Raw genomic sequence first — 279,584 nt, 5'->3', positions numbered from 1 at the left:
GTGCCATCTCGGCAATAGTGCTGCCGCCACTCTCCTAAGCCCGTGCGTCATCCTCAGCACGTGCGCAGACTGATGTAACGTGCGGCCTGATGGGAGAGTTAAGTGCAGAGGAGTGGCCGCAGCGCCGGCGCTAGTGATGAGTGACAAGGGAGATTACGAGCGGGCTGGGGACTGGTGGCGGCACTAGTTTTGAGGAGATGGCGTGTGCCCATCGGGGGGGCTCTGCGTGCCCCCTCTGGCACGCGTGCCATAGGTTCGGCACCACTGGTCTATAAGGATGTACTCTGTACAGCAATGCCATTTTAGCTGTGCCACTACAAAGATGATTAGATTGGCGTTAATGCACTGAGGTTCATTATATTTGGGCAAACAGCACTGTCTATAAGGACATCCTCTGTACAGCAACTCCGTTTCAGCTGCCTCACTACAGAGTTGACTAGATCGAAGTTACTGCACTGATGTTTCTGTGCGGATTGGAGAAGATTTTTTGGTGTGCACTCAGCCTAATTTAAGGTGAGGTGCTGGTGCAATGGACCAATGGTCCCGATAACAGAATTATAAAAATTCACCGCACTCTCAAGTAAATAAATTATGTAAAGGATAACATTCGTTTAATAGGAGCGTAACAGAATATTGCAGTATATGCGATAAACAACGTTTCGGCTCAACCAGAGCCTTTGTCACGTGTTCGCTGTAGAAAAAAAGGAAAATACGCAAAAAAACAAACAGAGTAAATAACATAAAATTGTACAACAAAATAATAATAATAAGTCATCCTGGGGGTGAGGGAAAGAAAAAGAGGATATGTCCACTGATAAATAAACGAAGACGTCTGTGGAAGTGATGATCAGGGATAAAGCATCGGTGTGAATATATGACAAAACTTTTTTTCTCTGTGCATCCTGTGGATAGGAATAGTGGCATAATGAACGCCAATAATGTAATATATACAACGCAATAGAAAGGAAAAAATTGCAGGTGCCACATATCAATCATTATACCCAGATACATTTGATAGTAGGTGCCAACAGGGCCGATGTGCAGGTAATTACCTTATCAGATTATAGATCAGTGCTCAGAGAGGGAAGAGTCCCAGCGGTGCAATGTTCTGTAGAGAATAGTGAGAGTTAGCTGAAGTAATATAATGGAGGAGATGCCCACAGAAGCTTGACACATACCTTCAGCAATGTGTTGAATATGTCTATGCCTATAGAGGCTCTCATTAGATGGTGTGAACCTGTTTCAAGGGAGTAATAAGTATATGGTACTGCTATAATTTATATGAATGCAGGGGGAGATGTTAAAGGCTGCTGGGTTATTACCTGTGTTTATTCCAATTAAAAAGCGGCGCTATAGAGGCTCCTTTTAGTGGATGCAGACCTGTTCAAAGCAAACAATGTGCATAAGGTATTCCTATATCTACTCTGTATGTAGGGAGAAAGGTATAGGGCTGCTGGGTAGTTACCTGTATATTCAGAGCGGCGCTCCCGCGCTGTGCTCAGGTGCAGCGTGTGCCTGGTCTGTATTGGGGACGGCGTGCATGTCCTTAATGTCCGCCGCACCGGAAGTGGATGGTGCGAACCGGAAGTGACATGCCGCCGCTCTGTGGGACCTCATTGCGCAAGCGCTACTATAGTTTATAGCAACCTAGTAACTATGTGTCTGCCTGCAGCTCAGAATAGGGCATACCGAGGCCTGTAGAAAATAGCGCTAATAAAAGGCTAAGTCTGGTCTGTGGGCTAAATGTAGCTATGCATAGATGTGGCAATCTATGACTAAATATGGGGCACCATAAGATATAAAATAATAAAAGGCCAGTTGGAGAATATTGTACGGTCTGGGAACTATATAATGGATGCAATAGATAATAGTGTATGATACCTAGCCTGAATGTCTGAATAAACCGATAACATGAAGGCTACATAAACCCATGACCTAAAACAAACAGTTAAAAACTATTATCTATTATTTATTAATATTTATTAAATATTAAGGGCTATGGGGCTCAGGGCAACTCACCCAATCTAGTAGAAAGTAAGTAGTCAGATGCTAACGAGTCTGAAAGAAAAATATGATTGTAAGATGAATTCAATTACATAGGAATAATGTTTATACCATATGGGTATATATGGGTATAATGATTGATATGTGGCACCTGCAATTTTTTCCTTTCTATTGCGTTGTATATATTACATTATTGGCGTTCATTATGCCACTATTCCTATCCACAGGATGCACAGAGAAAAAAAGTTTTGTCATATATTCACACCGATGCTTTATCCCTGATCATCACTTCCACAGACGTCTTCGTTTATTTATCAGTGGACATATCCTCTTTTTCTTTCCCTCACCCCCAGGATGACTTATTATTATTTTGTTGTACGATTTTATGTTATTTACTCTGTTTGTTTTTTTGCGTATTTTCCTTTTTTTCTACAGCGAACACGTGACAAAGGCTCTGGTTGAGCCGAAACGTTGTTTATCGCATATACTGCAATATTCTGTTACGCTCCTATTAAACGAATGTTATCCTTTACATAATTTATTTACTTGAGAGTGCGGTGAATTTTTATAATTCTGTGCGGATTGGTACTGTCGAAAATTCTAGTGGTTACACTAAGGTTTCCATGCACGTAAGACTAATGTCGGCAGGTTCAGCTACAATCAGATGTGTATGGGGCATCTCAACTTTCCTTCCATACTTTGTGAGTTAAAGGAAGGATCCAGCCTGTTAGAATTTTAATGGTTGATCCTCTTGTTTTCTCTGAAGATAAGCCACCGCCACTGTAGCCTGATGTCTGCTCTCTAAGGCTACTTTCACACTAGCGTCGTGCACTGCCTGTCGCTATGCGTCGTTTTGTAGAAAAAATGCATCCTGCAAAAGTGCTTGCAGGATGCGTTTTTTCTCCATTGACTTGCATGTGCGACGCATATCCACACGTCGCAACCGTGTTGCGTCGGACCGTCGCCGCCAAAAAGCGTTGCTTGTAACGTTTTTTGGTGCGTCGTTCCCGTCTTTTCAGACCGTGCATGCGCGGCCGGAACTCCGCCCCCGCCTCCCCACACCTCACAATGGGGCAGCGGATGTGTTGAAAAACAGCATCCGATGCCCTCGTTGTGCGGCGCATTCACTGCTAGCGTCGGTACGTCACAATGACGCAATTCGTCGTGCGTCGTCCGACGCTAGTGTGAAAGTAGCCTAATAGACACTGCAGCGCTAAAACATGCAAACATGAAAATTGAACTGCGTTACTGCACTAGAAATATGAAACAATGAGAGCGTTTAGCGCGTAAATTGGCCAATTCATGTGTACCTGGTAGCCACATTAGGGCATCTCTCCTATACCAGGTCCTAAACTTTCCTTGCTGAGAATAAACGTCTTCATCTGAATGGGTACCTGTGAAACCTCTTCTTAGACTAAATTTTTCTCTTTGGAGGGGTAATGGACCTGCTGCGATTAAAACACCTGTGGCTATAAGGCAGAGCGCTCATTCAGAAGGCTAATGAATACAGATTTAAAAAAACTGACCTTAACATCCAAACATAGACTAAGTGTGAACAGGTGCTGAACCTAGAGTCACCAACTCGTATACAGTCAAATAAATAAGGCAGCACACTGCAGCACTAAGACATGCAAAAATGAAAATTGAACTGCATTACTGCACTAGAAATATGAAAATGAGAGCGTTTAGCGCATAAATTGGCCAATTCATGTGTACCTGGTAGCCACATTAGGGCATCTCTTAGCCACAGGTGTTTTCATCGCAGCAAGTCCATTACCCCTCCACAGAGAGAAATTTAGTGGCTACCAGGTACACATGAATTGGCCAATTTATGTGTTAAACGCTCTCATTTTCATATTTCTAGTGCAGTAATGCAGTTCAGTTTTCATGTTTTAGCGCTGCAGTGTGCTGCCTTATTTATTTGACTGTATATGAGTTGGTGACTCTAGGTTCAGCACCTGTTCACACTTAGTCTATGTTTGGATGTGACGGTCAGTTTTTTGAAATCTGAATTCATTAGCCTTCTGAATGAGCACTCCGCCTCTTAGCCACAGGTGTTTTAATTGCAGCAGATCCATTACACCTCCACAGAGAGAAATTTAGTCTAAGGCCGGTTTCACACGTCAGTGGCTCCGGTACGTGTAGTGACAGTTTTCTCACGCACCGGAGACACTGACACACGTAGACCCATTCAAATGAATGGGTCTATGCACATGTCTCCGTGTTTTCACGGACCGTGTGTCCGTGTGCAAAACACAGACATGTCCGTTTTTCTCCGGCAGCACGGTCCGCAAAGCGTCCCGCACACGGAGAACAGTGTGCACTCTACTCCGTGTGCACGTACCGCCCACAGGAGAAACAGCGCTACAGTAAGCGCTGTCCCCCCTGCTTGTGGTGCTGAAGGCGGCATTCAATCCCTTCTGTCCTGCTCGGCTAAAAGCAGCGCTTGCAGAACAGAAGACATGAAAAATGACGTTTTGCTTTTTTTTTTCTTTAAAAATAAAGTTTGGAGCCGCATATTCATCACTGTAATGAGCGGTACCACGTGACCGCTCACACAGGACAAGCAGCCGGCGCTGAAAGGAGGCATCGCGGGAGCTGGGTGAGTATTTCTCTGCAAGCGGGCGGGCGCACAGGGGGTGGGGAGGGGTGGTCGGCAGGAGGTGACCGCCAAACTTTATTTTTAAAGAAAAAAAAAGCAAAACGTCATTTTTCATCTCTTCTGTTCTGCAAGCACTGCTTTCAGCTGAGCAGGACAGAAGAGATGAATACCGCCTTCAGCACCACAAGCAGGGGGGACAGCGCTTACTGTAGCGCTCTCTCACCTGCATGGTCCGTGTGGTCCTCGGGCAGCACACGGCTGCCGCACGTGTGCCACACTGATGTGCCACGTGAGCACACGGACACAAACTCCGGTAGCGATTTCTCCGGTACCGGAATTATCTGGACGTGTGACACTTGCCTAAGAAGAGGTTTCACAGGTACCCATTCAGATGACGTTTATTCTCAGCGAGGAAAGGAAAGTTTAGGACCTGGTATACGAGAGATTCCCTAATGTGGCTACCAGGTACACGAGTTGGCCAATTTATGCGCTAAACGCTCTCATTTTTTCATATTTCTAGTGCAGTAATGCAGTTCAATTTTCATGTTTGCATGCTTTAGCGCTGCAGTGTGCTGCCTTATTTATTTGACTGTATATAAGTTGGTGACTCTAGGTTCAGCACCTGTTCACACTTAGTATATGTTTGGATGTGATGGTCAGTTTTTTTTAATCTGCTCTCTAATAGACGGCACGAGAGCGTTTGTAAAGTGCTCCTGTGTATGAGATTGGAGAGATAGCTGTCAGCCAAACGACTGGAGAGCTGAGTTATCTAATATGCTTTAAGGTACCGTCACACTAAGCGACGCTGCAGCGATAGCGACAACGATGCCGATCGCTGCAGCGTCGCTGTTTGGTCGCTGGAGAGCTGTCACACAGACCGCTCTCCAGCGACCAACGATGCCGAGGTCCCCGGGTAACCAGGGTAAACATCGGGTTGCTAAGCGCAGGGCCGCGCTTAGTAACCCGATGTTTACCCTGGTTACCAGCGTAAAATGTAAAAAAAACAAACACTACATACTTACATGCGTCCCCCGGCGTCCGCTTCCTGCAATGACTGAGCGCCGGCAGTAGCAGGGCACAGCGGTGACGTCACCGCTGTGCTGTGCTTTCACTTTCACTTTGCGGCGCTCAGTCAGTGTGGGAAGCGGACGCCGGGGGACGCATGTAAGTATGTACTGTTTGTTTTTTTTACATTTTACGCTGGTAACCAGGGTAAACATCGGGTTACTAAGCGCGGCCCTGCGCTTAGTAACCCGATGTTTACCCTGGTTACCAGTGTAAAATATCGCTGGTATCGTTGCTTTTGCTGTCAAACACAACGATACACGGCGATCGGACAACCAAATAAAGTTCTGAACTTTATTCAGCGACCAGCGACATCACAGCAGGATCCTGATCGCTGCTGCGTGTCAAACTAAACGATATCGCTAGCCAGGACGCTGCAACGTCACGGATCGCTAGCGATATCGTTTAGTGTGACGGTACCTTTAGGGTCTTAGGCCATGGTCACACTATCAGTATTTATAAGCCAAAATCAGGAGTGAAACAATCAGAGGAAAAGTATACAAGAAACACGCCACCATTTCTGTATTTATCACCCACTCCTGGCTTTGGCTTATAAATACTGACCAAATATTGATCGTGTTAAGCTGGTTTCACATTTGCGGAGGGCTGCGTAGATCCTCCCTTAAGCCCCGCCCACTGCTGCGCCTCTTCCTTCAGCTCTGCCTACGTCGTCATGCGTCCCCTATCTTAAACATTGGGTACGCAGATCATGCGGATTCCTCCGCATACGTTGTTTTCACGCTGCGCCGACCTGCTTCAAACGCAACATGTTGCATTTTGTTGAGGTCGGCGCAGCGTAAAAACGATGCATGCAGAGGCATCCGCATGACCTGCGTACCCAGTGTTAAAGATGAAGTACAAAGGACCCATTCTGATGTAGGCGGAGCTGAAGGAAGAGGCATGGCAGTGGGCGGGGCAGTCCTCCGCAAAGCCCTTGTCCACAAATGTGAAACTAGCCTTCATGTGGCCTTAAAGGTATGTAGAAAGAAAGAAAGCGCACCTTGGGCATGTCAGCTGGGACTGATTGAGGCAATGTGGTGAGTGTACTCTCCTATGGAGGGTGTGCGAGGCTGGCACAACTCTGGAAGGAAGTGAATAGCAGTCTCCGGTCGGCTTCTGCTCCCCATGCTGGATCTATCGAGAGCCCCAGAAGGAATCGCATGAGACTGCAACGAGCGCTGCTGAGTGAAGCAAAATTCCACCAGCTCTATTAAAAAGTTTATCACACACCATCGCTAGTGGAATTCTGCTTCAATCGACAGTGCTCATTCCAACCACTGGTTCTTCTTCCCCTCTCATGTGCGTAGCCCTAAAGGGACTTTGTCTGCACAGAATGGCTGTTGAAACCAAGTACAGGTGCTTAATACAGCACCCTTGGTGCAGACAAACATTTAAGTGCTCCTTACCAACCTACCGTACTTGTTTTCCATCTATGTTTGCCCTTATGGTTCTATAAAGCCAGAGCTGTCAATCAAAATGGAGGGAGAGCAGAGAGGGAGGAAAATAGTAGATGGGAAGGAGGACTTAAAGGGATTGTCCTAAATGATTGGCTCCGATGCCGCAGTGTCGGCACTTGCACGGGGCTGTGATACGGTGTTCTGACACGCGACACTGGCACCCAATCAGCGCTGGTGTCGCTGCCTCTGCCTTTGGACAAACTGAACATGAAGAGAAATCCAGGGATCAGCTGCAGCCGGGACTTCCTCTTCATGCTGTTTGTCTGAAGGCGGGTACAGTGATGCCAGCGCTGATTGGGCGCTGGGCATTACATGTCATTCTACCGTGTCACAGCCCTGGGACCACAAGTGCCAACACTGTGGGAATGGTATCGGGAGGTGAGTATAAGCTTTATTTTTGGGGGGCCTAACATTTAGTCTTAGAAGGGGTTGTCCTTGTGTAAAAGGTTACAAAGACTGAAAAGACCCCCACCCTTCTCTCGGTTAAATGTTCTTACTGTATGTTTTACTACTGAATGCTGCTATGTATATTGCTGAAAAAAATAAAGGCAACACTAAAATCCCACACTAAATGTAATATTCCAGTTGTAAATCTTTATTCATTATATAGTGGAATGTGTTGAGAACAATAAAACCTAAAAATGATCAATGTAAATCACAACTAATATCCCACGGAGGTTTGGAGTTGGAATGATTCTCAAAATCAAAGTGGAAAATGAAGTTGCAGGCTGATCCAACTTCACCGGAAATGCCTTGAGACAAGGAAATTATGGTCAGTAGTGTGTAGCCTCCACGTGCCTGTATGATCTCCCTTCAACGCCTGCGCATGCTCCTGAGGGTTTTCCCAGATCTGGACTAAAGCATCCGCTATCTCCTGGACAGTCTGTGGTGCAACGTGACGGTGGATGGTGTGAGACATAATGTCCCAGATAGTGTTCAATCAGATTCAGGTCTGCAGAATGGGAGGGCCAGGCCATAGCTTCAATACCTTCACTTGCAGGAACTGCTGACACACTCCAGCCACATGAGGTCTGGCATTGTCCTGCATTATAAGGAACTCAGGGCCAACCGCACCAGCATATGGGCTCACAAGGGGTCTGAGGATCTAATCTTGGCACCTAATGACAGTCAGGCTACCTCTGGCGGGCACATGGAGGGCTGTGTGGCCCTCCAAAGAAATGCCACCCACACCATTACTGACACACTGCCAAACCGGTCATGCTGAGGGATGTTGCAGGCAGCAGATCGCTATCCTCAGCGTCTCCAGACTCTATCAGTGTGAACCTGCTTTCCTCTGTGAAGAGCACATAATCTGTGCATAAGATAGGAGTATTTCCTTGTTAGAGAGCTTTAGTGCCAGGGACTCGTAGTGATGGGCAGTCCAGCTCTTTTTGGTGATCCGGTTCTTATAGCTCTGCAGTGCTCACCAAAAAGAGCCGGCTCTTTTTGGATCCTAAATGGATCCCTATTGAATGCGTGTTCAGGCGTCCGAAACTCTGCCCACTTGCTAGGAACAAATTAAATTAATTAGTGGGCGAGGTTACATCTGCCAAACACCAGGATTTTACACCCAGTGAGAGCCATTCAGAGAATTTGGTGGCTCTCACTGGGGTGCCGGCTCTTAATGTCGGATCGTTCGCGAATGACACATCACTAGCAGGGAGCTCAGACCGCTGAGGAGAGCCAGAGAGCCCAGGCAGGCCCGGATGGCCCCAGAGCCCGGGACAACACAGATGGCTCCATAACATTGGGAGCTAGAAGTCCAGACATCCAAGGCCGGGAGATCAGGAATTGCAGCAGCACAGAAATGCAGGTGTCTCTATCATGTGGCAGCTTACTATGTGGGCAGATGCCCTATTGTCTGGTGCGAAGCGGACAGGGGAACACCTAAGACTAGTGAAACTGGACAAGACGGTACGATCCAGGAACGTGCTGAAAGACATGAGGGAGAGCACAAGGAAAGCGAAGGATGTAAACTGTGGAACACAATGTTGATGCTGCAATAGACATGGATGTGCTGAAAAAAGGCACCAGTAGCCTGTTTAAGTTGAACTTGGACTCAGTCTCTTTACGCGTAACAGTGCCAGCAGAAGAACTTCAGAAGGTGAAGCAGAAGGTATGCTGAAAAAGGGACACTGGTTTCATGTGACGGGGGACCAGGGCACGATTGAGCAATATATGTCATATGACTACTGCCCTGACTTCCCTTACACTTGTAGTGGACAACCCCTTTAAATATCTGTCCATACCAAGGGTGCACCAAGCACCTGTACTTGTTTTGAATAATCATTCTGTGCTGACAAAGTCCTTTTAAAGGGAATCTGTCACCTACTTTTTCATATATAAGCTTTGGCCACCGCCATCAGGGGCTTATCTACAGCATTCTGTAATGATGTAACCTGAAAGATAAGAAAAACAAGTTAGATCAGAGGTGTCAAACTGCATTCCTCGAGGGCCGCAAACAGGTCATGTTTTCAGGATTTCCTTGTATTGCACAGGTGATAATTTAATCACCTGCACAGAATGATTCCAGCACCTTGTGGAATGCTAAGGAAATCTTGAAAACACTCATGGTTTGAGGCCCTCGAGGAATGCAGTTTGACACCCCTGAGTTAGATTATACTCATCTGGGGGGGCGGTCCGGTGCCTCCCATCTTCATGCATTGATGTCCTCTCCCTTGCTTCCTGTTGCGGCTCCTGCGCAGGCGTACTTTATCTGCCCTGTTAAGGGCAGAGCAAAGTACTGCAGTGCGCAGGCACTGGGCTTCTTTAACCTTTCCCGATGCCTGCGCACTGCAGTACTTTACTCTGCCCTCAACAGGGCAGATAAAGTACGCCTGCGCAGGAGCCGCGACAGGAAGCAATGAAGAGGACGTCATCGCATGAAGATGGGAGGCCCCGGACCGAGACCACCTAACTATAGGATAGGTGATAACTTGCTGATTAGTGAATGTGGGACCTGAATAGATTGGCAAAATAGGGACTTTATATCCCGGTTACAAAATAGAGTGGCTGGCTGGATGCCCAACCACTATTCTGTTTATTCTCAATGGAGTTGCTGGAAAAAGCAGAGTGCTCTGCGGCTCCAATAATGGAGCTAAGACTGACCATGTGCACTGCTGCTCAATTCTAAGGACTCATTCACACTAGTGTATAATCGGTCCCATTCTCATCCAGGACGATTTTTATCTCACTTGTCATCTGTCTACAATGTTTTTGGTTTTTTTTGTTTACTCAGCAGCTATAATCTTTGAAAGGATCATTTACAGTTTCCCCAACTTATGGAATTGTAATGTATCTGTTAAAATCTGTTGCCAAATTGGTGGTCCATATACTGGTGGTCCGCTTACTGATGGTCCATATGGCATCTGATTTTTTTTCCACACCCGATTTCAAAGTGAAATCGTAGCATGCCGCATACGGCTGAGAATAAAACGCTGATCTGTGCGCCCTCATTGAATAAGCAATCTGATTTTTTTTATCGAACTGCATTCATCTGAGTTATATGCCAGTGTGAGGGAGACCTTGCAGCGATAAAAGTGCCCCATTCTGCCGATCAGTGCCGGTCCCTGCTGTTGGGACACCACCGATCACCTTGGATAGATGATAAAGAAGTCGTCCAATGAAAGTTCTCTCTATTCAAGTGTGGAAGCTTCGTTATAAGATAGCTTTCCCTCATAGTGAGATTTTAGTATTCTGTATTCCAGGGGCCAAATGAGAGACTGTGACTGTTGTGGAGGCCAAACCAATAGTCAAATTAATTCTGCTCAATATTAATGTCATTATTACTATTTTATATTTGTATCACTTAATACTGAGCAGAATTAATTCCGCTGACTCGCTGCTACATGTTACGATAGGGCTTATTGTCACTTGTGTCCTTACTTCTAACAGCAAATCAGCGCCATATAATTCAACGATTTTTATAAAATCTACTAGCTGAAGAGCCCGGCGTTGCCTGGGTATAGTAAATATCTGTGGTTCGTTATAGCACCTCACTTCTCTTATTTTCCCATCACGCCTCTCATTTTCCCCCTCACATCTCTCATTTTCCCCCTCACTTCTCTTATTTTCCCCCTCACTCCTCTTTCCCCCCTGCACAGCTGCGGAGGAGGCGGAGAAATGAATTTCTCCATCTCCATTGCTGGGGTCCGCTTATAACGCACGTCACTCAGATGATATCCAAGTGGTGTGCGCTGTCTCACTCGCACCCATAGGCTTATATGGGTGCGAGTGAGCCCGGAGTTTTCCTCGGTCCGAGACAATCGCAGCATGCTGCGATTGTCTTGGACCGAAGAAAACGGCCAACAAAAAGTCGGCTGCTGGGAGCTGCCCCATATCTTAACATTGGTCCGAGTGCAATGCGATTTTTTTATCGCATTGCACTCGGCCGTTTAAAACGCCAGTGTGACGCCGGCCTCACACTTGTCATTTCGACCTCACATCTGTCATTTTCCGATCACTCCACTATTTTCCCTCACTCCTCATTTTGCACTCACACCTTTTCATTTTCATCTCACACCTCTCATTTTCCCCTCAGTATATACATGTTTGTCATCTCCCTTATATATAGTATACACCTGTATGTCATCTCCTGTATATACCTGTATGTCATCTCCCCTGTAAATAGTATATACCTGCTGTATATCATCTCCTCCTGTATATTGTTTATACCTGTGTCATCTCCTCCTGTATATCATCTCTTCTGTATATACTATATACCTGTATGTCATCTCCTGCATATAGTATATACCTGTCATCTCCCCTGTATATAGTATATACCTGCTGTATGTCATCTCCTCTATATACCTATGTGTCATCTCTTTTATATAGTATATACCTGTATGTCATCTCCTCCTGTATATAGTATATACCTGTAAGTCATCTCCTCCTGTATATAGTATATACCTGTCATCTGTTCCTGTATATAGTATATACCTGTGTGTCATGTCCCCCTGTATATAGTATGTATCTGTGTGTCATCTCCTCCTGTATATAGTATATACGTGTCATCTGCTCCTTTATATACTATATATCTGTGTCATCTCCTGTATATAGTATATACGTGTCATCTCCCCTGTATATAGTATATACCTGTGTATCATCTCCTGTATATAGTATATTTCCTGTGTGTCATCTCCTCCTGTACATAGTATATATCTGTGTCATTTCCCCTGTATATAGTATGTACCTGTATGTCATCTCCTCCTGTATATAGTATATACGTGTGTCATCTCCCCTGTATATAGTATATACGTGTGTCATCTACTCCTGTATATAGTATATACGTGTGTCATCTACTCCTGTATATAGTATATACCTGTGTGTCGTCTCCTCCTGTATATAGTATATACCTGTGTCATCTCCTGTATGTAGTATATACCTGTGTCATCTCCTCCTGTATATAGTATATACCTGTATGTCATCTCCTCCTGTATATAGTATATACCTGTGTCATCTCCCCTGTATATAGTATATACCTGTGTCATCTCCTCCAGTATATAGTATGTACCTGTGTGTCATCTGCTCCTGTATATAGTATATACCTGTAAGTCATCTCCTCCTGTATACAGTATATACCTGTGTCATCTCCCCTGTATATAGTATGTACCTGTATGTCATCTCCTCCTGTGTTAGACCTCGTTGACACGTTATTTGGTCAGTATTTTTACCTCAGTATTTGTAAGCTAAATTGGCAGCCTGATAAATCCCCAGCCAACAGGAAGCCCTCCCCCCTGGCAGTATATATTAGCTCACACATACACATAATAGACAGGTCATGTGACTGACAGCTGCCGTATTTCCTATATGGTACAGTTGTTGCTCTTGTAGTTTGTCTGCTTACTAAGCAGATTTTTATTTTTGAAGGATAATACCAGACTTGTGTGTGTTCTAGGGCGAGTTTCATGTGTCAAGTTGTGTGTTGAGTTGCTTGTGGCGACATGCATGTAGCGACTTTTGTGAGATGAGTTTTGTGTAGCGACGTGTGTAGCAACTTTTTGTGTCGAGTTGCATGTGACAGGTTAGGCTACTTTCACACTAGCGTCGGACGACGCACGACGAATTGCGTCGTTGCGACGTACCGACACTAGCAGTGAATGCGCCGCACAACGGGGGCAGCAGATGCTGTTTTTCAACGCATCAGCTGCCCCATTGTGAGGTGCGGGGAGGGAGTTCCGGCCGCGCATGCGCGGTCGGAAAAGATGGAACGACGCACCAAAAAACGTTACAAGCAACGTTTTTTGGTGGCGACGGTCCGACGCAACCGTCGCACGACGGTTGCGACGTGTGGCAATGCATCGCTAATGCAAGTCAATGGAGAAAAAACGCATCCTGCAAGCACTTTTGCAGGATGCGTTTTTTCTACAAAACGACGCATAGCGACGTGCAGTGCACGACGCTAGTGTGATAGTTGCCTTAGTGTAGCAAGTTGTGTGCAGCAAGTTTTGCGCATGGCGAGTTTTATGTGGTGCGTTTTGAGTATGTGCAAGTTTTGTGTGAGGCAACTGTTGCATGTGTTGCAACTTTTGTGCATGTGGCAATTTTTCCGCGTGTGCAAGTTTTGCGTGTGGCGAGTTTTCCATGAGGTGAGTTTTGCACGTGTGGCGAGTTTTCCATGAGGTGAGTTTTGCACGTGTGGCGAGTTGTGCGTGAGCCTAGTTTTGCATGTGGCGAGTTTTGCGCGTGGCGAGTTTTGAGCGGCGACTTTTGTGTTTCGACTTTTATGTGGCGAGGTTGATGTATGTGAGGGTGATATGTGTTCAAGCACGTGGTAGTGTGTGGCGCATTTTGTGTGTGTGTTCATATCCCCATGTGTGGTGAGTATCCCATGTCGGGGCCCCACCTTAGCAACTGTATGGTATATACTCTTTGGCGCCATCGCTCTCACTCTTTAAGTCCCCCTTGTTCACATTTGGCAGCTGTCAATTTGCCTCCAACACTTTTCCTTTCACTTTTTCCCCATTATGTAGATAGGTGCAAATTGTTTGGTGAATTGAAACGCGCGAGGTTAAAATTTTGCCTCACAACATAGCCTATGACGCTCTCAGGGTCCAGACGTGTGGCTGTAGCGGCGACGGTGCAGATGCCAATCCCGGACATACACACACATTCAGCTTTATATATTAGATATACCTGTAAGTCATCTCCCCTGTATATAGTATATACCTGTATGTCATCTCCCCTGTATGTAGTATATACCTGTATGTCATCTCCCCTGTACATAGTATATACCTGTAGGTCATCTCCTCCTGTATATAATATATAGCTGTATATCATCTCCCCTGTATATAGTGTATACCTTTATGCCATCTCCTCCTGGCTGTCAATTTGCCTCCAACACTTTTCCTTTCACTTTTTCCCCATTATGTAGATAGGGGCAAAATTGTTTGGTGAATTGGAACGCGCGGGGGTTAAAATTTTGCCTCACAACATAGCCTATGACACTCTCGGGGTCCAGACGTGTGACTGTGCAAAATTTTGTGGCTGTAGCTGCGACGGGGCAGATGCCAATCCCGGACATACACACACACACACACACACATACAGCTTTATATATTGGATAAATCAGTTGCTCACATTATTCAGCCATTGTACCTTGATAAACAGCCCTCCCACAGAGTACAATGCCCCCCAATGTACGATGACCCCACAGCCCCAACCACACAGTGAGACGCCACCACAGCTCCAGCCACACACAGCGCGATGCCCCAGCCACACACAGCGCGATGCCTCCACAGCCACACACAGCGAGATGCCTCCACAGCCTCAGCCACACAGCGCGATGCCCCAGCCACACAGCACGATGCCCCCACAGCCCCAGCCACACACAGCGCGATGCCTCCACAGCCCCAGCCACACACAGCCCCAGCCACACACAGCGCAATGCCCCAGCCACACACAGCCCGAAGCCTCCACAGCCCCAGCCACACACAGCGTGATGCCTCCACTGCCCCAGCCACACAGCGCGATGCCCCCACAGCCCCTGCCACACACAGCGCGATGCCTCCACAGCCCCAGCCACACACAGCCCCAGCCACACACAGCGCGAAGCCCCAGCCACACACAGCGTGATGCCTCAACAGCCCCAGCCACACACAGCGTGATGCCTCCACTGCCCCAGCCACACAGCGCGATGCCCCCACAGCCCCTGCCACACACAGCGCGATGCCTCCACTGCCCCAGCCACACACAGTGATGCCCCCACAGCCCCAGAATTTATGGTAGGTTCCCAGAGGGCAGAAGATAGGAGGCAAGGTCCCTGCTGCAGGAAGCCGGCGGCGGTGGGGTGATGCTGCGGCCCTGGGTGGGAGCCCAAGGCTGCGGGTACTGGGCTGGAAGGAAGGGTAAGCGGTGGGCTGCAGGAAGATGGCCGCCTCCGGCGGCGCATGTGCAGATTGGGATCTCGCCTGAGGGCCTGCAACCTGGCCACAATTCTGCTGATGGCTTCCTGCAGCAGGGACCCTTCTCCACAACCGCTGCCCACCGTAAGCTATATTCTTATTTTATAGTCAACAAAATATGCTACAAGCTGCTGAAGACAAGGAAGAAATTGAGAGCGAGATCTGAACAATTTAGTGCGGGTCTACTGGTGAAAACTACTACAGTTTCCCCAACAAATTGAAATATGTGAAGTACCCCGAGCTTTAGAAATGAAAATTCAACCCATAGTTCTAAAAGTTTTATTAAAAACACAAAAATAAGTCTAAAAAAATGAAAGATATATATCTTTATACACCCCTCTAAAGTAAGCCAAATGAGAGACAAGTAAGGGCCCCTTCACACTGTGCAATCAAAGTCTGAACGAGCGTTCGATTTGTGACGTTTATCCGTCCTCGTTCCGAGGTTGCAAAGTGTGACATGGCGTTACGATTTGCGACGCAGCCCAGCATCGTACGATGTGAAAGAAAGAGCAGAACTTTCTTTCGTCGTAAATGTCCCGCTGTGGCGGTCGAAATCGTAGTATGTGACGGCGGTCATACGAGCTCGTAATGCGACTACGTGGGTTGGGCTTCCGCATACCTGTCTCCTGATTGGGCGTGACGTTTTAGCACGCCCATGCTGGTAATACGTCACGCTCGGAGTCGTAGGACTATGGCGGTGTGAAGGGTTGCGTACGATTGCGACGCATGACGTTCACATCGCAACTACGTCAGAAAAAGCGTTAACATCGTAGAGTGTGACCGCTGGCTGCGAGCTCGTACTGCGATGTCGAATATGACGCAAATGCGTCGTAATCGTAGCAGAATCGACCAGTGTGAAGGTACCCTAACAAAACAAAAAGGATGAGTGACATCACCCTCTCTTCCTCACAACCCCACTACCATGCAGCCTCACGAGTGACATCACCCACTTCCCGACAGCAGCAAGGGAGTTACAATTGTCAAGAAAATCCAGCATCTTGGATATAGCAAAAATGTCTTGTAAAGTAGATTTTAAAAAATCAAAACGCGCAAAATTGCAGTGACAGAACAGCAATTAGTTTCAGATGCACATAGCGTCATATGCTGTCTCTGCATTTTAGTGTATTTTGAATTTTTATCTACAGTACTTTTCAATAAATTCAGCAATTTCCAACAAGCTGGATTTTCTCCACATTTTGTTAAAGGGATTCCGTGGTTTTTTATTCGACCAAAGAACTTGGGTAAGCCATTTCTTTTCTATTTTAGCTACAAATGAGTTACAGCACCCCTTTCTCCGCACAGCCCCTCCCCCTTCTCCGCACAGCCCCTCCCCTTCTCCGCACAGCCCCTCCTTATCACCCCCCCCCACCAGCAGCCCCACTCAAGTAACAAACTCTTTCCAAAATACATTCTCAGACCACTCGCACTGATTCCTGAGTCTTAATTCCCATTGGTACAAGAGTCCATGGTGCAGCCCCTCTGTCCTCTCTGCACACGGCTCCATGGTGCAGGTCCTCTCCTCACACATCTCCATGGTGCAGCCCCTCGGTCCTCTCCTCACACGGCTCCATGGTGCAGCCCCTCGGTCCTCTCCGCACACAGCTCCATTGACCAGCTTCTCAGGGGGCTCCAATCCAGCAGGCAGCAGGGTAAATGCTAGACTGGGCTCCTTCCAGGTGTGACGTCATTTCCGGGGGCGTGTCCTATTGGGAGGGGGCGTGTTCTGAGTTCACATAATGGGCGTATTCTCTATTGGCGGCAAACTAAAGCAGCATGATAGCTTGTGGACGCCATGGCACATGGGTTAGTGGTTTCAGGGGGAAAAAATGCTACTTGCTGATCGCTATTGGGGGGAGGCCCTGTGGTGGTCGACCTGCTTGTCTGTGAGGGGGGCGACCTGCTGCAGGTTATTGTGGAGGACCCATGGTGAGATTTTGGGGGGCACCTGCTGCTGCTGGCTATTAAGGAGAACCGTGTTGTGTGATTTTGGGGGACCCCCTGTGGTGGGATTTGGGGGGGGGGCTGCTGCTGGCTATTGTGGGGGACCCCTGTGGTGGGATTTGGGGGGCACTTGATGCTGGCTATTGTGGGGGATCCCTGTGGTGGGGTTTTGGGGGCACCTGCTGCTAGCTATTTTCTGGGATTTGGGGGGGACCCCTGTGGTGGGATGTTGTGGGGGACCCCTGTGGTGGGATTTGGAGGGGCACCTGATGCTGGCTATTGTGGGGGGGATCCCTGTGGTGGGTTTTTGGGGGGCACCTGCTGCTATTGTCTGGGATGTTGTGAGGGACCCCTGTGGTGGGATGTTGTGGGGGGACTGCTGCTTCTGGCTATTGTGGGGGACCCCTGTGGTGGGATTTTGGGGGGACTGCTGCTGCTGGCTAATGTGGGGGACCCCTGTGGTGGGTTTTTTTTTGGGGGGGACCTGTTGCTTCTGGCTATTGTGGGGGATCCCTGTGGTGGGATTTGAGGGGGGCACCCGATGCTGGCTATTGTGGGGGATCCCTGTGGTGGGTTTTTGGGGGGCACCTGCTGCTGGCTATTGTCTGGGATGTTTTGGGGGACCGCTGTGGTGGGATGTTGTGGGGGACCCCTGTGGTGGGATTTTGGTGGGGGGCTGCTGCTGGCTGTTGTGGGGGACCTCTTTGGTGTGATTTTGGGGGGCACCTGCTGTTGGCTATTGGGGGGGACCCCCTGTGGTGGGATTTTGGGGGAACCCCTGTGGGATTTTGCGGGGGCTGCTGCTGCTGGCTATTGTGGGGGACCCCTGTGGTGGGATTTTTTTTTGGGGGGACTGCTGCTGCTGGCTATTGTGGGGGACCCCTGTGGTGGGATTTTGGGGGGGACCTGTTTCTGGCTATTGTGGGGGACCCCTGTGGTGGGATTTGGGGGGGACCTGTTGTTTCTGGCTATTGTGGGGGACCCCTGTGGTGGGATTTGGGGAGGCACCTGATGCTGGCTATTGTGGGGGACCCCTGTGGTGGGATTTTGGTGGGGGGCTGCTGCTGGCTGTTGTGGGGGACCTCTTTGTTGTGATTTTGGGGGGGCACCTGCTGCTGGCTATTGGGGGAGACCCCCTGTGGTGGGCTGTTGGGGGAACCCCTGTGGGATTTTGGGGGGGTTGCTGCTGCTGGCTATTGTGGGGGACCCCTGTGGTGGGATTTTGGGGGGGACTGCTGCTGCTGGCTAATGTGGGGGACCCCTGTGGTGGGATTTTGGGGGGGACCTGTTGCTTCTGGCTATTGTGGGGGATCCCTGTGGTGGGATTTGGGTGGGGGACCTGTTGCTTCTGGCTATTGTGGGGGAACCCTGTGGTGGGATTTGAGGGGGGCACCCGATGCTGGCTATTGTGGGGGATCCCTGCTGCTGGCTATTGTCTGGGATGTTTTGGGGGACCCCTGTGGTGGGATTTTGGTGGAGGGCTGCTGCTGGCTGTTGTGGGGGACCTCTTTGGTGTGATTTTGGGGGCACCTGCTGCTGGCTATTGGGGGGGACCCCCTGTGGTGGGATTTTGGGGGAACCCCTGTGGGATTTTGGGGGGCTGCTGCTGCTGGCTATTGTGGGGGACCCCTTGGTGGGATTTTTTTTGGGGGACTGCTGCTGCTGGCTATTGTGGGGGACCCCTGTGGTGGGATTTTGGGGGGGACCTGTTTCTGGCTATTGTGGGGGACCCCTGTGGTGGGATTTGGGGGGGCACCTGATGTTGGCTATTGTGGGGGATCCCTGTGGTGGGTTTTTGGGGGGCACCTGCTGCTGGCTATTGTCTGGGATGTTGTGGGGGACCCCTGTGGTGGGATTTTGGGGGGGGACTGCTGCTGCTGGCTATTGTGGGGGACCCCTGTGGTGGGATTTTGGAGGGGACCTGTTTCTGGCTATTGTGGGGGGAGCCCTGTGATGGGATTTGGGGGGGACCTGTTGCTTCTGGCTATTGTGGGGGACCCCTGTGGTGGGATGTTGCGGGGGACCCCTGTGGTGGGATTTTGGGGGGGGGGACTGCTGCTGCTGGCTATTGTGGGGGACCCCTGTGGTGGGATTTTGGGGGGGACCTGTTGTTTCTGGCTATTGTGGGGGACCCCTGTGATGGGATTTTGGGGGGGGACCTGTTGCTTCTGGCTATTGTGGGGACCCCTGTGGTGGGATTTGGGGGGGCACCTGATGCTGGCTGTTGTGGTGGACCCCTGTGGTAGGCGACCTGCTTGTGTGTGGGGGGCGACCTGCTGCAGACTATTCGGGGACCCCTGACCTACTTGTGGGAGGGTGACCTGCTGCAGGCTATTGGGGGACCCCTGACCTGCTTGTGGGGGGTGACCTGCTGCAGGCTATTGGGGGTGACCCATTTTAGTGGGGGGCAACCTGCTTGTGGGGGGGGGTGACCAGCTGCTGGCTATTGGGGGGACTCCTGTGGTGGGATTTGGGGGTGACCTGCTGCTTATGGGGTGACCTCTTTGGGGTGGGAGACCTGCTGATGGCTATTGGGGTGATTCCTATGGTGGGACCCCTGTGGTGTGATTTGGGGGCGACCTGCTTGCGGGGGACCCCTTTTAGTGGGGGTGACCTGCTTATAATTGGCTTTGGGGAGGCGACCTGCTTGTGGCGGGACCTCTTTTAGTGGGGGCGACCTGCTGATGGCTATTGATGGGCCCCTGTGGTGGGGTTTGGGGGTGACCTACTGGCTATTGGGGGGACCCCTGTGTTGGGGTTTGGAGGTGACGAAGTGCTGCTTACGGGGTGGACCCCTTTTAGTGGGGGCGACCTGCTGCTGGCTATTGGGGGACCCCTGTGGTGGGGTTTGAGGGCGATGTGGGGAGGCGACCTGCTTGTCGTGGGATGTGGGGAGGCGACCTGCTTGTCGTGGGATGTGGGGAGGCGACCTGCTTGTCGTGGGATGTGGGGAAGCGACCTGCTTGTCGTGGGATGTGGGGAGGCGACCTGCTAGTCGTGGGATGTGGGGAGGCGACCTGCTTGTCGTGGGATGTGGGGAGGCGACCTGCTTGTCGTGGGATATGGGGAGGCGACCTGCTGCTGGCTATAGGGGGGGACCCCGTGGTGGGATTTGGGGTCGACCTGCTGCTTATTGATGGATCCCTTTTATTGGGGGGTGACCTGCTTATGGGTTGGGTTTGGTGGGGCTGATGAGGGTTTAGGCTGGGTGGGGGGTGGACGTCCGAAGGGGGTGTGTGCTGGGTGGGGGGGTCCGCTTCCAATGGGATCTTGTGCTGGGTGCGGGGGGGTCCGCTTCCAATGGGGGTTTGTGCTGCGTGCGGGGGGGTCCGCTTCCAATGGGGGTTTGTGCTGGGTGCGGGGGGGGGTCCGCTTCCGATGGGGGTTTGTGCTGGGTGCGGGGGGGTCCGCTTCCGATGGGGGTTTGTGCTGGGTGCGGGGGGTCCGCTTCCGATGCGGGTTTGTGCTGGGTGCGGGGGGGTCCGCTTCCGATGGGGGGGTGTTGGGTGCGGGGGGGGGTCCGCTTCCGATGGGGGTTTGTGCTGGGTGCGGGGGGGTCCGCTTCCGATGGGGGTGGGTGCGGGGGGGTCTGCTTCCGATGGGGGTTTGTGCTGGGTGCGGGGGGGTCCGCTTCCGATGGGAGTTTGTGCTGGGTGCGGGGGGGTCCGCTTCTGATGGGGGTTTGTGCTGGGTGTGGGGGGGTCCGCTTCCGATGGGGGTTTGTGCTGGGTGCGGGGGGGTCCACTTCCGATGGGGGTTTGTGCTGGGTGCCGGGGGGGTCCGCTTCCGATGGGGGTTTGTGCTGAATGCGGGGGGTCTGCTTCCGATGGGGGTTTGTGCTGGGTGCGGGGGGGTCCGCTTCCGATGGGGGTGGGTGCGGGGGGGTCCGCTTCCGATGGGGGTTTGTGCTGGGTGCGGGGGGGTCCACTTCCGATGGGGGTTTGTGCTGGGTGCGGGGGGGTCCGCTTCCGATGAGGGTTTGTGCTGAATGCGGGGGGTCTGCTTCCGATGGGGGTTTGTGCTGGGTGCGGGGGGGTCCGCTTCCGATGGGGGTGGGTGCGGGGGGGTCCGCTTCCGATGGGGGTGGGTGCGGGGGGGTCCGCTTCCGATGGGAGTTTGTGCTGGGTGCGGGGGGGGGGTCCGCTTCTGATGGGGGTTTGTGCTGGGTGTGGGGGGGTCCGCTTCCGATGGGGGTTTGTGCTGGGTGCGGGGGGGTCCGCTTCCGATGGGGGTTTGTGCTGGGTGCCGGGGGGGTCCGCTTCCGATGGGGGTTTGTGCTGGGTGCGGGGGGGTCCGCTTCCGATGGGGGTTTGTGCTGAATGCGGGGGGTCTGCTTCCGATGGGGGTTTGTGCTGGGTGCCTGAGGGTCCGCTTCCGATGGGGGTTTGTGCTGGGTGCGGGGGGGGGGGTCCGCTTCCGATGGGGGTTTGTGCTGGGTGCCTGGGGGTCCGCTTCCGATGGGGTTTGTGCTGGGTGCGGGGGGTCCGCTTCCGATGGGGGTTGGACGTCAGATAGGGGTTGGACGTCGGATGGGGGTTAGACGTCCGATGTGGTGCCCTGAAAAAAAATAAATAGTGGGAGATAAAGATTGGCAAGTCTGCCTCTGTGCCAGTGCTGTGTGTGGCATCTGTCTCTCATTGTGTGCCACAGAAAACCTAGTGTGTAATACTGGGCCATTTTTTTTTCTTTTTAATTCTCCCTGAAAAAAAAAAAAATAAATAGTGGGAGATAAAGATTGGCAAGTCTGCCTCTGTGCCAGTGCTGTGTGTGGCATCTGTCTCTCATTGTGTGCCACAGAAAACCTAGTGTGTAATACTGGGCCATTTTTTTTTTTTTTTAATTCTCCCTGAAAAAAAAAAATAGTGGGAGATTAAGATTGGCATTTCTGCTTGAGTGCCGGTCCTGTGTGTGCCATCTATCTCAAATTATTGGGACACAGAAAACCTAGTGTGATAGAAATATATATATCAGGTAGATCTCACTTGCATGTATACTCCTCTATAATCAAATATATACTTATATGCTCACAACTAATATATACATTATAATCAATGGTTTAAAAATGGCTGACACAAACTGAACTGATATAAGCCTGATATAACCCAGACAGATCATATGGGGTTTTCCACCCCTAAAAGCAGAAGAGAGTCAGATGTTTGGTGACTGCTGGTCAGGTGTCTCCACTTTGTCCTAGACAGAGAACTCGAGTTTAGTTGCTTGATCAGCAGTCATATGAGCATTAATCACAATATTCCATATATGTTTAGATAACCAATGACAGAGGAGCTAGACAATATGATAATTAACTAACCACCCCTGACAACCCCTAACCACTCCTTTCTATGTGAAAATATAAAACTATGTATGTACAATAAAGTATCAGTATTGATGGAATGTTGTTCTGTCACAGTTGTGTACAGTCCATTCTTGATGAGCGCTCAAAATACTCAGTCTAATTGGGAGCGGCCACAGCACACACAGGGATATATTTATCCAACCCTAATATTTCCATAACATTAATGGCGCCCAACAGCGAGGCACGGATGAAAGCACGGGATCCTTCTAACCGGAGATACGGAAGCTGTAGCGTGGCCTGGCACAGGGACAGGAGACTGCGCAGCTCCATAAGTAAGGTAAGAAAATGTTATCATCTTACCTGAAAGTCCCCTGTGCCCAGTCCTTGTCTATGCCTCTTGCCGGTAAGATGTGGTCACAAATTCCCAGGTAGTGTAAAAAATCCGTAGCCACGAATCCACCCTGGGAGGTGTCTGCTGTGGACCGTGTATATGTTTTGTGTAAAATCCGAGAGAGGAAGAAAAAGTGACTTTTGTTTGTGGTTACTGAGAAACAGACCGCAGGAGGCCAAATCGCTCGATAAGTTATTGCAGGATTCCCGTGCATAGGAGAGACAGGAGGTCTCGGGACAGGTAGTCCCATGTTCCAGGCACGGGTAGTGATAACTTAGAGGGGCTACTGCAGATTCCCGTAGCCGGCGGCCAGTCAGGACGACCGGAGCGGAGGGTGGTAGAACCCGGCATATGCGTGCCAGTGCGATTGGCAGTAGTCTGTTCCCAGCGCAACCTGCATGTGTCACAGAATTTAAAAGGGCATCTCTCGGCTTGTCTATCTGTCTGTTTGTGTCATGTACTATTGCCGCTTTAAGAAGCAGAAATAGTTCTCTTAAACTTCCTCTTTTTCAGCTGAGAGGAGAGATATGCATTGTAAATCACACTGTCATATCTGTTTTTTTTTCTTTTTCTTTTGCAATGCTGGCTATGTGTAGCTTTTTGTGAAGAAGTTAAATTGTATCTATCATTTTTTGATGTGACCTAAAGAGATTCTAAAGGAAAAAAAAAAAAAAAAAGAGAAAAGCCGTTTTCATTTTTAATTTTTTTTACTCTCTTAAAGGGTCTTTCTTTTTGCGGCATTTTAAAGTTTTTAATTAAGTTTTCCTCAATCTTCAATCTCTTTACCTTTTTATTTTTTATTTATTTATTTTTGAAAAAAGTTTTTTTTTACTCTTGTATCAAAGTTTTGAGTTTTTGGTTGTGAACTAAGTTTTTGACGGTTTTTCTTATCGTTTTGAGTTTTTCTTAGTGTTTTATATACTCATTTTTAGAAGTTTTTTTTAGTACTGTTTTCTTTTCTCATTTTTGTGTGTTTTTCATTTTCATTTTTTTTGCTTTTGCTATGGGGAATAAAGTGGCCGAGCAACAGGAAAGTCTTTTTACTTCCTGATGAGAAAACAGCCCCTAGATAGTGACAGAATACGAAGGTATTAAGTATGTGAAGATTTTTGGAAGGTATAAAGTACGTGAAATTCATTAGAATGGCAGACTTCAAGCTGCAGAATGGCATGACGTAGAAAGGAAAATAAGGGAAGTTAGCTGATGTTAGATTGCTGAATACTAATACATGGTATGAAGTGGCAGCAGAGCTTACATCGTTTAGATGGTACAGAAAGTTATGTGAGCAAACCAGGAAGTGATTTTTGTGGGTATGAGACGGGAGAATCTGCGCAGTCTGCTTTTAGCAGAATCCATGGTATAGGTAGTTATTTTTGCACAGTATGTGGTGCGCCCCGTCTCTCCCTACAGGGAGAGGGCATAATTGCTCCTCTCTATTATTCTTGTTGTTCTAATCTATCCTCTTTTTCCTCTGTCAGTCTTTTCTCTCCGCACTCTCTCTCTCTCTCTCCTTTCCTCTTCCTCCACATTTTTTCTCTTCTCTCTCTTCCCCTCTTTCTCCACTCCTCTCTTCTCCTCCCTCCACCCTCCATCTTCTCCTCCCTCCTTATCCACTCCCCCACCACACCTTTCTTCTCTCTCTCTCCACATTCTCTCTTCCCTCCTACTATTCCTTTGTCTCACTCCTCAACCCCTCCTCCTTCTTCTTCCTCTTTTTTTCCTCCGTGTTGCCGGCTGGGCCAACGCCCAATTCAAACAATATGGTGCTTACAGCACAAGGTGTCCCTGGCACAGTCCAGCCATTGCCAGTTGTGATATCGGGGAAAGAAGGTGAAAGCCCCCCCTACAGTGGGCAGCCCCAGACATATCAGGCAGCAGTCAGCTCAGCCCTGGGTGCAGAGGGGGGAGGAGTGATATCAGAACGAGCTCACTGACAGATCCTCCGTTACCTCATTTCACAGTCAACAATATTGTAACCCTTAAGGTTTTACATGAACATTGATATCACTATGTATTGATAATGTACAGCTTCAGCACCGGTCAGAGCTGCCTACATCCACATTCACACCAACATGAAACTATAATCCTAATCCATCATAGCTTCAGCAAGGGGGGAGACATCCTCACATAAAAAAGCAACTTCTAAGTCCAAAATCAGTCAGTGTATGACCCCAGTACAAGCTATCACAACTATTCTTCTGATGAAGATGAAGAGGGAACATCATACATGCTGTCTAGTACTAGAAAAGAAACCCACAGGCACCAAGAATGCAGGGGCAGATAGAGGCACCACCATTACACTATGTGCACTGCACTTCAAGTCAGATGACAATCTTCCAGACCCAGGGATGCATCCCATGCCATTTTACCGAAGAATGTAGCAGAAGCAGTAAACATATGCAGCCAGCTGGAATGATCTCTGGGCCATGAATGAAAATAGAAGCAGGTGATGCACTCTGGCCAATCATGAAGGAACAATTCAAACTTCCAGCAGAATTAGATGTACACGCTTGGGAGTCAGGGCCACAGCTAATTGAACAGCTCAGAGAGTGGGCCAAAGGCAGATTGGCAAGACAAGCCATGACATGAGCCAAGATAAGACAGAGTCTGTAAAGAAGTTTCATTGCAGAGTAATGCAAGTATTCCAAGACTTGGGCTTCACCATTCATGACCAGATACACAGGCCTTTGGGCATGGACTGAGACAGCCAATCAGGAAACCACTGATAGTGGCTAGGCCTAGGAACAGGTCAATAGCAGTGGACTGACCCAGAAAAAATGTTTTATGTGCGCCTAGGAGACTGTTTATTGCCGATTGTCACCAAAATTGCACCATTTTAGCACCACAAAAGAGCACAAAGAAGGAAAAGGGTGCCGTGCTGCTGAGAACACCAGAAGGGGAGCCAGAGGTGAAGACGCTGCAAAGTGCCGACCAACACACCACCAGAAGAACCGCTGCAGACTCCAGAGAGGAGACACCGACCTCAATAAGGTTAGCAAAGGGGAGAAGCTATGTCGGAGCAGGAGGAAGAAGTGATGGCAGATGCAGCCACAGCCCCTGTAACGCCCCAAGACCTTGGGTTGGATGCAGCCGCTGGTCTCATGGCACCCCGGGCCTCGCCACGAATGCACCTGCAGGCCCCGTCTTACCACCGCAGCTTCAATCAGCAGGCCGGACCCCGCTGCCGCTACAGTACCCATCATGCCGTTGTCCACAGTAGCCAAAGGGATTGAGTCCCAACCAGGGGTGCAGAAGACAGCCCCTCTCATGGTGACCACTGACCTGAAAGCGCAACCACCCTACAAAGACAGAAAAAGTGTCAAGTGTTACATCTGTGGCAAGTTTGGCCATTTCCAGAACCAGTGCAAAGCACTCACGCCCCCGAAGAGACTGGACCCATGCAATCCAAGAGTTGGTCCAGAGAAACAGGTCAAGGAGGAAGTGCAGAAAGCAGTGAAGTACCCCGTCCATAGGACAGAGGCAAGCAAGCCAGGTCTGCAAGACACTACGCTCCTGACATGTAAAACTTCATCTGCAAGACCAGTACCTCAAATTACCCTTAAAATGGATGGCGTTGTCAGATCCAAAGTGGTGCAGCCAGAAGTGTGATGACACCTGTGGAACTCGCTGATCCCACCTGCCTATCAGAATCCTCTGTGTCTCGCATGGGCATTGGTGGTCAAGTCAGACATTCTCAGCTTACAAAGCCACTGAGCGTGTGCACTCAGCCAGGACACTCTATCCTGTCCCAGTTTGTGGTGTAAAGGACCTGCCACTCAACCTGCTGGGAGCGAACCTACTGCAGAAGCTGAAGGCAACCACAGTGTTCCAGGAAGATGGGACAGTGACATTTTCTTCATCCCTGACCCGAGAAGAGTCATGCTGGCAGCGCTACAAGAACATTAAACAATCGATGAGGCCTACCCAAGGAGGTACTGGATGTAGTACCAGAAAGTCTATGGTCTAAGGGACCCCAGCACGTGAGAAAAACCTCAAGTTGCCCCAGTACGGGTGTCACTCAAGCCATGTACCCCGTACCCTCGTAAGGCCCAGGCCAGGCCTAGAGTCAAGCTGCCTCTGACCAACTGAAGGTCTACCTGGAAATAGGAATCATTGTTCCTCGCAAATCGCCTTGCAATACCCCGCTTTTCCCCGTCAAGAAAAAGACTGTAAAAGGAGCGCCAGCCAAGTTCAGAATGGTATATAACCTGAGAGCTGTGAATGACGCCACAGTGTTTGAAACTGCAATTATGCCGAATCCGCACACTCTGCTCTCAAATGTGCCTGCCACAGCAAAAGTGTTCACAGTGAACAACCTGGCTAATGTTTTCTTCAGTGTTCCCCCTCATCCGGAAGACCAGTTCCTGTTTGCCTTAATGCACCAGGGGGGACACCACACATGGACAGTGATGCCACAGTGGGCCCAGAACAGCCCTTCACAGTTCACCAAAGCAATGTCCACAGTTCTCACCAACTGAGTCACAGAACAAGCAGAAGTAACCCTGCTACAATACATGGACAATCTACTCCTTTGTGCAATTGACTTTGACATGTGTAAAGCCCATTCCTTGTATCTCCTACTCTACCTGGCGGAGCAGCACTGCAAGATCTCAAAGAACGAAGTCCAGTGGTGTCTGAAGCAAGTTACATTCCAGAGACACTGTATTGCTCGCCAGGCGAAACACCTGACAGATGACCGGAAGACCACAGTGGAGAAGATGGTCCTACAGGTCTTCCTTGGCCCCGTTCCTCCTGACTGATGCAGTCTTCAGCTCGTTCAATAAGTTAAAAGGCACAGTAGTCTCAGCACCAGCACTAGGCCCATCTGACTACGAGAAGCCATTCCGTCTCTACTTGATGAGAAAAGAAGGCCTTGCTACTGGAGTCCTGACACAGCTTCAGGGGGGAAAGCAGAGACTTTCGGACTACTTTTCAGCTTGCCTGGATCCAGTTGCAAGGGAAGCCTCTTCCTCCCGCATGAAGGCAGCAGTTGCAGCACACGCCCTCCTGGACAGGACTACTGACATCAGTGGAAAAACCATTGGAAATCCTGGCTCTGCATGACATCTCAGCAATCCTCAACCAAACCCAGCTAAAACATCTCTCCACCGCCAGGCATCTTCGCCTTCAGTGCTCTCTACTCCTGCCCAACAATGTCACCATCTCCAGATGCACAGTCCTCAATCCGCCCACTCTACTCCCACTCCCAAGGGGGGATACAGATACGGATCCTCAGATAAAAAGTCTGATCAAAATCTGCATGATACCTTCTGCAGGGATCTGAATTTGCTCCGGACGGATGACCATGATTGCTTCAGCATCATGCAACAGGAAACAGCAGGACTACCCAAGGTGGCAGAAGAGCCACTGACCAACCCAGAGTTGATCCTCTATGTGGATGGCTCCAGATTTGCAGATGATGAAAAAAGATTCCACACGGGAGGTGCAGCGACCAGCAATCAAGAGATCCTGTGGTCCAGAAGTCTGCCGCCCAGTCTGTCAGCCCAGGAAGTAGAACTGATAGCGCTGATGAAGGCCTACCAGATGGCAGAAGACAAGACTGAGAAAATGTTTACCGATTCAAGGTACTTGCATGGCATAGCACACGACTTCGGACCCATCTGGGCTGCAAGGGACTTCCTCACAGCAAGCGGAACAACCGTGAAGCATCAATGGAGCCATTAAGGACCTGCTGAACACACTTCAACTTCCAAAAGTGGTGACAATGCTAAAAGTCAAAGCGCATGGAAAACTGAACACAGTAGGGGCACGAGGCAACAACATGGCGGATATGGCAGCCAAAGAAACAGTCAAGGGAAGACAATATGGACAAGTGGAAGAGGTCGTAGAGCCGGACGGCTACTACAGGACGGCTGAAGACAGGAAACCTGACAAGATGACATCCTGGGATCTGCTCAAAAAAGTTGCAAGAGCAAGCCCCAAAGGACAAGAAGGAATGCTGGGTGCAGAAGTGAGCAACACATGAAGAAGGAAGGGTATACTAAATAGACTACAAACCCTGTTTACCCCGAAGCATGTACCCTATGGTGGTCCAGTGGGCACATGGGCCCACACACAGATTAAAGACACAGATGAATGATCCGATTGGTGCTTACTGGTTCGCTCCAGAAATCTCCACCCTAACAGCCAAGTTCATAAACAGCTGTCTGACCTGTGGCAAATGCAACCCTGGAAGAATGAAGAAAGTTCCCACACATCGTCTTGCCAGACCACTGTACCCCCTTCCAGAGGATCCAGATAGACCACATCAAGATGCCGCCAAGTGGAGGATTCGAATATGCCCTTGTGGCCATGGACATGTTCTCAGGATGACAGCCAGAAGCTTTCCCAGTGAAGAACCGGTCAGCAAAGACTACTGCAAAGAAGCTACTCTCAGATACGAGATATGCAGCTATGGGGTCCCAGAAGTGATAGAGAGTGACCAGGGACCCACATTCACAGCAAACCTCACATGAGAGATCTAGTCAGCAGTAGGGTCAGACTTAGGCCTACACACTCCCAATCACACTACTCAGTGTTAGGCATACTCCCAGAGGCCCAGCAAAGCTGTCACCATATGAAATTTTGTTTGTGTCTAGTCCCAGGTTAGGGGTATCCTTTCCCTTAGCAGCTGATTATGCAATATGATACTTTGTCTGCTTATGTAATTGAAATCACCAAGAAACTTGCTAACATCCATTCTCGAGTTTTTTTCTTCATTGCCAGATCCAGATTCAGTGTCCGGTATGCACTCCTAGAAGCCAGGAGACTGGGTGTTGGTGAAAAAGCTTGTAAGGAGAACACCACTCGATCCCAGATTTGATGGTCCTGCTCAAGTGCTGCTGATGACACCAAACTCTGTGAAACTGGAGGGAAGACTCGCTTGGATCCACTCATCGCATGGCAAGAAAGCTCCCCTACCAGAAGATGACACCCAAGCCAGAATGATGTCGTGGATGCCCTGCCTGACCGAACAGATGACCTACCTGATAAAGACTGCACATCGCTCACTACACATGCAATTGACTAAGAGACTGATTGCAACGAACCCCCGTTAGGGACAGATCTCCTGACCGCCCATTTGCGAAAAGTCTGTATGGAGTGGGGCACAGGCGTTAGGCTTGTGTCAGTTCGCCAACAGCACAAAAGAGTTGCAGCGCTTTGGGACAGGAGGCTAGGATTAGGGCAAGTGATATCTAAGGGGGGCTTGTGATAGAAATATATATATCAGGTAGATCTCACTTGCATGTATACTCCTCTATAATCAAATATATACTTATATGCTCACAACTAATATATACATTATAATCAATGGTTTAAAAATGGCTGACACAAACTGAACTGATATAAGCCTGATATAACCCAGACAGATCATATGGGGTTTTCCACCCCTAAAAGCAGAAGAGAGTCAGATGTTTGGTGACTGCTGGTCAGGTGTCTCCACTTTGTCCTAGACAGAGAACTCGAGTTTAGTTGCTTGATCAGCAGTCATATGAGCATTAATCACAATATTCCATATATGTTTAGATAACCAATGACAGAGGAGCTAGACAATATGATAATTAACTAACCACCCCTGACAACCCCTAACCACTCCTTTCTATGTGAAAATATAAAACTATGTATGTACAATAAAGTATCAGTATTGATGGAATGTTGTTCTGTCACAGTTGTGTACAGTCCATTCTTGATGAGCGCTCAAAATACTCAGTCTAATTGGGAGCGGCCACAGCACACACAGGGATATATTTATCCAACCCTAATATTTCCATAACACTAGTGTGTAACATTGGGCCTGATTTTCCTTTCAGTGTCAGGCACCTATAAAGGTATATATACTGTAAATCCTACAGAAGTTTGAGTTCACCTTATAAGTTGTTTTACAGTAACAAATACCGTTACTTTGGTTACGTTTTGCAAACAATGAGGAAGTCTGATGGAAGACGTCGTGGCCGTGGGCGGTCATTGTCAGCTGGTAATGATGGTAGTGGTGGTGGAGCATCAGGTGGTCTTGGTAAAAGCAGTACAGCACCTAAGTCTCGAGTTGTTGAGCCAGGTTCGTCGTCTGGCTACACAAGGCCTTGAACGCTCCCTTTTCTGGGACTAGGAAAACCGCTTTTAAAAAGCCGGAGCAGCAAGAACAAGTTTTGGCTTTCCTTGCTGACTCAGCCTCTAGCTCTTTTGCCTCCTCTTCTGAAAGTGCTAAATGTAAAAGCAGCGCGTCGTTAGTGGATGTTCACGGTCAGGGACAAGTCGCTTCCTTGTCTTCTTCACCCAGAACGAGAGAAGGATGCGTCAGGCGACACAATGGGTTACTCCATGGAGCTCTTTACACATACCATTCTTGGGTTAGACAGTGAAACAGTTAACAGGCCATGCCCATTAGAAATTGAATTGGACATGGAGTGCACAGATGCACAGCCACAGCCAGATTACTATGCTGTTCCTTTGACTCAGACCAGAACATTGCCCTCGCAGTGTACTGAGCCAGAATCAAACCCAGCGGAGCCCCGTCACGAACGCTATACCACCGGCTTACACGGTGACACAGACGAAGTTGCACACGACATAGAAGAGGAGGTCATAGATGACCCAGTTGTTGACCCCGATTGGCAGCCATTGGGGGAACAGGGTGCAGGCGGCAGTAGTTCTGAAGAGGAGGAGCCGCAGCAGGCATCAACATCACAACAGGTTCCATCTGCCGGGCCCGTATCTGGCCAAAAACGCTTGGCAAAACCAAAACCAGTTGGAGGACAGCGTGGCCATCCGGTTAAAGAAGCTCAGTCTGCAATGCCTGAAAAGGTATCTGATAGTAGAAAGAGTGCAGTCTGGCATTTTTTTAAACAACATCCAAATGATCAGCGCAAAGTCATCTGTCAAAAATGTTCAACTACCTTAAGCAGAGGTCAGAATCTTAAAAGTCTAAATACAAGTTGCATGCATAGACATTTAACCACCATGCATTTGCAAGCCTGGACTAACTACCAAACGTCCCTAAAGGTTGCAGCACCCTCGGCCAATGAAGCTAGTCAGCAACGCTACATCCCTTCCCTCCCTGTAAGCCCACCATTTCCCGCGCCACCTGCAGTATCTGTGCAGCTTTCGTCGCCAGGCCAAAGCAGTCAGGGAATCACCAGGTTAGTAGTAGGAAACACTGCATGTAGGGCACCGGCAAGAATACCATCTCCAACCCTCTCTCAGTCACCCATGTCCACCGGCACCCCCGCTAGTTCCACCGTATGCAGCTCTCCAGTCCAGCTCACCCTTCATGAGACTCTCATTAGGAAAAAGAAGTACTCATCCTCGCATCCGCGTACACAGGGTTTGAACACCCTAATTGCTAGACTAATCTCATTAGAGATGATGCCCTACCGGTTAGTTGAAAGTGAAGCTTTCAAAGCGCTGATGGACTACGCTGTACCACGCTACGAGCTACCCGGTCGACACTTCTTTTCGAGAAAAGCCATTCCAGCCCTCTACCACCATGTTAAAGAGCGCATCGTCCATGCACTCAGGCAATCTGTGACTACAAAGGTGCACCTCACAACAGATGCATGGACCAGTAGGCATGGCCAGGGACGTTACGGGTCCATCACGGCACACTGGGTGAATGTGGTGGATGCAGGGTCCACAGGGGACAGCAATATTGGGACAGTTCTGCCTAGCCCACGGTCTAGGAAACAGTTGGCTGTAGGTGTTTGCCCCCCTCCTCCTCCTCCTGCAGAAGCGAGAGCTCGTCCACAGACCGCAGTCGCACATCCACTCCATCCGCAGCTGCCACTGTTGCACACCAGGTGTGCCATTATGGGACAGCTAGTGGCAAGCGTCAGCAGGCTGTATTGGCAATGAAGTGTTTGGGCGACAACAGACACATCGCGGAAGTTCTGTCCGAGTTCTTGCAGAAAGAAACCCAGTCATGGCTGGGCACTGTACATCTTGAGGCAGGCAAGGTAGTGAGTGATAACGGAAGGAATGTCATGGCTGCCATAGCCCTTTCCCAACTGAAACACATTCCTTGCCTGGCTCACACCTTAAACCTGGTGGTGCAGTGCTTCCTGAAAAGTTATCCAGGGTTACCCGACCTGCTCCTCTAAGTGCGCAGACTTTGCTCTCATATCCGCCATTCGCCCGTACACTCCAGCCGTATGCAGAACTATCAGCGGTCTTTGAACCTTCCCCAGCATCGCTTAATCATCGATGTTGCAACAAGGTGGAACTCAACACTGCACATGCTTCAGAGACTGTGCGAACAGAGGCGTGCTGTTATGTATTTGTGGGAGGATACACATACACGGGCAGGCAGTTGGATGGCAGACATGGAGTTGTCTGCTGTGCAGTGGTCGAAGCTCCAAGACCTCTGTCAAGTCCATCAGTGTTTTGAGGAATGCACACGGCTGGTTAGTGCAGACAACACCATAATAAGCATGAGCATCCCCCTAATGCGTCTGCTGATGCAAAGTTTGAATCACATAAAGGAGCAGGCGTCTGCAGCCGAGGAAGAGGAAAGCCTTGATGACAGTCAGCCATTGTCTGGTCAGGGCAGTCTACAGGATGAGGTAGCGGGTGAAGAGGAGGAGGACGAAGAGGATGATGGGGATGAGTATTTTTTAAATGAGGAAGCTTCTCCGGGTCCAATGGAAATTGCTGGTGTGGCAAGGCCGGGTTCAGGTTTTTTGAGGGAGAGAAGTGACGTAGATTTGCCTGTAACTGCCCCTCAAACCAGCACAACCGCAGATTTGACTACTGGAACTTTGGCCCACATGGCGGATTATGCCTTACGTATCTCCTCAAAAGGGACCCACGCATTCTTAAAATGATGACCGATGATGATTACTGGTTGGCCTGCCTCCTTGATCCTCGCTATAAAGGCAAATTGCAAAATATTATGCCACATGAGAACCTCGAACAAATATTAGCAACCAAACAAGCAACTCTTGTAGACCGTTTGATTCAGGCATTCCCAGCACACAGCGCCGGTGATGGTTCTCACACGAGCTGCAGGGGGCTACAGGGCAGAGTTGTTAGAGGTGCACAAATCAGAAGTGGCGTTGGACAGAGGGGTTTTCTGACCAGGTTGTGGAGTGATTTCGCAATGAACGCAGACAGGACAGGTACTGCAGCATCTATTCAAAGTGACAGGAGACATTTGTCCAGTATGGTTACTATTTTTCAGCCCTTATCGATGTTCTCCCTCAAGCGTCATTCCCATTTGATTACTGGGCATCCAAATTAGACACCTGGCCTGAATTGGCAGAATATGCATTGCAGGAGCTTGCTTGCCCAGCAGCTAGTGTGCTATCAGAAAGAGTATTCAGTGCTGCTGGTTCAATATTAACCGAAAAAAGGACTTGTCTGGCTACCCAAAATGTTGATGATCTAACCTTCATTAAAATGAACCACTCCTGGATTTCAAATTATTTTGCCCCACCTTTCCCGGCTGACACCTAGCTTTCCTATAAAAAGGTCTTGCTTGTGGACTGGTCTTACTGAGTGTTCCAATCTCTTAATTTGCAGCAGCTGTTTGTCCAGCATACGACATGTTTACACCTCCCTAAATGGGAAAACTACCCCCACGGGGCCGTGGTCTCGCCACTTGGCGCAAGCACCCGTTAGAGTGCCGTTTGTCTGAAGAGGTGGGTGTGCCCGCTTTTGGTCGACGGCACTGCCACTGGGTCCCTCATAGTACAATAAAGTGTCTCTGGCGGTGGTGGCGCGCAACCAACGTCAGACACACCGTTGTAACATGAGGGGCCCTGGGCCTGTACCGCCGGCCACAAGAGAGTTCCCCCCCCCCCAACTCAAACTGTGCTCTACCACGTGCAAAATTATCTCTCACAGCTCCAACAATGTTTAGTCTATGCGCTGACATCCTTCAATGCCTGGCACTGACAATACCAATTTGTTGACATGTATGATGCTAGTTAAAATAGTCAGGGTCAGTGTCCTATATTGACACCAGTAAATACGTATTGCCAAATTACTATGTCTGAAACTCAGTAGAGGCGCCCACCCCTGTACCTAAGTATGCCACACTTTTTTTGTTTTGTTGTTTTGCGAGCCATTAACATCTATTTATTTTTTGGGAGTACTAACTGTGTCAGACACTCCTTGCAATCGTCCTCCGCTGACCACACCAATTAACTCTAAGTGCCTTGAGCCTATTTTTATTTATTTTAGGCCTAGTAAGCCTGTCTGCGGTCCCTCCTTGCAATCCTCCTCCACTGACCACACCAATGCTGCCTGTGTACCCATGTAACCTATTTAAAACTGCCTTGAGCCTATTTTTATTTATTTTAGGCCTAGTAAGCCTGTCTGCGGTCCCTCCTTGCAATCGTCCTCCGCTGACCACACCAATGCTGCCTGTGTACCCCTGCGAGATAACTCTAAGTGCCTTGAGCCTATTTTTATTTATTTTAGGCCTAGTAAGCCTGTCTGCGGTCCCTCCTTGCAATCGTCCTCCCCTGACCACACCAATGCTGCCTGTGTACCCCTGCGAGATAACTCTAAGTGCCTTGAGCCTATTTTTATTTATTTTAGGCCTAGTAAGCCTGTCTGCGGTCCCTCCTTGCAATCCTCCTCCACTGACCACACCAATGCTGCCTGTGTACCCATGTAACCTATTTAAAACTGCCTTGAGCCTATTTTTATTTATTTTAGGCCTAGTAAGCCTGTCTGCGGTCCCTCCTTGCAATCGTCCTCCGCTGACCACACCAATGCTGCCTGTGTACCCCTGCGAAATAACTCTAAGTGCCTTGAGCCTATTTTTATTTATTGTAGGCCTACTAAGTCTGTCTGCGGTCCATCCTTGCAATCGTCCTCCGCTGACCACAACAATGCTGCCTGTGTACCCCTGCGAGATAACTCTAAGTGCCTTGAGCCTATTTTTATTTATTTTAGGCCTACTAAGTCTGTCTGCGGTCCTTCCTTGCAATCGTCCTCCGCTGACCACACCAATGCTGCCCGTGTACCCCTGGAACCTATTTTAAAGTGCATAGAGCCTATTTTTTTTATTTAATATTAATAAAGCCATGATGGACTACGCTGTACCACGCTACGAGCTACCCAGTTGACACTTCTTTTGCGAGAAAAGCCATCCCAACCCTCCACCAGCATGTAAAAGACCGCATTGTCCATGCACTCTGGCAATCTGTGAGTACAAAGGTGCACCTGACAACAGACGCATGGACCTGTAGGCATGGCCACGGAAGGTTACGTGTCCATTATGGTGCAATGGGTTAATGTGGTGGATGCATGGTCCACAGGGGACAGCCTACTAAGTCTGTCTGCAGTCCCTAATTCAAATTGTCCTCAATTCAGGTTTTCGGGCTTTTTAAAAAAATAGGAAACTGCATTTGGTCTACTAGTTTGGTTGGGGCCTACTGTTGATGTCTGCCGCTCCTGGGTGTTCTCCTCCTCCTTGGTGTGCTCCTCCAGGTTTCCTTGTCTGAGCTTCAACCTTCAGGCTCTCATAAAGTATTTTTAAATGTAACACTGCAGTTGCCCTGCTACCTGGGTTGGGGCCTAGTAACGGTGTCTGCCGCTCCCTGGTGTTCTCCTCCTCCTTGGTGTTCTCCTCCAGGTTTCCTTGTCTGAGCTTGAACCTTCAGGCTCTCAGAAAGTATTTTTAAATGTAACACTGCAGTTGCCCTGCTACCTGGGTTGGGGCCTAGTAACGGTGTCTGCCGCTCCTTGGTGTTCTCCTCCTCCTTGGTGTTCTCCTCCTGGTTTCCTTGTCTGAGCTTCAACCTTCAGGCTCTCATTAAGTATTTGTTTTTAAAAATTGGTGGTTGGGGCCTACTAACGGTGTGTGCCGCTCCCTGGTGTTGTCCTCCACTGTATAAAGCTGAGCTTCAACCTTCAGGCTCTCATTAAGTATTTGTTTTTAAAAATTGGTGGTTGGGGCCTACTAACGGTGTGTGCCGCTCCCTGTTGTCCTCCACTGTATAAAGCTGAGCTTCAACCTTCAGGCTCTCATTAAGTATGTTTTTAAAAATTGGTGGTTGGGGCCTACTAACGGTGTGTGCCGCTCCCTGGTGTTGTCCTCCACTGTATAAAGCTGAGCTTCAACCTTCAGGCTCTCATTAAGTATTTGTTTTTAAAAATTGGTGGTTGGGGCCTACTAACGGTGTGTGCCGCTCCCTGGTGTTGTCCTCCACTGTATAAAGCTGAGCTTCAACCTTCAGGCTCTCATTAAGTATTTGTTTTTAAAAATTGGTGGTTGGGGCCTAGTAACGGTGTGTGCCGCTCCCTGGTGTTGTCCTCCACTGTATAAAGCTGAGCTTCAACCTTCAGGCTCTCATTAAGTAGTTGTTTTTAAAAATTGGTGGTTGGGGCTTACTAACGGTGTCTGACGCTCGCTGGTGTTGTCCTCCACTGTATGAAGCTGAGCTTCAGTCTTTAGGCTTTCGGCCTATAGTAGCAGATATTAAACTGCATTTGGCCTTCAACTTTGGTTGGGCCCTACTAACGGTGTGTGCCGCTCCCTGGTGTTGTCCTCCACTGTATAAAGCTGAGCTTCAAGCTTCAGTCTCTCATTAAGTAGTTGTTTTTAAAAATTGGTGGTTGGGGCCTACTAACGGTGTCTGACGCTCCTGGGTGTTCTCCTCCTCCTGGGTGTTCTCCTACAGGTTTCCTTGTCTGAGCTTCAACCTTCAGGCTCTCATTAAGTATTTGTTTTTAAAAATTGGTGGTTGGGGCCTACTAACGGTGTGTGCCGCTCCCTGGTGTTGTCCTCCACTGTATAAAGCTGAGCTTCAATCTTAAGGCTCTCGTTAAGTAGTTGTTTTTAAAATGTGTGGTTGGGCCCTAAAAACGGTGTCTGACGCTACTGGGTGTTCTCCTCCTCCTGGGTGTTCTCCTCCAGGTTTTCTTGTCTGAGCTTCAACCTTCAGGCTCTCATTAAGTATTTGTTTTTAAAAATTGGTGGTTGGGGCCTACTAACGGTGTGTGCCGCTCCCTGGTGTTGTCCTCCACTGTATAAAGCTGAGCTTCAATCTTAAGGCTCTCGTTAAATAGTTGTTTTTAAAATGTGTGGTTGGGCCCTTAAAACGGTGTCTGACGCTACTGGGTTTTCTCCTGTTTTGTTGTCCCGACCTTCAATGTTCAGGCTTTCGGCTTACATTTTAAATAATTAAACTGCAGTTGGCCTACTACTTTGGTTGGGCCTAGTAACGGTGTGTGCCGCACCTTGGTGTTGTCCTGTGTTATTTTCCTGACCTTTAATCTTCAGGCTTTCGGCCTTCATTTGTAATATTAAACTGCATAGGGCCTACTAGTGTGGTTCGGCCCTACTAACGGTGTCTGCCGCTCCTGGGTTTTCTACTCCACTGAACTAAGCAATGCCACCTGGTTAGTCCTGTTACCAATTTTGAACTGCATTTTACCCACTTTATTATTTGGGCCTATATCAGTGTTTCGTCCTCATCCTGCCCATTGCCCAGCCGGTGCTAGATGAGTCTTGTGGTACTTTGACCCAGTCCCAGACCACTACATTCCCCTTGCACGCTACACAGCCACAATCTGACCCTGCTGAAAGTCAGGTTCCCTTTCCCGCATACTATACCACCTTACACAGGGACAAAGAGGAAGATGCAGATGAAAGTGCAGGTTTCTTCAACAGGTAGGGGGGCATACTCGCTGGCGACGTCACAGGCACAGGGCCCCTCAGAGTACGCAAAAGTGTCGCTGCCGGTGGGAGGCGCCCCCGCCGTGCAAACACACCGCCGTACTTTGAGGGGCCCTGTGCCAGTGCCAATACGAACGATTGGGCCTCCCTGCTTGCTCAGGATCACAGCACTTGCAAAGTTGAAATACTTACCTCTCACTGCTCCACTGCCGTGACGTAGTCCACGTTTCCTGGGCCCACTAAAACCTTGAACCAGCCCTACCCCCCACAACTTTTGCCAAATGACCCCCAATTTCCAATGCCCAACTATTATTAGAAAGTTAATTAAGATTGACAAGCTTCAGAAACAAGAATGGATGTTTTTGGCATTAAAATGGGCACTGTAGGTGTTTTCCTGGCCTCCACTCACTGCCGACTATGCTTCCCCATTGACTTGCATTGGGTTTCATGTTTCGGTCGATCCCCGACTTTTCGCGATAATCGGCCGACTTCACTCGACTCGACTTTGGACAAAGTCGGGTTTCGCAAAACCCGACTCGATCTTAAAAAAATGAAAGTCGCTCAACCCTATTAGTTAGGACTGTCCCAATTAGGTTCACCATAAAGTGGTGGGATTGCTTTTGCAATTTTTTTTTTATAAAAAAAACGTGTTAACTAAGTACCCTATATTTTCTTGCACTATAGCCGTTTACTTACTACAGGGTATTCAATCATTGTTTCTGTCCCCCCCTCATATAAAGTACGACCACTATCTACAGTCATGGCCAAAAGTATTGACACCCCTGCAATTCTGAATAGTCCTTGGAAAATTTCATATAGTAGGGGAATAAGTATAAATCATAATGAATTACCCTAACGTTAAAAAATACTTTATTGTTAAAACCAGGGCAGACTGCCACAACCCAACCTAAACACACCCAAACAAACAGTGCTCAAACAAATATAAACCCAAATAAAGGGGATGTAAATCTAGATGACCCTATCACCGGCTTCTATGATGCCCCTGCCTAGCTGCAGAGGTTGGCACCCTAGGGGGGAGCGTAGTGGCGCCCCCGCTCCTCGATGGCTATCCCTGGTGGCCCTGATGCACCCTACCGCCGCTAGTGAGAGCCTCTACCCGTGCTCTAAAGGATCCTCTACCACTAGACAGAGGTCTACCTATGCTAGGGACACACTAGATCCCCAAGATTAAAAACATTGTATAAACACTTGGCATATATCAATAGGAACACCGATAGTAGTCCTCTGGGAGGTATTTGGATGTATCAGTCTCAGGAGTCTACAAATCAATCTAACGAACAGCCCCTCCAATAAAACTGGGGTTATAAGGTCACCTCTGTATAGTGCATGCATATGATCACAATTAGACACAATGCTCAATACCTGTCTAGATATTCAATTAGATGTCCTTATCTTCTACTAATTCACTTGATGTATAATAGATTAGAGTGATTGTATATTATTGTATATATTATTTAGTTACATCTCTTATACCAATAGACTCAATATTCATATCCATCCAATGAAATATAGGAAAAACGGATACTCATCTCCTGATCCCGCGGTAGTTCCCCACATGCCCTTATTCATTTAACACCTCTACGCGTTTCGCCCATTTGGGCTCGTCAGGAGGTCCGATAGAGAGATAATTCGTGTCTTAACTGATATTTACCTTGCTACTACATCTACAACGTCTGTCACTATTTAAACTCCTTATGTGACCTCATTTTCTGTCTTTAGTTAGATGTACAGGCGTGATGTGCCCTATACATGGTGGAATATCAAGGGAAGGTGATTAGTTGACTCTTAGCCATCATAACACTATGTGTATATATATAAAAAAGGGAAAAAAAATATCAAGATAATCATGGGCCAATATTGGCTCCAAAGCAGAAGATGAGATAGGGTCATCCCCAAAATGATACAAGATAGGTGCGATATGTGCATCAGGCTGCAAGGTGCCATTGGGAGTAGAACCTAAGGGATAGGAGATACCACATTATACATTTATGTAAAATGCAGCCAATATAGCAATCAGACAGATTATCTGGTGAATATTGAGCGAAGGCTAGATCTGTCTATAAACCCGCGCTTTAATATTGGGCCGCATAGCATTTTATATGAGGCGTATGTTTGAATCGCCGTATCTGGGCGAATGCTGTTTTCGGTGGCAAGATAATGCAGTGTAGACATGCGCAGTATGCTCCATTCAGTTAATCTGCCTGCCCGTATTTCTTTAGCGGTGCCATAGCAACCTAATGCATGTGTGACGTATCCGAACTCTGGTGGCGGAAGTGATGAGCGATCAGCGTCACCAATGAGGATGTGGCTGCCTGTGTGCGGTCCAAAGCGGGCATGCGTAGAGACAGCAGGGGATGTGTTTGAGGACGGAGAGCTAGGACCAATGGTGCCGCTTACGCCCTGGAGGAGACATGCGCAGTTGATGGCTTTAGACGCCACAGGAAATGGGAAGGAGGGACTCTTTACATGACGAAGGTGGCGGGCTATTACAAAAGCAGGTATGCTTGTAGCGGCAGGTTGCTTACCATCAGTTAAGACACGAATTATCTCTCTATCGGACCTCCTGACGAGCCCAAATGGGCGAAACGCGTAGAGGTGTTAAATGAATAAGGGCATGTGGGGAACTACCGCGGGATCAGGAGATGAGTATCCGTTTTTCCTATATTTCATTGGATGGATATGAATATTGAGTCTATTGGTATAAGAGATGTAACTAAATAATATATACAATAATATACAATCACTCTAATCTATTATACATCAAGTGAATTAGTAGAAGATAAGGACATCTAATTGAATATCTAGACAGGTATTGAGCATTGTGTCTAATTGTGATCATATGCATGCACTATACAGAGGTGACCTTATAACCCCAGTTTTATTGGAGGGGCTGTTCGTTAGATTGATTTGTAGACTCCTGAGACTGATACATCCAAATACCTCCCAGAGGACTACTATCGGTGTTCCTATTGATATATGCCAAGTGTTTATACAATGTTTTTAATCTTGGGGATCTAGTGTGTCCCTAGCATAGGTAGACCTCTGTCTAGTGGTAGAGGATCCTTTAGAGCACGGGTAGAGGCTCTCACTAGCGGCGGTAGGGTGCATCAGGGCCACCAGGGATAGCCATCGAGGAGCGGGGGCGCCACTACGCTCCCCCCTAGGGTGCCAACCTCCGCAGCTAGGCAGGGGCATCATAGAAGCCGGTGATAGGGTCATCTAGATTTACATCCCCTTTATTTGGGTTTATATTTGTTTGAGCACTGTTTGTTTGGGTGTGTTTAGGTTGGGTTGTGGCAGTCTGCCCTGGTTTTAACAATAAAGTATTTTTTAACGTTAGGGTAATTCATTATGATTTATACACCCCTGCAATTCTGTCAGATAATACTCAGTTTCTTCCTGAAAATGATTGCAAACACAAATTCTTTGGTATTATTATCTTCATTTAATTTGTCTTAAATTAAAAAACACAAAAGAGAATGAAGCAAAAAGCAAAACATTGATCATTTCACACAAAACTCCAAAAATGGGCAAGACAAAAGTATTGGCACCCTCAGCCTAATACTTGGTTGCACAACCTTTAGCCAAAATAACTGCGACCAACCGCTTCCGATAACCATCAATGAGTTTCTTACAATGCTCTGATGGAATTTTAGACCATTTTTCTTTGGAAAACTGCTCCAGGTCCCTGATATTTGAAGGGTGCCTTCTCCAAACTGCCATTTTTAGATCTCTCCACAGGTGTTCTATGAGATTCAGGTCTGGACTCATTGCTGGCCACCTTAGAAGTCTCCAGTGCTTTCTCTCAAACCATTTTCTAGTGCTTTTTGAAGTGTGTTTTGGGTCATTGTCCAGCTGGAAGACCCATGACCTCTGAGGGAGACCCAGCTTTCTCACACTGGGCCCTACATTATGATGCAAAATTTGTTGGCAGTCTTCAGACTTCATAATGCCATGCACACGGTCACGCAGTCCAGTGCCAAAGGTAGCAAAGCAACCCCAAAACATCAGGGAACCTCCGCCATGTTTGACTATAGGGACCGTGTTTTTTTCTTTGAATGCCTCTTTTTTTCTCCTGTAAACTCTATGTTGATGCCTTTGCCCAAAAAACTCTACTTTTGTCTCTTCTAACCAGAGAACATTCTTCCAAAACGGTTTAGGCTTTTTCAGGTATGTTTTGGCAAACTCCAGCCTGGCTTTTTTATGTCTCGGGGTAAGAAGTGGCGTCTTCCTGGGTCTCCTACCATAGTCCCTTTTCATTCAGACACTGACGGATAGTAAGGTTTGACACTGTTGTACCCTCGGACTGCAGGGCAGCTTGAACTTGTTTGGATGTTAGTCGAGGTTCTTTATACAACATCCGCACAATCTTGCATTGAAATCTCTAGTCAATTTTTCTTTTCCGTCCACATCTAGGGAGGTTAGCCACAGTGCCATGGGCTTTAAACTTCTTGATGACACTGCGCACGGTAGACACAGGAACATTCAGGTCTTTGGAGATGGACTTGTAGCCTTGAGATTGCTCATGCTTCCTCACAATTTGGTTTCTCAAGTCCTCAGACAGTTCTTTGGTCTTCTTTCTTTTCTCCATGCTCAATGTGGTACACACAAGGACACAGGACAGAGGTTGAGTCAACTTTAATCCATGTCAACTGGCTGCAAGTATGATTTAGTTATTGCCAACACCTGTTAGGTGTCACAGGTAAGTTACAGGTGCTGTTAATTACACAAATTAGAGAAGCATCACATTATTTTTCAAACAGTGCCAATACTTTTGTCCACCCCCTTTTTTATGTTTGGTGTGGAATTATATCCAATTTGGCTTTAGGACAATTCTTTTTGTGTTTTTTCATTTAAGACAAATTAAATGAATATAATAATACCAAAGAATTTGTTTGCAATCATTTTCAGGAAGAAACTGAGTATTATCTGACAGAATTGCAGGGGTGTGAATACTTTTGGCCATGACTGTATATGCACTTATACAGTCATGGCCAAAAGTATTCACACCCCTGCAATTCTGTCAGATAACACTCAGTTTCTTCCTGAAAATGATTGCAAACACAAATTCTTTGGTATTATTATCTTCATTTAATTTGTATTAAATGAAAAAACACAAAAGAGAATGAAGCAAAAAGCAAAACATTGATCATTTCACACAAAACTCCAAAAATGGGCCAGACACAAGTATTGGCACCCTCAGCCTAATACTTGTTTGCACAACCTTTAGCCAAAATAACTGCGACCAACCGCTTCCGGTAACCATCAATGAGTTTCTTACAATGCTCTGCTGGAATTTTAGACCATTCTTCTTTGGCAAACTGCTCCAGGTCCCTGATATTTGAAGGGTGCCTTCTTCAAACTGCCATTTTTAGATCTCTCCACAGGTGTTCTATGGGATTCAGGTCTGGACTCATTGCTGGCCACCTTAGAAGTCTCCAGTGCTTTCTCTCAAACCATTTTCTAGTGCTTTTTGAAGTGTGTTTTGGGTCATTATCCAGCTGGAAGACCCATGACCTCTGAGGGAGACCCAGCTTTCTCACACTAGGCCCTACATTATGCTGCAAAATTTGTTGGTAGTTTTCAGACTTCATAATGCCATGCACACGGTCAAGCAGTCCAGGGCCAGAGGCAGCAAAGCAACCCCAAAACATCAGGGAACCTCCGCCATGTTTGACTGTAGGGACCGTGTTCTTTTCTTTGAATGCCTCTTTTTCCTCCTGTAAACTCTATGTTGATGCCTTTGCCCAAAAAGCTCTACTTTTGTCTCATCTGACCAGAGAACATTCTTCCAAAATGTTTTAGGCTTTTTCAGGTAAGTTTTGGCAAACTCCAGCCTGGCTTTTTTATGTCTCTGGGTAAGAAGTGGGGGGTCTTCCTGGGTCTCCTACCATACAGTCCCTTTTCAATCAGACGCCGATGGATAGTAAGGGTTGTCACTGTTGTACCCTCGGACTGCAGGGCAGCTTGAACTTGTTTGGATGTTAGTCGAGGTTCTTTATCCAACATCCGCACAATCTTGCGTTGTAATCTCGTCAATTTTTCTTTTCCGTCCACATCTAGGGAGGTTAGCCACAGTGCCATGAGCTTTAAACTTCTTGATGACACTGCGCACAGTAGACACAGAACATTCAGGTCTTTGGAGATGGACTTGTAGCCTTGAGATTGCTCATGCTTCCTCACAATTTGGTTTCTCAAGTCCTCAGACAGTTCTTTGGTCTTCTTTCTTTTCTCCATGCTCAATGTGGTACACACAAGGACACAGGATAGAGGTTGTCAACTTTAATCCATGTCAACTGGCTGCAAGTGTGATTTAGTTATTGCCAACACCTGTTAGGTGTCACAGGTAAGTTACAGGTGCTGTTAATTACACAAATTAGAGAAGCATCACATTATTTTTCAAACAGTGCCAATACTTTTGTCCACCCCCTTTTTTATGTTTGGTGTGGAATTATATCCAATTTGGCTTTAGAACAATTCTTTTGTGTTTTTTTAATTTAAGACAAATTAAATGAAGATAATAATACCAAAGAATTTGTGTTTGCAATCATTTTCAGGAAGAAACAGAGTATTATCTGACAGAATTGCAGGGGTGTGAATACTTTTGGCCATGACTGTATACAGCATTCTAGAATGCTGTGTATATGTAGTAGGCCCACTGCCTGCATACCCTTATATACAGCATTTTATAAAGCACAACCACTATCTATATGCCCTTAAGATAGTGGCATATTAGACTTGCCTAGCCCCATCCAATGGGCTTCGCTAGTCTTAATCCGGTGCCTTCTCTTCTATCACCATCCTTCATTCTTTGAGTCGATGAGGCGTCCTATGTCATCCACACGGTGTCTTCCATCGCGCTCCTGTGCAAGCGCACTTCTTTCTGCCCTTTGCAGTACTTTGCTTTGTGCTCGGAAGAGAAGTGTTCCAGCACAGAAGCATGATGAGGGAGGTTGTGTGGATGATGTAGAACACATCATCCACGGGAAGGACTGCGCCGGATGAAGACCAGCGCCAAACATAACACTGAACCGCCCCGTAGGTGAGCATAAGAATTTATTTACATTATGCACATTGGCTTAGGGACATACTGTATATACTCGAGTAGAAGCTGACCCGAGTAGAAGCCGACCACCCTAATTTTGCCACAAAAAAATGGGAAAACTTATGGACTCGAGTATAAGCCTAGGGCGGAAAATGCAGCAGCTACCGGTAAATTTCAAAAATAAAAATAGATACCAATAAAAGTAAAATTAATTGAGCAATGCTCATATCCCCCGTCATACTCGCCTGCTCCCGGCGGGGTCCCTGGCAGCTTCTCACTGTCAGATGGTCTCCGGGAGCCGGCAGCGTCTTCCTATGTTTAGCGGTCACGTACCGCTCATTAAAGTAATGAATATGCGTCCATATTCATTACTTTAATGAGCGGTACTACGTGACCGCTCAACACAGGAAGAGCTGCCCAGAGACCATCGGACATGCAGGGACCGCACCAGGAGCAGGTGAGTATGTGACAGCCGCCGCTCCCCCGCCGACAATGACTCGAGTATAAGCCGAGATGGTCACTTTCAGCCCAAAAAAGTGGGCTGTAAATCTCGGCTTATACTCCAGTATATACGGTATGTACAGCACTCTAGAAGGTTGTGTATAAGGGCATAGAGGTGCTGGTGGTACTATATATGAGGAAAACCTGGTGACAGGTTCCCTGTAAGAAACCTATGGAACTAGGTTAAAATTTGCATTTTTTTGGATGGTGAAAAACTTGTAATTTAAATATTGATGATGGCTGAACTGCAGGTGGTCTGTGTCGCTTCATAAGTTTAAGGCCGGGGTCACACTAGCGTAGAATACGGATGAGCGCTATGTGAGAAAACATCGCATGGCACTCGGACCAGTGTTAATCTATGGGGCAGATCACATCTGTGATTATTTTTTCATGCCGAATCAGCATACGAGAACAATCGCAGCATATATACTTGACAGGGGCCCATACAGTTTATATCTACAATAATATATACCTGACAGGAGCTCGTACAGTCTGTATCTACAATAATATATACCTGACAGGAGCCCGTACAGTCTGTATCTACAATAATATATACCTGACTGGAGCCCGTACAGTCTGTATCTACAATTATATATACATGACAGGAGTCCGTACAGTCTGTAGCTACAATTATATATACCTGACAGGAGTCCGTACAGTCTGTATCTACAATAATATATACCTGACAGGAGTCCGTACAGTCTGGATCTACAATAATATATACCTGTCAGGAGTCCGTACAGTCTGGATCTGTTGAGGGAGGATCTAAAGTGATCCTTCACGGTTAACTCAGTGATTTCCAAATTAATCTACAAGGCGTTGCCGGCAACTGGAAATGACCAGACGGAGACGTGTGTCTCTGTTTGGGGGGGGATCAAGCTGATCTCTCACCCCCCGTTTATTGTGTATGACTTTTCATAGCCATAGAAATTATACTTCAACCAATCAGCATAAGAACACGTTCACAGTTCTTAACCTATAAGAATACAGGAACGGTCTGGACGTCAAAAGTCTCGTAGAACAATGCACCCTCAGTCTCATGTTCTGCCCAGGTTGCAACAATCAAGGTCTCATCAAGGTCTCATAACAGCTGTAAACTTTAGCCTACTAAAAAAATTTATATCAAAACAACAAAATGGAGTCGAAAAGCACAAAATGGAGAATCTTTCTTAATTTGTCCCCTCACATTCCCCCCTAGATAAATTTTGTTAATTAATGTCCAGCATCAGAGGTACTATCCCAAGCTATAAGCTCGAGGGGTACTGGTCTTCACATGGCTGGTGCCATATTACCAGCCATGGCTGTTGCGGCGTACCCATCCCCCCTGTATACTAGAATTTACGAATAACAATTATTGATAACAGTGGTGGGGATCTTTTGAAGATAGCCATGAGCTTGGCTTCAACATCTTCATCAGGTAACTTTGTGAAATTGGTGTAGAGAAGAGCAGGGGTGGCAACCCTTTTGGTTTCATCATTAGTTGTCTTAGTGCAGAATTTCCTAATACATACAGAAATACACCAAAGAACAAGTTTTAGTGTTACGTACATAACAAGGATAAAGGCAGCAATGTGTAACAAACTTTGCAAGATTCCAGCTATCCAGCCCCCCAAACCAATTGGCTGGATTAAAAAAAGGAGAAGGTGTCTGCCCACCAACTGTCCTTATTACGGTCATTGTCTTTATTATATTGATCTCTGAGTCTTTGAATATCTACTAACGTATATTACTTATATATAATAACAGTGTGCGGATCCAGTAACCTGACACATACCACCCTGTGCTGCTGTTAAATAATTCAGTACTACAGTGTATTGATTAGTAACTATGATAAGTTGGTTTGGACAGCAACAGTAGTATTAAGTATATCCAATATATCCCAAATTTGATCATCTAAATAATCTGTGGCCCTAAGCAATTTATCCCACATTTGTGTAATCATAGGGTAAATGGAGATAGAACTGACAATTTTATTGGCTATACCCATCTGTACTACTAATCTTTCATGATATTGTACAAACTTATTATTCAAGAAAGTTGGGGAATTTAGGCTGTCCCATGCGGTTACCAATATTATTATATGGAAATACGAAAAACCAAAACATTATGTCCCCTTATTTGCTACTAGTCTGTTTGACCAGCTTGCAGTGCGATGCGTGGATCCATGTCGGTCTTCCTTCCAGCTTTACTGACATAAGAGTGATACTGAGGACTTGGTAGGGACCGTCATACAAGGGTTCTAGTCCGTGTTTTCTGACATGGCTTTTCACGACAAAAAAACACCAGGCTTTAAGTTGTGACAAGTGTCGGTTTCTGCTGAATCTGGAAGGGAAGAAGAAACTAAAACATGGGTGTTAGCAAGATTTTTACTAAGCTGAATAACATATTGAACAGTACAGTCAGTTTCTTCTGATAACTACTGAGGCTGGAAATTTTCAACTGGGGGCCTAGCACCAAACAATATCTCATATGGGGACAGGCCATGTTTTGCCTTAGGGGTAGTGCAAATATGGTATAGTACAATGGGTAGGAGCTCTGGCCATGGAGCCGTAGTCTCCTGCATCATTTTGGTCAATTGTCCCTTCAGTGTGCCGTGCAGCCTCTCAACTTTTCCACTGGATTGTGGAGAGTATAGAGTATGGAGGGCTACAGTTGATCCAAACCTGGTCAAAACCTCCTGATACACATGAGAAGAAAAGGCCAGGCCTTGGTCACTTTCGACAACTTCTGGAACACCATATCTGCATATGACTTCCATCACCAGTTTCTTCGCTGTAGTCTTTGCAGTCATGTTGGTAACGGGGAATGCCTCTGGCCAACTGGAGAACATGTCGACAACCACCAGACAATATTCATACCTTCCAGACTTAGGCAACGTGATGTGGTCCACCTGGAGCCTTTGGAAAGGATAGTCGGGCTTAGCAAGGTGCTTCAGGGGTACACATTGAAGTTGACCGGGATTGCAGGTCTGACACATATTACATGCACGGTTGAGTGCTGTCAGGACTGTAGAAATACCTGGAGCCCAGTAGAATTTTTGTACCAGGGCTAGGGCCTGTTTTTTTCCTCGATGTGTGGGCCCATGTGCCCACATGGCAATAGCAGGGTACATCCGCTTAGGGAGACACACAAGTTGGTCCTTTTTCCAGAGACCATTGTCCATACATGCTCCATCAGCCTTCCACTGCTTCACTTCTTCCTTTGGGGACATTCTCTGCATCGTCATTAAGCGGTCTCGCGGGGTCCGACAGAAAACCTCAGTCTGTCGTGGATCATCAGGTTCCTGTAGAGTCAGCGTTTCTTGTAACTGTTTACGCTGAGAGCGTGTGGTCACCATAGTTGGTATGATCATTTCAACGGGTAGGAGATTAGCAGCTTTTGCTTGCATATCCGCAAAGACGTTACCAACAGTCTGTGGACTGTTCCTAGGACTGTGCGCCTTAACTTTGATAATGGCCACCTGGATAGGGTTTTAACCAGAGTCTGAAGTTCTGCTTCTTGTGCTGACAGTGAGGGAGGGAGTGCAGTTCCGTGCACTACAGTGTCTTCCGTAGTAACAGCGTTTCCGGTATGGAATCTGCCAAAATCATCAGCATATCTTGAACCGTCTTTCAGGGCATTATAGAGAGATTGCATTATGCGGGATGCGTCCGGTATCCACTGACGACAATAAGTACATAGTCCAAGAAAACGCTGGAGTTCAGTCTCATTTTTCAGAAAAGGAAGGGAGCTGACGGCTATTTTTCTTTCTTTTGTGAGGTGTCTGACACCCTGAAGGAGACAGTGACCCAAAAATATCACTAGACCAAGGCAGAACCGAAGTCTCGAGGCCGAAACCCGACAGTTCAGATCTGCCAGACACTTGAGGAGGCTAACAGTGGCAGCAATGGCTTCCTGCTCTGTTCGTGCACACAACAAAAGATCAGCCACATTTTTTGCTAACTGATTGGGACTATTTTGGGCCCCTTGTGGCATAACTGTCCACGTCAATTGTCGTCCCTGATAAGTGAATGCAAACAGAAACTGGCAAGGCATTGGCGAGGTCGATGACTGTGAACCAAGCAGCATCCTGAGGTATCTGGGACAAAAGAGTATGTGGATTAGACACCGGAGTTTCCAGAACAGTAGCTGCATTAACTGCCCGTAGATCTTGTACCAGCCGGTACACAGGGGGTTGGCCGGGTGGGGTCTTTTTCTTAACAGGAAACAAGGGCGTGTTACATGGGGAAACACAGGGTACAAGGGCACCATTATCGAGTAACGTGTATTTGTCCCTTGAGGCCCCGCTCCTGATCATGTTTCAAAGGGTACTGATAGACTTTGGGAAAAGGGGCACCAGGTTTGAAAAACACTTTTACTGGTTCTACAGGCATTATTGGGGGTGGATCTGGGCCTATCAGGGCCATCATAACCGTAGGAAAGGCATGTAGGATACAGATGTCATTGTGTTCATCTGCATAGGGGTTATATAACGTAAGTACCAGCTGACCATCATCTTGGAATTGTATTCTGGAGCGAAACTGTGATAATAAATCTGCCCCCAGTAAATTTACCGGACATACGGGAGAGATTAGGAACTGAACAGTGACTTCAGGGAAGGGTCCCAATGGGATGGGTTTTGTAAGAGTATATTTATTGGGTCTGCCATCTACTCTAATTAAAACAAGCTCTTGGTCTGAGAATTGACATGGCGGGGCTGGGGAGTGAGATTCCCATACATAGGGTTAAAAGGGATATTGGAGTATGAGACTGGATTTGTGTATGGTGGGAGGAGGGCAGGAGCTGGAGTCTGTTACATGGGCCACTGATAAGGAACAGAGCTGCGTCCTTGTAGCTGCGGTGGGGGCTGGAATTAGAGCAGGATTCGCTGCGGCTACTGGTTTAACCTTTGAAATTCCCTGCTGATGCAGAATGGGCTAAGTTCTGAAAACCTTTTTTATTTTTTTCCTTACTACTTTTAATGCATCATCCGGAGTGGAAGTCTCAATATCGGGTCTAACTGACATTATTGCCTCTTTCAATTCAGATTTAAGGCCGGACATTAAAGCTACTACAAAAAAGTGTGTATGGGCTTTTTGTTACAATGAGAATCCCAGATCTTTAAATACTACCATAAGACGCCCATAGAACTTCTCGGCAGTCCAGGATATATTGGTGCCTTGGGGTTAAAGGGCATAGGGCTTACAGTCGGGAGTAGAGGCTTAATTTCCTGGGGAGGGACCATATTATCTAGCAGGGAGACCCCCTCTCCCAAATTTTTGATTGTTTGCTTTCCCGACACATTAATCTCAGTCACTTTCTCAGTTCCTTCTAGTACCACAAAACATCCAGTTTTTTGTCATAGTAATAGACAACTTTCCCTTTTCAACGTGACAAAACAATCAGAATTCACGTCCTCTGTTGATCCTCAATTTGCTATATATCAACTACTCAACTTGAAGCAGGTGAATCTTTTACCAATCTTTCAATCACACTGATAACCAAACAATCACTTACAAGTTTCCTTCTAAAACTAGGCACTATATTTCACTTTCAATTTCCAATTTCAACTTACAATATTTCTTTGTACTTCAAAACAATATTGTCGCTTTAAACAAAACACAGATCTACCAGCGCGTACTACACCAAGAAAATACAGAGAGACTTAGAACGCAGCTACGTGCCCCCTCCATACCAGAGACACAGCATAGATAAGAAAATTGCAACATTCCTCAGCACAGAAAGGAGAAAGCAATAGCGCAGCTGTTTGACCCCTCCCATCTGGTATCTTAGAAATTTCACACAGAAACGAAATACAGCAGTTCTCAGACTTAACACAATTCATGTGCCAGAACACCTTAGAAAAACCAATGATTGAGAATATTTTCTTCATCTTTGGGCTAACAATATCAGATTCATCACACAAATTCAAAGTCTTCTTCTTCTTCCACAGAAACTGATTCTCCTTTAGAGCTAAATATCCTTACTTAGTCGTGCATAGTACTAGAGCGGCCGTATAGTCTATTCCACTAGGTTTACCTGTCCCCCGCTGGGACAACCCAAAATCGCGGTAACCTATAAGAATACAGGAACGAACACCTAAACAATGATGCCCTCTCGGCCAGCCGAGGGCGTACCTCTAGGCCTAATCATATGAACCTAAAAAGACGCACCAGACTAACAAATAAACCCTAGATCTGAACGATCATATAAGGAAAGGTCATAGACCAAGAGTCTGTGCATAAGAATAGAGGTACAAAAAACAGTTATTATAAACCGGTATTTATTAAAGTATCAAATATACACACAATATTAAATATAATAATACATGGACAAGAGGGTGGTAGAGAGGAGCAGCTAAAAGATAGCATGTAGTAGATGACAAAGAAACAGCAATGCTAAAGATAACATGAAAAAAAACAAAAAAGATTTGAGCACCCTACTCTGACCGCAGCCCAGTGAATACTGGGTAGTGTGCAAAAATGGTATGCACAGAATGTCAAAGGGATAAGTCCCTATGGTGATCCCCTAACTAAGGTGAATTGTGGGGGATATATGTCTAAAGCAAGGCAACATAATCATAGGTGCAATAAGTAAGCTAAAGATGGCATACTGTTACCTTGGGACATTGTTGCGGTGGATGACAAGGTGCTGCAGGCAGAGAGGGAAGCCTCGACGCGCGTTTCACCTGAGTGGCTTTGTTTTTTTCATGTTATCTTTAGCATTGCTGTTTCTTTGTCATCTACTACATGCTATCTTTTAGCTGCTCCTCTCTACCACCCTCTTGTCCATGTATTATTATATTTAATATTGTGTGTATATTTGATACTTTAATAAATACCGGTTTATAATAACTGTTTTTTGTACCTCTATTCTTATGCACAGACTCTTGGTCTATGACCTTTCCTTATATGATCGTTCAGATCTAGGGTTTATTTGTTAGTCTGGTGCGTCTTTTTAGGTTCATAAGAATACAGGAATGGTCTGGACGTCAAAGTCTCGTAGAACAATGCACCCTCAGTCTCATGTTCTGCCCAGGTTGCAACAATCAAGGTCTCATCAAGGTCTCATAACAGCTGTAAACTTTAGCCTACTAACAAAATTTATATCAAAACAACAAAATGGAGTCGAAAAGCACAAAATGGAGAATCTTTCTTAATTTGTCACTTCACAGATCTACAATAATATATACCTGACAGGAGTCCGTACAGTCTATATCTACAATAATATATACCTGACAGGAGTCCGTACAGTCTATATCTACAATAATATATACCTGACAGGAGTCCGTACAGTCTATATCTACAATAATATATACCTGACAGGAGTCCGTACAGTCTATATCTACAATAATATATACCTGACAGGAGCTCATACAGTCTATATCTACAATAATATATACATGACAGGAGTCCGTACAGTTTATATCTACAATAATATATACCTGACAGGAGTCCGTACAGTCTGTATCTACAATTATATATACCTGGAAGGAGCCTGTACAGTCTGTATCTACAATAATATATACCTGACAGGAGCCCATACAGTCTGTATCTACAATTATATATACCTGGAAGGAGCCTGTACAGTCTGTATCTACAATAATATATACCTGACAGGAGCCTGTACAGTCTGTATCTACAGTTATATATACCTGACAGGAGCCCGTACAGTCTGTATCTACAATAATATATACCTGACAGGAGTCCGTACAGTCTGTATCTACAGTTATATATACCTGACAGGAGCCCATACAGTCTGTATCTACAATAATATATACCTGACAGGAGTCCGTACAGTCTGTATCTACAATAATATATACCTGACAGGAGTCCGTACAGTCTGTATCTACAATAATATATACCTGACAGGAGCCCATACAGTCTGTATCTACAATAATATATACCTGACAGGAGTCCGTCTAGTCTGTATCTACAATAATATATACATGACAGGAGTCCGTACAGTCTACATCTACAATAATATATACCTGACAGGAGCCTATACAGTCTATATCTACAATAATATATACCTGGAAGGAGCCCATACAGTCTGTATCTACAATAATATATACCTGACAGGAGCCCGTACAGTTTATATATAAATTTATATCAAAACAACAAAATGGAGTCGAAAAGCACAAAATGGAGAATCTTTCTTAATTTGTCCCTTCACAGATCTACAATAATATATACCTGACAGGAGCCCGTACAGTCTATATCTACAATAATATATACCTGACAGGAGTCCGTACAGTCTATATCTACAATAATATATACCTGACAGGAGCTCATACAGTCTATATCTACAATAATATATACCTGACAGGGGCCCGTACAGTCTATATCTACAATAATATATACCTGACAGGAGCCCGTACAGTCTGTATCTACAATAATATATACATGACAGGAGTCCGTAGTATCTACAATTATATATACCTGACAGGAGTCCATACACTCTGTATCTACAATAATATATACCTGACAGGAGTCCGTACAGTCTGTATCTACAATTATATATACCTGACAGGAGTCCGTACACTCTGTATCTACAATAATATATACCTGACAGGAGTCCGTACAGTCTACATCTACAATAATATACACCTGACAGGAGCCCATACAGTCTGTATCCACAATAATATATACCTGACAGGAGCCCATACAGTCTGTATCTACAATAATATATACATGACAGGAGTCCGTAGTATCTACAATTATATATACCTGACAGGAGTCCGTACAGTCTGTATCTACAATTATATATACCTGGAAGGAGCCTGTACAGTCTGTATCTACAATAATATATACCTGACAGGAGCCTGTACAGTCGGTATCTACAGTTATATATACCTGACAGGAGCCCATACAGTCTGTATCTACAATAATATATACCTGACAGGAGTCTGTACAGTCTGTATCTACAATAATATATACCTGACAGGAGTCTGTACAGTCTATATCTACAATAATATATACCTGACAGGAGCCCATACAGTCTATATTTACAATAATATATACCTGACAGGAGCCCGTACAGTCTGTATCTACAATAATATATACCTGACAGGGGCCCATACAGTCTGTATCTACAATAATATGTACCTGACAGGAGCCCATACAGTCTGTATCTACAATAATATATACCTGACAGGAGCCCGTACAGTCTGTATCTACAATAATATATACCTGACAGGAGTCCGTACAGTCTGTATCTACAGTAATATACACCTGACAGGAGCCCATACAGTCTGTATCCACAATAATATATACCTGACAGGAGCCCGTACAGTCTGTATCTACAATAATATATACATGACAGGAGTCCATAGTATCTACAATTATATATACCTGACAGGAGTCCGTACAGTCTGTATCTACAATTATATATACCTGGAAGGAGCCTGTACAGTCTGTATCTACAATAATATATACCTGACAGGAGCCTGTACAGTCGGTATCTACAGTTATATATACCTGACAGGAGCCCATACAGTCTGTATCTACAATAATATATACCTGACAGGAGTCTGTACAGTCTGTATCTACAATAATATATACCTGACAGGAGTCTGTACAGTCTATATCTACAATAATATATACCTGACAGGAGCCCATACAGTCTATATTTACAATAATATATACCTGACAGGAGCCTGTACCATCTGTATCTACAATAATATATACCTGACAGGAGCCCGTACAGTCTGTATCTACAATAATATATACCTGACAGGAGCCCGTACAGTCTATATTTACAATAATATATACCTGACAGGAGCCCATACAGTCTGTATCTACAATAATATATACCTGACAGGAGCCCGTACAGTCTATATCTACAATAATATATACCTGACAGGAGCCCGTACAGTCTGTATCTACAATAATATATACCTGACAGGAGCCCGTACAGTCTATATCTACATTAATATATACCTGACAGGAGCCCGTACAGTCTGTATCTACAATAATATATACCTGACAGGGGCCCATATAGTCTGTATCTACAATAATATGTACCTGACAGGAGCCCGTACAGTCTGTATCTACAATAATATATACCTGACAGGAGCCCGTACAGTCTGTATCTACAATAATATATACCTGACAGGAGCCTGTACAGTCTGTATCTACAGTAATATATACCTGACAGGAGCCCGTACAGTCTGTATCTACAATACTATATACCTGACAGGAGTCTGTACAGTCTGTATCTACAATAATATATACCTGACAGGAGCCCGTACAGTCTGTATCTACAGTAATATATACCTGACAGGAGCCCGTACAGTCTGTATCTACAATAATATATACCTGACAGGAACCTGTACAGTCTGTATCTACAATAATATATACCTGACAGGAGCCCATACAGTCTATATTTACAATAATATATACCTGACAGGAGCCCATACAGTCTATATCTACAATAATATATACCTGACAGGAGCCTGTACAATCTATATCTACAATAATATATACCTGACAGGAGCCCGTACAGTCTGTATCTACAATAATATATACCTGACAGGAGCCCGTACAGTCTGTATCTACAATAATATATACCAGGAAGGAGCCCGTACAGTCTATATCTACAATAATATATACCTGACAGGAGCCTGTACAGTCTATATCTACAATAATATATACCTGACAGGAGCCCATACAGTCTAGTATCTTCACCACCAGTGAGCCGGCTAGACTGTATGGGCTGCAGGAGCCCATATATTCTACTGGCTTTAATAATTTATACCTTGAAGGAGTCCATACATTCTAGTGTCATGTATAGGCTGCAGTCAGGGCCAGGCAGCAGCCCATAAAGTCTGCTATCTTCAAGAATATATACCTGGAAGGAGCCCATACAGTCTAGCGTCTTCAGTAGCGGGCTGGCTACACTGTATGGGCTGCAGTCAGGAAACCAGGAAGGAGCCCATACACTCTAGCATCTTCAGTAGTGAGGCAGCTAGACTGTATGGGCTGCAGTCAGGACCTGGAAGGAGCCCAAACAGTCTAGGCTCAACCCAGGCAGCAGCCCAGTAGAACGCGGCTTCCTGCTATCTGGTCTTCATTGGACTGAATGAGGCCCCGCCCCTTCCGGTGACATAATTCCTCAAAAAAATCAACTCCGTTCTAGACGCTACCCTGGTATGAGCGCTGTTCTGTGGCGGAAGCTCCGCCCTTTCCGGTGTCGTCACTCTCAGGAGCCCAGCTGGTCACGACCTAGAAACGACCGAGCCGAATATGGCTGCATCAAAAAGCGCCAGTCGTGTAGTTGGTATTGTTAAACCGATTCTTAGCCAAGATTTGTGCACCGCAAAACGAAGAGTGCGGGAGTTGTATAAGGCCTGGTACCGGGAAGTGCCTAACACAGGTGAGGGCTGTGGAATCATCCCGTGACCTGTGTTGCTGGGCGAAGGCAGAGTGGAAACAGCGGAAGGCTCAGCTGTTGTTATTATAGTTCTAGTTCTGATTCCCCAATTGTTTAGGCAGTCTGATGAGATCTGTCTCACTGCCCTGGCCGGGTGCGTCCCGCTGTTGCGTTCCCTCGTGGGCGGCGCGTCCCGCTGTTGCGTTCCCTCGTGGGCGGTGCGTCCCGCTGTTGCGTTCCCTCGTGGGCGGCGCGTCCCGCTGTTGCGTTCCCTCGTGGGCGGTGCGTCCCGCTGTTGCATTCCCTCGTGGGTGGCGCGTCCCGCTGTTGCGTTCCCTCGTGGGCGGTGCGTCCCGCTGTTGCATTCCCTCGTGGGCGGTGCGTCCCGCTGTTGCATTCCCTCGTGGGCGGTGCGTCCCGCTGTTGCATTCCCTCGTGGGCGGCGTGTCCCGCTGTTGCGTTCCCTCGTGGGCGGCGCGTCCCGCTGTTACGTTCACTCGCGGGCGGCGCGTCCCGCTGTTGCGTTCCCTCGCGGGCGGCGCGTCCCGCTGTTGCGTTCACTCGCGGGCGGCGCGTCCCGCTGTTGCGTTCCCTCGTGGGCGGTGCGTCCCGCTGTTGCGTTCCATCGTGGGCGGTGCGTCCCGCTGTTGCGTTCCCTCGTGGGCGGCGCGTCCCGCTGTTGCGTTCCCTCGTGGGCGGTGCGTCCCGCTGTTGCGTTCCATCGTGGGCGGTGCGTCCCGCTGTTGCGTTCCCTCGTGGGCGGCGCGTCCCGCTGTTGCGTTCACTCGCGGGCGGCACGTCCCGCTGTTGCGTTCCCTCATGGACAACTTGTTGTACAGTTATCTGGGAATATGCTTTAGTTCCCAAAGGGATTACAACTAGCAATGGGAATGTGACACCACATGAGCCTGCAGGACGGCACCATGAGAATTACAATGGTGTTTGTAGCCAAACTATATGATCTGTGCATTTCCTATAGTTATAAATTGAAGGGGTTGTCCACTGCTAGGACAACCACTTGTTGATCTAAATGTTTGGCCCCGATAGAATTTAAAAAAAAAGTACTCCCCTGCCATTTCGGCAGCATTCCAGTGGTGTCGCACTCTTGGTCTGTGGTTCTACAGTTGTGACGCGTAATCCCGGCGCCCAATCAGCGCTGGTATCACCTTCTATGACTTGAACATGAAGAGGAGGTCGGAGATCAGCTGCAGTCCAGCTTCCTCTCCATGTTCAATTTGTGCAAAGGCAGGGACAGTGATGCCAGCTCTACCTGCAGCATTGAAAAGCTGTTCAACTGCATATTAACCATAGCATTTTCCAAGGTGTCAGGTTACCTGTAAAAACATCTATTAACCCCTTCACCCCTGGAGCTTTTTTCGTTGTTTTGTTTTCGTTTTTCGCTCCCCTTCTTTCCCAGAGCCATAACATTTTATTTTTCCTTCAATATTGCCATGTGAGGGCTTATTTTTTGTGGGACGAGTTGTACTTTTGAACGACACCATTGCTTTTACCATGTCGTGTACTAGAAAACGGGGAAAAAATTCCAAATGCTGTGAAATTGCAAAAAAAAGTGCAATCCCATACTGGTTTTTTGCTTGGTTCACTAAATGCTAAAACTGACCTGCCATTATGATTCTCCAGGTCATTCCGAGTTCATACACACCAAACATGTCTAGGTTATTATTTTATCTAAGTGGTGAAAAAAAATTCCAAACTTTGTTAAAAAAAAAAATCCACAATTTTCCGATACCCGTAGCGTCTCAATTTTTCATGATGTCGGGTGAGGGCTTATTTTTTGCGTGCCGAGATGACATTTTTATTAATACCATTTCGGTGCAGATACTTTTGATCACCCGTTATTGCATTTTAATGCAATATTGCGGCAACCAAAAGAACATAATTGTGGCATTTTGAATTTCTTTTCTCGCTACGCTGTTTAGCGATCAGGTTAATCCTTTTTTTTATTGATAGATTGGGTGATTCTGAACTCGGCGATACCAAATATGTGTATGTTTGATTTATTTTATTTTGAATGGGGCAAAAGGGGGATGATTTGAACTTTTATATTTTTTTTTTTTTTTTTTTTTTTTTTTTTTACTTTTGCCATGCTTCAATATCCTCCATGGGAGGCTAGAAGCTGGCATAGCCTGATCGGCTCAGCTACATAGGGTGGATGCTCAGATTGCTGCAGAATTAAGGCCCCGTCACACATAGCGACGCTGCAGCGATACAGACAACGATGCCGATCGCTGCAGCGTCGCTGTTTAGTCGCTCTGTGGTCGCTGGAGAGCTGTCACACAGACCGCTCTCCAGCGACCAACGATGCCGAGGTCCCCGGGTAACCAGGGTAAACATCGGGTTGCTAAGCGCAGGGCCGCGCTTGGTAACCCGATGTTTACCCTGGTTACCAGTGTAAAATGTAAAATAACAAACAGTACATACTCACCTTCGCGTCCCCCGGCGTCCGCTTCCTGCACTGACTGAGCGCCGGCCCTAACAGCAGAGCGGTGACGTCACCGCTCTGCTGTACTGTCACTTTACGGCCGGCAGTCAGTCAGTGCGGGAAGCGGACGGCAAGGGACCTGACGGACAGCGGAATGTGAGTATGTACTGTTTTTTTTTTTTTTTACATTTACGATGGTAACCAGGGTAAACATCGGGTTACTAAGCGCGGCCCTGCGCTTAGTAACCCGATGTTTACCCTGGTTACCAGTGAAGATATCGCTGAATCCGTGTCACACACACCGATTCAGCGATGTCAGCGGGACCTCAACGACCAAAAAAAGGTCCAGGCCATTCCGACACGACCAGCGATCTCACAGCAGGGGCCGGGTCGCTGGTACGTGTCAAACATAGCGAGATCGCTACTGAGGTCGCTGTTGCGTCACAAAACTTGTGACTCAGCAGCGATCTCGCTATGTGAGACGGGGCCTTTAGGCTATGTGCACACGTTGCAGATTTGACTGTGGAATTTTCTGTGCAGATTCTGCATTTCTTGGCAGAAAACGCAGGTCAGAATCTGCACTCTTTGGTATGTGCACACGTTGCAGATTTTTGTGCAGATTTCTTCTTTTTTTTTTTTTGGCCCTGCAGATTTCTATTATGGAATAGGTACAGAAACGCAGCAGATCTGCACAAAGAATTGACATGGTCCTTTTTTGAATCTGCTGCGTTTTCTCTGCAGGTTTTTCTGCACCATCAGCACAGAATTTTTTTTTTCCATTGATTTACATTGTACTGTAAATCACTTGCAGATCTGCAGTGTTTCTGCGCTGGAAAAATAGCTACAGTTCTGCAGGAAATCTGCAACGTGTGCACATACCGCATCAAAGCGGGGGTTCTGCCATACGACGTACTATTCCATCCGATGGCAGAAATGGGTTAACAGACCTCTGATTCTGACCCATGAACATGTGCATATATATATATATATATATATGTTTCTATGCAGTTTCACGACTTTTCGCCAATAAGCATAATGGGGATCTAAAATCTTTTTCCTTCAAAGGAATAGAGAAAGTGTCTAAGCCCGTTAGTGGGGGCAGTTTACATGAAATAATCCTGGCAAGGGAAAGTAAGTGGATTTTTTTTTACTGGAAACTAGAGTGCCGTGTGGGTTAAATAGCCGCATGGACTTGATAATGCAATATTTAATATAAATTGAGATGTTATAATAGAAGCTCTATAGTCACAGTAATTTATTTAATATGAAATAATTCCGCTATTAACGTTTTTTTTTCTTGTTTTGTGCTGTGAAGATCTGAATATTTAATATGAATTTTTTTGTATCCTATAGATATGGTTGATTTTAATTTGTATTTAATGTGGATTTTATTCATTCGTTTTTTTCATGTTGAAATTCTTGGGGAAGGATCAATACCGCAAGTGGTTACTGTTGACTATGGGGTTAACCGGGTGAAATCAAATCTATTGGAATTCTCTATACTCACCTGTGACACCCAGTAACTCATATGGGCCTTTTTTTTCTTTTTTTTTTTGCTTCCCTATACTATATATGCGGTCTTGATTCAGTACTCATTTGGACCTGGAGGAAGACACGTGGTGTCGAAACATGTCGTCCATAAGGGATTGAATGTTTGAATGTATGCAATATTGTTACTGAAGAAATCTGGAACCTTTTTATGGATAAATAAAAGGTATATTTTACTCTACCATTGGACTGCGCTGGAGAAACAAAAAGTTTTTTTTCCATCATACATGACGGCACCACGAGAGAGGGGAACCGCCCTTCAAGGACAGGAAACCTTCAAGATAAAAGGGGCGGCTCCTCTCTCCACATCAGTTGGTTTCCTGTCCTTGATTGGGAACCCTCAAGATTATTATTATTATTATTATTATTATTATTATTTATTGTTATAGCGCCATTTATTCCATGGCGCTTTACAAGTGAGGAGGGGTATACATAATAAAAACAAGTACAATAATCTTGAACAATACAAGTCATAACTGGTACAGGAGGAGTGAGGACCCTGCCCGCGAGGGCTCACAATCTACAAGATGGAAGATCTTGAAGATAGAAGAGGATGCCTGGGCCTGTGTTGGATGGGTTTGGGCAGGCACTGGTCTGCTGCATCCGTCAACAGGTACCGGTAGTCACCTCGGGGGCCATGTATTCCATGCCCTTCCTGAGCGAAGCATGGCCACAGCCCGTGAGGCGAACGCCCAGGTGAAGATAGGGCCTCGGAGGCCACGGCGGTGTAACCTCCCTGTGACCATAAAACCTGCTGCTCCCTTGGGATCCACGGAGGTCACAGTTATGGTGCCCTCTCTGTTGATCTATGGTGGCCATGCAGCCTGTGAGACACATCGGTTTCCAGGCTAGGTAAGGGTCCTCGGAAGGTATTGAACCCTCCCTGTTGAGCGCTGAAAGGGAGTTTTCATTTTCCCCCTCCCTCTCCCTCCCCCTCCTTCCCTCTCCCTCCCCCTCCTTCCCTCTCCCTCCCCCTCCTTCCCTGTATGGAGTACCTGTAAGCAGATGAGTGCAGGGAGGAGAGCGGTGTATGGGACAAGCGAAAGCGGGGTGACTGCAACTTCAGTCTGGTGACCAGGAGCCCAGGACACGGTGAAGTTTCTTCTCAGCACGTGTGTCGCGCGGCCGGAAGCGCGCACGGGCTTCATCCGGGATTCGACGGCACTCGGAACCTTAGTTGCGGGCGAAGGGGCAGGGGGACCAGGAATTCCAGCGCACACCGGAAGTAATGGCCAAGTGCGCGCGTAGGAGGAAGAGTACGTGCAGATGCTGGCGCTCGGAGCAAAGGCAGGATCAACCAGGTGAATAGTTGAGCGCGCACCGGACGTGACTACCGGCGGAACAATGCTGGAACAATTAAATTACCAGCTGAGGCTGGATGGCGGCAGAGGCAGGATCAGCCAGGTGATTGATTGCATATATGTGCATTGGAAGTGGATCAGCCACGATCAACCAGGTAATCAATAAGATTAAACATACACCTGATTGTAGCACAAAGTGCTGAGTGGCCAGTAAAGGCGGGATCAACCAGGTGATCCATTAAAAAAAAAAAAAAAAAAGGAAAGTGAGTCTGTTTAAACGAACCAGAAGTGCTGCCCTGTGTCGCTAAACCAGGCCAGGTTGATTGTGACTGCTCTTGTTAAGTGGTTGTGTGTAGGATGGAGAGTTTTTTTTGCTGGAGCATTTAATGCCACAAGAGGTGCAGGAGAGGCGGTCTCGCTCAAGTGAGAAGAGCCAGATACGCCATGGCAGCAGCAAAAGCCGCTCGGACAGCGTACGGACGGATCGCCATACCAAGAAGGGGTCCCTGGTCTCATTGGGAGACATGGAGAAAACCAGTCAACCTCCGGATCCGGTACCCGTACTTTGAAAGCATCCGAGTGGTGAGTGAACTTCGAGAAAGTCCAGCACGCTAATGTCTGTTCTTTTCTCTTTCTCTTCTCCGTCTCTCCCCTCTTTTCTCACATACATTTGGGGGGTGGAGTATAGGAGGTACCCAAAAAATATAAAGCAAAAGCTAAAAATAAGGAATGTCCCGTGGGTAAAAAGCCTTTAAAAACATCCTGGAGTAAAAGACTGTGTCAGGAGTGTATCAACAAGACAGTGGCAGAGGAAACACCCTCCTTTATGGAGAGCCTAAGATCTCTAATTCAGTCAGAGGTCTCTAGGTCTGTAAAAGCGTTACAGACAGCCTACACAAATACCAGATCTAGGGACAGATCCAGCCCCTCAGTAGCATCCTAAAAGGATTCCTCGGAGTCAGAGGAGGACTCAGATACAGCTCGCTGCTCAGATAGTAGCTCAGAGGAGGAAGATACATTTCCAGTGGAGGCTACGGATAAGCTTATAAAAGCTGTTCGCTCTACCATGGGGCTGGTAGACAAGACGGCAAAAAAGACAACCCAAGAACTTATGTTCAGTGGTCTGCAAAAGAAAAAACTGAGGTCATTCCCTATTAATGAACAGCTACAAGAACTGATTAAAAGGGAATGGCAAAAACCGGAGAAAAGGTCCCAAATAACCAACTCCCTAAAGAGAAGATATCCTTTTGAGGAGGAGGCGTCCTCATCTTGGGATAGATCCCCAAAAATTTATGTGGCAATTTCAAAAGTTGCCAGAAAATCCTCCCTGCCATTCGAGGATTTAGGTTCTCTAAAAGAACCTCTGTATAGAAAAGTGGACGGTTCCCTGAAAACAGCATGGGAAGCCTCGGCAGGAGCACTAAGGCCAGCTATCGCGTCCACTTGTGTAGCCAGATCCCTAAAAATATGGATAGACAACCTGGAGGAACAGGTAGAACAAAAAGTTCCCAGAGAAACTATCCTAGAGGCAATACCAACCATGAGGGCAGCGGCAGTATTTCTAACTGAGGCATCAGCAGACTCGACTAGACTGGCAGCAAAGTCAGCAGCTTTAGCCAACACTGGACGCCGTGCGGTATAGCTTAAATGCTGGCCAGGAGATACACAGGCAAAGATGAAACTTTTCTCTTTGCCATGTGAAGGGAACTTCCTGTTTGGACCGGCATTAGATGAGATGTTGGAAAAAGCCGATGACCAGAAGAAAAAATTTCCGAAACAGCCCTTTCAGCGCTCCTTTCAGAGAGGCTGAAAATTCTGAAGGCAGCAGTATAGAGACCGAGACAGAAGCAACTTTGACAAACGATCCAGGGGAGGAAAAGGCTTCTATTTTGGCAAGTTCCCCAGGGTCACCAAGAAACCCTCCCAGTGACGGTCCTTCTCAGGTGGGAGGGAGGCTCTCACTTCCTTCCAGCCTGGGAGAGGATCTCCTCCAGTGTATGGATCCGACAGATTATAGGATCAGGCCTAAAACTAAAATTCCACCACTGGCCTCCAAGAAGATACATGCAGACCCCGGTACAGTCCTCCCAAGAGAAACAAGACAGTCTGGAAGGAGAAATAATATCACTCCTAGACAAACACGACTTGGAAGAAGTTCCAATAGAGGAAAGGATTAAAGGGTTTTACTACCCCCTTTTTCTGTATAAAAAAACGGACAATTCTTGGAGGACAATAATAAATTTAAAAGGCCTCAACAAATATCTAATAATTCCATCGTTCAAGATGGAAACAATAAAATCAGCAGTGAAACTTCTATATCCTCAGTGTTACATGTCAGTCCTAGACCTAAAGGACGCTTATTACCACGTCCCAATCAGACAACAAGATCGTCAGTTTCTCAGAGTGGCTGTTCAGATGGGGTCCCAGTTGCGTCACTTTCAGTACAGGGCTCTGCCCTTTGGGATAGCAGCAGCCCCACAAGTATTTACAAAACTGATTGCAGAGGTCACAGCACATCTCAGAGAAAAAGATACTCTGATAATACCCTACTTAGACGACTTCCCAATAGTGGGGAAAAACTTTTCTCACTGTAAGGAGCAGGTCAGAATAGTGATGGACACTCAACAGACACTAGGATGGCAACTGAACCTCAAGAAATACAAACTGGAGCCAGTGATGGTCCAGAATTTCCTAGGGATAACGGTAGGCTCCGTGGCGCAGGAGTGTCACCTCCCAGAGGAAAAAAATCAAACAAATGATTATGACAACATTAAAAAATACAGAGATGACTTTAAGAAGAGCCACGTCGGTGTTAGGGTCCCTAACCTCCTGCATACCGGCAGTATAATGGGCCCAGTTCCATGCAACAGAACTGCAATGGTGTGTGCTGCAGAACACCTGGAACTTCAGGGGCAGCTAGAGCAGAAGCTCATTCTCCCACACTCTGTACTCCAATCACTCAGATGGTGGTTAGATAGTCATCTCCGAGAGGAGTTCCCTGGACATACACAGCCTCCAAAGTAATCACAACGGACGCCAGTCCATGGGGGTGGGGAGCTCACTCAGACACACTATGGGTCCAAGACCCCTGGGCTTAAGAGGAAAAAATCTATCCTCAAACGAGTGGGAACTCCTAGCAATCGAGAAAGCGCTGAGGAAGTTACTTCCACACTTAACAGGACATCATGTGAGAGTCCTATCGGACAACCGATCAGCGGTCGCATATGTAAACCACCAGGGGGGCACCCGTTCTCGGTCATTGATACACATAACCAAAAGACTCATGACTCTAGCCGAAAGGCATTTCCTCTCTTTATCGGCCCTGCATATTTGAGGTGTGGACAATGTAAAGGCAGACTTTTTAAGCAGGAACCACTTAAGGCAAGGGGAATGGTCCCTAAAAAAAAAAGTCCACTTTTCAACGGATAGTGCACATGTGAGGAAGACCCAGTGTAGACCTCTTTGCCTCAAAAGCCAACAAAAAGTTCAAAAATTCTGCTCCTTGAACCCAGCAGACAGGCCGTTGGCAGTAGACGCCTTCAGCATAGAATGGACGTCAGGACTCTTGTGTGCCTTCCCACCGATATGTCTAATCCCTGCAGTTCTGAAGATCAGGGAGGACAAGGCCAGGGTAATTGTAATACCTCCCTTCTGGCCGAAAAGGCCATGGTTTTACTGGCTGAGAGTGATGTCAGTGACGGACCCGTGGGTACTCCCGGAAGACCAGGACCTTCTAACACAGGGTCACTTCAACCACCCGCAGAATTCTGGGCTACATTTGACAGCCTGGCATTTGAACGGTCGTTGTTAGAGAAAGAAGGGTTCTCAGCTGGCTTAATATCCACCTTGCTTAGTAGCAGAAAACCAGGAACGACCAAGATCTATGGGAGAATATGGAAGAAATTCCTGTCCAGCTCAGGGCCAATACGGGAAGGGGAGGTCCCGATAGTGGCAATACAGGAGTTCCTGCAAAAGGGCTTGGATCTGGGATTAGCTGTTAGTACCCTCAAAGTACACATTTCAGCTTTAGCAGCCTTATTCAACTGTGACCTGGCAAGCAATAGGTGGGTGGTGAGGTTTATCCAAGCCTGTAGTAGAGCTGACTCTGTTCCATCCCCTACTCCTCCACCATGGGATCTAAATTTAGTATTGACAGCTTTGACAGAAAGCCCCTTTGAGCCATTAAATACAACATCAGATAAAGTGCTAACGTTAAAAACAGCTTTGTTAGTGGCACTTACATCGGCCCGTAGGGTTGGGGATTTACATGCATTGTCAGCTGACCCCCCTTACACGCAAATTATGGACTATAGAGTTGTATTAAAATTAGATCTGGCATATCTCCCCAAAGTGGTATTGAGATTCCATAGGGCTCAGGATATAACCCTACCCTCTTTCTGTCCCAATCCTAGCAACAAGAAAGAGGAGAGACTCCATTGCCTAGATGTCAGGATCTGTATCCTACAGTATTTAGAGATGACAAAATCCTAGAGGAAACAGAGGGCTTTTTGTTTCATTCCAGGGGTCAAGGAAAGGCCTTAAAGCCTCAAAACAAACTATCGCTAGATGGGTGAGAGAGGCCATTATTCTAGCATATAGTAGTGCAGGCAGGGTTGTTCCACAGGGTCTGAAAGCCCACTCCACGAGGGCCATGGCGACGTCGTGGGCGGAGAGAGCAGATGCTACCATCGACCAAATCTGTAAGGCGGCCACTTGGTCCTCTCCGTCTACATTTTTTAAACATTATAGGCTAGACCTATCTGCTACCTCTGATCGCACATTTGGGAGAAGAGTGTTACAAGCAGTGATCCCTCCCTAAAAGAGAATACAACAAATCTCTGTAACTCTCTCGTGGTGCTGTCATGTATGATGGAAAAACACGGGTATTACATACCTGGTAATGTTTTTTCATGAGACATGACGCCACCCTTATATTCCCACCATGTTGATCACGTCATTAGTTGGGTGCATTATTAGCATTATTTGTATTATACACTCCCTCGGGTGTCGGTGAATAGAACCGTGTAGGATGTATTATTTATGTGTACACTAACCGGCGGAGTTCCTCTCATACTCTGTAAAACAACTGATGTGGAGAGAGGAGCCGCCCCTTTTATCTTGAAGATTTCCTGTCCTTGAAGGGCAGATCCCCTCTCTCGTGGTGCTGTCATGTCTCATGAAAAAACACATTGCCAGGTATGTAATACCCGTGTTTTCTTTACATGTGTGGATTTATCCCAATCCGTTTTCGGTTTGAACTGTAACCACAGGTTGGATGTATTCCTGTTGGTTCAAAGCGGTGAGCTGGCTTAGCCAAAAACATATATACTCGAGTATAAACAGAGACCCCTAATTTTGCCACAAAAAACTGGGAAAACTTAATGACTCGAGTATAAGCCAAGGGTGGAAAATGCAGCAGCTACCGCTAAATGTCAAAAATAAAAATAGATAACAATAAAAGTAAAATTAATTGAGACATCAGTAGGTTGTGTTTTTGAATATCCATTTTGAATCAGGAGCCCCATATAATGCTCCATAAAGTTCATGATGGGCCCCATAATATGCTCCATATTAAAATATGCCCCATATAATGCTGCACAAATTTTGATTATGACCCCATAAGATGCTCCATACGGACATTTGCCCCGTATAATGCTCCACAAATGCTGATTATGACCCCATAAGATGCTCCATACGGACATTTGCCCCGTATAATGCTCCACAAATGCTGATTATGGCCCCATAAGATGCTCCATAGACTATTATGCCCCATATGCTGTTGCTGCGATTAAAAAAAAAACGAAAAAAAAAAAAAAACATACCTCTCGCCGCTCAGGCCCCCGGCACTTGCTATAGTCACCTTTCCCCGTTCCACCGCCGGGCGCAGCTGTGTCTTCCCTGTCCTCCGCACTGACGCTCAGGCAGAGGGCGAGCCCTAACCACGTCATCGCGCCCTCTCACCTGAGCGTCACAGGCAGATGACACGGAAGACGGCTCCCGGCGGTGGAACGAGGAGAAGTTAATATCTTTGTGCTCCGCCTCCTCATTATACTCACCTGCTCCCGGCGCAGTCCCTGGCAGCTTCTCTGATGGACTCTCCAGGCGCGGTAGCTTTTCCAGCTTTGAGCGGTCACTGGTACCGCTCATTACAGTAATGAATATGCGGCTCCACCCCTATAGGAGTGGAGTCGCGTCCATATTCATTACTGTAATGAGCGGTACCATGTGACCGCTCAAAGCTGGAAGAGCTGCCGCGCCCGGAGACCATCGGAGATGCAAGGAGCCAGGAGCAGGTGAGTATGTCACAGCCGCCGACCCCCCCCAGGGACAATGATTCCAATATAAGCCGAGAGGGACACTTTCAGCCTAAAAAAATGGGCTGAAAATCTCGAGACATATATATATATATATGTATGTATGGTGGTTCCAAACTTCTTCCATTTAACCCCTTCATGACCTAGCCTATTTTGACCTTAATGACCTGGCCGTTTTTTGCAATTCTGACCAGTGTCCCTTTATGAGGTAATAACTCAGGAACGCTTCAACGGATCCTAGCTGTTCTGAGATTTTTTTTTTCTTGACATATTGGGCTTCATGTTAGTGGTAAATTTAGGTCAATAATTTCTGAGTTTATTTGTGAAAAAAACGGAAGTTTGGCGAAAATGTTGAAAATTTCGCAATTTTCACATTTTGAATTTTTATTCTGTTAAACCAGAGAGTTATGTCACACAAAATGGTAAATAAATAACATTTCCCACATGTCTACTTTACATCAGCACAATTTTGGGAACAATTTTTTTTTTTTGCTAGGCAGTTATAAGGGTTAAAATTTGACCAGTGATCTCATTTTTACAACAAAATTTACAAAACCATTTTTTTTAGGGACCACCTCACATTTGAAGTCAGTTTGAGGGTTCTATATGGCTGAACATACCCCAAAGTGACACCATTCTAAAAACTGCACCCCTCAAGGTGCTCAAAACCACATTCAAGAAGTTTATTAACCCTTCAGATGTTTCACAGCAGCAGAAGCAACATGGAAGGAAAAAATGAACATTTAACTTTTTAGTAACAAAAATGATCTTTTAGCAACAATTTTTTTATTTTCCCAAGAGTAAAAGGAGAAACTGGACCACGAACGTTGTTGTACAATTTGTCCTGAGTACGCTGATACCTCATAGGTGGGGGTAAACCACTGTTTGGGCGCACAGCAGGGCTCGGAAGGGAAGGCGCGCCATTTGACTTTTTGAATGGAAAATTAGCTCCAATCGTTAGCGGACACCATGTCGCGTTTGGAGAGCCCCTGTGTGCCTAAACATTGGAGCTCCCCCACAAGTGACCCCATTTTGGAAACTAGACCTCCCAAGTAACTAATCTAGATGTGTGGTGAGCACTTTTAACCCCCAAGTGCTTCACAGAAGTTTATAACGCAGAGCCATGAAAATAAACAATTTTTCTTTTCTCAAAAATGATTTTTTAGCCCACAATTTATTTTCCCACGGGTAACAGGAGAAATTGGACCCCAAAAGTTGTTGTCCAGTTTCTCCTGAGTACGCTGATACCCCATATGTGGGGGTAAACCACTGTTTGGGCGCACGTCGGGGATCGGAAGGGAGGGAGCACCATTTGACTTTTTGAACGCAAGATTGGCTGGAATCAATGGTGGCGCCATGTTGCTTTTGGAGACCCCTGATGTGCCTAAACAGTGGAAACCCCTCAATTCTAACTTCAACACTAACCCCAACACACCCCTAACCCAACACACCCCTAATCCCAACCCTAACCCTAATCCCAACCATAACCACAACCCTAACCACAAGCCTAATCTTAACCCTATTTCCAACCCTAGCCCTAATTCCAACCTTAAGGCTTTGTGCCCACCTTGCGGATTCGTGTGAGATTTTTCCGCACCATTTTTGAAAAATCCGCAGGCAAAGGCACTGCGTTTTACCTGCGCATTTACTGCGGATTTCCAGTGTTTTTTGTGCGGATTTCACCTGCGGATTCCTATTGAGGAGCAGGTGTAAAACGGAATCCGCACAAAGAATTGACATGCTACGGAAAATACAACACAGCGTTTCCGTTCTGTATTTTCCGCACCATGGGTACAGCGGATTTGGTTTTCAGTAGGTTTACATTTGACTGTAAACCTGATGGAAAACTGCTACGAATCGGCAGCGGCCAATACGCTGCGGATCCACAGCCAAATCCGCACCATGTGTGCACATAGTTTAATCTAACCCTAACTCTAGTTCTAACCCTAATTCTAACCCTAGCCCTAACCCTAGCCCTAACCCTAACCCTAGTGGGGGAAGAAAAAAATATATATATATTTTCTTTTTTTATTATTGTCCCTACCTATGGGGGTGATAAAGGGGGGGGTTCATTTACTATTTTTTTATTTTGATCACTGTGATAGCTTTTATCACAGTGATCAAAATGTTCCTGGAACGGCAGATTCGGCGGGCGCACTGCGCATGCGCCCGCTATTTTGGAAGATGGCGGCGCCCATGAAGAAGACGGACGGACACCGCGAGGCTCGGTAAGTATGAGGGGGGGGGATCAGAGCACGGGGGGGGGGATCGGAGCACGGGGGGGGGGGGGATCGGAGCACGGGGGGGTGGATCGAAGCACGGGGGGAGCGGACAGGAGGACGGGGGAGCGGACAGGAGGACGGAGGGGAGCGGAGCACAGGACGGGGCAGAAAGGACAACTGGGGAGGCTATCGGTGGGGGGGGGCAGATCGGGGTCTCCAGCCATGGCAGATGCTATTGCAGCATCGGCCATGGCTGGATTGTAATATTTCACCATTTTTATAGGTGAAATATTACAAATCGCTCTTATTGGCTGTTTCACTTTCAACGGCCAATCAGAGCGATCGTAGCCACGGGGGGGGGGGGGGGGTGTGTGAAGCCACCCCCTCTGGGCTGAAGTACCACTCCCCCTGTCCCTGCAGATCTGGTGAAATTGGAGTTAACCCTTTCACCCGGCCTGCAGGGACGCGATCATTCCATGACACCACATAGACGTCACAGGTCGGATTGGCACCGACTTTCATGATGCCTACGTGGCGTCATGGGTCGGGAAGGGGTTAAAGATTATGGAGGCCACTGTGCTCTTAGGAACCTTGAGTACTGCAGAAATTCTATTGTTACCTTGGCCAGATCTGTGCCTTGCAGCTACTTTGCCAGCTCCTTTGACCTCATGATTCTCATTTGGTCTGACATGCAGGTGAGACCTGTGAGGTCTTATATAAACAGGTGTGTTCCTTTCCAAATCAAGTCCTATCAGATTAATTAAACACAGCTGGACTCCAATGAAGGAGTAGAACCATCTCAAGGAGGATCACAAAGAAATGGACAGCATGTGACTTAAATATGAGTGAGCAAAGGGTCTGAATACTTATGACCATGTGTTATTTCAGATTTTCTTTTTTAATGAATTTGCAAAAATTACTACATTTCTTTTTTTTCAGTCAAGATGGGGTGCAAAATGTACATTATTATTTATTTATATAGCACCATTAGTTTCATGGTGCTGTACATGAAAAAGGGGTTACATACAGGGTTATAGATATCGTTTACAGTAAACAGGTTTACAGTGACGGACTGGTACAGAGGGGAGAGGACCCTGTCCTTGCGGACTTACATTCTATGTGATATTGGGGAAGAGACAGAAGGTAGGGATGAGGCGGCGGCTCTGGCGGTGGTGAGGCGGCGGCTCTGGCGGTGGTGACATTAAACCCCGTGCTAGTACTGCTCTGCTGGAACTGTATTTATGCCACGAGCAGTAGTATTACGGCTCCGCGAACACCGAGGCCTCACGCTGAGCGCCGCGGCAATCTCATGCGAGTGTGTCAGCTGTATGTGACAGCTGACACCGCAGCAATGCCCACAATCTGTGCTAGCACAGATCGTGGGCATTTAACCCCTCTGATGCCGCTGTCAGTATTGACAGGAGTATAGAGAAGCATCCCGCAGGGAGGGGGCTCCCTGTGCGCTTCCATCAGAATAATGCGATGTGATCGCGTTATTCTGATGGTCTCCATGGAGACCCCCAGCACCAAGATGGCCGTGGGGTCCTGCAGGGAGGTGGCTTATCGGCGGCTGCTGAGAACAGGTACTGGCATGTCTCCTTCCCTGCCTGTCAGATTGCTGATTAGTGATGAGCGAATATACTCGTTACTCCCCGAGCATGCTCGGGGGTCCTCCGAGTATTTTTTAGTGCTCGGAGATTTAGTTTTTATTGCCGCAGCTGAATGATTTACATCTGTTAGCCAGCATAAATACATGTGGGGATTCCCTGGCAACTAGGCAACTCCCACATGTACTTATGCTGGCTAACAGATGTAAATCATTAAGCTGCGGCGCTAAAAACTAAAACTCCGAGCACTAAAAAATACTCGGAGGACACCCGAGCATGCTCGAGAAATCTCAAATAACGAGTATATTCGCTCATCACTATTGCTGATCTGACGCTGTGCAAAGTGGCAGATCAGCGAACTGACATTATATAGTGATGTCCCATACTGGGACAATGTAATAAAGTTAAAAAAGTATAATGTGTAAAAATATATTTTAAAAAAATCCCCAAATAAAGGTAAAAATAAATATTTTTCAAATAACGACCCGCTCTATAACACTGTCCCACTGGTTACTCCCTTCAGTGAACACCATAAAAAAAATGAGGCAAAACAACAATGCTTTATTATCATACCGCCGAACAAAATGTGCAATAAAACGCGATCAAAAAAACAGATGTAAATAAAACTGGTACTGCTGAAAACGTCATCTTGTCCTGCAAAAAGCAAGCTGCCATACAGCTCCATCAGCAGAAAAATAAAGTTATAGCTCTCAGAATAAAGAATTAATAAAATATTATTATAAATAATTGTTTTCTATAAAATACTTTTTATTGTGTAAAAGCGCCGAAACATAAAAAAAATATAAATGAGGTATCGCTGTAATCGTACTGACCCGAAGAATAAAGCTGCCTTATCAATTTTACCATATGCGGAAAGGTATAAAAGAAAAAAAAAACAAAAAAAACACAATTCCTGAATTGAAATAGAAAGCGATCAAAAAATGGCATGTGACAGAAAATGGTACCAATAAAAACGTTGGCTCGCCCCGCAACGAACAAGCCCTCACATGACTGTCAGCCGAAATATGAAAAAATTATAGCTCTGAAAATATGGTGATGCGAAAACTAGTTTTCGCAATGAAAAGCGTTTTTTAGTGTGTGACTGCAGCCAAACATAAAACCCGATATAAACCTGGTATCACTGTAATCGCACCGACCCGAAGAATAAAGTAATCTAATCACTTATACCTCACGAGGAAGGGCATAAAAAATAAAACCAACTCTTCACATACTCTACCCTCACCTACTGTATTCTCACCCATCCCTTGTAGATTGTGAGCCTTCGCGGGCAGGGTCCTCTCTCCTACTGTACCAGTTATGACTTGTATTGTTCAAGATTATTGTACTTGTTTTTATTATGTATACCCCTCCTCACTTGTAAAGCGCCATGGAATAAATGGCGCTATAACAATAAATAATAACAATACATTTTATTTTATTGTTTAATAAATTTCCACGGCTCTACACTATAAACTTCTGTGAAGTACCTGTGGGTTCAAGGTGCTCAGTACACATCTAGATAAGTTCTCTAAGGGGTCTAGTTTCCAAATGGTGTCACTTGTTGGGGCTTTCCACTTTTTAGGCACATCAAGGGCTCTCCAAACGCGACATGGCAACCGCTAATTATTCCAGCATATGTTGCATTAAAAAAATCAAATGGCGCTTCTTCCCTTCCGAACACTTCCGTGTGCCCAAATAGTAGATTTCCTCCACATATGGGGTATCGGCATGCTCAGGAGAAATTGCACAACAATGTATGGTCCATTTTCTCCTGTTACCCTTGCGAAAGTAAAACAAAATTAGGTCTAAAGGTGAATTTTCGCAAAAGAAAAGTAAATGTTAATTTTTTTCCTTCCACATTCCAAAAATTCCTGTGAAGCACCTGAAGGGTTAATAAACTTCTTGAATGTGGTTTTGAGTACCTTGAGGGGTGCTGTTTTTAGAATGTGTCATTTTTGGGTATTTTCTGTCATATAGGCCCTTCAAAGTCACTTCAAGTGTGAGGTGGTCCCTAAAAAAAACAAAAAAATGGTTTTGCAAATTTTGTTGTAAAAATTTGAAATTGCTGGTCAACGTTTAACCCTTATAACTTCCTAACAAAAAAAATTGTTTCCAAAATTGTGGATATAAAGCAGACATACGGAAAATATTTATTAACTATTTTATGCGATATGATTTAAGGGCATAAAAATTAAAAGTTTGAAAATTGCTACATTTTTGCCAAATTTCTGTTTTTTTCCACAAATAAACACAAGTCATATCGAAGAAACTTTACTGCTATCATAAAGTACAATATGTCATGAGAAAACGTTCTCAGAATCACCGGGATTCGTTGAAGCTTTCCAGAGTTATGACCTCATAAAGTGACAGTGGTCAGAATTGTAAAAATTGGCCTGGTCATTAAGGTGAAAATAGGCTTTATTTCTGTTCTTCATCACAAAAAGTGAAACTCGTATTATTTAGAGTCGTTACAAACAGAGTGATCCATTTCAAGTGTTTATTTCTGTTAATGTTGATGATTATGGCTTAAAGCCAATGAAAACCCAAAAGCGCTGTAAATTAAAATACTTTATAACACCAGCTTGACAAATGATTTTAAAATCCGAAATGTTGGCCTATTGAAATGTAAGTTCAGTAAATGCACGCAATGCTTGGTCAGGGATCCTTTTTGCATCAATTACTGCACCAATGCGGCGTGGCATGGAGGCGATCAGCCTGTGGCAATGCTGAGGTGTTATGGAAGCCCAGGTTGCTTTGATAGCAGCCTTCAGCTCATCTGCATTGTTGGGTCTGGTGTCTCTCATCTTCCTCTTGACAATACTCCATAGATTCTCTATGGGGCTAAGATCAGGCGAGTTTGCTGGCCAATCAAGCACAGTGATACTGTTGTTTATAAACCAGGTATTGGTACTTTTGGCAGTGAGGACAGGTGCCAAGTCCAAATAGAAGAAAAAATGAATGGCACTGAGATAAATGTAATGAGTTACTTACTGGTATAGAGGGATACACTCTGAATCATTGGCACATTATGGGAGTAAAGTCACTTGGTTGAGGGTGCTTGCCAGGAAGAAACATGTAGATAAATCCAAACGAAAAGGAAAGCAGCAACACTTCCGTTTTGTGACGAAGAAACCTTAGTCCTTTATTTATGTGGGCTGTGTTTTGTACTGCGTGGGCTGTGCTATATATTACGTGGCCAGTGTTATATACTACGTCGCCTGTGTTATATACTGTGTGGGCTGTGTTATATAGTACGTGGGCCGTGTTATATAGTACATGGGCTGTGTTATATACTGTTTGGGACTAAATAAACGTCTGGACTATTCGTGCTTTTTGTAGAAGGGGGTTTTTGTCAGGAGGACATTTTTTATAAAATATATTTTTGTCCTTTCTTGTAGCTAATATGTATTACTAAGTAAATCAACAAAATGAGATATATGTTTGAATTGTTGTCATTTGCTAATGATTAGTTCTATTTTGAACTTTTTATGGTATGTTTTAATGATATGCAAATACTGTCACATGACTGCTTCTATAAAAGGAAATGACATGCTATCTGACATATCTGGACCCGTGGAAGCGTGGTTAACGCGAAACGGCCGTCGTCCTTTTTACTTGCACTGTCCCTGGCCCAGGTAAGAGGCTTCTGGAGTTGTCTATTGGTCATGAGTGGCTTCACACAAGGAATGCGACACTTGTAGCCCTTGTCCTGGATACCTCTCTGTGTGGTGGCTCTTGAAGCAATGACTCCATCAGCAGTCCACTCCTTCTGAGTCTTCCCCAAAATTTTGAATGGCCTTTTCTTAACAATCTTTTCAAGGCTGCAGTTATCCCGGTTGCTTGTGCACCTTTTCCTTCCACTCAACTTTCCATTAATATGCTTGGATTGCAGCTTCTTTAAGCAAAGACCTTTTGTGGCTTACACTCCTGGTGGATTGTGTCAATGACTGCCTTCTGGACTTATGTCAAGTCAGCAGTCTTCCCCATGATTGTGGAGCCTGCTGAAACAACAGACTAGGGACATTTTTAAACGCTTAGGAAGCTTTTGCAGGTATTTTTGTTAATTATTCTACTTTACTGAGATAATGTTGATGATTTGAAAACCCAAAACTCATTAACAGAAATGAAAACTTGAAATGGATCACTCTGTTTGGAATGACTCTATATAATGAGTTTCACTTTTTGTATTGAAGAACTGAAATAAATGTAACTTTTTGATATTCTAACTTTGGGAGAATCGCCTGTATCTGTCTATCTAATCTATCTTTCCTTCTCACCCCCCTTTCTCTTTTTTGAGTCCTCTACCAGAGATCTGGGAGTTTGAGGGTTCTGCGCAGGATCTTAGTTGTTCCCAGCATTGCGCTTTTCTGGACAGAGTTCATATATTTATCCTGGGATCTGTTGTAGCCATTTTCCCAACTTAGGAGCACTTGGAGTACTGACCCCTATCACCACTGGAATCACTGTTGCCTTCACCTTCCACATCTTCTCCAGTTCTCCTTTGAGGCCCAGGTATTTCTCCAGCTTCTCATTATTCCTTCTTTCTGATGTGGCAGTGCCAAGTGACAGCAACATCTATTAAACTGGTCTACAAAAAAAAAGATTCTGGCATGGACTTGAAGAACAGTTTTAGACTTATTTGAGGGTGCTGAATTCAAATCTGATACATCACGTGTTTGCGCTATAGGTATATAGCCCATTTTCATGAATTCCATGATAAATATTTAAGTAGTGTATGAAAAGTGCCGGTTTACACGGTTCACGAAGGTAAATTTATTTTAATTTGGGTGGTTTAATTTGTGTTGATTTGAAAATGGTTAACTTTCTTTTGGGTCTGCAAGTAGGGTACACAAAACACCCTTTTTTTCTGTGCTACTGGGACAGTAGAGCTACAGCAGAGCATTGGGTGACAAATGAATGGCCTCAGCGACAGTTTGGCATCTGGCGATAAGAATGTCATCCATGATCCTCTGGATAGGAAGAATATTGTCTTTCCTCCCTTACACACAAAACTTGGATTGATGAAGCAGTTCGTCAAATCACAGTGGAGAATGCTTTAACTATATATGTTCAACTTTTTCTGGTCTTAGTGAAGAGAAGAAAAAGGCTGGAATATTTGATGGACCTCAAATAAGAACACTTATGAGAGACCCAAATTTTATCACATCAATGAATGAGACAGAAGAAAGAGCTTGGAATGCATTTTGTAATGTGGTGCAGAATTTTCTAGGGAATAAGAAAGACAACTATGAAGAGATTGTGGAAGAGCTACTAATGAGTCTGTGAAATCTTGGATGTAGAATGAGTATCAAGATTCACTATTTACACAGCCATTTGGACTTTTTTCCAGAGAACCTTGGGGATGTGAGCGAGGAACAAGGGGAGCGTTTTCATCAGGACATTAAAACAATGGAAAAACGGTATCAAGGCCGGTGGGACTCACATATGATGGCTGACTATTGCTGGAGCTTGATGAGAGACAAACCAGAAGCTGTACATCACAGATCAGCCAAGAAAAGAAAGTTCAAATAACTGCCATTTGCCATTCATCTGTGTGCCATATATATGTGTTTTTATATTTTGTAGTTTAATTCTGTAAGTATATTTGATTTGCTGTACATAGACTTTGTAATCTTTGTTATTCCTTGATTAAAATTATACAAAATGTAGTACCGAAAATCATGTGTTTTTATCATAAAACATTAGGAGTAATTTTCATCAAAAATTAAAAATCTTGAAATCCTGATGTGATAGCCAAAAACGGAGTTCATATTCGTAATCAGCAGCCAAAATTGACTTAAAATATGTTTTAAAACATTTTGCCATAAAAATTGCGTTGACCAGTGTTATCATTGCTGTCTTCTGATTCTTGTCCACTATCACAATATCTGGTTGGTTAGTCAACACCTACTTATCTGTCTGGATCTTGAAGTCCCACAGGATTTTACATAGTAACATATAGTAACATAGTTTTTAAGGTTGAAGGAAGACTTTAAGTCCATCTAGTTCAACTCATAACATGTTGATCCAGAGGAAGGCAAAAAAAAAACGTGGCAAACAGTAAGCTCCACATTGGGGAAAATAAATTTCTTCCTGACTCCACATATGGCAATCAGACTAGTTCCCTGGATCAATGCCCTATCAAGGAATCTAGTGTATATAACCTGTTACATTATACTGTTCAAGAAAGGCATCCAGTCCCTTCTTAAATTTTAGTAATGAATCACTCATTACAACATCATATGGCAGAGTTCCATAGTCCCACTGCTCTTACAGTAAAGAATCCGCGTCTGTTATTGTGATTAAACCTTCTTTCCATTACATCCCTCAGGACAGCACCATGGAGGATGTCCTTCCTTGACCTATAGCGGGACAGGATCATAGAGAGGTTAAAAGGACCCTCCCACCTCCACCCTCCAGTGTTTTTCCTGTCCCTACAGGGACGGTTGTATGAGAGGTTGCTACTAGAGCCAAGATAGCCTGTGGATTCTCTTCCCCCGTGTCAAGTGGTCCATGGCCGACACCTCACTGGGTAGAGGTCCCTCAGCTATCAGTGCTGTACCAGATGTTCTCAGAGTTCGGTGGTCTCAGCCTTCCCTTTTCCCGGGCAGACGGACCGTGGCTGACTCCTCTTTGGGAGGTTCCTCAGCCAACAGTCAGCCTGTGCAATGGGCTTAGGGGGATCGTGCGGCAGGTCCAATCCTTCCCCCTGTCAAGTAGCCCAGGGTGGAAACTCCGCGGTGGTGAGTCCCTCAGCCCCAGAGACGAGTCGAGCGGACGGGCTCCTGGGCAGAGCCGCTTCCTCCCGGTAGGGGGCTCTCGACTCGGACGCCGACCGGCAAAACACCGCTACTTCCGAAAGTCGGGTGGTGGAGAAGGCCGTTGCGCTTCCGGTGACGTCAGAGAGGGGCGCCGGCACATAGGATCGGCGTGCGTTCCACGATGGAACACGGGAGGGGGCACAGGCAGTAATGCAGCATTCCTGACGGGACGCCGCTTCCTTCCACGGTAGGCTCTCGGCGTTACCAGCTCCCCCTGTCTTCTAGCAGGTATGGAGCCAGCACAGGTGAGTGCATGGTTTAATGTTGCATTGATGACCTGGGCCTCTGGGCTGACTCTAGTCTCAGGCCTTTGTGCCAAAGCTGTACCTGGAACCCATTTGCAGCTAGGCCTTGGACCTCTAGGCTATGGTGGGGCCATATGTCCAGGCTACATCTCATGACTGGACTTCAGTTAGTTGCAGGTCTTGTCTGCACAGAGCCTTATGATTGGGCTTCAGAGTGGCTTTTTGGAAGCATGCTTTCCATTTTCTGGTCCAATAAGTAAGTGTTTCACTTTTCTTTGCAAATTAACTACTCCATCCATAGGAGGACACAAGGTGTTAATTCAGCACATTGTCTCCATGAAAACTGCAGTCCAGCTGCGGCTCATTAATTAGCTCCTTCGGGTGGAGTCAGTCTGACAAATGACATGTACTGTTCAGAGTGGAGATTTATCTGGAACTCTGATAGATTGCTCTTTTGCTTAAAAGTGTAAGTCTGGTCTCTTGTTTGGCACCTTCGGGCAGGCCCTAATCATACTGCTTCTATGCATCATATTGAGTGCCTCCGTGCATAATACTGCATCATAGCACATCTATGCATCATATTGAATGCCTCTGTGGCATCATACTGTTTCATATTGCCTTTGTGCATCATATTGCATCATATTGCTTCATAGTTCCTATATGCATCATAGCGCTTCATAGTTACTTCATGTATCATATTGCATCATATTGCTTCATGGTTCCTTTATGCATCAGAGTGCTTCATATTGCCTTTCTGCATCATATTGCTTCATGGTTCCTATATGCATCATAGCGCTTCATAGTGACTTTGTGCATCATATTGCATCACTGTTCCTATAATCATCATAGTGCTCATATTGCCTTTGTGCATCATATTGCTTCAGGGTTCCTATATGCATCATAGCGCTTCATATTGCCTTTGTGCATTATATTACAGCATATTGCTTCATGGTTCCTATATGCATCATAGCGCTTCATAGTGACTTTGTGCATTATATTCCAGCATATTGCTTCATGGTTCCTATATGTATCGTAGCGCTTCATAGTGACTTTGTGCATTATATTACAGCATATTGCTTCATAGTTCCTATATGCATCAGAGTGCTTCATTGTTCCTATATGCATCATATTGCATCATACTGCTTCATTATTCCGATATGCATCATATTTCTTCATAGTTGCTATATGCATCATAGAGCTTCATATTGACTTTGTGCATCATATTGCATCGTATTGAATCAGATTACTTAATAGTGCCTTTGGACATCATATTGAATTATATTCCTTCATAGTTCCTTATATTGCTTCATAGTTCCTTATATTGCTTCATAGTTCCTATATGCATCATATTGCATCATAGGGTTTCGGTGCCCTTTGCAGGGCAGGGGGTATCATTAGTGTGTCGCGCTTGGTGCCTTTTTCGCCTCTGGCTGTGAGCCACTGGGTCAGACCTTCTGTCTGGTGCCTTGTTGTGTGGCCGCACATTGTATCATCGGCCTACCACTTCACATTTTTGTCTTGGGCCTCAACTCTGGATATGGAGTCCTTGTGTTTTTGGACCCAGATCCAGCTTCTGTCACTTCATTCTTTACAACAGGGCTTAGTCAAGCAAACAGATATGCTTGAATTGGCTTAGTAAAATTTGCATTTCTTCTGTTTGGAACAGATCTCTCAGGTAGGTTCTACTTTGAGTGCTAAAGGCAAGTCTATTACATAATTAGCTTTAAAATATGACATACGTCATTTTGGTACATCCTATCTACTATATAATTGTCTAAGGGTCACTTCCGTCTTTCTGTCCTTCTGTCTGTCTGTCACGGATATTCATTGGTCGCAGCCTCTGTCTGTCATGGAATCCAAGTCGCTGATTGGTCGTGGCAAAACGCCCACGACCATTGCCACGACCAATCAGCGACGCGCACAGTCCGGAAGAGAATGGCCGCTCCTTACTCCCCGCACTCGGCGCCCGCATACTCCCCTCCGATCACCGCTCACACAGGGTTAATGCCGGTGGTAACGGACTGCGTTATGCGGCGGGTAACGCACTCCGTAACCGCTGCTATTAACCCTGTGTGTCCCCAATTTTTTACTATTGATGCTGCCTATGCGGCATCAATAGTAAAAAAAAAAATGTAATGTTCAAAATAATAAAAAAACAAAAAACCTGCTATACTCACCCTCTGTAGTCCGCCGAGCCGCTCTCGCCGGCCGCCATCTTCCGTTCCCGGCGATGCATTGCGAAATTACCCAGAAGACTTGGCGGTCTTGCGAGACCGCGAAGTCATCTGGGTAATTTCGCAATGCATCCTGGGAACGGAAGATGGCGGCCGGCGTGAGCGGCTCGGCGGAGCTTCGGTGGATCCCAAGCGTCGGTAACCGCTTCCTGGATCCAGGCGCCAACGGAAGGTGAGTATATAACTATTTTTTATTTTAATTCTTTTTTTTTTTTAACAGGGATATCATGCCCACATAGCTATATACGTGGGCTGTGCAATATACTACGTGGGCTGCGCAATGTACAGCGTGGGCTGCGCAATGTACAGCGTGGGCTGCGCAATGTACAGCGTGGGCTGCGCAATGTACAGCGTGGGCTGCGCAATGTACAGCGTGGGCTGCGCTATACACTACGCATACATATTCTAGAATACCCGATGCGTTAGAATCGGGCCACCATCTAGTAATCCTATAAAAGGACATACTACTGTCCCGGGAGCAGAAAATCCCACGAGTTGAAAGGAAGGATTCCTTCCGCCTCGGAATGCTTTGCCCTAAGATATTAGGACCATCCACAACTTGCATAGTTTTAGGCGCTCCCTCAAAACACATTTGTTCAGAGCGGCCTATCACGTTCCCTAATCAGTCGTTTTATGTTTGTGTGTGTGTGTAGCCCATTCACTATCTCAATCTATCCCCCACCCCTGAAGATGGCTGTGCCATCATTGTAAATACAACATTATTGATACACACCTGTACTGTACATTGTATCTTTCCCGCCTCATTGTAGATTGTAAGCGCTCACGAGCAGGGTCGTTTTATTTTGCTTTAATTATTGTATGGTTGTTACTTATGACTGTTGTGTTTGCAACTGTCAAACTGTAAAGCGCTGCGGAATATGTTGACGCTATATAAAGTTTATTATTTATTATTGTTATTATTATTAATCCTTCCCAAACTCCACATTCGGCAATCAGATAGACAGATTCTTGTCACATAAGTCTGTTGCGTTTTATCAGGGACATCAGCACTGCCTTTTGTACCTTGTGGTGAAGCAGCAGCACTGTGTCGTGTGGCAGAGGATCCCATTCTCGCGGCTCTTACAGCAGTCACAGCTCCTAAGGCTGCTTTCACACTAGCGTCGTCTGGCGGCCGTCACAATGCGTTGGCGCGACGCATCGACGGATGCGTCAAAGACTGGAAAACGGATACAACGCTTCCATTATTTCGACGTGGTCCTACATAACTTTGTACTTTCCAAGGAGCCTGTTTCCGTGGAAGATGAGGACTTGGAGACCACCCTGTGGGATTACCACAACAGTTCTGTACGTTCTGCCGGTTCTGTTTCCAGAATGAGGGACAACTTTGCTGAGTATTTTGTTTCACCTGTGGGCAGGGTGACATGGCAAGAGAACATTGTGTGAAATTTTATTTCATTTATTGGTGATTAATGTTTGTGTGTGTGTGTGTGTACAAAGTTTTTTTTTTATTGGCACCAACGTAATAATTAGTTTCAAAAACTTTGGTATATTTTGGGTAATTAACCAAATGTTATATCTTTCTAACGTGTGATATGTTTTTATTTTACATTCATTATCATATTAAATGAAGGCAGTTCACAAACAAATTGTTCTCAAACCAAACACAATTTTATTTAACATATAACAACGTTAAATACCGTATATACTCGAGTATAAGCCGAGATTTTCAGCCCAAATTTTTGGGCTGAAAGTGCCCCTCTCGGCTTATACTCGAGTCATGATCGGTGGTGGGGTCGGCGGGTGAGCACTGTCATATACTCACCTAGTCCCGGCGATCCTGGCGCTCCCCCTGCCTGTCACACTGTCTTCGGTGCCGCAGCCTCTTCCCCTGAGCGGTCACGTGGGACCGCTCATTAGAGAAATGAATAGGCGGCTCCACCTCCCATAGGGGCGGAGCCGCCTATTCATTTCTCTAATGAAGCGGTGCCCGTGACCGCTCAGGGGAAGAGGCTGCGGCACCGAAGACAGGCAGGGGGAAGGAGCGGGACGCCGGGAGCAGGTAAGTATCGCATATTCACCTGTCCTCGTTCCACACGCCGGGCGTCGCGCCATCTTTCCGGCGTCTCTCCGCTCTGACTGTTCAGGCAGAGGGCGCGATGACGCATATAGTGTGCGAGCCGCCCTCTGCCTGATCAGTCAGTGCGGAGAGACGCCGGGAAGATGGCGCCGAGGAGCTGCAAGCAAGACAGGTGAGTATGTGTTTTTTTTTTTTTTTTTTTTTTTTTTTTTTATTGCAGCAGCAGCACAGCTATGGGGAAATAATGGACGGTGCAGAGCACTATATGGCACAGCTATGGGGCAATGGTGCAGAGCACTATATGGCACAGCTATGGGGCAATGGTGCAGAGCACTATATGGCACAGCTATGGGGCAATGGTGCAGAGCACTATATGGCACAGCTATGGGGCAATGGTGCAGAGCACTATATGGCACAGCTACGGGGCAATGGTGCAGAGCACTATATGGCACAGCTATGGGGCAACGGTGCAGAGCATTATATATATGGCACAGCTATGGGGCAACGGTGCAGAGCATTATATATATGGCACAGCTATGGGGCAACGGTGCAGAGCATTGTATATATGGCACAGCTTTATGTGGAGCATCTATGGGGCCATAATGAACGGTGCAGAGCATTATAAGTGGCACAGCTTTATGTGGAGCATCTATGGGGCCATAATGAACGGTATGGAGTATCTATTTTTAATTTTGAAATTCACCGGTACCTGCTGCATTTTCCACCCTAGGCTTATACTCGAGTCAATAAGTTTTCCCAGTTTTTTGTGGCAAAATTAGGGGGGTCGGCTTATACTCGGGTCGGCTTATACTCGAGTATATACGGTAATTGTAAACCTTTTGCAGTAATTTTTTTTTTTTATATATATATACAAATTAATTCAACCTTTTTTTTCTCTAGTCACCTTCCACGACGGCATATGGAGGTTGTCTCTTTGCCCTAATGGGGAACAGGAAACAGAGAGGTTAAAAGGACCTCCCACCTCCCACTTGCCAGTGTCTTTCCTGTTCCCCATGGGACAGGGAGAGGTTTCTATGTGCTGTAGTGGCCGGCGGCTACGGTACCTTCTCAGGCTTTGCCTGTATAGCTGGGCAGCAGGCGGTCGCTCTCAGCCTCCTCCTTACGCTGCTCCCGTCCTGCTTGCAGGTGCCTCGGGACCCCCTCCCGGCCTTCCCGCGCCCCCACGAGGGCAAAGTAGGCCTGGGATCCCCGACCGGGCTCCTCCCGGAGCTGCCCGGCGTTCTCCTCCTCCATGCAGTCGGCTCGGCGTCCCGGAAGTGACATTAGCAGCTCTCGCGCGTCACTTCCGGTTTCCCCATACACTGTGAAGCCGGTACTTCCGGGTTTCGCCGGCCGGCGTGTCGAACCTGGGAGTTCCCTCTTGGATCCTGGAGGGGGAGGGGGATGATTAGTCGCTGGAGGCAGGTGCTAGGACGGCGTCCATAAAAGCCTGCTGAACCACCACTGAGGTAAGGCTATTTCCCCAGTATGGATGGTTCTTTGTGCCCTGTGTCTGCGGAGCCCAGCGCCACCCCTGCTTCTGTGAGTGTTTGCAGGGATGGGATCCGGGAGGAGTGTACTTAGGGGTTAGAAGTCCTCACCCCTCTCTCCATTTATATATTTCAGGGAGAAAAACCTGCCCCTAAAGGCGCCTATAGAAAGAAGTGCCCAATCTGTTCTACTAAATGCCCTCCTAACTGGGATAAGAAACTCTGCCAGCCATGCACTGACAGAGTAATAAAAGCTGAGCAACCATCTCTACTAGATGAAATTCGCTCACTGGTAAAACAGGAGGTACAATCTTCCCTGGCAGCTTTCACACCTCCACCCCCACCTCCACCTCCGCAACCTCATTCCCCGGCTAAGAAGAGAAAAATTCAGGTGGTTGAATCTGATTCTGATTCGGACCTCTCTCATGCCTCATCCGTTGGCTGGGAGGATCCAGTATCACCTAAAGCTGAGGTCAGGAAATACCTTTTTTCCTCAGACTATATTGAGGATCTAGTCTCTGCTGTCCGTAACACCATGGGATTAGAAGAGGAACCTGTACCTCAGTCCATACAGGATCAGATGTTTGGTGGGCTTTCATCGGAGAAGAGAGTAGGCTTCCCAGTTCATGCTAACATTGTTAGTATGATTAATCAGGAATGGGAACTACCTGAGAAACGACTCAGTACCTCTTCAGAAATGAAGCATAGATTTCCTCTTGAGGATGATCTTATTAAATTGGACATTCACAAGGTCGATGTGCAGGTGGCTAGGGTCGCCAAGAGAACTGCCCTCCCCTTTAAGGATTCTTCACAATTGAAGGATCCCATGGATAGGAAAATTGAAAGCCTCCTGAGGAAATCATGGGAAACTTCTACGTCTGTCCTCAAGGCTAACGTCGCCTCTACCTGTGTGGCTAGAGCCCTCTCCTGCTGGCTTGAGAAATTGGAAACCCACATATCTCAAGGTACCTCAAGAGGCGAGATATTGGATTCCCTTCCCATTCTGCATAAAGCTACAGGGTTTTTGGCAGACGCTTCTCTGGAATCTGTAAAGGCCCCGTCACACACAGCGACGCTGCAGCGATACAGACAACGATGCTGATCGCTGCAGCGTCGCTGTTTTGTCGCTGTGTGGTCGCTGGGGAGCTGTCACACAGACCGCTCTCCAGCGACCAACGATGCCGAGGTCCCCGGGTAACCAGGGTAAATATCGGGTTACTAAGTGCAGGGCCGCGCTTAGTAACCCGATGTTTACCCTGGTTACCAGCGTAAAAGTAAAAAAAAAAAAACACTACATACTTACATTCCGCTGTCTGTCCCCCGGCGTTCTGCTTCTCTGCACTGTGTAAGCACAGCGGCCGGAAAGCAGAGCGGTGACGTCACCGCTGTGCTGTGTTTTCCGGCTGGCCGCCGCTCACAGTGCAGAGAAGCACAGCGCCGGGGGACAGACACCGGAATGTAAGTATGTAGTGTTTGTTTTTTTTTTTACTTTTACGCTGGTAACCAGGGTAAACATCGGGTTACTAAGCGCGGCCCTGCGCTTAGTAACCCGATGTTTACCCTGGTTACCAGTGAAGACATCGCTGAATCCGTGTCACACACACCGATTCAGCGATGTCAGCGGGACCTCAACGACCAAAAAAAGGTCCAGGCCATTCCGACACGACCAGCGATCTCGCAGCAGGGGCCTGGTCGCTGGTACGTGTCACACATAGCGAGATCGCTACTGAGGTCGCTGTTGCGTCACAAAACTTGTGACTCAGCAGCGATCTCGCTATGTGAGACGGGGCCTTAAGAGTCGCCGCCAGATCCCTTGTACTTTCCAACTCTGCCAGAAGAGCTCTTTGGCTTAAGCTATGGAGCGGGGATATCACCTCTAAGGCCAAGCTCTGTGCCATACCCTTTAAAGGAGATAATGTTTTTGGTCCAGCCTTAGACGATATTCTCGATAAGGCTACCGATAAGAAAAAAGCGCTCCCGGAACAAAAGCAGCCTAGAAAACGTTTTTTTCGTGGCCCACAACCTCAGCACTCTCAAACAAGAGGTAAAGGTAAAACCGGCAGGTGGAGCTACGCAAAGGGTAGGGGAAAAAATATTTTTGTCCCACAACAGCAGCAGCAGCAGTCCCAACAGGACAAACAATGACTCCGACCCGGGGGGGGGGGAAGACTCTCGAAGTATGTGGGTCAGTGGGAAAATATCACCAGTTCCCACTGGGTTCTCAATGTTATCAAAGAGGGCCTTTTAATAGAGTTAATTTCTCCCCCCCCCCCCCCCCCTCAGGGTCTAAAGATTACTGCCCTTTCAACATCAAGGGATCGCAGTCTGTTATCCTTGGGTCTCAAAGATCTTATGAGATCAAATGTGATCTCCCCAGTCCCACAATCGGAATGGGGAAAGGGACATTATTCCCGACTTTTCCTGGTTCCCAAACCTTCGGGAGATGTACGAATTATTATAAACTTGAAGGGTCTGAATCAGCATGTGAAATATCGCAAGTTCAAGATGGAGTCCGTAAAATCTGCAATCCCTCTGATAGAACATCACTCCTTTATGGCAACCATCGACCTAAAGGATGCGTATTTCCACATTCCTATTCACCCGAGACACAAGAAATATCTCAGGTTTGCGATACAGGGGAGTCATCGGGTGGAGCACTATCAGTTTGGAGTCCTTCCCTTCGGCATTTCCTCGGCACCGAGGGTGTTCTCCAAGGTAATGGCAGAGGTAGTGTCATTTATCCGGAAACAAGGTGTTTGCATAGTGCCCTATCTGGACGATCTTCTGATAGTAGCTTCCACCGAGGTAACCCTGATATCCCATGTCTCAACCACCCTAGAAATATTGAGATCCCTAGGTTGATTCCAAATCTAGGAAAATCTCAACTTCAACCTTCAAAAACCAGGAGATTTCTGGGAGTGATTCTGGACTCGGCAAAACAGATGTCCTTCCTCCCAGACGATCACATACTTCCCTTAGTAACAAAGATCAGGAAGTTCAAAGAGATGAGGTCTCCTACTCTGCGAGAAGGAATGTCGCTGTTGGGTTCCATGACAGCCTGCATACAATCGGTGGCTTGGGCTCAAGCTCACTCAAGAACCCTCCAAGCCCACATTCTAGGCAATTGGGACGGTCGACCTGGCACTCTTACCAAGAGGATCCACACTCCGGGCAGAGTGAAAGCTTCCTTGACATGGTGGATGAATCCCAAGAATCTTCTGAAAGGTGTATGCTGTTATGACCCCAATGGCGAGGGTCTCAGAGGAACGTGGAAGTCTGCAGAATACAAAAATCCAGCTCATAGGGCAGTGGTAACTGGGTTGACCATATATCTACTCCTAACGCCAACACTAGAAGTAGCCGGGGATCATTCCTACGTTGATTCTAGATGACACGCGCCAGCCGGAGAATCTAGCTACCCCTAGTAGAGGAAAACAAAGACCTTTCTTGCCTCCAGAGAAGGGGACCCCAAAGCTGGATAGAAGCCCCCCACAAATAATGACGGTGAGGTAAGAGGAAATGACAAACACAGAAATGAATCAGGTTTAGCACAGAGAGGCCCGCTTACTGATAGCAGAATAAAGAAAGGTAACTTATATGGTCAACAAAAACCCTATCAAAATCCACACTGGAAATTCAAGAACCCCCGAACCGTCTAACGGTCCGGGGGGAGAACACCAGCTCCCTAGAGCTTCCAGCAAAGGTCAGGATATAGATTTGGAACAAGCTGGACAAAAATACAAAACCAAAACAAATAGCAAAAAGCAAAAGGCAGACTTAGCTGATATAACTGGAACCAGGATCAGTAGACAAGAGCACAGCAGACTAGCTCTGATAACTACGTTGCCAGGCATTGAACTGAAGGTCCAGGGAGCTTATATAGCAAGACCCCTAACTAACGACCCAGGTGCGGATAAAAGGAATGACAGAAAAACCAGAGTCAAAAAACTAGTAACCACTAGAGGGAGCAAAAAGCAAATTCACAACATATGCTGGATTCAGTCCCCTCTAACCTCGATCAAAACAGATGCCAGCAAGAGAGGCTGGGGAGCCATAATAAACCACGTCCCCTATCAAGGTCTTTGGAGCCAGTCGATCACCGAGAAATCGTCAAACTTCAGAGAGCTCAAAGCTGTGGAAGAGACTCTATTAGCGGCAAGTCGTCAGATTTCTGGACAACATGTTCAGATATTCTCGGACAACATAACCACGGTGGCTCATATCCGACACCAGGGCAGTACAAGGACCCTCAGTCTAAAAAAGATCTCCGCTCGAATCTTTTCTTGGGCCGAAAAACACTTACTGTCCCTGACGGCAATCCACCTGAGGGGTACTACAAATATTCAGGCGGACTACCTAAGTCGCCAGGATATTCATCCTGGCGAATGGAGCCTGGATCTTCAAACATTCAACATGTTGGTACACAGTGGGGTCATCCAGATGTCGACCTCTTTGCCTCTCACCAGAACGCAAAAGTCGAAACCTTTTTTTCCTTGAACCCAAGAGGCAATCCCAGGGGGTTGGATGCCTTAACCCAAGACTGGCAGTTTCACCTAGCTTTCGCTTTTCCGCCAATCCCAATTCTTGCCAAGGTTCTACGGAAGATACGTCTAGAAAAGACTCCAACTATTCTGATAGCTCCATTGTGGCCCAAAAGAAGTTAGTTCAACTTAATCATCCAACTACATGTGGATGGACCGGTAATGTTACCAATAAAGCACAATCTTCTCTCTCAGGGTCCCATTCTCCACTCAGACCCTCAGAAGTTGAGCTTGGCGGCGTGGTTGCTGAAGCCCAGGTACTAAAAGCTAAAGGATTGTCAATCCCTGTCATAGCTACTCTCCAAAAATCGAGGAAACCGGTAACCAACGCCATCTACAATAAGATCTGGAAAAAGTTTTCATCATTCTGTCTGCCTAACCTTCCAGACCCTCTCAAGCCTAATATACCCATCATTTTGGATTTCTTACAAAAAGGCTTGGAAATAGGTCTAAGACCCAGTACCCTCAAGGTCCAGGTCTCTGCACTTAGCTCGGTTTTTGACCAAGATTTATCGGGTCATCGCTGGATTAAAAGGTTTATGACATCAGCTTCTAGAATGAATCCTAGAAAACAGATCATAGTTCCCCCATGGGATCTCCAAGGTCTGACTGGTCCACCCTTTGAACCACTATCTTCCTGTTCTCCACAAAATCTGGCCTACAAAACTGTGTTTTTGGTAGCCATTACTTCAGCTAGAAGGATTGGTGAATTACAGGCCTTGTCTATACGAGAACCTTATCTCCTGATAAGAGATGATTCAATTGTGCTTCGTCTTGATCCCTCCTTTCTTCCGAAGGTTATCTCTGACTTTCATCGTTCTCAAGAGATTTTCCTACCATCCTTTTGCCACAATCCAGCAAATTTGGAAGAAAGAAGATTTAGCACTCTGGATGTCCGGCGTATTCTTTTACAGTACTTGGACCAAACCCGTGCGCTCAGAATTGATCATAACCTATTTGTCCACCTCTCAGGACAGAACTAGGGGAAAAAAGTAGCCAAAAGTACCATCGCTACATGGATCAAGAAAGCTATAACGGAAGCCTACCTAGCTCAAAACAAATTGCCTCCAGTAGGGATCAAAGCCCACTCAACCAGATCTACATCGGTTTCCTGGGCAGAAAGAGCAGGCGCATCTCTGGAGCAGATTTGCAGGGCAGCAACGTGGTCTTCACTCCATACCTTCTCTAAGCATTACAGATTAGATGTATTGTCCAATAAGGACTTAGCCTTTGGCCGTAAAGTACTCCAGGCCGTTGTCCCTCCCTAGTGCCAAATTAGTTGGTATTCCTCCATATGCCGTCGTGGAAGGTGACTAGAGAAAATAGAATTATTCTTACCGTTAATTCGGTTTCTAGGAACCTTCCACGACGGCACTAATTTCCCACCCGATATATATTCCTGGATTAGTTCTGGGATTCTGAAGGTAAACCAGTGCTATGGTCTCAGTTGTAAGTCACTGGCAAGTGGGAGGTGGGAGGTCCTTTTAACCTCTGTGTTTCCTGTTCCCCATTAGGGCAAAGAGACAACCTCCATATGCCGTCGTGGAAGGTTCCTAGAAACCGAATTAACGGTAAGAATAATTCTATTTTTAGGTTGTAAACCTTTTCTTTGCTAAAGCTTGATTTATAAAGCATTTTTTGGGGGGTAACACTTCATTTTTTTTTTTTTTTTTTTTTTTCGGTTGGTAAACCGTATTTTTGGTACCCATCTTTTTTTTTGGTTCTCATATTTTCTTTGGTCAACTTTTTTTTAAATAAAAATACAACATTACAGTGTCACACATACATTACAAATCGGTATAGTGTTGGGTGGAGGTGGTTTTAGCGGAGGGGCTGGAAGGTTGGACCACGTCGATAGTTGGGGAAAGCCTACTGGGTCGGGGTGTTGTGGAAGGGGGGGGAAAAACAGGAGGCTTAGTAGGGGAGGGTGGTGTTGGGGTAGGTGGTATACTAAATGGGGAAGGAAAGCTTGACAAGGAAGAAAACATTGGGGAAGACATGGGATTTGGGGACGGGATGGGAATTGGGACTGGGTTGGGTATTGGGACTGTGTTGTTTGGTATTGGGGTTGGAATTGGGACTGTGTTGTTTGGTATTGGGCCTGGGGTGGGAATTGGGACTGTGTTGTTTGGTATTGGGCCTGGGGTGGGAAAGTTGTAGTGTCTGTGTGGGAGTTTGGCCTTGGGACATAACCCGCAGTAGAGCAGCATGGCAGTCGTGCATTACCTGCATCTGCTGGTCAAGAAAAAGCTTTTCCATGCTCCTGAGCATTGATTGGAAAAAAAGGTTGCTTGGAGCTTGACTTGCATCTGAATGCATCCTATCCAAGTGACTGCTGTTTTCTCTGATGCGTGCTTGCACCATGTTGAACCCAGCAGTCACTTGCTCTCCCAAAATTTTGAAAGAGCTTTGGAATGATGCATTCAGATGCAAGAACTCAGGAGCATAGCTCCTTTCCTGACCCCTCTGTCGCTGCCGCCACGAACCTATTGGTGGTCTAGAGGTGGCAGGATCAGAAGGGTGGGGTAAAGGGAACGCTACGTCTTGACCAGCAGATTCAAGTAACGAGGGCTGCGATGCTGCTTCACTGCTGGTGGCGGCGGAAGTGGATGGGGCAGAGGTACCGGAAGGGCCAGACAAGGGGTCAGAGGGGTGGGGTCTACCAACGTGGCCCTTGGTGGCGGACTCCTGAGAGATTGCTCCAGAGGGGGCCAAGGTAGATGCAGGCGCCCGATGGCTGGAGAAGGTGCTGTGAAATAGATAAAAAAAATAAAATAAATTAATATATTAATAGGGGAAAAGCCCTGACTGAAACCAAACAAGTTGGGTACAATTGGTCATTCAATGGGCTGTTGAATACTTACACTCTTTGCAGCATACTTTCACGGAGGAAGGACAGGGCCCGGCCATATTTATATGGAGTCCTTCTTCGTGCTGAGCCACTCGGGGCCTGCATCTCCTCGTTAAATTCCCTCTTGAAGCGATCCCTGAGTGACCACCACCGCTTCCTAAGCCTTTCACCTGTAAAGACAAGAATAAAAGCAAGTGTTAATTAAAGTACATTCCATTAAGTTCAAAACATAACTGAAAAGTGAATACTTACATTCTTGAGTCTGCTGCCTTGGATCGAGGTCCTCCCACCTCGGCAAAATGTTCCGGCATACTTCCTCCCAGAGCAGAAGGGTCACAAACGTATCTGCATGCCTGCGGTCACCCATATGCCAGAGCGGCTCCCGCTCGCGGACCTCCTCGATCAGACGGTCAACATCTATCCCGATTATGTCATCCCCGTCCTAGTTGGGAGCACGCTGTTGATATTGTGGAAAAAAAAAACATTAATACACAGAAACATATAATTATCAATAGAGGGAAAAAAAAAGAAAACTCACCGCTCGGCGACCGCGGCCACGGTTACGTCGGCTCCGGGAGCGGCTGGGAGGATCTTGATGTGCAGCAGACTGGAAAACAAACAAAAAAAAATAATGGTAGGTAGCCATATGTTGTATGTGTACTGTGATGTATGATGAAGTGTTTTGTATGTGTTGGGTGTTCGGTGATGTGTGAAGCTGTTTCGGCAAAACTTACACTATGTGCGCCCGCTCCTTGTCTTTCTCCACCCCTCTCGTCCCCTTCTGAGAGTCCCTCGGCTGCTTCAGCTTCCTGTGAAAACATAATTAATGCATTTAGTGATTTAACAACATTTTAAGTATAGCACCAAAAACAGTAAAAATTGAAAATTACTGCAACTCGCTGTCGCGGTGGAGATGGGCTCTCAGAAGAAGACATTGATATTTTTTGACGGTCTGCTGGCTGTGGTCCCTTGCGGCTCTGAAAGTATAAAAACCCTTGTAATCTACTATACACATTGAAATTGAAGCTGTAGGGTCTTTAATACTTAGGGTACCGTCACACAGTGGCATTTTCATCGCTACGACGGCACGATTCGTGACGTTCTAGCGATAATAGTTACGATCTCGCAGTGTCTGACACGCAGCAGCGATCAGGGACCCTGCTGAGAATCGTACGTCGTAGCAGATCGTTTGAAACTTTCTTTCGTCGCTGGATCTCCCGCTGTCATCGCTGGATCGTTGTGTGTGACAGCGATCCAGCGATGCGTTCGCTGGTAACCAGGGTAAACATCGGGTTACTAAGCGCAGGGCCGCGCTTAGTAACCCGATGTTTACCGTGGTTACCAGCGTAAAAGTAAAAAAAAAAAAAAAAACGTACATACTCACCATCTGATGTCCTTCAGGTCCCTTGCCGTCTGCTTCCCGCTCTGACTGTCTGCCGGCCGGAAAGTGAGAGCAGATCACAGCGGTGACGTCACCGCTGCACTCTGCTCTCACTGTACGGCGGCACTCAGTCAGAGCGGGAAGCAGACGGCAAGGGACCTGACGGACATCAGATGGTGAGTATGTACGGTTTGTTTTTTTTTACTTTTACGCTGGTAACCACGGTAAACATCGGGTTACTAAGCGCGGCCCTGCGCTTAGTAACCCGATGTTTACCCTGGTTACCAGCGAACCTCGGCATCGTTGGTCGCTGGAGAGCGGTCTGTGTGACAGCTCCCCAGCGACCACACAACGACTTACCAACGATCACGGCCAGGTCGTATCGCAGGTCGTGATCGTTGGTAAATCGTATAGTGAGACGGTACCCTTACATCAGCAAAGCGGCAGTGGTCCTAGTCCGGGCCGGCGTCTGGAATGCGGCAGTGGTCCCTTGTGGCTCTGCAAGTAAAAACACCCTTGTAATCTACTATACACATTGAAATTGAAGCATTAGGGTCTTTAATACTTACATCAGCAAAGCGGCAGTGGTCCCTGGGTCCTAGTCTGGGCGGCGTCTGGAATGCGGCAGTGGTCCCTTGTGGCTCTGCAAGTATGACAAGTTTATATAGTTAGAAACAACCCCCCACACTCGTAAAAGATTTAATAACCACCCTGATGACATTATCAGAGCAATGTTCATGCAGGCCGGCAGCGAAAGTTTTGAGATAAACCACCAAAAAAAATAACCAAAGTCACACCAGTCTTTCAGCTGGATTCCCTACTGCAATAGTATGTGCAAGCTGTAAAACCATTTACCCCTACCCCCACAAAAAATAACCCTCTTGTATAATTGAAAGGCCTACACACCACTTCAAACTGTATTGATCACATATGTGATTTTAAAAGATCCATTAAAAAATAACTTCACCAAATTTTATTTACCACATTTTATTTCCCTTTAAAAAAAGAAAAGATGACCTTTTAATCTTAACAAAAAAAAACAGAACTAACACAGTTTTTCATGTGTGGCCATTTGTACATACACCACTTTTTACCTTTGTGAAATACTACAGACATTTTTAATAAACTTTTTATTAATTATTATTATTATTTTTTTTTTTGTATTTAACATCACAATAGGAGCTAAAATGCTCTTTATTTTAAATACAAGTACATCAACTGGAAAGGTTTTCGGCAATCAAACCCCAAATAAATTTGTAGCGAAAAAACAAAAAACACACGCAATACACATGCTTACACACGCACACACTGAAACCACATGCTGCACAGACCACTCAACTTGGTAAATACATCAGTTATTAAAAAAACATGCACGTGCACGGACGCATGCACCCACAATCACACTGACACATGCACGCAAGTACACAGGTGCAGGCATAACGAACGCACACACACAAAAGCACACACAAAAACACACAGCAGGACAAAAACACAAGACGCACACAGACACGCACACAGACACGCACACACACACATGCACCCACAGACGACCGCAAAAATGGCTGAAAGGCTGGATCTGGACGCTGACTGGCTTCACAATGGCAGGCCTCATGCTGGAGCTGGACTCTGGCAGGACGATGGCTGGTGCAGGACGCTGGCAGGCCTCTGGCTGTATTCCGGTTTAGCTCTGGCTGTATTCAGGTTTAGCTCTGGCTGTATTCAGTATGTCATATACAGACACAAACACATGCACACGCACACACACATGCTCACAGACGCACGCAAAAATGGCAGTAAATACACTGGCTGGAAACCTTTTGCTTCAGGTTCTGTAGCAGGCAGGCCTCTGGACGCTGGCAGGCTGGGCAGATGCTGGCAGGCCTCTGGACGATGGCAGGCTGGGCAGATGCTGGCAGGCCTCTGGACGCTGGCTGGGCAATCTTGTTGGGGCTAGATGCTGGCAGGCCTCTGGACGCTGGCTGGGCAGATGCTGTCTTCTGTGTTCTTGCTGGCACATTTGGGGTTGAAGCCCCTGGGGTCAGGTTTATATAGATTTGGGGTTGTCTGGTGAATTGGCAACAAAATCCTGCTTCTGAGCATGCTCAGTGTAAAAAAACGTATTGCAGCGCTGCATTCCGTCAAACGACGTGTCCCGACGCATCCTGCGCTCATAGGCTTCCATTCTAGCAAACGACGCTTGCCGCAGGATGCGTCGCGACACGTTTTCCAGACGCAGACAAAAAACGTTACAATCAACGTTTTTTCCAGACGATGGATCGCCAAGTTCTGACGCATCCAGCGCAAAACGTACACAACGCGTGACAATCCGTCGCGATGCGTCGCCAATACAAGTCTATGGGAAAAAAACGCATCCTGCAGGAGATTTTGCAGGATCCGTTTTTTGGCCAAAACAACGCTTTTTGACGTCCGCAGAAAAACGGTAGTGTGAAAGTAGCCTTAGATAAATGAAACTGTATCCAGGGATCTTACTGTTAAGACCCCATAGTCACTCTCACTGCCTCACAGTAGATAATCTCCCTCTGTGACGAGGAAGAAACCTACTTTTTCTCTAGCCATGGAATATGGTTACTCCCACAATGACAGTCTGAGTGTATAAAGATCCCTGAGAAGATTGCCTCTTGGGATATGTATGTGCGTATATGCATATATGGCCAAATAAGTTGACATACTTATAATGTCTGGACTAATGACTTGTATAAATGCAGTTCCGAATAATTTCAAGTGTCAGAAGATTTTTACTATCACCACTACCTTCATCGATTCAGAGTCCAGACTCTCTGTGTCTAACATCAGTAAAACAGGAGTGATGATCCACGTTTCTCTTTCAGCACTTCTAATGAGAAGCCCGACGTTGGTAATGGCAGGAGATATTACCTGCCGGATGGTGTATTCCTTAGTTTCAATAATATATAACCCTTACTTGGGGTTAGACATCTAAGGATTTGGAATAGGCGTGATCTCCTGAATGAGTAATGTGCGTACATCCCAACGCTCTGCCATTATCCATGTACTGTTATTGGTTTGATCTTCCCTCAGTCCAGGGCTTCTGTCCTGCAGGTCTCCTTATAGTATGGTAAGCTGGTCTGTAACCAAGGCTTAATATGAGCCCAGAAGGACCGATGAAGGAACAGTCCTGTGTTGTTAAGCACATGCAGCTTATTATTGGTCGGTACAGTCCTCATTGTGTGGTGGCTGTGACTTTCACCATATTTTGCTGGGCAATAAGGGTTTCTAACCCTATTCTGGGACTGCGATGTCTATAAGTATCTATCACAATAAATAACTTGCTGTGGTTCATTATTGGTATTGGAGTACAATGGGTGTATTTCACTCTGCTTCTGATGCTTATTTCGTTTACCACATTCATACTGAAATTGGCCATTATAGATGTATATCAGACACTCACTACGGTGATTTTCTTTGCGGATCTCTTTAGATATCTATGGTTTTTCTGATCTTTCAGATCATTTATATATTTAGTCTGATTTTTGCCTGGGACTTTGATTCCTGGGCTTCTGTACCCACCCTGGGAGAGTTGCTTTGGTATTCTCCATGGTGCTGTCCTGAGGGACGTAATGTAAAAAGGGAATTAGACCTACCGGTAATTCGGTTTCCAGGTAGTCTCTCAGGACAGCACCCATAGTTCCCTCCCTTATGTTTCTCTTTTTAGGCTTGCAAGGGGTTAATCTACCGGCAGATCGTTCATCCTTTGGGTCACCATGGCTCGAAATTAAGATGGAGCCGTTAAATGGTTTATTACACACGTGTTTGTAAGGGCATGTTTAGACCATTTATTTCCATCCTTCTGTGGTACTTTGAAAAAACACTGGAGGGTGGAGGTGGCAGGGTCCTTATAACCTCTATGATCCTGTTCCGCTATAGGTCAAGGAAGGACGTCCTCTATGGTGCTGTCCTGAGGGACTACCTGGAAACAGAATTACCGGTAGGTCTAATTTCCTTTTTCCTCCAGACGTAGAGGATGCCCCCTTGTCCCCCGTCTGAGGTCTACGAGTAAAAAGATCATTAAGAAAGGTCTTTGTACTGTCCCCTCATATATTTATACATTGTAATAAGATCATCCCTTAGCCTTCATTTTTCCAGACTAAATAACCCCAAGTGTAATAACCTGTCTTGGTATTGCAGACTTCCCAGTACTCTAATAACCTTGGTCGCTCTTTTCTGTACCTGCTCTTAGCCCTTTCATTCTCCACCACTTTTTCTGAGGTCTTCTACTTGGACTTAGCCCATATGCTGTGCAGATGTTCCTGTATACAATTCCCGCTACTTGGTTGTGGCGTTCGGTATACGCTGTTAATGCTTGCATTTTGCATTCTGCCAATATGTGTTGGACTGTTTCTGAGGTTTCTTCGCATTGTCTGCATCTTGGCGCAATAGGTTGGCGCTATAGAAATAAAATTTATTATTATTGTGTCTTGTCTTGTGTGGTTGATTCCTGCTTCTATGGATCTGGTACTTAGTGCTTGCTCTTGTGCAGCTATGATTAGTGCCTTTGTGCTGTCTCGGAGTCGAGATTTCTCCAGCCATTGGTAGGATTTCTCCATGTCAGCCACCTCCATTATCTGTCAATGGTACATCCCATGCAGCGGCTTGTCTTGCCATGGCACTTCATGTTCCTGTTCTTCCTTCCAGATCTGTTGTTGTTGCTGCCTTAGGCTTTATTTTAGCATCTCGTCTTTTGGTGCCATTTTTCTGATGTATTTCTAGATACTCCTTGTTTCATTCGTGATGTTGGCTTGGATGCTTATCAAGCCTCAACCACCCTCCTTTCGGTTGGTATACAATCTTTGGGTGTTAGACTTAGGGTGGAGACCTCCATGCATTGAGATGAGCTTTCATGTCTTGACTAGGGTTGAGCGAAACTGGTCGGCCATTTTCAGAAGTCGCCGACTTTTGGCAAAGTCAGGTTTCATGAAACCCGACCCGACCCCTGTGTGGGGTCGGCCATGAGGTCGGCGATCTTCTGAATCTGGGATCGGAATTCCGATACAGAGTTCCGATATGTTTGCGATATCGGGAATCGGTATCGGAATCCATATTTCAGTGTAAAATAAAGAATTAAAATAAAAAATATTGATATACTCACCTGTCCGGCGGCCCCTGCAACTTACCGAGGGAACCGGCGGCCTGCTTTGGTTAAAATGAGCGCGTCCAGGGCCTTCCGTGACGTCACGGCTTTGTGATTGGTCGCGACGGCCCATGTGACCGCCACGCGACCAATCACAAGCCGCGGACGTCATTCTCAGGTCCTAAATTCCTAGAATTTAGAATTCTAGGAATTTAGGACCTGAGAATGACGTCCGCGGCTTGTGATTGGTCGCGTGGCGGTCACATGGGCCGTCGCGACCAATCACAAAGCCGTGACGTCACGGAAGGCCCTGGACGCGCTCATTTTAACCAAAGCAGGCCGCCGGTTCCCTCGGTAAGTTGCAGGGGCCGCCGGACAGGTGAGTATATCAATATTTTTTATTTTAATTCTTTATTTTACACTTAAATATGGATCCCAGGGCCTGAAGGAGAGTTTCCTCTCCTTCAGACCCTGGGAACCATAGTATCCCATTGCAGTGCATTGGGTTTCGTGTTTCGGCCGACCCCGACTTTTTTATAGGATCGGCCGATTTCACTCGACCCGACTTTTGAGAAAGTCGGGTTTCGTGAAACCCGACCCGATCCTATAAAAGTTAAGGTCGCTCAACCCTAGTCTTGACAACTGAAGCTTCCATCTCTTCTTTTGGCCAGCACATTATGCCAGCTGGGTATCTGATAACTGGTAGGGCATATGTATTAATGGCGTGCATTTTATTCTTCCCATTGAGCTGGCTCTTTAGGATCTGTCTTACCCTTTGATGGTATTTGGATGTTGCTTCTTTCCTTGCCTCCTCATGGTTACCATATCCCTCCCTGTGAGATGCCAAGGTACTTGTAGCATGTCTGTACATCTGCTATGTGTCCTGCTGGTCATTTACAGATCCATGTGTGTGGCACTGAGTCATAGGCTTTCCTGTAGCCAATCCAGGCTGTGCTGAGATTGTTCTTGTGTGATCTTGAGTCTTGTGCGACTGCTCAATCTACTAGGTGCTGGTGGTTGGAGCCTCTGGTGTTGGTCCCAATGCCTTTCTGAGCTGGATTCATGTACTGGTTCATATGGTTCTGTAGTTTGGCTATGATGCCTGACAGGAATTTCCATGATTTTGGGCGGTAGTTGGATGGAACTGTTCCTTTCTGAGGATCTTTCATGATCAGCACTGTTCTTCCTTGTGTTAGCCAAGCTGGGTGGTGGCCTGCTTCTAGCAGTTGGTTCATCTGCTTCGCCATGCGTTCATGTACCGCTGTTAATTCCTGTAGCCATTAGGTGTGGATCATGTCTGGGCCGGGTGCTGTCTGCATGTTCTTGACCCGCTAATGAATGTCTGCTTCTGTAATGGTGACTGGCCCTTGATCCAACTGGTTGCTGTTCGTGTGTGTATGTGTATATATATATATATATATATATATATATATATATATATATATATATATATATATATATATATATATATATATATATATATATATATATACATATATACATATATATATATATATATATATATATATATATATATATATATATATATATATATATATATATTTTACAGTGCCTCAAAGCAGTATTCAACCCCCTGCAGATTTAGCAGGTTTATTAAGATGCAAATAAGTTAGAGCCTTCAAACTAGAGCAGGATTTATTAACAGATGCATAAATCTTACAAACCAAAAAGTTTTGTTGCTCCGTTAAATTTTTATAAATTTTAAACATAAAAGTGTGGGTCAATTATTCTTCAACCCCTAGGTTTAATATTTTGTGGAATAACCTTTGTTTGCAATTACAGCTAATAATCGTCTTTTATAAGACCTGATCAGGCCGGCACAGGTCTCTGGAGTTATCTTGGCCCACTCCTCCATGCAGATCTTCTCCCAAGTTATCTAGGTTCTTTGGGTGTCTCATGTGGACTTTAATCTTGAGCTCCTTCCACAAGTTTTCAATTGGGTTAAGGTCAGGAGACTGACTAGGCCACTGCAACACCTTGATTTTTTGCCTCTTGAACCAGGCCTTGGTTTTCTTGGCTGTGTGCTTTGGGTCGTTGTCTTGTTGGAAGATGAAATGACGACCCATCTTAAGATCCTTGATGGAGGAGCGGAGGTTCTTGGCCAAAATCTCCAGGTAGGCCGTGCTATCCATCTTCCCATGGATGCGGACCAGATGGCCAGGCCCCTTGGCTGAGAAACAGCCCCACAGCATGATGCTGCCACCACCATGCTTGACTGTAGGGATGGTATTCTTGGGGTCGTATGCAGTGCCATCCAGTCTCCAAACGTCACGTGTGTGGTTGGCACCAAAGATCTCGATCTTGGTCTCATCAGACCAGAGAACCTTGAACCAGTCAGTCTCAGAGTCCTCCAAGTGATCATGAGCAAACTGTAGACGAGCCTTGACATGACGCTTTGAAAGTAAAGGTACCTTACGGGCTCGTCTGGAACGGAGACCATTGAGGTGGAGTACGTTACTTATGGTATTGACTGAAACCAATGTCCCCACTGCCATGAGATCTTCCCGGAGCTCCTTCCTTGTTGTCCTTGGGTTAGCCTTGACTCTTCGGACAAGCCTGGCCTCGGCACGGGAGGAAACTTTCAAAGGCTGTCCAGGCCATGGAAGGCTAACAGTAGTTCCATAAGCCTTCCACTTCCGGATGATGCTCCCAACAGTGGAGACAGGTAGGCCCAACTCCTTGGAAAGGGTTTTGTACCCCTTGCCAGCCTTGTGACCCTCCACGATCTTGTCTCTGATGGCCTTGGAATGCTCCTTTGTCTTTCCCATGTTGACCATGTATGAGTGCTGTTCACAAGTTTGGGGAGGGTCTTAAATAGTCAGAAAAGGCTGGAAAAAGAGATAATTAATCCAAACATGTGAAGCTCATTGTTCTTTGTGCCTGAACTACTTCTTAATACTTTAGGGGAACCAAACAGAATTCTGGGGGGTTGAGGGGTTGAATAATAAATGACCCTCTGAAAAAACTTTTCACAATTTAAAAAAAAAAATAAACCAAGAAATAACATTCTTTTTTGCTGCAGTGCATTTCACACTTCCAGGCTGATCTACAGTCCAAATGTCACAATGCCAAGTTAATTCCAAATGTGTAAACCTGCTAAATCTGCAGGGGGTTGGATGCTACTTGTAGGCACTGTGTGTGTGTGTGTGTGTGTGTGTATATGTATATATATAATATATATATATATATATATATATATTTACACACACACACATACTAGATGGTGGCCCGATTCTAACGCATCGGGTATTCTAGAATATGCATGTCCACGTAGTATATTGCCCAGCCACGTGCTCAGGCGCGCAGGACTTGATGATGTCGCGGTCACATGACCGTGACGTCATGGCAGGTCCTTCTCCCAGACCATCCTTGCCACCTGAATGTGCCGCTTGCATGGACCGGCTGGAGCATCGCGAGGAGCAGGGAAGGCGGCGGAAGGTGAGTATCTAATGATTTTTTATTTTTTTAAAATTATTTTTAACATTAGATGTTTTTACTATTGACGCTGCATAGGCTGCGTCAATAGTAAATACTTGGTCACACAGGGTTAATAGCGGTGGTAACGGAATGCGTTACCCGCGGCATAACGCGGTCCGTTACCGTCGGCATTAGCCCTGTGTGAGCGGTGACCGGAGGGGTGTATGCGGGCGTCGGGCACTGAGTGCGGGGAGTAAGGAGCGGCCATTTTCTTCCGGACTGTGCGCGTCGCTGATTGGTCGTGGGCGTTTTGCAACGACCAATCAGCGACTTGGATTTCCATGACAGACTTCCGTTTGTCCTTCTGTCTGTATGTCACGGATATTCATTGGTCGCGGCCTCTGTCTGTCATGGAATCCAAGTCGCTGATTGGTCTCGCCAGCTGCCTGTCATGGCTGCCGCGACCAATCAGCGACGGCCACAGTCCTATTAGTCCCTCCCTACTCCCCTGCAGTCAGTGCCCGGCGCCCGCTCCATACTCCCTGCACTCACGGCTCGCACAGGGTTAATGCCGGCGGTAACGGACCGCGTTATGTAACTCACTCCGTTACCGCCGCTATTAACCCTGTGTGACCAAGTTTTTACTATTGATGCTGCCTATGCAGCGTCAATAGTAAAAACGTCTAATGTTAACAATATTTAAAAAAATAAAAAATCATTATATACTCCCCTTCCGCCGCCTTTCCTGCTCCTCGCGACGCTCCGGTGACCGCTCCATGCAAGCGGCAGGTTCCGGTGCTAAGGATGGTATGCGACAAGGACCTGCCATGACGTCACGGTCATGTAACCGCGACGTCATCACAGGTCCTGTGTGTACTGTGGGTTGGGGCGTAGATATTACCATGATTGGTTTGTGCACTAAAAGGACATACCTGTGGGGGTGGTTATCGCCATGGGGACTATAATGCTGTCTATTGAATGGTGGTATCGCTTTGATTACATTTTAAGGGATAGCAGCTCTAAAATGATATGATTTACTTATAAGAGCGATCAGAGCTATTTAACTAATATGAAGGGCCTTTGTGGTAATGACACTATGGAACTGTTTTTAATATTTTTGTATGTGTGTTAAGGTTATAATGTTTTTTTTTCACTTTTGTATTGACACCCCATTGGTGCTAGGCTAATTAGTGGGTGGGGTTATGTGTATATAATGGTGGTTAGAACGCTGTATACTGTGCTTGAAAAAGGTCTGTGGACTAAAACATCGCTACAGGAGGCAGAATAAATATAAGCTCCTATTTTTTTTCACCATCCATTGTGGCGCTGTCTTTTTGTTTTTTGTGGTCTTTGTACTGTCCGGGACGGGGTTCCTGGTTATGGACGTGTGCCCTTGTGTCCGCTGAGACCTTCAATTTAAAAGGGTGCTGTTTTGACTTTCTTTTGTTTTGTTTCTGGATTGTGAGTCATGGGGAAAGCAAAAGAATTGTCAATGGATCTACGGGAAAAAGTAGTTGAACTGTATAAAATAGGAAAAAGATAATTGATAATGCCAGTCAGCAGCATTCAAACTGTGATTAACAAATGGAAAATCAGGGGCTCTGTCAAAACAAAACCAAGGTCAGGTAGACCAACAAAAATGTCGTCTACAACTGCCAGGAAAATTGTTTGGGATGCAAAGAAAAACCCACAAATAACATCAGCTGAAATACTGGATTCTCTGAAAACTAGCTGTGTGGCTGTTTCAAGATGCACAATAAGGAGAAACTTGAAATGAAATGGGCTCCATGGTCGAGTCGCCAAAAGAAAGCCATTACTGCTCAAATGCCACAAAGTATCTCTCCTACAATATGCAAAACCGCATAGAGACAAGCCTCAAAACTTCTGGAACAAGGTAATTTGGAGTGATGAGACCAAAATTCAACTTTTTGGCAACCATAGATGTTACATTTGGAGAGAAGTCAACAAGGCCTTTGATGAAAGGAGCACCATTCCTACTGTAAAGCACAGAGGGGGATCGCTGATGTTTTGGGGATGTGTAAGCTACAAAGGCAAACGAAAATGGTCAAAGTTGAAGGACGAGCACACAGGCTCTCCTCCATGCATGTACTGTGACTGTGACACAGCCACGACACATGCAGCTGGCGGCGCCGATCAGCTGGCACGATCCAGGAAGCGGAGTTCCCTCTGCAGCTTATTCGGTAAGATCTATATCTTGCCGAATAAGAGAGAAACCGAACAAATTCGCTCATCTCTAGTTTTTGGCAAATACTGGAGGCAAATTTGCACTCATCAGCCTGGAAGCTGCGCATGGGACATACTTGGATGTTCCAACATGACGACAATCCAAAACACAAGGCAAAGCTGACCTGCCATTGGCTACGGCAGAACAAAGTGATGGTTCTGGAGTGGCCATCTCAGTCTCCTGACCTCAATATCATTGAGCCACTGTGGGGAGATCTGAAGCGCGCAGTTCATGCTAGACAGGCCAGATATTTCCAGGAAATCGAGGCTTTTTGCCAAGAAGAGTGGGCAGCCTTACCATCTGAGAAAATAAAGAACCCCATCCACAACTACTACAAAAGACTTCAAGCTGTCATTGATGTTAGAGGAGGCAATACACGGTATTAAGAAAGGGGGTATGTGAACTTTTGATCAGGGTCAGTTGGATATCTTGGGTTGTCATTATGATTTAAAAAGAGAAAACAGAGTAGTTTGACAATAAATGGCTTCACCCAACCACTAAGTATGAGTGGAGAAAAAGTTTAAAATGTGTTAAAATCTATATATCACAGTGCCACGCAGTTCAGTCACATTTACCGAACAAGTTCTGTTCAGTCACAGTGCTATGTAGTTTAGTTACGTTTACTGAACACGTTCTGTAAGTCATAGTGCGACACAGTTCACTTACGTTTACTGAACACGTCAGTCAATGTGTACAAAAATATTTTGGGTTGATATTGATAACAAATATTAGTGTCAATGTACTTCTTTCGTCTGATGATTTATTTAAATACAGTTTGAGATTCATGTAATGGTTTATATATTTTTGTTTTTCTGTTTAATAATTTTGTTCAGTTGCATTAAGTTTTATGAGCAATAAAATGTAATGATAATGCATATATTATACCTGGAAAATCCTGTGTATTCATTGCATTATTCTTAAATCTTCATAAATAAACTACATACATATCCTAAAATACCCTATGCGTTAGAATCGGGCCACCATCTAGTGTGTGTGTGTGTGTGTGTATGTGTGTGTGTGTGTGTGTGTGTGTGTATAATATGTATAATATATATATATATATATATATATATATATATATATACACTCACCGGCCACTTTATTAGGTACACCATGCTAGTAACGGGTTGGACCCCCTTTTGCCTTCAGAACTGCCTCAATTCTTCGTGGCCTAGATTCAACAAGGTGCTGGAAGCATTCCTCAGAGATTTTGGTCCATATTGACATGATGGCATCACACAGTTGCCGCAGATTTGTCGGCTGCACATCCCAAAGATGCTCCATACAAGGCAGGATGGATCCATGCTTTCATGTTGTTTACGCCAAATTCTGACCCTACCATCCGAATGTCGCAGCAGAAATCGAGACTCATCAGACCAAGCAACGTTTTTCCAATCTTCTACTGTCCAATTTCGATGAGCTTGTACAAATTGTTGCCTCAGTTTCCTGTTCTTAGCTGAAAGGAGTGGTACCCGGTGTGGTCTTCTGCTGCTGTAGCCCATCTGCCTCAAAGTTCGATGCACTGTGCGTTCAGAGATGCTCTTAGGCCTACCTTGGTTGTAACGGGTGGCGATTTGAGTCACTGTTGCCTTTCTATCAGCTCGAACCAGTCTGCCCATTCTCCTCTGACCTCTGGCATCAACAAGGCATTTCCGCCCACAGAACTGCCGCTCACTGGATTTTTTTTCTTTTTCGGACCATTCTCTGTAAACCCTAGAGATGGTTGTGCGTGAAAATCCCAGTAGATCAGCAGTTTCTGAAATACTCAGACCAGCCCTTCTGGCACCAACAACCATGCCACGTTCAAAGGCACTCAAATCACCTTTCTTCCCCATACTGATGCTCGGTTTGAACTGCAGGAGATTGTCTTGACCATGTCTACATGCCTAAATGCACTGAGTTGCCGCCATGTGATTGGCTGATTAGAAATTAAGTGTTAACAAGAAGTTGGACAGGTGTACCTAATAAAGTGGCCAGTGAGTGTGTGTATATGTGTGTGTGTGTGTGTATATATATATATATATATATATATATATATATATATATATATATATATATATATATATATATATATTTTATATCCCAAAAAGTCAGCTCAAATATGAAGTGGTCCCTATTGAATTACTCCTCTTTCGCTCTCTGCCTCCTCTCCTTTCTACCATGCTTATAGCAACCTGATACCTCGCTGCCTCTTTCTGGCTCGTATGGGTATGTTACTCCAAGGTGTATTGCAGCCTGTTTTGTAGGGCATGGGCCCTTCATAGATTGTTTATGCTCTGCCCATGTTCATGTCCTATTAGCTTGTCTATAAGAGCCCATCCCGACTCATACCTCTTGAAATCTTGTTTCCCTTGGGGACATCCGGGGTCTACACTGCTATATCTAACGCTGTTTGCTCACATGGGAGCCTTATATACCTGGCTCTACCAGATGTTGTTTTGTTGTGTGTCTCGAGTTTAGCCATATTTATTTATATCTTGTTGTGATGCGTGTCCATTTGGATATTCCAGGCAGCACACCTATTCGGAACATGTAGGAGGATTAATAAACAATTCTCATGAGTACATTATCCACTGTGTTTGTTATTTATATTGTTATTGTATCGCATCATTTATGTGCATCTTTCACATTATGTATAGGGGTGCAGACTGTTTTCATGTGTAATTTTAAATTATTTTACCCATTTGTGTGTGCATGTATGTTAATAAAAACATATTTCCAAGGTTCATCAGTTGTGCATGTCCTGTATTGGGGTGTTCTCCACTTTTTGTCCCTAGCATAAGCACACCCTATGCAGGACATGACACCTACCACTATGCATATTTTGTTTCCATCTATTGCTATATAGTGCACCATATCTCTCTTACATGGCAAACTGTTATTTTCTAGCCTGTATTGCTTCCCTTTTTTAGGATTATACCGACAGTATATAAGTTGATTTACTCCAGTACAAAAGGAATCTTTAAGGCTAGACATGAATTGATTGGTGTACAAATTGGTTTGTACAACCATTACATTTAGTAAATCTTTTGATATTATTAGCCACATATCCACACTATTCTTCCAATATTAATTCCTGACTTAGGAGTAAAATCAGAAATTTAGTTTCAACAATTTTGTTTGGAAAAAAAAAAGTGTCATTTGACATGAAAAACACTGATATAAAAGTGCAAGTATCCCCTCGCAGGGAGAAATATATGACAAGAGTAAGTAAAGAGAAATACAATATCTTTGACTTTATATTCTTATTTATATAGAACAGAAAACACAGTTTTAACTTAATTGTATTGGGCTTAATGGGAAAGGGGAAGGAAAATGGGAGAATATATAACATAAAGTGTTTACAATAAGAGATAAGTTGACGTGGATTAACAGAACATAGGATTCAAAAGTTATGTCCATCGATAAGGAATGCTATATTTATGTATTACATGGATAAAGATATTATTCTAGACAGGTCATCGTCATTTTGTGCCTGGATCCAAGGATCCCATATATTACGAAAAGTTTCATAAGAATCAGATATAGCGGTGTCAGTTTTTTTTTTTTTCTTGTAAAATCAGAAATTTAATATTGTGGTGGGCAGTCAGTCTGGGTCAGTTTGCTTTGGTTGGGGTTCATTGAGATGACTGAAACCAATTGCTGCCAAGGAAAGTTAATTTCCCCACAGCATATTTGGCTACGTGCGGGTGTTGAGCAGGTTAGTAATGCTATTAACCTGCAGGTTAATAGTATTTTTTCCTGTTACCTGTTCCCATTAACAGCTCATCTGCATATAAGAAAAATGTGGAGGGTTCAGCAGCAGTGATCATAAACGGCAGAGATGGCTGGGGAAGGATAAGCTGGATGCTGCCATCAGTGAAACTGATCTTGTGTGACACCCATAGGAAGATAGTATTTATTCATCTAGTTATCTATCGCGCTTAGGCTACTTTCACACATCCGGTTTTCAGTGTCAGGCTAAATCCGGCTAATTTTCAAAAAAACGGATCAGGCGAATGTTGCCGCCGGATCAGGTTTTTTTCCCATAGACTTGTATTAGTGCCGGATTGCATCGGATGACATTGCGTTTCGTCCGGTTTTCGACGGATCCGGCAAATCTGCCGCTTCCAGTTTCTTGAAAAAACGTCCATAGCAACGTTTTTTGTCTTCGGCGAAAAAGCCTGAAGCGCAGGATCCGGCGCTTCCGGCTGTTTGCTAGAATAGAAGCCTATGGGAGCCAGAAGGTGCCGGATCCGGAAAAGGCGGACCCGGCGGCCTGATCCGGTTTTAAAAATGAGCATGCTCCAATTTTTTTTTAATCCAATTTTTTTAATCCAATTTTTTTTTTTTTTTTAATCCAATCTAGATAGGCTAGCCGGATCCGTCAAAAAAACGGATCCGTCACATCAGTTTTTCACAATCTGCGCCAGATCCAGTTTTTCCAACATTCGCCGGATTTAGCCTGACACTGAAAACCTGATGTGTGGAAGTAGCCTAAGAAAAAAAAAGAAACCTCATAGAATTATGTTCCACATGAAATAAAATAGAAATGAAAATGTGTAATAGAATATGTAATAAAATATCGTCATCCAATGGAGGATAGGACTATGATGAAGGGGGACCATGGTTTCTTTTTCCCGAGGGACCACATGACACCGTGACTGTTGTGGAGGGCTGAATCAATAGCCTGAAATTAATTCTGCTCATTATTAACATAATTATTTTATATTCTAGTTATTATCAATTAATATTGATCAGAATAAAGTATGCTGACATCTCACTATCTACTATATAATTGTCTAAGGGTCACTTCCATCTTTCTGTCCTTCTGTCACGGATATTCATTGGTCGCGGCCTCTGTCAGTCATGGAAATCCAAGTCGCTGATTGGTCGTGGCAAAACAGCCTCGACCAATCAGCGACGGGCACAGTCCGGAAGAAAATGGCCGCTCCTTCCTCCCTGCAGTCAGTGCCCGCTCCGTACTCCCCTCCGGTCACAGCGCCCGCTCCGCACTCCCCTCCGGTCACAGCGCCCGCTCCGCACTCCCCTCCGGTCACAGCGCCTGCTCCGCACTCCCCTCCGGTCACAGCGCCTGCTCCGCACTCCCCTCCGGTCACAGCGCCTGCTCCGCACTCCCCTCCGGTCACAGCGCCCGCCCCTTACTCCCCTCCGGTCAGCGCTCACACAGGGTTAATGACAGCTTTGACCGCGGTGTAACGCACTCGGTTAACGCTGCTATTAACCCTGTGTGACCAACTTTTTACTATTGATGCTGCCTATGCAGCATGAATAGTAAAAATATGTAATGTTAAACATAATAAAAAAAAGTTACATACTCACCCTCCGGTGGCCCCCCCGGATCGAAGCGGCCGGTTACCGATGCTCCTCGAGACGCCCCAGTGACCGCTGCATGCAGTGCGGTCTCGCGAGATGATGACGTGCGGTCTCGCGAGACCGCTACGTCATCATCTCGCGAGACCGCAATGCAATCTTCAGACCGGAGCACGCAAGGAGCATCGGTAACTGGATGCTTCGATCCGGAGGCTCCAGAAGGTGAGTATGTAACTATTTTTAATTTTAATTTTTTTTTTTTTTTAACGGATATGGTGCATACTACGTGACTGGCCAATATACTACATGACTGGGCAATATACTATGTGGCTGGCCAATATACTACATGACTGGGCAATATACTATGTGGCTGGGCAATATACTATGTGGCTGGGCAATATACTATGTGGCTGGGCAATATACTGCGTGGCTGGGCAATATACTACGTGGCTGGGCAATATACTACGTGGCTGGGCAATGCACAACGTGGGCTGGGCAATGCACAACGTGGGCTGGGCAATGCACAACGTGGGCTGGGCAATGCACAACGTGGGCTGGGCAATGCACAACGTGGGCTGGGCAATGCACAACGTGGGCTGGGCAATGCACAATGTGTACTGTGTGGGCTGCGCAATGTACTGCGTGGGCTGTGCTATACACTACGCATACATATTCTAGAATACCCGATGCATTAGAATCGGGCCACCATCTAGTATACTGCATAAGTTCACATACAGCCCCCTGTATACAGTAGGCCCCCACAGTCTCACTATATAATATGAGCATCCACATAGCCTACTGTATACAGTATGAACCCACATATAGCCTCCTATGTACATGCAAACACATGACATACGCAAATAAAACCCACCTCCCTCACCCCAGTTTCTCCGGCGCTCTGCTCCGGCCTCCAGTGCACTGACTCTTCGCGCAGCAGACGCGATGTAATAATGTCATTGCGCCTGCAGTCTGTCATACACGCTGATTGGTGGAAGAAGGAGCTGTGGTAGCCGCTCATCATCCGATGTATTCACCGACATCTACATCTCGAGGATGCTTATAGCAGTGATATCAAGAAGTGAGTGGCGGTGGCCAGACAGCGGGCGAGCGCATAGTGTGACCCATGGGCTACTGTTCACAATCCTTCGGCTGTTTCGGTGTATGGGCCAGACTGGAACAGGGTGGATGTGGCCCGCAGGCTGCACTTTGCTCAGCTCTGCAGCTATTTGGTGATAATTGTATCTGTTAAATGCTTACACTTGGCATCATGTTCAGATTACCGATCCTCATGCTTTTCACTTAATTTGCTGCTATAATGTGACATACTGATTGCTGGTCTCACTACTAATATTTTTTATTGTTTTTTTGCTTTGCAGTGCAGGTGTTTCAGTTGGATATTACTGTGAAACAAGGAAGGCAAATGTTGAGAGAGAAGTTTCAAAACCATGCAGATGTAACAGATCCTAGAGTCATAGACATTCTTGTAATCAAGGTAAAACCTTTCCTTGCTTTGTTTCTTCAATTCCATCTGTTCTGTCAAGTAGCCTACCAACCACAGAAAGTTACACAGGACACGCTGAAAGGTTAACGCTACTATACAGAATCTGTTCTTTCTCCCACAATTAGTGCAGAGGGGAGCTGACAGACTGCTGTGACAGGAAAGAGATGGTGTGCTCTTATCCTGTTCCTCTAGCAAAGTAACATTTTTGGTCATATCGCCTTAAAAAAAAATTGAAAAAAAAATTGATGGTCACACCCTGAAACATCAAGCCCTCCTACATTCATGTCGCTGAAAAAAAAATTAATTTAAATGAGATTTTACTGTGATAAAGTAAATAAAAAAAAATAAAAAAATAAAAATATATATATATATATATATATATATATATATACATACATACATACATACATACATACATACATACATACATACATACATACATACATACATACATACTAGCTATTGAACCCATTCTACGCCCGGGTGGCGAGCATTTATATTGGTATATGGTCTCCATCCTGGTATGTGCTGCTCCCATCTTGCTCTCCCATCCTGTCATGTGCTGCTCCACCGTGTCCTGTGCTGCTCCATCCTGCATCCCCATCCTGTCATGTGCTTCCATCCTGCGCCCCCATCAGTGCGGGCGGCTGTGCTGAGTGCGGGCGGCTGTGCTGAGTGCGGGCGGCTGTGCTGAGTGCGGGCGGCTGTGCTGAGTGCGGGCGGCTGTGCTGAGTGCGGGCGGCTGTGCTGAGTGCGGGCGGCTGTGCTGAGTGCGGGCGGCTGTGCTGAGTGCGGGCGGCTGTGCTGAGTGCGGGCGGCTGTGCTGAGTGCGGGCGGCTGTGCTGGGTGCGGGCGGCTGTGCTGGGTGCGGGCGGCTGTGCTGGGTGCGGGCGGCTGTGCTGGGTGCGGGCGGCTGTGCTGGGTGCGGGCGGCTGTGCTGGGTGCGGGCGGCTGTGCTGGGTGCGGGCGGCTGTGCTGGGTGCGGGCGGCTGTGCTGGGTGCGGGCGGCTGTGCTGGGTGCGGGCGGCTGTGCTGGGTGCGGGCGGCTGTGCTGGGTGCGGGCGGCTGTGCTGGGTGCGGGCGGCTGTGCTGGGTGCGGGCGGCTGTGCTGGGTGCGGGCGGCTGTGCTGGGCGCGGGCGGCTGTGCGTGGCTGTTCTGGGTGCGGCGGCTGTGGACGGCTGTGCTGGGTGCGGCGGCTGTCGCCACCTGATTAATTTCCGCTGCCATTTTCTTGGTCCTGCTCCCGGAATCGGCGCCTGCGCAGTCTGCGCTTTCCGGCGCCATTTTCTTGAAGACACACTGCAATGTGTCTTCAAGAAAATGGCGCCGGAAAGCGCGGACTGCGCAGGCGCCGATTCCGGGAGCAGGACCAAGAAAATGGCGGCGGAAATGAATCAGGTGGTGTAAGTAACAAATAGCTGTGGCATGAAGTGCCACAGCCTCATGGCACAGCAATTTGTTACTTGCGCTACCTCATTCATTTCCGGCGCCATTTTCTGTGTCCTCCTGGTGCCGGAATCGGCACCTGCGCAGTCCGCGCTTTCCGACGCCATTTTCTTGAAGACACACTGCAATGTGTCCAATAAAATGGAGCCGGAAAGCGCGGACTGCGCAGGCGCCGATTCCGGGAGCAGGGGGACATTCATGGCCCGGAATCGCGTCGGTGGAACGGGACAGGTAAGTATACTCACCCTCCGCCTCCTGGCTTGTCCCTGCTTCTCCGTTGGAGATCGCGGTGTGCGTTCAGCGCTTACGCATACCGCGATCTCCTGGGAGCGTCGCTCTTTGGGGCCCAGACTGCGCCGGCGCTTGCGCAGTCTATAAAGGCTTCGGACAGAGTGATGCCCCCAGCGTTATATATATATATATATATATATATATATATATATATATATATATATATATATATATATATATATATATATATATATATATATATATATATATATATATATATATATATATATATATATATATATATATATATATATATATATATATATATATATATACACATACACATACACTAGATGTTTCCGGCCAGCTAACGCTCGGCACGCTCATTGCTATCTAATTAACGCTGCTGGTGATTAAACTAAAGTAAATAATGACAACATTCAATAGCGCTTACACAGGTGGTAAATTAACTTAAAATGAAGTTAATAACAATTTTGTGGCGATGTGTTGGGGCGGGATTATGTGTGGTGATGAGGTGGGGGGGCGGGATTGTGTGGTGATGAGGTGGGGGGCGGGATTGTGTGGTGATGGGGTGGGGGGGCGGGATTATGTGTGGTGATGTGGTGGGGGGCGGAATTATCTATGGTAATGTGGTGGGGGGCGGGATTATGTGTGGTAATGTGGTGGGGGGCGGGATTGTGTGGTAATGTGGTGGGGGGCGGGATTATGTGTGGTAATGTGGTGGGGGGCGGGATTATCTGTAAAAATGTGGGGGGCAGGATTATGTGGTAATGTGGTGGGGGGTGGGATAATGTGTGGTAATGTGGGGATTATGTGTGGTAATGTGGTGGGGATTATGTGTGGTATTGTGGTGGGGGCGGGGTTATGTGCGGTAATGTGGTGGGGATTATGTGTGGTGATGTGGTGGGGGCGTGGGATTATGTGTGGTGATGTGGTGGGGGCGTGGGATTATGTGTGGTAATGTGGGTGGGCATGATTATGTGGTAATGTGGGGGGCGGGATTGTGTAATAATGTGGGGGGCGGGATTATCTGTGGTAATGTGGTGGGGGGCGGGATTACGTGTGGTAATGTGGGGGGGCGGGATTATGTGTGGTAATGGGGTTCGGGGGCGGGATTGTGTGGTGATGTGTTGGGGGGCGGGATTATGTGTGGTGATGTGGGGGGGCGGAATTGTGTGGTAATGTGGTGGGGCGGAATTGTTTGTGGTAATGGGGGGGCAGGATTATGTGTGGTGATGTGGTGGGGCGGAGCTACTGTGCAGGGGGCGGGATTAGCGAGTAATCACGATGCCTCTTATATATATAGATATCTACTATATAATTGTCTAAGGGTCACTTCCGTCTGTCTGTCACAGATATTCATTGGTCGCGGCCTCTGTCTGTCATGGAATCCAAGTCGCTGATTGGTCTCGCCAGCTGCCTGTCATGGCTGCCACGACCAATCAGCGACGGCCACAGTCCGATTAGTCCCTCCCTACTCCACTGCAGTCAGTGCCCGGAGCCCGCTCCATAATCCCCTCCAGTCACCACTCACACAGGGTTAATGCCAGCGGTAACAGACCGCGTTATGCCGCGGGTAACTCACTCTGTTACCGCCGCTATTAACCCTGTGTGACCAAGTTTTTACTATTGATCCTGCCTATGCCGCGTCAATAGTAAAAAAATCTAATGTTAAAAATAATTAAAAAAATTAAAAATCATTATATACTCACCTTCCGGTGGCAAGTATGGTATGCGCGAAGGACCTGCCATGACGTCACGGTCATGTGACCGCGATGTCATCACAGGCCCTCTGCGAGAAGGATCTGGCATGACGTCACGGTCATGTGACCTTAACGTCATGGCAGGGCCTTCTCGCGCAGGCGCGAAGAAGCCGCGGTACCATGGGACAGGCAGGGACAGCGTCAGGAGCGCCAGGAGCAGGTGAGTATTTCATATTCACCTGTCCGCGTTCCATCCGCCGGGCGCCGCTCCGTCTCCCCGTCCTCTTGCAGTGACTGTGCAGGTCAGAGGGCGCGATGACGTATTAGTGTGCGCGCCGCCCTCTGCCTGAACAGTCAGTGCGGAGAGACGGGACGCTGAGGAGCAGCGACAAGAGGTGAGTATGTGATTTTTTTTTTTTATTGCAGCAGCAGCAGCATTACATGTGGCACAATGCTGTATGGAGCGTCTATGGGGCCATAAAGAACTGCATGGAGCATTATATGGGGCATCTATGGGGCCATAATGAACTGCATGGAGCATTATATGGGACATCTATGGGGCCATAACTGCATGGAGCATTATATGGGGCATCTATGGGGCCATAATGAACTGCATGGAGCATTATATGGGGCATCTATGGGGCCATAACGGCATGGAGCATTATACTACGTGACTATATACAGTGGGGCAAAAAAGTATTTAGTCAGTCAGCAATAGTGCAAGTTCCACCACTTAAAAAGATGAGGCGTCTGTAATTTACATCATAGGTAGACCTCAACTATGGGAGACAAACTGAGAACAAAAAATCCAGAAAATCACATTGTCTGTTTTTTTATCATTTTATTTGCATATTATGGTGGAAAATAAGTATTTGGTCAGAAACAAAATTTCATCTCAATACTTTGTAATACATCCTTTGTTGGCAATGACAGAGGTCAAACGTTTTCTGTAAGTCTTCACAAGGTTGCCACACACTGTTGTTGGTATGTTGGCCCATTCCTCCATGCAGATCTCCTCTAGAGCAGTGATGTTTTTGGCTTTTCGCTTGACAACACGGACTTTCAACTCCCTCCAAAGGTTTTCTATAGGGTTGAGATCTGGAGACTGGCTAGGCCACTCCAGGACCTTGAAATGCTTCTTACGAAGCCACTCCTTCATTGCCCTGGCGGTGTGCTTTGGATCATTGTCATGTTGAAGGACCCAGCCACGTTTCATCTTCAATGCACTTGCTGATGGAAGGAGGTTTGCACTCAAAATCTCACGATACATGGCCCCATTCATTCTTTCATGTACCCGGATCAGTCGTCCTGGCCCCTTTGCAGAGAAACAGCCCCAAAGCATGATGTTTCCACTACCATGCTTTACAGTAGGTATGGTGTTTGATGGATGCAACTCAGTATTCTTTTTCCTCCAAACACGACAAGTTGTGTTTCTACCAAACAGTTCCAGTTTGGTTTCATCAGACCATAGGACATTCTCCCAAAACTCCTCTGGATCATCCAAATGCTCTCTAGCAAACTTCAGACGGGCCCGGACATGTACTGGCTTAAGCAGTGGGACACGTCTGGCACTGCAGGATCTGAGTCCATGGTGGCGTAGTGTGTTACTTATGGTAGGCCTTGTTACATTCATTCACTAGGTACCCCCGCGTGGTTCTGGGATTTTTGCTCACCGTTCTTGTGATCATTCTGACCCCACGGGGTGGGATTTTGCGTGGAGCCCCAGATCGAGGGAGATTATCAGTGGTCTTGAATGTCTTCCATTTTCTAATTATTGCTCCCACTGTTGATTTCTTCACTCCAAGCTGGTTGGCTATTGCAGATTCAGTCTTCCCAGCCTGGTGCAGGGCTACAATTTTGTTTCTGGTGTCCTTTGACAGCTCTTTGGTCTTCACCATAGTGGACTTTGGAGTCAGACTGTTTGAGGGTGTGCACAGGTGTCTTTTTATACTGATAACAAGTTTAAACAGGTGCCATTACTACAGGTAATGAGTGGAGGAAAGAGGAGACTCTTAAAGAAGAAGTTACAGGTCTGTGAGAGCCAGAAATCTTGATTGTTTGTTTCTGACCAAATACTTATTTTCCACCATAATATGCAAATAAAATGATAAAAAAACAGACAATGTGATTTTCTGGATTTTTTGTTCTCAGTTTGTCTCCCATAGTTGAGGTCTACCTATGATGTAAATTACAGACGCCTCTCATCTTTTTAAGTGGTGGAACTTGCACTATTGCTGTCTGACTAAATACTTTTTTGCCCCACTGTGTGTATGTGTGTGCGTGTATATATATATATATATATGTGTGTGTGTATATATATATATATATATATATATATATATATATATATATATATATATATATATATATATATATATATATATACACACACACACACACACACACACACACACACACACACACACACACACACACACACACACACACACACACACACACACACACACACTGACGTAGTATATTGCCCAGCGACGTAGTATACAGCACAGAGCCACGTAGTATATTGCCCAGTGACGTAGTATATTGCACAGCGAAGTACTATACAGCACAGAGCCACGTAGTATATTGCCCAGCCACGTTTGTCACAGGTTAAAAAATAAAAAATAAACATATACTCACCTTTCCGAGGGCCCCTTGTAGTCCACGGCAGCTTCCGGTCCCAGGGTTGGTCTGAGCGCAGGACCTGTGATGACGTCGCGGTCACATGACCGTGTAGCGGTCACATGACCATGATGTCAGGTCCTTTCCGCGTAGGCGCGCAGGACTTGTGATGACGTCGCAGTCACATGACCGTGACGTCATGGCAGGTCCTTCTGCCATACCATCTTTGCCACCGCAACCTGCAATGGAAGATGGCGGGCGGCGTGAGCGGCTCAGCGGACTACAGAGGGTGAGTGTAGCAGTTTTTTGTTTTTTTTAATTTATTTTTTTTAACATTACATTTTGTACTATTGATGCCGCATAGGCAGCGTCAATAGTACAAAGTTGGGGACACACAGGGTTAATAGCGGAGGTAACGGAGTGCGTTACCCGTGGCATAACGCGATCCGTTACCTCCGGCATTAACCCTGTGTGAGCAGTGACCAGACGGGTGTATGCGGGCGCCGGGCAGTGAGTGCGGGGAGTAAGCGGCCATTTTTTTTCCGGACTGTGCGCGTCGCTGATTGGTCGCGGCAGCCATGACAGGCAGCTGCCGAGACCAATCAGCGAACGAATAACCGCGACAGACAGACAGACAGACGGAAGTGACCCTTAGACAATTTAGTACATAGCAATGTGGGCATCATATCCCTGTTAAAAAAAAAGAAATAAAATAAAAAATAGTTATATACTCCCCTTCCGGAGCCCCCGGATCCAAGCAAAGTGGTTACCGACGCTGCTCGTGCGCTCTGGTCTTAAGAGTGCATTGCGGTCTCGCGAGATGATGACGTAGCGGTCTCGCGAGACCGCTACGTCATCATCTCGCGAGATCGCAGCATGGACCGTTTACCGGAGCGTCGCGAGCGGGAAAGGCCTGTTGTCGATCCGGGGGCCGCGGACGGTGAATATATAACGATTTTTTTATTTTTTTTATTATTTTTAACATTAGATCATTTTACTATTCATGCTGCATAGGCAGCATGAATAGTAAAAAGTTGGTCACACAGGGTTAATAGCAGCGGTAACGGAGTGCATTACACCTCGGCATAACGCGGTCCGTTACCGCTGCCATTAACCCTGTGTGAGGGCAGACCGGAGGGGAGTACGGAGCGGGCGCTGACTGCGGGGAGGAAGGAGCGGCCATTTTCCCGCCGGACTGTGCCCGTCGCTGATTGGTCATGGCTGTTTTGCCACGACCAATCAGCGACTTGGGTTCCATGACAGACAGAGGCCGCGACCAATGAATATCCGTGACAGAAAGAAAAACAGAAGGACAGACAGAAAGACGGAAGTGACCCTTAGACAATTATATAGTAGATCTAATATATAAAGCTGAATGTGTGTGTGTATGTCCGGGATTGGCATCTGCACCGTCGCAGCTACAGCCACAAAATTTTGCACAGTCACACGTCTGGACCCCGAGAGCGTCATAGGCTGTGTTGTGAGGCGAAATTTTAACCCCGCGCATTCCAATTCACCAAACAATTTTTCCCCTGTCTACATAATGGGGGAAAAAGTAAAAGGAAAAGTGCTGGAGGCAAATTGACAGCCAGGAGGAGATGGCATACAGGTATATACTATAAACGGGAGATGATATACAGCTATATATTATATACAGGAGGAGATGACATACAGGTATATACTATATACAGGGGAGATGACATACACGTATATACTATATACAGGAGGAGATGACATACAGGTATATACTATATACAGGGCATATGACCTAAAGGTAGATACTATATACAGGGGAGATGACTTACAGGTATATCTAATATATAAAGTTGAATGTGTGTGTGAGTGTATGTGTGTGTGTATGTCCGGGATTGGCACCTGCACTGTCGCAGCTACAGCCACAAAATTTTGCACAGTCACACGTCTGGACCCCGAGAGCGTCATAGGCTGTGTTGTGAGGCGAAATTTTAACCCCGCGCATTCCAATTCACGAAACAATTTTGCCCCTATATACATAATGGGGAAAATGTGAAAGGAAAAGTGTTGGAGGCAAATTGACAGCTGCCAGATGTGAACAATGGGGACTTAAAGAACAAGAGCAATGGCGCCAAAGAGTATAAACCGTACAGTTGCTAAGGTGGGGCCCCGACATGGGATACTCACCACACATGGGGATATGAACACACACACACAATGCGCCACACACTACCACGTGCTTGAACAGATATACCACCCTCAGCACACATTTCACCACACATGCACCAACCTCGCCACATAAAAGTCGAAACACAAAAGTCGCCACTCAGAACTCGCCACATGCAACACTCGCCACACGTGCAAAACTCACCTCATGGAAAACCCGCCACACGCAAAACTTGCACACGCGGAAAAATTGCCACATGCACAAAAGTTGCAACACATGCAAAAGTTGCCTCACACAAAACTTACACATACTCAAAACGCACCACACATAAAACTCGACACACAGAACACACTAACCTGTCACATGCAACTCGACACACAAAAAGTTGCTACACGCATGTCGCCACGCAAAACTCATCTCACAAAAGTAGCTACACTCATGTCGCCACACGCAACTCAACACAAACAAATTGACACATGAAACTCGCCCTAAAACACACACAAGTCTGGTATTATCCTTCAAAAATAAAAATCTGATTAATAAGCAGACAAACTACAAGAGCAACAAATGTACCATATAGGAAATACGGCAGCTGTCAGTCGCATGACCTGTCTATTATGTGTATGTGTGAGCTAATATATACTGCCAGTGGGGAGGGCTTCCTGTTGGGTGGGATTTATCAGTCTGCCAATAGCAACCAATCACAGCTCAGCTTCTACTTTGCTACAGTTAATTAATCTGAGCTCTGATTGGTTAATATAGGCAGGACATTCTCAGTATAACAAAGCTTGTGTGAGGTATTAGCATGTTGTTAGGGTGTGTTGGTGGAAAGGCTGATGTCAGTCACATTACCTCTATGTGAGAGGATATAGAAACTGCCAGTTAGACTATCTTTACCACAGTAATGCCTCATAAGAAAAGGAATTCCGTGGCACGAATGTCAGCTGAAGCGAAAAGAAAAGCTGCATTACAGGCCAATGAAAAATGTGAAGACCGAGAAACCAGGCTGATACACATGAGAACAGCAGCTGCTTTCTCAAGAGCCAATGAACTTTCTGAGCAGAGGGAAGCGAGGATTGCAGACATGAAAACAACAGCTGCCTCCTCAAGAGCCAGTGAACTTTCTGAGGAGAGGGAAGTGAGGCTTGCAGATAAGAGAAGAGCTGCTTCCTCAAGGGCCAATGAGTCATCTCAGCAGAGAGTAGGCCGACTTGCCGCTAAGAGAATTGCTATTTCCTCCAACCATTTCCTGTGCCCTGGTGGAAATTTGAAACATCCCAGTCAGACATAAACTATCAGGATAATCCTAAAGTTCAGATAGGAAAAATGGATGTGGTCTGCATGTACTGCAGTGCCCTAAAATGGAAAGATGAACCGTCAGGTTTATGCTGTGCAAATGGCAAGATAAAACTTCCACCTCTCCTGTCACCACCAGATCCCCTAAAGTGTCTGATGACAGGCACCAGTACAATATCAAAGCATTTCTTGGACAACATCAGGAAGTACAACTCCTGCTTCCAAATGACATCATTTGGTGCAACAAAAGAAATGTTTACAACAGGATTTATGCCGACATTTAAAGTTCAAGGACAGGTTTACCACTCAATTGGCTCACTACTTCCATTACAAGGAGAAGAACCTCAATTTCTTCAACTCTTCTTCATGGGAAATGCAGAAGCAGAGGCTCAACGGAGATGCTCTTTAATTCCTAACACTTGCCTTGATATTGTCACTTTTTTGCAGCAGTTCCTTCACTCCAACAATCCATTTGTTCAACTTTTCAAGACTGCACTTGAATGCATGCCAAATAGTCCGGTTCACTATGTAATTTCGCCGGAATTTTCTGGAGAGTTTCAAATATGTACATTTTTGGAAAGGCTATGGTATAAGCAATAAGAAAAACAATGTTTCCATTTGCCCCGAGTCCTAAGTGGCCGCCATCTTGGATTTTACAAAATGGCTGATTTACATCGATTTTCGTTAATATCTCAGCTTGTAAGTAACGTAAAACTTAAATTTTGACAGCTAAACATACATTTTGAGTACTAAGAAATGCAGTGGTATCCAAATAAATACTCTATATACGACTACAAATTGTATCGGTTTATATTTGAACAAATTTTCGAACTCGAAAAGCAGAGAGTTAATGTTTTTAAGTTTTGAACAACCAGAGTGTCTTTACATATCGCCACCATCACTGTCATCATCAGTTTCATATTTGGTCTGAGTGTCCTCGTCATTCATACACTCGCTGTCACACTGACAAAGATCGGTACAGGATAAGTTATTTTTTCGGCACGAACACCTTGAAGAAGAACAGTCATGTTTGCATTGACAACTAATCATCTCGATTATTGCTTTTGGAGCTGGAAGAACATCTGTCATGGTTGGTTTCAACTGTCCATCCAACCCTTTGTGATAGCCATTCTTCTCGGGATCCAGCTGAGAATCCTGCAAAGCAATGTTAGCTTGTCCCCACACTCTGGCTTGGATATGGACTCTGAGGACATGTTGTTTTAGAGCTCCGAGTGTAGGAGGTAACCTGTCACTTTCTGCCATATGCTTGCAAAATAGATGCCATCGCAGTTCGGGAATATTCTTAATAAAAATGCCTTTTGGAGAGTAAGCAAAACATACGAAGGTAGCAAGAGTTGACAACATAGTTTCGCTCACTTCTTTTTCAGTCGAAAGCATCTGCAGAGAACTGATTACATCTGGTGTTGCGTTCATGTAAGCTTGCAGCCAGATTGCTTTGCCAATTCGAGAGAACCTTCCAGTTGTGTCAGCACCAGTGAATGCATGGAAGGCTGTCAAAGCCTTTGCTCTGTCTGCCCCTATGACTCTCCTTATTGGCTCTATCTCGATCATCCCAGAGACCATTGAAATCGATGTATTCTTCAGCATGAGGTCATAGTTAGCTATGACCAACACCAGTACATCGGTATCAGGGGAGAAGAAAACCATCCTTGCATCCGGTGGGTTTCGTTGTGTTGCCAAGACAGCTTGGTAGATCAACAGTGTGTCTGCTTCTTCGTGATTGTTGTCGTCGAAAACTAAGTTTTTGTTGCTCCTGGTACACCCTGAAGAACAAGTGATGACCAGTTTTTGTGATGAACTGTTGAACTCTAGAGTCTTTGCAGCAAGATAGTTGGTCAGGTCAGCCTTTGTCTTGTCATGTGAAAGGAACCTGTTCATTGGAATATGATTAATGTTTGTTTCATCTCTGACCTGGTACTGAATTGGTGCCTTTCCTTTTCTTCTTTTATCCCTGGTAGCATCCTTGAGAGAATTTTCCCTATACGTATCAAACACAAGGATTATTTCATCGTAATTTTCTGTGAGAGACATAAGCCTGTCATTGAAGCAGTAACTGAGATCTTTGACTGTCACTAGTGTTGCCGGTTTCTTGGCCATCTTTTGCAGAAGAACCATTCCATCTACCAGGGCTATCTTGCGACTTGGAGCATCTGATCTTGTGTCCATCCTATCTTCTGGCTGCAGATCTTTCTGTGGAGTTTCTACTATAACCAACTTGTTAAGGAGACTGATCAGTTTTGATTTGTCATGGCATGGTAACATTGTACCATCTGGAGCAAAAAAGGCTCTTGGGGTCAGAGTGAATTCGTAGTTCCCAATGGCCACTTTCTGGTTTATGTCTCTGCTGGACCTTGCCAAAACCATCATTCTTCCATACAAGTCCTTGGTCTCCTTAAGATCAACAGTCTTGTCTCGGAGTTTTACTGTGGTTTTCTTGTTTGCCGACATGAACATCCTGTTGTTCTCCTTCTTTACTGGTGCCCATAGGCTAACATCCCCATTGATTCGCGCCAACACATAGTCTTCATACAGCTTTTGACCTGTCTCATCTGCATTCAGGATTATTTTTACGTACTCATCAGGGATGTAGGCATGGGTGATTACATTGTGCAACTTGTCACCTACAACAGCAAATGGGTTGCCATGTTTCAAAATTGCTTCCTTAATCTTGTCAATAACATGATGACACTTCTTGACTGCACTTGGCCCAAGATCGTGATGCTCTCTGGTTTTGTCACGTTCTAAATCAAACTGTCTGGTATATTCTTTGACAATTCGGGAGAGTTCAGGTGTGGCCATGAAGAATCTCTGACGAGCATTGGCATTGTTCGAGATGCCGACTATGCCAGCATGGATTTTCATCAGCTTGTTCAGATGCTCGCATGCATGGTCCGCCCCAATGGATACAAATGGGATAGCACTTTTCGTGACTGAAATGTTACCCGCTTTCATTTCTTCCCATGTTTGAGGGTGATTTATTTTAAGGTCATGCATGTCCGTGATATACCTTGGCCACAATCGCTTGTATTTCATCCGGTCAAATGCAAAGAAGAGCTTGCTGAGCTGCTCTCCGGCTTGAAGATGAAGCTCAAGGTCTGCATTCCTGGTTGCAGCAACAAATAAAAGGATTGTTTCCACTCGCTGTAGGTAGTTCATCATTGACTTGAACATTGCATTTTTGGATCTCTGTTTCACCCATGTTTGAAAGACTGTGATTATGTCAGCAGTGGTCAAGGCCTCTAGTAGGGAAGTGCTTGCTTGTTTCACTGACTTACTTTTTGTGTTCTTGTTTTCCTCAGAACAGGCAGCTTCAATTCCCTCTGTTGCCATCAAACACACCTGTTTTAGTTCTGGATTATCAATGAAGAACTCGTCCAGCAACAGTTCATACAGAGCAACATATGTATATGTGTGAGCACGAAGAGCACGCTTGTAATGGGTACATTTCAGTATTTGCCTTGTTGTTGCAGACCCATACACATCACCTTCTATCCATGCATCATCAATACCCGAGTTCTCCGTAGAGGTACCCAGAGCGCGCAGGGCAGCCATTACAACATGTAGCTCTCCCAGTCGTGGAACAACGGTGCGTTTCAGATCAGGTCTTGCATCTAGAAGTTGGACAACCTTCTCATACAGAGCCATATCAAATGAAATAACAGTGGGATGATCTTCACCAACAGTCAACTTCCTCAGTTCACTTGCTTGCATGATCACAGTCAGCAAGGTTGACCACTCGTGTGCTAGCTCTGGTAGCAGTGGTAAGGCTCCAACGTTGGTAAATCGCTTGCTTTCGGACAACAGTGAGTTGTATCCTGACCATCCAGAAATTTTGCTCGATGCTTTCTCTAGTTGCTGCATTCTGGATACAGCAGTAGCAACAATCCATCCAAATTGTGAAAGTTGGGAAGAACCTGATATTTCCTTGTTTGTGACAAAGTGTTCTGATCTTTGGGTATGTTGTACTTTTGGCTTGTCACAGTGCAACATATGTACATGGTATGGAGTGACAGATAAAGTGTGGGCATCTGTTATCTTCAAGGGTGGTGCAACTGGTTCTCCAACAGCATCTACTTGCTGATATACAGCAGTAATAGTTCCATGTGTGGTTCCTTTCCCATCAGGGGTATCCTCTGCAAAGTCTGTGTTATCAACTGCAAAGAACACAAAGGTACCCTTCTTCAAGAATGGTGGCACGTAAAGACCTTTTAACTCTCGGGTGTTTTCTACAACAGCATTAGCCAAAGCAGTTTCCATTCGTAGGGTACGGCCATAGGGAACACAAAACCCATGTGAACTAAGATGATTCATTAATTTCTTATCGCGAGTGGTGTGATGAACAGTCAGAGCTAGCCCCAGGACCTGTGGGTTTTCTCGTGCGTTGGGTTGTCTGAATACTGATGATTCGGTTTTTGGCTTGTAGTTGACCTGGCGTTTTGATTTGAATTCATACATGATGTTCTGACTCATAGTGAGTGCTGCTCGGTCAACAATTTTGGTCCTTCTTTGAGTTTCAAGGCTGTTAATCGGCCCTGTTATGATCCAACGGATAGCGGAATATAATTCTGCTGGAACGTCGTGTATGTCACTAGTGACCGTTATGGTGTTTTTATCATTGACTTCCGTTGTAAAATTAGCAATGCTTTTCCTAATTAACTGTGCTGCTTTGTAGATTGTCTGCATGTTGTCTGCATCATCACTACGACATTCCATTGCAGAATTAACCATGATTTCCTCACAGGCTTCTGGTGAATAAAGAACTGCTGATTCCCTTCTGTTTTTTGAAAGACAGGATTTCAGATGTGGCAAGGCATTCATTATAATTTCTTTGAGCCACTTTCTAGTGAATGTAGGTTTGTGATTTTCCACGCCTTCTATACCAAGCATATTCAAATAAGTGGTTTCGATATCTTGTATAGATAGATATGATTGGTTCTGTGTTTGAATATCCACTAGGTTTAGCAACTCTAGCAGACTTGCACGTTGTAATAAGGGTTCTTTGTGGTCTGTTCTGTTGGTACTACGTTCTCGTTGTCCATGAATAACATGCTTTGTCCAACAGCTTTTGTGGTACCGGACGTCAATAGAATGTGCATCCCCTGGTGCAATGCATGTGTTCAGTCTTGTTTTCAGTGTTAAATTATCTGATGTTTCAATAGCTTGTTTCAACTATTTCCCTGCGTTGACTGTCCTCACATTATAAAGCTTCTCATTCTCATCGTTCTGACAAAAGAAACATTTTTCCTTATCCAGTGGCCATGTATGTGACCTCGTGAATGGTGATGAAGAGTCAGATGTTAATGAACCTGATTCGTCCATTTCAGCACGTCCTCTTTTTAATCCTCGTTTCTTGGTAATGTGGCTACCAGTAGCTAATGCATGTGCATAACGGTCCCGGGCTCGTTGTATTTGGTCGTTGTTAATTGCATTTGTGTAACAACTTCGATGGTAGACTGCCTGATGTGTAGCGATTGTGTCTTTCCTGTTGCTAATCCGTCGATGGATATCAACATAGTTGCCATCTTGTAAACTTGCCCTCTCTGCTACTATGTCCAAAACGCGCTGGTAAGACTGTATCCGAGGATTTTGCACCAACTTCTCATTGCCATTGGAAGACTGACAGAGCATACATAGCTTCCAGTTGATAGGTGCCTCACCTTCACAAGTGACTTCAGTAGCTTGTGGTTTGTCTGTCATGTTCAACTCCTGTAATAAAAGAAAAAAAAACCATGTGATTCCTGTCATTATGTATTATGTCAATACTAATTAATTATAAAAAACTGCTGTAGTAAATATCTAAAACACATCTGCAACTAGTAATATTGCATTTCTTAGCCCTAAAATGTATGTTTAGCTGTCAAATTTTATTTTTATGTTATTTATAAGCTGAGATATTAACGAAAATTGGTTTTACGTCAGCCATTTTGTAAAATCCAATATGGCGGTCACGTGGGACTCGGGGCAAATGGAAACATTGTTTTTCGTATTGCTTATACTATAACCTTTCCAAAAATGTATAGTTTTCAGACTCTCCAAAAAATTCCGGCGAAGGCCTAAATCAATACATAGTGAACCGGGCTAAAATGACGATTACAAGGTTGTCATTCGAGCTGACAAAACACCACAAGGTGAGCATCAGCGACGTTTCAATGCTCCCACATTTGATGAGGTAGCCATCTTGATTGTAGGTAATGATTTTCAAAGCCGTGACATTGTTCTTCAGAAAAGGAACAATAGTTTGCAACGAGTAGCAGAAACTCACAGGTCCTATGATGCACTGCAATATCCAATCATCTTTTGGCAGGGACAGGATGGCTATCACTTTGGAATACCTCAGACAGATCCTACAACAGGCAACCCTTCAGGAAAAAAGTGTCTGCCATGGACTTCTATGCATATAGAATGATGACAAGATTTGCAGAGGAAAATCACATCTTGAAATGCAAACACCACTTCCACCAGTTTATTGTTAACATGTATGCAAAGATTGAGAGTGAACGTCTTTTATATATCCGACTACATCAAAAGAAGCTCAGGGCAGAGGAATATATTCACCTTAAAGATGCTGTTGCAAATGATGCTGATCCAAAACAGTTGGGGAAAATGGTCCACTGGAAGCCCACGACACATGCATGAATACACACAGGATGCAATCACTTATGTGAGAAAGTATGGCCGTCCAGATCTTTTCATCACCTTTACTTGCAATCCTGTCTGGGAGGAAATTTGAGGGCACCTGTTGCCGGGCCAAAAAACAGTGAATCGCCACGACCTTATTGCTCGGGTTTTCAAACAGAAACTTTCAAAAATGACTAATCTCATCACAAAATCACATTTATGGTGAGGCGCAGTGCTGGATGTATTCAGTTTAATGGCAAAAAAGAGGTCTTCCTCACGCCCACATCTTGATCTGGCTGAAGCAAAAAATACAACCTACCGAAATTGACAATATCATTAGTGCCGAATTGCCAGACCTTCAGATTGACCCATTGCTGTTTGACACCATCACAAAAAACATGATCCATGGTCCGTGTGGGAGTCTCAACAAAAATTCTCCCTGTATGATTGATGGCAGGTGTTCAAAGCATTACCCACAATCCCTGGTCCAAGAAACCCAAACAGGGCAAGATGGATATCCAGTCTACCGAAGAAGAAAGCCAGGGGATGGTGGTTTCACAGCAAAGCTCAAAATACGTGTTGGATCATCACTCCAAGAGATAGAAATTGACAACAGGTGGGTAGTGCCTTACAACCCTTTGCTCTCAAAAATCTTCCAGGCCCACATAAATGTAGAATCTTGCCACTCTGTGAAATCAATCAAGTATATCTGCAAATATGTCCACAAAGGAAGTGATCAAGTAGTTTCTGAACTCCAGAAAAATGGACCTATTATTGATGAAGTGGAGGCATTCCAGATAGGCAGGTATATAAGCAGCAATGAAGCTGTTTGGAGAATACTAGGATTCTCCATTCATGAGCGCTACCCACCAGTTGTGCATCTGAGTGTGCACTTGGAAAATGGACAGAGAATTTATTTTAACCCAGCAAACTTGCAGCAGCAGCTCCTAACATCACCTAAGAACACCCTCTTGGCATTTTTTGAGCTGTCAACAAGACCCTTTTGCAAAAACAATTCTCGACTGTGATTTACCAAAGTACTACACTTGGAATGCCTCCAGAAAAACACTGGAACGGAGGAAACGGGGGCTTGATATTGAAGGCGCTATCCAGGGTTGAAAGCAACTGATACGCTTGGTCGCGTCTACATTGTTCATCCGTCAAATGCAGAGTGCTTCTACCTGCGCATGTTACTTCATGTTGTCAAAGGCCCTACATAATTTTCTGACCTGAAGACCGTCGGAGGCCATGTGTGTGAAACATTCAGAGAAGCTTGCCAAAGAAAAGAACTTCTGGAAAATGATGGACCCTGGGACATGACCCTCAGTGAAGCAGCAGCCACACAAACCCCAAAGCGACTAAGACACCTCTTTGCTATTATTTTAACAACCTATAGCATTTCAAATCCTCTTGAGATTTGGACAAAGTACAAAACTGATCTCAGTGAGGACATCCTCATGCAGATTAGAAGGGAAAATCCTCAGCAAATCATCAACTTCACTGAGGAAATGTTCAATGAAACTTTAATGCTCCTTAAAGATCAGTGCATAGCACTGTCAGGAAAAGCCTTACAGTTGCTTGGTTTGCCTGCTCCAATAAGAAATCCTGAAGGCATCCAAATGTGTAGGGAGATTTTCATAGAAACAAACTACAATATTGATGAACTGACAGCATTTGTGTCTCAGAACGAGCCAATATTGGTACCAGACCAAAGGGACGCCTATAACTACATTTTAAGTTTCAGTGAAACCAACAAAGGTGGGATTGTCTTCCTTGATGCTCCAGGTGGAACAGGAAAGACATTTGTAATCAACTTGCTCCTGGCAAAATTTCGACAACAAAAAAAGATTGCACTTGCAGTGGCATCTTCTGGAATTGCAGCTACGCTTTTAAAAGGTGGCAGGACAGCACATTTGACATTCAAACTATTACTTAACCTGTCTCATAGTGACAGCCCCGTGTATAATATTGCGAAGGGATCAGGACTGGCCAAATTGCTTCAAAAATGCAGTGCCATAATTTGGGATGAATGCACCATGTCACACAAAAGGGCTCTGAAAGCAGTGAACAGACTGCTGCAAGACCTGCGTAGCAACAAATATATCATGGGAGGAGTAGTTGTTGTTTTAGCTGGTGACGTCCGCCAAACACTACCTGTTATTCCAAGATCAACCCCTGCAGACGAACTCAATGCCTGTCTCAAAGCATCGTACCTTTGGAGAAAAGTAAAGAAAATGTCACTGAACACAAACATGAGGGTCTACATGACAGGCGATGTTTCTGCTTGACTGTTTTCAAGCCAGCTGTTGACTATTGGAGATGGCAAGGCACCAGTAAACTCAACCACTGGACAGATCACCTTCCCAAGCAACTTTTGTTGCATTGTGACTTCCATTGAGTTGAAAGCAAAGGTTTTTCCAAACATTCAACTCCACTTCAAAAATTCTGGCTGGCTGTGTGAAAGGGCTATTCTAGCTCCCAAAAATGACAGCGTCAACAAGATCAATCTTCAAATTCTAAATCTCCTTCCAGGTGTGTGCACAACCTACAAGTCAGTAGATACAGTAATAGACCCTGCTCAAGCATTATTTTATCCAACTGAGTTCCTCAATTCCTTGGAGCCACAAGAACTTCCTCCTCACAACCTCTTTCTAAAACCTGGAGCACCTATTCTGCTATTGAGAAATTTGGACCCACCAAAGCTGTGTAATGGAACAAGACTCTTGATTAAGAACCTGTTTCCACATGTAATTGAGGCAGCCATTTTGACAGGATGTGCCACAGGAGAAGATGTTTTCATTCCAACAATTCCTCTCATTCCATCTGATTTGCCTCTTGATTTTAAACGCCTCCAGTTTCCTGTTCGACTGGCATTTGCCATGTCCATTAACAAGGCTCAGGGACAGTCCTTGAAAGTAGTTGGAATCGATTTACAATCTCCATGCTTTTCTCATGGTCAGCTTTATGTGGCCTGTTCAAGAGTTGGAACAGCCAAAAAATCTGTTTGTCTTTGCACCTGAAGGAAAAACTAAGAATGTTGATTATCAAAAGGCTCTCGAATAAGTAGTTGAAGATTACTTTGGCCAATTTAGTTAAATCTGTGTGGAACATCTCTGGTGTTGAAATACACTATGTTCCAAATTATTATGCAAATTATATTTTTCTCGGATTTTCCTAAATGGTCAGTCCAAATGACAGTCAGTGTAATAAGTCATCAAACTTTAGAGTATACAGCGAATTTTATTGAAGAAACCTCCCATTGATAACAGTATAATCTCCAAAATGAATAAAAACTCAAAATGCACTGTTCCAAATTATTAGGCACATTAGAATTTCTAGACATTTGATGTGTTTTAAAGAACTGAAAATGCTCATTTGTGGAATTTGCAGCATTAGGAGGTCACATTCACTGAACAAAAAAGCTATTTAACGCCAAAACATCCTAACAGGCCAAGTTACATGTTAACATAGGAACCTTTCTTTGATATCACCTTTACAATTCTTGCATCCATTGAACTTGTGAGTTTTTGGAGAGTTTCTGCTTGTATTTATTTGCATGAAGTCAGAATAGCCTCCCAGAGCTGCTGTTTTGATGTGAACTGCCTCCCACCCTCATAGATCTTTTGCTTGATGATGCTCCAAAGGTTCTCTATAGGGTTGAGGACAGGGGAAGATGGTGGCCACACCATGAGTTAATCTCCTTTTATGCCCATAGCAGCCAATGACTGAGGTATTCTTTGCAGCATGAGATGGTGCATTGTCATGCATGAAGATGATTTTGCTCCTCAAGGCACGTTTCTGCTCTTTATACCATGGAAGAAAGTTGTCAGTCAGAAACTATATTCTTTGCAGAGATCATTTTCACATCTTCAGGAACCTTAAAGGGCCCTACCAGCTGTTTCCCCATGATTCCGTCCCAAAACATGACTCTTCCACCTCCTTGCTGACGTTGCAGCCTTGTTGGGACATGGTGGCCATCCACCAATCATCCACTACTCCATCCATCTGGACCATCCAGGGTTGCTCGACACTCATCAGTAAACAAGACTGTTTGAAAATTAGTCTTCATGTATGTCTGGGCCCACTACAACCGTTTCTGCTTGTGAACACTGTTTAGGGGTGGCCGAATAGTAGGTTTATGAATTAAAGCAAGCCTTTGAAGGATCCTACACCCTGAGGATCGAGGGACTCCAGAGGCATCAGCGGCTTCAAATATCTGTTTGCTGGTTTGTAATGGCTTTTTAGCAGCTGCTCTCTTTATCCGATGAACTTGCCTGGCAAAAACCTTCCTCATTATGCCTTTATCAGCATGAACACGACTGTGCTCAGATTCAGCCACAAATCTATTAACAGTAAGATGATCACGCTAAAATTTTCAAGAAATATCTAATGTTTTCATCCCTTGACCAAGGCATTGCACTATTTGATGCTTTTCGGCAGCAGAGAGATCCTTTTTCTTTCCCATGTTATTTGAAAACTGTGGCCTGCTTAATAATGTGGAACATCATTTTTAAGTAGTTTTCCTTTAATTAGAATCAACTGAAACTAATTATCACACGTGTTTAAGATTGATTTCAGTGATCCATTGAGCCCTGAGACACAATACCATCCACGAGTTTATTTGAAAAACAAAACAATTAAATCGTTTTGACACTTGAGTCCAATTTGCATAATAACTTGGAACACAGTGTATATGTTGTAAAATGCTTCTATTAGCTTAGTTTTTGCCTTTTAATAATTAAATTTCTATCTACCGTATTTTCCGGCGTATAAGACGACTTTTTAACCCCTAAAAATTGTCCCAAAAGTCGGGGGTCATCTTATACGCCAGGTACGGCATGTGCAGGGAGCGATCCTGGATGTTCCCAGGGTCTGAAGGAGAGGAAACTCTCCTTCAGGCCCTGGGATCCATATTCATGTAAAAAATAAAGAATAAAAATAAAAATGTATATACTCACCCCTCCGAGAAGCCTGGCTGTCACCGCTGCAAGCGTCTGCCTCCGTTCCTAAGAATTGCAGAGCGTGAAGGACCTTCGATGACGTCACAGTCAGGTGACCGGTCACATGAGCGGTCACGGACCAATCACAGGACTGCGACGTCATCGAGGGTCCTTCATGCTCTGCAATTCTTAGGAACGGAGGCAGACGCTTGCAGCAGTGACAGCCAGGCTTCTCGGAGGGGTGAGTATATACATATTTTTTATTTTTATTCTTTATTTTTAACATGAATATGGATCCCAGGGCCTGAAGGAGAGTCTCCTCTCCTTCAGACCCTGGGAACCACACGCCGTATAAGATGACTGGGCGTATAAGATGACCCCCGTCTTATACAGCGGGCATATCCCAAATTCCATATTTTATATGGAAAAGTTGGGGGTCGTCTTATATGCCCAGTCGTCTTCTACACCAGAAAATACGGTATTTGTTTTGTAGTTTTTGTGTGCAGAATAAATTTTTGTTAACACATTCTATTTTGCTAACCGCAGTTATTAACCCGGGCGAAGCCGGGTAGTACAGCAAGTATATGTATATGTGTGTATATATATGTATATGTGTGTGTATGTGTGTATATATCTATCTATCTATCTATCTATCTATCTAGAAAAAATTGGAACAGCACAAATCCTTTACTTATCTTCGGGTGCAAAGCCCAAACAACCCGTCTCCTGGTTGCTCTCAGTCCATATAAATCACAAAAGCAGGCAGCACTCCACGTTCTTAAGAAAATTGCAGGTCTTTATTGAGCCCACATCTCCACGCAACGTTTCGGCTCTAACTGAGCCTTTCTCAAGCAACAAACAGACCTTATTACAACATATATATAGGGACATAACCCTATCATCCCTTTAGTGCAGCCAATCAGTGAACTTTATCAATTTACAAGTAATTGCATTACCTCATAAAGTGTATTAGTGCCAGCGGTGTACCATTAAAATTACAGAGGACAACTCCTTAATACAGTAACCATCCATTACTTAATTCAACATACCCTTGAGGAGACATAGCGTTCATGGAGGAGGCAGCGTGTTGTCAGCGTCTCAGAACAACTACTGCGCATGTCCTAGTGCTTCTCTATGAGTCATAATCACGTGCTAGTTAAGAGGCCAATAGAATCACTCATTTCCAAAAGAGTCTCGCGCCTGCGCAGTAGCGCTATAAGCCTCCATCTTGGTAATGGGCTCAGATGCCTTCATGGCTCACTGCGCACGCGCCGTAGCGCCGATAGTTGCGGTCACTGACTAGCCTTCCCGCGTAACTATGGCCACAATATATATTTCATAGTGCCATCAGACGCCATTTTATTGGTGGTGAAAAGGTATCATTATATATAAAGCTCATCCTATTAATGGCAACCTGTATATAAAAATATAAAAATGTTTGATCTTGATAAAGCTCATGGTATACTCCATTCTATCACTTAAAGGTTAGCTGAAACAGCTTATATGCCATCTAGACTAATAAGCAATGTGCCTAATCCTGCTATGAGCTACCAGAGAGTATCTTAATTCAGATCCTCCCCTGGTACTCATGCAGTGTCTATAGGGTGCCTCCCACCCCTCCGGGTTGGGTGCCTCCATCTTAGACATCTGCTAAGCAGTAGCACAGTAGTCCTGGCTAATGAAAACACTTATGATTTAGGGTTCACCAATGAGCATATTGCACCTTACCCTTTATGGCCACACTATCCCTAAATAAAAAGCCAGAAAGCGGACACGAAAAATATATAAAACAAAAATATATTTATATATAATTTATTAATCGGCCTCTCACCATTCACGTGTATGACACAGAATTTGTATAACCACATCAAAAAATGTTTTGTTTGCAAAAAATTCTAATAATCTCATATAATTACTACTAGGATTACTACTAGGATTAATTTAGTTCCTCCATGTCGAATGTCTCTCCAATTGGGATCTTCCATCATATTTGGCAGCAACAGTACCTGGACAAAAAGTGTACAGAATAAAATTAGGAACATACTATTAAAGTGAAGTATTCCCAAATATAAAAAGTAAACAAACAAAAGATACCAAGTTTTCTATCTACACCGTCTCAATGACGGAACACTAACTTATATAGCTGTATGTAATTTGAAGTCTACATTGAGGCCCTTGGGCCTAAGTGTATTTAATTTATAAATCCACATAAGTTCCCTTTTACGGAGGACCAACTCTCTATCACCTCCCCTTCTGTCTATAGGTACCCTATCAATTATTTTGAATTTTAAATCCTTTTCCAAATGAAAGGTTCTTCAGACAAATAAAACTAAGGGAGTGGTTTAAGGACAAAGACATTAATAAGAAAATTAAAGTAAGTGAATTTGATTTAAATGATGTACAACTAAGAAAAGGGAGTAATTTCATACCACCGACTAGCCCGGCTGTGATTGAGGCCTTTGAAAAAGCGGTGAGATCTGATATTGAACAGCTGAGAAATAAGGCAATAAAAGAGTATGTGCACCCAAATATCCGAAAAGAGGAATATGAGGCATTGCAGGAACTTGTCCATGACGGCGATATAGTGGTGAAACCCGCTGACAAAGGGGGAGCAGTCGTCATCATGGACAAGGAAATGTATATTGCCGAAATATTGAGACAACTAGGGGATGAGGATGTATATTCAAAAATGGATGGGGACCCTAAGTTTGCCATCTTGAAAGACATTAAGGCCTGTCTTAAAGAGGCCCAAGATTCAGGTGTGATTGACCAGGATCTATATGAATACCTGCTAGAAGAAAACCCACGTACCCCGGTGTTATATGTAACACCTAAAATTCACAAGACCCTAATTAATCCCCCGGGACGTCCCATAGTCTCGGGGGTGGGATCAATTTTTAATAAAATGGGTATCTTCTTAGACAGAGTATTGAACCCGATGGTCAAAGAATGCAAGTCATATATTAGAGATACGACTGACTTCTTAAATAAATTGGGGGCACTACAGGTAGAGGGGGAAGTCATTCTGGCATCCTTCGATGTAGTGTCGTTGTACACTTCGATAGACTATGAACAAGGGCTTAATGCAGTCGGTAAAAAGTTAGAGCTGAATAAGTATACACCTGAGGGCAGAGCCTTCCTATTGAAATTGTTGGAGATAATTTTAAAAAGAAATTACTTCTTGTTCGGTGACGTGTTCTACACACAAAAACGAGGAACAGCCATGGGGGCCAATATGGCCCCCGCTTATGCTAATCTCGTCATGGAAGTCCTGGAGGAGGACCTCGTCTATGTGTCCCACCACTTCCGACATGTTTTGGCGTGGTGGAGATACATAGATGATGTCTTCCTCCTTTGGACAGGTACACAGGGTGAATTGGAAGAATTCTTCCAATTCTTAAATACCATTGACAATACAATCAAATTCACACTGGTTATGTCGAAAAAGGAAATTCAATTCCTGGATGTTCTTGTCAGTCTAAAGGAGGGGCATCTCAGTACTACACTGTTTGTGAAAAGCACTGATCAAAATAATTTGCTTCTCTATGATAGTCAACACCCACGGTCTATGATAAAATCTATTCCACTTAGCCAACTTTTAAGAGTTAGGCGGATAGTTCAAGATGAAAGGGATATAGACACAGTGGTTGATCTATTAGTTAAAAAATTTTTGGATAGAGGCTACCCTATGAGTTTGTTGGAAAACACCAAAAATAAAGTGTTGCAGGTAAATAGGGTTTACCTTATCCAAAAAAAGACAAACAATAGACGTGAGAGGAAACAGAGACGAGTCCCATTGGTTACCACTTATGGAGAAGAAAGTAGGGAGGTTGCTAATGTGATCAGTAAACATTGGGGGATGTTGGGTAGATGTCTGCCTGGCATTAAGGAATTACAACTACCGCCGCTATATTCCTATAGACGCAATAAAAATATTAAAGATTACTTGATAAAGTCTGATATTGGCCCAAGAAGAATGAGTAAACAATTATCTCTAACAGGTTCAAACAAAACCGGCTGTTTCCCATTTTTAAACTGTGTGAATTGCACTTATATGGTGAAAGGAGCAACGTTTGAACATCCGCAAACAGGGAAAATGTATGACATTAAACACTACCTGACATGTAGTTCTGATTTTGTTGTGTATCTTTTAATGTGTCCATGTAAGTTGTGGTACGTCGGAGAAACGACATGTGAGTTCAAAGTACGAATGAATCAACATCGATACTCCATTAGGAAAAAGAGGACCGATCTCCCGGTTCCTAAACATTTTGTGGAGTGTAATCATTTGGAAAAGGATTTAAAATTCAAAATAATTGATAGGGTACCTATAGACAGAAGGGGAGGTGATAGAGAGTTGGTCCTCCGTAAAAGGGAACTTATGTGGATTTATAAATTAAATACACTTAGGCCCAAGGGCCTCAATGTAGACTTCAAATTACATACAGCTATATAAGTTAGTGTTCCGTCATTGAGACGGTGTAGATAGAAAACTTGGTATCTTTTGTTTGTTTACTTTTTATATTTGGGAATACTTCACTTTAATAGTATGTTCCTAATTTTATTCTGTACACTTTTTGTCCAGGTACTGTTGCTGTCAAATATGATGGAAGATCCCAATTGGAGAGACATTCGACATGGAGGAACTAAATTAATCCTAGTAGTAATCCTAGTAGTAATTATATGAGATTATTAGAATTTTTTGCAAACACAACATATTTTTTGATGTGGTTATACAAATTCTGTGTCATACACGTGAATGGTGAGAGGCCGATTAATAAATTATATATAAATATATTTTTGTTTTATATATTTTTCGTGTCCGCTTTCTGGCTTTTTATTTAGGGATAGTGTGGCCATAAAGGGTAAGGTGCAATATGCTCATTGGTGAACCCTAAATCATAAGTGTTTTCATTAGCCAGGACTATTGTGCTACTGCTTAGCAGATGTCTAAGATGGAGGCACCCAACCCGGAGGGGTGGGAGGCACCCTATAGACACTGCATGAGTACCAGGGGAGGATCTGAATTAAGATACTCTCTGGTAGCTCATAGCAGGATTAGGCACATTGCTTATTAGTCTAGATGGCATATAAGCTGTTTCAGCTAACCTTTAAGAGATAGAATGGAGTATACCATGAGCTTTATCAAGATCAAACATTTTTATATTTTTATATACAGGTTGCCATTAATAGGATGAGCTTTATATATAATGATACCTTTTCACCACCAATAAAATGGCGTCTGATGGCACTATGAAATATATATTGTGGCCATAGTTACGCGGGGAAGGCTAATCAGTGACCGCAACTATCGGCGCTACGGCGCGTGCGCAGTGAGCCATGAAGGCATCTGAGCCCATTACCAAGATGGAGGCTTATAGCGGCTACTGCGCAGGAGCGAGACTCTTTTGGAAATGAGTGATTCTATTGGCTTCTTAACTAGCACGTGATTATGACTCATAGAGAAGCACTAGGACATGCGCAGTAGTTGTTCTGAGACGCTGACAACACGCTGCCTCCTCCATGAACGCTATGTCTCCTCAAGGGTATGTTGAATTAAGTAATGGATGGTTACTGTATTAAGGAGTTGTCCTCTGTAATTTTAATGGTACACCACTGGCACTAATACACTTTATGAGGTAATGCAATTACTTGTAAATTGATAAAGTTCACTGATTGGCTGCACTAAAGGGATGATAGGGTTATGTCCCTATATATATGTTGTAATAAGGTCTGTTTGTTGCTTGAGAAAGGCTCAGTTAGAGCCGAAACGTTGCGTGGAGATGTGGGCTCAATAAAGACCTGCAATTTTCTTAAGAACGTGGAGTGCTGCCTGCTTTTGTGATTTATATCTATCTATCTATCTATCTATCTATCTATCTATCTATCTCTAAATGTGTGTGTGTGTGTATGTCTGTATATATATATACACACATACATATATACTAGATGGTGGCCCGATTCTAACGCATCGGGTATTCTAGAATATGTATGCCTAGTGTATAGCGCAGCCCACGCAGTACATAGCAATGTGGGCATCATATCCCTGTTAAAAAAAAGAAATAAAATAAAAAATAGTTATATACTCCCCTTCCGGAGCCCCCGGATCCAAGCAAAGTGGTTACCGACGCTGCTCGTGCGCTCTGGTCTTAAGAGTGCATTGCGGTCTCGCGAGATGATGACGTAGCGGTCTCGCGAGACCGCTACGTCATCATCTCGCGAGATCGCAGCATGGACCGTTTACCGGAGCGTCGCGAGCGGGAAAGGCCTGTTGTCGATCCGGGGGCCGCGGACGGTGAATATATAACGATTTTTTTATTTTTTTTATTATTTTTAACATTAGATCATTTTACTATTCATGCTGCATAGGCAGCATGAATAGTAAAAAGTTGGTCACACAGGGTTAATAGCAGCGGTAACGGAGTGCATTACACCTCGGCATAACGCGGTCCGTTACCGCTGCCATTAACCCTGTGTGAGGGCAGACCGGAGGGGAGTACGGAGCGGGCGCTGACTGCGGGGAGGAAGGAGCGGCCATTTTCCCGCCGGACTTTGCCCGTCGCTGATTGGTCATGGCTGTTTTGCCACGACCAATCAGCGACTTGGGTTCCATGACAGACAGAGGCCGCGACCAATGAATATCCGTGACAGAAAGAAAAACAGAAGGACAGACAGAAAGACGGAAGTGACCCTTAGACAATTATATAGTAGATCTAATATATAAAGCTGAATGTGTGTGTGTATGTCCGGGATTGGCATCTGCACCGTCGCAGCTACAGCCACAAAATGTTGCACAGTCAAACATCTGGACCCCGAGAGCGTCATAGGCTATGTTGTGAGGCGAAATTTTAACCCCGCACGTTCCAATTCACCAAACAATTTTGCCCCTATCTACATAATGGGGAAAAAGTGAAAGGAAAAGTGTTGGAGGCAAATTGACAGCAGCCAGATGTGAACAAGGGGGACTTAAAGAGTGAGAGCGATGGCGCCAAAGAGTATATACCATACAGTATGCTAAGGTGGGGCCCGACATGGGATACTCACCACACATGGGGATATGAACACACACACAAAATGTGCCACACACTACCACGTGCTTGAACACATATACCACCCTCAGCACACATTTCACCACACATACACCAACCTCGCCACATAAAAGTCGAAACACAAAAGTCGCCGTTCAAAACTCGCCACGCGCAAAACTCGCCACATGCAAAACTAGGCTCACGCAAAACTCGCAACACGTGCAAAACTCACCTCATGGAAAACTCGCCACACGCAAAACTTGCACATGCAGAAAAATTGCCACATGCACAAAAGTTGCAACACATGCAAAAGTTGCACATACTCAAAACGCACCACACATAAAACTCGCCAGGCGCAAAACTTGCTGCACACAACTTGTTACACTAACCTGTCACATGCAACTCGACACACAAAAATTTGCTACACGCATGTTGCCACACAACTCATCTCGCAAAAGTCGCTACATGCATGTCGACACACGCAACTCAACACACACAACTTGACACATGAAACTCGCCCTAAAACACACACGTCTGGTATTATCCTTCAAAAATAAAAATCTGATTAATAAGCAGACAAACTACAAGAGCAACAAATGTACCATATAGGAAATACGGCAGCTGTCAGTCACATGACCTGTCTATTATGTGTATCTGTGAGCTAATATATACTGCCAGGGGGAGGGCTTCCTGTTGGCTGGGGATTTATCAGGCTGCCAATTTAGCTTACAAATAGGTAAAAATACTGACCAAATAACGTGTGAACGCGGTCTAATACAGGAGGAGATGACATACAGATATATACTATATACAGGGGAGAAGACACACAGATATATACTATATACAGGAGAGATGACACACGGGTATATACTGAAGGAGATGACACACAGGTATATACTATATACAGGGGAGCTAACACACAGGTATATACTATATACAGGAGGAGATGACATACAGGTATATACTATATACAGGAGATGACATACGGGTATATACTATATACAGGGGAGCTAACACACAGGTATATACTATATACAGGGGAGATGACACACAGGTATATACTATATACAGGGGAGATGACACACAGGTATATACTATATACAGGGGAGATGACACACAGGTATATACTATATACAGGGGAGATGACACACAGGTATATACTATATACAAGGGAGATGACACAGGTATATACTATATACAGGGGAGATGACACAGGTATATGCTATATACAGGAGGAGATGGCACACAGGTATATACTATATACCGGGGAGATGACACGTATATACTATATACAGGAGGAGGTGACACGTATATACTATATACAGGAGGGTATGACTCACAGGTATATACTATATACCGGGGAGATGACACATATATTCTATATACAGGGGAGATGACACACAGGTATATACTATATACAGGAGGAGATGACACGTATATACTATATACAGGAGGGGATGACTTACAGGTATATACTTGACTTACAGGTATATGCTATATACAGGAGGAGATGACACGTATATACTATATACAGGAGGAGGTGACACAGGTATATACAGTTATATGAAAAAGTTTGGGCACCCCTATTAATCGTAAGCTTAATGTTTTATAAAAATTGTTTGGTTTTTTTGCAACAGCTATTTCAGGTTCATATATCTAATAACTGTTGGACAGAGTAATGTTTCTGCCTTGAAATGAGGTTTATTGTACTAACAGAAAATGTGCAATCTGCATTCAAACAAAATTTGACAGGTGCATAAGTATGGGCACCCTTATCATTTTCTTGTTTTAAATACTCCTACCTACTTTTTACTGACTTACTAAAGCACTTTTTTTGGTATTGTAACCTCATTGAGCTTTGAACTTCATAGCCAGGTGTATGCAATCATGAGAAAAGCTACTTAAAGTGGCCACTTGCAAGTTGTTCTGTTTGAATCTCCTCTGAAGAGTGGCATCATGGGCTCCTCAAAACAACTGTCAAATGATCTGAAAACAAAGATTATTCAACATAGTTGTTCAGGGGAAGGATACAAAAAGCTGTCTCAGAGATTTAACCTGTCAATTTCCACTGTGAGGAACATAGTAAGGAAATGGAAGAACACAGGTACAGTTCTTGTTAAGGCCAGAAGTGGCAGGCCAAGGAAAACATCAGAAAGGCAGAGAAGAATGGTGAGATCAGTCAAGGACAATCCTCAGACCACCTCCAGAGAGCTGCAGCACCAACTTGCTGCAGGCGGTGTCACTGTGCATCGGTGAACTATACAACGCACTTTGCACAAGGAGAAGCTGTATGGGAGAGTGATGTGAAAGAAGCCATTTCTGCAAGCTCGCCACAAACCGAGTTGGCTGAGGTATGCAAAAGCACATTTGGAGAAGCCAATTTCTTTTTGGAAGAAGGTCCTGTGGACTGATGAAACCAAGATTGAGTTGTTTGGTCATACAAAAAGGCGTTATGCATGGCGGCAAAAAAACACAGCATTCCAAGAAAAACACTTGCTACCCACAGTAAAATTTGGTGGCGGTTCCATCATGCTTTGGGGCTGTGTGGCCAATGCCGGCACCGGGAATCTTGTTAAAGTTGAGGGACGCATGGATTCCTCTCAGTATCGGCAGATTCTTGACAATCATGTTCATGAATCAGTGACAAAGTTGAAGTTACACAGGGGATGGATCTTTCAGCAAGACAATGATCCAAAACACCGCTCCAAATCTACTCAGGCATTCATGCAGAGGAACAATTACACTGTTCTGGAATGGCCATCCCAGTCCTCAGACCTGAATATCATTGAACATCTGTGGGATCATTTGAAGAGGGCTGTCCATGCTCGGCGACCATCAAACTTTACTGAACTGGAATTGTTTTGTAAAGAGGAATGGTCAAAAATACCTTCATCCAGGATCCAGGATCTCATTAAAAGCTACAGGAAGCGACTAGAGGCTGTTATTTTTGCAAAAGGAGGATCTACTAAATATTAATGTCACTTTTCTGGTGAGGTGCCCATACTTATGCACATGTCAAATTTTGTTTGAATGCAGATTGCACATTTTCTGTTAGTACAATAAACCTCATTTCAAGGCAGAAACATTACTGTGTCCAACAGTTATTAGATATATGAAACTGAAATAGCTGTTGCAAAAAAACCAATTTTTATAAAACATTAAGCTTAAGATTAATAGGGGTGCCCAAACTTTTTCATATAACTGTACTATATAAAAGAGGAGATGACACATAGGTATATAGAGGAGATGACATACAGCAGATATATACTAAATACAGAGGAGATGACATACAGGTATATACTATATATAGGAGGAGATGACATACAGGTATATAGTATACACAGAAGAGATGACATACAGGTATATACAGGAGGAGATGACACATAGGTATATACAATATACAGGAGGAGATGACATACAGCAGGTATATACTATTTATAGGGGAGATGACATACAGGTATATACTATATACAGGAGATGACATACAGGTGTATACTAATATATAAGGGAGATGACAAACATGTATATACTGAGGGGAAAATGAGAGGTGTGAGGTGAAAATGAAAAGGTGTGAGTGCAAAATGAGAGGAGTGAGGGAAAATAGTGGAGTGATAGGAAAATGACAGATGTGAGGTCGAAATGACAAGTGTTAGGGGGAAAATAAGAGGAGTGAGGAGGAAAATGAGAGTTGTGATGGGAAAATAAGAGAAGTGAGGTGCTATACTAGATGTTGGCCCGATTCTAACGCATCGGGTATTCTAGAATATGTATGTATGTATATAGCAGCCACATAGTATATAGCACAGGCTGTGCTGGGTGCGGGCGGCTGTGCTGGGTGCGGGCGGCTGTGCTGGGTGCGGGCGGCTGTGCTGGGTGCGGGCGGCTGTGCTGGGTGCGGGCGGCTGTGCTGGCTGTGCTGGGTTCGGTGGCTGTGGGTGGCTGTGCTGGGTTCGGTGGCTGTGGGTGGCTGTGCTGGGTTCGGTGGCTGTGGGTGCGGCGGCTGTGGACGGCTGTGCTGGGTGCGGCGGCTGTGCGTGGCTGTGGGCGGCTGTGCGTGGCTGTGCTGGGTGCGGCGGCTGTGGGTGGCTGTGCTGGGTGCGGCGGCTGTGGGTGGCTGTGCTGGGTGCGGCGGCTGTGGGTGGCTGTGCTGGGTGCGGCGGCTGTGGGTGGCTGTGCTGGGTGCGGCGGCTGTGGACGGCTGTGCTGGGTGCGGTGGCTGTGCTGGGTGCGTCCGCTGTGGACGGCTGTGCTGGGTGCGGAACATGGTCTGATCATACCACAGCTTCGGGGCAGAGGAGGAAGCAAAAGAGAATATACAGACAGGACAGCATGGGGCCACATCTGATTATTTTTTTGAGGTAAAACATTGCTTAAACTGTCGTGAAATTTTTTTGCCTCCAAAAGGAATTCACTGTGATCCCATGCTGTAATGTCTGTACTCTTTTGCTTCCTCCCCTGGTCAGAAGATGTTAAACGATCAAACCATGTTCCTGTATGGTCAGACACAGCAATTACACAGTGCACAGCAGGGGGCACATTTATAAGATTATCTCCACACAGGAACATTTTATTTAAACACATCCAATTGTGGAAATGATTATTATTCCAAGATCTATTAATTAACATGTACTTTGTTCGTGGGAAAACCCCTTTAAATAAGCATTGTTTCAATATCCAGAGAGAATTTTATGAAGCAGGGTGTCAAGACATTTTACTTGTCATCATGCATCTGGTCCCCAAAAGTTCAAATCTATTTTATGTATTTCCTAGGATGTGATTTTATAGGGGATTTCTGGGACTATTAGTTTTTTTTTTCTTAGGGGGTCTTAAAAACTTACAGGCAGGTAGTGTCGTTATGTGAGGCTACGTGAGCGCTGCTGATGGGGACCTACATTTCATTGATGGTATCATGAATTTACTGATGCACTGCTCTATATTGAAAAAGAAAATTCTACCATCACTTTGTGCCCTTGGTAGACATGCAGTTTGCCAACATAACAATGATCTAAAACACACATCTAAGGCAACTGTTGCTTTTCTAAAGAAGAACAGGATGAAAGTGAATCAGGTCAATGTATATCTCGTGATCTGAACCTAGTCGAACACCTCTCGGGAGTCCTGAGGAGACAAGTTGTCATCACTCTCCATCCAGACTCTAAAAGAGGTACCATATTTTTTGGACTATAAGACGCACCGGACCATAAGACGCACCCCAAATTTGGGGTGAAAATTGCAGAAAAAGAGACTTTTTATAAGATGGAGGCCCGTCTCATTGTCCGAATTTAAGGTATCTTACCTGAGGGCTGGATGTGGCTGAGCAGGGTCACAGAACGCATGGTGGCAGCAGAGGTGTGGTGATGCTGAGGCGCGTTGGGTGGTACGGCGTGCACCTGAGCAGGGTCCCTTCCTGCTTAGGTGAGCCTCGCCGCGGCCTTGTGTCCATTGGGGGGGTTAAGGCAGTGGTGTGGTGGCGGCAGAGTGAGGTGACGCCACGGCCCGGTATCCATGGCGAGCAGCAGAGCCGGGTTAATCACCGGTTTCTCGGTGGCAGCGGCCATCTTCCTGAGGCTGCGCGTGTGCAGATTGAGTGCTCTGCTTCCCGGGGCTTCAGGAAAGCAGCGCGGGAAGCACTGCATGTTCAGATGGAGATCGCGGCAGCCATTTTCCATTCTTCATTCTGTAATGCTGTAGATAAGCCGCCGATGTATCCTGAAAGATGTGAAATAAAGGTTAGATTATACTCACCCAGGGGCGGTCCGGGTCCGATGGGCGTCGCGGTCCGGTCTGGAGCCTCCCATCTTCATAGGATGACGTCCTCTTCTTGTCTTCACGCTCCGGCGCAGGCGTACTTTGTCTGCTCTGTTGAGGGCAGAGCAAGTACTGCAGGTGCCGGGAAAGGTCAGAGAGGCCCGGCGCCTGCGCGCTGCAGTAGAATTCTGTAGATAAACCCCTGATGCCGGTGGGCTTAGCTCACCTTTGATTTTTTGGGTGACAGGTTCCCTTTAAGGGACCTTATTTCCTCATTGCCGTTTTATATTCAAAGATACAATCTGGCTTTGGGACTTGTGTTGTGGTACCTCAGACAGTGACATCCCTCTTGTCATTATACTTAACCACCAGCATGTTATTTCTGCATTGGGCTTTCCTTTTGCCATTTCTCAGCATTTGCCCAACTAGCGGCTTAAGGAGTCCTCTCTGATTTCTTTGCACGGTGCAACATGCAACTGTACCTCAGACAGAGAGGGTCTGGAAGAGCAGAAGGCTCCGTTCCCAGCTGGGCTGAGCTGCGGTGAGATCCCCGCTAACACCGTGAGCGCAAAGGTGACATTGTGAGCGCTCAAGGTGCTAGTGGGGATCTCGCCGTAGTTCAGCCTGGCTGGGAACGGAGCCTCAGTGACCGGGGGTAAACTCTATGATGTCACCCCTGGTCACTCACGAGCAGCTTATTCACCAGTGGTTCTCAGCCTGGACGGTTGCATCTTGGCACTGTCCAGGTTGAAAACTAATAATCCCCCAGACATGGATTACGGCATGGGACAGAGGGACTGACAGGTGAGGGATATTGTTGGTTTTTATTTTTGTTTTATCACAGGAGAAAGAGGGCTTCGGTGGAATAGGCATTAGGTGAGTATAACTGTTTGTTATTTTTAAATAAAAATGGAAAAGTGTGTTTTGTTTTATTTCTAATAAAATACTTTATTCTGGCTGTCTTTATTTACCATATAACTATAGGATTAGTAATGGATAGGTGTCTTATAGATGCTTCTCCATTACTAAGCCGTGGGCTGATAATACAAAGGTGACATCAACCCCCACAAATATGAACCCCACTTTTCACAGCTGCAGGGCAAGTTGGGAAGAGTCGGGCAAAGTGCCAGAATTGGCGCATCTAATAGATGTGTCTTTTCTGGGCAGCTGCGGGCTGCTATTTTTAGGCTGGGGGGGTCAATATCCATGGCCCCTTACCAGTCTGAGAATACCAGCCCTCAGCTGTGAGCTTTAGCAAGGCTGGTTGTCAAAAATGGGGGGGACCCCACGCCGTTTTTTGTAATCATTTTATTTATTTAAAAAAAACAAACGCGTGGGGACCCCTCTATTCTTGATCACCATCCTTGTGAAGCTGACAGCTGAGGGTTGCCTTGCTGGTTATAGAAATTACAGAGGAATGCACGCAGTTTTATTCATTTATTTATAGCGCAGGCAGGCGTCTGATGAATACTCCCATCAGCCGCTCCTGCTGTCACTGTTATTAGTGGCAGCAGGGGTAGGCTGATGGGAGTAATGGTCCTATTAGCCACCGCCTGCTGTCTATTTTATCACCTAAATATAACTCCTCATTCTCCCCTGCTCGCGCCGATCGCTGGCAGAGCAAGGGAGAATGATGAGAGCTGTGTTCAGCACCCGGCGCTGGGGAACAGCGCTTACTGTAACACTTCTTCCCCAGCGCCCATCCGTGTGGTACTGATGCGGCATCGGTACCTGAAATATCAGGACGTGTGAAAGAGGCCTTATAGCGGCTTTTTATGTTTGGCTGCTGTCACACACTCAGATGCTTTTTATTGCAAAAAAATATTTTTTGCATCACCACATTTTGAGAGCTATAACTTTTCCATATTTTCCTATCGCCACAGCACCCACTACGAGAGAGGGGATCCGCCCAACATCAGGACAGGAACCTACAGGTTAAAAAGGGGCGGTCCCCCTCGCCTCTCCAGTTTGGGTTCCTGTCTGGCACGGGAACCTGCAGGTTGAAGGCTCACCCAGGTCCATCTAGCCTCTGCGCGGTCTCTGCGGGGACGGCAGAGATGGGGGCACTGGAAGCAGCGTTGGGGGTGTACTGCTCGCAGACCTCCCCTCGTCTGACCATATGGATGACGTGATCCCAGGGGCCGGGGAATGCCGCCTTGAGTAACGTGAGTGCGGCACTACTCAGCGCGTTCGTCCGGAGAAGATAAGGATCGTGACCCAGAAGTAGTTGCAGTACTTCCAGGGGAGGCCGGGAGGAGGCGCCCGACAGTTTTCTTTAAAACAGAGCTGCAGCAGGTGAGCGGTGTGCAGCAAGATGTCCTCTGTGGGGGACGCAGAGCACCTTCAGGCAGAGGTGCCTGAACAGCACAGAAAGAGCGGTAGTAGCCGTTCAAGGAGCAGCAGCGCTGTGGTACGGGGGCGGCAGAGTTCAAACACCCCGACGTCACGTGGCAATTCACCTCCTCCGGCACCGGTACTCCTTTGATCAGCCTTGGGTGAGTGTATGATCTTCACCTGGTAGCTGATGTGTTCCGTTTTTTCTTGTGCTTTGTTTTAGGCTAAAAAAACAGCAAAAACTAAACATAAGCAGTGTGCATTATGCACAGTACCCTTGCCAGACAGCTATGTCAAAAAGCTGTGTCAAGCGTGTATATGTCGTACCTTAGAGGAAGAAGCTCCTCTCTGTACATCGAATTTAAGAGCAGTTATCAGGGAAGAAATCAAATGTTCTCTTAAAAGCAGACGGCATTAGAAACCTAGTATGGACTTATTATCTGAATCCAGCCCATCTCTATAGGAGGGTGAATGTTTAGACACTTCATCGGCATCCTCCTCGGATGAGGAAGGGAGACCATGCTTTTCTGTAGAGAATATGGATACGTTAGTAAAGGCAGTCCACCCAAGATATCATGTTTGCAGGATTGTCAGAAAAGTCGCAAATACTTTCCCGTGGTAGACATAGTTAAAGATCTGGTTAGACGTGAATGGGATAAACAGGATAAGGGGGTTTTTACCATCATCCCTTTGATGAGCTTTTATCTCAGTGGGTTAAAGTCCCTAAAGTAGACGCAGCGGTAGCTTCTACATCAAAATCAGCCACTCTACCACTGGAAGATGTAGGCCCTCTTAAGGACCCTTCTGACAGGAAAGCAGACATGTTCCTTAAGAAGGTATGGGAGTCGTCATCTGGAGCATTTAAGCCTGCGATTGCCAGTACCTGTCTGCCAGATCTATTATGGTCTGGGTAAGTCAGCTGGAGGACCAGCTTAAAGCTAAGGTTCCTAGAGACAAACTGTTAGACTCTCTATCTCAGATTCGTGAGGGGGTAGCCTACCTGGCGGATGCATCGGTAGACTCTTTGAAGTTAGCAGCCAGATCGGCAGGTCTATCGAATGCTGCCCGACGTGCGCTCTGGCTAAAGACCTGGAAAGGTGATGCTCAAGCTAGAGCAAGATTGTGTACTATTCCATTCAGGGGTGAGTGCTTATTTGGCCCGGTGCTGGATGATATCCTTGCGAAGGCAGAGGATAGGAAAAAAAGGATTTCCTAAGGTATTCAATCCTACTTTCAGAAATGCCTTCAGAAGACGAATGCCTTTCCAGAGACCTCCTTCAGATCGGGACTGGGAACCAACGGAGCCAAAGAAAAGAGGTGCATACTTCGGGGGCTCTTCATCATCATCAAGACGCAGGTGCAACTATAGATAGGACTGATCTCCCAGTAGGGGGTAGATTAAGATATTTCTTTAACCAGTGGGCCAAAATAACATCTAGTTGTTGGATCTTGGGTATAGTTGCATCAGGGTTAAAACTAGAGTTTGAGAAGATGCCCCCCCCCCCCCCCCCAATCATTGTTTTGACTACCCTTGACTCTTCGGACCAACAGCAGGCATTAGAAATAGAAATTCAGTAGTTGAGAAAGAAGCAAGTTATTGTAGAAGTTCCAAAAGATCAAGAGAAAGAGGGGTTTTACTCCCCGTTGTTTTTGATTTCTAAGCCTGATGGGTCCTTTAGGACCATCATAAATTTACGGAAATTAAATAAATTCCTACAATATCATGCCTTTAAGATGGAGTCCATTAAGTCAACAGCTAAACTTCTATTTCCCAGGTGTTACATGTCTGTGTTGGATCTAAAAGATGCATACTATCATCTTCCCATTTACAGGGATCACCAGCAGTTCCTCAGGATGGTGGTGCGGCTAAACACTCAGGTTAGGCATTTTCAATTTACAGCAATGCCTTTTGGCCTGTCCATGGCCCCGAGGGTATTTACTAAAATAATTGCAGAAGTAATGGCTCATGTTAGAGAAAAGGATACCCTTGTTGTACTCGGATGATTTCCTGATTATTGGAAATTCGGTGGTCCAATGTAAGGCCCGCTTAAACTGTATGATATAATCTCTGCAGGACCTTGGTTGTTTAATCAACCTAAAGAAGTCAAAACTAGAACCCTCAACGTGTCAAGTTTTTTTCGGTATTCTTCAAAATTCGGAGAATCAGTCATGTTTTCTGCCAGAAGACAAAAAACAAAGGATTATTCATAAAGTCAGGGTAGTGAGGAAAAAATCCAAATCTAACATTAAGAGACGAAATGTACCTGTTGGGGTCATTGACATCATGCATACCGGCCGTTCAATGGGCTCAATCCCACACTCCGATACTGCAATCCGAAATTCTCGAGGCAGAAAGAAAGCTTCAAGGTCGACTAAGTGGAAAACTCAGGCTATCAACTGTTGCTCTCTACGACCTAAAGTGGTGGCTGGACATGAACCATTTGTCAAAGGGGGTTCAATGGGGAATCATTCCAGACAATGTAGTCACGACCGATGCTAGCCCATTTGGTTGGGGAGCTCACATGGGGGATGTTCTTGCCCAAGGGCAGTGGTCAATCCTAGAATCCCAAAATTCCTCAAATCTGAAAGAACTCGCAGCAGTCAGATATGCGCTCCTTCAATTGCTACCGTACCTGCGGGGTTCACATGTACAGGTACAGACCGACAATATGACAGTAGTGGCCTACCTCAACCATCAAGGAGGGACAAGATCACAATATCTAATGTCTACCACTGCAGAGATTCTCATCTTAGCCGAGACTCACTTCCTTTCCCTTTCAGCAGTTCACATAAAAGGGGAACTCAATGTGGAAGCAGACTATCTCAGCCGTCATTGCCTATGCCAGGGGGAATGGTCTCTGGACCATCAAATATTCAGACAAATAGTCAGGCTCTGGGGGTTGCCAGTTATAGATCTGTTTGCTACAAGGAAAAACAGACAGGTCAGGGAGTTTGCATCGATTAAAGTAGCAGACAGGCCATGCATAGTAGACTCCCTTCAGATCCGTTGGGATTTTCTGCTAGCATACGCGTTTTCCCCAATGTGCTTGATTCCTCTAGTTCTCAAGAAGATCAGGGAGGAGAAGGCGAGAGTAATTCCAATTGCCCCCTTCTGGCCCAGGAGGCCATGTTTTCTCTACTCAGAGCGATGTTAGTAATCGATCCTTGGGTGTTACCTGTGAGTTCGGGGCTTCTTTCTCAAGGTCCATTTTGTCATCCCAATATGGAGAGTCTTCATTTCATTTGACGGCGTGGAACTTGAGAGGGAGATATTAAAACGGAGAGGTTTTTCAGAGGCCTTAATATCTACCTTTTTAAAATAGCCGAAAGGAGGTTACGGCAAAAATTTACTCTAAGGTCTGAAAAAAATATCTTGCATTTCATCAGCAGCCTCTGACAGACCATGTTCCAATTCCGGCTATTCTGGAATTCTTGCAGAAAGGCCGAGAATTGGGTTTGGCAGTTAATACTCTTAGGGTTCAAGTGTCAGCTTTAGAAGCCCTATATAATAGCAATGTGGTGGGAAATAGATGGATTTCTAGGTTTATTAAACCTACTGAGCATAGTAACCCAGTTCATATTGCTAGATTACCGCCATGGGATCTAAACTTAAGGTACCTTCACACTAAGCGACTTTGCAGCGAGAACGACGACGATCCGTGACATTGCAGCGTCCTGGATAGCGATCTCGTTGTGTTTGACACGCAGCAGCGATCTGGATCCCGCTGTGATATCGCTGGTCGGAGCTAGAAGTCCAGAACTTTATTTCCTCGTCAGATCACCCGCTGTCATCGCTGGATCGTCGTGTGTGACGCCGATCCAGCGATGTGTTCACTTGTAACCAGGGTAAATATCGGGTTACTAAGCGCAGGGCCGCGCTTAGTAACCCGATATTTACCCTGGTTACCATTGTAAAAGTAAAAAAAAAAAAAAAAAAAAAACACTACATACTCACCTTCTGATGTTTGTCACGTCCCCCGGCATCCACAGGGTTACGCGCTGCTGCTCAGAGCTTCCTGCACTGACTGTGTCAGCGCCGGCCATAAAGCAGAGCACAGCGGTGACGTCACCGCTGTGCTCTGCTTTACTGCCGGCGCTGACACATTCAGTGCAGGAAGTTCTCGGCAGCAGCGCGTAACCCTGTGGATGCCGGGGGACGTGACAAACATCAGAAGGTGAGTATGTAGTGTTTTTTTTTTTTTTTACTTTTACAATGGTAACCAGGGTAAATATCGGGTTACTAAGCGCGGCCCTGCACTTAGTAACCCGATGTTTACCCTGGTTACCTGGGTGCTGCAGGGGGACTTCGACATCGTTGAAGACGGTTTCAACGATGCCGAAGTCGTTCCCCTGATCGTTGGTGGCTGGAGAGAGCTGTCTGTGTGACAGCTCCCCAGCGACCACACAACGACTTACCAACGATCACGGCCAGGTCGTATCGCTGGTCGTGATCGTTGGTAAGTCTTTTAGTGTAACGGTACCTTTAGTGTTAGATCCGTTAACACAATCCCCTTTCGAACCATTAGATTCTGCCTCAATTAAGATTTTAACCCTAAAGACAGCTCTTCTGTAAAGGTATCGTTACACTAAAAGACTTACCAATGATCACGACCAGCGATACGACCTGGCTGTGATCGTTGGTAAGTCGTTGTGTGGTCGCTGGGGAGCTGTCACACAGACAGCTCTCTCCAGCAACCAACGATCAGAGGAACGACTTCGGCATCGTTGAAACTGTCTTCAACGATGCCGAAGTCCCCCTGCAGCACCCGGATAACTAGGGTAAATATCGGGTTACTAAGCGCAGGGCTGCGCTTAGCAACCCGATATTTACCCTGGTTACCATTGTAAAAGTTAAAAAAAAAAAAAAACAGTACATTCTCACCTTCTGATGTCACCACTGTGCTCTGCTTTATGGCCGGCGCTGACAGTCAGTGCAGGAAGTTCTCGGCAGCAGCGCGTAACCCTGTGGACGCCGGGGGACGTGACAGACATCAGAAGGTGAGTATGTAGTGTGTTTGTTTTTTTTTACTTTTACAATGGTAACCAGGGTAAATATCGGGTTACTAAGCGCGGCCCTGCGCTTAGTAACCCGATATTTACCCTGGTTACAAGTGAACACATCGCTGGATCGGCGTCACACACGACGATCCAGCGATGACAGCGGGTGATCTGACGAGGAAATAAAGTTCTGGACTTCTAGCTCCGACCAGCGATATCACAGCGGGATCCAGATCGCTGCTGCGTGTCAAACACAACGAGATCGCTATCCAGGACGCTGCAACGTCACTGATCATCGTCGTTCTCGCTGCAAAGTCGCAGTGTGAAGGTACCTTTAGCCTTAACTTCTGCTAGACGGATTAGTGATATCCAAGCATTATCAATAGATCCTCCCTATCTAATGGTCTTTCAGGATAAGATTGTTTTGAAACCAGATCCAGCTTACTTACCAAAGGTAGCTTCTAGGTTTCATTGGAGTCAGGAGATATATTTGCCATCCTTTTTCGATAATCCAATCACAGCGGAAGAGCAGAAATGGCACACTCTAGATGTTAAAAGGGCAGTATTAGAGTATTTAAATAGAACACAAAGCTGGAGGCAGAGTAGAGCTCTGTTTGTTTCTTTCCAGAGTCAAAAGAAAGGTTCGAGTGTAACAGAGGGTGTATCGCCAGATGGATCAGGGATGCGATATGTCTTGCCTATTCCGCCAAAGGGGAAACACCACCAAAAGGCATCAAGGCCCATTCCACTCAAGCTATGGCCTCATCCTGGGCAGAGAAGGCGGATGTTCCCATTGATGTGATATGTAAGGCAGCAACGTGGTCATCTCCTTCCACCTTTTTTAAACACTATCGCCTTGATCCAAAAGCCAATTCCAGCCTAAACTTTGGGCGTTCAGTACTTAGTGCTGTAATCCCTCCTAGATAAATAGTCTCTGAAAGTCTCTCGTAGTGGGTGCTGTCGTGGCGATAGGAAAACCGGTTTTTACTTACCGATAACAGGATTTTACAGAGTCCACGACCGCACCCCCACATTCCCCTCGTAGTTATTCACAAGTTTTCTGCACTCTTTGGAAGGTGTGCTGTTCAGTTTTCACTCTATAGAGGTGATGGTATTTAGTGTTTTTTAACAAATGATGATCATGTACTAATGCGATGCATTGGCGGTATCCCTTGTACTCTGGAACACAAACTGGAGATGCGAGGGGGACCGCCCCTTTTTAACCTGTAGGTTCCTGTCCTGATGGTGGGCGGATCCCCTTTCTTGTAGTGGGTGCTGTCGTGGACTCTGTAAAATCCTATTACCGGTAAGTAAAAACAGGTTTTTGTCCGACCGTCATGTGACGGCTTGTTTTTTGCGGGACGAGTTTATTGGTACCATTTTCGGGCACATGACATTTTTTGATCGCTTTCTACTCTGATTTTTGGGAGGCAGAATGAACAAAAACAGCAATTCAGGAATCTCCTTTGGGGGATGCTGGTGGTTGGCAGTTTATGCCGTTCCGTGTGTGGTAAAATTGATAAGGCAGTTTTATTCTTTGGGTCAGAACGATTACATCGATACCCCATTTATATTTTTTTATGTTTTTGGCGCTTTTACACAATAAAAACTATTTTATGGAAAAAATTAATAATTTTTGCGTAGCTGTATTCTGACAGCTATACATTTATTTTTGCGCTGATGGAGCTGAAAGGCGTTTTTTTTTTGCGGGACAAGATGACTTTTTCAGCGGTACCATGTTTTATTTATATCCGTCTTTTTGATCACGTGTTATTCCACTTTTTGTTCAGCGATATGATGATAAAGCGTTGTTTTTTGCCTTGTTTTTATTATTTTTTTTATGGTGATCACTAAAGGGGTTAACTAGTGGGACAGTTTTATAGGTCCGGTCGTTGCGGACGTGGAGATACCAAATGTGTACTTTTATTGTTTATATTTTTTTCATAGAATATATTTAGATTTTTTTTTTTGTTTCTTTAATATTTTTGAAATGATTTAAAATTATTTTGTTTTACTTTTTTCTAACTTTTTAACTTTGTCCCACTATGGGACAATCATTTGTTGAAGGCTGGTCGCTTCTATAGCATGGAGATCAGCAAGTTTCCTAGCTCTGGTGACCCGGGTGTCATCATGACGACATCGGGTCACCATGGCAACGATCGGGAACCCGCGTCATGCCGCGAGGTCTCCAATCCAAAGGCAGAGGGAGGGGCTGTCAGCCTTCTGCCAGCTTCTGGAATGCTGCGATCGTGTTCGATTGCAGCATTTCGGAGGTTAAAATGCTGGGATCTGTTTGTGACCGCTCTTGGCACCTAGTGCCGGCTGTCAGAATCAGCTGACACCCGGCGGCGATCGCCCGCATACCCTCGATGATGTAATGATCCGTCTCTGGTCAAATAGGCCCAGGGCACATGGACGGATCATTACATCTAATGTCAGAAAGGGGTTAATGACCTTGTGGATGGGATTGAGAGTAAAGTGTCAGTCTTTGCTGACGACTCCAAACTATGTAGGATATTAAAATCTGACCTTGACATTACAATATTGCAAAATGATCTGAATAAGATGACTGAATGGGCAAACACTTGGCATATGAGGTTTAATGTAAAGTAATGCACCTAGGATGGAGTAATCCTATTGCTGTATATACATTAAATGGGAGTACACTCAGGACTACAGAACAGGAGAAGGACTTGGGTATTCGGGTTACAAATAATCTGAGCAGCAGTACTCCATGTCAAGCAGCAGCTGCAAAAGCAAACAAGATTTTAGGATGTATAAAAACAGAAAATCCTGCGATCCCAACGTATTATTACCCCTTTATAAATCATTGATGAGGCCACATGTACTATACGGGATCCAGTTTTGGGCTCCATATTTTAAAAAGGATATTCAATAGTTAGAATCAATTCAAAGGCGGGCAACTAGATTTTTACAAGAAATGGAGGCCACTCATATGATGAAAAGTTGGGCTTGTTTAGCTTAGAAAAAATATGCCTCAGAGGAGATGTCATTTACATGTATAAATATATGTGTAGCAATCCAAAAATAAGAAAAAAAGCAGCAACACGCCGTTTACCGTGTCATAAAAACCTAAGTCCTTTATTTAAGTAAACTTTTCATGGACAAGGTTAGCGAGGGCATGACGAATGCAGGCAAAAGAACAGGACTATGGCCGTTTCGCATTTAACATGCTTCCACGGGTCCAGATGGACCCGTGGAAACTAGTGATGAGCGAATATACTCGTTACTCGAGATTTCCCGAGCATGCTCTGGTGTCCTACCGAGTATTTGTAAGTGCTCGGAGATTTAGTTTTCATCGCCGCAGCTGAATGATTTACAGCTACTAGCCGGCATAAGTACATATAGGGGTTGCCTGCTTGCTAGGGAATCCCCACATGTAATCAAGCTAATAGATGTAAATCATTCAGCTGCGGCGATGAAAACTAAATCTCCGAGCACTTACAAATACTCGGGAGGACACCCAAGCGTGCTCGGGAAATCTCGAGTAACGAGTATATTCGCTCATCACTAGTTTCCACGGGTCCATCTGGACCCGTGGAAGCATGTTAAATGCGAAACAGCCATAGTCATGTTCTTTTGCCTGCATTCGTCCTGCCCTCATTAACCTTGTCCATGAAAAGTTTTCTTAAATAAAGGACTTAGGTTTTTATGATACGGTAAACGGGTGTTGCTGCTTTTTTTTCTTATTTTTGGATTGCTTCACCTGTGCTTTTTCAAGCAAGCACCTTAATCACCGTGATTTCACCCAGTAATGTATCGCTGACTGAGTCTACCCGCTCCACCAGTAAGTAGACTGTTTCTTAGTGCCATCCTATTTTTTTCTTTTTTTGGTTTATAAATATATGCGTGGCCAGTACAAAACACTGGCACATGACTTATACCTTCCAAAGGCCATACAAAGGACTAGGAGGCACTCGTTACGGGTGGAAGAAAGGAGATTCCGGCAGCTAAATAGGAAAGGATTCTTTACAGTTAGAGCAGTCAGGCTGTGGAATTGTGGCATGCCCTACCACAAATGGTAGTAGTAGTAATGGCAGATACTATAGCAGCTTTTAACCTCTTAGTGACTGGGCCAAATTTTTGAAATCTGACCAGTTTCACTTTGTGGTAATAACTCTGGAATGCTTCATCATATTATTATTATTATTATTATTATTATTATTTATTGTTATAGTGCCATTTATTCCATGGCGCTTTACAAGTGAGGAGGGGTATACATAATAAAAACAAGTACAATAATCTTGAACAATACAAGTCATAATATCCCATTGATTTTTAGATTTTTTTGTGACACATTGTACTTTATGCTAATTGTAAATTTATGTTGATATTTTCTGCATTTATTTATAAAAAAATATAGGAAATGTTACAAAAACTTAAAAAAAATTAGCAATTTTTGAACTTTGATTATCCCTTTTAAGCCAGATAGTCATACCACACAAAAACATTAATAAGATTTCCCTGATATCTGCTTTACATCGGCACCATTTGTAAAATGTTGTTTTATTTTGTAACCATTTTAGAAGGTTTAAAAATGTAGCAATAACTTTTCATTTTTTAAAGTAAGTTTACAAACCTTAATTTTTTTTTAGGGAGCTATTCAGTTTTGAAGCGACTTTGGGGGTCCTATATATTGGAACACCCCCCCCCCCCTAAGTGATACCATTTTAAAAACAACCCCTCAAATATTCAAAATTGCTTTCATGTAGTTTATTAACCCTTCAGGTGCGTTTCAGGAATGCAAAGTGGTATAACAGGAATGCAAACACTATATATTTTTTTTTTTTACCACCTAAATGTTGATAACTTCTGAACAGGTCACTTTATCCAGCAGACTTTAAGGCCATTATTTGGCCATGAATTGCCATGGCCAATATCAGGACCACATGATCAAGATCTCAGGGTGCCAATGAGGTTAACCATCTAGATGCTGTAGTCGTTAGTGATGGCAGCATTTAATAGGTTAAACTATTATAGTCGGTAACAACACTGATCGTGGCTAATTCAGCAAGTTGTCAGCTATAGTATACTGCTGACAGCTGCTGGATTCTCACCCGCCAGGGGGATACTAGTCTCTTATATTGCAGGTCGATCAAAAGACGTATTGTGGTCACAAAGGGGTTTAAAAAGGGCTGGGTGATTTCCTTGATACACATAACATTGTGGGTTGTAGTTATACTAGTGACAAAATGTACAATTGGTGGAGTAAGGCTGATCTTGATTGGGCCTAGGTCTTTTTCAACCTTTGTAACTGAGAGTGGAAATGAGCTGATCCTTTGAAATTCAAATTTGCGAGGTTTGGTGAATTTGTCCTAAAAACTCAATTTGTGACAAATCGCAACAGCAGTTGTAATGGCCATAAAGTGAATATGAACGGAAGATAGTTTTACCTTCACAGGTATTATAGTACAGTGAGGATGTGGGAAGGATGTGTGTCATTAGAGTACAAATACAGAAGAACAAATAGACAATGTCAAAATCACACACACTGGCAAAGCTGCAAATATCCTATCTGTTTTTCCTTATTGACTGAAGCTCTGTATCATACACTACTACTCTCATCACATTACAGTTGTTTTACATATTCCTGACTAGAGTATTTGGTTAATGTTTTAGGGATGGTCTCCTTGTACTGATTGCTGAGGTCTAATGTCCTCACAGTAGCTTAAAATGGCCACTGGTTTACCTGCCTAGTCTTTGTACATAATGTCTGATAATCCCCCTAATTGGCTGCCCTAGGCCATGTGATATAGATGTAGTGCATTATGGGGAACCACTCTTTGATGCTTCATCAGTTTGTGAAATGGCGCCGGCAAATTTTTTTTTCTTTTTTTCACTTTGCAAATTTCATGAATCTACTTGTAAAGTGTTCCAATTCACAAGAACCTGCAAATTTCATTAAATTCTACTCTGTCGATCCACTCATATCTAATTATAAGAAAGGAGATATGTTATGCTTTTATTATTTTTCATTAATATTTATAGATCAGAACTGTAATTTGTTATATAAAGCTAATGTGTTTTTTTCTTTATGCTGTGATTTTTCCTTAGGGTAAGATGGATCTAGAAGAAACCATAAAGGTTTGGAAGCAAAGGACACACATTATGCGATATTTTCATGAGACAAAGAGTGCACTGCCTACTGATTTTCTTTCTAACTTCTATGCTGGCCAGGAACAATGAGTGTTATCACAATTGTTTAATGTTACTCATACAAGACTGTATATTAAATATAAAATTGCGGATTGTAAATAAACAATAAAATGCCTGTATGTTAATTGTGTTTGTGCACGTGTATATGTGTGTAAAGAGAACCCCAAAGTTAAGACCCCCTGATTTTTAGACAGCATTTTATTTCACACTGTCCACTTAATACAATTGCCTAATATGAATGTTTAAATGTAGTTGTCCCACCGCGTTCTTCGATTCCATGTGATACCAGATTAATGCTTTGGTGCATTCTGCTATCTTGACTTGCGGAATGTTGACCCACAGATATGTAAAATTGTGCACGGAAAGCATGTTTTTGCAATCCACCTAAAAATATTAGAAGGCCCAATATTCTTTCTTTGGTATACTGCTAAATAGAACACCCAATCCTGTCAACAGAAGATGGAACTCTTTGCCACACTATGAGATGATGAATTATTGGCAGGTAAAAATTTAACATTTTTATGGACAAATCAGTCACCCGTAGTACAGTGTTTGGGATACAATTAACTAGCATTCACCCTTCCTGCAATGATAATTAACCCCTTAGTGACAGAGCCAATTTGGTACTTAATGACCGAGCCAATTTTTACAATTCTGACCACTGTCACTTTATGAGGTTATAACTCTGGAACGCTTTAACGGATCCTGCTGATTGAGACTGTTTTTTCGTGACATGTTGTACTTCATGCTAGTGGTAACATTTCTTCGATATTACTTGCGATTATTTATGAAAAAAATGGAAATATGGTAAAAAAAAATTAAAATTTTGCAATTTTCAAATTTTGTATTTTTATGCCCTTAAATCAGAGAGATATGTCACACAAAGTAGTTAATAAATAACATTTCCGACATGTCTACTTTACATCAGCACAATTTTGGAAACAAAATTTTTTTTTGTTAGGGAGTTATAAGGGTTAAAATTTGACCAGCAATTTCTCATTTTTACAACACCATTTTTTTTTAGGGACCGCATCACATTTGAAGTCATTTTGAGGGGTCTATATGATAGAAAATAACCAAGTGTGACACCATTCTAAAAACTGCACCCCTCAAGGTACTTAAAACCACATTCAAGAAGTTTATTAACCCTTTACGTGCTTCACAGGAACTCAAACAATGTGGAAGGAAAAAATGAACATTTAACTTTTTTTGCAAACACTTTAATTCAGAACCATATTTTTTTATTTTCACAAGTGTAAGAACAGAAATTTAACCATACATTTTGTTGTACAATTTCTCCTGAATACGCTGATACCCCATATGTGGGGGTAAACCACTGTTTGGGCGCACCGCAGAGCATGGAAGATAAGGAGCGCCGTTTGACTTTTTCAATGCAGAATTGGCTGGAATTGAGATCGGATGCCATGTCAAGTTTGGAGAGCCCCTGATGTGCCTAAACAGTGGAAACGCTCCACAAGTGACACCATTTTGGAAACTAGACCCCTTAAGGAACTTAACTAGATGTGTGGTGAGCACTTTGAGCCCCCAAGTGCTTCACAGAAGTTTATAACGTAGAGCCGTGAAAATAAAAAATCGCATTTGTTTACACAAAAATGATATTTTCGCCCACAAATTCTTATTTTCACAAGGGTAACAGGAGAAATTAGACCACAAAAGTTGTTGTGCAATTTCTCCTGAGTACGTCGATACCCCATATGTGGGGGTAAACCACTGTTTGGGCTCACTGCAGAGCTTGGAAGAGAAGGAGCCCCGTTTTACTTTTTCAATGTAGAATTGGCAGGAATTGAGATCGGACGCCATGTCGCGCTTGGAGAGCCCCTGATGTGCCTAAACAGTGGAAACCCCCCACAACACCATTTTGGAAACTAGACCCCTTAAGGAACTTATCTAGATGTGTGGTGAGCACTTTAAACCCCCAGGTGCTTCACGGAAGTTTATAACGTAGAGCCGTGAAAAAAAAAATCCTTTTTTTTCACTCAAAAATGATTTTTTAGCCTGCAATTTTTTATTTTATCAAGGGTAACAGGAGACATTGGACCACAAAATCTGTTGACCAGTTTGTCCTGAGTACGCTGATACCCCATATGTGGGGGGAGGGCACTGTTTGGGCACCCATCAGGGCTCGGAAGGGAAGGAGCGCCGCTTGGAATGCAGACTTTGATGGGATGGTCTGCAGGTGTCATGTTGCATTTGCAGAGATCCTGATGTACCTAAACAGTAGAAACCCCCCACGAGTGACTCCATTTTGGAAACTAGACCCCCCAAAGAGCTTATCTAGATGTGTGGTGAGCACTAGGAACCCCCAACTGCTTCACAGAAGTTTATAATGTAGAGCCATGAAAATTAAAAAAATCATATTTTTTCCACAAAAATGATCTTTTCACCCCCAAGTTTTTACTTTCACAAGGGTAACAGGAGAAATTGGACCCCAAAATTTATTGTGCAATTTATGCTGAGTAGGCTGATACCCCATATGTGGGGGATAAACCACTGTTTGGGCGCATGGCTGAGCTTGGAAGGGAAGGAGCGCCGTTTTGGAATGCAGACTTTGATAGAATGGTCTGCAGGCATTATGTTGCGTTTGCAGAGCCCCCGATGTACCTAAACAGTAGAAACCCCCCACAAGTGACCTCATTTTGGAAACTAGACCCCCCAAGGAACTTATCTAGATGTGTTGTGAGAACTTTGAATGCCCAAGTGCTTCACAGAAGTTTATAATGCAGTCGTGAAAACAAAAAAAAATATTTTTTTCACAAAAAAGATTTTTTTAGCCCCCCAATTTTTATTTTCACAAGGGTAACAAGAGAAATTGGACCCCAAAGGTTGTTGTCCAATTTGTCCTGAGTACACTGATACCCCATGTGTGGGGGGGACCACTGTTTTGGCGCATGGCTGAGCTCGGAAGGGAAGGAGTGCCGTTTTGGAATGCAGACTTTGATAGAATGGTCTGCAGGCATTATGTTGCGTTTGCAGAGCCCCCGATGTACCTAAACAGTAGAGACCCCCCAGAAGTGACCCCATTTTGGAAACTAGACCCCCCAAGGAACTTATCTAGATGTGTGGTGAGAACTTTGAATGCCCAAGTGCTTCACAGAAGTTTATAATGCAGAGTCGTGAAAATAAAAAATATTTTTTTTTTCCACAAAAAAAGATTTTTTAGCCCCCAAGTTTTTATTTTCACAAGGGTATCAGGAGAAATTGGACCCCAAAAGTTGTTGTCCAATTTATCCCGAGTACGCTGATGCCCCATATGTGGGGGTAAACCACTGTTTGGGCGCACAGCAGAGCTCAGAAGATAGGGAGCACCATTTTACTTTTTGAGCACAAAATTGGCTGTGGCGTTTAGAGACCCCCTGATGTACCTAAACAGTGGAAACCCCCCAATTCTAACTCCAACCCTAACCCCAACACACCCCTAACCCTAATCCCAACCCGATCCATAATCCTAATCACAACCCTAACCCCCAAAACACCCCTAACCCTAATCCCAAAGCTAACCATAACCCTAATCAAAACCCTAAACCCAACACCCCCCTAATCCTAATAACCCTAACCTCAAAACCTAACCCTAATCCCAATACACCCCTATCCTTAATCCCAACCCTAGCCTTAACCCTAATCCCAAACCTAACCCTAATCCCAAATGTAACCCTAATGCCAATCCAAATCCTAATCCCAACTCTAACCCTAACTTTAGCCCCAACCCTAGCCCTAACCCTAACTTTAGCCCAAACCCTAACTTTAGCCCTAAACCTAGCCCCAACCCTAACTTTAGCCCCAACCCTAGCTCTAACCCTAATCCTAGCTCTAACCCTAATCCTAGCTCTAACCCTAATCCTAGCTCTAACCCTAACCCAAGCCCTAACCCTAAGGCTATGTGCACATGTTGCGGATTTTGCTGCGGATCCGCAGCGTTTCTGCAGCTGTGGGTCCGCAGCAGTTTCCCATGAGTTTACAGTACAATGTAAACCTATGGGAAACATAAAACGCTGTGCCCATGCTGCGAAAAAAACCACACGGAAATGCAGCGGTTTACATTCCGCAGCATGTCAATTCTTTCTGCTGATTCCGCAGCGGTTTTACACCTGCTCCATAATAGAAAACCGCAGGTGTAAAACCGCAGTGGAATCCGCACAAAAACCGTGGTACATCCGCGATAAATCCGCAGGAAAAACGCAGCGTTTTGGTCCTGCGGATTTATCAAATCCGCTGCGGAAAAATCCGCAGAGAACCATTCTATGTGTGCACATATCCTAACCCTACCCCTAACCCTACCCCTAACCCTATTTGGAAAATAGAAATTCATACATTTTTTTTATTTTATTATTTTTTTCTTACTAAGGGGGTGATAAAGGGGGGGGGTTATTTACTATTTTTTTTATTTTGATCACTGTGATAGGATCTCACAGTGACCAAAATAAAAAAAGAGGAAGAATTTTCTTCTGCCGGCCGGCAGATCATGGCGGGCGCACTGCGCATGCGCCCGCCATTTTCTTACCGGAGCAAGAAGCCGGCGGCCAGCAGAAGAAGCAGGAGGACCCAGGGACACCGGTAAGTATAACAGGGTCCCCGAATCCCCCTATTTCTCTGTCCTCTGATGTGCGATCACATCAGAACACAGAGAATGACATCGCTTTTTTCTTTTTGCGGTCGCCGGTAAACAGTTAATTACCGGCGATCGCAAAACAGGGGTCGGTAAAAACCGACCCCGATCATGTTCTTTGGGGTCTCGGCTACCCCAGGCAGCCGAGACCCCAAAGAACATCCGGGCGGCGGGTGCACTGCGCATGCGCCCGCCATTATTTCCCCGGAAAAAGATGGCGGCGCCCATCGGGAGCCACGAGGAGCACCGGGGGAGGTAGGTGAGTATTGGGGGGGCTATCGGGGCCACATTTCTCTGTCCTCCGATGTGCGATCACATCGGAGGACAGAGAAATTAAATGGCAAATCGCGGTTTGTTTGTTTTTTTTTTTTTTTTTGTTGCGACCGCCGGTAAACGGTTAATTACTGGCGATCGCAACTCGGGGGTCGGTAAAATACCACCGAATCATGTTCTCTGGGTCTCGGCTACCCCCGGCAACTGAGACCCCAGAGAAAATCCGACTGTGGGGGGCGCTATTCACTTTTTTTTTTAATTAACGGCACTGTGGTTTAAGTACCCTTAGCGGCCGCCGTTAAAAGGCGTATCGGCGGTCGTTAAGGGGTTAAAAACCTGCCTTCCTCTAAGTCAGCTCTCTTGTAGCTCCCTTTTCTTCATTTTGTGCAATTTGTTTGTAGATGTTTCTGCAATTAAAGAAGTTGTCCACTACAATAAACTTTTTTTTCTTCATAAATCTTGCTATTATGTGCCACTGAAAACATCCACTGTGTTTATTTTAGCAATATTACCTTTTATCATGCTGTAGCAGCACATCTTCAGTGCTGGATCCAGCTCTCATGGGGTTAATCGACAACTTCCTTTCTCCTGAGTCATTGTGCTCTAATACTACAAGTTCCATGATGCATTGCACTCGCCTGTAACTCTGCACCTGGTACACCCACTCCAAAACACACCCTAACCCCTCCCTCCTCTATCTTCAAAAAGATTTGTGATGTCATTTCTGTCCAACCTCCTCTTTTACATTTGGTCAACCCACACTCCATTACACACGGATAGATAGATAGATAGATAGATAGATAGATAACAAAAAGATAGATACATACAGATATATCTATATATCTATGTCTATTTCCATAGATATGTCCATATCCATGTTTCTAAACCCCTTCACCCCTGGAGCTTTTTTCTTTTTTTTTGTTTATCGCTCCCCTTGTTTCCAGAGCCATAATTTTTCCATCAATATGGCCATGTGAGGGCTTATCTTTTACAGGACAAGTTCTACTTTTGAACGACACCATTGGTTTTACCATGTCGTGTAACAGAAAATGTGAAAAAAAGTGCGATGAAATTGCAATCCCACACTTGTTTTTTTGCTTGGCTTTTTTGCTAGGTTCACTAAATGCTAAGGCTGTGTGCACACGTTGCGGATTTGATTGCAGATCCACAGGGTTTTTTGCTGCACAGAATTGCATCAAATCCGCAGTGTAGTGCACAACCAATGTAAGTCTATGGGAGCCGCAGACTTGTTGTGCACATGCTGCGGAAAAAGCCGCACCGAAACGCAGCTTTTTTTTTCCGCAGCATGTCACTTCTTTTGTGCCGAACTGCAGCGTTTATACACCCATAGATTTGCATTGAGTCGGGCACATCCGCAGCAAAACCGCAGATATAAAAAAGATCTGCAGTTTAGATGCGGATGTGGGTCCGAGAAACACTGCAGTTCGGGAGGAGGGAAGTGTGTGGGCGGTGACGGTGTGCGTGTGTGTGTGCGGATGGGGTCTGCAGGCTGTTCGGATGTGTGCGGCGCTGTGCGGGACTGTTCAGGTGTGTGCGGGGTCTGCGGGCTGTTCGGATGTGTGCGGCGCTGTGCGGGACTGTTCGGGTGTGTGCGGGACTGTTCAGGTGTGTGCGGTGGGTCTTTTGGGGTGTGTGTGCAGGCATCATCCGATTGGACTACAAGTACGCAGCATCCAATCTGCAGCTAATTCGGAGGTAATCCGGACAGTGGACACACACCCTACACTATCCATACATCTATCAATAGATATATCTATCCAGATATATCTATAGATAGATATAGGAATAGGTAGATGTATGCATCTATAGATCTATCTATATGTAGATCTGTCTATCCATCTCATCTATGATCTGTCTATCTGTGTGTGTAATGGAGTGTGGGTTGGACAAATGTAAAAGAGGTTGGACAATAATGACATCACAAATCTTTTTTTTTTTGTTCAATAATACATCTTTATTTAGCTTTCAAAAACGCATACAAAAACGCACAAACATGCAAAAACCGCAACAAAAAACGCACCAAGAACTGCATCAAAACCACACAAAAAAACCCGCATCAAAACCGCTCAAAAAAAATGAAAAACCGTGAAAAAAATGCATCCAAAACGCAGCAGCGTTTTCTGCAAAGAGATGCAGATTTTGTGCAGAAAATTCTGCACCCGAATCTGCAACGTGTGCACACAGCATAAAACTGACCTGCCATTATGATTCTCCAGGTCATTACGAGTTCATAGACACCAAACACGTCTAGGTTATTTTTTATCTAAGTGGTGAAAAAAAATTCCAAAGTTTGCTAAAAAGAAATAAAATAATTGCGCCATTTTCTGATACCTGTAGCGTCTATATTTTCTGAGATATCGGGTCGGGTGAGGGCTATTTTTTTGCGCGCCGAGCTGACGTTTTTAATGATACCACTTTTGTCAGAAACGTTTTTTTGATTGCCTGTTATTGCATTTTAATGCAGTGTCGCGGCGACCAAAAAAACATAATTTTGTCTTTTGTTTTTTTTTTCTCGCTATGCCGTTTAGCGATCATGTATTTTTTTTGGTTGTATTGAAAACAGCTGACATGTTGCGGCTTTGAAGTGGGCTCACCGCCGAAGCCCACCTCAAAGAGGGGGATACTGCCAGCTGACGTACTATTCTGTCAGCTGGCAGAAAGGGGTTAATGAACAATATGTTTCAGTAAAAAAAAAAAAAAATGGTGTGGGCTCCCGCGAAATTTTCTGCGCCAGAGGGGGAAAGCCGGGGGCCAATATTTGTAGCCTGCTATGAATATCAGCCCGCAGCTGTCTGCGTAGCCTTTACTGGCTATTAAAATAGGGGGACCCCACGAAAAAAAAAAAAATGACGTGGGGTCCCCCTATATTTTATAGCCAGAAAGGCTACGCAGACAGCTGCGGGCTGATATTCATAGCCTAGAGAGGGGCCATGGATATTGGTCCCCCCCCCGGCTACAAATACCAGTCCGCAGCCGCCCCAGAAATGGCGCATCTGTAAGATGCGCCAATTCCGGCACTTAGCCCCTCTCTTCCCACTCCCGTGTAGCGGTGGGATATGGGGTAATAAGGGGTTAATGTCACCTTGCTATTGTAAGGTGACATTAAGCCGGGTTAATAACGGAGAGGCGTCAATAAGACGGGGTCTTTTCTCTGGAGGCAAGAAAGGTCTATCTTTTCCCTTCTAGGGTTAGTTAGTTCTCCGGCTGGCGCGAGACGTCTAGAACCAACGTAGGCACGTTTCCCGGCTGCTGCTATTTGTGGTGCTAGGATTAGATATATGGTCAGCCCAGTTACCACTGCCCTATGATCTGGTTTTTTGTGTTTGCAGACTTGGTATGCACTTTTGAGACCCTCTGCCATTGGGGTCATAACAGTATGCCAGGCCAAGGTTGAATGTTTAATGCATTGCAGAAGTGGGATTACAAGAAAGGAAAGTCTGAGTTTTTTTTTTTTTTTTTTTCTTTCCTCTCTTTTTTCCTCCCCTTTACCTCTGAGTGGCTTGTGCTTACTGCAGACATGAATGTCCAGACTTTGATTACAAGTGTGGATCAGCTTGCTGCTCGTGTGCAGGGCATACAAGATTTTGTTACCAGTAGTCCAATGTCTGAACCTAAAATACCTATTCCTGAACTGTTCTCTGGAGACCGATTTAAGTTTAGGAATTTCAGGAATAATTGTAAATTGTTTCTATCTCTGAGACCCCGTTCATCTGGAGACTCAGCTCAGCAAGTAAAAATTGTTATCTCTTTCTTACGGGGCGACCCTCAGGATTGGGCCTTCTCGCTAGCGCCAGGAGATCCGGCATCGGCAAATATTGATGCGTTTTTTCTGGCGCTCGGATTGCTTTACGAGGAACCCAATCTTGAAATTCAGGCAGAAAAAGTGTATTGCCAAAAATTTCGGAAATGGTCCGTGCTTACTCAGTGGAATGAGTGTGCTCTAGCCGCAAATTTCAGAAATGGCCTTTCTGAAGCCATTAAGAATGTGATGGTGGGTTTCTCCATTCCTACAGGTCTGAATGATTCCATGGCGCTGGCTATTCAAATTGACCGGCGTTTGCGGGAGCGCAAAGCCGCGAATTCTCTGGTGGTGTTGTCTGAACAAACACCTGATTTAATGCAATGTGGTAGAATTCAGACTAGAAATGAACGGAAAAATCATAGACGTCAGAATGGGTTGTGTTTTTACTGTGGTGATTCTACACATGTTATATCAGCATGCTCTAAACGCCTAACTAGGGTTGTTAGTCCTGTCACCATTGGTAATTTGCAACCTAAATTTATTTTGTCTGTGACTTTAATTTGCTCATTGTCCTCCTACCCTGTTATGGCGTTTGTGGATTCAGGTGCTGCCCTGAGTCTTATGGATCTGTCGTTTGCCAAGCGCTGTGGTTTTGTTCTTGAGCCGTTGGTAAATCCTATCCCTCTTAGAGGTATTGATGCTACGCCATTGGCGGAAAATAAACCGCAGTTTTGGACACAGGTAACCATGTGCATAACTCCTGGACATCGGGAGGTGATTCGTTTTCTTGTTCTGCATAAAATGCATGATTTGGTCGTTTTGGGTCTGCCATGGTTACAGACCCATAATCCAGTCTTGGATTGGAAGGCAATGTCTGTGTCAAGTTGGGGCTGTCAGGGAATTCATGGTGATTCCCCGCCGGTGTCTATTGCTTCCTCTACTTCTTCGGAAGTTCCTGAGTATTTGTCTGATTACCAGGATGTATTCAGCGAGTCCAGGTCCAGTGCTCTTCCTCCTCATAGGGACTGTGACTGCGCTATAGATTTGATTCCAGGTAGTAAATTTCCTAAGGGAAGATTATTTAATCTGTCTGTACCTGAGCATACCGCAATGCGTTCGTATATCAAGGAATCTCTGGAAAAGGGGCATATCCGTCCATCCTCTTCCCCTCTTGGTGCGGGATTCTTTTTTGTGGCCAAGAAGGACGGATCTTTGAGACCTTGTATTGACTATCGGCTTCTGAATAAAATCACTGTTAAATTTCAGTATCCTTTGCCTCTGTTGTCGGACTTGTTTGCCCGGATTAAAGGTGCCAAGTGGTTCACCAAGATAGATCTTCGTGGTGCGTACAACCTTGTGCGCATTAAGCAAGGAGATGAATGGAAAACTGCATTTAATACGCCCGAAGGTCATTTTGAGTACTTGGTGATGCCTTTCGGGCTCTTTAATGCTCCTTCAGTGTTTCAGTCCTTTATGCATGATATTTTCCGGAAGTATCTGGATAAATTTATGATTGTTTATCTGGATAATATTCTGTTTTTTTCTGATGATTGGGACTCGCATGTAGAGCAGGTCAGGATGGTGTTTCAGGTTTTGCGTGAGAATGCTTTGTTTGTTAAGGGCTCAAAGTGTCTCTTTGGAGTACAGAAGGTTCCCTTTTTGGGTTTTATTTTTTCCCCTTCTGCGGTGGAGATGGACCCAGTCAAGGTCCAAGCTATTCATGATTGGACTCAACCCACGTCAGTTAAGAGTCTTCAGAAGTTCTTGGGTTTTGCTAACTTCTACCGTCGTTTTATCGCTAATTTTTCTAGCGTTGTTAAACCTTTGACGGATATGACCAAGAAAGGTTCCGATGTTGCTAACTGGGCTCCTGCAGCCGTGGAAGCCTTTCAAGAGTTGAAGCGCCGGTTTACTTCGGCGCCTGTTTTGTGCCAGCCTGATGTCTCACTTCCCTTTCAGGTTGAAGTGGATGCTTCTGAGATTGGGGCAGGGGCCGTTTTGTCGCAGAGAGGCCCTGGTTGCTCTGTAATGAGACCATGTGCTTTTTTCTCTAGGAAGTTTTCGCCTGCTGAGCGGAATTATGATGTTGGCAATCAGGAGTTGTTAGCCATGAAGTGGGCATTTGAGGAGTGGCGTCATTGGCTCGAGGGTGCTAAGCATCGTGTGGTGGTCTTGACTGATCACAAAAATCTGATGTATCTCGAGTCTGCTAAACGCCTGAATCCTAGACAGGCCCGCTGGTCATTGTTTTTCTCCCGTTTTGACTTTGTGGTCTCGTATTTACCAGGTTCAAAGAATGTGAAGGCTGATGCTCTTTCAAGGAGCTTTGTGCCTGACTCTCCTGGAGTCGCAGAACCAGTTGGTATTCTCAAAGAGGGAGTTATCCTGTCAGCCATTTCTCCGGATTTGCGACGTGTGTTGCAGAGATTTCAGGCTGGTAGACCTGACTCTTGTCCACCTGACAGACTGTTTGTTCCTGATAAGTGGACCAGCAGAGTCATTTCCGAGGTTCATTCCTCGGTGTTGGCAGAGCATCCGGGAATTTTTGGCACCAGAGATCTGGTGGCTAGGTCCTTTTGGTTGCCTTCCTTGTCACGGGATGTGCGGTCATTTGTGCAGTCCTGTGGGACTTGTGCTCGAGCTAAGCCTTGCTGTTCTCGTGCCAGCGAGTTGCTCTTGCCCTTGCCTGTCCCGAAGAGGCCTTGGACACACATTTCCATGGATTTCATTTCAGATCTTCCGGTGTCTCAGGGCATGTCTGTCATCTGGGTGGTATGTGATCGCTTTTCCAAGATGGTCCATTTGGTATCTTTGCCTAAGCTGCCTTCCTCTTCCGATCTGGTTCCTTTGTTCTTTCAGAATGTGGTTCGTTTACACGGCATTCCTGAGAATATTGTGTCTGACAGAGGATCCCAGTTTGTTTCCAGGTTCTGGCGATCCTTTTGTGCTAAGATGGGCATTGATTTGTCATTTTCGTCTGCCTTTCATCCTCAGACTAATGGACAAACGGAGCGAACTAATCAGACTCTGGAGGCTTATTTGAGGTGTTTTGTTTCTGCAGATCAGGATGATTGGGTGACCTTCTTGCCGTTGGCTGAGTTTGCCCTTAATAATCGGGCTAGTTCCGCTACTTTGGTTTCGCCATTTTTTTGCAACTCTGGTTTCCATCCTCGTTTTTCCTCGGGACATGTGGAGCCTTCTGACTGTCCTGGGGTAGATTCCGTGGTGGATAGGTTGCAGCGGATCTGGAATCATGTGGTGGACAACTTGAAGTTGTCACAGGAGAAGGCTCAGCGTTTTGCCAACCGCCGCCGCGGTGTGGGTCCCCGACTTCGTGTTGGGGATTTGGTATGGCTGTCTTCTCGATTTGTTCCTATGAAGGTCTCCTCTCCTAAATTTAAGCCTCGCTTCATCGGTCCTTACAAGATATTGGAAATCCTTAATCCTGTGTCCTTTCGCTTGGATCTTCCGGTGTCGTTTGCCATTCACAACGTGTTCCATAGGTCTTTGTTGCGGCGGTACGTTGTACCTGTGGTTCCTTCTGTTGAGCCTCCTGCTCCGGTGTTGGTTGAGGGCGAGTTGGAGTACATGGTGGAGAAGATCTTGGATTCTCGTCTCTCCAGGCGGAGGCTTCAGTATCTGGTCAAGTGGAAGGGCTATGGTCAGGAGGATAATTCCTGGGTGGTTGCCTCTGATGTGCATGCGGCCGATTTAGTTCGTGCCTTTCACGCTGCTCATCCTGATCGCCATGGTGGTCTTGGTGAGGGTTCGGTGACCCCTCCTTAAAGGGGGGGTACTGTTGTGAATTAGACTTTTTTGGCTCCCTCTTGTGGTCACTAGTGATATGACTCTGGGATTGTCTTTCCTCAGTTTGGCACCCACCTGGGTCGTTAGTCCAGGGGTGTTGCTATATAAACTTCCTGGTTTCTCAGTCCAGTGCCTGGCATCGTTGTAATCAGTTCCTTTCTGTTTGCTCCTGTCTGCTGGTCTTGGATCTTGCAAAATTAAGCTAAGTCCTGCTTCCTTGTTTTTTGGTTTTTTGCTTTGCTCTTATTTTTTGTCCAGCTTGTACTAAATGTGATTCCTGATTTTGCTGGAAGCTCTAGGGGGCTAGTGTTCTCCCCCCGGGCCGTTAGACGGTTCGGGGGTTCTTGAATATCCAGCGTGGAAATTTTGATAGGGTTTTTGCTGACCATATAAGTCATCTTACTATATTCTGCTATTAGTCAGTGGGCCTCTCTTTGCTAAATATCTAGTTCATTCTTTCGTTTGTCTTTTCTCCTTACCTCACTGTTATTATTTGTTGGGGGCTTGTATCCAACTTTTGGGGTCTTTTCTCTGGAGGCAAGAAAGGTCTATCTTTTCCCTTCTAGGGTTAGTTAGTTCTCCGGCTGGCGCGAGATGTCTAGAACCAACGTAGGCACGTTCCCCGGCTGCTGCTATTTGTGGTGCTAGGATTAGATATATGGTCAGCCCAGTTACCACTGCCCTATGAGCTGGTTTTTTGTGTTTGCAGACTTGGTATGTACTTTTGAGACCCTCTGCCATTGGGGTCATAACAGGGGTCCCTGTCAGGGGTGGGATCCTGACAGAGGCCTAGCGAATAGGAAAGAACGTTACGGGACCGCTCCTGCACTTCATCGCGGCGGTACCCCAAGAAAGGACAAGAAGCGAGGTTTATTGTGCTGAGTGAGAAACAAGATCAACGCAACAAGGAGAAACACCAGTAGGAGTCGTGCTGTAAGACAAGGCAACATCCTACTGAGGCACGTCGCCGGTGGCCGGAAACGCCGAGGAAGTATTGAGCTCCAGGCCTTACTTCAAACCTACGGCAGGACAGTCAGTTATAGGCGGGCTGTCTCACTCAAATCACCTAAGAAGACATAGGGGGCAACAGTTGGAGAGGGGCGACACTAGGGTCCCGGAAGAGCTCCGAGCCTACCCGTCATAAGGGTGAGTCCTGAGACGTAGAGGCCCGGTACCGGGTGCCCCTCGGCCCTGCGGCAGTGGGGGCGCTCCATACTCCCTCTATCTGAAACTGAACTCCTTGTTTCCTCCTTCCACTAACCTGCCTAAGCTTGGTATGGTGTGTGGTTCGACCATTACTCCCCAGCAACATACCTGTTGTCTTGGGGTTATACTTAATTCAGATCTTTCATTCACTCCCTACATCGTTCACTCGCTCACTCATGTCGTATATATCTCAAAAACATTTCTAGAATTCAACCTTTTCCTTATTTTCTCTATTACTCAATAGAGAAAAGTTTTAGATTTTTATGTTAGAAACCAGGTCTTCCAGTGGGTTAAACTTCAGTACTAGCCATCTCTTCATATGTATATGAGTTTATCATCATTTGCTACATTTGATATCTGATTTTATCATCTGTTATATATTGTATGAGCACTTGTGTTTCCTTTTTACATCCTTTTATATGGCATTTTGTTTCAGGATGTCATGGAATGGTAGCGCCCACCATCTAATCATGATTCATTTAAATGCCTTTTTTTTTTCCAGACATTAAATTTACCATGATTAAGGCACTTCGTAGAAACGCGTAGGTCTTTTTTGTACTAGCCTTCTAGCGCTTCTTGGAGCATTTTTATATGGCTAAATTAAAAATAGATTACCTTTTGATTTTTCTTATTTTTGACTCTGTAAAAACTGACTGTTGCAACTGTCTATTAATCAGTTTCCCTCTTCCTAAACTCTCCCCTCTCCAATCTGTCCTGAATGCAGCAGTCAGGATCACATTCCTTGCAAACCGATACCTCTCCCCCTTTGCCAGTCGTTGCACTGGTTACCCATCCGCTAGAATTCAATATAAACTTACCACTCATCCATAAAGCACTCCACATTTAAGCACCACTCTACATCTCCTCCTTTGTCTCAGCCTACCACCCTTCCCGAGCCTAGAAGTCACATCAAAAATGTAAAATGCCCTGGGGTATTTCAGTTTTTGCTTCCCTTTTCCCAGAGCCATAACTTTTTTTAATTTTTCTGTCAGTATGGCAGTGTGAGGACTTGTTTTTTTACGGGACATGTTGTACTTTTGAATGATACCATTGGTTTTAACATATCGTGTACTGGAAAAATGGTAAAAAAATTCCAAGTGCGGTGAAATTGCAAAAAAAGTGGAATTCGATAGTTTTTTTTACCAATGTTCACTAAATGATAAAACTGACCTGCCATTATGATTCTCCAGGTCATTACAAGTTCACAGACACCAAATATGTCTAGGTTCTTTAAGTGGTTGACAAAAAAAAACAAAACAAAACAGCGCCATTTTCAAGAGACCTGTTGCATCTCCATTTTGCGTGATCTGGGGCTGGTTGAGAGCTTATTTTATGTGTGCCAGGCTGATGTTTTTATTCTTACCATTATGGTGTAGATACAATATTTTGATCGCCTGTTAATGCATTGGCGACAAAAAACAAACAAACAAAAAAAAACACTTAAGTCTGGACTTTTGTATTTTTTTCTCATTACGCCATTTAGCGATCGGGTTAATTCTTTTATTATATTGAAAAATAGAGTGATTCTGAACGCAGTGATACCAAAATATGTGTATGTTTGATTTTTTATTTTGAACAGAGTGATTTGAACTTTATTTTAATATTTTACCCTGTAACGACCGCTGATACGCCTTTTAACAGCAGTAGTTAAGGGTACTTAAACGTGTAAAAGTGTATAGCGCCCCCCAGAGTCAGATTTTCTCTGGTGTCTCGGTTGCTGGGGGCAGCCGAGACCCCAGGGAACATGATTCGGGTCGGTTTTTACCGACCCCCGGGTTGCGATCGCCAGTAATTAACCGTTTACCGCCGAACGCAAAAAAAAAGCGATTTGCCATTTAATTTCTCTGTCCTCTGATGTGCAAAATTGGGTCCCCGATCACCCCATCGATACTTGCCCGTGTCCCCTGGTGCTCCTCGTGGTTCCCCATGGGTACCGCCATCTTCTTCCAGCAAAAAAATGGCGAGCGCATGCGCAGTGCGCCCACCGGCCAGCACCCGGGGGTAGCCGAGACGCCAAAGAACATGATCGGGGTCGGTTTTTACCGACCCCTGTTTTGTGATCGCCGGTAATTAACCGTTTACCGGCGACCGCAAAAAAAAAAAAATGCGGTGTGTTATTCTCTGTCCTCTGATGTGATCGCACATCAGTGGACAGGGAAATAGGGGGATCGGGGACCCTGTCATACTTACCGGTGTCCCTGGGTCCTCCTGCGTCCCCTCCTGGCCGCCGGCTTCTTCCTCCGGTAAGAAATGGCGGGTGCAAGTGTAGTGCGCCCGCCGTGACCTCCGGCCAGCAGAGGAAGATTCTTCCTCTTGTTTCATTTTATCAAAATAAATAAAATAGTAAATAAACCCCCCCCCCCTTTATCACCCCTTTAGTCAGAAAAAAATTATAAAATAAAAAAAGTATGTATTTTCATTTTCCAATTAGGGTTACAGTTGGGTTAAACTGAGTTGGGCTAAAGTTAGGGTTGGGGCTAAAGTTAGGGTTAGAGTTGGGATTAGGGTTGGGATTAGGGGTGTATTGGGATTAGGGTTAGGGGTGTGTTGGGTTCAGGTTGGAGTTAGAATTGGGGGGTTTCCACTGTTTAGGTACATCAGGGGGTCTCCAAACGCGACAGCCAATTTTGCGCTCAAAAAGTCAAATGGTGCTCCCTCCCTTCTGAGCTCTACCGTGCGCCATAACAGTGGTTTACCCCCACATATGGGGCATCAGCGTACTCAGGACTAATTGGACAACTTTTGGGGTCCAGTTTCTCCTGTTACCCTTGTGATAATAAAAAAATTGGGGGCTAAAAAATGATGTTTTATTTTCACGGCTCTGCGTCAATTTTCTGTGAAGCACTTGAGCATTTTGAACGCCCACCACATATATAGATAAGTTCCTTGGGGGGTCTATTTTCCAAAATGGGGTCACTTGTGGGGGTTTCTATTGTTTAGGTACATCAGGGGCTCTGCAAACGCAACATAACGCCCACAGACTATTCTATCAAAGTCTGCATTCCAAAATGGCGCTCCTTCCCTTCTGAGCTCTGCCATGCGCCCAAACAGTGGCCCCCCACATATGGGGTATCAGTGTACTCGGGATAAATTGCACAATAAATTTTGGGGTCCAATTTCTCCTGTTACCCTTTTGCGGGTAAAAATTGGGGGTGAAAAGCTCATTTTTGTGGAAAAAATGATTTTTTATTTTCATGGCTCTACATGATAAACTTCTGTGAAGCAGTTGGGAGTTCATAGTGCTCACCACACATCTAGATAAGCTCTTTGGGGGGGTCTAGTTTCCAAAATGGGGTCACTTGTGGGGGGTTTCTACTGTTTAGTTACATCAGGAGCTCTGCAAATGCAACATGACGCCCACAGACCATTCCATCAAAGTCTGCATTTTAAAACATCATTACTTCCCTTCCGAGCCCCGATGTGTCCCCCTCCCACATATGGGGTATCAGCGTACTCGGGACAAACTGGACAACAAACTTTGGGGTCCAATTTCTCCTGTTACCAAATAAAAAATTGCAGGCTAAAAAATCATTTTTGAGGAAAAAAAAAGGATTTTTTATTTTCACGGTTCTACGTTATAAACTTCTGTGAAGCACTTGGGGGTTCAAAGTGCTCACCACACATCTAGATATGTCACTTGTGGGGAGTTTCCACTGTTAAGGCACATCAGGGGCTCTCCAAACGCGACATGGCGTCTGATCTCAATTCCAGCCAATTCTGCATTGAAAAAGTCAAACGGTTCTCCTTCTCTTCCAAGCCCTGCCGTGCGCCCAAACAGTAGTTTACCCCCACATATAGGGTATCGGCATATTCATGAGAAATTTCACAACAAATTTTGTGGTTCATTTTCTCTTTTTACACTTGTGAAAATAAAAAAAAATTGGTTCTGAAGTAAAAGGTTTGCAAAAAAAGTTAAATGTTCATTTTTTCCTTCAACATTGTTTCAGTTCCTGTGAAGCACGTAAAGGGTTAATAAACTTCTTGAATGTGGTTTTGAGTACCTTGAGGGATGTAGTTTTTAGAATGGTGTCAAGAATGGTGTCAAGTTTGGGTATTTTCTGTCATGTACACCCCTCAAAGTGACTTGTGTGAGATGGTCCCTAAAAAAAATGGTTTTGTAAATTTTGTTGTAAAAATGAGAAATCGCTGGTCAACTTTTAACGCTTATAACTTCCTAAGTGCCGCCGTAAAGTGAAAGCACAGCACAGCGGTGACGTCACCGCTGTGCTCTGCTCTTACTTTACGGCCGGCAGTCAGTCAGAGCGGGAAGCAGACGGCAAGGGACCTGACGGACACTGGAATGTGAGTATGTACTGTTTGTTTTTTTTTTACTTTTATGATGGTAACCAGGGTAAACATCGGGTTACTAAGCGCGGCCCTGCGCTTAGTAACCCGATGTTTACCCTGGTTACCCGGGGCCTTCGGCATCGTTGGTCGCTGGAGAGCTGTCTGTGTGACAGCTCTCCAGCGACCACACAACGACTTTCCAACGATCACGGCCAGGTCGTATCGCTGGTCGTGATCGTTGGAAAGTTGCGGAGTGTGACGGTACCCTTATCCAATTTGTCCAATCTCAATTCCAGCCAATTCTGCGTTGAAAAAGTAAAACAGTGCTCCTTCCCTTCCGAGCTCTCCCGTGCGCCCTACAGGGGTTTAACCCAACATATGGGGTATCAGCATACTCAGGACAAATTGGACAACAACTTTTGGGGTCCAATTTCTCCTGTTACCCTTGGAAAAATACAAAACTGGGGGCTGAAAAATAATTTTTGTGGAAAAAAAAAAAAGGATTTTTTATTTTCACGGCTCTGCGTTATAAACGGTAGTGAAACACTTGGGGGTTCAAAGCTCTCACAACACATCTAGATGAGTTCCTTAGGGGGTTTACTTTCCAAAATGGTGTCACTTGTGGGGGGTTTCAATGTTTAGGCACATCAGTGGCTCTCCAAACGCAACATGGCGTCCCATCTCAATTCCTGTCAATTTTGCAATGAAAAGTCAAACGGCGCTCCTTCCCTTCCGAGCTCTCCCATGCGCCCAAACAGTGGTTTACCCCCACATATGGGGTATTAGCGTACTCAGGACAAATTGTACAACAACTTTTGGGGTTCAATTTCTTCTCTTACCCTTGGGAAAATAAAAAATTGGGGGCGAAAAGATCATTTTTGTGGAAAAATATAATTTTTTTATTTTTACGGCTCTGCATTATAAACATCTGTGAATCACTTAATGGGTCAAAGTGCTCACCACTAGGGTTGAGCGAAACGGATCGGTCAATTTCATAAATCGTTTAGCAAAAAATACCCTTAATTAACCAAAATAACAGATAAAATCCAGACTTTATTAATAATCCTCTAAAAACATGAAACAACCACAAACAATTATACACAAACAACACTTGACCGTGCAATCTACTGCACCCTATGTTCAAATAATCCTATTATGAATTCTACCTGTCAGCGGAGGTTGGCACCCTAAACACATAAACGAGAATGGCGCCCCCACTCCTCGACGGCTTGCCCTATAACTCCTTACTTGCACACTAATTGTAGTGTTACAGACAAGCCTGCAATCATGCCTGACAGGAAAATATATATATATATATAGGACAACAAGACCTTTGTTTGATAAGGCAAGATGATAAAGGGTGCTGGAACACGGACACAGACAATGGTGCAAAAACTAAAAAGTGCTTGTGAGAAAAACAATATTGTGAAAAAACACACTTGCTGTCCACTAGTTTGTTTACCTGCCTAGCCTGTGGGGGTTGGCACCCTACTTGTCAGCGGAAATGGCGCCCCCACTCGGCGGCGGCTCTCCCTAAATTGACCCTACTGATATTTAGATGTCAACTGACACAAATACATATATGTCGTTAAGCTCAAAGTGAAATTATAAGAAGCAAGATACACACTTTGGTTATATGTGTTGTGAAGAGCCAATGATTAATGATAACATCTTAAACGGCAGCCAACTATAGACATAGCTTAAACAGCAAAAGATGTGAAATGATACTTATGGTTGATATGAAGTAACACGCCTCGACGCGTTTCACCCAGTTGGATCATCAGGAGGCCATGATATATGGATGCTGCATGGAATCAGAGTTCATCCCCTTATATATATCCAGGAATAATAAAGTGGGTAGTGCTGGCAATAACACAATAGAGCCAAAACTCGACCGCCATTTTGTTGTAGTGCTAAAAACATATATCTCATTGGCAAGGTCTTCATAGTAGAGGACACATAGAGCTAAACCCTTAAGGGCAAAAAGATATTCTAATGTATCCCTATCAAGTGCTGTAAAGCCCTGCAGTGGTTCGTCCAATAAATCACATGATGAAACCGGAGCCTGCTATCAGCGTGCGTGCCAGCTGAACCGCACGCCGAAAAGCACATGCTCACCGCAGAATGGCGCTCAGCTGATGTGCGCTGTGTGTGGATACAACATCCGGGTGCCGAGAGGAGAAAGATCAGGTGACTACACGTCACCATCCAGATACACCCGCCCCCTACAGCCCACTGCGCATGACATCAAAGCGCCCAGAGCCGCTCCCGGCCATGAGAAGGAGCGCAAGTGTCTCCTAGCAACCTGAAACATCAGAGTACAGCGTGCGTATCTATCAGACCACGGATCAAAGATAATGTGAGCGCAGATAGATATATCAAATCTAGGTTGCAGTTGGGAACGCTATTATCTGCAGCATGCTGTTGTCATATCGCTTAATCTTAGCCATTGATGTAACAGACAGCAGCATTATCGCAGGCTGACTGACATATCCTCAATTTAGCAGAACGCAAATGTATATATGATGAATTAAGCACCCAAACAGAAGCGGATGATTCAAGTAGTTTGGCAACTGGATAGAAAAATGCTCAGCATAATACCAATAACCCATACTTTGGACAAAGGAGAAAAAATACATATAAATAAAGAATACAATGATACATGGAAAAAGATATCATTAAATGGGAAACCCAAAATTAGTAATTGATAAACGCAGTCAATACTGCAAGTCCCTCATACCAAAAAAAAGGGGGACATATACAATGAAGCATGGCTAGCTAAATTGACAATATACAATGAACAGTGCCCCCATAGAAAAACAGCCTGGATAATTTAGGACAACCATCCAGCATTTATAGAAAGCAAGCATACGACACATTTTCATTTAAACCCAGCGGGGCAATGCAATTGATGCGATGAATCCAAGCGCATTCTTTCTGCAATAGAAATTTGTCAAAATTTCCCCCTCTTGGGTTTGGGGTATAAACATCTATAACACAAAAGGAGATCTCTTCTATCCTACCACCATGCACAACATTTATGTGTCTAGCTAATGGGGTATCCCTTTTGTGCTTGATGTCCCCTGCATGCTCACCAACACGCCACCTAAACTCTCTTTTGGTTTTCCCAACATAGTCCTTGGGACAACTACATGTGGCAATGTAGATGACCCCGCTGGTTTTGCAGTTGGCGAAATCACGTAGGTAGAATCTCTTACCAGTCGTAGAACTGGTAATATATTTACCCGGTCTCATAAATTTACAATTGACGCAGCCACCACATCTGTAGAACCCACATATCCTCCTATCAAGCCACGTGCCAGCCGACGTGATATGTCTCTTGAAGTGGCTGTGCACCAGGCTATCCTTCAGCGATTTACCCTTTCTATATGTGACACGTGGGCCGGAGCCAACAAAGTCATTCAGGTCAGGGTCATTTAGTAAGATGTCCCAGTATTTAGATAGAACTTTGATGACCCGTTCATTTTGGCAATCAAAAGTACCAATGACTCTAATAGCATCATTGTTGACAGCAGGTGGCCTAATACTGGTTTGTAACAACGTGTTTCTATCTAAAGAAAGGGCATGTTTGTATGATGTCTCAATGACAGCTCGTGGATACCCCTTATCTAAAAACCTCCTCCTCATATCGGAGGATTGTTGTTTGAAGGTATCTGCATCTGAACAGTTTCTCCTGAGCCTCATGAACTGCCCTTTGGGGATGCCGCGTTTTAAGGGTCTCGGGTGATGACTATCCCATCTGAGTAGGCTATTTGTACTTGTTGGTTTACGATAAATTTGAGTTTTAAGTGACCCATCATCTCGTTTCTCGATGAGCACATCCAGAAACGACAGACGTTTCTCATCAATTTCATAAGTAAATTTCATACCAATATTATTGTTGTTAAGTTCATGGACAAAGTCAGTGAATTCTTTTTTGCTGCCTTGCCATATGACGAACACGTCATCAATAAAACGATGCCACACCCCCACATGGTGGTGCCACCACCTGATGTCATCAGAAAAGACTATGGTTTCCTCCCACCAGCCCAGGAACAGGTTGGCATACGATGGGGCACAGGGGCTCCCCATCGCTGTGCCCCTGAGCTGGTGGAAGTACTTCCTGTCAAAAATGAAAAAATTTTTTGTGAGTGTAAAATATAGCAAGTCCATGACAAATTGGTTATGAGCTACGTATTTGACAGCTCTCGATCTCAAAAAATGCCCCACTGCCTGTATCCCCAAATCATGTGGGATGTTACTATATAGGGCTTCTACGTCTATAGAGGCCAGGAGAGATTGACTGTCCAGATGCATCCCCTCGAGTTTCAGGAGTAAATCAGAGGTATCCCTAATATAGGAAGGGAGACTGAGTACAAACGGGCGAAGAATTTCATCAACATAAATGCCACAGTTTTGCGTTAAAGATTCAGATCCAGATACAATAGGACGTCCCTTTAATGGTTCCAGCCCCTTATGCACTTTAGGAATGGTATAAAAAGTAGCAATAAGGGGATGAGTGGGCAATAAAAAATCAAATTCATTTTTTGATATAAGCCCGTTTGTACTAGCTGTCTGCAACAGTTTGGTCAAATCAATTTTAAAATTATTTAATGGATCTGCCTTAAGCACCTCATAGGTGACAGGGTCATTCAGAATAGCATAACACATTTGCACGTATTTAGCCTCCGTCATGATAACCAAATTGCCCCCCTTATCGGAGGGCTTAATTATCAGTTCATTGTTCTTCATCAATTTTTGTAGAGCCTCGTGCTCACCCTTCGTTAGATTTGACCTATTAGATCTAGTTGGGATTTTACGTAGGTCTTTTTCTACTAACATAAGGAAGATGTCAATATTGGTGGTATCACTAATTGGTGGCATTTTTTGGCTTTTGTTTTTCAATTGTGTGCATGGACCCACTCCCTCTCTTGGAGTATTTTCTTCAAGTAACCCAACAAGGGCTTGATAACCCTCTAATTCGTCCACCGCAAGGCCTAGCCGTTGGTAATCTGTCTGATTATTTTGTGCAAAAAACTTTTTCCACCTTAGTTTTCTGCAAAACAGGTTAAGGTCTTTTACCCAGCCGAAGCAGTCAAAATTATTAGTGGGTACAAAATTAAGGCCCTTTCTGAGGAGACTATAGTCTTCCTCTGACAGTACATGATCTGATAAGTTAATAATTTGTCCCTGATTTAGACTGGCGTGAAACGCGTCGAGGCGTGTTACTTCATATCAACCATAAGTATCATTTCACATCTTTTGCTGTTTAAGCTATGTCTATAGTTGGCTGCCGTTTAAGATGTTATCATTAATCATTGGCTCTTCACAACACATATAACCAAAGTGTGTATCTTGCTTCTTATAATTTCACTTTGAGCTTAACGACATATATGTATTTGTGTCAGTTGACATCTAAATATCAGTAGGGTCAATTTAGGGAGAGCCGCCGCCGAGTGGGGGCGCCATTTCCGCTGACAAGTAGGGTGCCAACCCCCACAGGCTAGGCAGGTAAACAAACTAGTGGACAGCAAGTGTGTTTTTTCACAATATTGTTTTTCTCACAAGCACTTTTTAGTTTTTGCACCATTGTCTGTGTCCGTGTTCCAGCACCCTTTATCATCTTGCCTTATCAAACAAAGGTCTTGTTGTCCTATATATATATATATATTTTCCTGTCAGGCATGATTGCAGGCTTGTCTGTAACACTACAATTAGTGTGCAAGTAAGGAGTTATAGGGCAAGCCGTCGAGGAGTGGGGGCGCCATTCTCGTTTATGTGTTTAGGGTGCCAACCTCCGCTGACAGGTAGAATTCATAATAGGATTATTTGAACATAGGGTGCAGTAGATTGCACGGTCAAGTGTTGTTTGTGTATAATTGTTTGTGGTTGTTTCATGTTTTTAGAGGATTATTAATAAAGTCTGGATTTTATCTGTTATTTTGGTTAATTAAGGGTATTTTTTGCTAAACAAATATAATTCTGATTTACCCATAGCTGCTTATAGCTCATATGTTTAATTTCATAAATCGCCAACTTTCGGCAAAGTCGGGTTTCGTGAAACCCGAGCCGATCCCAGTGTGGGATCGGCCATGCGGTCGGCGATCTTCGCACCAAAGTCGTGTTTCATATGACGCGTTCAGCGCCATTTCTCAGCCAATGAAGGTGGACGCAGAGTGTGGGCAGCGTGATGACATAGGTCTCGGTCCCCACCATCTTAGAGAAGGGCATTACAGTGATTGGCTTGCTTTCAGCGGCGTCACAGGGGCTATAAAGGGGCGTGCACACCGACCGCCATCTTACTTCTGCCGATCGTAGCATAGGAAGAGGTTGCTGCAGCTTCGTCAGAAGCAGGGATATTGTTAGGGAGGAAATAAAAAAAAACAAACCGCTTGTGCTGTAGCGATTTCCACTGTCCAACACCACCTTTTCTTTGCAGGGACAGTGGAGGCTAGATTTCTGTGCATCAGCTCTGCAGCTTATAAGGCTCCCTGATAGCTGCGTTGCTGTTTGTACGCCGCTGTGCAAACCAACTGCTTTTTTCAAAGCAAAAATCCTGTTGCTTCTTTCTGCACAGTTCTCTTGTTTCTTTGTTTGTCCACACTTTTGTGTGCAGCAGTCCTTTTTACTGCTGGCTGCCATACTTGTCCTGAGATCATTGTAGGGAGATTGTTATTGTAGCACAGTCCCTTTTTTTTACATATATATATATATATATCTGCTAGCCACTGTCTGCCACTGAAGCTGTGTAGTGTAATACAGTGGGCCTGATTTTCCCAGCAGTCTCCCACACCTATAAAGGGAAATTTCTATTGCCACTAAGTGCATCTGCGTCAGTCCTGTTTGTGGCATATCTGTCAGCCACTTTCTGACACTGTAACTGTGTAGTGTTGTTGGGTTGAACAATTAATAAAATGTTCAATTCTCTAGTTGCCTACTCCTGACCTAATGGATATTGATCATGTGCGCACTAAAGAAATACACCCGACACAGTCAGATGTAACTCTCCTTGATCAATCTGTGGCTCAGCTCCAAGAAGGACTTTATTTGGTTTAAAACACAAGCTTATATATTTCCTGTAAGGGGGCTCGGTTAGCTCTAAAATGGGAGTGATCGGATGTATTTCATTGGTTAGTAGGTTGGGCAATGAGCAAGTCCATGGGCTGATCCATGAGGTCATCAGGGTGGGTTGGTCCATGAGGTCATCAGGGTGGGCGTCACTGTGGGTGGATCCATGAGGTCATCAGGGTGAGCGTCATCTTGGATACTAGCACACGGTCTGCTGATACAGGAAATGGCAGCCATCTTTAGGGTCTCATTGATCATCTCGGATACCAGCACATGGTGTGCTGATACAGGAAATGTCAGCCATCTTTAGCGTCTCACTGATCTGGGAAAACTTATGTAAGGTTAAACAGTACATGTTATGGGTTGCTTCTCTCAATTACCTTATGTCTTATGTCTTGAGGTTAATTAAGTATTTGATCTTATGGCTCTCCTCAACAGTGTAATACAGTGGGCCTGATTTTCCCAGCAGTCTCCCACACCTATAAAGGGAAATTTCTATTGCCACTAAGTGCATCTGTGTCAGTCCTCTTTGTGGCATATCTGTCAGCCACTTTCTGACACTGAAACTGTGTAGTGTAATACAGTGGGCCAGCAGCCTCCCACACCTATAAAGGGAAATTTCTATTGCCACTAAGTGCATCTGCGTCAGTCCTGTTTGTGGCATATATGTCAGCCACTTTCTGACACTGAAACTGTGTAGTGTAATACAGTGGGCCTGATTTTCCCAGCAGTCTCCCCCACCTATAAAGGGAAATTTCTATTGCCACTAAAGGCATCTGCGTCAGTCCTGTTTGTGGCATATCTGTCAGCCACTTTCTGACACTGAAACTGTGTAGTGTAATACAGTGGGCCTGATTTTCCCAGCAGTCTCCCCCACCTATAAAGGGAAATTTCTATTGCCACTAAGGGCATCTGCGTCAGTCCTGTTTGTGGCATATCTGTCAGCCACTTTCTGACACTGAAACTGTGTAGTGTAATACAGTGGGCCTGATGTTCCCAGCAGTCTCCCACACCTATAAAGGGAAATTTCTATTGCCACTAAGTGCATCTGCGTCAGTCTTGTTTGTGGCATATCTGTCAGCCACTTTCTGACACTGAAACTGTGTAGTGTAATACAGTGGGCCTGATTTTCCCAGCAGTCTCCCACACCTATAAAGGGAGATTTAAATTCACAACAAGTTTACATACACCTTCTACCTGGTTTTACAGTACCATATAACGGTTGGTAGTTTGGTTACATTTTTCCAAGAATGAGGAAGTCTGGTGGAAGAGGTCGTGGTTGTGGGCGGTCATTGCCAGCTGGTAATGATGGTAGTGGTGGTGGAGCATCAGGTGGTCATGGGAGAAGCAAAATAGCACCTAAGTCTCGAGTTGTTGAGCCAGCATAATCGCCTGGCTACACAAGGCCTCGAACGCTCCCTTTTCTGGGAGTAGGAAAACCGCTTTTAAAGCCGGAGCAGCAGGAAAAATGTTGGCTTTCCTTGCTGACTCTGCCTCTAGCTCTTTCGCCTCCTCTTCGGAAAGTGCAAAATTTAAAAGCAGCGCGTCGTCAGTGGATGCTCCCGGTCAGGAACAAGTCGCTTCCTTGTGTCCTTCACCCAGAACAAGAGTGAAGGATGCGTCAGGCGACACAACAGGTTACTCCATGTAGCTCTTTACACATACCATGCCTGGGCTGGAAAGGGAAATTATTAACAGGCCATGCCCATTACAAGATGAATCGGACATGGAGTGCACAGATGCACAGCCACAGCTAGATTATTATGCTGTTCCATTGACTCAGATCACAACATTGCCCTCGCAGTGTACTGAGCCAGAATCTGACCCTGATGAGACTATGGTGCCCCGTCCCGAACGCTATAGCACCGGCTTACACGGTGACACAGAGGAAGGTGCACAGGACATAGAAGAGGAGGTGATAGATGACCCAGTTGTTGACCCCGATTGGCAGCCATTGGGGGAACAGGGTGCCGCTGGCAGTAGCTCTGAAGCGGGGGAGGAGGAGCCGCAGCAGGCATCAACATTGGAACAGCTTTCATCTGGCAGGCCGGTATCTGGCCAAAAACGTGTGTCAAAACCAAAAACAGTTGTAGGACAGCGTGGCCATCCAGTTAAAGTAGCACAGTGTGCAATGCCTGAAAAGGTATTCGATAGAAGGAAGAGTGCAGTCTGGCAATTTTTTAACTAAGATCCAAATGATCAGTGCAAAGTGATCTGTAAGAAATGCTCAAGGACCTTTAGCAGAGGTCAGAATGTCAAAAATTTAAATACAACTTGCATGCGTAGACATTTAACCACCATGCACTTGCAAGCCTGGACTAACTACCAAACGTCCCATAACGTTGTTGCACCCACTCACAATGAAGCTAGTCAGCAACGCTACATTCCTTCCCTCACTGTAAGCCCACCGTTTACGACACCACCTGCAGCAAATGTGGAGGTATCGTCGCAAGGCCAAAGCAGTCAGGGAATCAACAGGTTCTTGGTAAGAAACACTGTATGTAGGCCAACAGCAAGAATACCATCACCAACCCTCTCTCAGTCTGCCATGTTCACCACCACCCCCGCTAGTTCCACCATATGCAGCTCTCCAGTCCAGCTCACCCTACAAGAGACTCTCATTAGGAAAAGGAAGTACTCGCCCTCTCATCCGCGTACACAGGGTTTGAACGCCCACATTGCTAGACTAATCTCGTTAAAGATGATGCCCTACCGGTTGGTTGAAAGCAAAGCTTTCAAAGCCCTGATGGCCTACGCAGTGACGCTATGACCTACCCAGTCGACACTTCTTTGCGAGAAAAGCCATCCCAGCCCTCCACCAGCATGTCAAAGACCGCATTGTCTATGCACTCAGGCAATCTGTCAGTAGAAAGGGGCACCTCACAACAGATGCATGGACCAGTAGGCATGGCCAGGGACGTTACGTGTCCATAACGGCACACTGGGTTAATGTGGTGGATGCAGGGTCCACAAGGGACAGCCATATTGGGACAGTTCTGCCTAGCCCACGGTCTAGGAAACAGTTGGCTGTAGGCGTTTGCCACCCCTCCTCCTCCTCCTCCAGCAGAAGCGAGAGCTCGTCCACAGACCGCAGTCGCACGACCACTCCATCCGCAGCTGCCAGTGTTGCACACGAGGTGTCCCATTATGGAACAGCTAGTGGTAAGTGTAAGCAGGCTGTGTTGGAAATGAAGTGTTTGGGCGACAACAGACACACCGCGGAAGTTCTGTCCGAGTTCTTGCAGCAAGAAACTCAGTCATGGCTGGGCAGTGTACATCTTGAGGCAGGCAAGGTAGTCAGTGATAACGGAAGGAATTTTATGGCTGCCATAGCCCTTTCACAACTGAAACACATTCCTTGCCTGGCTCACACCTTGAACCTGGTGGTGCAGTGCTTCCTGAAAAGTTATCCGGGGTTACCCGCCCTGCTCCTGAAGGTGCGAAGACTTTGCTCGCACATCCGCCGTTCACCCGTACACTCCAGCCGTATGCAGAACCATCAGCGATCTTTGCAGCTTCCCCAGCACCGCCTAATAATCGACGTTGCAACAAGGTGGAACTCCACACTGCACATGCTTCAGAGGCTGTGCGAACAGAGGCGTGCTGATATGTATTTGTGGGAGGATACACATACACGGGCAGGCAGTTGGATGGCAGACATGGAGTTGTCAGGTGTGCAATGGTCGAAGCTACAAGACCTGTGTCAAGTCTTTCAGTGTTTTGAGGAATGCACACACCTGATTAGTGCAGATGACGCCATCATAAGCATGAGCATCCCCCTAATGCGTCTGCTGATGCAAAGTTTGACGCACATAAAGGAGCAGGCGTCTGCAGCCGAGGACGAGGGAAGCCTTGATGACAGTCAGCCATTGTCTGCTCAGGGAAGTCTCCTGGATGAGGTGGCGGACGAAGAGGAGGACGAGGAGGATGATGGGGATGAATATTTATGGGAGGAGGAAGCTTCTCAGGGGGCAATAGAAACTGGTGGCTTTGCAAGGTCAGGTACAGGTTTTTGAGGGAGACAAGTGATGTTGATTTGCCAAAAAGTGCTCCTCATCCCAGCACAAGCAGTGAATTGACACCTGGAACATTGGCCCACATTGCGGATTATGCCTTGCGTATCCTAAAAAGGGACCCCCGTGCAGCCCCCCAGAGTCCTGGTCCTTGCAGTACTGTTGCTCTGCCACTAAGGGGAGTGATGGTACGTCTGATTGCACTAAATGAGTTCACCTGACCAGGTAACACACACCCACAATACACTTCACACTCCGGCCACCGGGGGGGTGGTTCTGTCTATTAGACCACTCCTCACACTTGGGTAAAACTGGGGGGTTGGACAGGAAGTCAGGGAGAAAGGAGCTGGGAAGAGCTCGAGAGAGGACCTGTCAGAGGTGGGATCCTGGCAGAGCCCTAGTGAACAAGAAAGAACGTTACGGAGCCGTGCCTGTACTTTCAGCGGCAGTCTCCTAGGAAAGGATAAGAAGCGAGGGGTATTGTGAAGGAGTGAGAAACAGGAATACAGCGCAGAGTGTTATGACCCCAATGGCAGAGGGTCTCAGGAATCAATACCAAGTCTGCAAACACAAAAAAACAGCTCATAGGGCAGTGGTAACTGGGCTGACCATATATCTAATCCTAGGACCACAAATAGAAGTAGCCGGGGAACGTGCCTACGTTGGTTCTAGACGTCTCGCGCCAGCCGGAGAACTAACTAACCCTAGAAGGGAAAAGAAAGACCTTTCTTGCCTCCAGAGAAAAGACCCCAAAAGTAGGATACAAGCCCCCAACAAATAATAACGGTGAGGTAAGAGGAAAAGACAAACATAAGAATGAGCTAGGTATTTAGCAAAGAGAGGCCCACTAGCTAATAGCAGAATATAGCAAGATGACTTATATGGTCAGCAAAAACCCTATTAAAATATCCACGCTGGATATTCAAGAACCCCCGAACCGTCTAATGGCCGGGGGGAGAACACCAGCCCCCTAGAGCTTCCAGCAAGGTCAGAAATCACATTTAGTACAAGCTGGACAAAAATAGTAGCAAAGCAAGTAACTCAAAAAACAAAGAAGCAAGACTTAGCTTAATTTTGCAAGAGCCAGGACCAGCAGACAGGAGCAACAGAAGGATCTGATTACAACGATGCCAGGCACTGGACTAAGGATCCAGGAAGTTAATATAGCGACACCCCTGGACTAACGACCCAGGTGAGTGCCAAACAGAAAAAAAGACAATCCCAGAGTCATACCACTAGTGACCACAAGAGGGAGCCAAAAAGTCTAATTCACAACAGCAGAGGTGATAGGACCAGAAGGAGTCGTGCTGTAAGAACGAGGCAAGATCCTTCTGAAGCGCAAAGTTGGTGTTCGGAACGCCGAGAAAGTAAGAGACTTTAAGCATTACTTCAAACCACGGCAGGACAGCCAATTATAGGTTGGCTGTCTCACTTAAACACCTAAGCAGACAACTGAGGCAGCTGTGGGAGAGGGGCGACTCTAGGGTCCCGGAAGAACTCCAGGCCTACCCCGTCATACGGGTGCGTCCTAACCATATCATCTGGGGGACGTAGAGAACGAACATCAGAGACAGACAGAATCAGTTGTGAGGACTATCCCGGGGTTGCTCAGCAGGGAAGGACTACAACACACAAGCGCTAGAAGGTAGACACTGATTCCCACCTGCTAAGGGAACTCCGGATGTGCCTTTGGACCGGCCGGTCTCAGCCAGCCCTATTAACAGTGCTCTGGATTGAGTATCTCGAAACCTTCAGTAAAAAGGTAAAGAGACTGCAACCCTGTGTCCTCGTTATTCATCGCACCCTGCACTACACATCATCACTCTCAACTTTCACTGGACGCCCCTCAGTAGGGTCACGGACCGGGTCTAGCCACCGTGACAATCCCAGAACCGAGACAGAGAGGCCCGGTACCGGGTACCCTTTGGCCCTGCGACAGTGGGGGCGCTCCAACTTGGCGTCACGAACAGGATCTACTTAAGCCTGAAGAATCAGGTCATGTGTGCCTTGGAACTGTGGTTTGTTGTGCTTGGACTGTGACTTATTGCAAAGACTGTGCATTGCTATTGCCGCCAAGAGTTCCCGCCACCATTCGCCATCGCCGCGCACGGAGGGAGGAGCCTCTGCTTCGTGGGCGGAACCGGTCAAAAGGAGCACGGAACGAGAAAGCGCGGTAAAGCGTCAACCCCGGAAGAGGAACCCCGACGTCCAGCAGGTTAGTAGGAGGAAGGGACGGCCATGTCTGAGTCGGCAGGAGCGGAGGCGGTGGTCTCAGCCGTGGGCACAGAGGCAGCTCCGGTCCCTGCAGTGGACGTAGCCGCGGCCCTCTTACCACCACCGGTTGTCGCAGAGCCCGCTGCCCCCATCAGCCAGTCGGAGACTGCCGCCACCACAACGGCCATAATGCCCTTCTCTATGCCGTACCTGCCCGGAGCAGCCTGGCTCCCGCGATACTCTGGGGAGTCGCATACATTAACTGACTTTAAAGAAGGGATCTGCAGCCTGCTCGAGTTCTACCCCTTGACAGAGCCTCAGAAAGTTCATATGATAACAGGACAACTCTTTGGAGCGGCTTTGAGAGAAGTGAAGTCTTGGCCCGCCGCGGATAAGGGAACTGCACAGCAGGTTTTTGCAAAGCTTAAAGCCACCTTCGATACCCGTACTGCTACAGAAATTAAATTGACTTTCTATGGATGCAAACAGAGACCACAGGATAGCTTACGGGACTATGCCCTTAATCTCCAGGGGGCGCTGCGGGCCATTAAGCAGAGTGACCCCGGCAGCATGCAAGATGAGGATAAACTCCTGAAAGTTCGGTTCATTGAGGGGCTCCTGTGCAGTCACCAAAGGGGCCAGTTGCACTTCCTGGCCATGCAAAATCCAGACCTGACTTTTGCGCAATTCAAGGATAAAGCCATCCAGGCACTGCAGGAGCGACAGTCCAGCCGTGCGGTACCCCCCAGGCGTCAAGCCCTCACGTACCACCAGGAGGTGGCGCCAGATGCTCCAGTCGCCGCCGAGGCCGATGCCCAGAGCTTAGAGGACGACTCCCCCGCAGGACTCCGCCTCCAGATGCAGGAGCTGACCAAGAGCGTTGCTGCCCTAGCCCGGACTGTGCAGTCCCTACAGGAGGCCCCCAAGGAGAAGATCCAGCTGGCCTCCAGACCAGAGGATGTCCCCTGGATGCGACAGAGGAGGACTCTGCCGACCAGAGGCCGGGACGACGATCGCTTCCATCGAGACGGACGACCTATCTGCCGCCGCTGTCACCAGGTGGGCCACCTTGCAAGGTACTGTCCTTTAAACGAGCAACCCCTGGGGCAAAGGGCCAACCCCCAGGAGTAGGACGATCAGGCCCGCAGCATTGGAGAGCCAAGTACATTGGAGGGCGACCAGTTCTTCCTGTTCGACGGTATCCCCATGAATGCTCTACTGGACACCGGTTCTCAGGTGACGACTATGACTTTATATACGGTATTGGGAGGACACTGATATTACTCGTGGCCCCGATGGCGATTTCACCATAATAGCCAGTAATGGTCAGCCTTTGCCACAAGTGGGGTATAAAGAGGTCACCATCAAGGTGGGGCGGGTGGAATTGAAGGCCCACGGGATTGTAATTGTTGATATTTACCGTCGTGAATGTAATCCCATGATGACTATCGGTACCAATGTTATAGAAAATTGTCTTGCAGAAGTTATTGTCTTGTTACAACAGGTAGCAGAAACCGCTGGCTACAGTGAACAGCGCGCCCTGCAAAAAGAAATCAGAGCTCTGATGCAGAGACAGCAGGTAGAGCTGACTGGTGGTGAAATTGGTCGTGTCACTGTGAGTGATTCAAACCCTATCGCGATACCCCCCAGGAGTGAGATGTTGATATGGTGTCGGGCAGCCATAGGCCTCAGGGGTAAGGACTACCAGGCCCTGGTAGAACCCGTATATTCAGACAATAGGCCTACTCTCCTAACAGCCAGGGGGGTGGTCGACATCCGCCAGGGGAGGGTGCCAGTACGTGTCCTCAATTGTGGGGAGGAAGAGGTCCATCTCACCAAGTATGCCATGCTCTCCAAACTGTTCGCTGTCAATAATAGTGTGATACAGACACCTGGACCCTTGGCCCCGTCTAACCTGGCGGAGGACAACGGTTCTGCAGGGCACTCGAAAGATTGGTGTCGGGAATTGCATATGGGCACTGACTCTACCCCATCCCACCAGAAACAAGGGGCCTACAGGTTGGTCCACGAGTACGAGCGGGTATTTAGCAAACACCCCATAGATTTTGGACAGGTGAAAGGGATCCAACATCATATCCCCACAGGAGATCATCGGCCCATAATAGAGAGATACCGCCCTGTACCCCCGGCTCATTACCAGTGTGCCAAGGACATGTTACGAGAAATGAAGGAGGCTGGGGTGGTGAGAGACAGTTGTAGCCCCTGGGCAGCTCCCTTAGTCCTTGTTAAAAAGAAAGATGGCACAATGAGGATGTGTGTTGATTACAGGCAATTGAATCGCATTACACATAAGGATGCATACTGTTGTGAATTCTGTTCATGGGCTCCCTCCGGTGGTTATCAGTGGTAGCGCTGCTGTCTGTCCTTCACAGCAGTTATCAGGTGTGTTCACTCTGGACTGGGCTATTTAGTCTGGCTTCACCCTTTAGGGAGTGCCAGTTGTCAATTGTATCTGGAGGATTCACATCTCTTCATGGTCTCTCTTGCTTCCTGGTCTTTTCACCAAGATAAGTCCTGCTTGTTTTGCAGCCCACATTTTGTGGGCCTTATTGTTTAGTGCATTTCATGTTTTTTCTTGTCCAGCTTAATCTGTGTAAGGATTTATGCAGTCAAGCTGGTATCTCTGGAGAGGCAGATATACCCTTCATGTCTTTAGTTAGATATGAAGTTTTTGTATTTTCTGTGGTGGATATTTCATAGTATTTTAATACTGACCGCATAGTACTCTGTCCTATCTTTCCTATCTAGTTAGATTGGCCTCCTTTGCTAAATTCTGTTTTCAGCCTGTGTATGTTTTTTCCTCTCCTCTCACAGTCAATATTTGTGGGGGGCTGCCTATCCTTTGGGAATTTTCTCTGAGGCGAGATAGCCTTCCCTTTTCTATCTATAGGGTTAATTAGTTCTCCGCTGTGTCGAGGTGTCTAGCATCAGTAGGTACATCCCACAGCTACTTCTAGTTGCGGTGTTAAGTTCAGGGTCCGCGGTCAGTACAGATACCACCTTCTCCAGAGTATGTCTCATGCTGCTCCTAGGCCACCAGTTTATAACAGTACAACTGGCCCACAATGAGTTAACCGCATCTCAAAAGAAGGGAAAGAAAGTGCTGAGCCATTTTTTTTTCTGTACTCTGTTGTGTTTTTTTCCCTCTTACCTCTGGGTGGCTCAGGAGTTAGGCGCTGATATGGATGTTCAGGGACTTGCTTCTCGTGTGGATCAACTTGCTGCTAGAGTACAGGGTATTTCTGATTATATCGTGCAGACTCCTGTTTTAGAGCCTAGAATTCCTACCCCTGATCTGTTTTTTGGGGACAGGTCTAAATTTCTGAGCTTTAAAAATAACTGTAAACTGTTTTTTGCTCTGAAGCCCCGTTCCTCTGGTGATCCCATCCAGCAGGTTAAAATTGTCATATCTCTGTTGCATGGTGACCCCCAGGATTGGGCATTTGCCCTGGAACCTGGGAATCCGGCGTTGCTTAATGTAGACGCCTTTTTTCAGGCGCTTGGGTTATTGTATGATGAACCTAACTCTGTAGAGCATGCTGAGAAAACATTGTTGGCCCTGTGTCAGGGTCAAGAAGCGGCAGAATCATATTGCCAGAAATTTAGAAAATGGTCTGTGTTGACTAAATGGAATGAGGATGCTTTGGCGGCAATTTTCAGAAAGGGTCTTTCTGAATCCGTTAAAGATGTTATGGTGGGCTTCCCCACGCCTGCTGGTCTGAGTGATTCTATGTCTCTGGCCATTCAAATTGATCAGCGCTTGCGTGAGCGCAGGGTTGTGCACACTATGGCGTTGTCTTCCGAGCAGAGTCCTGTCCTGTCTAGAGCTGAACGTCAAGGATTCAGACGTCAGAATGGGTTGTGTTTTTACTGCGGCGATTCTGCTCATGTTATTTCTGATTGCCCTAAGTGTGTCAAGAGAATCGCTAGTTCCGTTACCATCAGTACTGTACAACCTAAATTTCTGTTATCTGTGACCCTGATCTGCTCATTATCTTCATTTTCTGTCATGGCATTTGTGGATTCAGGCACAATGTTAAATTTAATGGACTTAGAATTTGCCAGACGTTGTGGGTTTCCCTTACAGCCTTTGCAGAGTCCTATCCCTTTGAGGGGCATTGATGCTACACCATTGGCTAAAAATAAACCTCAGTTTTGGACACAGCTAACCATGCGCATGGCGCCAGCCCATCAGGAAGATTGTCGTTTTCTGGTGTTGCATAATCTGCATAATGCTATTGTGCTGGGGTTTCCATGGTTACAGGTGCATAATCCGGTGTTGGATTGGAAATCTATGTCTGTGACTAGTTGGGGTTGTCAGGGGGTTCATGATGACGTTTCTTTGATGTCAATTTCCTCCTCCCACGCTTCTGAAGTTCCTGAGTTTTTGTCAGATTTCCAGGATGTTTTTGATGAGCCCAAGTCCAGTTCCCTTCCACCGCATAGGGACTGTGATTGTGCTATTGACTTGATTCCAGGCTGTAAGTTCCCTAAGGGCCGACTTTTCAATCTGTCTGTGCCAGAACATGCCGCCATGCAGAGTTATGTTAAGGAGTCTTTGGAGAAGGGGCATATTCGGCCATCCTCTTCTCCATTGGGAGCAGGTTTCTTTTTTGTTGCCAAGAAGGATGGGTCCTTGAGACCCTGTATTGATTATCACCTCTTGAATAAGATCACGGTCAAATTCCAATACCCTTTGCCTTTGCTCTCTGAGGTGTTTGCTTGGATTAAGGGGGCTACTTGGTTTACTAAGATTGACCTTCGAGGGGCATATAATCTTGTTCGTATTAAGCAGGGCGACGAATGGAAAACTGCGTTTAATATGCCCGAGGGCCATTTTGAATATCTTTTGATGCCATTCGGACTCTCTAATGCTCCATCTGTGTTTCAGTCCTTCATGCATGATATATTTCGGAATTATCTTGATAAATTCATGATTGTATATTTGGATGATATTTAGATTTTTTCGGATGATTGGGAGTCTCATGTGAAACAAGTCAGGATGGTATTTCAGATGCTTCGTGATAAAGCCTTGTTTGTGAAGGGGTCTAAATGCCTCTTTGGAGTACAGAAGGTTTCTTTTTTGGGCTTCATTTTTTCTCCTTCATCTATAGAAATGGATCCGGTTAAGGTTCAGGCCATTCATGATTGGATCCAGCCCACATCCGTGAAGAGCCTTCAGAAATTTTTGGGCTTTGCTAATTTTTATCATCGTTTCATTGCCAACTTCTCCAGTGTGGTTAAACCCCTGACCGATTTGACCAAGAAAGGCGCTGATGTGACGAATTGGTCCTCTGTGGCCGTTTCTGCCTTTCAGGAGCTTAAACGCCGATTTACTTCTGCCCCTGTGTTGCGTCAGCCGGATGTTTCTCTTCCTTTTCAGGTTGAGGTTGACGCTTCTGAGATTGGGGCAGGGGCCGTTTTGTCTCAGAGGAATTCTGATGGTTCCTTGATGAAACCGTGTGCCTTCTTCTCTCGAAAGTTTTCGCCTGCGGAACGCAATTATGATGTCGGTAATCGTGAGTTGTTGGCTATGAAGTGGGCATTTGAGGAGTGGCGACATTGGCTTGAAGGGGCTAAACACCGTATTGTGGTCTTGACCGATCATAAGAAACTGATTTACCTCGAGTCTGCCGAATGGCTGAATCCTAGACAGGCCCGATGGTCCCTGTTTTTCTCCCGTTTTGATTTTGTTGTCTCGTATCTTCCAGGTTCTAAGAATGTTAAGGCTGATGCCCTCTCTAGGAGTTTTTTGCCTGATTCCCCTGGGGTCCTTGAGCCGGTCGGCATTCTGAAGGAGGGGGTGATTCTTTCTGCCATCTCCCCTGATTTACGACGGGTCCTTCAGGAATTTCAGGCTGATAAACCTGACCGCTGTCCAGTGGAGAAACTGTTTGTTCCTGATAGATGGACTAGCAGGGTGATTTCTGAGGTTCACTGTTCTGTGTTGGCTGGCCATCCTGGGATTTTTGGTACCAGAGATTTGGTTAGTAGGTCATTTTGGTGGCCTTCTTTGTCACGGGATGTGCGTTCCTTTGTACAGTCCTGTGGGACTTGTGCGTGGGCCAAAGCTTGCTGCTCACGCGCCAGTGGGTTGCTTTTGCCTTTGCCGGTCCCTGATAGGCCTTGGACGCATATTTCTATGGATTTTATTTAGGATCTTCCGGTTTCCCAGAGGATGTCGGTTATCTGGGTGGTTTGTGACCGGTTTTCTAAGATGGTTCATTTGGTACCTTTGCCTAAATTGCCTTCCTCTTCTGAGTTGGTTCCGTTGTTATTTCAGCATGTGGTTCGTTTGCATGGCATTCCGGAGAATATTGTGTCCGACAGAGGTTCCCAGTTTGTTTCCAGGTTTTGGCGGGCCTTTTGTGCTAAGCTGGGCATTGATTTGCCTTTTTCTTCCGCATTTCATCCTCAGACAAATGGCCAAACTGAGCGAACTAACCAGACTTTGGAAACTTATTTGAGATGCTTTGTGTCTGCCGATCAGGATGATTGGGTGGCTTTCTTGCCATTGGCCGAGTTTGCCTTTAATAATCGGGCTAGTTCTGCTACCTTGGTTTCACCTTTCTTTTGCAATTCTGGGTTTCATCCTCGTTTTTCTTCGGGGCAGGTTGAGCCTTCTGATTGTCCTGGGGTGGACTCTGTAGTTGACAGGTTGCAGCAAATTTGGGCTCATGTTGTGGACAATTTGGTGTTGTCTCAGGAGTAGGCTCAGCGTTTTGCTAACCGTCGGCGGCGTGTGGGTTCCCGGCTTCGAGTTGGGGATTTGGTCTGGTTGTCTTCCCGTCATGTTCCTATGAAGGTTTCTTCCCCTAAGTTCAAGCCTCGGTTTATTGGTCCTTACAGGATTTCTGAGATTATCAATCTAGTGTCTTTTCGTTTGGCCCTTCCAGCCTCTTTTTCTATCCACAATGTTTTTCATAGATCTTTGTTGCGGAAATATGTGGTACCCGTCGTTCCCTCTGTTGATCCTCCTGCCCCGGTGTTGATTGATGGGGAGTTGGAGTATGTTATTGAGAAGATCTTGGATTCTCGTTTCTCAAGGCGGAGGCTTCAGTATCTTGTCAAGTGGAAGGGTTATGGCCAGGAGGATAATTCGTGGGTTGTTGCCTCTGATGTTCATGCTGACGATTTGGTTCGTGCCTTCCATTTGGCTCGTCCTGATCAGCCTGGGGGCTCTGGTGAGGGTTCGGTGACCCCTCCTCAAGGGGGGGTACTGTTGTGAATTCTGTTCTTGGGCTCCCTCCGGTGGTTAACAGTGGTAGTGCTGCTGTCTGTCCTTCACAGCAGTTATCAGGTGTGTTCACTCTGGACTGGGCTATTTAGTCTGGCTTCACCCTTTAGGGAGTGCCAGTTGTCAATTGTATCTGGAGGATTCACATCTCTTCATGGTCTCTCTTGCTTCCTGGTATTTTCACCAAGATAAGTCCTGCTTGTTTTGCAGCCCACATTTTGTGGGCCTTATTGTTTAGTGCATTTCATGTTTTTTCTTGTCCAGCTTAATCTGTGTAAGGATTTATGCAGTCAAGCTGGTATCTCTGGAGAGGCAGATATACCCTTCATGTCTTTAGTTAGATCTGAAGTTTTTGTATTTTCTGTTGTGGATATGTCATAGTATTTTAATACTGACCGCATAGTACTCTGTCCTATCTTTCCTATCTAGTTAGATTGGCCTCCTTTGCTAAATTCTGTTTTCAGCCTGTGTATGTTTTTTCCTCTCCTCTCACAGTCAATATTTGTGGGGGGCTGCCTATCCTTTGGGAATTTTCTCTGAGGTGAGATAGCCTTCCCTTTTCTATCTATAGGGTTAATTAGTTATCCGGCTGTGTCGAGGTGTCTAGGATCAGTAGGTACATCCCACGGCTACTTCTAGTTGCGGTGTTAAGTTCAGGGTCCGCGGTCAGTACAGATACCACCTTCTCCAGAGTACGTCTCATGCTGCTCCTAGGCCACCAGTTTATAACAGCATACCCACTGCCCAGGATAGAGGAGTCTCTGGCTGCCTTAAAATCTGCTAACTATTTCTCTACCTTAGATCTCACCAGTGGGTACTGGCAGGTTCCCGTGGCGGAGGCAGACAAAGAGAAGACGGCCTTCACGACACCGATGGGTCTCTGCAAATTCAACTACATGCCCTTCGGATTGTGCAATGCCCCGGGGACGTTCCAGAGGATGATGGAGTGCTGTCTGGGGCACAAGAACTTTGAAACTGTACTGCTGTATTTGGATGATGTCATTGTCTTCTCTAAGACCTACGAAGACCATCTGAAGCACCTGGCTGAGGTGTTTGAAGCCCTGTCCAACTTTGGCTTAAAGGTGAAACCGTCCAAATGCCATCTGCTGAAACCCAAAGTGCAGTACCTGGGCCATGTGGTGAGTGCTGAAGGAGTGGCCCCAGACCCCGACAAGGTCACGGTGATCCAGGACTGGCCGAAGCCCAGCAACCTCCACGAAGTCCGGCAATTACTCGGGTTGGTAGGCTATTACCGAAGGTTCATTAAGGACTTCACCAAGAAGGCCGCGCCCTTGCAAGACCTGTTGGTGGGACAATCAAAGAAGACCAAGGGGAAGAACGCACCATTTGATTGGAACGAGGGGCTGGAAGGATCCTTCACTTGCTTGAAGTCGGCACTGACGGGAGAAGAGGTACTGGCCTACTCCGAATACGACCAACCATTTGTGCTGTATACGGATGCCAGCAATGTAGGATTGGGGGCCGTGCTCTCCCAGGTCCAGAAAGGCAAGGAGAGGGTGATCGCTTACGCCAGCAGGAAGCTTCGTCCCACGGAAAGGAACCCTGACAACTACAGTTCCTTTAAACTGGAGTTCCTTGCCATCGTCTGGGCAGTGACAGAGAGGTTCAAACACTACCTGGCCTCGGCAAAATTCACCGGATAACAATCCGCTGACGCACTTGGATACAGCCAAACTCGGGGCCTTGGAACAGCGGTGGATGGCCCGGCTGTCCAACTACGACTTCACCATCAAGTACTGGGCAGGACGCAAGAATGCAAATGCCGATGCCTTGTCCCGGATGCCCAATTTGCCAGAAACAGGGGAGGACCCGGAGGCACTTGAAGAGGTGGAGCTGCCCGCATTCCATCGCCCCAAAGCCGCTCAGTACTCCCATCATGTGAAGAACAGGCATAAGAACCAACAGGATGCCACGCTGAATCCCCTGCCCCATCACGGATGGGCGAAGACCCAGGATGGTGACCCCGCGGTCCGTCGGGTGAAAGAGCTCTTGACGCAGGCAGGGTTGCATCCCGGCCCAGATGATCCACAGGAGGCACGACAGCTGTGGAAGGGGAGAAGCAAACTGTTTATTCACGATGGTAAGCTGTGCCGGAGGAGCATCGACCCACGTACTCATGAATTGGTATGGCAGATAGTGGTGCCAAGGCAAGATGCGCCCATGGTTCTGGGAGCCTACCACGATGGAGCCGGACACTTCGGATGGAGGAAGCTGGAGAGGCTACTCCGAGGGAGGTTCTATTGGATTGGCATGAAGAGAGCCATTGAGAAGTGGTGTCGGGAGTGCGGTCCATGTAGCCTATGCAGGAAGGACCGTGACAGCCAACGGGCCCCCTTGCAGCCCATCATCACCAAACGGCCGCTCGAACTGGTCGCGCTGGATCATGTGAAGCTGACGCCTAGCCGGTCAGGCTATATCTACGCTCTTACCATCGTAGATCACTACTCCAGATTTTTGTTAGTTGTACCTGTCAAGGATCTAACGGCCAGGACGGCTGCCAAGGCCTTCCAGCAGTACTTTTGTAGGCCCCATGGGTACCCGGAGAAGGTACTGACCGATCAGGGGCCAGCATTCGAAGCAGAGGTGTTCCAAGAGTTCTGCCATCTGTACGGGTGTAAGAAGATCAGAACCACACCGTACCATCCCCACACCAACGGGATGTGTGAAAAGATGAACCAAGTGGTGATCGACTTACTGAAGACCTTGCCCGTAGAGGAACGGAACCTGTGGCCAACCAAGTTGCCTGACTTGGTGGACATGTACAATCACATTCCAGTGAATTCCACCAACTGCACTCCGGCGTACCTGATGCGAGGAAGATCTAGCAAGTTACCCGTTGATCTGGACATGAGGGTCCTAACCCCCGAAGATACCTCGCAGGATACAGATTGGGATGCAGAGAGGCAGCAGAGGTACCGCCAAGTACAGGAATGCGTGGAAAGAAGTCTCGCTCAGGCCAGACAGAAACAAGAAAGAGACTACAACCAGCATGCTCCTGCGATTCCCTTGTCACCTGGTGAGCAAGTACTCAAACGAAAGAGGAGACTACACAAACTCGATGACCAATGGGAAGCAGAACCGTATACCATACTGCCATCCGATTTCGACAACACGAAGGTCTGTCTCATCAGCAAGGACGGAGGGGAGACCTCGACGGCGATATCCAGGGATCACCTTAAAGTCTACACTGATAAGTTGAGAGAGAGGGAAACGGCTCTAGGAACCTCCCCACCTGTAGAAGAGGAGAAGATGATACACACTGTTCTTGGTGATTTTCCCCAGTCCTGGACTCAGATAAATCAGGCCAAAATGTTACCTGTCCTAACGTTCCATCAACCGAACCCACCAGAACTAATTGTGGTGCCAGATCATCCAGGCCCGCAATCTCAGCAGATCCTACCTGAAGATGCCACGCCAACCGTTGAACCGGCAAGTCCTCCCTCTGCTATCGGTGAATCTGCCGTACCCACTGTTGGTAGCAGCAGCCCTGAGAGCTCCAGCCTGCCAGTGCTACCCAGACTCACTAGAAGCGTAGCTAGAAGACAGTGCACTACACCAGCGGTAGCAAGCATAGCGGGCCCTGTTAGGCCAATAGCAACCCCGGCACTGCGGAGATCGACGCGCAGTACCAAGAATCAAACTCCACTCCGCTACAAAACTTGGAGGTATTAATGAGGGCTGCTATTTAGTTGAAAATGTTTGTGTGCATATCTTTTGTTACAGGTTTGAAAATGGACAACGGAGTAATGGACAGTGAATTGCTCCAAAAACTTCTAAAAGGGGACCCCTTTGTTTACCCGGGGTCCCCGCTGTTTCAACCACTGGACTGGGAGTCATAAACTGTGCATGACCCAAGATTTGCGTAACGTTCAAGTGTCACCTCCCATAAAGGGAAGCATTGTTATATAGTTACTGGTTCATAGCATTTACTTGTTTATAGTGTTTCAAAGTTTTGTGTGTTTCCTGCTAACATGTAATGTTGTTTTTCTTTTCCCAGTCCGGGTGTTCTGTCCTCACTAAATGAGGCAGGCTCATGTAGCTATCCAGTCAGCTAAACCGCTATACCGGGGTCCAATAAGGAGACTGTGGTTGAGTCTGTGCTTTATTAAACGTAGTGGTATATTGATGCGGTGAAACTGTGAACAATGATATACATAGAATCAGTGCATGGTAGGGAACAAATACATACTACACATGATAACGTTATGCATTACATTTAGAAGGCTAGTAACTGAACTAGGAGTGCAACTGGTTAAGCTAGGCTAATATAGAGCAGAAATATCTACAGAGAGCATAAAGACATACCGGCAATGCAATCGCAAGGGGGATGAAGTGTAAGCTTCTTTCCTGGAAGGCAAACTGGAAGTGAAATGATAATGGAGGGAAATGTAGGCTGAGCTACCATAATGCATTGCAAAGGAGGAGGAGAATCAGACATAAAAAATACATAACAGAAAAATACAACTGTCAACATGACTCTGACCGCTAGAGGGAGCCAAAGCACTACAAATAAAGGTATGAATATATCAAGTCCTGTATACTGGCTGAGAAACTGCAAATTATGCAAACAGATGGAGGTAACAAATTAGATGGCGGAGACAGAACACTCCCCGTCTGACATCAACGGATGTCACTACTCCTTTCTTCCGAAGACAACAATAGGACCAGTTCAGATACCGGTCTGGAAAATGTCTTAGGTTCATTCCCTTTGGTCATCCTTAGTTCAACTTTGCGGACGTTGCCGTCCTTGCTCGGGAATGTTGCGGTAACTAGACCAAGTGGCCACTGGTTCCGGTGAATTTGACAGTCTTTCACAAGAACAAGGTCACCTACGTTAAGATTAGGTTTAGTAGATTGCCACTTCGTACGTGGCTGCAGGGTAGACAAATATTGCTTGCGCCACCTGTCCCAGAAAGTATTTGCAAGACTTTGTACCTGTCTCCATTGGCGCTTGTAGAGGTCCTTAGCGCCGAATCCTCCTGGAGGGGCACTGGACAGTCCCGTTTTCTGGGTAAGTAGAGTAGCTGTCAATAGCAAGGGCTCCTCAGGGTCGTTAGGAACTGGAACCAGGGGTCTTGCGTTAATTATAGCTGCAGCTTCTGCCATGAAGGTGATGAGGCTTTCATGGGTGAGCCTCGCTGCTCCTTCTTGAAGAAGAGTGGAGTCAAGAATTCTCCGTACTAGACCAATCATTCGCTCCCAAGATCCTCCCATATGTGAAGAATGAGGTGGGTTGAATGACCATGTGCAACTTTGGTCACTGAGGAACCTCTCAAGAGTCTTATAGTCTAGATTTGAAGGTATTCCCAATTCCTTTGCTGCACCGACGAAGTTGGTACCTCTGTCTGAGCGTATGTGCTTGATAGGACCACGGATGGCAATAAAGCGTCTTAAGGCATTGATGAAGCTTGACGTGTCGAGGGACTCAATGACCTCTATGTGGACGGCTCTGATTGACATGCAAGTGAACATGACTGCCCAACGTTTACTATTGGTTTGGCCGCCTCTAGTACGACGTGTAACAACTGACCAAGGCCCAAACACATCGAGACCAACGCTGGTAAAGGGAGGGTCTGGGCTGAGTCTATCTGCTGGTAGGTCAGCCATCTTTTGAGTTTGAGTCGAACCACGAAGCTTACGGCAGGTAATACATTTGTAGATGACACTACTGATGAGTCTCTTTGCACCGACGATCCACACACCGGCAGACCTGATGGCTCCTTCCGTAAATAGTCTTCCTTGGTGCTTGACCAGATTGTGGTAATGTTGTACGATTAGGTAGGCAACATGACATTTTCCGGGAAGTATAAGAGGGAATTTCTCCACAAACTCCATCTCAGCTTCTTTGAGTCGGCCTCCTACTCTCAGTAGGCCACTGTTGTCGATGAATGGGTCGAGTTTTCTCAATACGCTGCTCACTGGTATTGGAGCTTTGTTGATAAGACATTGGATTTCTGCAAAGTAGGTTTCTCTTTGAACAGTGAGGATGATGTGATTTCTAGAGAACTCTAAGTCGGAGGTAACATAGGTATTTTTACAAAGATGCCAACCTTTACATTTTTCTGTGCCACAAGTTCTGGTGGTCTTGAATGAGCGAGCTATATGAGTCAGGCAGGTAATAGCTCGAGTAAGTGACTTCCAACTTGAGAATCTGTCGAACCTGCAAGATCCAAGCTGGATAACAGAGGTCATTGTATGAAGTGTAGACACCTGAGGGCGGATTTCAGCATCTGAGTCCTCTCCTACTAGTTCAAAGGTGTCTGGAAAACATTCCTCAATGTACAATAGTTTTGGTCCTGACAGCCACGTTGTGCTTCCTAGTCGACTTGCGTCAACTGCTCTAGTTGCATGATCTGCAGGATTCTGGTCTGTGGGTATGTAATGCCACTGCTTTGGATGAACTGATCTCCTGATTCGTAGCACTCTGTTATTGACATAAACGTAGAATCGCCTGGTTTCGTTGTGGATATATCCCAGGACTACTTTGCTGTCTGAGTAGAACTTGGCCTGTGTCAGGTCGATATCCATTTCGGATGTGATGAACTCTGCTAACTCAATGGCTAGGACTGCGGCACAAAGCTCTAACCTGGGTATAGTGTGCTCTGGTTGTGGTGCGAGTTTGGCCTTCCCCATAATGAAACCAATGTGGCACTGACCTTTGGAGTCTACAGTTCTCAGGTAGGCAACAGCGGCAATCGCTTTGACAGAAGCATCTGCAAATACGTACAGTCTTTGGCTTTGTATTTCAGTAGATGGCACAGGGGCGTATGGTCTTGGCACATTCAGGTTGGAGAGTGCCGCTAACGAGTTCTTCCACTCTTCCCACTGGATCCTCTTATCAGGTGGCAGAGGTGCATCCCAGTCAGATGTTTCCCTAGTTAAGTCTCTTAGTAGGGCCTTGCCTTGTATAGTAACAGGAGCTGCGAAACCCAAATGATCGTACAGACTGTTGATGGTAGACAGGACGCCTCTACGTGTGAAAGGCCTTTCTTCCTGGTTGACCTGAAAGGTGAAAGTGTCTGACTGTAGATTCCAGAGAAGCCCAAGGCTGCGTTGCATTGGTGCGGGGTCTGATCCCAGGTCCAGGTCCCTGAGACCATTGCATAGGTCCTGAGAAGGGAACGCTTCCATGAGTTCTTGGCTGTTTGAGGCTATTTTATGAAGCCTAAGGTTCGAGCAGGCAAGCATGTCCTGGGCTCTCCTGAGAAGACTGATGGCAGTCTCATTTGAAGGCATGGCTTTCAGACAGTCGTCGACATAAAAGTCCTTTTCTATGAATTGTCTGACATCTGCTCCGTATTCTGCTTCTCCTTCCTGAGCCGACCTTTTGAGTCCATAAATGGCGACTGCAGGGGAAGGACTGTTGCCAAAGATGTGCACTCTCATGCGATACTCTGTGACTTCTTTAGTAGGATCATTGTCTCTGTACCAGAAGAATCTTAGGAAGTTCCTGTCTCTCTCTCTCACAAGGAAACAATGGAACATTTGCTGTATGTCAGCGATGAAGGCAATGGAATCCTTACGGAAGCGCATAAGTACTCCCAGCAGTTTGTTATTGAGGTCTGGTCCTGTTAGTAGAACGTCATTTAGGGAGACATCATTAAATTTGGCACTGGAATCGAACACGACTCTAATCTGGCCTGGTTTCTTAGGGTGGTATACTCCGAACATAGGTAGGAACCAGCATTCTTCAGAGTCTTTGAGAGTGGGAGCTAGTTCTGCGTGACAGTTTTCAAAAATCTTTGACATGAAGGAGAAAAAGTGATCTTTCATCTCTGGTTTCTTTTGCAGATTACGTTTGAGAGAGGAGAAACGTTGTAATACCTGATTTCTGTTGTTCTGTAGACGTGGTCTGTGGGTTTTGAAGGGAAGAGGTGCGACCCAGCTGTTGGTCTCATCTTTAACGAGTCCCTTGTCCATTACCTCCAAGAACAACTTGTCCTCTACCGACATTGCCACTTGGTTGTCCTGCTTAGTTCTCTGGAAGACTGTGCACCCTAACTGATCCTCATAGCTTCCCGACACTATACTGCTGTCGTGAGTAAAGTCTATTAAATGGTTGGGCAGTTGGATGCTGTGTGGCAGTTCCCTGACATGGAACTCATTGATACAAGGTTGAAACAGAGATGGTCGTCCTTTCTCCAATGTATTTGTCAGCATGCTTGTCACAGAAGATGGGGCGTGCATGCGTCCCAAGCATACGTTGCCAATTATGACCCATCCTAGGTCTAGCTTTTGGGCATAGGGAGCATTGTGGAGTCCATTGATATGACGTCTCACTTTATGAACCTGCAGGATATCTCTCCCCAACAGCAGAATTGTCTGGGCCTGATGGTCGAGTTCCGGTATAAGGTGTGCTATTCGCTTTAAGTGAGCGTGATGGATTGCTACATCTGGCGTAGGGATTTCAGATCTGTTGTCTGGGATCTGGTTACATTCGATGATCGTAGGTAGTGGTAGGCAGAATTGTCCGTCTAATGACTCGATTTGGTAGTCTGTAGCTTTCCTGCCTGCTGTTGTCACAGTACCTGCACACGTCTTTAATGAGTAGGGAGTGCTTGGCCCTTTGATGGTGAATAGGTCAAAGAATGTTGATCTTGCCAAGGATCGATTACTTTGATCATCCAAGATAGCATACAGTCTTACAGCCTGGTCTCTATGGCCTTTTGGGTATACTCTGACAAGGCATATTTTTGAACAGGACCTACTGTCTATTGTCCCTTTGCAGACCTCGGTACATTGTGAAGTGATCTCTGGCGTAGCTGTATCAGTGTTCCTTTCCTCCCCGCCATGCTCACTGTCAGCTGGCGTGTTTTGTGCACTCCATGGAGCTGGGCCTGGGTGTAGAGCAGTGTTATGGTCTGTGGTGCCACATTCTGTGCATTTTACACTGACCTTGCAGTCCTTGGCGAGATGAGTTGTGGACGAGCAGCACTTGTAGCAGATACCGTTCTCTTTCAGGAAGCTTCTGCGGTCTGGCATAGATTTTCCTCTGAAGGCTCTGCATTTCAGGAGAGGATGAGGCTTCTGATGAAGTGGGCACTGCTTGTCAGGGTCCTGCACCTTTGTCTCTAAATGGGAGCAGCCAGCAGACCTGTAATTAGAACCTGGAGAAGAAACATAAGTCTTGTGTACTGCCACAGATGTTCTGCGTGGATTTGCAGGTGGTGACGGTGTGGCATATGGCATTGCAAAGTCAAAGCTGGGATCGTTTCTAATTCTCGCTTGTTGGTGTATAAAGTCTACAAAAACGGAGAAGGGGGGAAATGGAACACTGTGTTTGTATTTGTACGTGGAACCATGTGTGAGCCACCTCTCCTGTAGATTGTAGGGCAACTTCTGGACTATAGGGTTAACACCTCTGGCTGTGTCGAGAAATGCAAGTCCCTGTAGGTCGTCCTCGTATTTGGCAACTTGGACTTCCTTTAGTAGGTCGCTTAGCTCTCTAAGTGTTGTGAATTTGCTTTTTGCTCCCTCTAGTGGTTACTAGTTTTTTGACTCTGGTTTTTTCTGTCATTCCTTTTATCCGCACCTGGGTCGTTAGTTAGGGGTGTTGCTATATAAGCTCCCTGGACCTTCAGTTCAATGCCTGGCAACGTAGTTATCAGAGCTAGTCTGCTGTGCTCTTGTCTACTGATCCTGGTTCCAGTTATATCAGCTAAGTCTGCCTTTTGCTTTTTGCTATTTGTTTTGGTTTTGTATTTTTGTCCAGCTTGTTCTAAATCTGTATCCTGACCTTTGCTGGAAGCTCTAGGGGGCTGGTGTTCTCCCCCGGACCGTTAGACGGTTCGGGGGTTCTTGAATTTCCAGTGTGGATTTTGATAGGGTTTTTGTTGACCATATAAGTTACCTTTCTTTATTCTGCTATCAGTAAGCGGGCCTCTCTGTGCTAAACCTGGTTCATTTCTGTGTTTGTCATTTCCTCTTACCTCACCGTTATTATTTGTGGGGGGCTTCTATCCAGCTTTGGGGTCCCCTTCTCTGGAGGCAAGAAAGGTCTTTTGTTTTCCTCTACTAGGGGTAGCTAGATTCTCCGGCTGGAGCGTGTCATCTAGAATCAACGTAGGAATGATCCCCGGCTACTTCTAGTGTTGGCGTTAGGAGTAGATATATGGTCAACCCAGTTACCACTGCCCTATGAGCTGGATTTTTGTATTCTGCAGACTTCCACGTACCTCTGAGACCCTCGCCATTGGGGTCATAACAGTTTGCCAGGCCAGTATTAAATGTTTAATGCATTGCAGAAGAGGGATTATAAGAAAGAAGATTCTGAGTTTTTTTTTTTTTTCTTCTTCCCCTTTACCTCAGAGTGGCTATGCTTGCTGCAGACATGAATGTCCAGACCTTGATTACAAGTGTGGACCAGCTGGCTACTCGTGTGCAGGGCATACAAGACTATGTTATCAGAAATCCTAGGTCAGAACCTAAAATACCGATTCCTGAACTGTTTTCCGGAGACAGGTTTAAGTTTAGGAATTTCATGAATAATTGTAAATTGTTTTTGTCCCTGAGACCCTGTTCATCTGGAGACTCTGCTCAGCAAGTAAAAATTGTTATTTCGTTCTTACGGGGCGACCCTCAGGATTGGGCTTTTTCGCTGGCGCCAGGAGATCCGGCATTGGCTGATATTGATGCGTTTTTTCTGGCGCTCGGTTTACTTTATGAGGAACCCAATCTTGAGATTCAGGCAGAAAAGGCCTTGCTGGCTATGTCTCAGGGGCAGGACGAGGCTGAAGTGTATTGCCAAAAATTTCGGAAATGGTCCGTGCTGACACATTGGAACGAGTGTGCACTGGCCGCTAATTTTAGAAATGGCCTTTCTGAAGCCATTAAGAATGTTATGGTGGGTTTTCCCATTCCCACAGGTCTGAATGATACTATGGCACTGGCTATTCAAATTGACCGGCGGTTGCGGGAGCGCAAAACCGCAAATTCCCTCATGGTGTTGTCTGAACAGACACCTAATTCGGTGCAATGTGATAGAAAAACCGCAAATTCTCTCATGGTGTTGTCTGAACAGACACCTGATTTAATGCAATGTGATAGAATCCTGACTAGAAATGAGCGGAAAATTCATAGACGCCGGAATGGCTTGTGCTACTACTGTAGTGATTCTACACATGTTATCTCAGCATGCTCTAAACGTATAGCTAAGGTTGTTAGTCCTGTCACCGTTGGTAATTTGCAACCTAAATTTATTCTGTCTGTAACTTTGATTTGCTCACTGTCGTCTTATCCTGTCATGGCGTTTGTAGATTCAGGTGCTGCCCTGAGTCTTATGGATCTGTCATTTGCTAAGCACTGTGGTTTTACTCTTGAACCATTAGAAAATCCTATTCCTCTTAGGGGTATTGATGCTACGCCATTGGCAGCAAATAAACCGCAGTATTGGACACAGGTTACCATGTGCATGACTCCTGAACACCGCGAGGTGATACGTTTCCTGGTTTTACATAAAATGCATGATTTGGTTGTTTTAGGGCTGCCATGGTTACAGACCCATAATCCAGTCCTGGACTGGAAGGCTATGTCAGTCTCAAGTTGGGGCTGTCGGGGTATTCATGGGGATTCCCTGCCTGTGTCTATTGCTTCTTCTACGCCTTCGGAAGTTCCGGAGTATTTGTCTGATTATCAGGATGTCTTCAGTGAGTCTGAGTCCAGTGCACTGCCTCCGCATAGGGACTGTGACTGTGCTATAGATTTGATCCCAGGCAGTAAATTTCCTAAGGGAAGACTGTTTAATCTGTCGGTACCTGAACATACCGCTATGCGTTCATATATCAAGGAGTCTCTGGAGAAAGGACATATTCGTCCGTCTTCTTCCCCTCTTGGTGCGGGATTCTTTTTTGTGGCAAAAAAGGACGGATCTTTGAGACCTTGTATTGATTATCGGCTTTTAAATAAGATCACTGTCAAATTTCAGTATCCTTTACCGCTGTTGTCTGACTTGTTTGCCCGGATTAAAGGTGCCAAGTGGTTCACCAAGATAGACCTTCGTGGTGCGTACAACCTTGTGCGCATTAAGCAAGGTGATGAATGGAAAACCGCATTCAATACGCCCGAAGGTCATTTTGAGTACTTGGTGATGCCTTTTGGGCTCTCCAATGCGCCTTCAGTTTTTCAGTCCTTTATGCATGACATTTTCCGGAAGTATCTGGATAAATTTTTGATTGTTTATCTGGATGATATTTTGGTTTTTTCTGATAATTGGGATTCGCATGTGGAGCAGGTCAGGTTGGTCTTTAAAATTTTGCGTGAAAATTCTTTGTTTGTCAAGGGCTCAAAGTGTCTCTTTGGTGTACAGAAGGTTCCCTTTTTGGGGTTCATTTTTTCCCCTTCTGCTGTGGAGATGGACCCAGTCAAGGTCCGAGCTATTCTTGATTGGACTCAGCCCTCGTCAGTTAAGAGTCTTCAGAAGTTCTTGGGTTTCGCTAACTTCTACCGTCGTTTTATCGCTAATTTTTCTAGCATTGTGAAACCTTTGACGGATATGACCAAGAAGGGCTCCGATGTAGCTAACTGGGCTCCTGCTGCCGTGGAGGCTTTCCAGGAGTTGAAACGCCGGTTTACTTCGGCGCCTGTTTTGTGCCAGCCCGATGTCTCACTTCCCTTTCAGGTTGAGGTGGATGCTTCAGAGATTGGAGCAGGGGCCGTTTTGTCGCAGAGAGGCCCTGGTTGCTCTGTTATGAAACCTTGTGCCTTTTTCTCTAGGAAGTTTTCGCCTGCCGAGCGAAATTATGATGTGGGCAATCGGGAGTTGTTGGCCATGAAATGGGCATTTGAGGAGTGGCGTCATTGGCTCGAGGGTGCTAAGCATCGTGTGGTGGTCTTGACTGATCACAAAAATCTGATGTATCTCGAGTCTGCTAAACGCCTTAATCCGAGACAGGCCCGCTGGTCATTGTTTTTCTCCCGCTTTGATTTTGTTGTCTCGTATTTACCAGGTTCAAAGAATGTGAAGGCCGATGCTCTTTCTAGGAGCTTTGTGCCTGATGCTCCTGGAGTCGCTGATCCTGTTGGTATTCTTAAAGATGGAGTTATCTTGTCAGCTATTTCTCCGGATCTGCGACGTGTGTTGCAGAGATTTCAGGCTGATAGGCCTGAGTCTTGTCCACCTGACAGACTGTTTGTCCCGGATAAGTGGACCAGCAGAGTCATTTCCGAGGTTCATTCCTCGGTGTTGGCAGGTCACCCGGGAATTTTTGGCACCAGAGATCTGGTGGCCAGGTCCTTTTGGTGGCCTTCCTTGTCAAGGGATGTGCGGTCATTTGTGCAGTCCTGTGGGACTTGTGTTCGAGCTAAGCCTTGCTGTTCTCGTGCCAGCGGTTTGCTCTTGCCCTTGCCTGTCCCGAAGAGACCTTGTACACATATCTCCATGGATTTCATTTCTGATCTTCCGCTATCTCAGGGCATGTCCGTTATCTGGGTGATATGTGATCGCTTCTCAAAGATGGTCCATTTGGTTCCTTTGCCTAAGCTGCCTTCCTCTTCCGATCTGGTTCCTGTGTTTTTCCAGAACGTGGTTCGTTTGCACGGCATCCCTGAGAATATTGTGTCAGACAGAGGATCCCAGTTCGTTTCCAGGTTCTGGCGATCCTTTTGTAGTAGGATGGGCATTGATTTGTCGTTTTCGTCTGCTTTCCATCCTCAGACTAATGGACAGACGGAGCGAACCAATCAGACTTTGGGGGCTTATTTGAGGTGTTTTGTCTCTGCTGATCAGGACGATTGGGTGACATTCTTGCCGTTGGCTGAGTTTGCCCTTAATAATCGGGCTAGTTCCGCCACCTTGGTTTCGCCTTTTTTCTGCAACTCTGGTTTCCATCCTCGCTTTTCTTCGGGTCATGTGGAGCCTTCTGACTGTCCTGGGGTGGATTCTGTGGTGGATAGGTTGCAGCGGATCTGGAATCATGTGGTGGACAATTTGAAGTTGTCACAGGAGAGGGCTCAGCGCTTTGCCAACCGCCGCCGCGGTGTGGGTCCCCGACTACGCGTTGGGGATTTGGTATGGCTTTCTTCCCGCTTTGTTCCTATGAAGGTCTCCTCTCCCAAATTTAAACCTCGTTTTATTGGGCCTTACAAGATATTGGAAATCCTTAATCCTGTATCTTTTCGTCTGGATCTTCCTGTGTCGTTTGCTATTCACAATGTATTTCATAGGTCCTTGTTGCGGCGGTACATTGTGCCTGTAGTTCCTTCTGCTGAGCCTCCTGCTCCGGTGTTGGTTGAGGGCGAGTTGGAGTACGTGGTGGAGAAGATCTTGGATTCTCGCCTCTCCAGGCGGAGGCTTCAGTACCTGGTCAAGTGGAAGGGCTATGGTCAGGAGGATAATTCCTGGGTGGTCGCCTCTGATGTTCATGCGGCCGATTTAGTTCGTGCCTTTCATGCCGCTCATCCTGATCGCCCTGGTGGTCGTGGTGAGGGTTCGGTGACCCCTCACTAAGGGGGGGGTACTGTTGTGAATTTGCTTTTTGCTCCCTCTAGTGGTTACTAGTTTTTTGACTCTGGTTTTTTCTGTCATTCCTTTTATCCGCACCTGGGTCGTTAGTTAGGGGTGTTGCTATATAAGCTCCCTGGACCTTCAGTTCAATGCCTGGCAACGTAGTTATCAGAGCTAGTCTGCTGTGCTCTTGTCTACTGATCCTGGTTCCAGTTATATCAGCTAAGTCTGCCTTTTGCTTTTTGCTATTTGTTTTGGTTTTGTATTTTTGTCCAGCTTGTTCTAAATCTGTATCCTGACCTTTGCTGGAAGCTCTAGGGGGCTGGTGTTCTCCCCCCGGACCGTTAGACGGTTCGGGGGTTCTTGAATTTCCAGTGTGGATTTTGATAGGGTTTTTGTTGACCATATAAGTTACCTTTCTTTATTCTGCTATCAGTAAGCGGGCCTCTCTGTGCTAAACCTGGTTCATTTCTGTGTTTGTCATTTCCTCTTACCTCACCGTTATTATTTGTGGGGGGCTTCTATCCAGCTTTGGGGTCCCCTTCTCTGGAGGCAAGAAAGGTCTTTTGTTTTCCTCTACTAGGGGTAGCTAGATTCTTCGGCTGGAGCGTGTCATCTAGAATCAACGTAGGAATGATCCCCGGCTACTTCTAGTGTTGGCGTTAGGAGTAGATATATGGTCAACCCAGTTACCACTGCCCTATGAGCTGGATTTTTGTATTCTGCAGACTTCCACGTACCTCTGAGACCCTCGCCATTGGGGTCATAACACTAAGTTTCTGGAGACCTTTGTTAGATATTTTAGGGAAGTCATCGATTCTTTTGAACAAGGCTCTTTCTATTACCTCTGCCGAACCGTAACACTCATCCAGCCTCTTCCAGATCTCTTTGAGGCCGGTCTCAGGGCGGTTTATATTAATGTCTCTGATTCTTACTGCGTGTTTGACTGACTCTTCTCCCAGATATTTGACTAACAGGTCTATCTCTTCCCTGTGTTGTAGCCCCAAGTCTCTAATGACATTTTGGAAGGAAGCTTTCCAAGCTCTGTATCCTTCAGCTTGGTCAGTGAATTTCATGAGCCCCTTGGCAACCAGTTCACGTCGTGTGAAGAACTTGGCAAATTCTGTTGTGAACCGGTTGTCAGCAGAGTAAGCTGGTGATGGGTCGCCCTGATAGTGATGTGAGGTGCGTTCATACCTGTTAGTGTCCTCAGGGTGGCGCCAGCCGGTGTCGTATTGCTTCGGCCTGATGTACGGTGTGTCAGCAGGGTGATACACGTTGGTTACCTGATGAGGGGCAAGGTAGTCATTAACAGAGTTGTTTTGTGTCACGTTTTCGAGTTTGTTTCTGTCCTGGAGCTGAGCCTCGTGATGACTCTCGCTCACTTCGCTGGAGACGTCGTATTCTCGTTTTGGTGCTGGTTCAGGGTTATAGTTTGGATCAGGAAGTTCATTAACATACTGAGATGTGCGTTGTGGTGAGTCTTGTAGTGGAAACTCCAGACTCGACGTACTGCTTTGGCTATGCAGCTTGGGACTTTGCGCGGCTTCTAGCGACTCCGCTTCAGCGAGGGCTGCGGCAGCTTCCCTTTTTGCTGCTAAGCTTTCTAAGGCGGCATCCACACGTGCCTTCTCTAACTGTGTCCTTCTCTCTTCATCATCTATGCGTGCTCTCTCTAAGCGTGACCTTCTCTCTTCATCATCTAGGCGTGTTTTTTCTAATTTAAGTTGCATCTCTTGGTCAGCAAAGCTTGCTCGTATTTTGGCGGCTTCAGCATTTGCGCGGGCAATGGCGACCGCGCTGCTGATGGATGTTGTCTTTGAGGAGACGGAAGTAACAGATCTTGTTCTATGCGATTTGTGAGACATGGTATCTTGGGAAAGTGCTTGGCTGTGCAGAGATTGCTGTAGCTGTATTTAGTCTCTGAGTAGCCGGTGACTTGAATCCCACTAGTTGGATGGCTGCCGTTTCACTGTTCTGTCCTCACTAAATGAGGCAGGCTCATGTAGCTATCCAGTCAGCTAAACCGCTATACCGGGGTCCAATAAGGAGACTGTGGTTGAGTCTGTGCTTTATTAAACGTAGTGGTATATTGATGCGGTGAAACTGTGAACAATGATATACATAGAATCAGTGCATGGTAGGGAACAAATACATACTACACATGATAACGTTATGCATTACATTTAGAAGGCTAGTAACTGAACTAGGAGTGCAACTGGTTAAGCTAGGCTAATATAGAGCAGAAATATCTACAGAGAGCATAAAGACATACCGGCAATGCAATCGCAAGGGGGATGAAGTGTAAGCTTCTTTCCTGGAAGGCAAACTGGAAGTGAAATGATAATGGAGGGAAATGTAGGCTGAGCTACCATAATGCATTGCAAAGGAGGAGGAGAATCAGACATAAAAAATACATAACAGAAAAATACAACTGTCAACATGACTCTGACCGCTAGAGGGAGCCAAAGCACTATAAATAAAGGTATGAATATATCAAGTCCTGTATACTGGCTGAGAAACTGCAAATTATGCAAACAGATAATTGGAGGTAACAAATTAGATGGCGGAGACAGAACACCGGGAGTACTGGATTTAACCGGGGGGGAGTGCAGCACCCCAGAGTCCTGGTCGTTGCAGTACTGTTGCTCTGCCACTAAGGGGAGTGATGGTACGTCTGATTGCACTAAAGGAGTTCACCTGACCAGGTAACACACACCCACAATACACTTCACACTCCGGCCACCAGGGGGGGTGGTTCTATCTATTAGACCACTCTTCACACTTGGGTAAAACTGGGGGGTTGGACAGGAAGTCAGGGAGAAAGGAGCTGGGAAGAGCTCGAGAGAGGACCTGTCAGAGGTGGGATCCTGGCAGAGCCCTAGTGAACTGTGCTTTCAGCGGCAGTCTCCTAGGAAAGGACAAGAAGCGAGGGGTATTGTGAAGGAGTGAGAAACAGGAATACAGCGCAGAGGTGATAGGACCAGAAGGAGTCGTGCTGTAAGAACGAGGCAACATCCTTCTGAAGTGCAAAGTCGGTGGCCGGAACGCCGAGAAAGTAAGAGACTTTAAGCATTACTTCAAACCACGGCAGGACAGCCAATTATAGGTTGGCTGTCTCACTTAAACACCTAAGCAGACAACTGAGGCAGCTGTGGGAGAGGGGCGACTCTAGGGTCCCGGAAGAACTCCAGGCCTACCCCGTCATACGGGTGCGTCCTAACCATATCATCTGGGGGACGTAGAGAACGAACATCAGAGACAGACAGAATCAGTTGTGAGGACTATCCCAGGGTGCTCAGCAGGGAAGGACTACAACACACAAGCGCTAGAAGGTAGACACTGATTCCCACCTGCTAAGGGAACTCCGGATGTGCCTTTGGACCGGCCGTTCTCAGCCAGCCCTATTAACAGTGCTCTGGATTGAGTATCTCGAAACCTTCAGTGAAAAGTTAAAGAGACTGCAACCCTGTGTCCTCGTTATTCATCGCACCCTGCACTACACATCATCACTCTCAACTTTCACTGGACGCCCCTCAGCAGGGTCACGGACCGGGTCTAGCCACCGTGACAATCCCAGAACCGAGACAGAGAGGCCCGGTACCGGGTACCCCTCGGCCCTGTGACAGTGGGGGCGCTCCACCCGCATTATCAAAATGATGACCGATGACGATTACTGGTTGGCCTGCCTCCTGGATCCACGCTATAAAGGGAAATTGCAAAATATCATGCCACATGAGAACTTTGAGCAAATATTGGCTACCAAACAAGCAACTCTTGTAGACCGTTTGGTTCAGGCATTCCCAGCACACAGCGGCAGTGATGGTTCTCACACGAGCTGCAGGGGGCAACATGGCAGAGGTGTTAGAGGTGCACAAATCAGAAGTGGCGTTGGACAGAGGGGTTTTATGACCAGGTTGTGGAGTGATTTCGCAATTACCGCAGACACGACAGGTACTGCAGCATCAATTCAAAGTGACAGGAGACAACATTTGTCCAGTATGGTTACTAACTATTTTTCCTACCTTATCGATGTTCTCCCTCACACGTCATTCCCATTTGATTACTAGGCATCCAAAATAGACACCTCCTGAATTGGCAGAATATGCACTACAGGAGCTTGCTTGCCCAGCTGCTAGTGTGCTATCAGAAAGCGTATTCACTGCTGCTGGTTCAATACTGACCGAAAAAAAGGACTCATCTGGCTACCCAAAATGTTGATGATCTAACCTTCATTAAAATGAACCAATCATGGATTTCTAATTATTTTGCCCCACCTTTCCCTGCTGACACCTAGCTTTCCTGTAAAAAGGTCTTGCTTTTGGACTCATCTTACTGACTGCTCCAATTTCTCCATTTGCAGCTGCTGTATGTCCACCATAGGCCATTTTTACACCTCCCTAAATGGGCTGACTCCCCCCATGGGGCCGTGGTCAGCACTTGGCGCAAGCACCCGTGCGAGTGCCGTTTGGCTGAACAGGTAGGTGTGCCCACTTTTGGGCGATGGCACTGGCACAGGGTCCCTCATAGTACAATGAAGTGTCTCTGGCGGTGGTGGTGCACACCCAACGTCAGACACACCATCGTAACATGAGGGGCCCTGGGCCAGTACCGCCACCCACGAGAGAGTGTTTCCCCCCCAGCTCAAACAGTGCTCTACCACTAGCAAAATTACCTCTCACTGCTCCACCACTGTTTAGTCTGTGCTGTTAAATCCTTCAATGGCACTGCCAATACCAATTTGTTGACATGATTGATGCTAGTAAAAATATTCAGGGGCCCTGTCCTACATTTACATCAGTTAATACTTTGCGCCAACTACCACTGTCTGCAAGTCAGCAGAGGAGCCCACCCCTGTACCTAGGTATGCCACCTGTTTATTTGTGAAATTTTTTTTTTGCCAGACATTAACCTCACTTTATTATTTTGGCCTACTAACTGTGTCAGACACTCCTTACAGTTGTCCTCCACTGAACAAAGCTAGGCCCCCTGCGTACTCCTGTAACCTATTTTTAACTGCATTTTGCCTATTACTTTTTTGGCCCTACTAACTGTGTCTTCCCCTCGTTGCAATCGTCCTCCGCTGAACACACCAATGCTGCCTGTGTACCCCTGTAACCTATTTAAAACTGCATAGAGCCAACTTTTTTATTTTAGGCCTAGTAAGTCTGTCTGCGGTCCCTCCTTGCAATCGTCCTCCGCTGACCAAACCAAAGCTGTCTGTGTACCCCTGTAACCTATTTAAAACTGCATAGAGCCTACTTTTTTATTTTAGACCTAGTAAGTCTGTCTGCGGTCCCTCCTTGCAATCGTCCTCCGCTGACCAAACCAATGCTGCCTGTGTACCCCTGTAACCTATTTAAAACTGCATAGAGCCTACTTTTTTATTTTAGGCCTAGTAAGTCTGCGCCACTCCTTCCAATTGTCCTCTGCTGACCACACCAATGCTGCCTGTGTACCCCTGTAACCTTTTTTAAACTGCATTGAGCCAACTTTTTTGGTTAAGGCCTACTACCTGTGTCTGTCTGCGCCACTCAATACAGCTGTCCTCCTCTGAAAAAAGCTGAGCTTCAATTGTCAGGTTTTCAGCCTATAGGAACTTGAAAACTTGAAAACTGCATTGGGGCTACTAGTTTAGTTGGGCCTACTAACGGTGTCTGCCGCTCCTTGGTGTTCTCCTGGTTTTTTATCCTGAGCTTCTATCTTCAGGCTTTCGGCCTGTATTTAGAATATTAAACTGCATTTAGGCTACTAGTTTGGTTGGGCCAACTTACGGTGTCTGCCGCTCCTTGGTGTTCTCCTGTTTTTTTTTCCTGAGCTTCAATCTTCAGGCTTTCGGCCTATATTTTTACTATGATACTGCATTTAGGCTACTAGTTTGGTTGGGCCTACTAACGGTGTCTGCCGCTCCTTGGTGTTGTCCTCCAAGGAAAAAAGCTGAGCTTCAATCTTCAGGCTTTCGGCCTATATCAGATATTAAACTGCATTTGGCCTACTAGTTTGGTTGGGCCCTACTAACGGAGTCTGCCGCTCCTTGGTGTTCTCCTCTACTGAACAAAGCTGAGCTTCAATCTTCAGGCTTTCGGCTTATATTTTTAATATGAAACTGCATTTGGCCTACTAGTTTGGTTGGGCCCTACTAACGGTGTCTGCCGCTCCCTGGTGTTCTCCTCCACTGAACAAAGCTGAGCTTCAATCTTCAGGCTTTCGGCCTATATTTACAAATTTTAAACTGCATTTGGCCTACTAGTTTGGTTGGGCCCTACTAACGGTGTCTGCCGCTCCTTGGTGTTCTCCTCCACTGATCAGAGCTGAGCTTCAATCTTCATTTCTTTCGGCCTATATTTTTAATATGAAACTGCATTTGGCCTACTAGTTTGCTTGGGCCCTACTAACGGTGTCTGCCGCTGCTTGCTTTTCTCCTCCACTGAGCAAAGCTGAGCTTTAATTTTCAGGCTTTCAGCCTATGTCAGATATTAAACTGCATTTGGCCGACTAGTTTGGTTGGGCCCTACTAACTTTGTCTGCCGCTCTTTGGTGTTCTCCTCCACTGAACAAAGCAGTGCCGCCTGTTTACTCCTGTTACCAATTTTGAACTGCATTTAGCCCACTTTATTATTTGGGCCTATATCTGTGTTTCCTCCTCATCCTGCCCATTGCCCAGCCAGTGCTACATGAGTCTGCTGGTACATTGACCCAGACCACTACACTCCCCTTGCACTCTACACAGCCAGAATCTGACCCTGCTGAAAGTCAGGTTCCCCTTTCCGCATACTATACCACCTTACATGGGGACAAAGAGGAAGGCGCAGATGAAAGTGCAGGTTCCTTCATCAGGTGGGGAGGGCATATTCATTGGCGACATCACTGTCACAGGGCCCCTCATAGTTCGCAAAAGTGTCTCTGCCGGTGGGAGGCGCCCCCGCCGTCAAACACAATGCCGTACTTTGAGGGGCCCTGTGCCAGAGCAAATGCGAATGAGTGGCCCCCCCTGCTTGCTCAGGATCACAGCACTTGCAAAGTTGAAATACTGACCTCTCCCTGCTCCAACGACGTGACGTAGTCCGCGTTTCCTGGGCCCACGAAAAACTTGAGCCAGCCCTACCCCCCCCCCACAACTTTAGCCAAATGACCCCCAATTTTCAATGCCTAACTATTATTATAAGGTAAATTAAGATTCACAAGCTTAAGTGACACGAATTGATGTTTTTGACATTAAAATGGGCACTTTAGGTGTTTTCCTGTCCTCCACTCACTGCCGACTTTGCTTCCCCATTGACTTACATTGGGTTTCGTGTTTCGGTTGATCCCCGACTTTGCGCGATAATCGGCCGATTTCACTCGACTCGACTTTTGACAAAGTCGGGTTTCGCGAAACCCGACTCGATCCTAAAAAAGTAAAAGTCGCTCAACCCTACTTACTACACATCTAGATAAGTTCCTTAGGGGGTCTACTTTCCAAAATGGTGTCACTTGTGGGGGGGTTTCAATGTTTAGGCACATCAGGGGCTCTCCAAACGCAACATGGTGTCCCATCTCAATTCCAGTCAGTTTTGCATTGAAAAGTGAAATGGCGCTCCTTCGCTTCCGGGCTCTGCCATGCACCCAAACAGTGGTTTATCCCCACATATGGGGTATCGGCGTACTCAGGACAAATTGTACAACAACTTTTGGGGTCCATTTTCTCCTGTTACCCTTGGTAAAATAAAACAAATTGGAGCTGAAGTAAATTTTTTGTGAAAAAAAGTTAAATGTTCATTTTTATTTAAACATTCCAAAAATTCCTGTGAAACATCTGAAGGGTTAATAAACTTCTTGAATGTGGTTTTGAGCACCTTGAGGGGTGCATTTTTTAGAATGGTGTCACACTTGGTAATTTTCTATCATATAGACCCCTCAAAATTACTTCAAATGAGATGTGGTCCCTAAAAAAAAAAATGGTGTTGTAAAAATGAGAAATTGCTGGTCAACTTTTAACCCTTATAACTCCCTAACAAAAAAAATGTTGGTTCCAAAATTGTGCTGATATAAAATAGACATGTGGGAAATGTTACTTATTAAGTATTTAGTGTGACATATCTCAGTGATTTAATTGCATAAAAATTCAAAGTTGGAAAATTGCGAAATTTTCAAAATTTTCGCCAAATTTCCATCTTTTTTCACAAATAAACGCAGGTAATATCGAAGAAATTTTACCACTATCATGAAGTACAATATGTCTCAGGAAACAATGTCAGAATCACCGGGATCCGTTGAAGCGTTCCAGAGTTATAACCTCATAAAGGGACAGTGGTCAGAATTGTAAAAATTTGCCTGGTCATTAACGTGCAAACCACCCTTGGGGGTAAAGGCATCTAGGACTAAATTCAGATCCCATGGTGGAACCTGTGGTATGTGGACTGGGTCTGAACACTGGCATGCTGATATGAAACGAGACACCCATTTATTACCTGCAACATCATAATTATATAAGGCCTCCAAAGCTGAAATTTGAACTTTTAGAGTACTAACTGAAAGCCCTAATTCACGACCTTTTTGTAGGAACTCCAATATAGGAGATATAGGTACCGTATATACTCGAGTATAAGCCGAGATTTTCAGCCCAAATTTTTGGGCTGAAAGTGCCCCTCTCGGCTTATACTCGAGTCATGATCGGCAGTGGGGTCAGCGGGTGAGGGGGAGAGAGGATTGTCGCATACTCACCTAGTCCCGGCACTCCTGGCGCTCCCCCTGCCTGTCACACTGTCTTCGGGTGCCGCAGCTCTTCCCCTGTTCAGCGGTCACGTGGGACCGCTCATTAGAGAAATGAATATGGACTCCACTCCCATAGGGGTGGAGCCACATATTCATTTCTCTAATCAGCGGTGCCAGTGACCGCTGACAGAGGAAGAGCTGCGGCACCCGAAGACAGTGTGACAGGCAGGGGGAGCGCCAGGAGCGCCGGGACTAGGTGAGTATTTTATATTCACCTGTCCACGTTCCAACCACCGGGCGCCGCTCCGTCTTCCCATCCTCTGGCTCTGACTGTTCAGGTCAGAGGGCGCGATGACGCATATAGTGTGCGCGCAGCCCTCTGCCTGATCAGTCAGTGCGGAGAGACGCCGAGACGGGACGCTGAGGAGCTGCAAGCAAGAGAGGTCAGTATGTGTTTTTTTTATTTTTTATTGCAGCAGCAGCGTTATATATGGCACATCTATGGGGCAACAATGAACAGTGCAGAGCATATATGGCACTGCTTTATAAGGAGCATCTATGGGGCAACAATGAACAGTGCAGAGCATATATGGCACAGCTTTATAAGGAGCATCTATGGGGCCATAATGAACAGTGCAGAGCATATATGGCACAGCTTTATAAGGAGCATTTATGGGGCCATAATGAACAGTGCAGAGCATATATGGCACAGCTTTATAAGGAGCATCTATGGGGCCATAATGAACAGTGCAGAGCATATATGGCACTGCTTTATAAGGAGCATCTATGGGGCCATAATGAACAGTGCAGAGCATATAAGGCACAGCTTTATAAGGAGCATTTATGGGGCCATAATGAACAGTGCAGAGCATATATGGCACTGCTTAATAAGGAGCATTTATGGGGCCATACTGAACAGTGCAGAGCATATATGGCACAGCTTTATAAGGAGCATCTATGGGGCCATAATGAACAGTGCAGAGCATATATGGCACAGCTTTATATGGAGCATCTATGGGGCCATAATGAACGGTGCAGAGCATTGTATATGGGGCATCTATGGGGCCATAATGAATGGTGCAGAGCAATGGCACAGCTTTATAAAGAGCATCTATGGGGCCATAATGAACGGTGCAGAGCATTGTATATGGCACAGCTTTATAAGGAGCATCTATGGGGCCATAATGAACAGTGCAGAGCATATATGGCACAGCTTTATATGGAGCATCTATGGGGCAATAATGAACGGTGCAGAGCATTCTATATGGCACAGCTATATATGGAGCATCTATGGGGCAATAATCAACGGTATGGAGCATTATATATGGCACAGCTTTATATGGAACCTCCTTTGGGGCAATAATGAACGGTATGGAGCATCTATTTTTATTTTTGAAATTCACCGGTAGCTGCTGTATTTTCCACCCTAGGGTTATACTCGAGTCAATAAGTTTTCCCAGTTCTTTGTGGCAAAATTAGGGGGGTTGGCTTATACTCGGGTCGGCTTATACTTGAGTATATACGGTACTTCAGTAGCTAGATTTACCGAATGAAACTCTAAAAATTTCCTCCAGACTTTGGTGTAGATCTTTGTTGTGGACGCCTTTCTACTTTTTAAAAGGGTATCAATTAAACCATCAGAGAATCCTCCAAGTTTTAGTAGCTGCGTTTCCAATTCCATGCCGTGAGGTGCAGACCCTTGACCTGAGGGTGGAAGGAAGGGCCTTGTGACAGTAGGTCTCTGACCTCCGGAAGAATCCATAGATCGGAGATTGACATGGCTTTTAGCCATGAGATCCACGGCCTCTTGGGCCAAAAAGGAGCTATTAAGATTACCCTTGCTCCTTTTTCCCTTATCTTCCTGATGACTGCAGGTGAAAGAATCAAAGGTGGGAAGGCATAGGCCAGATGGAATGTCCATGGAATCTGCAAGGCGTCGAATATGTCCGGATAGTCCATCCTGTACATTAACGTGAATTTTTTGACCTGCCTGTTGTCTCTCGTGGCGAATAAGTCTATTTGCGATAACCCCCACATGGCAGTTATTTTGAAAATTCGCCTGCTGAGCACCCATTCCCCCTGGTGCAGGGTGTGGCGGCTGACAAAATCTGCTCTCGAGTTGTCTATGCCTCTGACATGTATGGCTGATAGGGACAAGAGGAGTTTCTCAGCTAGATCCAGAATGTCTGCTGTAATGGACATGAGTGTCTGACCGCGTACCTCCTTGATGGTTTATATAAGCTACTGAGGTGGTGTTGTTGGACTGAATTCTTGTATGGGATCCCTGTAACTGCGGAAGAAAGTTAAATATGTCATGAATGATATATAGCCTTTAACTCTCTGACATTTAAAGAGTCATCAGTCTCAGCCCTAGACCACCGGCCCTGGACTATTTTGTCCGTGAAATGTGCCCCCCACCCAAAGGGACTTGCTTCTGTGGTAATTATGTTTGAAGGGACAACAACCCAAGAAACCCTTCACGAGAGATTAACAGGGTTTAACCACCATTTAAGGGAATGGACTACATCTGTTGACAGGGATAGTGTAGCTTCTAAATGTCCCTGCAGCCTTCTATCTTCCTCTAAAACAAATTTTTGTAACTTCCTAGTATGAAGTTGGGCCCACTGTACTGAGGGAATACAATGAACCCAGTAAGGACATACTTCTCCTCAAAGACATACTATGCTCGCTAACAGCTAGGCTTACTTTAATTATAAATAACATTCACATCTGGAAGCAGACAGTTTTGGTTTACGGAGTCCAGATGAAGACCTAGGGTAAGCTGGCAGGTTACAGGGCGTAGTCTGGATTTTTCCCAGTTTATTATTCAGCCTAGAGTCTGTAAGGACAAAACTATCTCGGCTAGGCTCTGTTCACATTGGAGAGGGGAATTCCCTACTATGAGAAGGTCATCGAGGTAAGGAATAACCAGGTTATTTTAACTCGTAAATAAGACATCACTTCCAACATCAATTTGGTAAAAACACGGGGTGCCATAGATAACCCGAAGGGCATCGCCGTGAATTGTAGATGACAGATCTGACCCCCCAATGTGACTGCTACCCTGAGAAATTGTTGATGTGAAATATGTATAGGCAGATGGTAATACGCATCTTTAAGATCTAATACAGCCATATAACAACTCGGGAAATAAAATCTTTATGGCTGAACGTATAGACTCCATTTTGAAGGTTTTAGATCTTAAAAAGGTATTTAATTTTCTTAGATTAATTATGGTTCTCAACGAACCATCAGGTTTGGGGATCAGAAATAAGGGGGAGTAAAAGCCTTTCCCTTTTTGATGTGCCGGAACTTCTATTAACACTCGTTTAGATAAAAGGCTTTTAATTTCTGATTCCAACGCCTCCTGTTGAACCTGTGATTTTAAGGAAGTCAATAGGAAGGAATCCAGAGGTCTCCGGATAAAGTCTAAGGTTAAGCCATATGTTACGATGTTAATGGCCCAGGGGTTAATTGTTATTGCCCTCCATTGATGGCAGAAATGAAGTAATCTGCCCCCCCACGGGAAGAGCAGAACTAGCGGAATCTATCTGCCGGCTTGAAGGGACGTCGGTTAAAGAGGTTCCCCTTCTGCCTGAAATCTTTATTACAGCCGTCTTTATAGTCCTTTTTCTTGCCAAATGCCGGTTTCCTGAATGCTCTTCTGTAGGAGGGAATGAACGGATTAGGAAACCCTTTTTTCCCTCTCTCCTGCTTTAGTCAGGATGTCATCTAATACTGCCCCAAACAGGTACTCACCCTGACAGGGTATAGCGCAGAGTTTGGATCTGGTTTGGGCATCACCCAGGGCCGTATTTGCAACTAGGCACTTGAGGGCACGTGCCTAGGGCGGGGCGACGCGCGGGGGGGTGGCACCTGAGCAGGTATGTTTTTGTTTTTTTTTTTAATAGAGTCCGGTCCGGCCGGGGTCACCCCTACCCCCACCCCTCCGCCCGCCCGCCGCTGCCTCCTTGCCCCCTTGAAGACATCATGATACAATCATACTCACCTCACCTGCTCCAGCGATGCCTGGTCTGCTGTCAGTGACTGCACGCCCTCGCCTCGTCCTGTGTGAGCAGTCACATGGTACAGCTGATTAAGATTCATGAATATGCATGCATATTCATGAACTTAATGAGCGGTACCACCTGACCGCGGCGCTCACACAGGACGAGGGTGCTGCGCCGCCGCTGGGAGTCGGGACAGAGGTGGAGCCGGCCGGGATTCCGTTCTTCTGCGCGGTGTGAGGTGAGTATGATGATGACAGCCGTCAGCCAGGGAGGATGAAGCAGGACCGTGGATGGGGGGCGGCGGGGCAGCCGATGAGCCACGCATTGGGGGGGCAATGGGAGATGACGAGTCTGAGCCGCCCACACCCATGCATACAGAGGGAGGGGGAGATGAGCCACGCATAGGGGGGGCGGGGGATGGGAGATGAGCCAGCCACCCATGCATACAGGAAGGGAGGGGGGGATGAGCCACGCATACAGCCAGGGAGGGGGAGATGAGCCACGCATGGGGGGGGATGGGAGATGAGCCAGCCACCCATGCATACAGGGAGGGGGAGATGAGCCATGCATACAGCCTACAGGGGGGATGGGAGATGACGAGCCTTAGCCACCCATGCATACAGGGAGGGGGAGATGAGCCACGCATACAGGGGGGGATGGGAGATGAGCCAGAGCCACCCATGCATACAGGGAGGGAGGGGGAGATGAGCCACGCATACAGGGGGGGATGGGAGATGAGCCAGAGCCACCCATGCATACAGGGAGGGAGGGGGAGATGAGCCACGCATAAAGGGGGGGATGGGAGATGAGCCTGAGCCACCCATGCATACAGGGAGGGGGAGATGAGCCACGCATACAGGGGGGGATGGGAGATGAGCCAAAGCCACCCATGCATACAGGGAGGGAGGGGGAGATGAGCCACATATACAGGGGGGGGATGGGAGATGAGCCTGAGCTACCCATGCATACAGGGAGGGGGAGATGAGCCACACATACAGCATGGGAGGGGGGGGTGGGCCATTATACAGTATGCATGTAGCATCATATGTGGCCCTTATAAAGTATGGAGCATCATGTGGGGCTATTATACAGTATTGAACATCATGTGGGGTCATTATACAGTATGGAGCATCATGTGTGGTCATTATACAGTATGGAGCACTGTGTGGCCATTATACAGTATGGAGCATCATGTGTGGTCATTATACAGTATGGAGCATCATGTGTGGCCATTATACAGTATGGAGCATCATGTGTGGCCATTATAAAGTATGGAGCATCGTGTGTGGCCATTATACAGTATTGAGCATCACGTGTGGCAATTATACAGTATTGAGCATCATGTGGGGTCATTATACAGTATGGAGCATCATGTGCAGTCATTATACAGTATGGAGCATCATGTGTGGCCATTATACAGTATTGAGCATCATGTACGGTCATTATACACTATGGAGCACTGTGTGGTCATTATACAGTATGGAGCATCATGTGTGGCCATTATACAGTATGGAGCATCATGTGTGGCCATTATACAGTATTGAGCATCATGTGTGGCAATTATACAGTATTGAGCATCATGTGTGGCAATTATACAGTATGGAGCATCATGTGTGGCCATTATACAGTATGGAGCATCATGTGTGGCCATTATAAAGTATGGAGCATCGTGTGTGGCCATTATACAGTATTGAGCATCATGTGTGGCAATTATACAGTATTGAGCATCATGTGGGGTCATTATACAGTATGGAGCATCATGTTCAGTCATTATACAGTATGGAGCATCATGTGTGGCCATTATACAGTATTGAGCATCATGTACGGTCATTATACACTATGGAGCACTGTGTGGTCATTATACAGTATGGAGCATCATGTGTGGCCATTATACAGTATGGAGCATCGTGTGTGGCCATTATACAGTATTGAGCATCATGTGTGGCAATTATACAGTATGGAGCATCATGTGTGGTCATTATACAGTATGGAGCATCATGTGTGGCCATTATACAGTATGGAGCATCATGTGGGGCCATTATACAGTATTGAACATCATGAGGGGTCATTATACAGTATAGAGTATCGTGTGTGGCCATTATACAGTATTGAGCATCATGTGTGGCAATTATACAGTATGGAGCATCATGTGTGGCCATTATACAGTATGGAGCATCATGTGTGGCCATTATACAGTATGGAGCATTGTGTGGCCATATTTTTTTTTTGGTTATAATTATTGTATATGAAACAGTGTGATCAGCAGTGCTAAATGGGTGTGGTTGGGACTTGGATATAGGTGTGACTAGTTGTGAAATGGGTGTGGTCAGAGGCGTGGCCTAAAATTTGCCACGGCGCACGTAGTGCGCCACAACCTTTATGCCTTGTGATATAGTGACCCCTGTAACAGGTAGGGGGCGCTGCATGGTCTCCCCGGTATGTGCACGGAGTCGTATTGAGGCCGTGAGAATTGACCTGCAGTAATGTCAGGATCACGTGACCAGCCCAGGTGATCCATTACTGTGGGTGTGGTTACAGGTACATAACCTGACCAGGGTGTGGGTCACGTGGTCTTCTGTGTGGTTCCAGTGTTGGATCTGAATGGTCCAAGTGCAAGGTCCTGGAAGCCTGTGCATGGGCTGTGTGCCCCGTGTAGGAAGACCTGGGAGGAAGCTTCCTGGAAAGCACATGGCTTGGACCTGGTGGCCTGTGGTGTTGGACTGAGTCCTGAATAGCACCCAGACAGGCCACGGCCTCTGTGTTAAACGGTCCCAGGTGGGATGGACGTTCTGAAGAACACAGTGTGATCATGGTCCGGCACAGTCTGTGTTAGAAGCTCCTGTGAGTGGAGTCTTCTTGGAGCACCTGAGAGACTGTGGACCTGGATGATCGGCGTTGGGGAAGCTACCGGCCTTCGGTGGCTCTGGACTGACTGATGTGTGCCGGCCAGGCAAGTTGGTGAACCCCATTAGGCAGTTTCCCCAGGAGAGCGGACTGACAAGGAGTCAGCAGATGGAGCAGGAGCTCCCATAAGGTATCATTGTCTGATGGTGCTTGTTATGTTCCATGAACTGTGTGGTAACCCACTGCAGCTGGTCAGGAGAGGACCAGCATGTTTAGTTGCTACAGACTGAGGATATGAAACGGGATGTGATGTCCTGGTACAGTGTGTAAATGGACTGTTCACAATGTGGTTTATGAGACCCTAATAAACCAGGTAGACTGTTTTGTTTTAAAAACCCGTGCCCGTGTGCTGAATATCGCGGCAAAGCGAGTGTCCCCCAATACACTCAGTAGGAATAGTCTTACATTATCTTACAGCCTCCTTCCCTTCAAGAGTTGGGAGGTATGGTACCGCATTTGCCAGATCACAGCAAGTGCCGCAAATCCCATAGGGAATGAATGAAGCCAAACGCAGTGTTGCCGTAAGTGATACGTTACGCGGCAGATGCGAAAAAACTGCCCGATCTGCTGCAAAAGGCTATTTTCACAACAGCGATTCTTGCCAAAGTCACTGCCGATAGTGTCATACTCACCAAAAGGGGAGGCAGCACTAAAAGTGCCTAGGGCAGCAGAAACTCTAAATACGGCCCTGGCATCAGCCTTCCAATTCTTCAACCATAACGCTCTTCGGGCTGTATTGGTTAAACCCGCTGTCTTGGCTGCTAGGCGGAGAGTCAATAGAAGCATCTGACAGAAAAGCAGCTGCCCCTTTAATTAACCCTTTAATGACAGCCAATACGTCTTTTTACTGACCTGACATATAAGAGAATAGCCTCCCCATACAGATAACAATTCAGCATCTGTCAGTTGTGCACTATAGCTGACAACTTTCTGCATCAGCCACGATCAGTGTTTGCACCGTCCAAATTTGTTTAACCCCCTAGATGCTGCTGTAAATAGTGACTACATCATTATATATGGTTAACAGTGTGGGGGCTTCCTCTTTATCCCAATTGGTGCCCTCAGATCATGATTGTGTGGTCCTGATGTTTGCCATGGCAATTCATGATCAAATAGCGGCCTTAGAGTCTGATGGCTGTAGTAATCTGTTCAGAAGTTAGAGGCATTTAGGTGGTAAAAATACACTTTTTCATTTCTGTCATACCACTTTGCATTAATTTCTGTAAAGCACCTGAAGGGTTAAAAAACTACCTGACAGCAGTTTTCGATATGTCAGGGGGTGCTGTTTTTAAAATGGTATCACGTTTGGGGTTTTCCCAATATATGAGACCCCTAAAGTCACATCAAACATGGATAAGTCCCTAAAAAAATAAATTTAGTAAATTTCCTTGAAAAAATGAAAAATTGCTGCTACATTTTTAAACCTCCTAAAATACTAATAAAATAACATTTTACAAATGATGCTGATGTAAAGCAGACATGTGAGAAATGTTATTTATTAATGGTTTGCTGTGGTATGGCCATCTGGATTAAAGGGATAATCATTCAAATTTTGAAAATTGCTAATTTTTTAACATTTTCTCAAATTTTTGATTGTTTTTATAAATAAACACAAAACATATTGACCTAAATTTACCATTATCATAAAGTATAATGTGTCACGAAAAAACACTGGGTTCTCAAAATCACTGGGATTTGTCGAAGCGTTGGAGAATTATTACCACATAAAGTGACACTGGTCAGATTTCAAAAATTTGGCTCCGTCACTAAGGGATTAAAGGAATGGAGGAACGCAACTTGTCCCTAGACATGCTGTTTTTTATATTTTGTTCCAGCTGGTCCAGCCAGACAAGCATAGATCTCCCCAAACACGTGGCCAAAATTGCTGGTTTAAACGCTGCTATGCATGATTCACAGGATCTCTTTAGAAGTGCGTCCAATTTGCGATCTATCGGATCCGACAAAGTACCGGCATTCTCCACCGGTAAGGAGGACAGACACGAGGTAGAGGCAACTGCCTCAGCCTTGGGTGCTTTAGCCCAGAAGGCCAGGTCCTCATCAAACAGGTACTGTCTTTTTGATGTCGTGGGCATAAAACCTCTTTGCTCTTGTTTATCCCACTCTTTTTTCACTAGATTCTTAATCGTCTGGATTACTGGGAAAACTCATCCTTTCCGCTGGGAGAGACCCGCAAACATGATCTCTTGAGGAGTCTGGGGTTCCCTAGATTCTGATAATCCCATCGTGTCTCTTACTGACTTGACTATGGCTACTTTCACACTAGCGTCGGGCTCGGCCCGTCGCAGTGCGTCGTGCAGAGGTTACCGACTGTAGCGTTGTATACGCCGCACAACGGGGGCAGCGGATGCATTTTTCCAGCGCATCCGCTGCCCCATTGTGAGGTGCGGGGAAGTGCGGGGAGGTGGGGGCGGAGTTCCGGCCGCGCATGCGCGGTCGGAAAGAGCGGACCGTCGGTGGCAAAACACGTTACATGTAGCGTTGTTTTGTGCCGACGGTCCGCTACAACACGGCGCAACAGTCGCACGACGGTTGCGACGTGTGTCAATCCGTCGCAATCCGTCGCTTAATGTTAGTCTATGGGGAAAAAACGCATCCTGCAAGCACTTTTGCAGGATGCGTTTTTTCGTCCAAACGACGCATTGCGACGGATTGCAAAAAACGCTAGAGTGAAAGTAGCCTAAGTTGTTAATACCGCCAGTTGAAAAACATACATGCTCCTCATCTTCTGAGGACACGGACCCCTGTGAAGCATCCAAATTAACTTCACCACTCTCGGAAGAGGATTCTGCTCTGGGAGAGACCATTTTACTGCTGGACTTTCTCCTTAAGGTACCTTCACACTAAGCGACTTTACAACGATATCGCTAGCGATCCGTGACGTTGCAGCGTCCTGGCTAGCGATATCGTTGTGTTTGACACGCAGCAGCGATCAGGATCCTGCTGTGAGATCGCTGGTCGTTGCTGAAAGTCCAGAACGTTATTTCATCGCTGGATCTCCCGCTGACATCGCTGAATCGGTGTGTGTGACACCGATCCAGCGATGTCTTCACTGGTAACCAGGGTAAACATCGGGTTACTAAGCGCAGGGCCGCGCTTAGTAACCCGATATTTACCCTGGTTACCAGCGTAAATGTAAAAAAACAAACAAAAAACACATACTCACATTCCGGTGCCCGGCGTCCGCTTCCCTGCACTCCTCCTGCATCCTGTGTAAGTGCCGGCCGTAAAGCAGAGCGGTGACGTCACCACTGTGCTCTGTGGCCGGAGATGTTCGGCCCTGCGCTTAGTAACCCGATGTTTACCCTGGTTACCAGGGGACTTCGGCATCGTTGGTCACCGGAGAGACGTCTGTGTGACAGCTCTCCAGCAACCACACAGCGACTAAACAGCGACGCTGCAGGGATCGGCATCGTCTGTATCGCTGCAGCGTCGCTTAGTGTGAAGGTACCTTTATCTGACTACCAGAACCCCCCAGGGACTGTAGTTCTTCCCGAATCATTAAGCGTATGTCATCCGTTCTTACTGAACCTTCCTCCTGTAGGGTATGACTAATACAAAATTGACATAGCCTTTTGAGGTAAGTGTCTGGAAGGAGTTCAGAACACAAAGCACACTGCTTGTGCTTGGATTTTCTGCTTTTTTTAGCCTATGAATATATAAAAAACAGAAATAGATGACCATCAGCCTAGTTAAAACGGATCCAACACTCACCAAGGTTATTTGTCAGCAAAAAATACCGGCTGTAAGGATGACAGCTTAGGCTGGGGTGTGGAACGAGCCGACTATCTTTCACCACCTTATCTGTGGAATCACTCTGGTTAGAGTGTCCACTGCCACATTTCTTGCTAATGTGACGGGTAGGCAACATTAGCTCCTCCAGTGGGCGCGAGTCATGGTCACCCAGAGACGACATGGTAGCGCACACACACATTCCCCAGACTGTGCTTATATAGCACTGGCCCTTAGAGGCAGGACATCCACATTTCCTCTTTTTTTTACCATTACTCCAGCCGTATGTCCTGCGCTTACAGCCAACCACCTGCCTCCGGAATTGCGGCCCCTATGGATCGCGTCACCGCATTCCCCATACCGCCCCCAGAAGTATACCTGATCACTTCTGGGGGCGCTCCGGCGACATCGCATGCGGGCGAGTACACGCGGCTTTCTCATAGTCGCGACTCCCCGACTGCAGCGTCCCGCCGGACCGGACATTCACACGGCAATTCAGGTAGGAACTCCGGCGATCGCTTGTATAGCGCACCCCTTACATTTCTCGCTGAGGTCAGCGATCTACCAGCTGGAAAAATCTGTTCTCCTCCAGCGTGCTGTCATTAGGAGAAAAAAAAGTGCCCCTTGGATCCAAATCCTCTGGTGGCACTTTGTCATCCTATACACAGAGGAGGGGGGAGACATAAAGGACCGTTCCCCCGACCCTGGAGCCCCTGCCGCTCTATAAGAAACTGCACAGGCAGCAATCCAGGCCAGGCATCCTCTTAAGGTACCGTCACACTAGGCGATATCGCCAGCAATCCGTGACGTTGCAGCGACCTGGATGGCGATATCGCTGTATTTGACACGCAGCAGCGATCTGGATCCCGCTGTGAAATTGCTGGTCGCTGCTAGAAGGTCTGCACATTATTTGGTCGCTAGGTCGCCGTGTATCGCCGTGTTTGACAGCAAAAGCGACGATACCAGCGATATTTTACACTGGTAACCAGGGTAAACATCGGGTTACTAAGCGCAGGGCCGCGCTTAGTAACCCGATGTTTACCCTGGTTACCAGCGTAAAAGTTAAAAAAACAAACAGTACATACTCACCTGCGCGTCCCCCAGCCTTTGCTTCCTGACACTAAAGCGCCGGCCCTAAACTGAAAGTGAAAGCAACAGCGGTGACGTCACCGCTCTGCTGTTAGGGCCGGAGCTCAGTCAGCGTCAGGATGCAGAGGCTGGGGGACGCGCAGGTGAGCATGTACTGTTTGTTTTTTTAACTTTTACGCTGGTAACCAGGGTAAACATCGGGTTACTAAGCGCGGCCCTGCGCTTAGCAACCCGATGTTTACCCTGGTTACCCGGGGACCTCGGCATCGCTGGTCGCTGGAGAGCGGTCTGTGTGACAGCTCTCCAGCGACCACACAGCGACGCTGCAGCGATCGGCATTGCTGTCGCTATCGCTGCAGCGTCGCTTAATGTGACGGTACCTTTAGACAAATCTTCAGATAACAATCTCTGCAAGTTCCCTTCTAGGAACAGGAAACAAACTATGGAGCGAGGGGGGACCGCCCCTTTCATCTTTGTAGGTTTCCTTTTCCTAGGGGCGGATCCCCTCTCTCAGTGGGTGCAGTCGTGGCGAAGAGAAAAAAAAAAACAAAACAACAAATCTCAGAATCAGCAGGATCCGTTAAAGCGTTCCAGAGTTATAACCTCAAAGTGACAGTGGTCAGAATTGTAAAAATTGGCTCGGTCATTAAGTACCAAATTGGCTCTGTCACCAAGGGGTTAAAAAAAAACACCTTTATTTACTTTTTGCAAGCTCCAATAGTCTCCATGGGAGACTAGAAGCTGCAATACTTTGATTCCCTCTGCTACATACAGGCGATGATCAGATCACCTGTGTGTAGCCGAAATGCTCACTTGCTCTAAGCGCCAGCGCTCATAGCAATCTGGCAATGACAACCATAGAGGTCTGCTGCAGACCTTTGGTTGTCATGCCAACCCATCAGTGACCTGCAATCACGTGATGGGGTCACCGATGGGTGGCATTAGAGACACACTCTGTAAGCGCGAGTCAGAGATTGACAGCAGCATTTAACTAGTTATTAGCCGCAGGTGGATCGCGATTCCACCCGCGGCTGTTACAGGCACATGTCAGCTGTATAGAGCAGCTGTCATGTGCCCAGAAAGGTGTGGGCTCAGCGTCGGAGCCTGCACCAAACAGGGGGAGTCCGACATGGGCGTACTATTACGTCATATGTCCGAAAGGAGTTACTTTTTTATGGCCATGCAAGAAATTCTGATAAAAACTGACACTGAAAAAAGTTTGATCCAGCATACTTCTTTTATTACAGAGTGATTTTCAAACAAGAAACACCAAAACAACCCAGAAACTTATATTCATATTTTTATTTATAAAATGTATTAAACTGTCGCATAATTCAATGATACATAGGCCTAATCCACCCCTCATGTGCCAATCTGGGTGAAATAGGGTTTAGTACATGTTTTACAGGCTCCTCTGTTTAAACACTATCAGCAGTTCAACACCAGGTTTTTGGGTGAAGGGACCAGTCAAGAAGCTTGAATGCAGAGCAAACAGTAGTGCCAAAGAGACCGAGCAGAGCAAATGAACCGATGGCTCCTCTGGAACGTTTGCGTGGATCTAAGAAATGAGAAAAAACAAAACAAAATGGTTCAAGGTCTGTTTAGAATACTTAAAATAAAAGTATACACTATTGTACAAAGTATCCTAACACCATTAAAGGAACAAGATACAGTTCAGGCCCCTGCCATACAGTAGGCAATGTGAGTCATAAATAACATCTAGTGGCTAAATTAATTGTCTGATGAACATTGTTTTTACTTTGGAAAACATGGCTAACTCGCCCAAAGTTCCAATTTATTCTTAAAAATCTGGAAATATCCATACCACAAAACACCATGCTTAACATTATTGAAAAAAAAAAAAAACATTAAATTATGGCATCTTCTAACCATTGCTGGAATTCAATAGCTGCATAGTCCATAAAAAGAAACCAGAACAGAAATGTTATTTTAATGATCGGATGGGATGTCACACAGATTAATGCCCCCATTAAGACAGGCTGATCTTGACCCATTAACTAGTGCTGATCGACTGTGTACAAGTACGGTATATCAGAACTTGGTTACACACCCTGATGATAAACCTGATCATTCTGTCCCCATACTCCATTATGGCAGATTTCACGTTTTTACAAGACATAGTGCTGCTGAGAACAATTATTTCAGGCTGGCATACATGATCTGATCACCTGATAAAAGTTTTCCTCGCTTGTTGGTCGATCACTGGCATGTTTACATGGGCTGATAATGAGCCTTAGGCCTCTTTCACATGTCAACGTCTCGAGTACATGTTGTGACAGCTTTCACACGTACCGGAGACACGGACACAGGTAAACCCATTCAAGTTTTGTGGGCTAAACACGCCGACATGTCCGTTTTATACCGTCAGCACGGGCCACAAATCTCCTGCACACATACACATGGATGTCATGCTGGGATGCCATCCGTGTGACACGTCCCGGCGCCTGAGAAGCAGCGCTACAGTAAGCGCTGTTTCCCGGTGAAATGTACTGAAGACAGCTCTTCTCCCCTGCTCTGCCGGCGATCAGCACAGAGCAGGGGAGAATGATGACAGTAATATTTAAGTGAGAACAATGACATCAGGAGTGGCTGATGGGAGCATTTATCACCTGCCGCCTGCACTATAAATAAAAAATCCGGCATGGATTCCCCTGTATTCTCTATAACCAGCCAGGTAAACCTCACAGCTGGGGGCTGCGACCGTCAGCTGTCAGCATTAGCAAGGCTGTTTATCAAGAATAGAGGGGTCACCATGCTGTTTTTTTTTTCAATTACTTAATTTTAAAAAATGGCATGGGGTCCACCCTCCCCCATTTTTGACATCCAGCCTTGCTAAAGCTGACAGCTGGTATTCTCAGGCTGGCAAGGGGCCACGGATATTGACCCCCAGCCTATAAATAGCAGCCTGCAGCTGCCTAGAAAAGGCACAAGTATTCAATGCGCCAATTCTGGTGCTTTGCCCGGCTCTTCCCACTTTTCCTTTAGAGGTGGCAAGTGGGATAATATTTGTGGGGTTGATGTCACCTTTGTATTGTCAGGTGACATCAAGCCCACAGCTTAGTAATGGAAATGCGTCTATAAGACCCCTATCTATAGGATTCTATAGTTGTTTTGTAAATAAAGACACAGCCAAATAACCATGATCACTGGCAGAGCAGGCGAGAATGTTGAGAGCCGTCTCCAGGACCCAGGGCCGGGCAACAATGCATACTTCCCTGGTGCTCGTTGGTGTGGTACTGATGCAGCACATGGTTGCCACAAATATTATACACATGGACACTGACATCTCCAGTATCGGAAATATCACAACGTGTGAATCCGGCCTTAGTGATGTTCACATGCTGTTTATTTGCAGCAATTGTGGTAAAACCAGTTTATTAAAGCAAATGGCGAAAAAAAAAAAAGCTCTATGCAGAGCGTTGATTGAAACCATCCCTGTTCTGCCCCTCTAACTGAAAGAGCCTGGTAATTTCCCCACAGCAGTGGGGCTTTCAGTGCGGCAGCAGCACGACATCAGAATGCTATTAACCTGCAGATTCACCCCACAACTGAAGGTTAATCACGTTCTTTTACATGACAGGTTCCCTTTAAAACGCAAGGTATACTGAATCTCTTGCCACAAACCTGTATGTTCTGTCCCAATTAGTCACTGACTGCCTTACATGTCCATACAAAGAAAGTAGTCACAGATTAGGACCACTCAGCAGCACTTTTAAAGAGTAAACTACATGTTATAGTGAATATTTTACCATAAACCTATATCAGTGTGTATTTTTATAGGGCATCGGATTGTATTCACACTGAACATATCAGAAAGTAAAGAAAGGTGATTGAAGAAAGCATTTTATGCTCACCCCCTGTAGAGTATCCCGCAGCATACAGCTCTCGGCCAACAATCCAGGCAACGCCAAGCAGACTAGCAGCACGCTACATAGATGTAGAAAGGAAATATATGAAGTGTGAAAAGACAACAAGAAATCAAACAAAATCGGTATACTTTGTTCATGCTTTTCATAGACTTAATTTTGGGTGGATCACACCAAGTTTGCAGTTTAAATCTGCTGTATTCACAGGAAACGCCCAAACCATTAATATGCTCCTCATTTACCTGACAAGACCAAAAAGGAAGTCCTTTCAGTGGAAAGGGGGGAATGTAGATCCATCTATGGAGGTTCAGTTTACCACTTAAAAGGTTTGCAAAATCTCCAGTCTAGAGTCTTTCAGAGATAAATGCTTAATGGTGATTTAACCCCTTAAGTCATTTAACCCCTTTGCACAGCAGACCATTTTCCTTTTTGCATTTGTCTTTCGTTCTTCTTCCCAGAGCCATAACGTTTTATTTTTCCGTCAACATGGCGATGTGAGGGCTTGATTTTTGCAGGACAAGTTGTACTTTTGAATGACGCCCTTGGTTTTACCATATCATTTACTCAAAAATGGGAAAAAAATTCCAAGTGTGGTGAAATTGCAAAAAAAAGTGCGATTCCACAAAGTTTTTTGGGACTTTTTACCATGTTCACCAAATGCTAAAACTGACCTGCCATTATGATTGTACAGGTCAGTACGAGTTCATAGACACCAAACATGTCTAGGTTCTATTTTATCTAAGTGGAGAAAAAAAATTCCCAAATTTGCTTTTGAAAAAAAAAAAGAAAAATTTGTGCTATTTTCCAATAGAAGTAGCATCTCTATTTTTCATGATTTCGGGTTGGGTGAGGGCTTATTTTTAGCGTGCCGAGCTGACGTTTTTAAAGATACCATTTTGGTGCATATACGATCTTTTGATCGCCCGTTATTGCATTTTAATGCAATGTCGCGATGACCAAAAAAACGTAGTTCTGGCGTTTTGACTTTCTCGCTATGCAATTTAGCGATCAGGTCAATCCTTTTTTTATTGATAGATCAGGCGATTCTGAATGCGGCGATACCAAATATGTTTGTTTGATTTTTTTATGTTTTTATTTTGAATGAGGCAAGCTCCATTTTTTTACTTTTGGCATGCTCCAATAGTCCAAGAAACTGCCATAACCCGATCGCCTCTGCTACATACAGGCGATGATCAGATCGCCAGTATGTAGCAGATTTGCTTATTTGCCATGAGCACAGACCACTGGGCGGCGCTTACAGCAAGCCGGCAGTGACAACCATAGAGGTCTCTGGTTGTCATGTCAACCTATCGGTGACCCGCGATCACGTGACGGGGGTGGGGTCACTGATAGGTGGGTTTACGGCCCGATGGCCAGAAGTGCACGTTAAATGCCGCTGTCAGAATTTGACAGCAATATTTAACGGGTTAATAGCCGAGGTCGGATCATTCAGGCATTTAGCCGAGGATGTTCCGGGCATATGTCAGCCGTTCAAAACATGTGCTGGGAAAGATGTGGGCTCAGTATCGGTGCTGAAGGGGTTACTATCCATGATCATGAGATCTGAAATTGAACATTTAAATAGTAGTTTCTCTTTACATAGGGGGTTAATGGTGGAGGGAAGGAAACAGGCATCACGGTGTTCAGTAGTGAACTATAGCCTTGCAGCTCTGGGGTCCTGGGTTCCAATCCCACCAAGGACAACATCTGCATGGAGTTTGTATGTTCTCCTCGTGTTTACCCTGGGCTCTCTGGTTTCCTCCCACACTCCAATGACACACGGATAGGGAATTCAGATTATTACAGTCCCCTTTGGGGCTCACAGTGATTTTGGCAAAGTGCTGTGGAATTATTGGCACTATACAAGTAGAAATAAGCAAGACTGGAACTTTAATTGTATTTAATTTAACACAGTTCAGAACTCTGCTGTTTTCAAACAGAGCTCCAGCACTACCAGGACAGAATTCAGTATGCCTGCAGGAGTGTATACAGACGCCAACATTATATCAGCAGATATGGGCACCCTAGTGGTAACAATTCTCATTAGACTTTATTTTCTCCCAAGCTGCTTGGAGTGTCTTTTTTCAAAACTACCTAAATGTTTATTTTTTGTAAACCCAGCATACAGTTTTAGGCTACAGATTTCCTAGTGTATACACCAGGCATATACATTGTACAGGATGCAAACAGTCCAACAATGGAGGATTACAATCCTATAAACCTAAACTATTGTGCCAGGTCCGTGATACACTGTACGCAGGCCAATTGCCAGGTTAAATATACACAATATTCACTTACCGGATGTGTAAGTCCTCCAGCAGCAAGGAAAAACAGAAAAGGGGGATAGGATTCCAGACTGCAGAACAAAAGAGTCAGAATTACATTTGGACATTTACTTCACAAATCCATGAGATTAATTTTAGTCTGACAAATTGGGTCAATATGAAGATCTGTTACTGATGCAGTTTAAAGAGAAAGGTCACCAGAAATAATAAGGCTATTGCCCGGCAGACTAGCTCTGCATTGTGACCGGCTGTCAGTCAGGGCCGGGGACATGGTTACAAGGGCCGCTCTGTATACCTAGAGCGGTGACTGATCCGATGCCACCCCCCGCCCCACCATGACTGAAATCAAATGCAGTCAGGGAGAATAAAGTTAATTTTCTACCTGTTGCATAATAACGCCATTAACCACATATTTGCAGGAATAGCAATATTTCTGGTGACCAGTTCACTTCAAGTTTTGTGTTGGCACAAGTGCAAATAAGCTTTAGTGGATATTCTGATATTCAGCACCGAATAATGAAAAACAGCTGTATTTTGGAGAGCAGTAAGAATGGATTTTACCAATCCGGTAGGCACCCAACATTGGGAAATAAAAATGCAGATCTGCTTTAAGCACCCCTTCCTCCTCAGATTCTGTACCGTACCAAACAGCAACCATTAATTTCTCCTCAAATGGAAAGCCTATCGCAAACAATGAAGCTGGTTCATTAACACAGATGTTGTACATGCCAGTTTTCACAAATTAGGCGCATCCTACAAGTGCTGTGTGCTTCTGCCAGAGATGTACATCTATCAGGGACTAGAGGACAGTTCTAGCAAAAATTTACATTATTAACCCCTTAACGACCAGAGGTGTTTTTGGTTTTGCATTTTCATTTTTTGCTTCCCTTCTTCCCAGAGCCATAACCTTTTTATTTTTTGGTCAAAATGGCCATGTGAGGGCTTATTTTTTTTGCAGGACGAGTTGTATTTTTGAACGACACCATTGGTATTACTATGTTGTGTACACGAAAATGGGAAAAAAATTCCAGATGCAGTGAAATTGCAAAAAAGTGCAATCATACAGTTTTATTTTTCCACCATGTTCACTAAATGCTAAAACTAACCTGTCATTATGATTCTGCAGTCCATAGACACCAAACATGTCTAGGTTATTTTTTTAAAGTGGTGAAAAAAATTTCCAAAGCTTGTTGCACCATTTTCTGATACCCGTAGCGTCTCCATTTTTCGTGATCTGGGGTTGGGTGAGGGCTTATTTTCTGTGTGCAGAGCTGACGTTTTTAAAGATACCATTTTAGTGCAGATACAACCTTTTGATTACCTGTTATTGCATTTGAATGCAATGTTGCGGCACCCAAAAAAAATTAAAAAAAATAAAAATGTAATTCTGGCGTTTTGAGTTTTTTTTGTTACGCCGTTTAGTGATCGGGGTTTTTTTTTTTTTTTTTTAGATTTATAGATTTGGCAATTCTAAACGTGGCGATACCAAATGTGTGTAGGTTTGATTTTTTTCTATTTTATTTTGAATGGTGCGAAAGGGGGGTGATTTGAACTTTATTTTTACTTTTTGCATGCTTTAATAGTCTCCATGGGAGACTAGAAGCTGCACTTGTCCGATCGGCTCTGCTACATAGAGGCGATGATCAGATCACCTATATATAGCAGAATTGCTGACTTAAAATGAGCAATAGCAATCTGGCAGTGACAACCATAGAGGTCTGCAGGAGACCTCTGGTTGTCATGCCAACCCATCGGTGACCCGCGATCACGTGACAAGGTCACCGATGGGCGGATTTCCGGCACGAGTGCTGGAAGTACATGATAAATGCCGCCGTCAGAGTTTGATAGCGGTATTTAACGGGTCAATAGCAGGGGTAAGATAATTACCGCCGGTCAGAGCTGCAGTTCCCACGCTGTCAGATGACCGCGTGAGCCAGCAGTTATGACTGGCAGTACAAAGGTTACCGCTGGTCACAGGTGTTGGCTGATGAGAGTACCATTCTCCAACATACGCCTGCTGATGCTGATAACAGCAAACACCTGTGCTATAAATAAAAAACAAAATGAGGTCTCTTCTATTTTTAGATATCCAGAGCAGGCAAAACAGACAGCTGTGGGCTGCAACCCTCAGCTGTCAGCTTCATCATGGCTGGTTAGCAAGAATAAAGGGGTCCCACACTTATTTAAAATAAAAAAAATATATATTTTTTTTTTAAAATAAAGCGTGGGGTTCCCCCCCCATTTTTTTTTTACAAGAAGCTAAGCTAAAGCAGACAGTAGAGGGCTAGTATTCTCAGGCTACTGGTAAGGGGGTCACTGAATTGCCCCTCACAGCCTACAAATAGCCCACAGCCACTGCAGAAAAGGCATATCTTTTAGATGCGCCAATTCTGACGCCTTGCCTGCCTCTTCCCACTTGCCCGGATGTGGTGGCAAGGAGGGGTAATATTTGTGGGGATGGCATCAGCTGTTTTATGGCTGCTGACATCAAGCACAGAGGCTAGTAATGGAGAGTCGTCTATAAGGAGCAGTCGTTACTAACCCCATTGGGTGTTTAAAAAAAAAAAAAAAAAAAAAAAAGTCAGAATAAAATCCTTTTACATAATGACTCCTTTATTTGAAATAAAAATAGCAGTTATACTCATCTTTATACATAATCGACTGAAGCCCATGTCACCTGTAAAAGACAGAAAATAAGAAACAACCATATCCCTCACCTGTCTGACGTGAAGGAAATCCATAATGTTCCATGAAGTTCCGGATGGTTTAGATGGCATTCACATCAGTGATGCGGCCGCTATCCACGTCAGCCAGCTCACACTAAGGCCTCTTTCACACTTCCGTCTTATCTCCCGTCGCAATCCGTCGAGTTTTCAAAAAACAGGATCCTGCAAATTTTTTTTTGCAGGATCCTGTTTTTTCCAATAGACTTGAATTAGCGACGGATTGTGACGGATGTCCATCCGCTTCATCCGTCGTGCACTGGATCCGTCGTAAAATAGTGGTCCGCCGGGAACAAAAAACGTTCAGAGGAATGTTTTTTGTTCACGTCAGAAAATCAGTCAGCGACGGGTCCTGCGCTGTCCGTCGTTGGCTACAATTGAAGCCTATGGACGAAGGATCCATTGCTGACCATCACACGCAGGAATCCAGCGACGGATCCAGTGTTTTTCATTCTGAGCATGCCCGGATGGATTTTTTAGTCAGGGGAAAAAAAAAAAAAAATAAAAATCTCTCTCGGCAGCGCATCCGTCATAACACTGGATGCGTTGCCTACGTTTTAACACTATTTCCCAAACGTCCGTCGGTATGTCGCGCCGACGCTTTGTGACGGCCGACTACCGATGGAAATGTGAATGAAGCCTAAGACAGGATCGTGATCACGCTCCTGCAGTGTGTACTACTGAGCTCCTATGAGGAGGGTCACTAGAGTTCATAGCTGATAAACCCCGGTGACCTCACTTTCTCATGAAGCGAGCGGTGTCAAACTCCCCTACATCTGCTATGAACTATTGTGAACTTTCTCACCTCTACACACTGCAGGAGTGTGATTACGCTACTGCCTCAGTGTGAGGTGGCTGGAGTGGATAGCAGTTGCATCACTTATGTGACGGCCATGCAAATCATCTGGATCTTCAGGTCAGGGACAAGTATGGGATATGGTTGTTTATTAATTTTCTTTTTACAGGGGACATGAGCATCGGTGGATTAGGTGTAAAAGGTGAGTAACTGCTTTTTTACTTTTATTTTAAACTAAGGCTACTTTCACACTTCCGTCTTCTGGGCAAAAAACTGATCCTACAAATGTGCTCGCAGGATGCGTTTTTTGCCCATAGACTTGTATTAGCGACGGATGGGCACACGTAGTATCCGTCGTGCGACGGATGCGTCGTGTTTTGGCGGACGCGACGCACAAAAAAAGTTCACTGTAATGTTTTTTTTTGTGTGTCGCGTCCGCCATTTTTGACCGCGCATGTGCGGCCGAAACTCCGCCCCCTCCTCCCCGGACTGCAGAATGGGCAGCGGATGCGTTGAAAAACTGCATTCGCTGCCCACGTCGTGCAGTAATTTCACAACATCCGTTGGTACGTCGGCCCGACGCATTGCAATGGGCCCGTACCGACGGAAATGTGAAAGTAGCCTAACTGAAGGGCCCAGCATTGCCCGGGCATAGTAACTAACTGTGGTTAGTTATAGCACCTCACTCCTCATTTTCTCCCCCAACACCTCTCATTTTGACCTCACACCTGCCATTTTCCCCTCAGTATATACCTGTATGTCATCTCCCCTGTATATAGTATATACCTGTATGTCATCTCCTGTATATACCTGTATGTAGTATATACTTGTATGTCATCTCCTGTATATAGTATATACCTGTATGTCATCACCTGTATATAGTATACCTGTATGTCATCTCCCCTGTATAGCACATACCTGTATGTCATCACCTCCTGTATATAGTATATACCTGTGTGTCATCTGCTCCTGTATATAGTATATACTTGTGTGTCATCTGCTCCTGTATTAGACCTCGTTCACACATTATTTGGTCAGTATTTTTACCTCAGTATTTGTAAGCTAAAACTTGGAGTAAAACCATCAGAGTAAGTTTATTGGAAACATGTCACCACTTCTGTATTTTTCACCAACTCATTTTGGCTTATAAATACTGAGGTAAAATAGGTCATCTCCCCTGTATATAGTATGTACCTGTATGTTATTTCCTCCTGTATATAAAGGGTGGGCCATTTATATGGATACACCTAAATGAAATGGGAATGGTTGATGATGCGCTGAATTTGCAGAATGGGAAAAACAAAAGTTGGAACAGGACCCTCAGTTTACACAGAACATTATGTTCAGTGATGAGGCAAACTTTTTTTTTGGGGTGGGCCATTTATATGGATACACCTAAATAAAATGGGAATGGTGACCATTTTCTTGCGTAGGGTGTCTTGCATTGAAATCTGCTGCAATGACCCGGGTACTGCGTTCACCAGACAACACAATTTCTAACCGCTCCTCACGTGTTAACCTCTGTGGACATGTCAATGGCTGTAAACTAAGAGAAACTTGTAAATAACGCATGAAAGAATAAACTTACGTTAAAACCAAGCACACCATTGTTTTTCTTGTGAAATTCTCAATAAGTTTAATGTGTCAGATGACCCTCTTCCCATTGAAAAAAATAAAGGTGTATCCAAAACGGCCGACTTCAAAATGGCCGACTTCAAAATGGCCGCCATGGTCACCACCCATCTTGAAAAGTTTCCCCATCTCATATACTAATATGCCACAAACAGGAAGTTGATATCACCAACCATTCCCATTTTAATTTAGGTGTATCCATATAAATGGCCCACCCTGTAGTATATACCTGTGTGTCATCTCCTCCAGTATTAGACTTCGTTCACACATTACTTGGTCAGTATTTTTACCTCAGTATTTGTAAGCTAAAACTTGGAGTAAAACAATCAAAGGAAAAGTTTATTAGAAACATGTCACCACTTCCGTATTTTTCTTCCACTCATGCTTTTGGCTTATAAATACTGAGGTAAAATACTGACCAAATACTGAACGTGTGAATGTGGCCTTACACACAGCCTCCACCTGCAGCGCTTCACTCTTCTGTATACACAGATTCATACTGCAGCAGCACCTCACTTCTCTCATTTTGCCCCTCACATCTCTATCCATGAGGCTCCTCCCTTTCTATTGACATCATGCCTCACAGAAGCAAATCCATTCTAGGCAAGACGAAGCTAGATGTCACCTGAGGCTGCTATGCAGAGTGGCCGTGGCTATGTGTGGTGGGCGTGGCTATGTGGAGTGGGCGTGGTTCGACACACACACAAAACTTTATATATTAGATAAACTAGCCTGCTATTATTTAAATTAAATATTTTATTCTGGCTGTGTTTTTTTTTTTGTTTTGTTTTTTAAACACTCCAACTATGGGGTTAGTAATGGGGGCCTCATAGATGCCTCTCCATTACCAACCTCTGAGCTTGATGTCAGCAGCCATAAAGCAGCTGATACATTGGTGTGTTGGTAAGTGGGGGTAAATGGGAAGAGCCGGGCAAAGCGCCAGAATCGAATAGATGCGCCTTTTCTGGGGCTGCTGCAGGCTACTATTTTTAGGCTGAGGGGGAGGGGGGGAGCAATATCCATGGTCCCTTACCAGTCTCAGAATACCAGCCCCCAGCTTGGCAAAAATGGGGGGGGGACCCCCACGCAGTTTTTAAAAAAAATTTAAATAAAGTTGTACCCCTCTATTCTTGATAACCAGCACAGGCAAATCTGACAGCCGTGGTCTGCATCCCTCAGCTGACAGATTTATCATGGCTGGTTATCAAAAAAAAAAAAAAGAAGAGACCCCATGACTTTTTTATAGAATAGGCGCCCACTAATAAACACTCTCATCAGCAGCAGCTGCTCTCGCTGTTCTCAGCAACAGCATGCATACGCTGATGAGTAGTACTCACTTATCAACTGACGCAAGTGACCGGCGGTTACCTTTTGAGCGCCGGTCACAGCTGCTGCCTCACTCATCTGATACTACTGCTGATCAGAGCCACCGGTGTGTCTCACACGGTCACACAACAGCTGATGTTCGGGGGTGCCGAACCCAAACACTAACACGGACTTCCTGATGAAGACTGTTTGGGGTCCGTGTACGGACAACCAAGTGTTCAGTACAGACCCAGAACAGGGTCACCCATCTGTACTGGCTAGGACTGACAAACACCAAAAGTCGCACAGTTTTTGTGCAGTTTGAGTTGCTCAAAAATTTTGCAACAAAGGGGAACTCTAATTTTTGAAAGATTTTTACAGACTTCAATAGATACCTTAGGAGACTTTAACATGCGGTCATCCGAGCTATACATTGCAGTGCAATGTACAGCAAAATTTACGATCTCCTAAGAACACCGGCCACAAGTTGGCATTCACAATGATAAGCACAGAGAGTCTTCTGCAGACCCCTGGCTTTCATGACAACCCTTCAGTGGACGTAAATATGTCAAAGGTCATGTAGGGCTTAAGTGGTAATAACTCTGGAACGCTTCAACGGAACCTAGTGATTCAAAGATTTTTTTTGTTTGGAGACACATACTTCAAAACTTACCACTAACATGGTCAATATGATGTGCATTTATTCAAGAAAATATCGTTTAAAAAAAAAAAAAAAAAGTAAAGTGAACATTTTTCAAGCTCCCAACAAATTAAGACCCACTGAACAACCAGATCCAACTGCGATATTACATCCACTTCCTGTGGGAGTATAGGGTCATACCGATGCTATTTGAAGAATTATTTGTGTTGCAAGATGGTAACACATGGCAATAATTTTTTTTCTACTTTAGATTCCTGGGAGAAATGTTTCCCATTAACCCCCTCCCCGAGGGTGGTTTGCATGTTAACGACCAAGCCAATTTTTACAATTCTGACCACTGTCCTTTTATGAGGCAATAACACTGGAACGCTTCAATGCATCCTGGTGATTCCGAGACTGTTTTTTCCTGACATATTGTAATTCATGTTAGAGGTAAAATTTCTTTGATATGACATGCATATATTTGTGAAAAAAAATGGAATTTGACAAAAATGTTGAAAATTTCGCAATTTTCCGAATTTGAATTTTCATGCCCTTAAATCACAGAGATATGTCACACAAAATACATACCGTATATACTCGAGTATAAGCCGACCCCCCTAATTTTGCCACAAAAAAAAAAAAAAAAAACCTGGGAAAACTGAGGTGCCAGAACAACAGAAACCCCCTATATGTGAACTCATTTTACAAACTACACTCCCCAATGAATTCATCTAGGGGTGCAGTGATCATATTGTCACCACATGTGCATCACAGAATTTTATACCACTGAACGGTGAATAAAGAATAAATTACATTTCTACCACTAAAATGTTGTTTAGCCCCAAGTTTTTAATTTTTCTAAGGGCCAATAGGATTTTTTTTTTTTTTTTTTTTTTACAACTGAGGTCCATTTTTTCTTGAGTGTGGCAATACTCTACATGTAATCTGGAAATATTTTTCAGGCACAGTGCAAAGCTCAGAAGGCATCGAGCAACAGATTTTACTGTTATGGTTTGCAGGTGCCATAACCCACTGGGAGAGCCCATGAGGTGCCAGAACAGCAGAACCTACCATAACTGACCCCATTTTACGAACTACACCTCTCAAATAATTAATCTAGGGGTGCAGTGATCATATTGTCACCATGGGTGTGTCACAGAATTTTATACCATTGGGCAGTGATGACAAAATAACTACATCTGTACCACCAAAATTGTGTTTTATCCAAAGATTTTACAATTTTCACACAAAAAGTGGTAAAAATGGCACCAAAATGTGTCCCACAATTTCTACTGAACATGGCAATACCCCATATGTGGCTGTACAGCACTGCTTAGCCATACGGAGAGACTCGGGAGGAACGGAGCGCTATTTGCTTATTCAAGTGAATGGTTCTGTGCACGTCAGTGTTTTTCCAAGGACCGTGTGTCCATGGGCAAAACACGCTGACATGCCCGTTTTTTTATGTCAGCACAAGCCACAAAACGTCTCGTACACGTGCAAACGCATAACACACGGATGTCATCTGTGTGACATGCATTGGTGCCAGGGAAGAAGTGTTACAGCAAGTGCTGTTCTCTGTAGCCAGGTGCTGAACACTGCTCTCATCATTCTCCCCTGCTCTGTCGGCGATAGGTTACATTTAAGTGATAAAAGAGAAGACAGCAGGCGGCGGCTGATGGGACTATTACTCCCATCAGCTTACCCCTGCTGCTGCTAATAACAGTTACAGCAGGAGTGGCTGATGGGGGTATATTCGTCAGCCACTGCCTGCACTATAAATAAATGAAAAAAACAGCCAGGCAAAACTCACAGCTGGGGGCTGCAACCCTCAGCTGTCAGCTTCAGCAAGGCTGGTTATCAAGAATAGAGGGGTCCCCACACGGTTTTTTTTATATAAATAATTTTAAAAAAACAGCATGGGGTTCCCCCCCCCCCCCCCCCATTTTTGACAACCAGCCTTGCTAAAGCTCACAACTGGGGGCTGGTATTCTCAGGCTGGTAAGGGGCCATGGATATTGACCCCTCCCAGCCTAAAAATAGCAGCCCACAACTGCCCAGAAAAGGCATATCTATTTGATGCGCCAATTCTGGCACTTTGCCCAGCTCTTGCCCTGTAGCTGTGGCAATTGGAGTTGATATTTGTGGGGTTGATGTCACCTTTACATTATCAGGAGACATCAAGCCCACAGCTTAGTAATGGAGAGCTGTCTATAAGTCACCTCTCCATTACTAATCTTATAGTTATATGGTAAATAAAGACACAGCTAGAATAAAGTCCTTTAATTGAAAAAAGGACTCCTTTAATATTCTCAATTAAACCATACCTACTGATCTCTGTTCCTTTTCAATCACTGTTTATGGTTCATTATTCATTCTTATATGATGTTAAAATATATGTTCATACGATTAAATAAAAAGACCTTGCCTAATTCCACCAAAGCCCTCGATCTCCTGTAATAAAAATAAAATAAAACAACAACAATATACCATACCTGTCCGTGTAATCCATGTCTGGGGGATAATTAGTTTTCAACCTGGACGGTGCCAAGATGTGACTGTCCAGGCTGAGAACCACTGGTGAATGAGCTGCTGGAAGCGGTGCTTCAGTGACTGGGGGTGACGTCATAGAGGTTACCTCCAGTCACTGGGTTTCGTTCCCTGCCGGGCTTTGCTGCGGTGAGATCCCCGCTAGCACCGTGAGTTTTAGTGCTTTTATACAAAAACTAATTTTATAGAAAAAAAAATTTTTGCATCACTATTCTGAGAGCTATAACTTTTATTTTTACGCTGATGGAGCTGTGTGGCGGGTTGATTTTTGCGGGACAAGATGACGTTTTTGATCCGTCTTTTTGATCGCATGTTATTCATCTTTGTTCAGCGGTATGATGATAAAGCATTGTTTTTTTGCCTTGTTTTTTTATTTCTATGGTGTTCACTAAAGGGGTTAACTAGTGGGACAGTTTTATAGGTTGGGTCGTTATGACGCGGAAATACCAAATGTGTGTACTTTTATTGTTCAGATTTTTTTTTCATTCTAATATTTATTTAGTGATTATTTAGAATTATTTTTGATCTTTTTATAATTATTTAAAAAAAAAAAATTCTAATTTTTTTACTCTGTCCCACTATGGGACAATCATTATTTGCAGGCTGATCGCTTCTATAGCATGCAGATGAAGCAACCTCTGCATGCCATATAAGCTATCAGCGCTGCACTGACAGACTTGGTGATCATGCACTGCACATGACCAACAAGTTTCCTTGCTCTGGAGACCCGGATGTCGTCATGACGACATTGGGTCACCATGGCAACAATCAAGACCCAGCGTCACACCGCGGAGTTTCTCCGATCCAAAGGCAGAGGGACTGTCAGCTCCATGCCGACTTCTGAAATGATGCGATCGTGTTCGGAGGTTAATGTGCCGGGAGTGGTCTGTGACCGCTCCTGGCACCGGGTGTCAGCTGTCAGAATCAGCTGACACTTGGCATTGATCGCCCTCACACGCCCCGTGTGTGCAGCCGATCACGATTACGTAATATTCCGTACCTGGTCAGATAGGCCCAGGTCACATGGACGGAATATTACGTCAGATATCAGAAAGGGGGTTAAACAATTTGTCAATTGCAATTCAGATTTTGTAATCTAGCTAGTTGACAGATATTGCAAGTTACAGTATTACCATCATTGAGCAAATACCAGACAGTATCACTAAATTGCAAATGGAATCGTACTGGATTTTCAAATTGGCGACACTTAAACCTGACGGTTTGAATGAATGTATTGATAACTCGATAATTATTCAAACTAAAACCATGCATTTACCAGGTGGTTTAAAATCAATTCATTTATACATTTACACAATAAGAGAAACCTGGGGAATTACAATGTGCGTTTGTGCACCTTGGCAACAATACGCTTTTAACGTTTTGTTCATTTGAAAACTGCGCCGATGCAGTAGCATCTGACAGATTTTTTTTTTTTTTTTTTTTAAAGAATAAATGTATATTCCCAAATCAAAAGTTATTGCACATTATAAATGCGATCATGCTGCAGCCAGGCACCGCCTTTACTGAATGTGATTTAAAAAAAAAAAAAAAAAAAAAAAAAGAGCCATAATTATATTTAGCATGCAAAATAGGGGGCAGGTCAGTGAGGGATCAGCGACCTGCCATGAGCCATACTGATGAATATGTAAGCAGAGAACCACGTAAAGACCCCCACACAGCCCGCCCCGAAGCACAAGCATATAATTAACTGAAAATTACAAATACAGATTAAACAACCACAAGATGGATCTCATCACCAGGTATCATTGTAATCAGCATAACGGCACCGACCTGACACTGTCTGTAGGTTACTGTGCACAATCCTACTGACAGGTTCCCTTCAACAATAGTAGAAATTGTGGGATAAGTAAAAGATACTTACGTGTTTTGATGAGCCCGCTGGATGCAGTTGAAAATTTTTCCATTTTCAGGGTCATCACTATAGAGTTTGGGATACTGGGGAAAACAAATGTGAAAAAGCATGAGCCACACGAGTGACAGCTAGCCATTATTCCAGAGATCCCCAGGTCACGTTTATTTAACAAGCCTTATAATGGCATACACAGGTCCTTGAACTGGCTAATATCTTTACATCTGTGACTAACAAACCTCCGTACATTATAATTATCAAAACCACAACTGAAACATAAGACAAAATGGTCTTGAATGTGGTCTCAAAAACTTCCAATTGTTCACATGTATAGCACAAGCACATGATGCTTTAACCCCTTAGGAAAGCAGGCAAGTACTTCCTAAAGCGTATCTAAACTTTCAATAAACTGTGCATAAATCAATAGTCCAGTATATGTTGTCTCTGTATGCTTGATGTTTTAGTTTGTTTTTCCTCTTAGCTCATGTTTGGAGAAATTAGCTGTTCTGATGACTTATATACACTATACATAGAATAGGGAAAAAATGTTTTCCAACATCTGTAATTTGGAAATTGAGTAACAGGATCGATGAGGACATATATATTTGTGCGCGCGTGCATGTTGTAATGTGATTCAGCACAAACATGCTCCTTCCCTCCCTCCTCCCCTCTTCATAGACTGAAGAAATATGATGTGAAGCCTTTAGTGAGCTGTACCCTGAGACAAGCCTTAACATTGAAACTTCAGAGTAAAGCTATTTAAACAACACATTGCAAGAATTACAATATACTTTATTTTTTCTTTTTTACAGGACAAAATTTTGAGAGCGAATTTACATAATTACAAAATGTCTAAGAAGCATCTTATGAAGTCAGCTGTAATTGAGCATTTCACAGTGACTCAAGATAAACATTTTGTCTGTCAATGTAAGTGACCCAGATGGAAACAAATGCTGTGATGCCAAAATCAGTGCATACTCAGGCAGTGGTAAAAATGCTCCTTCAAAAGCTTCCAAATCTAAAGAGACATTTACAATGCTGTCACCCAGAAGTTTAGAAAGCTGTGATTGAAAAAGATCACAGCAGCACCAAGAAATCAACACTTCCCGCCAGGCAATGGAGGAGGAAAGAGCGTCTCAAACGTCAGTTACAAGATATTTTGTAACTGACAAAGTTACTGTAACAATGAAGGCAGATGCGTTTAAAAGACAGCTCATCAAGCTTGTTTGTGAAGGACTAATGTACCATAATCATTATTTGCATGAACAGCTGTAGCAGCTCTTAATGGAGAAATGGATCGCAAACTTGGTGTTTCTCTGGACAGAGAAAGTACTAGAAAATTAGTGATTGAAGAAGTCCTTAACCAAAAAGAAGATCTTAAAAAGACTCAAGAGACGATTTGTATTCTTAAAATGGATGCCTGCACACGTCACAGAGTGAACTATTTGCTATGAACGTTCGATATGTTTGTGACAACAAACAAATTGTTACTAAGACACTGGCAGCAAAAGATACTATAGCTCATCACAGCAACCAGTTTCTCCAGACCTTAGTGGAAAAAGTTCTGCAATATTATGAACTTAAAAAAAGAAAAAAAAAAAAAAAAAAAAAAACAACACAGGTTCTTGCTATTGTAGCTGATAATGCTTCAAACATGATAAGTACAATTAAACTGATGAATGAGAATAATTAAGGAGAACAGCAGCTAGAAGAACATTTCACATTCAGTATGTTGGAGATGGAAGGCCACAGTCCTGTTGCCATAACAGAGGAACAAACAGACATTACTAAAGAAGAACAGCAAAATGATTCTCTACAATTAGATGACCTTGTTGAAGCTGCTTCATACCTCTTTCCTATTCATCACATGTGCGGTGTTGTGCACACGCTGCAGCTGGCAATAAGAGATAGTCTACAAGAGGGACATGCTGGAACTTTGATTAGCAAAGTGAGGAAATTGGCTATTGCTGCCAGAACTGCTAAAATTGATTCCATCTTGAAGAGACGTGCTGGAAAAGGGGCTATTGTGGATCAAGCCACTCGGTGGGGCAGCAGCTATTTAATGATTGAGTGATTGCTTGAGCTGAAACCCTTCCTTGTAGACATGGCCAACCCTCAGGTAACACTACATGAAGGTCAATGGACACATGTGGCTGAATTAAAGGCATTGCTTCATCACCATTTACAGTGACTAAAAAGTTACAAGCGGAGGATTTAACTCCTGGCATTTTTATAAAGGAGCGGAAGAACTTGTTGTTTTGCCTGTCCCAAAGAGGAGGTTTATTGTAGATGGCTGCTTGAATGAAACGGAGAGACACTGTTACTAGAAAATAAAATTCTTCTGGCAGCTGTTTATGTGGACCCAAGACATCGTACATTGCTGGATGATCAACAGCTTACTAAAGGAAAAGAAGCTTTGATTGAGGTAGCAGTTAGGATGAGTGGGCTACAGGACGGCCAAGAGCAAGAGGACTCGGGTCCTGCCAGTGCTGCTGCTGCTATTCCTTCATCCTCATCAGATGAGGAGTTTGATTTTGTCATGTATTTGGACGGCATGGAGCAGGGAAAGTGTTACTACAGGGAAAGAAAAGAAAAAAAAAATTCTACTCCCATAGAAAACAGATTGACCATATTTCAGCAAGATTTTTCACTTGCTCTCAAAGAAGTATAAGGCCGGCGTCACACTGGCGAGTTTTACGGACGTAAGAGCGCAGAAACTACGTCCGTAAAACTCGAATAACATACGGCACAATTATTCTCAATGGGGCTGCTCCTATTAGCCGTATATTACGGTTCAGTATTATACGGCTTTCTACGGCCGTACAAAATCGCAGCATGCTGCGTTTGTCAGCGTACTGCGCAAAAAAAATCGCCAATGAAAGTCTATGGGGGCGAGAAAAATACGGATTCCACACGGACCAGCAGTGTGACTTGCGAGAAATACGCAGCGGTGTTAGTGAAAAGTCGGTAATTCAATTGCCGGCTTTTCATTTCTCCTGCACAAACCCGACAGGATATGAGACATGGTTTACATACAGTAAACCATCTCATATCCCCTTTTTTTGGCATATTCCACACTACTAATGTTAGTAGTGTGTATGTGCAAAATTTCAGCGCTGTAGCTGATAAAATAAAGGGTTAAATGGCGGAAAAAATTGGCGTGGGCTCCCGCGCAATTTTCTCCGCCAGAGCGGTAAAGCCAGTGACTGAGGGCAGATATTAATAGCCAGGAGAGGGTCCACGGTTATTGGCCCCCCCGTGGCTAAAAACATCTGCCCCCAGCCACCCCAGAAAAGGCACATCTGGAAGATGCGCCTATTCTGGCACTTGGCCACTCTCTTCCCACTCCCTGTAGCGGTGGGATATGGGGTAATGAAGGGTTAATGCCACCTTGCTATTGGAAGGTGACATTAAGCCAGATTAATGATGGAGAGGCGTCAATTATGTCACCTATCCATTATTAATCCAATTGTAGGAAAGGGTTAAAAAACACACACACACGATTGAAAAGTATTTTAATGAAATAAACACAGCGGTTGTTGTAATAATTTATTGTTCTCTCAAATCCATTTGCAGTCCCTCGCTTGGCAACATAATAAACGCACAAGATACATACCTTCTGATGTACTGTCAGGTCCAACGATGTAATCCATCTGAAGGGGTTAACTAATATTACAAGCAGGAGCCCTGCTATAATGCAGCTGTGCTCCGTGCTTGTAATTCCCCTGCGAATGAATGAAATGTAGGTCATTGACCTACATTTCCTTCAGTCGCGGTGATGCGCCCCCTGGTGGATGTCCTCATATGACCTGGAGCGTGGGAAAAAGTTCCCAGGCTGCAGTTCATGAGAACATCCACCAGAGGGCGCATCACCGCGAATGAATGAAATGTAGGTCAATGACCTACATTTCATTCATTCGCAGGGGAATTACAAGCACGGAGCACAGCTGCATTATAGCAGGGCTCCTGCTTGTAATATTAGTTAACCCCTTCAGATGGATTACATCGTTGGACCTGACAGTACATCAGAAGGTATGTATCTTGTGCGTTTATTATGTTGCCAAGCGAGGGACTGCAAATGGATTTGAGAGAACAATAAATTATTACAACAACCGCTGTGTTTATTTCATTAAAATACTTTTCAATCATGTGTGTGTGTTTTTTAACCCTTTCCTACAATTGGATTAATAATGGATAGGTGACATAATTGACGCCTCTCCATCATTAATCTGGCTTAATGTCACCTTCCAATAGCAAGGTGGCATTAACCCTTCATTACCCCATATCCCACCGCTACAGGGAGTGGGAAGAGAGTGGCCAAGTGCCAGAATAGGCGCATCTTCCAGATGTGCCTTTTCTGGGGTGGCTGGGGGCAGATGTTTGTAGCCACGGGGGGGCCAATAACCGTGGACCCTCTCCTGGCTATTAATATCTGCCCTCAGTCACTGGCTTTACCATTCTGGCGGAGAAAATTGCGCGGGAGCCCACGCCAATTTTTTCCGCCATTTAACCCTTTATTTCAGCAGCTACAGCGCTGAAATTTTGCACATACACACTACTAACATTAGCAGTGTGGAATATGCAAAAAAAAAGGGGATATGAGATGGTTTACTATATGTAAACCATGTCTCATATCATGTCGGGTTTGTGCAGGAGAAATGAAAAGCCGGCAATTGATTTACCGGCTGTTCACAGATATCGCGCTGAATGAAATCTAAATACAGAATATATATATATATATATATATATATATATATATATATATATATATATATATATATATATATATATATATATATATATATATATATATACTGTATATATGTTTTAATGAACATTTGAGCACATAAATCCATTAGATGTCGGTTTTGCAAGCCTGCGCTAAAATCTCGCAGTATGGATGCCATACGGATTACATACGGAGGATGCCATGCGCAAAATACGCTGACACACCCTGCCTACGGATCACTATTTTGGGAACATTTCACCGTATTTCGGCCGTATTACGGCCGTAAAATACGGACCGTATTGTCCTACGCCGAGTGTGACGCCGGCCTAAGAGTTCAATCGGTCATCAAAACTGACTGTGCACGAAGCAATTCCTTTATACCCTGAAATTGTTAGAGATATTGCCCATGTGGTTACTGCTTTGCCACCAACCCACGTTACTGTAGAGAGGTTGTTCTCTAGCCTTAAAATAATTAGGTCAGATTTGAGGTCATCTATGAAGGTGGAGGAGATACTATTTCTCAGAACAAATTCATAGAGTGCACAAATGCTATTCAGTACGCTTTTGTTCAAAACGTTTTTTTCCCCCACTTACTGCAGAGTGAATACTACATTGTAAATATGCACTTTTTTTGTTCTGAAGTTGTATTCCAGTAAATATATTTTATGTTCTATCTAAACGGCTTCATTATTGCATCATAATAAAGATTAAAAGCCCGATGTTACCATTTTACTACATTTATCACTTAAACATGAGCCATGTATGAGGGAGTCTGCGTTGGAGTCATGGGAATTGAGGAGTCGGAGTTGGCGGTTTGGCTTACCAACTCCACAGCCCTGATCAGCACAGCTATGTACAAGGAAATAAATAACGATCTCTTATGAACGCCAGCCACATGCTGGCTTTCACAGAGGATCTTAACAAGGTACAGGTATGGGAGTCTCCAACAAACCCCCTGCTGTCAATTCAACCCATCGGCGCCCATGGAATGACATGCCTCTTTGTCGGCATGTGTTAAATGGTGCTGTTAGAGGTTAACAGCCTCAAGTGGAGCTCCGCTCTACCTGTGGCTTGTAAAGGGCACGATGGCTGATTAAATCAGCCATCACAAGTGGGGAAAGATGCAGGCTTGGCGTACAAGCCCGCATTAAGGTCAGGGAGCCAGCAAATGACGTACTGGTAGGTCATATGTAGGTTAGGCTACTTTCACACTAGCGTCGTACGTCGCAATGCGTCATGCCGACGTACCGACGCATGCTGTAAAAAAAAAAAAAAAAAAAAAAAAGCACAACGGGGGCAGCGGATGCAGTTTTTCAACGCATCCGCTGCCCCATTGTGATGTCCGGGGAGGAGGGGGCGAATTTCCGGCCGAGCATGCGCGGTCTGAAATGGCGGACACGACGCACAAAAAAACGTTACATGTAACTTTTTTTTGTGCTGACGGTCCGCCAAAACACGACGCATCCATCGCACGATGGATGCAACGTGTGGCAATGCGTCGCTAATGCAACCCTATGGAGAAAAAAAAACGCATCCTGCGGGCAACTTTGCAGGATGCGGTTTTTTCTCCAAAACGACGCATTGCGACGTACGTCGTATGACGCTAGTGTGAAAGCACCCTAAGGGGTTAAAGAGAACCTGTCACCATAAAATTGAAGTCAATCTGCGGCCATCATGTTATAGATCAGGGGGAGCAGAGCAGATTGATATATAGTTTTGTGAAAAAAAGATTCAACACCGCTCATATTTTAACCCTCTGCTTTTTCGGGGATTTTCAGTCCAGTGGGCGGTCCCAATCAGTGACAGCCTTCTATATATAAGTGCTTGTACAGGGAGAGCTGTCAGTCACTGGATGAAGAGCAGGCTTAAATGATTAAAAACAGATTATACTGAATCTTCTCTCACAAAATTATATTATCAGTCTACTCCTACTGCTCTAACATGCTGCGTGCAGATGGGTCTACATTTTCATGGTGACAGTTTTCCTTAAAGAGCTCTGTCCTGTGTGTATGAGAGAAGAGTAGACGTGTTAGGGGACAGACAGATGGCCGTATTTCTCGTGCAAGGTTCGCATTGGAATCCTTGGACTGACAGTCGGCCCTGATGACCGCTCCATAGAAATACATCACACTGTCTCGCTCAGTTCAGGAGAGGTGTACAGCGATGCAATCCTCGCACAAGAAATACGGCCGTATTGAAACCCCACCAGGCTAGACCTTCAGGATGAAGCTTTTTTTTTTACCACCTAGTTTTTCAATGGTTGGACTTAGAGACCCATAACTTTGACATAACAGTTTGGAGTTTTATATTTGACAGGAGGATTTATACTTATCAGCGGCACCATTCAGGAGAACATATAAACTTTTTTCCCTGATATTCCTTCTATGAAAAATAGAAATTCTGACACTAACATTTTAAATTCTACACTAGTCACCTCTTTTCCCATTATAGTTCGCACTGTGCAAAGATTTTTCCAATTCCTGCTGCTGGCGCAGATTTGTTGTGATGGAGACTTGTGATTTGCATCCTATTAAAAAAAAAATAATATAAATATATATATATATATATATATATATATATATCTCAATCCCCATTAAGGGTCTGTGCACACGTTGCAGATTTGGTGCTTGTTTGCAATGCAGATTTGCTAGCAAAACCTGAAGCAATCATAATGCCAGCAAAGTGAATGAGAATCCTGACTAGTGTTGAGCATTCCGATACCGCAAGTATCGGGTATCGGCCGATACTTGCGGGTATCGGAATTCCGATACCGAGATCCGATACTTTTGTGGTATCGGTATCGAAACAACATTAATGTGTAAAATACAACATTAATGTGTAAAATAAAGAATTAAAATAAAAAATATTGCTATACTCACCTCTCCGACGCAGCCTGGACCTCACCGAGGGAACCGGCAGCGTTGTTTGCTTAAAATGCGCGCGTTTCCTGCCTCCCGCGACGTCACGGCTTCTGATTGGTCGCGTGCCGCCCATGTGGCCGCGACGCGACCAATCACAGCAAGCCGTGACGTAATTTCAGGTCCTGAATGCCTATTTCTGCATTCAGGACCTGAAATTACGTCACGGCTTGCTGTGATTGGTCGCGTCGCGGCCACATGGGCGGCACGCGACCAATCAGAAGCCGTGACGTCGCGGGAGGCAGGAAACGCGCGCATTTTAAGCAAACAACGCTGCCGGTTCCCTCAGTGAGGTCCAGGCTGCGTCGGAGAGGTGAGTATAGCAATATTTTTTATTTTAATTCTTTTTACACATTAATATGGATCCCAGGGCCTGAAGGAGAGTTTCCTCTCCTTCAGACCCTGGGAACCATCAGGAATACCGTCCGATACTTGAGTCCCATTGACTTGTATTGGTATCGGGTATCGGTATCGGATTAGATACGATACTTTGCCGGTATCGGCCGATACTTTCCGATACCGATACTTTCAAGTATCGGACGGTATCGCTCAACACTAATCCTGACGTGTCATGCACATGTTGAGCATTTGTGACTTGCAGATTTGGTGCGGAAAATAATCTGCAGCATGTCAATTCTCTGTGTGTTTTGGCCAGCATTTTTCACCACTGACCTCACTCAAATCAGCGCAAAATTGCTCATTTTATGCAGCTGCGTTTTCCTGCCAAGAGATGCAGAGGTTTCTGCATCCATTCACGTAATGTGTGCACGTAGCCTAAGGCCGGCGTCACACTGGCGAGTTTTACGGACGTATGAGCGCATAAACTACGTCCGTAGAACACGCATAACACACAGCCCAATGATTCCCCAAGTCCCAGCTCCTATCAGCCGTATTTTACTGATCCGTATTATACGGTCTTGTACGGCCGTAGAAAATCGCAGCATGCTGCGTTTGTCACCATATTGAGCAAAAAATAAAAAAAAAATAATAAAAAAAAATATCGCCAATGAAAGTCTATGGGGGCGAGAAAAATACGGATTACACACGGACCAGCAGTGTGACCTGCGAGAAATACGCACCGGTGTTAGAGAGAAAAGCCGGTAATTCAATTGCCGGCTTTTCATTTCTCCTTCCCAAACCCGACAGGATATGTGACATGGTTTACATACAGTAAACCATCTCATATCCCCCTTTTTTTTTGCATATTCCACACTACTAATGTTAGTAGTGTGTATGTGCAAAATTTGGGCGCTGTAGCTGCTAAAATAAAGGGTTAAATTGCGAAAAAAATTGGCGTGGGCTCCCGCGCAATTTTCTCCGCCAGAGTGGTAAAGCCAGTGACTGAGGGCAGATATTAATAGCCAGGAGAGGGTCCATGGTTATTGGCCCCCCCTGGCTACAAACATCTGCCCCCAGCCACCCCAGAAAAGGCACATCTGGAAGATGCGCCTATTCTGGCACTTGGCCACTCTCTTCCCACTCCCGTGTAGCGGTGGGATATGGGGTAATGAAAGGTTAATGTCACCTTGCTATTGTAAGGTGACATTAAGCCAGATTAGTAATGGAGAGGCGTCAATTATGACACCTATCTATTATTAATCCAATAGTACGAAATGGTTAATAAAACACACACACATTATTGCAAAGTATTTTAATGAAATAAAGACACATGTTGTTGTAATATTTTATTAGACTCTTAAGCCACCTGAAGACCATCGTCCTGAAACAAAGTAAAAAAACCAAACAACAATATTCCATACCTTCCATCGTTATGTCCCACGATGTAAATCCATCTGAAGGGGTTAAATCATTTTACAGCCAGGAGCTGTGCTAATGCACTCGCTCGTGCCTGTAAACCCCGGGTACTGAAAGGAAAGCTGGGTGATCTGTAGTTACCTTGAGTTGCGGTGATGCGCCCTCTGCTGGATGTCCTCATGAACTGGAGCCTTGGAAAAGTTCCCACGCTCGAGTTCATATGAGGACATCCAGCAGAGGGCGCATCACCGCAACTCAAGGTAACTACAGGTCACCCAGCTTTCCTTTCAGTACCCCGGGGTTTACAGACACAAGCGAGTGCATTAGCACAGCTCCTGGCTGTAAAATGATTTAACCCCTTCAGATGGATTTACATCGTGGGACATAACGGAAGGTATGGAATATTGTTGTTTGTTTTTTTAACTTTGTTACAGAACGATGGTCTTCAGGTGGATTAAGAGTCTAATAAAATATTACAACACCCTGTGTCTTTATTTCATTAAAATACTTTGTAATCATGTGTGTGTGTTTTATTAACCATTTCGTACTATTGGATTAATAATGGATAGGTGTCATAATTGACCCCTCTCCATTATTAAACTGGCTTAATGTCACCTTACAATAGCAAGGTTACATTAACCCTTCATTACCCCATATGCCACCGCTACACGGGAGTGGGAAGAGAGTGGCCAAGTGCCAGAATAGGCGCATCTTCCAGATGTGCCTTTTCTGGGGTGGCTGGGGGCAGATGTTTGTAGCCGGGGGGGGGGCAATAACTATGGACCCTCTCTAGGCTATTAATATCTGCCCTCAGTCACTGGCTTTACCGCTCTGGCGGAGAAAATTGCACGGGAGCCCACGCCAATTTTTTCCGTGATTTAACCCTTTATTTTACAAGCTACAGCGCCCAAATTTTGCACATACAGACCACTAACATTAGTAGTGTGGAATATGCCAAAAAAAAAAAAAAAAGGATATGAGATGGTTTACTGCATGTAAACCATGTCTCATATCCTTATCCTGTCGGGTTTGTGAAGGAGAAATGAAAAGCCGGCAATTGAATTACCGGCTTTTCACATATATCGCGCTGAATTAAAATTACACACATACATATACACATACATACATACACACACACTGTATATATGTTTTAACGAACATTTGAGCACATAAATCCATTATATGTCGGTTTTGCAAGCCTGCGAGAAAATATCGCAGTACGGATGCCATACGGATTACATACGGAGGATGCCATGCGCAAAATACGCTGACACACCCTGACTACGGATGACATACGGATCACTATTTTGGGGACTTTTCTGCGTATTACGGCCGTAAAAAACGGACCGTATTTACATACGTTGAGTGTGACGCCGGCCTAAGGCCCCAATCCATCAAAAGCAATTCAGCCAATTCAGGAGTAAATTGCTTTGAAAAAGTCAAGTCAGAGTTGCATAACAATGCTTTACAGCTTGGCGTTTCCATGACACTTTCTCCCAGCTCCGTCAGAGGGTGCGGCCGCCCCAGTCCCACCCAGAGCTACACTACTGTTAAATATATCAACGCATGCAGTGCACAGACACAGTTAAACTCTGCGGCAGAGCAGGGATAATCTCCTTGCACTGCTGCTGCTATGGCGCCCCCCCCCCCACGTTCAACTGTATGGCATTTGCTGATACAGTTGAAAGCAATGATGAAGGAGGAAGCATGAGCTGACACTTCCTCCCCCATCATTCTTCCCCAGCGTCTGACGTCTCAGCGCGATGACATCACTACATGGCGTCCTCTACGCCGAGATGTGCAAAGCTTCAGAAGACAAGCTGCAGAGACAGGAGTAGCATGGAATGAGGAGAGGTGAATATTATATTTTATGAACATTGTGGTGCACATAAAACTGTGCTGTTGACTATATGGTGCACTCTACTGTACAGGCTATGGGGTGCACTCTACTGTACGGAGGACTATGTGGTGGCTATTATAATATTTGGAGGGCTATGTGGGAGCCTTTAAACTGTATGCAAGCAATTATGGAATGCGGTGGTTTGTGTGGGGTCCTTCATACTCTGGAGGGCTGTGTGGGGGCCATTATAAACTGCGGAGAGGTGTGGGGCCATTATATTGTATGTAGCCCCATTGTACTGCATGGAGGGCTGTGGGGGGGGGGGGGGAAATCATGCGGTGTTGAGGTCACCATACTTTTCCAGGACAGTTGAGGGGTGGGGTACAGTGGGGTCATCATACTGTGCATGCAGAGGGTACTGTGGAGGAATTCACTGTAGGGTTATCTTAGTGTTTGTGGGCAAAAGGGGAATCTAGGGCTACAATATGAAGAAAGTTATGGGGCACACAGTAGGTGCAGTAATACCGTGTTTCCCCGAATATAAGCCAGTGTCTTATATTCTTTTTACCCCCAAAAGTCCCACTATGGCTTATTTTCGGGGTATGGCTTATATTAGCCAAAAAAAAGGCGACTTTTTTTTTTAACCAAAAAGTAGCTGTGCCATATAGTGCTCTGCACCGTTCATTATTGCCCCATAGCTGTGCCATACAGTGCTCTGCACCATTATTGCCCCATAGCTGTGCCATACAGTGCTCTGCACCGTCCATTATTGCCCCATAGCTGTGCTGCTGCAATAAAAATAATAAAACACATACTCACCTCTCTTGCTTGCAGCTCCTCAGCGTCCCGTCCCGGCGTCTCTCCGCACTGACTGATCAGGCAGAGGGCGGCGCGCACACTATATGCGTCATCGCGCCCTCTGACCTGCACAGTCAGTGAGGAGAGACGCCGGGAAGATGGCGCGACGCCCGGCGTGTGGAATGCGGACAGGTGAATATGTAATACTTACCTGCTCCCGGCGTCCCGCTCCTTCCCCCGGACAGCTGGTCTTCGGTGCCGCAGCCTCTTCCTCTATCAGCGGTCACCGGCACCGCTGATTAGAGAAATTAATTATGCGGCTCCGCCCCTATGGGAGGTGGAGCAGCCTATTCATTTCTCTAATGAGCGGTCCCACGTGACCGCTGAACAGGGGAAGAGCTGCTGAGCCAATCAGCGCTCGAGATGCTGGGGAGCCGCTGGACCAATCAGAGCTCCGGCCGGGGCACACAGAAAGTTAACCCTGCACTCGGGGCCACTAGAGAGAGGACAGAGGGGACCGAGGCAGTCAAAAGGTACCATGGCTTATATTTTCCACGTGTTTCCCACTACGGCTTATTTTCGGGGTATGCTTATATTAGCCGCCCCTTCTCTACCCCCCACTACGGCTTATTATCGGGGGTGGCTTATTTTCGGGGAAACACGGTAGGGACACGTATGGCAGCAGCGGCTCAGCATTGGGGTATAAGCAGGACAAGCAGTTTGTGCAGGTGTTGGGACTAGATTGAGACAGTGCCTGAAATGTGATAAGTCAAATGTGTCTGTTGTAATCTCTGCATCAGAGTCCTGGCTGGAAGAAGTTGCCATGACAGTCTTTGCCAGATGGAAAAGACGGGAAAAATGATTGACTCCACCAGAAAGAACGTCAGCTGTAAGCCACTATATAACTGTATTGAAATCACTTGCATGTTCTGCAGGACTGATATCTACCACTATGTGTCACCATATGGCAGTAATATCAGTGTTGGTCTTTGTATAGAGATTTTTTTTAGTAACAGCTGTCATCTGCTGAGGTTTTCCTACATCCACTATCAGGGTGCGCCACCATATTTGTAATCAGTGTTAGGGCTCATTTCCACTTGCGAGAATAACAGACGAGTGCAATCCGACAAAAAAAAATAAATAAAAATAATCGGATTGCACTCGGACCAATGTTTTTCAATAGGTGACATCTCATTTGCAATTCTTTTCTCAGCCGAAATCGGACTGAGAAAAAAAAAAAAAAAAAAAAAAAAAAAAAAAATCGCAGCATGCTGCGTATTGCTGCGAGTCTCGGACGAGACTCGCCAATGCAAGTCAATGGGTGCGAGAAAAAAAAAAACGGACGGAATACGGACCATCCATTTTCCATTCATTTTTTACAGATACCTTACCATTCTGTGGCATAGAACACTGTAAATGGTCCTGTAAATGATTGTCAAAAAATTGTTGCAGAGAAAAAAAAAACGGATTATATACGGATGTAAAACGGATGGTGCGATTAAAAATTGCATTGCACTCGCATGACAATCGCAAGACAATCGCATACTTTGCATCCTATTTTTTCGGTCCAGATTACGGACCGTTTTTGTTCTCGCAAGTGGAAATGAGCCCTTACATACCTTCTGAGGAAGATTGGCCGAAACGCTAGTCAAGGGGTGACACTGACTCAATCTGTGGTCTTGGGTAACTACTTACTGTCTGCCATATTTTGGCTATATACACTACCGTTCAAAACTTTAGGGTGACTTAGAAATGTCCTTATTTTTCAAAGAAAAGCATAGTTTTTTCCAATAAAGCTAACATTAAATGATTCAGAAATACACTCTATACATTGTTAATGTGGTAAATTACTATTCTAGCTGCAAAATGTTTAGAATTGAGAGTCCTCAGTGGTTGATACCTTCTAATGGCTAACTGAAAAGATGGTAACAAATTGCAAGCTTTCGAGACTACACAGGTCTCTTCATCAGGCAAAGACTAAAAGTAATTCTGAAGAATCACATATTTATGCACAACATAGCACAGAAAAAGAAAGAAAGAAAAAAAAAAAAAAAGAAGAAAAAACCATGGATAAAACAGGTGACATGAAGCAGAATTACCATGAGTGATAAACAGTTATGTCCATAAATATTGGGCCAGTTCTCAGATAAGGAATGTTTTATTGTCCTCTGATAGGGATCTAGTTCTGTTGTGATGACCCCTCATAGTCTGAGGGGCAAGTTCCTTAGTTGATGTAAAAAGACATAAATCCGTGCGACACATTCATTCCTGCAGTGAGAATGTCAAAGGTCATCATCAATTTGTATTCCCATACTCTGTCTCTCTGGGATTTGAAGCTACTTTTTAACACAAGTAATTTCATGTCCATAATGTTATGATTTGGGAGACAAAAATGTATTGCCACAGGTAGATCCATTCTTTTTTCTCTTATTGTGTGGCGGTGAGAATTCATTCTTGTTCTAAGCTTTTGCCCTGTCTCCCCCACATACAGACCCCCAGTTGGACATTTAGTACAAATAATTAAGTACACCACTTTAGAAGTGATGCAGCTCAAAGTCCCTGGGATCTTGTAGTCCTGATGTGAATTGGGGATCTTTATCTTGTCCGTGGTCATTATAAATGGACAGGTTTTACATTTTTTCTGGTTGCAAGGAAAGGTTCCTGCAGCTGTTGGAGAGGACAGGGAGCTCTTGACAATGATGCTTCTTAGATTTGGGGGCTGCCTAAAACACAGCAGTGAGGGGTCTGGAAAAATGGATTGTAATCGGGCATCTTTTTGTAGTAAAGGCTGTAATTTCCGTGCAGCTCCCCTTAGCGCCTCCAGATTTGGATTGTAGGTGACTACTAGAGGTACCCGGTTATTTTCTTCTTTAGCTTTGTAATGTAGCAGGTGATTCCTTGATAGTCTGGTGGCTCTTGTAATCTGGTTTTCAATTGTTCTTGGATGGTAGCCCTGATTCAAAAAGGTCTTTCTGACAAAAATGTATTGCCACAGGTAGATCCATTCTTTTTTCTTATTGTGTGGCGGTGAGAATTCATTCTTGTTCTAAGCTTTTGCCCTGTCTCCCCCACATACAGACCCCCAGTTGGACATTTAGTACAAATAATTAGGTACACCACATTAGAAATGACGCAGCTGAAAGTACCTGGTATCTTGTAGTCCTGATGTGAATTCTTGATACCATTTGTTACCATCTTTTCATTTAGCCATTAAAAGGTATCAACCACTGAGGACTCTCAATTCTAAATATTTTTCTATCTACTGGCTAACACTGTACCAAGATATATATCTTTCCTGTATCAAAATGGAGGATACCAGAATGTACCGCATCTTTATGGAACTAAAACCACTTCTGAAGAAACGTGGACAAATGGACAGCGACATTTTTTTCCTATCTAAATGCAAAAAGGAGAATCTAATTCCCAAAGGACTCTGGATTACAAACCCAATTCTTCATACCTACAGTACCCATTATGCACAAAACCTGTGTCACAGGACTTCTGAGAGATTAAGGAATCATCTTTTGCATGTCTGCTACAGCATAAAGAGTAAAGTCCAAGGGCAATTTGAATCTCTGCGGAAAACACTTACAGAAGACACAGAGCAAAAATTACAACAATATTGCAACAAACTACGGACCCATCTAATTTATAACAAGGAAAAGAAACTGCACAGATTGCGCCTCAATTCAGGACTCTATACAAACAGATACAAAACAAAGCCAAAACCTGACAACTTGGACAACCACTCCATTCCAGACACAAAAGCATCTAACTGTGTCATTAATCTCTCAGATTATAAACCCAGCAAAGTGGAACTGGCCGTGCTTTCCAGAGGACTCTCATTTTGTCCTACTAAGGCCCTGGATAAAACTGAACTCTGCAGTGATATGGAACATTTTTTTCAGGAGACTGCGCCTGAGGGAATATTTTAATGATACAGAAGATTCAGAACCCACCTGGAATGTAGGAAAAGGGATCCTAACAACAAAGAAGAGGTCTGACTGGACACCTCCACCTGGACGCAACCCTCATTTGGATAACTATATAGACTCCTTCAGACATTTGATAAAATCCACCATCATAGATACTAACAGGAGACAAGTATCCAACATCAGTGCCCAGGAGAGAAAGGCCATACAGTCTCTGAAAACCAACAAAGAAAGTAGTTACCTACAATCCAAATCTGGAGGCGCTAAGGGGAGCTGCAAGGAAATTACAGCCTTTACTAGAAGAATGGATCTACCTGTGGCAATACATTTTTGTCTCCCAAATCATAACATTATGGACATGAAATTACTTGTGTTAAAAAGTAGCTTCAAATCCCAGAGAGACAGAGTATGGGAATACAAACTGATGATGACCTTTGACAGCCTCACTGCAGGAATGAATGTGTCGCACGGATTTATGTCTTTTTACATCAACTAAGGAACTTGCCCCTCAGACTATGAGGGGTCATCACAACAGAATTAGATCCCAATCAGAGGACAATAAAACAATCCTTATCTGAGAACTGGCCCAATATTTATGGACATATAACTGTTTATCACTCATGGTAATTCTGCTTCATGTCACCTGTTTTATCCATGGTTTTTCCCCTTTTTTTTTTCTGTGCTATGTTGTGCATAAATATGTGATTCTTCAGAATTACTTAGTCTTTGCCTGATGAAGAGACCTGTGTAGTCTCGAAAGCTTGCAATTTGTTACCATCTTTTCAGTTAGCCATTAAAAAGGTATCATCCACTGAGGACTCTCAATTCTAAATATTTTTCTATCTACTGGCTAACACGGTACCAAGATATATATCTTTCCTGTATTCTAGCTGCAAATGTCTGGTTTGTAATGCAATATCTTCATAGTTGTATAGAGGTCCATTTCCAACAACCATCACTCCAGTGTTCTTATGGTACTTTTTGTTTGCTAACTGTGTAAGAAGGCTAATGGATGGTTAGAATACCCTTGAAACCCCTTGTGCAAGTATATTAACACAGCTGAAAACAGTTTGGCTGATTAGAGAACCTATAAACCTGACCTTCCTTTGAGCTATTTGAGAATCTGGAGCATTACATTTGTTGGTTCCATTAAACTCTCAAAATGGCCAGAAAAAAAGAACTTTCATGTGAAACTTGACAGTCTATTCTTGTTCTCAAATGAAGGCTATTCCATGAGAGAAATTGCCAAGAAACTGAAGATTTCCTACAACGGTGTGTACCATTCCTTTCAGAGGAGAGCACAAACAGGCTCTAACCAGAGTAGAAAAGAGAAGTGGTAGGCCCCGCTGCACAACTGAGCAACAAGACAAGCACATTAGAGTCAGTAGTTTGAGAAATCGATGCCTCACAGGTCCTCAACTGGCAGCTTCATTAAACAGTACACGCAAAACGCCAGTGTCAACGTCTACAGTGAAGTTCATTTTTCTCCTTATTAATGTACACTCCGCACCCCTCCGTCCTGACTGAAAAAAGAAACAAATGTAGAAATTTTTGGAAATTTATCAAAAAAGAAAAACTGAAATATCACATGGTCATAAGTATTCAGACCCTTTGCTCAGACACTCATATTTAAGTCACGTGCTGTCTATTTCCTTGTGATCCTCCTTGAGATGGTTCTACTCCTTCATTGGAGTCCAGATGTGTTTAACTAAACTGATAGGACTTGATTTGGAAAGGCACACACCTGTCTACGTAAGGCCTCACAGCTCACATGTCAGACCAAATGAGAATCATGAGGTCAAAGGAACTGGCCAAGGAGCTCAGAAACAGAGGCAAGGCAAGGCAACGAAAATTCCCCAGAAAATGGGAGTGGAGGTCAATAGACAAATTTGGGGTACTACAGAGAAGCCAAAATTTTATCGATTTTGTTAGTGAGGGTCTCAACTTCATCCTTACACAATGCGTTTACGTTTTTGGACGCATGGTATGTACAAGAGGTAGGTACCGCGATGGGGACTCAGGCAGCATGTACCTTTGCAAATTTATTTTTGGGCCTTTTCGAGGAGATACATATATGCCGCTAGTAATAGCTATCTGAAGTGGATTAAGTTTTACCGGAGATATGTTGACGATATAGTCATTGTATGGGACGGAACAGCAGACATTTAGTGATTTTGTGTTGTACCTTAATCGAGACAACAGAATGAATATGTCTTTTATGTCGTCTTTCGGTGGGCAACGCCTCGAGTTTATTTACGTATTGGTGGAGATAAACCAGTAGCAACCAATATGATATTGCATTACAATAGCTTTCATCCTAGACATGTCAAACAAACCTTACCCTATAGTCAATTTTTAAGGGTGAGGAGAGCGAATAACACGGATGAGGGCTTCTTCAAACAATCTGCAGAGATGGAAGTAAGATTTAGGCAAAGGATATCCTGAATCTTTGGTGCGGTCTGCGTCAGAAAGCAAAAAGAGGTGAAGTGGTTAGGAGGAAGATCACTGGGCATATGGTAGGAAAAGCAAAGGAGAAAAGGTTCACATTCTGTTTTCGATATAGTACAATGGATCAACAGATACGCTCAGCCATAAGGAAGAATTGGCACATTTTAGAGCGAGACAAGGACATTGCAGATGTCATAGCAAGAGGTCCATTAATTGCAAATAAACGCAGTGTGAGACTAAGGGATAAGTTTGTAAGAAATCGTATTGTCAAACGAGACGGAAACTGGCTCAGTGCAGGCATCCCTAAAGGTAACTACAAATGTGGCCATTGCCTTTTCTGTAAGCAACACGTCACAGAACGGGTTTTGCGGATGGGGGCAGTAGATCATCTAGTGACTGAATTTATAACATGTAAGACAGATCATGTGGTATATGTGGTGTTTTGCCCGTGCAAATACTATTACATAGGGAAAACAATACACCCGTTGTATGTTAGGTTCCGGGAACATTGTAAGTCAATAGCATCCGGGAAGGGAGTCCCAAGATTGATCTTGCATATTAAGGAGAAGCATAATGGAAACCCTAATGTATTGATGCTTGCAGGGATTGAGAAAGTGAACTTACCAGCCCAAGGAGGGAACCTGGATAATCTGTTGCTGAAAAGGGAAGCTAGGTGGATCATGCGCACTGGCGCAATGGGCCCACTAGGCTTCAATGATAGGGTAGATATGGCGGTGTTCCTGCAGTAAGTAAAACAGCTAGTGTGTCCGGCTGTTGCTTTATAACGTATGACCATTGTGTGTGCGCAGGTGGTTGGTGTAGTATTTGAGCGCATACAGGTACTTAAATGTGAATGAATAAACCTCTCTCCTGCCTAGTCACAAAGAAAAAGATTTTTTTTTTGTGGATTAGGCAGGAGTGAGTGAAGTATTGATGTTTCTCACTGTCGTTATGGATGCTCGGGATGACGTGTAATGATTTTGTTTTTAATTGTGCATATTTTAATGTTTTGTATTTCTGGTAGTGTGGGAGGGGCTGGACAGGGGGGGGGGGGGGTTGGGAAGTGTATTGTGGCCGGTATATTTCCTTTCCCTTCCATGCCTTCACACATACTGACCCGTAGAAGCGCAAGCACAGCGCGAAACGGCCGTCGATTGCTCCTGCTCGCATGAGCTCCTTTCCTCACTCCCCCGGCCATGAAGCTTTTATATGAAGATTGAATAAAGATTGCCAAATTTTAGATCGGTGAGTGCCTTATTTTTTCTTGCCTGTACTATTGGAATCGTCTGCTTCATTCTGAAGAGCTCCCGATCTGAGCATATGTGGCTGGCAGTGTAATGACTGTTGATTAACACCTGGCTCCAGGAGTGGAGAGGCCTTAGCTTTGTTCAGACAGTGCCGTTTTTTGTCTTTTTGGTCGAGGATATACATGTCCAACCCTGGTTTCATCTTATCCTATCAAATGCAGATTAGAATCTATACCGTAAGCGAGGCGCCTACTCGGATACAGGGTATATACAGATATTTCCCATGTTGCATAGCACATAGAAATATTGATGTATTAAAAGGAATCCATCAACACTTTTTTGGCAAATCATGTAAAAATATCATTCAATTTAGTGTCAGCTCTGCATTATATAAGTACTTTTTATACCTCTTGACTCCCCACCAATGATACATAAATACCGTTTTTATTCCTCCAGCGTTGTATTTAAATATGCTCAGTCTGGTCCGATGGGTGGGGCTTATTGTCCGTCCCACCCCGTGGCTTGCTCTACACATTTCTTTCGGGTAATTCCTGCGTTCTCGCAGAGTTACCGCGCGTGCGCATTCAAATGGTCCCTCGCGCGTGTGTTGGGCAAATGATAAAAATCCGTATTGCGCATGAGCCGGCATATGCCATGGCTTTCTATGGCCCGGAAGTACAGAAGTATACTTCCGGGCCATAGAACGCAATCGTATATGCTGGCGCATGCTCAATACGGCTTTTCGGCATTGCCCACAGTTGGACAAAGCATACTGCGCACGCGCGAGGGACCATTTGAATGCGCACCAGTGGTAACTTTACGCAAATGCAGGAATTACCCGAAAAGAATGCGTAGAGCAAGCCGGGGGAGAGACTGACATTGTGTCATAGTCAAGGGGTATAAAAAGTACTTGTATAATGCAGAGTATAATGCAGAGCTGACACTAAATTGAATGATATTTTTACATGATATGCCAAAAAAGTGGTGACAGATTCCCTTTAAACTTGAATGTTGAGTCACATGAGAGCCTAGTCTTGTGTAGCGGTATATGATACCAATCATTGAAACTTTATCCCACACACATTTTGGTTCAGGGTATCTTCCATCTGTATTTTACATATTTTTATTATATTAGTATAAAGAAAAGTTAATTTAAACTCTTGTAGTTGTTGGAGGACCTTTTCTTTTGTAGGTTATTATCTGCTGAGATTCTCCTACATCCACTATTAGGGGCGCCACCAGATCTGTAATAAGCGTTACATGCTTAGGGGCTCCACTCAGAAGTTTTGCCCCACTGAACCAAACCCCAGCTATGCCTGACTGGAATAGTTGGGTCACCATCTCACAAATACTTCTACAAGTAGCTTTGAATCCCTTTATCATTTGCATGTGCAGCCTGAAATAAAGCTATTCCATGGTGTGAAGGCTCCTACCTCTACATTATACTTCTTGCGGGCTTTAGAAACATTTATTGCAAGGTGAGCCACCATTACAAAACTGGCTGCACCAGTCAGGAGCACGTAGCCATGTTCTTTGGAAAGGACGACCATTCTGAGTCTGTAAGACAGAAAAAGGGAATAACGCATTAAAGAAGATTTCAACAACAGCTTCTTTCCTTCAGAGAGGAACCATCGTGTTTACCTAATATATAGTCATTAGTGCAATGATCCAGCAACCCCAAAATATCAGAATAGAGCTGAAAAAGAAGCTTTCTGGTTTGTTAATTTACATGAACCTTTCTGAAAATGCTTATGGCTGAAAGGGGATTAAAGGGGACGTGTCACCAGGTTTGGCCGATATGAGTTACGGCCATCACCTTTCAGGGCTGATCTATAGCATTCTATAATGCTGTATTTCTGCCCCCAACCCAACGTGTAGGAGAAGAAAAATAACTTATTATACTCACCTGGGTGGGCGGTCCAGTCCGAGGGGTGTCGCAGGGCGTGGTCCGGTGCCTCCCATCTTCTTATGATCGCCGCCCTCCCGCTTGCTTCATATGGATGACGCAACCCTACATCATCCACACAGTCTCCTCAGCACCGCGCTTCTGTGCAAGTGTACTGATCTGACCTGTTGAGGGCAGAGGAAAGTCCTGCAGTGCGCAGGCGCTGGGCCTCGGACCTTTCCCGGCACCTGCGCACTGCGATGCCGAGGAGACTGTGTGGATGATGTAGGCTACTTTAACACTAGCGTCGGGCTCGGCCCGTGACAGTGCGTCGGGTCGAGGTTACCGACGCTAGCGTTCTCTGCGCCGCACAACGGGGGCAGCGGATGCATTTTTCCAGCGCATCCGCTGCCCCATTGTGAGGTGCGGGGAGGTGGGGGCGGAGTTCCGGCCGCGCATGCGCAGTCGGAAAAAAAGCAGACCGTTGGGAGCAAAAAACGTTACATGTAACGTTTTTTGCTCCCGACGGTCCGCCACAACACGGCGCAACCGTCTCACGACGGTTGCGACGTGTGTCAATGCGTCGCGAATGCGTCGCTAATGTTAGTCAATGCAGAAAAAAATGCATCCTGCAAGCACTTTTGCAGGATGCGTTTTTTCGGCAAAACGACGCATTGCGACGTATTTCAGTTAACGCTAGTGTGAAAGTAGCCGTAGGGAGGCGTCATCCACATGAAGCAAGCAGGATGACAGGGAACATAAGATGGGAGGCGCCAGACCAAGACATGCAGCACCCATCGGACCAGACCGCTCCCGGGTGAGTTTATAATAAAAAAGTTATTATTCTTCTATTGCAGGTCGGATCAGGGCAGATATACAGCGTTATAGAATGCTGTATATCAGCCCTGAAAGGCGGTGGACGTATCTTATATCGACCAAAACTGCTGACAGGTTCCCCCTAAGCAGTTAGTTTAAGCCATGTGGCTATATAGATATGTATTGCAGGGCATGTAAAATGCTCAGCACGTCTCCCCTCCCCTTTGGAATGCACTACCTAGGTTAATATGATTAATCCCCAATTCCCACAGTTTTAAGCGTGCCCTAAAAACTCATTTGTTCAGTCTGGCCTACCGCCTCAATGCATTAACCTAACTATCCCTGTGTGGCGTAATAAAAAAAAACAAAAAACATTATCAGGTTCTTCGCATCATGTTCTTATACACTTTATGCAGTTAATAGCCCTCTGTGTCTGTACTGCTACATACTTAGGCTGTTAACGGGTTCATGCAGCTTTACATGAACACCCGATTTTTACACTATGGCTGGGCCTGACAGCGAAAGCAATTGTTACCATCCACCTCTCGTGTCTCCCCTTTTCCTCATAGTTTGTAAGCTTGCGAGCAGGGCCCTCATTCCTCCTGGTATCTGTTTTGAACTGTGATTTCTGTTATGTTGTAATGTCTATTGTCTGTACAAGTCCCCTCTATAAGTTGTAAAGCGCTGCGGAATATGTTGGCGCTATATAAATACAAATTATTATTATATTATATATTATAAGTGTCACCATTACACTTATTTTCAATTTGCCTTGAAAGGAAAGCTTGGAGGACGACACTGGCCTATGTACATCCGGGCAGTAACAAAGCACAGACTGCACTGTGATGATTGGAGGCTTCTCTGTGGAGAGCTGCCAGGGAGCACAGAGGGGTAGGGGCAGGGCACACTGGGTGATTAGCACGTCAATTCTGGGGCACGGCAGGCTGAGCTTACAAGGATTGTGCACTCATTTTCCATATTCATGCTCCAGATGCACAGTCACATTTTTATTATATAGTTAAATGTATCTATGGTTCAACCTCTGAAAATCACGTTTTACTGGTTGGACTTGACATTTAGGGAAGCCACCAGTAGGTGGCACTAAAGACAATTTCTTGTCTGCAAAGAGTGGACATTTTGCTTTCTTTTCCCTTTGTTTCCCATAGGAGATAAGACTGTGAAGGGGCTGTTCTCAAGATGCAGTACCCGAGAACGGCCACCACACAAGGTATAGCGCTGTGGTGGTGCATCTCCACACATTGTACTTCCAGAAGTAGATGTAGTCAAGGCCCCCCCGATCTGATATTGACGGCCTAGATGCTTTTTAACATTGTTATCCAGCTACATCTTCCTTCACTCGAAAAGGTCCCTGATAGTCTTGCAGAAATTAATTTTAATGCATTGGCTGCAGCCAATCATCAGACTGAGTGGCCAGGTTTACATGTATGACACCTGACTGCTGAGTGATTGTCTGCAGATGGCACTTAAATCCTGTAGGTGAATTAGGCTACTTTCACACTTGCGTCGGTACGGGTCCGTCGCTATGCGTCAGCTCGACGTACGTTGTGAAAATGTGGCACGACGTGGGCAGCGGATTTTTCAACGCATCCGGTGCCCAGTCTAAAGTCCGGGGAGGAGGGGGTGGAGTTTCGGCCGCGACATACGAAAAACGTTCACTTGAACGTTTTTTCCGCTACGACGGTCCGCCAAATACTGATGGATCCAGTGCACGACGGACACGACCGTGTGGCCATACGTCGCAATCCGTCGGCAATACAAGTCTATGGGAAAAAAGCGCATCCTGCGGGCACATTTGCAGGATCCGTTTTTTCCCCAAAGCGACGGATTGCGATGTACGTCACACGACGCAAGTGTGAAAGGCCTTAAAGAGAATCTGTCACCCCAAAATTGGCCTATAAACTAAGGCCACCGGCATCAGGGGCTTATCTACAGCATTCTGTAATGCTGTAGATAAGCCCCCAAAGTATCCTGAAAGAGGAGAAAAAGAAGTTATATTATACTCACCCGGGGGGCGGTCCCGCTGTGGTCCGGGGTCTCCCATCTTCATACGATTCCCTCCTCTTCTTGTCTTCCTGACGCGGCTCCTGTGCAGTACTTTGACCTGTTGAGGGCAGAGCAAAGTACTGCATTGCGCAGGGCCTTCTCTGACCTTTCCCGATGCCTGCGCACTGCAGTACTTTGCCCTCAACAGGGCAGATAAAGTACGCCTGCACCGGAGCCACGGCAGGAAGACAAGAAGAGGACGTCATCGTAAGAAGATAGGAGGAGCTGGACCGGGAGCGCCCCTGGGTGAGTATAATCTAACCTCTTTTTCCCATCTTTCAGGTTACATCGGGGGCTTATCTACAGCATTACAGAATGCTGTAGATAAACCCCTGATGCCGGTGGCCTTAGTTTATAGGCCATTTTTGGCCTTTAACAGTGAAGTAATGGACCGTCACTACCTGCTCTTATGGGTTTTTTTTAATAAGCATCCCACATAACCGCTTTAATGTCTATGGTTAGATAAAGGGTACAAGTACAGAACAGGGGCCATAGGGCACAATGTGCAGTCACTCTGCCCACTGCAGGCTTGGTGGTCCTCACATTGCCAGCATCCCCTGTGGTGACCGCATACTTCCGACCACACGCCAACTAGAAGTGCTGGGCCTCACTCTATGCAAGTGTGTGGAGCGAGGCTGAGCTCGTCTAGTCGGCATGTGTGCCGAGGATTCACAGGGCTGCAGTCACAGAGTAACCGCAGGCTTGGAGACCAGGGCGGAGAAGCATTTGGGACCACCAGGACAGAGAAGCTGCTTGGTAAAATAAGGAGTTGGAGAATCCCTTTAAGGCTGTGGTGACCCCTACAGATCCGGCACAGACACCATTGTTCTTATAGTAACAGAGGTACGCACAGTCCTGACCAGTCCCATCCCATAGGAGTGTCCCTAACAATCAGGCTTTCCAGAGCATTGCCCAGGGGGATCTGCCGGGAGTCCCGAGGCCTGGAGGTGGGGTCACCGCCATAGGGGGCGCCATACCCGCCCGGCCAGTCCCAGCAGCGCCAGCGCACACGACTTTCCAATATCCCAATGTCAAGGTTACAGGAAGTAGAGTAGAGAAGCAGCAGAGCGGCGCCAGTGCCGGAGCTGCGGCCACACACTGGGCCGAGGAGCACGGTGTCCGCTGCCGTCCCTTACCTTACACTGCAGCCCTCACTACGACCACCACCACTCTGCCTGCGAGCCCTGAGTTACGACTAAAGGTCAGGAGGAGGAGCTACAGGTGGGCGGGTCTCGGCCACGCCCCGTCCAGGGCTGGGTGCTACTGTGAGGGAGGGAGCCGCTTCCGTGCAGCACCTAGTGTCTGGTGTGACTGGTCGCGCCCGACAGTCACAAGTCCGCTGCTGGTTTCTGCACGCCAGGGGCGGGCCTTCTGCTCATCGGGGCAAAGGGCGAAGACTAGTTGGGCTAGAATGGCGTCCTGAGGCCGCAGACAGTGCTAGATGCCCGTGGTGACGTGACTACGTGCCAGCCCCATCAGTACAGGAACACGGCAGACAGCGGCCGCTCTGTACAGTGGTGTCACATGGACATATGAACCCCTGCACCACACACTGCGAGCACTGGGGGGAGTCATAAGTCTGCAGTCACACAGAGTAACAGCAGACATCGGCTTGGACTGGACAACCCCTTTAAGGACATACCAGGAGAGTTGTAGGTTTGAGACTGGACTGGAGGTTATACATACCCCCAGTGTCGGACTGGGGTGCTAAGTCCCCACCAGTAACATTGACTGTGGGGGCCCACTTTTCATCTGCATACAAATATTATGACGCGCCCACAGGGTAGTGGGGCTCTCGATACCGGGTCCGGTCGCAAAGGGGGATGTCACGGTGGCTGCGACCCGGTCCATGGCCCTGGGCATCAACGCTAAAGGGGTTAATGTTCAAAGTTTGTCGTGACGCCACCTGTGGAGTTGGGTCAATAGAGGGACCGACACTGCATTAGAGGGGTCCCCTGGGGGATGTTGCGGCAGCCCAGATGTTACACTTCCCACAGGTGAAGCGGGGTCCCCAGGGGTCCTATGGTGTAGGGCGTAGATGGTACAGCTGGTGAATAAATGAGAGGAGACAAGTGATGTCCTTACCTGGTTTACTTGTGGGTGAAAGGCCACAGTCCAGGGTACCAGCAACAGATTGGATAGGAGTCCGGGCAGTCCAGAGACAAGCAGGATCCCTTGGGAGGTCAGGTAGGAGCCTTCCACTCTGCGCTCACTGTCTCTGAGGTCCCTGCTGCCACTAAGTGTCTCAAGCAAGGTCAAAGTCCATGTAATTCAATGCTCTCCTGTTCTGCTCTGTGTATTATAATCCACATAAGTCTCAGGTTCCCGGATTCTCTGTGCACTGACTCCCTGGGGCCTACTCGTGGCCTCCTGGAGTCCTGTTTCTCCACTGTGCTCTGTCCCTGTCTGTCCTTTCACAAAGACTGTCTACACTAACTGAACTAGCTAGCTACTCCTCCAAACCAGGATCTTTATACAGGGGAGCTGCCCTAAAACAGGGTCTTGAGCCCCCCCTCCTGGCCTGGAATTGGAAGGTGTTGTATGTGTGTGATAACCTACCAAAGGGAATTTCACTTGTCTCCAGACAGAGCACTACCCTCCCCGAGAGGAAGGCATCACTACGGTGGTACCCGAACTCCTGGGGTGCCACATTTACAGTACCCTCGTTCCCAAATGTACCTATATCTTTATATAATAATAGACTGGGTAGTTTGGTTAATGAATGATGATAGGCTGTTTTTTTATGTACAGAGAGAATCAATTTAATTATGCCAAATAATGCCCATATAGTGGGTGTAGAAGGGAAGTGCACCCAAAATGTATATCTTTATGTAACACCCCTTTAGGGCTACCACGGTAAACTGGGTGTTATGGGGGGTCTCACCTCTCCAGGGCGCAGTGCCTCCACCCGAATCTTGATTGGAGCTCTCTCTGGGACTGCAGAAGGACTATTATCTTCACACTCACAGGGATCAGATGTAAAACAGTTTAACAGGTTTATTGCTATGCAGCATAAATGAGATGGATTTAAAAGAAACGATGCTGAAGTTGGTTTCTTATTCAGCAGTTTCTTATTCGGCTATTTTTTATTTTCTGTTTTTTTCAGGTTTTTCAATAAAAATAAACCATTCTAAGTATATAATATTATGCGGTCATGTGCCCTCTTGTGAATACACTTAAAAACAGATAAAAATATTAGAAGGCTGGCACAAAAATGGGCATCAAAGTTGGCACTGAGGTATGGTATTAAAGGTGTTAAATGGCTTTGTGCCACTGATCTGACACCTGACTTGCATACCTTGTGATGCCACACATCAAGTTCCTGTCAATCCAGCCTGGCACAAATGGGTTCTGGGCATCAGAACTGGCATCAAAGTGGGCAGAGAACCAATTTTCACACGTGCGAATAAGTAACAGCTATTTTTAAGGGGTTAAATGCCTTTGTGCCACTTATTAAACACCTGATTTACATACCTACTGATGCCCCACATGAAATCCATGTCACTCCAGCCTGGCACAAATGTGTTCTGGGCATCAAAACTGGCATCAAATGGGGCAAATCGCCCATTTTCACTGATTTGAATAAGTAACAGCTATTTTTAAGGGGTTAAATGCCTTTGTGCCACTGATCTAACACCTGATTTACATACCTACTGATGCCCCACATGAAATCCAAGTCAATCCAGCCTGGCACAAATGGGTTCTGGGCATCAGAACTGGCATCAAAGGGGGCAAATAGCACATTTTCACAGATTTGAATAAGTAACAGCAATTTTTAAGGGGTTAAATGCCTTTGTGCCACTAATCTAACACCTGATTTACATACCTAGTGATTCCCCACATCAAAGTCAAATCACTTCAGCCTGGCACAAATGGGTTCTGGGCATCAAAACTGGCATCAAAGGGGGCAAATCGCCCATTTTCACAGATTTGAATAAGTAACAGCTATTTTTAAGGGGTTAAATGCCTTTGTGCCACTGATTTAACACCTGATTTACATATTTAATGATGCCCCACATGAAATCCATGTCACTGCAGCCTGGCACAAATGGGTTCTGGGCATCAGAACTGGCATCAAAGTGGGCAAATCGTACATTTTCACATATTTGAATAAGTAACAGCTATTTTTAAGGGGTTAAATGCATTTGTGCCACTGATTTAACACCTGATTTACATACCTACTGATGCCCCACATGAAATCCATGTCACTCCAGCCTGGCACAAATGGGTTCTGGGCATCAAAACTGGCATCAAAGTGGACAAATCACCCATTTTCACAGATTTGAATAAGTAACAGCTATTTTTAAGAGGTTAAATGCCTTTGTGCCACTGATTTAACACCTGATTAACATACCTAATGATGCCCCACATGAA

At 45.5% G+C, this 279,584-nt stretch overlaps 2 protein-coding genes across 3 annotated transcripts; one reads left to right on the top strand and one right to left on the bottom strand.

Moving 5' to 3' along the window:
- Positions 1 to 57,478: 57,478 nt before the first annotated feature.
- NDUFA6 (NADH:ubiquinone oxidoreductase subunit A6) lies at positions 57,479 to 159,791 on the top strand. Its single transcript, XM_077277894.1, has 3 exons — positions 57,479 to 57,705; positions 112,218 to 112,333; positions 159,565 to 159,791. The coding sequence occupies exons 1-3, from the start codon at positions 57,576 to 57,578 to the stop codon at positions 159,694 to 159,696; spliced, it is 378 nt and encodes a 125-aa protein (XP_077134009.1). The 5' UTR covers positions 57,479 to 57,575; the 3' UTR covers positions 159,697 to 159,791.
- A 74,514-nt stretch (positions 159,792 to 234,305) lies between these two features.
- Positions 234,306 to 277,653, bottom strand: MGST3 (microsomal glutathione S-transferase 3). 2 transcript variants are annotated; one of them, XM_077277423.1, is made up of 6 exons: positions 277,296 to 277,653; positions 271,879 to 272,002; positions 250,791 to 250,864; positions 239,273 to 239,330; positions 236,963 to 237,035; positions 234,306 to 234,645 (listed from the first exon to the last, which is right to left on the bottom strand). In XM_077277423.1, the coding sequence occupies exons 2-6, from the start codon at positions 271,993 to 271,995 to the stop codon at positions 234,524 to 234,526; spliced, it is 444 nt and encodes a 147-aa protein (XP_077133538.1). In that variant the 5' UTR covers positions 271,996 to 272,002; positions 277,296 to 277,653; the 3' UTR covers positions 234,306 to 234,523. The 2 variants fall into 2 exon arrangements, with proteins under 2 accessions (XP_077133538.1, XP_077133537.1); XM_077277422.1 differs by lacking the exon at positions 277,296 to 277,653 and adding an exon at positions 276,347 to 276,759.
- Positions 277,654 to 279,584: the final 1,931 nt, after the last annotated feature.

This window comes from Ranitomeya variabilis, chromosome 8, assembly GCF_051348905.1.
Source record: "Ranitomeya variabilis isolate aRanVar5 chromosome 8, aRanVar5.hap1, whole genome shotgun sequence".
Lineage (NCBI taxonomy): Eukaryota > Metazoa > Chordata > Amphibia > Anura > Dendrobatidae > Ranitomeya > Ranitomeya variabilis.
The sequence above is the reverse complement of the archived record's forward strand: the minus strand, read 5'-3'. Positions and strand labels throughout refer to the sequence as shown.

Excerpts from the sequence above, each read along its gene's own strand:
- MGST3 (XM_077277423.1), bottom strand. The coding sequence starts at position 271,995 with ATGGTCGTCCTTTCCAAAGAACATGGCTACGTGCTCCTGACTGGTGCA. Across the intron at positions 250,865-271,878 it reads GCAAGAAGTATAATGTAGAG|TATCCCAAACTCTATAGTGA; the intron begins GTAGGAGCCTTC and ends TGTTTTCCCCAG. Across the intron at positions 234,646-236,962 it reads TGCGGGATACTCTACAGGGG|ATCCACGCAAACGTTCCAGA; the intron begins GTGAGCATAAAA and ends CTCATTTCTTAG.
- NDUFA6 (XM_077277894.1), top strand. The coding sequence starts at position 57,576 with ATGGCTGCATCAAAAAGCGCCAGTCGTGTAGTTGGTATTGTTAAACCG. Across the intron at positions 57,706-112,217 it reads CCGGGAAGTGCCTAACACAG|TGCAGGTGTTTCAGTTGGAT; the intron begins GTGAGGGCTGTG and ends TTTGCTTTGCAG. Across the intron at positions 112,334-159,564 it reads TAGACATTCTTGTAATCAAG|GGTAAGATGGATCTAGAAGA; the intron begins GTAAAACCTTTC and ends ATTTTTCCTTAG.